The sequence below is a fragment of the Choloepus didactylus genome, chromosome 16 (genome assembly GCF_015220235.1).
Source record: "Choloepus didactylus isolate mChoDid1 chromosome 16, mChoDid1.pri, whole genome shotgun sequence".
NCBI lineage: Eukaryota > Metazoa > Chordata > Mammalia > Pilosa > Megalonychidae > Choloepus > Choloepus didactylus.
In genome coordinates, this window is record NC_051322.1 from 17,156,482 (window position 1) to 17,400,274 (window position 243,793).

General features: G+C 43.9%; 2 protein-coding genes and 1 long non-coding RNA gene across 4 annotated transcripts; 2 read left to right on the forward strand and 1 right to left on the reverse strand.

Annotated features, from left to right (window-relative positions):
• Window positions 1-5,249: 5,249 nt before the first annotated feature.
• On the forward strand, window positions 5,250-64,906 carry KDSR (3-ketodihydrosphingosine reductase). The gene is made up of 10 exons (XM_037805933.1): window positions 5,250-5,478; window positions 17,443-17,532; window positions 23,861-23,917; window positions 28,072-28,137; window positions 28,329-28,424; window positions 35,272-35,463; window positions 43,949-44,032; window positions 53,491-53,574; window positions 55,234-55,335; window positions 61,040-64,906. Exons 1-10 carry the CDS (start codon window positions 5,371-5,373, stop codon window positions 61,157-61,159), a joined length of 999 nt encoding a protein of 332 aa, XP_037661861.1. The 5' UTR covers window positions 5,250-5,370; the 3' UTR covers window positions 61,160-64,906.
• Window positions 64,907-69,770: 4,864 nt separating this feature from the next.
• Window positions 69,771-242,103, forward strand: BCL2 (BCL2 apoptosis regulator). 2 transcript variants are annotated; one of them, XM_037806267.1, is made up of 3 exons: window positions 69,784-70,961; window positions 71,180-72,055; window positions 240,335-242,103. In XM_037806267.1, the coding sequence occupies exons 2-3, from the start codon at window positions 71,471-71,473 to the stop codon at window positions 240,467-240,469; spliced, it is 720 nt and encodes a 239-aa protein (XP_037662195.1). In that variant the 5' UTR covers window positions 69,784-70,961; window positions 71,180-71,470; the 3' UTR covers window positions 240,470-242,103. The 2 variants fall into 2 exon arrangements, with proteins under 2 accessions (XP_037662194.1, XP_037662195.1); XM_037806266.1 differs by lacking the exon at window positions 240,335-242,103 and having other exon boundaries at window positions 69,771-70,961; window positions 71,180-76,765.
• On the reverse strand, window positions 176,708-179,556 carry LOC119511744. Its single transcript, XR_005212241.1, has 3 exons — window positions 179,479-179,556; window positions 177,620-177,683; window positions 176,708-176,769 (listed from the first exon to the last, which is right to left on the reverse strand). It is a non-coding gene; the product is annotated as an uncharacterized LOC119511744 (long non-coding RNA).
• Window positions 242,104-243,793: the final 1,690 nt, after the last annotated feature.

Genomic DNA, 243,793 nt, shown 5'->3' on the forward strand with positions numbered 1-243,793 from the left:
TTTTTACTGGTCTTACTAAAACTGGAGTTTGCAGAAGCTTTTGCAAACATTGCCTTTTTATTTGAGTTCCAAGAGAAGTAGAAAAATGCTGACTTAGGTAGCTATGTTCATACTAGAGGAATAAGAAAGCTTTAAGGTTTGATATTGTAAGTTTTTCATTTCACCTTGCTATAATTCATTCTCTTTGAATGATATAACTATAAGGGTGAGATGCCAATATCTCTATTTGAAAGCAATCCAAATGATCTTTTTTATTGGACTTAGCAAATACAAAAGTATTTTATTTAAAAAATATTATCAGGTTCTCCCTACATATTTCCTGCTGTCACTTTTTGCTGTTTCACCTGAGCAGAAAGAAGGATGGAATGATTTTGATTGCTGCTTTGTTGTAACCTGCATTCATTTAAAACACCAACTTCCTTGAGGGCTAAATGACTAGTTAATGTAACAATAAATTTATTGGACTCCTGTTTCAGTTTTCTAAAGCTACTGAAAGGCAATATGACAGAAATGGACTGGCTTTTAACAATGGGGATTTATTAGCTTACAAGTTACAGTTCTTAGGCCAGGAAATGTCCAACTTAAGGCATCCACAGGATGACACCTGGATTCTGAAGACAGGCTGCTGGCATCTGGGATACCTCTGTCACATGGGGAGGCACATGGCCAGTGTCTGCTGGTCCTTCTCTCCCGGGTTTTGTTGCTTTCAGCTTCTGATACCAGCTGCCTCCTCTCTGAGCCTCTGTGTATCCTCTCTTGGCTTTTCTGGGGCTTTTCTCTATGAGTTTCTCTTAATTTCATCTCTCTGCTTCTGTATCCGTTTTATCCTCTCATAAAGGACTCCAGTAAAAGGATTAAGACCCACCTTGAATGGGCTGGGTCACATCTCAATTGAAATAACCTAACAAAAAGGTCCCATCTACAATAGGTCTTCACCCACAGGGATGAATTAAAAGAACATGACCTTTTTTGGGGTACATAATAGTTCCAAAGCATCACAACACCTAAGTGCAGGGCACTATGGAAAAATCTCTTGATTTGAAGAAGTGGAAGTCATGGTGCCTATTTTAATAATACAACATGACAAATATCATAATTAAAATGTGAATAATGTAAGTTGGAGAAAAAATTTCTCCTTGGTCTGTTGAGGAAGTCTCATTTTGCTGCTGACACATTTGAATTGGATCCCGATAAATTAATTGGCCAACAAGACAGCAGGTGGAAGAGGAACTTTTTGGAAGAGGATGTTTCTGAAGAACTGTATCAGGTTGACAAATACAGGAAAACTTGGATATAGTACCATATCTGTGGACTAAAAAATTCCATTCCATAAAACACGTTATTGCTAGGATAATAATAAGATCAGGAGTTGCCTGCACTGTCGGTTGGGTTCTGAGTTCCTAGGAGCCAGTTGCCAATCATGCTGTTTCTGAATTTGTATTTTGCAGGGCTTTAATGTATAGGGAATGGTGAGTGGTATGTTGTGGATTGAGTTTAGGTTATATGAGTCCTGCATTTTGGTATGTGAGCCTGAGTGGGCAAGGGAACAAAACTTGTATTAGCTGTGTACTGTGTCATAACAAATTACCATAAAGTTAGTGGCATGAACCAGCACATATTTATCATCTTACGGTTCTGTAGGCTAGGCCAGCATGGATCAATCTGGCTAAAATTAAGATGTCAGCAGGGTTGCCTTCCTCTCTGGAGGCCCTAGGAGAGAATCCATTTCTTTGTTCATTTGAGTTATTGGCAGAATTCAGTTCCTTATGATTGTAGGACTGAGGTCCCATGTGCTTGTTGGCTGTCAGCTGAGGGTTTTACCCATTTCTAGGGGCTACCTATATAACTCCATTTCCACAGCCAGCAATGGCAGTCGAGTCCCTCTCATGCTTGAAATCTTTCCTGCCCCTTCTTGCATTGTCACATCTCTCCGACCCTCTCTTCTGCCTTCTTTTCCACTTTTATAAATTCTGTTTCTTTTTTCTAATTAAACTTTTATTTTGAGATAACTGTAGATTGACAAGCAGTTGTAAGAAATAGTTCAGAGAGATCTCTGTGCTCAGTTTCCCCAATGATAATATCTTGCAAAACTGCAGTACTATGTCACAACCAGGATACTGGCATTGAAGAAGTCAAAATACACAATACTTCCATTGCCTTATGGGTCCCTCATGCTGCCATTTTATATCTGTACCCACCTCTCTCCTGCCCTACCCCCTCTTTAGTCCATGGAAACCATTAATCTGTCCTCTATTTCTATAATATTCTCATTCCAAGAATGTTATATAAATGGAATTTAACAGTATGTAAGCTTTTGGGATTGACTTTTTTTACTCAGCTTAATTTTCTGGAGATCCATCTAGGTTCTTGCACGTATCAGTAGGTCCTGCCTTGTTAGTGTTGAGCAGTATTTAATGGTGTGGTTGTTTTTGGCTATTATGAATAAACCGCTATAAGCAGTGTATTTCCCTAATGGCTAATGATGTTGAGTATCTTTTCATGTGCTTATTCCACATATATATAGCTTCTTCCATGAAATGTCTCTTTATGCCAATTGTCCATGTTCTAATTGGTTTGTTTGCTTTTTGACTATTGTTTGGAGAGTTTCTTTTTGCATATTCTAGATACTAGTCCTTTGCAGATATGTGTTTTGCAAATATTTCCTTCCAGTCCATAGCTTGTTCTTTCATCCTCACAGGGCCTTTTGCAAAGCAAAAGTTTTGAATTTTGGTGAGGTCCAGTTTATCAATTTTTCCCTTTATGGACTATGCTTTTGTTGTCAAGGCTAAGAGCTCTTTGCTGAATCCTGGTTCCCAAAGATTTTTCTCCTATCTTACAGTCGGATAATTAGTATTCTTCATGGCATGTAATAGATGCACTGAACATGTTTGCGAATGAATGATTTCTTCTTGTAAGACTTGTGGAACTATTACATATTAAAAGCTTAGAAACCAAGGACTGACTTTAGAAGACACTTATTTTCAGAATTTGAAATTTTCTAAAATGCTGGGGGATTGGGTGGACAATAGTAACTAATCCAGAGCTGGAATAGATGAGTTTGTCTGGACAAATAGTAGTTTGGTGTTATGAACAAGCTGTGACCCTATACTCTTGCCATGAAAGATCTGGAGTGGGACCTGGCGTTCTTCTGTATTTACAACCAGCCCCAGGTGATCCCCTTCCTGCTCTGTGTACACCCCACTTTGAGTAATAAACTCCACATCCTACCCCTCTTTGGATTCTTGGGCCCTGTGCATGAATGGTATCTAAAAATGTTTAATTTTGGTAGAAGGATCTGCTAGATAGTTGGAAAGAGAAGTTTGGAGCTAAGGAGAAAGGCTGGAGTTGGAGGTTGCATTAATTGACTGTTGGCCTGCTCTGTTCCAGAACCCCCTGACACAGAATGAGGAAAACAGCCTCTTCTCAAGAAATTTTGAGTTTAGGCAGGCAAAGACTATAGGCATCCTTACAAATAAGAAGTGGTTAAAGTTATTTGCCTTTGTGGGATAAAAGGAGGGAAGAGGGAATTGGAGGGAAGAGGGCAGTGTGGGTGGCAACTGTTGTAGCCGACAGCACACTCTGAACCATGGACATACCCTGGCTGGTGGATGGCAAATGACATGGCCTGAGATATTTGCATAAATGGCCTTTTCCAGGAGCATAAGAGAAAGGAAGGAAGGAAGGAAGGAGAAAAAAAGAAAGAAAGAAAGAAAGAAAGAAAGAAAGAAAGAAAGAAAGAAAGAAAGAAAAGAAAGGACTAAATCGGTTCCTTGTGCTCCTTAGTGTTGCTAACAACAAAAACAAAAACCAAGCAAACCAACAAAAATTTGTCTCATATGCAAAACAAAACCATGATGAAACGCCATTTCACACCCACTAGGATGACTGTAATAATAATAATAATGGAAAATAACAAATGTTGATGATGACGTGGAAAAATTGGAACTCTTTTACTTTGCTGGTGGGAATGTGAAATGGTTCAGCTGCTGTGGAAAACAGGGGATCCCTCAAGCAGTTAAACAGAATTATCATACACTCAGTGATTCCACTCCTAGGAGTATATTCAAGAGAAACGAAAACATAGGTACATGCAAAAACGGGTACATGAATGTCCATTACAGCAGTGTTTGTTAATAGTTAAAAAGCGGAAACGACCTAAGTGCCCATGAACGGATGAATGGAATAAAAAATATTGTATATCCATACAATGGACTATTTATTCTGCAATAAAAAGGAATGAAATACTGATACATGCTACAACATGAACCTTGAAAACATTAAGCTAAGTGAAAGATGTCAGACACAAAAGACCACATATTGTTTGGTTCCATTTACATATCCGAAACAAGCAAATCCAAAGACACAGAAAGAGTAGTAGTTGCCTAGGGCTTGGGGGTGGAGTGGCCCTTAGGAGGAAATGGGTGTGACTGCCCATTCCGTAGAGGATTTCTTTGGGGGTGGGGGTGGGGGTGATGAAAATGTTCAAAATTGATTGTGATGGTTGCACAACTCTGTGACTATATTAAAAACCACTGAATTCTACACTTTAAATGGGTTAATTGTATAGTATTTGAATTCTATCTTAGTAAATCTGTTCAGAAACAAAAACTGCCTTGGAAAAGATGAACTCGGAGCTCAGCGAAATGGTTGAGTTTTAAAATGGTTAAATTAATGTTGATTTTTAAGAGTTCCATGCTATGTCTTTTCCAAGTCCTCTGAAAAGTGAAAGTGGGCAGTGACCATTTGCAAGCACGCCAAGAAAATATGACATGAAATTTGGGATGTCAGCGCTTAACCTCAGTACTTCCGCGTCGCCACAAGGCTAAGAGGGTCTAGAGCCACGGTTTATAAAGCCCCCCACCCTCCCTACAGATCTCGGGCGGCAGCACACGGCGAAGGGGCCTAACTCGCCCGCCGAGTGGTTACCACCCTCGGACCTGCAGTTTGGGAAGCTCTGGCCACCTGCTCTCCGGGGTCCTAACAAGCACCCGCACACCAAACAAACAGCAAGTCACTGCACCCCTTCCCAGAAGCGCCCCAGGCCGCGCTGCCCCGAGCTCGCTAGCTGCGCTTGGCCGGAGGTCGCGGCGCTCAGGGCAGCGCACCGGGAACGCACCACCTCCAGACGCTGGGGGGATCCGGGAGCGAGCCGACACCCGGAAAAGAGGGTGGGACCGCGGCCGCGGCTGCCCCCGCCTCCCTGGAAGCGCCGCCCGCCCCGGTCGCGCCCCTCTCCCGGCTCCGCCTCTTCCCCTCCGGCCGCCGTCCCGCCTCCGCGCCGGGACCCCAAACACGCCCGGTTCCTGCAGGCTCCCGCGGCGCGTGACTGTTCCCGGAGCCCCAGCCCCGCGCGCGGCCCCCGGCGGAGCGATGCTGCTGCTGGCGGCCGCCTTCCTCGTGGCGTTCGTGCTGCTCCTGTACATGGTGTCGCCGCTCATCAGCCCCAAGCCCCTCGCCCTGCCCGGGGCGCATGTGGTGGTGAGTGGCCTCCTGTTGCTGCCCCCGACCTCCCGGCCCGCTCGGCTGCCCCCCTCCTGGCGCGCCGCCTGCGAGGGAGGCCCGGGCCCCTTGGGCCGCCCCCCACTGCAGGCCGTGGTCCCCCGGCCACATAGAGGGTCACCTGCCGCGGTTCGCCCCGCCCTCCGCGGCATCTGGCTCCTCCGGGACCCGGCGCCCTCGAAACCCGCTTCCCGGGGCTCCAGGGGTTCGGTAGCTGCTCGTTAATCCCTGGGGCCCGCGCGGGCTGTGGGTATCTTTGTCCTCAGCATTCCCGATGAGCCAGCCGAGGAACAGAGAGGCTGAGAAACTTTGCCAAGGACACAGCGGGCGGCGGCCGCGCGGGGTGCGGCGCGCGGTCTCGGGCGGGGGCAGATGCTTCCCACCCCGGCGCGGGCGCGCGGGGAGCGGGGAAGGGAGGGTGGTTCCCGGCGCCGGAGACAGCTCGAACTGCAAGATGGCGTCTTCGAGTGACAGAAGGAGCAGTTGCCACAGGAGTCCGGGAGGTGACTCACCTGGGGAAAAATGGCTCCGAGCTCGGTGGGCTGCTTAGGCTGAGCGGTGTTGGGACGCTTCTGTCCCTTCTACACTGTTGTTTCTCTGAATCTCTGTCCTCCCCTGGATTCAGCTCTGGGTCTGCTGATTTCTGTTTAATGCAGTCCTTTGCCATTATTTCTGAGTCAGAGGGATGAGCTAATTTCCTAGTGCTTTAAAAATGAAGGGGATGGGCGGGATGGGCATGGGGGTGGTGGGGGGAGGTTGGTTTGTTTCTTTCCGGAAGCTCATGCATTCAAAGGTCCCTATTCTACTTGTTTGACACTTTTCATAAACAGTGTGGATGCCTCCTTCTGTGCCCAGCGCTTTATGTTTGCAGTGGCTTTCTCATCAGTTTTCTTCAGTGGCTCCCACAAACCTGAGACACCCACCCCCAGGCAGAGTAAGGAGGGTTAGCAGCTAAGCTGGAGGCACAAATCTGGGAGATAGATGGAGACAGATGTGCGGTGGCTCTGCGGAGATCCCAGTTTCCCCATTGAGCTCTTAGAGAATAAGATGGTCGTTCCTTTCAGTGTGTTTGAAATCTGGAGGAGAGTTTGTGAATGACAAAGTTTGTTTTCTTTCATTTTTTCTTTGCGAAAACTATTAATATATTTCCAACTCCTATTCCTGATGTGAAAGGCGACGGTAGATTCATTTTAAAACTTTACAATATTGCTAAATTCTGAAAAATTACATATCCACAAGAGAATTTCTGCCTCAAAAGCATGGTTTTGAAGGTTGTGTTCTTTGGGTACTTAGGTTTGCAGGGGTTATCATGATGGAGAGAAAGGTCAAGTCCAAAGCTGTAATGAAAATCTTGGTTTCAATATTTATAGGACAGTTTTACTGAGCCTTGACCACTGTCCTTCCAGCACTGTCACGCTGTCCATCATAGCTGAGATCATAAACTGCAGATCTGTTGGCATATATAAGGAAGAGTTCCTTACTTTCACCATCCCACTTTCATCTGCCACCATAAATAATATGAGGATGACATGAATAATTCACATGATGTCACCATCTGTTTTCTAGTGTCACAAGAAGAATGAAAGTGTAATTATTCTTCTTGAGATTTGTTAGGTTTAGATGAGGCGGTTGGAGAGGTTGTAACTCTCCACTGTATTGTCACTGAACAGTTTTTATAGATGAGTATTACCTTCCTAATTCCAGTAATAAAACTGTGTGGCAAGCTGGTTTTTAAAAAACTGGTAAGCATTGGAAAATCAATACCCTCCTTGTTTTTGGAGGTGGCTGGGAGCAAAGCGTTCCTTTGTTGCCCCCATAAGAGGTATATGGTGTGTGTGGTGCAGGTTTCTCCACGGTCCTCCTGGGAACTCAGGCCTGGCATAACAGAAACTTTCAGCAAATGACGCGGCACAAAGGGTCCAAAAGAGCAGGGGAAGAGACCCCATTGAGGCCTCCCCGGGAGGCCAACTGCTCGGGTCAGAGTGGGTGGGTGGTGGCTCTGCACGCCCCGTGATCACTAGTTGTTCTGTTTCTGGGTTTCTGGGCTGTGGGGCCTTTGCATTAGACCTGACTTCTCTCCCCTGGCCGGGGCAGTGGAATGGAAATGGACTGAAATATCTGCACATAATAGAAAAGGGGATGGGGTAAGGCGCTCCACCGGGCCTGGCCTGCCCCTTCACGTCAGCTTCCATAACATAACCTAAGCCCACCTCACCCTGGACATGGAGGCGGAGGTGGGTTGCTGGCCTGACCCGTGGCTCTCAAACAGTAAATGTCTGGGAACACCAATGGCTACAGCACATTCAAAGGGCTTCACCTGTGCATGCCATGATTCCAAGCAGGTGACCAGGGCTGTCCAAGCAGTGGTTGCCTCTGTGCTCCCCTATGCCCCCAGGTCCTATGCAGAATCTGTTTTTATACTTTGCAGCCAGTGGGCTTGCCATTGGATTTTGGTGATCTCATGTTCCACTTCCCCTGAGATATTAACCCATGTGCAGCAGGAGATGTCAGAAATAACATATAGGCCTCCTTGTTGGGCTAGGAGGAAGTCTAAGGCAGTGGGATTATCAAACACTACTTTTGCTGCAGAGTCTAGTGATTTTTGCCGAGCTGTGCAGGGTTTGTGCTGTGAACTCAGCGATGCCAGCCAAGGTGACTGACAGATTGCATACCACGTATTCAGTGGTGCTCACTCCCAGTGTGATGGTTAAGTTGATGTGTCAACTTGGCCAGTTGTTTGGTCAAGCAAGCACTGGCCTGATTGTTATCATGGATTTAAGTTATCAGTATGTTGATTGCATCTATGGCTGATTACATCTACAATCAACTAAATGGATTCCCTGCAACAATAAGAGAGGTCTCATTCAATCGGTTTTTCAACTTAAAAGGAGAAGTGATGATTTCAGCAGTCAGAAGGGACTGTACTTCAGCTAGCCAGCTTCTCCTGGGGAATTCATGGAACACCTTCATTGGAGTCCCCAGTTTGCAGCCTGCCCTATGGAATTAGAACTTGCCCATACCCATAGTTGCATGAGCTAACTCCTATTAAAAAAAAAAAAGGAACTCCTAATATTTATGTAATATGTCTATGTCTCTGTCTCTATCTCTATTTATATATGTTAGTTCTGTTTCCCAAGAGAACCCTCACTAATGCACCCAGCCAGGGCAATAAAAATCTGCCAAAAGAGGCGAATCTAGAATCATGGACTACCCAGACAAATCCTGCGTTGTCGAGATAATAAATTGGAAAGATGACTGAGCCACTTGACAGTTTAATTGTATTGGGAGTTGTTGCATCCCGACAGGTTGTTCAGGGGTGTTCTAGTTTTCTAATGCTGCCAGAATGCAAAACACCAGAGACGGATTGGCTTTTATAAAAGGGGGTTTATTTGGTTACACAGTTACAGTCTTTAGGCCACAAAGTGTCCAAGGGAATACATCAGCAATTGGGTACCTTCACTGGAGGATGGCCAATGGTGTCCGGAAAACCTCTGTTAGCTGGGAAGGCACGTGGCTGGCGTCTGCTCCACAGTTCTGGTTTCAAAATGGCTTTCTCCCAGGACGTTCCTCTCTAGGCTGCAGTTCGTCAAAAATGTCACTCTTAGTTGCACTTGGGATATTTGTCCTCTCTCAGCTTCTCTGGAGCAAGAGTCTGCTTTCAGTGGCCATCTTCAAACTGACTCTCATCTGCAGCTCCTGTGCTTTCTTCAAAGTGTCCCTCTTGGCTGTAGCTCCTCTACAAAATGTCACTTACAGCTGCACTGAGTTCCCTCTGCCGGTCAGCTCATTTATGTGGCTCCACTGATCAAGGCCCACCCTGAATGGGTGGGGCCATGCCTCCATAGAGATATCTCAGAGTTATCACCTACGGTTGGGTGGGGCGCATTTCCACGCAAACAACCTAACCCAAATGTTCCAACTTAATCCCCACTAATATGTCTGCCCCTCAAGATTGCATCAAAGAATATGGCTTTTTCTGGGGGACATAATATATTCAAACCAGCACAAGGGTTGTAGGAAGAAGAGAGCACAGCCATCAGCCATGGCGATTTCTTTGTCACAGGGCATAAATGAAGGGCTTCCTGTTGTTAGTTCAACCATGAGGGAGGGAAAATCAGCTCTTTGAGTGTCAGTCTGGCAAGGCATCAGATGGTAGATCCAGCAGTTTTCAAGTTCCCTGCTGCCTTATGGCCTGGAATAGCTGGATGAAGGTGTTTTCTTCCAGGTTGCCGCTCGGGGTCAAATCTGTAGAAAAAAGAACGGAGTGGAAACTAGTCCTGACAGGGTGGTCATGCCGCCACTTCCCACGGGAGACACTTTTCCTTGGCCTATTTGCAATAACTTATTTTTTCCCTCTAATGCCACCCAGTCTGCCCCTTGCCCCGAGCCATTACTTCACCCCGTTCCATATCTTCTGCCCACTTGTACCCCTTCCTGATAGATGGCAATTGTCAGGACTCCTTGAAGGTGCCCCATGACTGTTCCCAAGGGGACTGGTGGCCTAACCGGGGGTAGGTGTTGCCCACTGACATCCAATATGTTTGCGTCAGGCTCCTAGGGTCCCACCCGCTGGATTGTCACCCCATGTATGTTAAGCACTTCTAAGCCTGCTGCTGTTGTCCCACCGCTTTGTCTGGTGATCCTAACCTCCCCCCATCCTGGGAATCATGTAGAGTGTATAATGGGATAAAAAGTGGGATGGTCCTGACAGTAGCTGAAAAGGAGAGTCCTGAGTGATGGTCCCCATCCTTGGTCCCCTTTTGGGGCCATTCCTCTTCTTGATGGGTGTGAGGGCAGATGCACAGGTTCCTTCCCACATCTCATCCCCTCCCCATGCTAGGAGGTGGGATAAGGCTGTGTTTCCCTTATGGGGCACTGCTGAATTCTGCTCCCAGAGGGCTTGAGTAAGGCAGGCAGTCCATCCAGCAGGAGACTTGCCAGGGTGTAGATGCCGAAGCTCCTTTTTCATGCGGCCCTTAACGTTCTCCATGGTGCCGGCTGCCTGTGGGTGGTGGAGACGTGAAGGGTCCATCTAATTCTGGGAGTCTGTCCCGTGGTTGAGTGGATTGGGTAGTAGGGTGGGGTCCTTGGTCAGAGGAGATGTCATCTGGATACCTGAAGGGGTGGCAAAGCTGCTTTTCCAAGGGGTGCCATGTGTGTTCTGTGTCTGCATGACGAACTGAAAAGGCCAGGTCATAGCCTGAATAGGTATCCACTGGGACCAAGGAATGAGACTTACCTTGGGACGGTGGGAGAGGGCTGAGGTCGTCCACTGGCCATGAGTGGCTTAGAGAGGCCTCTCTGGGAATAGCCCCTAAATGCCGTTTTCAGGCTGCGGCTTGTAGCTGACCCCTCTCACATCGGTAAGTGGTGAATCGGGCCTCTTTTTTTTTTTTTAAACTTTGACTTTTGGAAAATTAAAACAAACAAACAACAAAAAAAACACAACATTTCAAACAAAACAAACAACAAAAAAACACAACATTTCAAACAAAACAAATAAGAAAAACAAATAACCTAAAATAACTGCTTTGCTTCTAACATGTTTCTACCTTACCAAATTGGGCCTTTTTTAATGAAAGAGGTCCTCCATGTTCCTCCACCCATAATAGCATGGTGTTGGAATTTCTGTGTCCATTCGGTGGTGAATCCACCCAGCAGTGGAAGCATCCTTGGGAAATTCACATGATGCCAATTGTTTCACAGATGTTACTGAGAGTAAGTTCAGTGTCCTCATCCTCCGTGCAGGGCACATCCCCTGCCTCTCCCCCAGGAGGATCTCCACCTCATCTGGTGTGAAAAGCGGCTCAGTGCATCCTTTGTTGGCGAGGTCATTCCAGAGATACATTCATCGTCATACAGGTTCTTGCCATGTGTGTTGACATGGGGAACATAGCTGGTGCCTTTCCATGCCACCAGTGGTTTTCAAAGATGCCCTCCGCACATTGGGGAATCCGTGATTCCCAGTTGGCGTTCCTTCCGTAAGCCTGACCAGACTGCTGAGCTATTGGTGACAGCCCATGAGTCCGAAACAGGTACTCAGGGATGCTTGGGTCTGAATGCTCCAGGGCCAAGCAGGCTCCTGCAGTTCAGCCCATTGGGCACCCTTCCCAGGGCCGGAGGTGGTAGATAGTCTGCGCAAGGCAAGGGTAACAGCAGCTGCTGCCCAGTGCCCATGCCGAGCATCTGGTGGGTCATCCTTGTGTCGGGGATGGAAGGGCCCTCATCTGGCGTTGCAATAGGATCGTTGTTGAGGGGAGCCTCTGCCACCCGCTCATACAGGTGTGTCATTCCCTGGGACCCTGGGTGGGCCTGATCCTGAATATACCACTTCCATTTGATGGAGCTCTGTTGCTGGTCACTGCCTGATTACCCAAGCCCCAGGATACGATAGGATTTCTAGCCTCAGGAGGCCCTGATTGCTCTTGGTGATCCTTTCCATTTCCATGAAGGCCCTGTGGCCCCACAGAAACTGCCTCTTGAAGGGGAAGTAGCCTTGGATTGTGTCTGGGAACTTCTTGGTCCATAAACCCAGGGGTCGGCGAATTCCTGTTGCTCTCTTCTTCTGCCAGAGGGACTAGTTGTTGTGGGTCCAGGTAGCAGAAACCTGGAGCTCAAACAGAGATCCAGGTTCTAATGGTCCCGGAGGTCACTGTTACCTCCTGCAGGGCCTGCTCCTTTTATGTTCCCCAGTGGAAACTACCTGCTTTCTGCGTCACCTGATATAGGGATGCCAGGAGGATGCTGAGAAATATGTGGGTGCCAACTTGCAAGTAGCCTGATTAATCGCTGTGCCTCCTTTTTGGAGGTGGGTGACTTTAGGGACAGCCATTTATCCCATACTGCTTCAGGGATCTGGCCCTGGGCTGGGCCTTGTATGTTGTCTTAATTAATGACCCAGCTGGATTGCCGAAGCCTGTTTAGCAATGTGTGCAACCCCTGAGCAGTTTGTTCCTTGCTTTGGCTCACCATCAAGTTGTCATCAGTATAATGCACAATGTGGAGTCCTTTGGGCTGGGGTAGCTTACTCAAATCCTGTCCCACCCACTGGTGGCAGATAGTGGGGGCATTCAGATACCCTGTGGCAGTCCAGTGAAGGTGAACCGTAGGCTTTGCCACTGGAAAGCGAATTGATCCTGGTCCTCTTCCCGGAGTGGGATGGAGAAAAAAGCATTTGCCAGGTCAACGACCGCATACCAAATCCCAGTGGAGGCCATAATGGCTTCAGGGAGAGTCACAGTGTCTGGGATGGTGGGTGCCAAAGGGGACACTTATGCATTCAGATGGCACTAATCTATAGTCAACCACAAGCTCCACTCACCTTTTTCATTGGCCACACCGGGCTGTTGCAGGGAGAGATGGTGGAGTGGAGGACACCTGCAGGTAGACAGTCCTTTATTAGTTTAGTAATGTCCCTTTCCCCACCAGGGAGGTGATATTACCGTTGCTGGCTGAGGTGGCGAGGAGATGGGAGCCTGGGGCTTGTCCATCTGTCACTTGCCCAACTGCGCTGACTAGAATTTGTTGGGGGGGGGGAGCGTCTCCTCGCAGTTCCCTCTGGGAGGGGCAGCAGTGCGGACTATCAGTTCCTGTAGTGCATTCCCTGGAGAGAAACGCGACCACAGGGGTGGCCCGAGGACCATAGGGGCCAACCCACAGGGTGGCAGTAACCTCCTGTCCCCAACCCAGTGTGGAATACCCAGCACCTCCCAGTGCTGTTTGCCGCCCCCTCCCCTCTACCTCTTCTGGAATAATAGTGACCTGGGAGCCTGTATCCAAAAGCACCATAAAGATTTGTCCACTGCCCCCAAATTGTACATGCATTGGGGCATGTGGCCTGTAGTCGCAGGGGTAGCCAGGGACGTTGGCCCCTCCCCCCGACCATTTTTAATTTGCTCAAGTCTAGCTAGAGAGGCTCCAGAGACCCACCCCCCAGGCAGGCTAAGGGAGGAAGCGGGAGAGTGTAGACTCCTCCTCTACTGCCCGAATCTGGGGATTGTGGGGAGGGGGTTTGGCAGGGGCACAATGTCCCTGTGGAGCCCACAGCCCTCTTTCTAGTTATATTTTTCCCAAAGTTCTGGCATTGGAGATCCCGTCTGTGGTGTCCTTTGGGACCTCTTGCTCCAGGAGCCACAAGAACACAGCTCAGTGAGTGGGGGCCCCGAGAGGAAGGGGTGGCCACTCCCCCAAGCTGCCAGATTAAGAACCCACTGGATTAAGAGGCATGTACCCACTGCCCAGGGTCCCGCTCCCCTGCCAGCCTCCTCCCCTAGCACCGGAGACCCCGCCTTAAGCAGGGAGGGTACGATAAATTCACCCAGTTGTGTCTCCCAGGGGAGACCTGGGGTGAAAAGCAGAACCAGCTTGTCTCCTCACTCATGGGGGCCCTTTCTAATAAGATCATCAATCCAGATCACTGTGAAATGGGGATCTGGCAAGGGGCGCAGCCCCTGGTGGGGGTTGGGGGAGGGGCAGACTGTCCGTGCGCCAGTGTCCAGTTGTCGCCGAGTGACATGGCTTCCTCCTTGCTCCTCCAGGGCTTAGCTGGAATCTGGGGGAGGCCACCAAGTGAGGGATATGCCTGTCTAACCCCCTGAGGGACCCGATGAAACAGTTTGCAGCTCTCCCATGTCTGGCTGCGCTGCCCACGGAGGCTGCATGGCCAGCCGCCCCCTCCCCACCTCCCGCTTCCTCCTCTCTGCTCCCAGTGACTAAGGGGCTGTTGGGGACCGGGGTTGGGGCCGAGACTCTTCCCCGCAGCCTGGTTGATCAGGGTGGTTGCTGCGCTGTCATGGTAAAGTCAGGACTGCCACGAGACGAGGTCCTCTCTGGCTTCTGCCCCTATCTGTCTTTCATATCCTGTATCTCCTTCTCTGTAAAAGCTTGCACTTTCATTTTCCCCTCCAGTTCCCCACCTTCAGTTCCCACAGTCTTCTGCATAATGATCGGCCCCAAGCTAAACACAGGATCAGCCTGGGTGGCCTGAATGTGGGTGTGTCTGGTTCCAGAATGAGCAGATAAAAGAAGCAGTGAGCCGGGGGAATGCACACTGGGCACTGAACTCAGCATGGAGCCAGCCTTCCAACTCCTGGCATACACGGGGGCATTCTCGCAGTCCCATTTTCTGCCACCTTACCCCCAGAGGACAGGGACAGCACACCTAGGTCCCCAGCCGTGGATCGGCACCTCTACCCAGGCTGGGGTGGGGCGACCCCTCGGTTTAGCCCACAGAGCCCTGAGTCCTGTGTTGGCCAAGTCACTCCTGTATAAAAGGAATGCAAGAACGCTAAGATGAGAAGAACGGCCCGAAACCCAACCCACTCCACACTTCCCCGTGCACCCTGCTCTTGGTGCCAAAATTCGTGGAGCGAGTTGCTACATGTTGCAGCCTCCTGGGAACGTGGTCTCAAGTGCAGGAGAAATGTTGAGCAAATGACTGGTTGAATAGTCACACAGCACGCAGGGTCTAAGGAAGCAGAGGAAGTGACCCCATGGTGGCAGGTCTCCCTGGGAGGCCAAACTGCTGGGGTCAGGGTGGGTGGTCGGCAGCTGCTCACGCCCCACTTCGTGTGGGGGAGAGCGACAGGGCACTGTCCGAGGGGGTGGTTTACACACCCCAGGGGTGGGGCTAGCCACTGAGAGTTCCTGCCGGATGAGCACCTGGGGCTGCTTGTTGCCACTTTCTGGATTTGTGGTCTGGCAGGGCCTCTTCATTAGACCTAACATCTCCCTGGGCTGCAAGATGGAACCAGACGGAATCATCTGCACACAGTAGAAAAGGGGGGTGCTAGGGGAGGGCTGGGGTGGCTGCTGGTTTTGGTTAGAGAGATTATAACTCGTAAACAATATTTGCAGTGAATTACTAGAGGGAGTGATAACGAAAGGAAATTAAACTGTCCTCTTTAGTGTACCCCACCTGCACTCAGCTTAGCAATTTCCAGCCTACTCAATAGACATTTACCATTTTTCTCAACCATTATGAATATCCCCTATATTGTAATATGAGGAACAATATAGCCCGGAATTAAGCGTACTCTTAGATACTTCCTAAGGCTTAGCTGGCTCAACTAGAACACTAGTTTCCCTTGAATCATGACATGAAAAGCTTTCCTTGTTCTTGTTAAGGTGAGACCTTGTAAGTGAGCACACTTGAACCCTGTTCCTTGCTGTGCGGGAACTCGACACGGCGGCCTTGTCTAAGGACAGTCTCAGCAGATGACAGCAGTAGTAATAATAGCTAATTCCTACCTAGCACTCTGGAGCACATGCATTTTCTCACATAACCTCATAGCTTCAATGTCCATTAATTCATTGACAAATAAGTAGTGAAATATTATTTGCAATTTTTTTTGACATTTTTCAGGGCAGTGGCCTTGAACATTTTGTGAATTAATATAGATGGGTAATGGGCAGCTGACTACGCTGGGCTCTGTGTTGGGCAGGGGTGCCGTGAGTGGGACCCGTCCTTGTCCTCAAGGGCCTTGGAGCCTGTCGGGGAGCTGAGGTGTGCGTGGAGTTTACTGTGCACAGGTAAAAGGTGAAGGTAAAGGACAGGGCCGGTAACGACATCTGGTGGAGGGGACATGGAACTGGGCTCTGAGGGATGGGAAGGATGTGGAAACACGGCTGGGGGAGGGACAGGGAGGCTGCAGGACCCACACCATCAAACAGTCAGGGACATTTGGGGTTCCTGGGGAAAATTAATAAACCAAAACCACCCGTGAAGTAGCCCAATAGCAAAGACCTCCTCAAGGAGGCAACAGGTATATTTTCACAGTAACCTTCTACAGATAATTGGTTAATTATCTGCCAATGGCATGGCTTCCATGGTGGGAAGTTGAGGTCAGAGAGAAGTGGGATTGCCCGAGTCGCAAGGGACATTTGTGTAGGCAGGGCTTTGCAATAACTGTAAAATCACGGGATGGGGCCAAAGACAGTCATTGCAGCATTTTCATTACATAACAGTAAATATTACATTGCTTAAGTAAGTTTAGATTCAGCAATTTCAGGCCATAGTACAAAGCCTTTTAGTTTTTCAATATTATGATGTAATTTTTTTAAAAAACAGGATACAATACCATGCAATATTGTATAATTTGCATAGGGAAACCAACCGGAAAGGTAATGCTCCATTTGTATTATTAAGGTAAATATTTATTTGGTCCTTCTTTAGCCAGGCACTTTGCTAAGTGTTAGGAATATAGTGATGAGCAAAAAGAGAGTTTATGGGGTGGTGGTAGGAGAGATGGTTGCAAATCAGATAATCCCCAAAATAAATGCACGACTATTTGATTGTATGTAAAGTAAAAAAAAGGATGCAGTGAGAAGTGATGTTTGAGCTGAGATTTGACGGGTGAATAGGTACCAGGTAGATAAAAAGAGGGGGAAATAGAATGTGCAGAGGTCTTGTGGTTGGAGAGAGCATGGCTGAGGTACATACAGGTGGTGAGGGTAGAATAGTGCAAGATCAAAAGCTTTGCTTTTCAGCCTATTCTGATGATCATATTACTGTTATAATAAGCAGTCATTTAAAATATGTGCAGGTGGCCATTCTTTAATCTCTTGTAGAACTAAGACGCCCAGTAAGGAAATAAAGATTCATTTGGATTTGGAATCAGAAGCAGGCTAATGTATTATTTACTAGCTAGATTTGCAGTGCAATCTAGTTTCCCTCCAAAGATCTCAGAAACAATGCTATTGGTGTGCAATTTGTAGTTCAGTTCTGAAAACAATAAAAGCAGCAGGCCCTGACGCCAGTATAATCTTCATATTTGCACTTAGTCCAATCATTAAATTTGGTATTGAGAAGCTACAATAGCCGAAACCTGAGCTCTTCTCTATCGCTTTCTAGCGCTCATAATAGTTACTTTAAATAAACTCCCCACATAAGGGAAATTTCAAGGGCTGAGAAGATTTTATAGTGTTTTTCCTTTTTGTTTTTAGGTTACGGGAGGCTCCAGTGGCATTGGAAAGTGTGTTGCTATTGAGTGTTATAAACAAGGGGCATTTATAACTCTGGTTGCACGAAATGAGGTAAGTCTTCCAAGTACGTTACTACTAACTTACTTGGTCAACTTTAAATTAGTGATGGAGGCTGTACTCAGAGACCCAGTATTCACACCTGTCCTGAAAATTGCTTGTGTCCCTCATTTGAAGTGTGGTTCCTGAACGGTGGTTCTTTCTTGTATTTAGGTCAAATATTTCTCAGTTGGAGTCAGATCAGCTCAACAAATATTTATTTAGTGCCAACAGTATGTTAGGCAACATCATAGACCTAGAAGATCCTGAAATGGGTGAGGCCAAGACACAGTTATGTATTTATTTGTTTCTTTTATTTTGAAACACTTAAACTGCAAGGATGGTTTCAGAAATGATAGAAATCGCATGCAGAGAACTCCAATAAACCCCTAATCCAGATCCACCAATTTGAACCTTTTACTACATTTGCCATATCATTTTAGTTATCTACTCATCATTCTATCAGTCCATCTATCTGTGTATCTGTCTGTCTGTCCATTTATTAATCCATTTTCTGAAGACTTGAGTGTAGGTTGTATATACTATGCACCTTGAACATTTAATACTTCCATGTACATTTCCTAAAAACAAGGATATTTACTTACGTAGCCAGTGTAAGTGGAGTTATCAAGTTCATGAAATTTAACATTGATATAAAGCTTAAAGTATATTCCATGTTTTTCCTGTGTCCCAATAATGACCTTTTGAGCCTTCTCTCTTCCCGTGTTAAATCCCGTCCGGGATCTGCCTTTAGTTGTGACTGTCTCTTTATTTGCCCTTTCTTTCTTCTGTTTTTTTTTTTTTTTTTTTTTTTTGTTATTGTGGGAATATCTATACAACATAAACTTTCCCAACTCAACACCTTGTAAGCATTCCATTCAGTGGGATAAATCACATTCACCCTATCATGGTGTCTTCACCACCTTCCATCTCGCTAAACTTTCCCATCTCCCTAAACAAGCCCTGCAGCCATTTTGCACTAACTCCCCATGCTCCTTGCACCCTGCCCCTGGCAACCTGTACTCTAATTTCTGTCTCTGTGAGCTTGCATACTCTACGGTATTTTCTTTATAGTTACCATGGGGCTTAAATTTAACATCCTAAATCTGTAAAAATTTTGTTTACTTTGATACCAACTTAATTTCAATAGTAGACATAAACTATGTTCCTAGACCCCTCCTTCCCCCCCACCTTTCTTGTCACAAATTATATGTTTATACATTGTGAGTCCAAAACCACTGACTTCTCATTATATTTTATGCATTTGCCTTTTAGATCCTGTTGGAAGTAGAAAGTAGAGTTACAAACCAAAAGTACAATATGACTGGCATTTATTTTTACCCATGTCATTACCCTTACTGGAGATCTTTATTTCTTCATGCGGCCTCGCTCTATTGTCTATTGTCTTTTCCTTTCAACTTGCAGAACATTCTTTAGCATCTCTGGTGTGATTGATCTAATGATGATGAACTCGCTCAGCTTTTGTTTATCTGAGATGACTTAATCTCTCCCTGCTCTTTGGAAGACAGTTTTGCCAGTGTTTTTTTGTTTCCTTTGGCTGCTCAAGCAAATACCATGCAATCAGTTGGCGTAAACAATGGGAATTTATTTGTTCACAGTTTTGAGGCCGGGAAAATGTCCAATCAAGGTGATGGTTTCTCCCTGAAGACTGTGGCATTCTTGGGCTTGCTCCTGGTGAACATTGGTTCTCCTGTCACATGGCAGTGCACATGGAGGCATCTCCTGGTCTTTTTCTTCTCCTCCAGGTTCCATTTCAACTTCTTGCTTCCTGAGGCTTTTTCTTCACTCTGTCCAAATTTTATCCCCTTATAAAGGACTCCGATAATAGGATTAAGACCCATCCTGATTGAGCTGGGCCACACCTTAACTGAAGTAGCCTCATCAAAAGGTCCTATTTACAGTGGGTTCACAGGAATGGATTAGATTTAAGAACATGTTTTTCTGGGGTACATATTTCCAAGCCACCATGGCTGGATATAGAATTCTTGGTTGGCAGTTTTTTTGCTTTGAGCACTTTAAATAAGCCCACTGCCTTCCTGCCTCTGAGGTTTCTGATGAGAAACATGCATTTAATCATATTGAAGCTCCCTTGTATGTGACATGTTGCTTCTCTCTTGGGCTTTCAGAATTCTTTCTTCATCTCTGACATTGAACCATTTGATTACAATATGCTGTGGTGTAGATCTATTTGGGTTTATCCTGTTGGAAGATTGTTGAGCATCCTGAGTATATATATTCATGTCTTTTGTTAAATTTCAGAAGTTGGTAGCCATTATTTCTTTGACTATTCTCTCTTCCCCTTTCTCTCTTTCTTCCTGCTGCTATGACTGAATGATTTCAGTTGGCTTATCTTCAAGTTCACTGATTCTTTCTTTGGCCTGGTCCAATCTGTTGTTGAATCCCTCTAGGAAATTTTAAATTTCTGTTCCTGTGGTCTTCAGCAATGTTTGATTCCTTGTCATCATCTCCATCTCTATATTGATATTTTCTTTGTGTTTATCTGTCATTTTCCTGATTTCCTTTAGTTCTTTGTCCATGTTTTCCTTTAGCTCTTTGAGCATATTTGGTACCTTTTAAAAAAAGTTTTTGTCTGCTCTTTCTCAGGTCTTTTGCTCCTCAATGATGGTTCCCAATGCTTAGATTTCTTCTTTGCCTGGGATATTGCTTCCTGTTTCTATGTATGTTTTGTAATCTTTTGTTGAAACCTGGACATTTTGATATTTTAATGTGTTATCTTTGGAATTTGGACTTTGAGATTTCTTCCTTCAGCTTGTATCCAGCTAGTTTTAAGACAGAACTTTCTTAAATAGCAGGAGCTAATGAAAAAGAAGAAAAAAAAAGAAGGAAAAAAGAAAACACCTTTCTCAGTCTTTGCAGATAAGCCCTGGGGCTTATTTATACAAAGAGTTTAGAGATTAGCTCCAGGCCAAAGCATAGGGGCCACCCTGTTCCTTTCCCCACACACACCTGATCTTGGGCATGTGTGCACGGCTCTAGGAATTCTTCATTTAGGTGGATACAAATGTCCCCTCTTCCCTAAGAAATTGTTTTCTCCTGGTCCTGGGCACTGCCCTGTATGTCCTACAGCCAGCAATCCCTTGCTCCGGGAGGCTTTGGCTGCTCCCCCAGGCTTCTGTAGGAGAGCCCTGTGAGCTGCCTTCTACGCTCCAGGCAAGTTCTGGGACCATGAGTCCTTCAGGCTGCCAGGCAGATGGGCCAGACATCGATGTTCCCAGTACGTGCCCGAGGGTTCCTCTATCCCTCCAGAACTTGGGTCAGGGGTTGCCCTGCTGGCAAGTGGTGAGGGGTGGCAGAGGGGCCAGCAAGGAACCCCTCTTTTTTTTTTTTTCCCTTCAAGGAATTCAATTTTATTGAGATATATTCACAAACCATGCATTCATCCACAGTGTACAATCAGTTGTTCACAGTACCGTTATATGGTTGTGCATTCATCACCACAGTCAGTTTTTGAACATTTTCATTATCACATACAGAAAAGAATAAGAATGAAAGTTAAAGTAAAAAAGAACACCCAAAACATCCCATTCCCCATCACTCCCTATTATTCATTTACCTTTTGTTTGTTTGTTTGTTTTTGTTGTTTTTTATCATATAGCTGTGCATTCATCACCCCAATCAATTTTTGAACATTTTCCTTACACCAAAAAGAATAAAAATAAAAGATAAAAGTAAAAAAGAACTCCCAAATCATTCCATCCTCCCCATCCCACCCTATTTTTCATTTAGTTTTTGTTCCCATGTTTCTACCCATCCATCCATACACTGGGTAAAGGGAGTGTGAGCCACAAGGTTTTCATAATCACACAGTCACACCATGTAAGCTACATAGTTATACAATCGTCTTCAGGGATTAAGGCTACTGGGTTGCAGTTTGATAGTTTTAGGTCTTTCCTTCTAGCTATTCTAATACACTAAAACCTAAAAAGGGATATCTATATAGTGCGTAAGAATGCCTTGCAGAGTGACCTCTCAACTCCATTTGAGATCTTCCAGCCACTGAAACTTTATATTGTTTCATTTTGTTTCCCCCTTTTGGTCAAGAAGATTTTCTCAATCCCACAATGCTGGGTTCAGGCTCATCCCCAGGAGTCTTATCCTGCACTGAAGGGAGATTTACACCCCTGGGAGTGTGGTCCCATGTAGGGGGGAGGGCAGTGTATTAACCTGCTGAGTTGGCTTAGCTAGAGAGAGAGACGGCCACATCTGAGCAACAAAAGAAGTTCTCTGGGGGAGACTCTTAGGCACAATTATAAGTAGGCTTTGCCTCTCCTTTGCAGTAACAAGCTTGATAAGGGCAAGCTCCAAGATTGAGGGCTCGGCCTACCAAATTGTCAGTCCTCAGTGTTTGGCACCCATCTTTTAAGTGGCCTTTTTCTTGATTTGGCGCTGGCCCTGTTACTGCAGTCTTTTAGCTGTTTTCTGGAACTTTGAGAAAGATGTCTCTGCTAGTTGTTGCTGGTTGTTCAAAGCCTCTGTGGGGGTGGGAGCACTGAAGTGTCTCCCTCCACCATTTTGTTTGGGGTGGGGCCCCACTTACATAGTTAAATTATGAGATTTGGTCAGAACAGTGATGGAGGCCGCCAGCAAACTTGCCACAGGAACCAGGGTGCGTCCTCCCCAGCCTGCAGGTGTTGACAGGCATCCAGGAGCTCATACCTGAGCTCTGGAGGGTGTGCAGGTGTGTTTATCTGTCAGTTTCTTAGAACATGATATCTACCTCTAATGAAACTCAGATAACACAGGGGAATCCCATTCCTTCACAGCAGTTTTAGCAAAGCCTGAGTGTTTTTATGTATCAAGTCAGTGTGGGTTTTTAGCATCTGTTATTCTTGCCAAAGTTGTTTCCAGAGCCAAAACCAGTGACACTGTTTTCACTCGAACAGCCATGAGGTCGCCAGTCTCCATGCGGGGGCCGGGGGGGACAGCCATGACTGTGCTTCCACTGTTTGCACCCAGTGTACTGGCACGTAGCAGGTGCTCAAGTAATATTTGATGAATGAATGAACGAAGGGAGGTTCACTGGGAAGAACGGCCACGCTGGCTGCTGGGTGTAGTTGCTTGGGGATTTGGAATCGCCTACTCCAAAAGAGGCAGCAGTAGAGTAGCTGCTTAGACAGGGGCTGGTGGGAACGCAGGCTGTAGAGGACCCCTGGGGGAGAATGCTGAAATAATGGCACAGAATGTGGCTTGGACGTTCATAATTTCTTTTAAAAATCAAGAAAGGCAGAATTAGCCACCCAATACTTTAACTCCTCTCACAGTGATTTGCTTTAGCACTGAAGCCATCTTAATGTGAGTGAAAACACAAATTTAATAAAGTGACGTTTTGTGAGATTGAAGCAATAATTGACACAAGACAGGTGAAAATGGAGGCAGGGAAGGAGGCCCCGAGTTTTCTGCTCTTGGAAGCTCTTACTGTGGTTCTCGCGTCACGAGAGGTGACTTGAGCAGAAGAACCTGCTGGCATCGAGGAATTCTTTATTTTCTAATGTAATCTTTCATCCCCATCTTGGCAACGTTAAATTGTGTGTATCTTTATTAATAGAAAAGTATTGTTTTATTATAGGGACATTCATGATTAGATGCCTGTATGTCTTTCAGAAGGCCTGTCCTCCACTTCTGTTCTTTTCCGGCTCTCCTAACATATTTAATTTGCATTAGGATACTGTGGACTGATACCTTTGTTCTTGAAATGAGTAAAAAACAAAATTGAAGCTTTGAAGAATTACTTAATTACATGGGTACTTCGCTTGTCTTAAGAGTATTTTTGAAAGTAGCCAGTCCATCTAAAAAGTGATTTTTCCTATGTTTACTTTTACAATAGAGGAGAAGATTGACAGTTTCTTACAGTTTACCTAACCTTGTTGCATAAGCCTGAGGGTAGTTTATATGAAAGTACTATTGACATGGGATCACACATGTCCATAACTTTGGGAAGACTTACATTTCAATATGCTGGTTCTTGTTTTAGATCAAAGCTAAATAATGTGAGAGCAAAGCATTTATCCAAATTGATAAGGTGATCGTCAGCAATTAATACTATTTATTGGGATTTTAAAGGTTTGTTTTTTTTTTCTATTCTGTTTTACTACATTAATTTAAAATTTGCTATTACTTATCTGTAGCTTACCATACTTTATAGCTTCTTTTTTTTCATAGACTGTGGCTCATAACTATGCAATATAGATGCTGTTTTGTGTGTTTTACAGAATTTAGTAAATATTTACACAAATAATTGCTGTTTCTTTCCTTTTAAACAAATAGATAGTCACCAGAACTAATTGTTGTCTGTTACTTTCAGGATAAGCTGCTACAGGCAAAGAAAGAAATTGAAAAGCACTCTATTAATGATAAACAGGTAAATCATCCTCTTCAGGAAGCATTTTCTGTGTTATAATCAACCCTTGGTTGAATAAAGGAAAAAAAGTTTACTTAACTGTGTTCAACTGTGAATAGTTAACTTAAAGCATATAGGGTTTTCCGAACTGAGAAGCATGTTAGATGTTTTTAAAAGGCAAAATTGTTTGAATTGTCTTGGAACTTGGATTACTATAAAAAATATATAAGACTCTCACATACATAAACACACAAATGTTCAAATAGCAGAATGTTTTACTAGAAAATTATTTCATGCCAATGTTCTTTTTAAATGGACTATATAAAAACATTTAAGGAAAAGGGGTAGTATTTGCCTTAGGTTTTAAAAAAATTTTGGTTATGGGATTTTTTTAAATGAATAAAATAGTATATGTATGTGTGTGTGTATATATATGTATATTATGTCTATAGAAAGCATAATAAAAATTAATGACCACAAGCTGTCTCCCAGGTTAAGAAATAGAATTTACTAGAACCCCTGAAGCCCCCTGTGTGCCTGCAGAGTGCATGTAGAACTTCAGCCTTAGCAAAGTGGCTGCACTCCCACCAAGCAGCGGGTGCTGGTTCTGTCCTTGCCAACACCTGGTATTGGTAGACTTTAAAATTTTTTTCTATCGATAGGTTTAAAATGGCATTTCATTATAGTTTTAAGTGCCTTTTTTTTTTTGTCCTCCAGAATATGTGCTTGAGATCTTTCTATGTCCATAAAAATGTCTGCCTCATTCTTTTCCACTGCTGCAGCGTTGTATTGGTTTGTTTAATCAGTTCCCTGTTGTTGGGTTGTTTCCATTTTTTTGTTAATGGCAGTCTGTGCTGCAGGTAAAATCCTTGTGTGTATCTCCTTGAGCATGTAGGTGGGTTTTTCTCTAGGACTGTGGTCTCTGCCTGTGCCCCCTTCTCGGAAGCCCACAAACTCGCTGGCTCTGCGAGTCCCCCACCCTTTTTCTCCCCGTTGTCCGTGGGGACTTCTGATAGGGAAAGGAGTGTTATCTCAGGCCGTGCTGCTGAGTGGCGGCCCAGACAAGCCTTGCTTGCTGCCAGTCCACCTCTGCTCGGGGCTTCTCCATCGTTACTCCCGCCCTGGGCTTCAGGACACGGGCAGAAGTCTGGACTTCCACGTCAAGGGGGTCGAAGAGCCAGGCTGGGTGGGCAAGAGTGAGCCTGAGCCTTGTGCTGGGCACAGAAGAGGCTTGTTGCCTTCCACTTGGAGAAAACAGGGCCCTGGGAGCATTTATTTTCCCGGGAATTTAATTCTTTTTTCTTAAAATTTCACTTCTCTGTGGTATAGGTTTTATTTACAGTAAGTGATCTGATACTGTATTAAAAAAGACATGTTTAAAAATTAAGCATATGATTCCTACCCCCTTCGTTTTTAAGAAATCTTTTCTGCGTGATAATATGGGGATAAAATCTAAGTCTGGTATATTCGAGCCCTCTAGTGTGGAGTACTCCAGCTTCTGTTTGTGAAGGAGGTTGTGTCCTTTTTTTAGGAATTTAGGTCATTTTGATGGAGTTTTTTCTTGAATTAAATAAACCTTCTTTCTAACATACCGAGGCAATGTAACTTTTTGTTCAGTCATTTTTACCTCCCACCTCGAGGTTTCATTTCTGCCATCTTGGCTTATTGGAGCTAGAAGGACCTAAGTTTTCAGTCACCTCTGGTACCTTCTTTTACTGGTGGGGCCACTGCAGTCTCCTCAGTTCCTCTCCCCTAGTTAGTGAAGAGCCAGCGTTAGGACCAAGTTGCCCGAGTATCATCTTGTTTCTGTCCCCAAACCACACTGCCCTTGGGGCACATAGCTGTGGAGGGGCATGCATGTGTTTATGTGTGTGTCCTCATGTACACCTGCACCAGCCTCCCCACCAGCTTGGTAGCCAGTCTCAAAAGGGAAGAATTCATGGAAAGATGGAGAAATTGAGAACACCTTTCCGCTCCGGGGAACATAGAATATTCCTATGTTAGAGGTCTAAGCTCTGGATTTGAAAAACACTACCAAAAAAGGAAAATTAAAATAGTAGATCATTGGACGTCCCTATCAGTGCTCTTAAATTCTGTTTTCCAAGTTTCCATCAAATAAGCCCCAAAGTATAGTTGGTCCTCATTATTCACAGATTCCATATTTATAAATTCACCAACTTGCTAAAATGTATTTTAAACTCAAAATCAGCACTCATGATGCTTTCACGGTCATTTGCAGACATGGCAACAAATTTGAGGGGCCCGACATGCATGTTTGCAGCTGGGGTCACAAAAGGTGCTGCTCTGCCTTCTAGTTTCAGCTCTTCTTCTGTCAACGCATGTGCTTTTTGCACATGTTTTTCATGTTTTGGTGCTTTTACTTGGTGATTTTGCTGTTTAAAATGGCCTCCACATATAGTGCTGAAGTTGTGTCTTGTGTTTCTAAGTACAAGAAGGCTGTGATGTGCTTTACAGGAAAATGCATGTGTTAGATAAACTTTGTTCAGGCATGAGTTATAATGCTGTTAGCCGGGAGTTCAATGTTTGTAAGTCAATAATATATGTATTAAAGTGTCTTTAAAGAGAAACACACAGAGAACAAGGTTACGCATTGATTTGTTGATGAAAATGTGACCACAGCCTTGTACTTCTCCCGGGGCAGTGGTTCTGTATGCATTAATTCAGTGTTTGCAGCAACTTTTTAGAGAACATCATTACTGTGAAAAACAAGAATGGACTACGTGTGCTTTTAAGATGTTTCCCTTTTTTCTTTTGAAAGACTAAATGGAATTGTTCTCGGTGGTAAGCCCCGGCTGAGCCACTCCCTGCATCACTCTGTGCTGTGAACCCCGGCGCTACCTGGGTTTGTATTGGGTGGGCTCGGACCACTTGTTCAGAGAATCTGCAGGTGGCCCCAGTCAGTCCCAGAGACAGGGACTTTAAAACCACCTCAGAGTGACCCAGGTCAGCTTCTCCAAGCCAAGGTCAACCCTTGGTCAGGTGTGACAGTGCCCTGTGACCCACTTGGGCTGTCACTGGGCTTACCTGTGAGCCTCAACCTGAACTCAGGTGACTTCTAGGAGTAGGTATTGTTTGTTACTGATTTGTTCCACCTGCTGTTATTGGTATCCCAATAAGGCAGGTGAAGCTTCCCATGTGCCCTCCCCCTGCTTTTAAACTCCTTTTAAATTGTGGTAAAATATATTTAACATAAAATTTGCCATTTTAACCATTTTAAGTATACAATTCAGTGACATTAACTACATTTACAGTGTTATGTTGCCATCACCACGATCCATTCCCAAAACTTTTTCATCGCCCCAAACAGAAACTCTACCCATTGAGCAATCAGTCCCTACTTCCTCTTTCCCCGCTAATCTAATTTGCCTATTCTAGATATTTCATATATATATGTGGAATCATGCAATATTTGTTCTTTTGTGTCTGGCTTATTTCATTAGCACAAGGTTTTCAGGATCCATCCATGTATGAATGGGTGGCAGGTATGAGAACTTCGCTTCTATATATGGTGGCGTAACATTCCATTGTGTGTATGTTCCACACTTCATTCATCCATTCATCTGTGCATGGGTCCTTGGGTTCTTTCTATCTTTTGGCTCCTGTGTATAGTGCTGCTCTGAACATTGGTGTACAAATATCCATTTGATTCCGTGTTTTCATTTCTTTGGGGTATATACTAGGAGTTGAATTTCTGGGTTATGTAGTAATTTTATGTTTGCTTTTTTGAATAACTGCCAAACTGTTTTCCACAGCGGCTGTACCATTTTACATGCCCATTTTATATGTTCATGAACCTCTCCAACACTTGTAATTTTCCCTTTTTTTTTTCTTCTGTCCTATGCCCCTTTGCAGTCCACCCCTCCTGGCTAGAGTCAGCCTTTGATATGCTTCCTGTCATTATAGATTAGTGGCATTTCAAGAGGAATGGTTTTACATTTCTTAAAATGCTCTGCTGAGTTTGCTTAACTGCAGACACTGCCAAGATAGTTCGACTATACCAATTGCATTGTCAACAGATTTCAGATGCTGCAATCTCTGTGTTCAAAATTGGAATTCTTATCTGTTAGAAGAGAATTGTCTTTAATTAAAAAAAAATCTTTAAAAATAATTTGAGATACCTGCATACCTTTGATCATTTTTTTTCTTGTTCACAGGTGGTGCTTTGTATATCAGTTGATGTATCACAGGATTATAACCATGTAGAGAATGTCATAAAACAAGTAAGAGGGTGGGATAATTGCAATTAATTCACTTGTATTTTGATTAGTTCTTAATGTTTTGCTGAATGGCTTGGAATTGGTAAATGTTCCATATTGATTTAATAGCTTCATAGATTTTATTTATTAGCATTGATTTTCCATTGTAATTTTTCTTTTCTCTTTCTTAATCCCTACTCTGATAAATTTTCTAGGCACAGGAGAAACTGGGTCCAGTGGATATGCTTGTAAACTGTGCAGGAACGTCACTTTTAGGAAAATTTGAAGATCTTGAAGTTAGCAGTTTTGAAGTAAGTAAAAATGTGTGCTCAGCTGGGTGGCCCATATACTAAAAATAGAATGATGCCCTGAATAGATGTTTTGGAACGGAGTAGATGAAATGCAGTCAGATATTACTAGGAGCTTTAGAAGACTAGACAAAGGCTGCAGGAGGTTTTGGTTCCAGGGCCATGACCATCTAACTTTGAGTTTAGACAAATCTCTGAGCCCCAGTTTTATCACCTGTAAAATGGGGAAGAAACCTCCACTCTCACCCAAATTGCTGTGGCAATTCACCACGCTAATATCTACAGGCAGGCATTTTGCAAACCAAGAGATGTTGGATTCTCATGTTAAGTATCAGTATTGTTATCAGTGAAAGACCGAAAAAAGTTGACAAGCAGATTCTAGGATTCTCAAATTGAGAAAAAAGATAATGCATTGTATTTATGTTTATATATTTAAACAGATTTTCCATGGAACCTATCTTAGTAATTCATTTCAGCCCAAAATCCATAGACGTTAGACTTGAAATCTCTACATGCAAAACATTTTTGAGTTGATTGTGCACCAACAATCTGTTTCTTAATGTTCTACTGAGCCTTCATCATAGTAATGGGTTTTGAATGCTTTACTCTATGAAGTTAAATTGCATTCCCTCTGGATAGAAAAGGAGATGGCCGGACCCACACTTTAGATGTTTTGTTTCTGGTCAACAGTGGGTAGACAGAGTGAAGTAAACTCCATGATTTATTTAGTCAAGCCAGGAGCATCCAGATAAACAGGGCAGTGACTTACCTAGAATTTGAGTATTTTAAGTCTCCTTTATCAACTAGGTATAGGGAGAGAATTATAGGAGAGTATACCTTTATCTGTAAGTCATGAAAGGGAGATTTTGATATTTATTTCAATAACCATTGAAAGAATCGATTGACAAAAGTAGTTACTATGGTTGTGTAAGTGTCTGATGATGAAGTCCAGGACGTGGGAAGTGGACAGGAAAGAGGAGTAAGGGGTGTGGGTGTGTATATGGTGTGTCTGTGTGTGGGCAAGTGCGTATGGGTGTGTATGGATGTGTGTCTTTGCGTGTGATATGTGTGTGTGTGTGTGTCTGTGTGTGTGTGAAGGTGTGGGCGGGTGTGTCAGGAGGACAAGAAGTGGGGAGAACCAGCCCACCCGGCCTCTCCGAATGAGCTCGGCAGCGGGGACTGAGGACGGGGTGCCTGGCTGGGGTGAAGGAGCGGTTGCAGAGCTGGGACTTGGAAATACAGGAGTGTCCGTCAGGGCATGGTGGGAGGAGTGGGTTGTTTATCTTTGCGTGTCTGATGAAGCACTGAGATAACTGAGTGGGTGTTTTGTGTAGGTGTGTGACTGTGAGCAAGAATAGAAGAAACAAAGTGTGTAACACCCGGTGAACGAGTGTGTGGGTCTGGGGCAGGTGAGGTGAGGGAAGATGTAACCTAAATGCAGCATGTTGAAATACTAAAAATACACAATTCCAATTTAAAAAAAAAACTCACTTTCCTTAAATTTCTAGTCTCCATTCATGCTGCCGTTTCCTTCTCTCTTTCTCTTTCAATAATCAAGTGTCTTTTTCATTGCCAACTGTCTCTTTCCCCACCCCGAACCTGCCGTCATCGACTGCTCATTGCTCTGTACCCCAGCAGCCAGGTACGGTAGGAAAAGGTGGGTTTTGGCATCAGGCTAAATAAGTTTCAAACCTTAGCTCTAATGGTTTCAAATCTAGCTACTCACTAGCTCTGTGAGCTCAGGCAAATCATTCTTTTCTATCTGGCCTCAGCTTCCATCTCTGTAAAATGGATCTATAACTCACAGAACTGCCAGGATCAAGTCACATATGCTTGCATACTGCTTAGCTCGTGGTAGCTATTTGTTAAATATTCATTTCCTCCACCTTTTATTTATTTAACCCACAAATAATTGAGAGAGCCTCTAGCATGTCAGCATTTTCAGGCCTAGGGATGCAGCGTTGATCAAGAAAATAAGGTCTTGGCCCCAGTGAGCTGGGAGGGACCATGCCTGAGTGAGCAAATAGAGTCTGATTTCAGGTTGTATTAAGATCTATGGAGGATAAGAGCAGGATGAAACAGGAAAGGAGGCTCTGTTTGATGCGTGGAAGGGGACCCAGCGTGTTAGGAGGTGAGACCTGAAGGAGTGAAAAGAGACCAGGGAAAACCATCCTTGGTGGAAGCCACAGTCACTGGCAAAGCCCCAAGGCGGATGAGAGCTTGGTGAGTGTCCTAGTTTGCTATTGCTGCAGAATGCAAAACACCAGAGATGGATAGGCTTTTATAAAACGGGGGTTTATTTCGCTACACAGTTACAGCCTTAAGGCCACAAAGCGTCCAAGGTAACACCTCAGCAATCGGTTACCTTCACCGGAGGATGGCCAATGGCGTCCAGAAAACCTCTGTTAGCTGGGAAGGCAGCCGGCGTCTGCTCCAAAGCTCCGGCCTCAAAATGGCTTTCTCCCAGGACGCTCCTCTCTAGCAAGCTTGCTCCTCTTCAAAACATCACTCCCAGCTGCACTCCTTTTCCTCCCCCCGAGTCAGCTCATTTATATAGCTCCACCGATCAAGGCCCTCCCTGAATGGGTGGGGCCACGCCTCCATGGGAACATCTCATCAGAATCATTACCCACAGCTGGGTGGGGCACATTCCAAGCAAATCTCTGCCCCACAAGACCACAAAGATAATGGCATCTGGGGGACACAATGCATTCAAACCGGCACAGTGAGTTCAAGGGGTGGATGGAGGAGGCCGGAGTGACTGGACCTCCGGGAGTCAAGGTGTGCGAGGGCAGGGGCCAGATCTGCTGGGACCTTGAAGGCCTTGGTGAGGAGCGTGGATTTTAGCCCCAAACCTGTGAAGTGTTTTAAGGTAGGCTAGGGAGTGATGCAGTCTCGTTTAGGTTTTTAAAAACGCTTTCTGTCTGCCATGTCAGGGAGACTTTTAGGAAGCTGCATGGTAGTCAAGGCAAGTGATGGTGATGGCGAAAGTGGATGGGGTGCAGTTGTGTGAAGCCCTAGGAGTAGGGGGTGGGGGTGATGGATCAGCAGAGGGGTGAGGCTTAGCAGCGTGAGGCCAGGGTGCTGGCTGGGGGCTAGGAAGGACCTCACCCCATGTAAGAAAGCGTCTTCTAAAAAGGAGAACTGCCAACCCAAAACTTGTTGCCACTTAGTTCAGTGACAAGGCCTCGTTCCAGCAGTCATTAGTAGTGGACCTCACAGCCTCTGCTTCTGGAGCTCCTCTGGAGGGGCCCTCGTCCCCTGGCCACCCTAAATGGAGGCATGAGACCACCCCATGCTGGGCAGCGGCACGTTCTCAGGCCATCGTGTGCCTCTCTGCAACCCCCGGCCCCAGCCCTTGCACTCACAGCCCTTTGCCTCATTCTGATCAAGTCCAGGCCTCTTAGACCATGTAGTACCCCACTTGATGCATTTTCTGAATCCAAGAGTTTGTTTGTATTTAAAACCAATTCTGTGTCAACTGCTTTTTTGTTTTAATTTTATTGAAGTTCATGTACTCATAAAATGCCTTGGTCATTACTTCGCCTGTGTTGTCATAACCCATGGCTTGGGGAATTAAGCACGTCCTGTTTGACTCCCCTGGGAGAGGGCCCTTGGGAACTTGCACCTGGTAGCCTCTGGACTTTGCCATGTGCTGTTTCTCTTGGCTGGTTTTATTTTTTGTTGGATCCTGTAATAAACCTTTGTCACAGATATGACTCTCTACTGTGTACTCTGAGTCCTAGTGCATCACTGAACTTGGGGCTGGTCTATGGAACCCTGAAATGGTTCTCTTAATTTTCCTTTTTAGTGACTTCCTTTCTGGTTTCTCAGTGCTGTCTCTTCTCTTACCTGTCTGTGGAGATTAATGAGGACCCTTTTTTGGTTTCTTTTGTCCTTTCATTACCTCTGCTTTATGTGTGTTTCTTCCAAGAGGCTCACGTAGAGGCTTTCTTCAGAGGTCTGGCGATCCTCAGCCAGATTTTCACACTGAAGAACGGGGCACTAAAGAGCTGGTGGAGCGTGCTGTGCCCACAGGGAAAGCTGTTGAAATACGGGCCCCATGTGGGGCGGTTGCTGTAGCTGTATCTTTGGGGGAGCGTTCATTGTCAGCATCTGCAGGCTATTCTTGTGGGCTGGTCCGAGGCCCTGGAGAAGAGTCTTCCAGCTTCCTGCCTGGGAAACACCTGCCTGTCCGCAGGGTGGAGAGAGTAAGGCCAGGGAGGAGAGTCGGTGCCTGCATGTTCAGTGTCCAGACAGACTTACACCTTCATCTCGCACTGTATCTGGGCTTACCTCACTGGAAATTAAGCTCCAGTCTTCTGCAAGGCTGGGAGAGGGGCACAGCTCTCTGTGGGGCGGGCAAAGGCATCGGGACCTAATGGCTTTTTTTGTTTCTGTCACTTTTTAAAACAGAGGTGAAATTCACATAACATAAAATGAACCCTTTTAAAGTAAATGGTTCAGAGGCATTTAGTGCATTCACAGTGATGTGCAAACACCAGCTCTCATTCCAAAACATTTTCACCATCCCAAAGGAAACCCTATTCCTGTTAAGCAAGTACTCACTATTTCCCCTCCTCCCAGCCCCTGGCAGCCACCAGTCTGCATCTGCCTATGGATTTATCTATTTTGGACGTTTCACACAAATGGATCATACACTATGTGGCCTTTAGTGTTTGGATTCTCTCATGCTACGTGTTGCCGTCAGGGTTCGTCTGTGTTGTAGAAGGCACCAGAACATCCTTCCTTTTTTATGCATTCATCTTGTTTATCCATTCATCCGTTGATGGGCATCAGAGCTATTTCCACGTTTTTGTTGTTGGGAACAGTGCAGCTGTGAACGAGTGTGTACCTGTATCCGTGTGAGCCCTTCGTTCCAGTTCTTATGGGTGTCTACCTAGGAGTGGGATTGCGGATCACAGGGTGATTCTACGTTTGGCTTTTTGACTCTGGCCGCTTTTAGAACAGACTTTAGTCAGTGCGCCCGTCTTTTGGCCCCTAGAGGTACCTGGTGCTGCCTGAGCCTTTGGGGCTTCGGGGGACCTCCTGCTTCTTAGGGTCTTCACTCCCAGTTAGCGCTCAGCCTTCTGTGGTCTGCTAAGTTACTGACCGTGCCTCTTTCTGTTCTTCAACTTCCAAATGTTATTTCTGTCATTCTCTTTCTTATTTTCTTTGTTCTTATGGGTTCTTGCCTTTAAAAAAATCTCTCCTGAGATTTCTAAAGGCAGTGGGGTTTCTAAGGGGAGCTGAGGCAAACACATGGAGTGTGCCACTTTTTTCCAAATGCTTTTTTTTGGATCCCTTTTATTATCAAAACAATTTAATGATATTAAAGAATATTTTGAGGAACAGTCCAGAACCCCACCATCCAAACATAATCGTGCACAATTTTCTGTGTTTCCTTGGTTTTGCATCTGTGCACATGCAGTTTTATTTAATATTCAAAGTAGTTACAGTCACACTGTGAATAGTGCCTGCCTTCTGCTTTCTCTTTTTTTTTTAGACTTACAATATAAATATTTCCTCCTGTCACTCCAGTTTTTCTGGTTATCATTTTTAATGTTGCATGAATATTCTATTGTGTTAACATAATCATGATTGACTTCAAGTTCCCTGATTGAACTGTTTGTATTACATTGTTATAGATCTGATCATTTTAAAAGACTTTTAATACAGGTACATTTTAGCACAAGTCTTCTTAGGTTTTGTGGTTAAAATGTGAGGTTGTGAAGAGTCCCCAGGAAGATGCACAAGTAAACAGTTAGAACTATATAAACGCTTTCCCATCAGCATGTAGGGGCTAGCACTTACTGAGTGCCTGCCGTGGTTAGGGGCTGTGCTCACATGTGACGTGGATTTTTTTCTTTTATTCCTCGCAGCAGCCCTCTGAGGTGTTGCTGTTAACCTCATTTTCAGCTGAGGAAATGCGTGTCTGCCTTTGCCACCTTATGCTCAGATCCGTGGTAAATGGTGGAGACAGGGCTTGAAACCAGAATCCCTGCTGCTCACCCCTGCCCTGCCTCGGCTCCTCGTGGTCCTCCTTCAGCTCAGAACCTACGGGGCTGGAAATATTAGTAAACTCTTTCCAGAAACAGCCTTTCAAAAAGCATCGCCTACGATTGGCGGTCCATGTGTTGAAAGGGTGTCCTCATTTCCCACACATTGCCACAAACTGGGTGGCTTCGAACAACAGAGATGTGTTCTCTCGTGGCTCTGGAAACTGGAAACCCTACATCACAGTGTGGGAAGGGGCTGTGCTCCCCCCGAAGGCTCTGAGAAGGCTCTCTCGTGGCCTCTTCCTGCGTCTGGTTCCCCGGGCGCCTTGGCTGGCAGCAGCTTCACGCCAGTCCCTGCCTCTGTTCTCGCAGGGCCGGCTTCCCTGTGTGTCTATGTGTCTCTCCATGTCCTCTCCTCCTCCTAAGAAGGCTGGTCATTGCCTCGAGGGCCACCCTGATGCAGGATGACTTCGTCCCAGTCCTTGACTAATTGCGACCGTAGAGCCCCGTTTACAAATACATCGCGTTTGAGGTTCCAGGTGGATGTTATTCAACTCCCCACATAAGGACAAAGCTGATTTTGACCAGTTTTTGGCAAACTTGTAACCACTGTCATTGTGACAGTCAGGTCAGTGCAGGACTAGATTGAAATAGGCCTCAGATGACAGGTCCTGAGCACCACGTCTCGTTTACAGGATCATTCAGTCACTTGTGCAGCAGATCCATGGGGCTCCCAGATGGGTTGGGTTCCCGCTGAAGAGCTCACATCTGGAGGACAGACAAAATTCTCTCCAAGTGCCGGGAAGCTTTAGCTCTGTTGACCCCTTCTGTGGCCTCTTTGCTCCCTGCAGCGGTTGATGAGCGTCAACTACCTGGGCAGCGTGTACCCAAGCCGCGCGGTGGTCACCACCATGAAGGAGCGCAGGGTCGGCAGGATCGTCTTTGTGTCCTCCCAGGCTGGACAGGTGGGACTGTTCGGTTTAACGGCCTACTGTTCGTCCAAGTTTGCCTTGCGGGGATTGGCCGAAGCTCTGCAGATGGAGGTAACCCTTGTATTCGCTTAGGTATTTCTTCCTCTCAGCTCAACAGATGTTCCCCTTTAACTTGCAGCTTCTGTACCCATACTGTTGTATTAAGCTAGACATTTGTAGATTTGATGTAATTGAAAGAGAATTGGCTCAATCCCTGAGACTGGTGGCTGTTCTAGTTTGCTAATGCTGCCAGAATGCAGAACACCAGAGGTGGATCGGCTTTTATAAAGGGGGTTTATTTGGTTACACAGTTACAGTCTTCAGGCCATAAGTGTCCAATGTAACACATCAGCAATCAGGTACCTTCACTGGAGGATGGCCAATGGTGTCTGGAAAACCTCTGTTAGCTGGGAAGGCACGTGGCTGGCGTCTGCTCCAAAGTTCTGGTTTCAAAATGGCTTTCTCCCAGGACGTTCCTCTCTAGGCTGCAGTTCCTCAAAAATGTCACTCTTAGTTGCTCTTGGGGTGTTTTTCCTCTCTTGGCTTCTCCGGAACAAAAGTCTGCTTTCAACGGCCATCTTCAAACTGTCTCTCAGCTGCAGCTACTCTCAGCTCCTGTGCATTCTTCAAAGTGTCCCTCTTGGCTGTAGCAAGCTCACTCCTTCTGTCTGAGCTTATATAGTGCTCTAGTAATTTAATTCAGACCCACCCTGAAATGGGAGGGGGGCAACACCTCCATGGAAATTATCCAGTCAGTTATCACCCACAGTTGGGTGGGGTGCATTTCCGTGGAAACAACCTAATCCAAACATTCCAACTTAATCCCCACTAATGTCTGCCTCCACAAGATTGCAGCAAAGAACATGGCTTTTTCTGGGAGACATAATATATACAAACCGGTACATTCCACCCCCAGACCCCAGAAAAAGATGATCTTTCCATATACAAAATACATTCATCCCATCACAATATCACAAAAACTTAAATCATTTCAGTAACAATAGTTAAGTACAAGATCCCATTAAATCAGTTATGGGTGTGTTCTGTCCAAAAGCAAAATTCCCCTCTGACTGTGGACCTGTAAACTTAGAACAAGTTGTGTGCTTCCAATATACAAAGGAGGGACATTCATAGGATAAACATTCCCATTGCCATAAGGAGAAACAGTAAGGAAAACAGGGTTAACAGAACCAAAACAGTTCCTAAAACCTGCAGGACAAACTCCATTAGATTTCAAAGTCTGAGAGTCATTTAGAGAATGATGTTTTATCCTTCCGGCTTGAGAGAGCGGGAGTCTAACCCTTCCTAAGGGCCTTTGAGGCAGCCCTTTCCCCTCCAAATGCTTGGGTGAGTTCTCCAACATATCCACACATTGGGAAGACCACCTTCTCGGCCCCACCCTCCTCAAATATTGGGGCAGCACCCAGATTCCCTTCCATCTCCGAGGCATACACTCAACCCCTTCAGAACAGTGGGGTGGCAGCCAGGCTCTCCCCAATTCCCTGGGAATGTGCTCCACCCTCTTTGGGGCTTAGGGTGGCAGAACATTTCCTGAGCATCGAGGCGGAAGGCCCACCCTCGACTTCTGGGGCAAACTCACCCTTTCCATGCGTGTGGGCTGCTCCGCTTTCCCAGCTTGAGACCTCTTGACTCCACACCTCAACCTCCATGGCTCTGTCTTTGAAGAAATTTTTCTTTCAATTTGTTCCTTGTCTGTCTCCTCCAGTCCTGACTGGCAGCGACTCTGTAAAGAGCTCACAAAAATTCTGTTGGCTTTGCATGAAGCACACAGGGGTCAAAGCCGTCAGACAATAGGACTTTCCACAAATCCTTTCTGCTTAACTCCTTCTCTAATCTTGGCTTGTACTGAAATGGCGGCTGGGTTCCATATTTGGTTACATCCCCACGTTGGGCTGTAGCTTCTGGGGTTTCACCCCCTGGAAGCCCAGAGATTTTCAGGCCATCAGTTTCTGTTTTCTTTGAAACCAAGACTTCATTTCTCAGCTTATCTCTGTCCTCTCGCATTTTACCATACGCTGCAAGTAAAAGCCAGGCTACTACTTCTATATTTTGCTTGGAGATCTCATCAGCTAAATATTCCAGGTTTTTGCTTTCAAATTCTGCCTTCCATCCAACGCCAGGACTCAATTTTGCCAAATTTTCTGCCACTTTAAAACAAGGATCACCTTTCTTCCAGTTTGCAACATCACATTCATCATTTCTGCTCAAGGCCTCATCAGAAGTATCTTTAGAGTCCATATTTCCACAGTCTCTTCAAAGTAGTTTAGGCCTCTTCTGTCAAGCTCCTCACAATTCTTCCAGAATCTTCCCCTTATCCATTTAAAAAGCCATTCCAACATGTTTGGTATTTGCAAATGCAGCAGCACCAGCACCCCACTTCTGGTACCAAAATCTGTTCCTTCAGACTAACTGTGTAACCAAATAAACCTCCTTTTATAAAAGCCGATCCATCTTTGGTGTTTTGCATTCCAGCAGCATTAGGAAACTACAACAGTGGCTAACATTTTTTATTGCGTAAAGATTATAGTTAGGGGGGGGGAGCAAAATTGTTAGGGGTTTTGGCTTGCTTAATTTAATACACAAAGCACTACTGAAACCTTCACAGCATTATTGATCTAATGCTGTGTGAAGATGCATAAGGGGGGTGTTCTAGTTTGCTAATGCTGCCTTTTTGCAAAACACCGGAAATGGATTGGCTTTCACAAAGGGGGTTTATTTGGCTACACAGTTACAGTCTTAAGGCCATAAAGTGTCCAAGGTAAGGCATCAACAATCAGGTACCTTCGCTGGAGGATGGCCAATGGTGTCCGGAAAACCTCTCTTAGCTGGGAAGGCACGTGGCTGGCGACTGCTCCAGAGTTCTGGTTTCAAGATGGCTTTCTCCCAGGACATTCCTCTCTAGGCTGCAGTTCCTCAAAAATGTCACTCTTAGTTGCTCTTGGGTGTTTTTCCTCTCTTGGCTTCTCCGGAGCAAAAGTCTGCTTTCAATGGCCATCTCCAAACTGTCTCTCAGCTGCAGCTACTCTCAGCTCCTGTGCATTCCTCAAAGTGTCCCTCTTGGCGGTAGCAAGCTCACTCCTTCTGTTTGAGCTTTTATACGGCTCTAGTGAACCAATCAAGGCCCATGCTGAATGGGCGGGGCCACACCTCCATGGAAATTATCCTGTCAGAGTCATCGCCCACAGTTGGGTGGGTCGCATCTCCATGGTAACACTCAAAGAATTACAATCTAATCAACACTAATACGTCTGTCCACACAAGATTGCATCAAAGATAATGGGGTTTTGGGGGACATAACATATTCAAACTGGCACAGGTGGCCAGATATTTTATTCCTTAGAGGTTTTTCTTCAACAAAAAAAGATCCATCCTTAATGACTGACTGATAAAACTAGCATGTGTCAGAGGGAAGAGCTTAAATCAGCATCTGCCTTGCTGTTGTTTTTTGGACAAGTCATTTAACTTGGCCTCAGTTTTCTCATCTGTAAAATGAGGGCATTGGACTAAAAAGGAAAAGCCTGTTCATTTTTCTAATCCATATATTTTAATATTTTAAAGAAATACTGATGAAAGTGCATGCTTTTTATTTGCACAGTTCATAGTACATTTTGAGGGAGAGGGGGGATGTTAGGATTGGCATCAAAAGGTACTATGAACTGTCATGATGTGTAAAACCTTATGCCTCAGCTATGAGAAGTAGACTCCTGCACTGTTGTCACGTGGGGATGCGTAGATGACATTATATGTATCTATCCAAAATCACATATGAAAAAGGCAAGGTAAAATTTTTTCTACATGCACTTCATTATGATGTTAAAAGCCCTGAAAAAAATTTGTTGTGGCCAACCCTCCGTTGCTTTAGGGAATCCCATTTAATGATTTAGATCAGGGGTTGGCAATTTTTTTCTGTAAAGGGGAAGATAGTAAGCATTTTAGACTTTCAGGGGTAGCTGGTATCTGTTGCAACTGCTCAACTCTGCTGTGATGACAGGAAGTCAGCCATAGACAGTACGTTAAATGAGCAGGTGTGGCTGTATGCCAATAAAACTTTATTTATAAAAACAGGAGGAGGGCCAGATTTGGTGCAGAGGCCATAGTTTGCTGATCCCTGATTTAGCAGAGCCCCACCTTGCTGGGGTGTGACAGAGCACTGTAGAGCAAATGATTGTTGGTCAGTGACAGTCCTGATGTAGCATTACAGCCACTTAGACTGTGCTATGCTCAGACCACAGGATGCATCTACAAATTTTGTTTTCATCCACTTGCTTAGTACCCTCCCTTAATCAGTGATAGGTGTTTACAGATGATATGGTTAGCTGTGAAATTTCAAACAAGAATACCAGTATTTCCATTGCAATTTTTACTTTGAAAAGTCCCTTTGTGAAAAACCATTTATTTTAATAATAATTTTAATAATAATTTTGTGAAATGTGGGAGGCAGATGTTGTTATGCTATGTTACAGATAAGAAAACTGAGCTTTCAATAAATTAATTGCTTGGCTCAAAGTCACCTCATTACTTTGTGACAGAAAGAATAACAAAGCTCCCATGTCTTCTGGCTCCACACCTGCTGCTGTTTTCCAACTGGTGAGGTCTCTGTAATTCACGTCTGGAAATTGCCAGAATCATCTGGTTAGTAGCTCCAGCCCTTTACTCTGGTCTTAAGAGACCATGTAGGTGAAGGAGTATTTTTGGAAATGAATAGTCTACCCATAGACTTTTGTCCCTAAGTCTTGTCTTGCAGAGTTACGTCAGGATTCTCCTAATTTAAGGCAAAGTGTATGATCTGGGTGGCCTGGTTTCACTTCAGGTAGGACAGAGATGTTAATAAAGAGGAGGGAAAAAGAAAGTGAGTTTGCTAATCTGGACAGAGTTCCCTGCAGCCATTCCGTGCAAGTGCTGGGCTCAGCAGTGCAAGTAGCTGGCCTGGACTTGTAAGTCTTCTCCAATTCTGTCATATTTAGACTCTATTAAAAATGTCCGTGCTTGAAAAACTAAGCTAAACTAAACTTAGAAAAAATCCTGTCAAAAATAGGTTTTAGGGGAAGTAAATCAGTACTTTCAGCAATCACAGTCTTCTTAGGACAATAGTTTGTTCATATTAAAGCTTGCATCAAAACAATTTTTTTTTTTTTTTTTAATGAACTTGTAGTATTATGTTTTTGAAACCCAGATAATTCAGTCTGTTTTGTCAAGGTGCTTATGTTTCTGTGAATGAAACCTTACAGAGCTGCTCAAACCCTGAAGTACTTTTGATAATCCTCTCTGGTGTGATTAAGTTTTAAGTCTTCCTGTCACTTCTCCCCTCACATGGAGTTAGGCCCCTAGAGACTTTTTGATGATCGATGAGTATTTCAAAAGAATGCTTTGCTGGATGGTTTCTTTTTTTTTTTTCCTAACTCAGTCTTGAAGGTACAAATGTATCTTTTAAAGATTTTCGTAGTAGTTAATCTCTGTGGAAAGCATACACCTGAGATGAGTTATAGCCATGAAGGTGGTTGCAGAAACCAAACAAAAGAAAACAAGGTGTGATCCCTCTCTGCTCCACCTCTGCCCCTCTGCCCCTCCTCCCTCTAAGTCCCTTTGCTCCCACCTGGGCCTAAAGGTGAGTTTAAAGCTTAATCTCTCCAGCCTCTGTGGAATGAGGAATAACATGTCCTAGGTAGGATTATTTTGATAAGAGATCAGATCTTGACCAAGTAGTCGTTTGACTGTTTAAGGATGAGGCCAGGCAGAAGGAAGAACATTATAATGGGATGGCAGGGGGTCAGAGAGGGAGGACAGAGGGTGGTTGGTCAAGGACAAGGAGAAGCAGACAGTGGCCAGGAAAAGTGAGGGAATCAGTTGGCGGAGACCTGGCTTTTGAATTCTTAGAAAAAGTGCTGAGTCAGCATTGTCTTCCTAAGAACAAGTGAGACCAAACTAACCTCACTTCCTTTTTTGATAGGGTCATGAGATTAATAGGTTAAAGAAAACTTTCCTTAGAGTTTCGTGCATTTAGATTTCAGCAAATTATTTGATCAAGGGCTTGAGGGCAGGGATTATGTCTGATTTATTCATACCCATATCCTTCATTCTTTGCACTGCACCAGCACATAGTAGTAATTGAACAAGACTGAATCAGTGGTGAGGTTCCTGGTCATCGGAGGTTCCCAGCCATAGGGTGGGAGAGTCACGTGGATAGACAATGGCGGAGGAGGCAGTACCTGGGAAGGATTGGATGGGCTGCCTCTGTGGTTTCTTCCAACACTGACAATGTGTAGCTCTTCCCCGTGAGAAAGCTGTTCCAAAAAGCTCTGTTTTGACCATTTGGAAAGTGCACCGTAACCTTAAGTTTGAGAAACACCACTTTGAACTACTGCCTTCCAGTAACTCATGCACCTCAGTCCTTCCTTACTGTGGGGAAGGGGGCTGGTAAGCAACGAGGGACGCCTGTGTCTGAGCCATCAGCTTCAGTCTTCATCTGGGCTGTCTGATGACCACTTAGTGGCTATTTCGTGGTGGTTTTCTCTGGTCTGTGCACTGCAGAGGAGAAAGGCTGTCTAAATCCCTGTCTCAAAAACGAGTGGGAGAGAAATTGCTTGTTCATAAATGTCACTGCCTGGACCAGATCCAGTGCTTGTTAGGAGCAGAGCTGGGCCTTGAAGCCACATGCCCTCAACATGATGATGTTGAGAGAGCCTCACCCGCGTTGCCCTGGAATGGAACGAACACACACGTCTCCCTCTTGCTCTGGCACTTTCCAGGGTGGCTGGACAGGATCTTCTGCTTACATGCTTCCTGGGCTTTTGCAACTCCTCCTACAGGCTTCTGACCTGTGCTTTACAGAGAGAACTAGGGAGGGAAAGGACTCCATGCTAGGCAGGACCCTGGGCTACTCTCCAAGGCTGTTGCCTTTAGGAAGGGGTATTTTTGTATTTCAGGCTGGGGCACTCTCCTGAAGATAAGCGGGGCTGACCTGTCAGCTGCCTCTCCACTTCCAACTCTCCCAGGCGTTTTCATGGGGACTAAAAATGTCAACAGCAACTAGAAATCATAGCAGGAGGTTTTGATGGTATGAGCTATCACCCTCGGAGTCGCGCAGAAGCAGGGTGAGGGAAGGGTGTGCGGGAGGCTGCTGCCGAGCGGTTCTCTGCGGGTGTGTCCTGGCAGAGCCACCGAGGATGCTGCTGGGATCGGTGGGTGCGTTTGTGGGTGGGTGAGGTAAGTGTGGAGGGTGGTGGTGAGGCAGATGAGCCGGAGAACCTGTTCCCAGCATCGGAGGAGTGAGATGGGTTTCCAGGTAGGGTGAGGGCACTGTGAGGGAAAGCTGGGGAAGGAGTTGTCCATGGGGAGGGGCTCGGCAGTTCTGACATGGGGGTTCCAGCCAGTGGACAGGGGGTGCTTGTTGGTTCTGTGGAGGAGAAACAGTCTCCTGACTTCCAGTGGTCAGCAGCTAGGCAGATGTGGGGTTCTTGAATAAGCAAACTCCTCAGGGGATAGATGTAAGTCTAGGCCTGGTCTGGGTGGCACAAAAAGGGCATAGGAGAAGGGATTTTCATGATCCCAACATATTTTGTAGATGAAATCAACATAACAAGAGTGTCAGAAGTAGCCTTGAAAGAAAAACGAACTTGCAGTGTGATGGACGAGGAGCAGGCCCAGCCACTGCCTTGAATGCTCGAGTGGTGTGTGGTGGATGGGGAGGAGGAGGAGACTTTTGGTTTGTTTGTTTTTAAGCACTGTCTGCTCTCCACATTGGGCGGTGTATTAGTTAGGATTCTCTAGTGAAACAGAACCAACAGGAGATATCAGTAAATATGAGATTTTATACAAGTGTCTCACACAATTGTGGGGATGCATGAGTCCAAATTCTGTAGGGCAGGCAGCGAACTGGCAACTCTGATGAAGGTGTTTGATGAACTCCTCAGGAAATGCTTCGCTGGCTAGCCGAAGAAGAAGCAAAGGTCCTCTCCCTTCCTTAAAAGTCTTCAACTAATTGGACTAAATCCAGCTGATTGAATTCTCTCATTGCAGAAGACATGCCCTTAGTTGGTTGTAGATGTAATCAGTCACAGATGCAATCAGTTGACTGATGATTTAATAAACCAGCCTTCTGGTTTATTAACCAGCCACAAATGTCCTTGCAGTAATGGTTAGGCCAGTGCTTGCTTGACCAGACACCTGGACACCATCACCTGGCCAAGTTGACACATGAAGCTAACCGTCACAGACAGCTTCAGGGTGGGTCTCTGCCTGGTCAGCAGGAGAGGGAGTGGAAGAACCTTGTGGGGAGGTGACTCGTCACACCTGCATCACCTGTTTTCTGAGTAGGGGTTAGGGTGAGCTTCTGGCCTGTTTCTAAATGACCTTCACGGAGACGGGTTTCCTGATTCCGTTGGTGGAAGTTCTCCACGGAGACTCTCCCTGTTGCTCTGGTCCCCTGTTGAGGATCGGAACGGTATTTATAAAGTGTGCCGGTGGCCTGCATTGGCCACGTAGCATGTCAAGTGGTGTCTTGTTTACTGCAGGTGCAACTATTGTGTCTAAAATGCAGGTGAAGCCGTACAATGTCTACGTGACGGTCGCCTACCCACCAGACACAGACACACCTGGGTTTGTAGAGGAGAACAAAACAAAGGTAAGCATTCCTGCCTGCCTCAGTTTGAGTCTTTAATGCTGTTAACCTCTTTTCCTATTTTCTCTCTCTCCCCCTTCTGCCCCACGATTTTCTTCGTCAGCAGAGTTGATAGAGTATCCATTGGGTACGGAGTGTTGAGCCGTTATTTGACCGCTCTCCTGAGGTTCTCCAAGCAGGGCTGCCTTCCTTACTCACTTCCTCTCCCCGCCAGCCCCTTTTCTTAAAATTTAACTTACATTCTTATCAAAGTAACACATCACACAATTGTAGAAGTCGGACACCAAGCCTTTGCATCACATCTCCCACTCCTGATTTGTACTCCCCAGAGGCAGCCATTTCTTTCCTTAGCTGCTGCTTCTGGTATTGACGCCTCATTTCAAACTAACATGCTTATACCGCTATTACTTTATTATTTTTTTTAAGATTCAGAAATTGTTTATTGACTTCCTACTATGGAAGGTACAGTTTAAGACTCATATCTACTCCTTACTCCCTATGTACTCCCCCCAGCTTTATGGTTAAACCATGTTAGTATTGATATTATAAATATTCATATATATGATCCATTTATTAAACATTTAATTTAATAAGTTAAAATTTTATTTCTAATTCATATTATAAACAGATACTATTAAGCCATGTAGTATTCTATAATGATATTTCCTTTTGTGCCTTTTCATTTGCTTAGTTCTGTATAGCATCTATAACTAATTCATTCCCACATTCAGACAACTGAAAATCTCCTTTTGATCTGTTTAAACCCATTAGATATTCTGCAAGTTTCACCCTCTTTCTCCTGCAGACCCATCTTCCTGCCCCAGTCTGGAGCTCTGCTGCTTTGCAGTGGTCTCGAGACTCCAATTGAAAGCACTTCCCCTTTCCGCCTTTCCTTTGTTGGATCCTCTTCCTCTTTGTTTGGTGGAGTTATTCTGCACTAACTTAGTAAGGAAAAGGGCACATCAGAGGTAGAATTTTTTTTTAGCACTTGGACTTCTGAAAATGCCCTTATTTTCCCTTTATTCTTAATGGATTATTTTGTTGGTTACAGAAGTCTGGGTTGGAAATAATGTTCCTCTAATTTTTGTGGGCATTTCTCCATTGAATTCCAACTTCCAGAGTTTCTTTTGGCAATCTAATGCCATTTTGATTCCCAATCCAATAAGATCTATTTTTTAGTTGTGTGTGAAAGTTTTTTATCCTGTTTTATCTTTTTCTGATGTATTTTGGTGTGAGTCTTTACATTTACCATGTTAGGAACTAAATTAGCCCTTTCATTCAGTCAACTCAAGAACTTTGGTTCTGGAAAATTTTATAGTATTATTTCTTTGGTAATTTCTTTCCTTCCAAAGTATTTCAACTGTTTATTCTTTCTGGAGCTTCTGTTCAGATGTTAGACTCTGGGATGAAGCCTCTAATTTCCTTTTCTTTTCTCTCGTTTTCTATCTCTGTGTTTTTTGTTTTTTTTTTTTTTAATATTCATTTTATTGAGATATATTCACATACCACGCAGTCATACAAAACAAATCGTACATTTGATTGTTCACAGTACCATTACATAGTTGTACATTCATCACCTAAATCAGTCCCTGACACCTTCATTACCACACACACAAAAATAACAAGAATAATAATTAAAGTGAAAAAGAGCAATTAAAGTAAAAAAGAACACTGGGTGACTTTGTTTGTTTGTTTCCTTCCCCTATTTTTCTCCTCATCCATCCATAAACTAGACAAAGGGGAGTGTGGTCCTATGGCTTTCCCAATCCCATTGTCACCCCTCATAAGCTACATTTTTATACAATTGTCTTAGAGATTCATGGGTTCTGGGTTGTAATTTGATAGTTTCAGGTATCTACCGCCAGCTACCCCAATTCATTAGAACCTAAAAAGGGTTGTCTAAAGTGTGCATAAGAGTGCCCACCAGAGTGACCTCTCGGCTCCTTTTGGAATCTCTGCCACTGAAGCTTATTTCATTTCCTTTCACATCCCCCTTTTGGTCAAGAAGATGTTCTCCGTCCCACAATGCCGGGTCTACATTCCTCCCCGGGAGTCATATTCCACGTTGCCAGGGAGATTCACTCCCCTGGGTGTCTGATCCCACGTAGCGGGGGAGTCTATCTCTGTGTTTTTTTGTTCCACTTTCTAGTTTTAACTTTATCCTTCAACTTCTTTGTTGAAATTTTTATTTCTTCTGATTGGTTAAAAATATTAGGTCTCTTTTCTCTGAATTTTTAAAAATATATTTCTTATATTTCTTGCTTTGTTTCATGGATTTCATATCTTCTTTTATTTTTAAGGATATTGATTCAGGGCTTTTGGTTTTGGATTTGTTGTTTGTTTGCGTGCTTGAAATTTTCTTCCTTTCCCTGCATTGTTTGTATCTTCTGAGGTCTTTTCTCTGTTGTTGTTTGAGGATTTCCTCAGATGTCTGGCGCTCCCTGATTGTCCATATTTAAGAATGAGGCACTAAAATGCCAACTGCAAAGTTCTGGCTTCTCAAACAGGAGGAAAAGTGGTTATTTCATGACAAGACTCTCAACTCTCAGCATCTGCTCACCTTTCCTCAGGTTCGGTCAGTCTTCCCAGCGAGGAGTCACACATTCTGCCTGCTGTCTGCATTGTGGGAGCCAGGCAGGGCAAGAGGGCTGGGGAGCTCACCGTTCAGTGCACCAACTTTTGATTCATTTCCCTGTTTTCAGCGAGGTGCCTCATAAATGCTCTTAGTAGAAGCTGGTGTCCTGGAATTAAGAGTCTCTGATTTAACTTCCCCAGAGAGTAAACTGTAAATCTTCTGTCATTGTGTGTGTGTGTGTGTGTGTGTGTAGATTTGGGAGTCTGGCTGATGCATTTCAAGGCTGTGCACCAGTCACCCTGGTTTTAGCCCTACCATGTATTCCTGTCACTTCTGAGTCTTGGCTTCTGCAGTACAAGTTGGCTTTTCTTGCTGGCCTTTGCATAGCAGGAAAGCCTCCTCCAGTCTGCTACATTGTTAACATCCATCTGTTCACTTTGGCCTGAAAAATTTTGTTGACCCATCTTGTTCACTGTCATTTCCTCTCATCTTCTCTTTTCCTTTTGGATTTAGCCTTTATTCCTGTACTGTAATTTTAAAAGTGGGGTTCTTGGGGCCGAGATGGTGGGGAAGGCAGAGGTAAATGCAGGTGCTCACTTCGTCATGCTAATCAGAAGTCTGAAATGGATTTTTGATAGCTCCCTCTTTCCTCCCTTCCCCATGTACTGTGCCTCCAGTGTCCTAGGTGCTGTGAAGGAGATGGAAGGACGAGATGAGTAACAAAATGACACTGCTGTTTAGGAGTGGGCATCTGCTGAGGGAGCCAGATGTTTAAATAGATAGGTACAGTGCAGAGTCATAATTGCTCAGATGGAGGAATGTTCAAACTGTGGTAGGAACAACTAGTTGGGATAGAGAATTGGGAAGGTATCACGAGGTGACACTTGAAATGAATATTGACGTTTGAGTAGCAATCTTCTTGGAACCAGGAGGCTCAGAAAGCGGGCACGTTTGGGGAACGAGGGACCTGGAGCTTGAGGACTTTGGGGGTTTGGAGCAAGAGGCTGGAAAGGTGTCTGGGGCTGGACTGTGCAGGGCCTTCTGTGCCAAGTTGGAGGGCTTGAACTTGAACTTTCTGATTGTGGGAAGCATGGAGGGTTGTTTTAAGCAGGAGCATTGTGTACTCAGTTGTGTTTTTTAGCAAGTCCGTGGATTATGAAGAGGGGCTGGAGGTGGAGAAGTTCCTCAATCTCTTTTCTCTTCATGTATTCACCCCGTTCTTCCTAGAAAGGGCATTTTCTCAGAGCATCCCCTTCTAGTTCCGACTGATCACTCCTAGCCCTGGATTGTTTTCTCTTTGTCTCTCCTTGTGTATCCCACCTGGAGAAGTCAGCTGGAACCTACTTAGCTGAAACTAACAGTGAAAAAAGATAAAACCGTGAATAAAGACCTAATGACTTCGATGCTGTCCACAGAATTTCATATTTGTGGTCCAAGCAGTGGGCTTTTCAATAGCGCATTTCAAAGGGATTACTATTCGATCAGAAAATGAGTTCTTTTCAATTTATGGACTAGCTAAAGGCCTCTGAACTTTCTGGAACTTTCATTTTGAATCCTAGAGAATTCAGTCATCATTTTCAAAGACCAGCATTTTTGCTGATCATCTCTGAAGCCTTATTTCATTAACAAAGGTTTTTCTCTGCGATGTATAGACTGTATGTTTAATTAATGAGATGGTGTTCTTTAAAAATAATATTCTTTCCCCTGAATTTAAATATCTGATTGCCTGGTCACTGTCTCCTCTTGGATGTCTAATGGGCACCTCAGACTTAACTGTCAAAAACTGAACCTTTGTTTTAGATAAGGGGGAAGATGGCAGAGCAGAAAGCTCTAGGAATTGGTTCCTCCACCAGAACATCTATTAAACAGGCAGAAACTCCAGCGCCCAGTAGATCACTGGACAGCATCCAGGGGAGAGGGGGAGGAAGAAGTGGTAAGTTACGGTAAATACCAGGAAATTGCTCTCTCTGGGCTGTGATTGCCAGTGCCTTTCCCCCAGGCTTGCATCAGGCTGCAGTGGCGTCTGGCCCCTGGTGTAGCTTCCTGGTGCCAGAGAAAGACATAAAATCCCTATTTCTCTATTTGCAGATGATATGATCCTATATACAGAAAATCCTGAAAAATTCACAACAAAGCTCTTAGAACTAATCAATGAATTTGACAAAGTGGTGGGGTACGCAGGATCAGCACCCAAAAATCAGTAGTGTTTCTATACACAAGTAATGAACAATTGGAAGAAGAAATCAAGAAAAAAAATTCCATTTACAATAGCAACCAAAAGAATCAAATATCTAGAGGTAAATCTAAGTTTAAAGGACCTGTACCCAGAAAAGTACAAGATGTTGCTAAAAGAAATCAAAGAAGACCTAAATAAAGGGAAGGGCATTCGTGTTCATGGTTTGGAAGACAAAATATTGTTAAGATGTCAGTTCTGTCCAAAGTGATTTACAGATTAAATGCAATCTCAATAAAAATTCCAACAGCCTTCTTTGCAGAAATGAAAAAGCCAGTCATCAAATTTATATGGAAGGGTAAGGGACCCTGAATGAATTTGTAGGACTCATACTACCTGATCTTAGAACTCATTACAAAGTCACAGTAATAAAAACAGCATGGTACTGGAAGAAGGACAGAAATATAGACCAATGGAATCGAATTTGGAGTTCAGATATCACCCCTCACATCTATGGCCAGTCAATTTTTGACATGGACAAAAACCACTCAATTGGGAAAGAATAGTCTCTTCAACAAATGGTGCTGGGAAAACTGCATATCCATTTGCAAAAGGAGGAAGGTGGACTTCCACCTCACACCATATACACAAATCAACTCAAAATGGAATAAAGACCTAAATATAACTATATTGTATAGTTTTATATAACTATAAAACTCCTAAAAGAAAACACAGGGAGGCATCTTCAGGAACTTGTATTAGACCATGATTTCTTACATGTTACACTGAAAGGACAAGCAACAAAAGAAAAAATAGATAAATGGGACTTCATGAAAATTAGAAAATTTTGTGCATCAAAGGACTTTATCATGAAAGTAAAAAGATAGCCTACACGCTGGGAGAAAATATTTGGAAACTTCAACTCAACACCAAAAAGACAAACAACCCAATTAAAAAATGAGCAAAAGACTTGAATAGACATTTCTCCAAAAAAGATATGCACGTGAAAAGATAGTCAACATCTTTAGTCATCAGGGAAATACAAGTCAAAATACAATGAAATACCGTTTCACACCTTCTAGCATGGCTACTACTGAAAAAACAAAATAACAAGTGTTAGAGAGGCTGTGGCAAAATAGGAACACGCATTCATTGTTGGTGGGAATGTAGAATGGTGCAGCTGCTGTGGAAGGCAGTTTGGCGGTTCCTCAGAAACTTAAGTATAAAATTACCATATGACCCAGCAATCCCGCTTCTAGGTATATACCCAAAAGAACTGAAAGCAGAGACTGCGACAGATATTTGCACACTGATGTTCATAGCAGCATTATTCACAGCTGCCAAAAGATGGAAGCAACCCAAGTGTCCATCACCTGATGAATGGAAAAATAAAATATGGTATAAACATACAATGGAGTATTATAGATGTAAAAAGGACTGAAGTCCTGGTACATGCGACAACATGGATCAACCTCGAAGAGATCATGTTGAGTGAAATAAGCCAGACACAAAAGGACAAGTATTGTGTGATTTCAGTGATATGACATAATTAGAATAAGCAAATTGATGGTGCCAGAATCTAGAATGTAAGTTCCCTTGGTTGGGGTGGGGGTAGGGAGTAGGGAATTAAGGCTTAAAATTCTGTTTGGGATGATAGAAAAGTTTTGGTAATGGATGTTGGTGATTGTAGCACAACATTGTGAATATAATTAGCACCGAATTATATATTTGAATGTCAGTTAAAAGGAGAAATTTTAGGTTGTATATATGTTGCTAGAATAAAGTTTTTTTTAAAAAATTTATGAAACTACAGCACAGTGAATCCTAAGTTAAACCATGAACTAAAGTTAATAATACAATTATTAAAATGAGCTTTCATCAGTTGTAACAAATGTACCACACCAATGCAGGGAGTTAATAATAGGGTGGTATATGGGAATCCTGTACTTTATGCATGATTTTTCTGTAAACCCATAACTTCTCTAACAACAAAACAAAACAAAACTGAACCTTTGGTTTCCTTCTCTCCACTCCAGCTCATTCTCTTCCATCTCGTTACTGCCCCCCACTATTTACCTAGTTGCTTAGGCTGCAGACCTTGAAGCCAGCTTTGATTCTTTCTCTCACATCCCACCTCCACTTGACCTGAAAATCCTCTTGGCTCTATTATCAGGACAGATTCCTAATTTGACTTTTTTTAGACCACATCTTTGCTACCATCCTAGTAGCAATAGCCACAATTATTTCTCCTGAGCTATTTTAATAGCCTTTTGCCTAATCTGCCTGTTTCTATTCTTACCCCCTACCCTATGGTGTGTTCTTCATATAGCACCCAGTGATCCTTTTAAAGCATAAATCAGGTCTGTCCGTCTCCTGTTCAAAACCCTCTTACGCAGCCTTTGTCCAGTAGAACCTTGGTGACAGAAATGTTCCCTGTCTGCGCTTTCCAATGTGGTTGTCACGCCGTGGCTGGTGGGACTGAGAACCTGATGTTTTACTTCTTTTATCACTCTAACTAATTTAACATTAAAATTAAATAGCACATGTCGGCAGCAGTGTGTGGGGAGAGGGTGGCTCTCGTGGCCCCAGTGTTGCTGGGATGAAATCCGAAGGCCCTAAGGCCCCACGCTGTCTGGCTTCGACCCGCTTGCTGAGCACCTTTCTCACTCTTCGGGAGCTCAGCGACGCTGCATCCCTTTCTCTTCCGTGAGCTCGCCAGGCCTGCCCTCACCTTAGGGCCTTGCTCGTGCCTTTCCCTTGCTTTCGAGGTTTAAATCACTCGCTCCCTTGCTTCATTCAGTCTCTGTTCAGATGTCCCCTTGGAGAGGACTCCCCTGACACTCCATATCTAAAATATCCCCCCTGCCCCGACCCGGTCTTTCACCATCCTCTTACCTTGCTTTATTTTCCTCCATTGTACTTACCATACCATATACACATATACATATACACACATGCACACATATACATATAAGTACACACATGTGTATTCACATACATACCTGTGCATACACTTGCATAAAATAGCTGCCATTCACCCTCAGCAGAATGCGAACTTTGTATGCTATTCAACGGAATTTCCTCTTTGCCTGGAACAATGCCTTGTTCCTGAACAAATGCATAAATAAAGTGGGGAAGAAAGGAATCATTCAGAACTGATCACTTTGAACTTCAGTTGATTTTAGTTTTCTTATCTTTTATAGTAATTCTTAGTAAATGTGAATCTCCTCCATGTAAAAATGGACATGTAGGCGCCATAGACTGTATTTATAAAGATGCTTATGATTTAGGAGCTTTTCCCCCTATTTTTCTCTTAGGCTCTGCCTTTTCTTAAATTACTACTATTTCAGAGAAGCGTAAGCCATATGTTCTGTCTTAGGATAAGCACATCTGCTAAACAAATTTATAACACTGGGAAAGTGTCTTTTAGTGTCTCGCCAGGGTTGGCAAAAGGTGGTGATTTCTTTGTTAAGATTTAGCTTAGGTGTTAAGTTGGGTTTTCTCCCTTCGTAAAATGCTGGAGTGGCTCCTTTGGTTGAGTAAAATTCCACGTTGGCCTGTGGGTCCTTTAGGGAGCGCTATTGTGCTTTTAAATCTCACGTGTATCCAACACTGTTAACCAAACGTCAGCCTAGCGGTCAGAAAAAATGAACACTGGCACCTTCTCAGTTCAGATCCCTGCAGAAATACTTGACTTTTATGAAATGCTTTGCTTTTCTATTTTAAGGAAAAAAAAAGTATATGTGTATATATATATATATATATATATATATATATATGTAATTGTTTTAGGCCTATATATTATATAAAATTTACATTCTCATGTAGTTTAATGCTTTAGTTTTGAAATTTCTAATTCAAACTCCCTCTCCCTTAAACATTTGGAGTACTTGTGTGCAAAGAGCCATAAAGAAGATTCAGAGATAAATGAAAAAAAAGACCCTGCCTATAAGGAACTTAGAAGATAAAATGCAAATACATAAGTAGCTATAATATAAGGCAGATGCATTCAAAGGAGGGAGGGAGAGAAAGAGAAAGCCTACTTCCAGATTCCAGATAAGAATCCAGGAAAGGCTGAGTGAGGTGACAATTGAGATGGACCTTCAACCACCTTTTGAAGAACAAAAGGCCAAAAAAGGCCAAGGTTTGGGGTTCTCAAGCACCAGCCAGGTTACTGGCCTGCAGCCGAGATAGGGACCATTTGATATTTTCTCGGAAGCAGCTCCTTCTCTGTCTCCTCTCTCCTTCTGGGCAGGCTGATCTTCTTGGGCAGGGGTTGGGCTGGGGCCTCCCCTGTCCGGGGCCTCAGCTCTGTGGACTGGCATCTGTCCCCTGCTGGCCTGAAGGGTGGTCACAGGTGATGCTGGTTACAGCCGCCGGCTTCCTCTGCATAAACACCAGCCGTCGGGAGGGCTCAGAGAGGGCAGTTTTCTGAGCTTGCTTTCCACAATGTGTTCTCACTCTGGCCTTGATGGTCCTTATGTCCCACGGGGGTGCGGGGGTCTCCTCATCTTGCTTCTGCTACAGGGCTGAGTTTCATACACAGTAACGGGGCAGATCCTGATTTAGCATCCAGATGACCCTTTGAAAATATGAATCTGCTCAAAGGTAGAAAATTGCAATTGTCGGTAAGTCTGGAGGCTGTAAGAATGAGTTATATTTATTTAATGGACAATGATGGTATTGACATGTACTTTTCTCCCCCACTTTAAGCCTTTGGAGACCCGACTTATTTCAGAGACCACGTCTGTTTGCAAACCAGAACAGGTGGCCAAACAAATTGTTAAAGACGCCATAGTAAGTAAAATCCTTGCTTTGTTTTCTTTATTAATGGGTGTAATGATAGATTTCTGAAAAGGTATTTGTCCAAGGGCTTATCTCAAAACATAAGTTATTCTACTTTTTTGGGCAAATAGGTTTATCATATCTAATATGGACTTTGCTTTTCCTCCCTTAGATACTTTATTGATGAAATATTAATTGATTCCTGAAAACGAATTTGGTATCTTAACTTTAGAAACAGATTTAAGTAAGCTCTGTCCACAATGTGTGAATAACTTGCACTGTAGACAGTGTGTTGCCAGCTTTCTTCTGCTCCATAGTACTTTTGGTTTTACATGATTTTAGTACCTTGTTACTAGGCTCGTTGACTCAGGAGTTTTCTTTCCCCTTCCTACTCCCCCATATCATTTTTGCAAAGGTTAACTAAGAAAATGCAACCCGTCCATCATCATCATGACAACCCAGTTGATAAGCTTTCCAGGCTATTGGGTTTACTTTGAATCAAAACTGGAATCTTTAGAAACCATGTATTACTTTTTAGAAGAATAACCTCTGTATTAATCCAGGGTTCTCCAGGGAAATGGAGCCAACAAACACTGCTGGTAGGCATGTAAAATGGTGCAGCCACTGTGGAAAACAGTTGGCGGTTCCTCAAAAAGCTAAACAGAGAATTACCATATGACTCCCCAATTCCACTCCTAGGGATATGCCCCAAAGGACTGAAAACAGGGACTCAGGCAAGTACAGACATACACGTCTATAGCAGCATCATTCACAAAAGCAGAAGGGTGGAAATAGCCCAGTGTCTGTGGATGGATGGAAGGCTAAATTGTGATACAGCCATATAGTGGGATCTTACTCAGCTCTAAAAAGGAATGAGGTACTGATACATGCTACAACTAGATGAACCTTGAAAACATTAGGCTAAGTGAATGAAGCCAGGCACAAAAGGCCCCATATTGTATGACTCCATTCACATGAAATATCCAGAACAGGACATCCACAGGGAAAGAAAATAGATGGTGGTTTCCAGGCCTCGGGGGAAGTGGGCAATAGGGACTGACGGCTTGATGGGTATGGAGTTTCCTTTTTGGGGTAATGAAAATGTTTTGGAACTATTTGTGATGTACTGAACACCACTGATGTGTTCACTTTAAAATGATTAATTTTCTGTGAATTCACCTCAATTAAAAAATAAATAAATAAAGGCATAGGAAGTCGGTGCAAGTACATGGGTGGTACTTTGTTTTCCTGCTTCTCAAGTCCAAGCAAACACGCATTGCTTTTAATGATCCTAAATAGCCCTCTGTATTTTGGCAGGATTCCTTTAGTCAGGCAGTCTTCAAACTTTTTCATCTCAGGACTACTTTATACTTTTAACAAGTTATTGACAACCCTAAAGAGCTTTTGTTGATATGGGTTACATTTGCTGATATGTGTCTCATTAGAAATTGAATTGTGTAATTTAAAAAATATTTATAAATTCATTAAAAATAACAGCAATAAGCCCATGACATTGCCAAGGTCCCGGCTTTACCTGTGAGCTTGGTATGTGTGTTACCCACTTATTCTGCCGAGAGTCAACTAACCCACTGCCACGTTGCCGATATGGTGAACTGATTCCTTTCCATGTTACCACTAGTCCCTCTTTCTTTTCTCTTCTTTCTGTTTTAGCAAGGAAATTTCAACAGTTCCATTGGCTCAGATGGGTACATGCTCTCGTCTGTGACCTGTGGGATGGCTCCAGTGACTTCTATTACAGAAGGGCTCCAGCAGGTAAGCACTGCCCAGGTCTTTAAACAGACAGACAGACAGACAGACAAAAACTGCCTCTCATTAAGCTTTGATGAGAAAAGGTTGAGGGAAGACTTAGTAACTTTATGCTAGGGTGTGAAGAATTTTTATTGGAAGTTTCTAATTTCTCTCTTCTCTACCAGGGATAAATAGGAAATAGGTTAAAGGTATAGCTTTAAGGAATTTAGACTGGGAAGAGAAGTCTCCTGTGCCGGGCATTGCCAAAATAGACAGAAAACACTGCCCTGCTGTTGAGTTGTTGATCCAGATTTTCACCTGAGAATCACTGCTGTGCAGTGTTTTGAAAAATGGAATTCTCTTCTGCCTGGAGTGGCTTAGGGGTGACCCTGCATAAAAGAATTGATAAATTAGACTAGAAACCCATTTCCAGGTGAGGCAGGTCACAGGTGGCTTAGGGAGATACAAGTTGAGGCTTGGACACAATCCCTGCCCCTATGGGACGTCTCATTTTGTCCAGGACACACAGAACATACCAAGCAGCTGCTCTGTGCAGTGCAGGTGCCCCACGGGCTGGTGGAGAACCAGATGCGAGGCAGACAGGAGGCACGCTCTCCAATCTTGGGGCACGGACAGTCTAGTGGGAGGGACAGACAAGAGGGGGATTCTAATATAATGTAATGTGGTGAGAATTACGTATTAGTCATGAGAGTAATGTATAGTTAGCCACAAACTGGGTGACTTAAAGCAACAGAAATCTGTTCTCTCACCCTTCTGGAGGCATGGAGTCTGACGTCGAGGTGATGGCAGGCCGGGCCCTGCTGCAGGCTCTAGGGGACACTCCTGCCTCGCTCCATTCAGCTGCGGCTGGCCCAGGCATCCCTTGGCTTGTGGCAGCTCCAGTCCCTGCCTCTCCTTCCCTCCTTGGGTCTGCTTTTCGCTCCTCTTACAGGGACACAATCATTTGGACTGGGAGCCCGCCCTAACCTAGTATCCCCTCACCTTAACCAATTACATGTGCAAAGATCCCATTTTAGGTTAAGGCCAGGTTCACAGACACCAGGGGTTGGGACTTGAACATTTCCTTTTTGGGGGACACAATTCAAGGTAAATACTGATGGCTGTGAAAGGACAGGTCCTGGGATGCTGGGGGGTGGAGGGCAAGGCAAGGGTGGCAAGTCTGCCTGAAAAAGGGCTGCCTAAGCTGATGGATGGTTCCTAAAATACTACATTTTGTGCTGTAGCCCCTGTTCGGACTAGAAATTCAAATAACTCAGGAGATTTCCCTGAGAACTTTCCTGGGCCTAAGAGATCTTAAGATCCCTTTCACTCCGTAATGTATCCACTATTCTGTAATTACCTCTTGGAGGTAGACACTCTAACAGATGGAAACTCTTTGATGACCAGGGTCCACGTCCCGTTCACCAGTAAACCTCTTGCAGCCAGTGCCTGGCACCGGTAGGAACTTAGACACCCTCGAGCTGAGTGAATGAGTGAATTCTGCCCGTTCCCTAGGAGGCCCTGGCCCCTCTGTGGCTCCCAGATGCGCATTATCGATGCCCAAATCTACAACTCAACGCCGTCGGTATTTACCGAACCCCAGCTCTGCATGAATGCCTTTTTTTTTTTTTTTTAAATTCAGTTTTATTGAGATATATTCACATACCATACAATCATCCATGGTATACAGTCAGATTTTCATAGTACCATCTTACAGTTGTGCATTCATCACCCCAATCTATTTTTGAACATTTCATGAATGCCTTTTACACATTTGCACTGGGCTGTGATTAGGCATCTCCGCATCAACACGTCCAAAATGAAACTTCTAATTTCCTCAGCATCCTGTCCCCCACCCCCCCCCACCTCCCACCGCCAAACCTGCCCTCCTGCAGTGGTCTCCGGCTCCCTATTGGTGTTCACTCCAGTGCCCCCCCCCAGAACTGGGTGTCCTCCTTGACTCCCCTACTTCTGCCCTCATGTCTGGGATCTGATCCTGCCTGTCTCCTGATTCGGACCCTCGCGCCCCTTCACTGCCCCCAGCCCCTCTGCCACCACATGGCTCGGGCTTGGGACTGCAGTGATACCTCCACTGAGTCACACACTGTGCCGTGTGCCTGTAAAGCGTTTTGCTTGCTCCATCTGGTAGGAGCGAATGTATGTGTTTAAATAAAATTGTTTTAAAATTCGAGTTCACATAAAAAAATCCAAATTGCTGGCTTTTGTTACAAAATCAGGTCCATTGGCACAGGGTCCATGTTGTCACCAGGCAGGAATCAGCAGGGCTGGTTGACAGCTGCTCCCTTGAGCCAGGCCACGGTGTCCCCAGGCCCCCAGGTGCATCTGCGTGCGCCGGCACATTGTCCACACTGGGTTTTCTAAATTGCTAAATCTACCGGGTTTAAAAACCTTCAGCAGCTCCCCCTGTTTCATAGGGATAAAGCTTAAATTCCACCACAGGGCACAAGCCCGCTGAACTCCGACCCCACTTACCTTGCTAGCCTGTCTTCTTTCTTTCTCTGCCCCTTTGCTTTTTTCTGTAAGTTTATTTATGTTCCTCTGTCTTCAGCTTTCCTTTGTCTGACTAACCTCTATCCTTCCTTTGGTTTTCAGCTTAAATGTTACTTTGCCTAGAAAATTTTCTGACTCCAAGTCTGGGTTAAGTGTCTTGGACTTGCCCCTGTTTGTAGCAATTTATTATGCTGTATCAGAACTGTTTTTTTTTTTTTAATTAAATTCAGTGTTATTGAAATATATTCACATACCATGTAGTCATCCATGGTGTACAGTCAGCTGTTCATAGTACGATCATATAGTTATGCATTCATCACCACAATCTATTTCTGAACATTTTCCTTGCATCAGAAACAATCAGAATCAGAATAAAAAATAAAAGTAAAAAAGAACACCCAAATCATCCCCTCCATCCCACCCTATTTTTCATTTAGTTTTTGTCCCCATTTTTCTACTCATCCATCCATACACTAGATAAAGGGAGTGTGATCCACAAGGTTTTCACAATCACACTGTCACCCCTTGTAATCTACATTGTTATACAGTCATTTACAGGAGTCCAGACTACTGGGTTGGAGTTTGATAGTTTCAGGTATTTGCTTCTAGCTATTCCAGTACATTAAAACCTAAGAGATGTTATTTATATAGTGCGTAAGAATGTCCACCAGACTCCATTTGAAATCTCTCAGCCACTGAAACTTTATTTTGTTTCATTTTGCATCCCCTTTTTGGTCAAGAAGATATTCTCAATCCCATGATGCTGGGTCCAGATTCATCCCCGGGAGTCATATCCTGCGCCCCCGGAGTCATATCCTGCATTGCCAGGGAGATTTAAACCCCTGGGAGTTAGGTCCCGTGTAGGGGGAGGGCAGTGAGTTCGCCTGCCAAGGTGGCTCAGTTAGAGAGAGAGAGGGCCACATCTGAGCAACAAAGAGGCACTCGGGGAGACTCTTAGGCACAATTATATTCAAGTTTAGCCCCTCCTTTGCAGTAAGGAACTTCATAAGGGCAAGTCCCATTATCAAGGGCTCAGCACACCAAACCACCAGTCCTAATATTTGTGACAACATCAGCATCAGTCCAGGTGAGGAAGTCCAACACTTCTGCACTTTCCCTCAGCTCCTCAGGGGGGCCCTGTAAATATATTCTTATTCTCTGCCCAGATTACTTTGGGATGTGTCACTATTTCACTCTAACCTATACTAACCTACCAAATCTCACTTCCTATTCGAAGTTCCATGTAATTGTGGTGTTTGAACAAACCGACTATAGAGTTACACTGTTTAGAAAATATAGATCCTGCACCACATAGACATCTCTTCCCTTGTTCTCACATGGAAGTTGAAGTTTTAAAACATAGTTCGAACTTTACCCTTTGGCCTGGTTTGCTCTAGACTTAACCAGATCTGCTTCATTCATATCACTAATTGAAGTCTGGGCTCTTTTTCAGCCTTTTTTTTTAACAGTTGCTGTATGCGCTAATACTGACATTCATATCTGCCGAGCTCTAGCTCTGAGTTTCAGGTGTCTCAGAGATACCCATTATTCCAGAGACCAATCAGGTTGTACACTAAGGGATTGGCATCTCAAAGTTTGGAGATAGCCATTACAATTCAGGAATAGATTTGACTTCTGTAAGAGCTTACAATCTAGGGACCATTAAAATAATCACTTCCCTCTTCAGACTGCAGAACTGTTTTTTCATAGGTTTTTTTCCTTCTCTTTGAAAACTTTTACATTTTTCAGTTATCCTTGCCCATAGTTCAGAGAATCAGTTTACAAGTTTTGTTATGAAACCTTGTTCCTGTCCCTCACTCCCTGTCCCCCATTTTCTCTTCTCAGAGGCAACCACCTAGAGTTCTTTTAGCTGAAACTGGGGTGTTTGCCTGTAGATATCTCTAGGTAAACTCATTAGATGGCTACTTCCACTATATTTTTCAGTTTTCATATATTGACTTCTGTGAAAGATGAGGATTTAGCTCTCTTTCATACCCTCCACTCTTCAGCTTGTATCCAACTTTCCCAGGTTCCCTCCCTCCCCTTCTAGTTACATTACAGTTTTGGTTTTATCGGTATTCGAGATAATCCTTTTGATGACCATGCAAAGGCTATTCACACCTGAGCTAAGTTATACACCATGATCCCTTTTCCTTTCTTGAACAGCTTTTTTGTTTTCCCTGAAATTATTATCGGCCTTTTTCTGTATTATTAATTCTATCTCAAGTTCTCTACTGACTGTATGTCCTTTGGAGATGTCCAGAAACATAAGTTTTATTTTAGGTTCATCTTCTGGAAGGAATTTCTCCTAGAGCCTTCAGACCTGCTCGTCAGGGTGGTTTTTCCATGCCTGGGCCCTGTCACTGTCATCCTGCAGAACTTCTCTGTCTCTTTGATTGGGTCCCTGCTTCCCGTGTCACATGATATTGGCTTTCTGTCTTGACCCCTCATTTTGATTGATCACCTCTTCTCCTAGCTTTCTGAACAAAGAGTACAAGGGAGGCAAATTTTTGAAGATTGTACACATTTGAAAAATATTTCTCTTTGTAGCTTTATGCCTTTTCAAAATTCCATTTAGATGTGTTTTAATGTGAGTCTTTTACTGGAAGGAGTAAAGGCGAAGAGGCATGGTTAATGGCTTTCTTTACTCCGAAGCTCCAGTTGCCTTTTTTTGTTTTTGTTTTTGTTTGTTGTTTTTTAAACATCTTATTTTGAAATACAGGACAGTTACAAAAACACAAACCCCATGGAGAGTCCACTTGCCTTTTTACTTGATTGTCTTTCCAATTAGTGAACAAGCTCCTTGAGGGTAGGGATTGCATTTTTCTCACCACAATATTCTCAACACTTCCCAGAGAGTCTGACTTTTATGCTCAGAACCTAAAAAGCCTTGATTGTAGCTTGGTGATTTGGGATGCTGGAGTGGGTCTTTCCTAGCTATTTTAATCCTAAAACTACTGAGAATATCTATTCTGTTCTCTTTATAATTTCAATTTATTCACTGAACAAATCTTTTGTTGTTAGCTGTGTGTCAGGCATAGAGGAGAACAGAGGAGCCGAATTCCGTTCTCAGTGTTTAACTGACATTCACCAAGTTTTCTTTATACTTACCCTTGGAGCAGATTAGAAGACGTGTCTTGGCAACTGTTTATTAAACACCTTGAAATGAATTTCGTGTGCTGCTGGATGGACTAAAAGGTCTCTCTTTATCTTGCAGGTGGTCACCATGGGCCTTTTCCGCATCATTGCTTTGTTTTATCTTGGAAGTTTTGATAGCGTAGTTCGTCGCTGCATGATGCAAAGAGCAAAATCTGAAGGTGCCGACAAAACTGCCTAATTCTTACCCCTGAGGAAAGGACTGTTTCTAAGTAATTTGGGCAGCTTGCTGCTAAATGGGATTCAATTTTTGGCCTGCAGACACTAATGTCTTGTTTTCAAATATGAGAGATTAGACCAATGCCCTTTAGAAGCCTGGCTGCAAGGGAGGGGGGAGGCACCCAATCCCAAAAATATTAGTAACACTATGCAAATACGGAAGAGGAGATGGTTGATTTTCTGGGCTCTGAGATGGAGAGGGCCTGGGATGGGTACTAATGGCAGGTGAGGAGGGTGAGGAACAGAACAGTGAGATCATTTAAAATTTTTTGTATTTATTTCCCACCCCCCCCTCCCATAGAGATTAGGTCTAGAAATGTACTGTATGGCATATAAAAAGTCTTGAGGACTTTTCAGTCTCCAAGAAAGAAGTTTATGGGTTTCTGGGGCCTGTATTTTTCTTTTTAACTTGGCATTTTTTTATTCAAGATGAGCTTTACTCATTACTGCGAGTCTGAATGTATAAAAGTGTGGATGATGCTTCCGTGCGGTTCACATGCCTCACTCCCCAGTGGGGGAAACGTGGTTTCTCTCTCTCTTTGATCCCATAAAGCTGCAAGGGGGATGGGAGAGGGTGGTACAGTGACAGTAAGGAGATTGGGTTTAATAGATAAATATTTTCCTGTAGGAAAAATAATGCTTTCTTGTCTTCTTTAGACTCAGATGCTTAGAGGAAGTTTTTATTTTTCATTTATGAGAAAAGGCAGCCTCCTAAAATGCTTTCTGAAGAGAAATAAAATCTTAGAAGCTTAAAGTTTACATCTCTTCCTTTTCAATTTTCCTTATATTGCTGTAATATTTTTGTAAAAAAAAGAAAAAAAGACCAGCTAAAATTTTTCACTTGACATTTTACATTAATTCATGAATTAATTGAAATAAACAGAAAAAAATCTAAAGGTGTGAAATTCTCCTCGTAGCCTATATGTAGCGTTTAGGACAAGCCGAAGATAGTATATTTAAATTTTACTCATTAAAAAAAAATAGGATGACAGGGCCAATTTGGAAGATACCTGTTTTGAGATAAAACGATCACCCCGCACTTTCTATGCAGCCCCCAGCAACCCTGAGGACACGTTCTTTTGTACCACGTGGTAAGGAAGCCACTTATCCCTCTAGCTCTCCAGCCCCGGAAGTCTTCTGGGCTCCCCCTTTGTTTCCACGTTATAGGATCTGCCATTTCTTTAGTGGATTTCCACAGTAAGTGCCTCCGATGCGTTGAGCCAGTGCTACCTGCTTTGCCCTGTTCATTGCATGCTCCCCTCTGACTTGAACCCAGTCTTCCTGGGCATCGTGCACCTCTCCTTCTGGCATTACACAAAATATGCTCAGGCAGTGGGACATTCCAGTCCACCCCCGTGAGAATAAATAAATCAAGTTCTACAAAAGATTGAAGACCTACAAATCCATGGCAAACCCTTTTTTTTTTTTTACCTTTTGCCCTTGACTTTTTGAACACGACTTTATTTTTAAATACTATGTTCAGTGACTTTAATCCATGATGCCTTTTTATCAAGATCGGCGTATTTTAAACACCGATAAATACAGAAGAGATTAAGATGTAATGGATATGTTGCTTGAAATGACTTCATTATAGTTTCTGGGGGTGGGCTGATACCAAAATGCTTTCCTGAGTCCTTCAGTCTTGGAGAGTGGTAGTTCCCAAAAGCTGTGTTGAATCACACTGCGCGGCTGCTAAAATGGAATAATGGATGTATTTTCCTAATTTGAAGAAAACAGCTACATTAATACATGGGATTTTTTCAATTTTATGCTTTTCTCATAAATGTTCCTTGAAATTTGGCCTCTTCCACCTGCCGGTCTGTATTAAAATCTAGTCCAAGATGGTGTCTGACAATAAAGTTAACTCTTTAACAATAGTTGCTTTAATTCACACTTTTCAAGGTGTCCCACACAGAGTACTGTTGGCTCCAGATAATCTGCCACCTGAACCAGTGTGACCGCCCCTGTTCTGTAGTGGCAGAAATGATCCCAATTTAAGCCTAGGCATAGGAGCAGGTTGGTATATGAACTGTCAGGAAATGAGCATCCTTATCAGGGATGTTTTTCAGGTCCACAGTCCCTCATCCAAAAGCTTTGAAAACCAAGTTTGTTTGTTTTTTTCTCTTTGGTGCCATAATCCAGTTGGTGACAAAACCTGACTTGAACTGAGGCGAGATTACTGTATTTTCATTTATCCCTCCTCACCTGACCATTCCTTGATTTTCCCTGAAGACGCATCTGTGGGTTTGATTATAGAGTACTACCATGGACTCTGGGCTGGTGTTTTGTAAAATCTTGTTGATGTCCCACATTACCTTTTTAGAATCAAAAAAATTATGAGTTCTGAAAAACATCTGGCCCAAAAGGATTTTGGTTAAGGAATTGTGGACATTTAAACAGCATTGCTTAATGGTTCAGCTTCATCCAAAACATGAAAATATCACCAGGAAAATGGTTCAGCTTCATCCAAAACATGAAAATATTACCAGGAAAATTCTGTATTTTATCTCATTGGCCTCAATTCTTGTACACTTTTTTACATAGGGGCTTTCATTTTTTTTGTGCAGGGGAAAAAAAATAGCCCTCAGTCAGACTGTTGGGAAAACTATTGACTTTTTTTTTAAGGCTCACATTAATTTAATACCTTCTATTGTACCGAGAAGTGGGTAAGTGTTACCTGAAGCAGAAGAGGTTTAGTTATAATTCTGTTGAAATGGTGGATCTCTGTATGTGACTAATGGCGGCTTGGTATGTGAACTTCAGTTCTGAAATGCCAGCCTCTGCTGGATTTGGTTGTATACTTTTATTGTAATGTATTTGTGTTGTAATGTATTTGTGAATATATTTATTTTAAAATGTTCAATGTCATTCAACCATAGAAGTTTCACAATACATTTAGGGACACTTCATAACTGAAAAGTATATGGAACAATCTTCATTTCTTTTTATGAGAACAAAATCATGAGACTTGTTCTTTTCTATTTTATTTTCAATTTAATAATTTACACAGTTGAAAAGAGGAAATTAGTAATGGCTTCTTTACATTACACTTATACGTATTTAGTTATAAATCTTTACCTAGATCTGTTAAACCATATATTATTGATTATTGCAAGTGAAATATTGACTATTTTCAATATTTAGATGACAAAAGCATTTTGGTCACAGATGATTCAATTCAAAGAATTGTGTGGCTTTGTCTTTCTTGAACAAGGCAGTGCCATAATTTTTTTTGCTGAGTTACGTCATCAACAGATTTAATTTTATTACACCATGCTCTAATTTAAACATGTATTACTCACTTGTGGCTGGTTTTAAATATTCATACTTTTTGGTGTAAGATGCTTTGTATCTTTCTCCTTTCCTTTAGTTCTAGTAACCCAGCTTTTAAAAGTACCCTCTAATCATAACTTTACAAATTCCAGGCTAAATCTTGCTGTTTAGATTATGGTTCAATGCTGTGGTGGCAGGTTTGATATTTTAAAGAGGAGATAATAGCTATTATATTTTACACTTGCTTGATGTGACACCTCTAAAGACACTTTTAAATTGATAAAAATGCACATGGCTATTTTGATACGTATTAGAACTTGTGTGTGCTGCTTTAGAGGCTTTTGTGGCAGAACTGTTAACTGTTTTTCATATCTTGTAATTCTGAATCACAACAAAAAATAAATGGGGAACAAGCTTTACAGATTTGAAAACTTAATTTTCTGAAAAATTGCTTTTTTTGTAATGACACTGAAGCCAAACATGGACATCTTCCATAATGGTATCCTACCTCTGGTTTTTAAATAATTTTTGTAGGAAGTAATTTCAGAGTTAATATTGACATTCTGAGCTTTTATTTCAAATATATTCTGTGTTTGTGTGACTCTGACATGGGTTATGTGAGTAAAGGGGTAAGAAATGTGGAATTTAGTAAAACTTCTTAAGTAATTATGTTTTATACACAAATAAATGGATTCCCCATACTTTAAACTTAACAATGGGCTATCTCTATCAGTATGAAAGACAGAAAATTAGAGATGAGTGATATAAAAGAATATGCCTTAATATTTCTCACCCTGAAACAGAAAATTTTTTGATCACATTAAGTGACTTGTTGGACCTCTTTGGTGTACAAGTGTAACCATTCTTTAAATTTGAGTCATTTATATAACTACATAGCATATGTATCACTTCCATAATTTTCATATTTGGATGGTAAAGAAGAAAAAAAGATTATTTCTTGATTTCTGTTCTCTTGATAAAGTTTTTTTTAACTTATATATTTTACTCATTTACTCCATCTTTCCTCATTCACCATATATATTTGGAACACCTGTGAGCTCTGTAGTGATTCAGGCGCTGGGAATACAACTCTGCACAAAACGACCAGACCCTCCGACACGGAGACTACATTTTTCATTTCTTTCCACCCTCTGATGGGTCTCTGTGTCCTGTGGATCTCCAGGAGAAAAAGGAAACACCCCCCATTCCTTTCAGAGACTTGGGGCCTCTGAAATTGATGCCACGCATATTTGAATGCCATGCACTGTTCGGGGCTGGGAATGTACAGATAGTTTTGAATCTAGTGAGAAAAACATAGGCCAGAAATTGCCTTGTGTGTGACCCAACAATAGCTACAATTGAGGTGTCCTAACCAACACAGAAAACTTAATACATGCCAGTCACTGTTCTGAATGCTTTACGTGTTTGAACTCGTTTAAGTCACAACACATAAATAAATCCTAAGAGTAGACACTATTTATATCCCTGTGCTAACAATGATGAAATGGGTGCAGAGAGGTTAACAACCAGCCCAAGGTCACAGCCATTAGTGATGGAGCCTGGATTAAAACCCGTTTTCTCATTTCTGAGCTCCAAACCTCTGTATTAAACCCTTACTAGCAGCACAGGTGGAACCCAAAGGCTGCTGGCAAGGTTAGGGATGGTTTTGCAGAGCAGGGAGTTCTTGAGCTGAAACTTGAGCAATGAGTATGAATTTGCCAGGTGTAAAGGCTGGGTGCATATGAGAGGGATTGGCATATTTCAGGAACCACAAAAAATGAACACAGTTCCAAGAAGGGGATGTAGAAGGAAAGGGTGGGTGCTGAGGTGGTAGGGTTGGGCTGGATCATGTCATGAAAAGGAGATGGATTTGAGCAGAACTTTGAGCAGAAAATGAAAGGACCAGATTTTAGCTTTAGAAAGATGATATCCATTGAAGTTTAGTTCTAATGTTGCTGATCCCTTGGGCCTTGGAGTAAACACTCAATCCTCATTAGTTTGAAAGATACCATATTAATCTTGATTTTTCTGATTGCTTTCATCAGCAGTTAATATCTGGGAGATACTGTGCTTTATGCTAAATAGCTTAAAAGGATAAAAGTTAATTATTGCCAATAAGAATGTAAATTCTTTGCCTATTCCACCAATAGATGTATCTCATGTTGCTTGGTTCTGTTGCTGTAGCTTCAATGCAATGAGAACACTAGGCCTTTGGAAAATAAGAAACATAGGACAAGTTCCAATCCTTAGTTTATTTCACTTCAAATGCAAAATCTTTAATTTGCTAGGAAAAAATGTGCCACATGTGAATTTCCTATACTTTCTTTTGTAAAGCAAAAGCAAACATTATTTGCCTGCTCTTAAGCTTCCACAACAGAAGGATTCATATGTTGCATGCTGCTTAGTTTGATTGTTTACTGTTTAATTATACTAAACATATTTTGAGGGTTAGGACCCATGGTAAATTAGGTGGGTTTCTAAGTTAAACCAAAGTTCGTTGGTATAGATTTGGCAAGTGGCTTCAGGGCACACAGTGGGCTACTTGGACACCATCACTCCTACTGACCCCTACAGCAGAAGGTAGCTCTGGGGCACACATGAATCGAAAGCAGTATTTATCAATGGGGCTTTATGACGTTTGCTTACAAACTATTCAAACACTTTGGTCAAGAAGGTAGAGTGTGGCACTGCTCAGGGTAAGTTTATAATGTACTTGAAATTTGAAACTAGTATTTTGGATTGCTTATAGAGGTCTATGGGATCTCATTTTTTAAGCAGTTCATTTTTCTTTTATATGAATTGTATGGACTACTTGTTTTTACTCTCTCTGTTCCCTTTTGTTAATGGATTTATTTCCGCTTCAGTTTGCCTAAATGGTTTGGGGGTCATGTTTTATATTTTTAGCTTATTTTCCTATTAGCTATTCTCAGTTCCCTCTCAGTTGATGGTCTCTTTCTATCCTGATTTTAAATAAAAAGGTAAATGGTTGGGAAGATTCAATATATACCCATGTTGAACATTAGTATGTCCAGATTAGAATAATGGGAACATTCACATTGGTGATGGGTGAAAAGAACTTTCTAATTATACTGCTAAACATCAACCAGTAGGTGGCGAAAACTGGCAATAAAAAGCTTTTTGTTTGGCAGACTGGAGAATAAAAAAGAAAACAGGCCTTTCAGACTCTTAATACAACCTCCATTTCCTGCATCTTGTTCTTTTCTCCTCCTGGTGCCTCCCTAGTCTGAGAATCCAACCAGGCAAAGCTGGTCAAAGGGGTAGTCCCCTGGATCTAAAGGTGGAAGCACCTTGGAAAGAGAGAAGTCCACCGCTCGTACCTTTGGAAGGCTCTCGGTCACAGATCTAGCACCGGAACCCAGGACTGCCTGTGCTCCTTCTCCTGCTTCACCATGACCCAAAGACCAAGGAGTTAATGTTACGGACTTCTTAGAATACTTGCCCTTATGCTTTTAAGTGGATTCCAATAAGCATGGGATCTGAACAGAATGGGTTCACTCTTTGGATTGAAAGAGTATCCAGAACATCTGCAGGGAATATATAACCCTCAAAAGGACCGTGATGCAGACCTGTCCGGAGAGAGGTGTTTGGTTAGAGCCAAGATGCCACATAAGGAATTATTCTGGGAGGCTATACGGGAGCAAAAGAAGGGAAAAGAAAGAAGGGAGCTTTTCCTTTTCTGGGAATAAGAGGTGCGTTCCTTCTTGTCCCCTTTGCAGAAGTACAGTCTCTTTTTCCAGCTCTAGAGCCTCTCATTTTCTCACAAACATTAAGGCTTTTAACTCCTCAAGTAATTTTTGGGGTTTAAGACAAAGTTCTGAGAAGATCCAAATGAGTGTGTTTAAACTATAACGTAGAATTAGGACAGCATCCTACTATTTCTTTGAGAACAGATTCCAAGGTCATTGCCAGAACCCCTCTGGCCACTGCCAAGGGAGCAGAGTGGGCTTGGGCACAGCCCTAGGAGCAGGAAAGAGGTTCTTGCTTCATTCCTTCTCGCCTGGCTAAGAAGTTTGTACCAAGGCACCCGTTCCTATGTGCAAGCTGTGTGCACGCCGGCAGATTGGGGTGGTAAATGAAATGAAAATAATTTGGTGTGCTCATTTTGCTTAAGAATAAATATTTTTTTTTTAGACTAGGAATGAGACAAAATATCAGAGATGGTGCCAGAAGATATTTGCACACATTGTAATACTTATTTGTCATGTTTCTATGACACAATAACCAAGTGTCCCTATATATTTGTACTTGGGCCCTATTAAGCTGCTGTGCTTTTAGTAAACATGTATTTCTCAGTGCCTTATTTAATAATGAAACGTACTTGTTTGTCCTCTTGTCCTTTTCTCCTACGGGCCTTTCATACTGATTTATTTTAAAATGTGTGTATGTACGCATTTACATGTATGTATGTATGTGTACATACACATATATATAATTTGAGAAGCTGCAGCCCCCCAGGGTTAGCTGCTAGGCAAACGTGGAGGACTTTCGCAACCCACCGACTCCGGTGCTACGATTGCGGGCCTGGAAGCTGCCATGTCGCCCTTCACAGCGTCCAGCCCTCACCCAGTGCCCAAATCCTTAGGAACAGAGGGTGAACGTTGACCCAACTCTTTCAAAGCCCTTGCTATCCACTACTTGCCCCTTCACTGGCCCGCCGCGGTTGGGTCTGGCCTTTGTCACAGATGGTGTCTTCAGGTTGAAGACGCGCTGGAGGTGGGTGGGTGGGTGTGGGTCTGGGTGTGTGTCCGCGCGCACGCGCGCGCGGGTATATGTGCTGCGTGGGCAGCTAGGCAGCGACTTGAATGTAAACACGCTTCGGGGCTTCCCTCGCTAATGAACGTGCAGAGTCGCCTCTTCGCGGGAGGGTAGCGCTGGGGTCCCGCTGTTCCGGGGCAGCATCGGCCTCGGTGCTTCCCGGCGGCCGAGTGCTGGACACACGCACACACATATGCACACACACATGCACGCACGCACACGTTTGGAAAGGCTCAACGCGATTCCCCGGAGCCTCTCCCGGCTGGTTTCCATGGCGCGCCGCCCGGCCGCCCCCTCTGCGCTCTGCCGCGGCCCGGCCCGGCCTCGTGCTGTTTCCCGGGCGCCCCGGGCCCCGGCGTCCGCCCGGCCTGCGCTGCCCCGCCCGGAGGCCCCAGAGCGCGCGCCCGGCCGCCGCGGGCCCGAGGAGGCCCTACGCACACCCACTGCGCCGCGGCCGCCCGGGAGGCCTGTGCCGCCCGCGCCACCCACCGGCCGACCCCGCGGGCGGGCGGGCGGCGGCCCCGGGGGACGGCCGCGCGCGCCATGTGTCCGCGCCGCTCGGGGCCCGGGCGCGGGGCCTTGAACCCGGGCCCGGGCGTGGGGCGGCGGGGGCGGCCGGGCGGCTCCGCGGAGGGCTCTTTTCTTTCTTCTTTTTTTTGAATGAACCGTGTGACGTACGCACAGGAAACCAGGCGGTTTGAGAGGAGAATGAAGTAAGAGGCCAGACCCCCCGCCCGCGCCCGCCCCCTTCCTCCCCGCCCCCTCCCCCGCCCGCGCGCCCGCCCGCCCTCGGCGCTCCCGCCCCGCGCTCTCGGTTTCCCCGCCGAGCCGCCGCCGCCGCTGCCGCCGCTGCAAGTGAATGTGCCCGGGCTCCCGGAGCTTCCTGCCGGCGCGGCCGTCCCCGCTCGGAGCGGGCTGCGCGGCCGAACAGCGGGGGAGGCGGACGCCGCCGCCGCCGCGCGGGAGGAGGAGCAGGAGGAGAAAGGGTGCGCAGCCCGGAGGCGGGGTGCGCCGGTGGGGTGCAGCGGAAGAGGGGGTCCAGGGGGGAGAACTTCGTAGCAGTCATCCTTTTTAGGAAAAGAGGGAAAAAATAAAACCCTCCCCCGCCACCTCCTTCTCCCCACCCCTCGCGGCACCACACACAGCGCGGGCTTCTAGCGCTCGGCACCGGCGGGCCGGGCGCGTCCTGCCGTCATTTATCCAGCAGCTTTTTCGGAAAATGCATTTGCTGGTCGGACTTTAATCAGAAGAGGATTCCTGCTCCCCCACCGGCCCCGGCTCGTCCATCGTGCCCCCTCCCCCTGTCTCTCTCCCCTGGATGCGTGAGGCAGTCCCGTGGATGGGGAGCCGTGTCTGTGCCCGCGCGTGTATGTGCGTGTGTAAATTGCCGAGAGGGGGAAATCACAGGACTTCTGCAAATTCTGGACTGAAAATTGTAATTCAGCTGCCACCGCCGCCGCCTTTTCCTCTCGTGCTCTTGAGAGCTCCGATTGGGATTCCTACGGATTGACATTTCTGTGAAGCAGAAGTCTGCGATTCAATCTGGAAATTCTCCTCGTTTTTAGCCGCCTCCGACTCCGGGTTCATTTGCAAGTTTCCAAGCAGCTCTAACCAGAGAGTTCTGAAGATTGATGGGATGTTTGCCTTATGCATTTGTTTTGTCTTTGCAAAAAAGGAAACTTGACAGAGGATCATACTGTCCTTAAAAAATACAAGTAAGTTCTCTGCACAGGAAATCGGTTTAATGTAACTTTTAGAGGAAACATTTGCGATTTTAACTTTAAGTGCGGTAGTGTACGTTGAATTTCCAGGCAGTTTAATACAGTCTAGCCATGTAACTTGTAGTGTGTGTGCTCTGCTCGCACCCCGTGCATAAAGGAAAATGCACCTGATTTTGACTTATTAGTTTTCTTTTTTTTTTTTAATCTTTCAGCATCACGGAGGAAGTAGAGCGATATTAAACAATAATTAATGCTAATAACGTGCCTCAAGAAATAAAGACCCGAAAGGAATTTAAATCTAAAAATTTCCTGCATCTCATGCCAAGGGGGAAACACCAGAGTCAAGTGTTCCGCGTGGCTGAAGACACCCCCTCATCCAAGAATGCAAAGCACATCCAATAAAATAGCCGGATTATAACTATTCTTTTTTCCTTCGGGGTTGTGGGGTGGGAGCGGGGGCGAGAGGTGCCGTTGGTACCCGGCTGCTTGTCCTCGGGGGAAGGATGGCGCACGCTGGGAGAACAGGGTATGATAATCGGGAGATCGTGATGAAGTACATCCATTATAAGCTGTCGCAGAGGGGCTACGAGTGGGATGCCGGAGACGCGGGCGCCCTGTCCCCGGGGGCCGCCCCCGCGCCGGGCATCTTCTCCTCGCAGCCGGGGCGCGGCCCCCTGCGCGCTGCGCCCCGGGACCAGCCGGCCAGGACCTCGCCGCCGCCCCCGGCCGCCCCCGCCGCCGCCGCCGCGGGGCCTGCGCTCAGCCCGGTGCCACCTGTGGTCCACCTGACCCTGCGCCAGGCCGGCGATGACTTCTCTCGTCGCTACCGCCGCGACTTCGCCGAGATGTCGAGCCAGTTGCACCTGACCCCCTTCACCGCGAGGGGACGCTTCGCCACGGTGGTGGAGGAGCTCTTCAGGGACGGGGTGAACTGGGGGAGGATTGTGGCCTTCTTTGAGTTCGGTGGGGTCATGTGTGTGGAGAGCGTCAACCGGGAGATGTCGCCCCTGGTGGACAGCATCGCCCTGTGGATGACCGAGTACCTGAACCGGCACCTGCACACCTGGATCCAGGATAACGGAGGCTGGGTAGGTGCCTGTCTGCTTGAATGTGAGTCTGTGCTTGAGGGCCGAGGTCGGAGAGGCCGCGGTCGGTCGCAGTGTGGGTGGACTCCGGGGTCCAGCGGAGGCTGCCGAGCCGGTGAAGTGACATCGGGGTGGCTGCCTCCCTGCTGCCCTCCCTCCCTCTTCTCCTCTACCAGGCTTTCCCTTCTGTGACAAGCCCTTCCCGCCAAAAGTGTTTTCAAAGAGCCAGCATTTGCCGGCCGGTAGGATTTGGGGACAAACGGTATCCCGTCAGCGGTTCTCAAACTGTGGTCCAGGGATCCCCTTCATCACAGTTACCTGGCCTGGGTGGCTCATTGACTTTGGGGATTCCAGGGGCTGTGTCTGCCTGCTGAACCGGACCCCAGGACTGGGTCCCGGGATTTTGCATTTTAGACACACTCCCCTGGGGGACCCTTCTGTGTACTAGAAATTGAGAACCACCCAACTAGAAGATAATACTCCACCAGATCAAGGGGATACCTTTCTGACTCTCTTGATAAATTTACCTGGAAATGTTAGGTGTGTCTGTAAAGAGGTAAGTGGACATTCCAAATGCCGACGGTCGCTAGTGTAGAATGGGTGCTGCTTTCCCAGTGGTCGTTTTAGTGTGTCTTGAAGAACATTGGAATACAGATGCTCTACTTGATCTCATCGGCTGCATACTTGACATTCTATTTCTATAACTGGTGTATGATTTAAAAGTTTACTGGAGTTTTATATCTTTTACTTTTCACCACCTAGAATCCACGCCGTTTTGTGGTCTCTCTGCTAAAAGAAGCTTGCATCTCAGGTAGCTTATGAAAAGCATAGAACATTTTATTCTTACCTGTGTATTCTCCCTTGCCCTGCCTTTCGTTGACGTGATCGATGCCTGTAGTTTTGAAGAACACCTGTGAGATGAGCTTCCTATCATACCATTGTTTTCTCTGTTGTCTTTGGGGGAGGGATGCAGAGCTTGCAAGTCAAGGATTATAATTAAGAGCTGCATCTTTTATCCGCAGTTATTAATGTGTGAAAAGGTAATAGAAGAATAATTCTTGTCTGAAGTTATTTTAGGCCTTTTGTTTTAACTCCAGGAGTTATTGTTGAAAAAGGATGCAATTCAGTGCTTCCTTGTATAGTCTCTTGGGAGAATTACTAATGTTATTATTTTATCAGACCTCCTAGGAGCAAAAAGCCTAGAAATGAGCACACGTGGGTTGGATTTCAAAAAGTACATTACATGTTTTACTACGTTTTACAAAACGTGCTAATAACTAAGAGGCCAAAAAGAGAAAAGGTTAAAACAAGGAGATGACTGACATGAGAGTATCTGCAGCTATTTGATCAAAGCTGATGAAATATTGATGCCACTGTTGAATGTGTAAACGGTAAGATTAACTGAAATATCCCAGTTTAAGTCTCTAGCATTTAAATGCCCTTTGTGATTTGTTTGTTTGTTGAGACCCACATTATCAGATCTTTAGTAATTCTAGAAGCATTCACCAAAAGGTTTTTGAAAAGAGTATATTTGTTAAATATTTGGTCAGGTAGGCAGTTTTATTTTTAACCATTGTAACCAAAGAGGTAGGGACTTCCAGATTCCAAAAGGGTCATTTTAAAAACTAAATTAAAACTTATTTAATAGTTAAAGTCACAATTTTAAACTTTCTTTGCAGTTGAAAGAAATACAAGGTGGTAACTTGTCCTCTGTTAAGTAATTTGATAAAGGGGTGGGAAACCGAAACATATGTTTACTATGGAAACTGAGATACAATCTTGATCTTGTCATTCATTTGCAGTATATCAACATCTCATACAATTGAGGTTTCTTTTTAAGTGAAGGCTTACTTTTTCTCCTTTCAAAACAGAGTTTTTGTAGGAGAGCATATCTTTGTGGTCCACAGGTATCTGAGGTTGATAGATGTAGAGGCTAAGTTTTATGATGCCAAACCACAATGACATACTGTAGAACGTGATAAAAAAATTTCTGACAGAACCTCTTAAAGTAAAAGTAAATCACATAGGAGCACAAATGTATTAGTTTTCACAACAACACAGATCGATGACTATCTAGGAAACACTAAGGAATTAGGCAGGGAAAAAACTATGTAAGAGGAAATGCAATCATTTGTGGACACTTTGGAATAAAAGTGGTAGTATTTGAGTTTTAAATGTTTTGTCTATTATTTCCAGTATGCATTATTAGTCTAAATTTGTATTGTGGGGTTTGGCATATAGACAGCTTTTCCCCCAAATTTGGACCAGCCAGGGTTTCATCTCTAATGATATGGTGCATCTTACACTTTAAAGTGGTCTTGTGAACAATCGTTAAGTTTCAGAAGAGAGCTAGCAATTTTTTTCAGCATGTGGCAATGATCTGCATTCTCCCCAGACCTGATGGATCAGCTCCTGTACTGAACAGTATACTAATAATATACTAATGGGGGCTTTAGACCCAGAGTCACTTTTTTCTTTGCTGCTGCTGCAAAATCAGAACCTTCCTGAAGCTGAGGAAAACTGTTTGCATTTCATGTCCCATAACTTGGAGAAAGCTTGGAATGATGCCTCTGATAGACGGTCCTTGAAGCCTACAAATTAAATAAAGACTAAAGAGATTGAGTGTAGAGTGAAGTGTGGCTTTATTCCTGTCAGAATAAGGTATTGTTGTATCCAGAAAAAGGCTGAGGGAAGAGCAAGAGAGCAGCTGTTCTAGAAACTAAGACCTTATTGCTGCTCAAAGTGTGGTTCTTGGGCGTCACCTGGGAGCTTCCTAAAAATGTAGAATCTCAGACCCCACCTCATACCCACCACATTAGAATCTGTGGTTAACAGGATCCCCAGGTGATTTGTGTGCACATTCAGGTTAGAGAAGTGCTGGCTAAGATACTCGATTCGTGGTCTACTTGATTTTTTAGGAAGAATGATAACCTGGGATGGAAGCCTGCATTGTCCCTTTCTAGCAGCCCCCCGAGTATTTCCCAGATGTTCACTAGGGTGGTCTGATAGATTGGAATGAAGGAGAGATGAGGTAAATTCAGATAAACCTGTCTTCTCAGGGATGTTTTTCATAGTATCTCTATAGTTTGTTTTGGCATCACTGGCTTCATTAAAGTAAGACAGCTTTTCTACTCCAATTAAAGGCAGAAGGTTTAGCTGTTTTAATTGCTCTATTATTATTTTACCCCCTCCTAACATGGTTTAATTCTGTAAATGAGTTTAGTGGCCTTGAGACTACTTTGGGACAAAGGGTCTCTTGCAAGCAAAGGGTTGAAATATGGGCAAGTTTGGTGAGTGAAAATTGTTAGCACCCTCCGCACTGAGAAATGTGGTAACATTCAGCCTCACGTCTTAAAAGAGTGAGATGTGGACTACTTAAAAAATGAGATGGTTCAAACAGGAGATTGTTTGGCTTCATTCTGTTGACCAGATGGTGGTGCGACTTGTTTTGTTTTGTTTTGGTCTTTTAGACTTGGTTGTTTAGGAAGATAGGAACTTCTCTGTAGATGTTAGCTTCCTTTTTATTAGTCAACAAGCAGTTCTACCACTGCTCTTTCCTGAGTGCAGTCCACGGCCAGCAAAACATTTGATAAACTGGAAAGCAATACCATTCTCATGCCAGTGTAAAAATTGTGTGAAAGAGCATCATTTTTACAGTGGCTGAGTATTAGCTGCTTGTGGCCACTTTTGGCAGCAAAATGATAGGGTTAAAAATAGCTTGACGATGATCCAATCTTAAATAATATCTTGAATGATGAACTTTCCTTGGGAAAGTGCATCTTTCTGCCTGTTAAGAATCACATGACCCCTTTCAATAATTTATTTTGTAGAAAAAAATACATGATTGCATCTAGCGTTTTTGGTCATGCGCTGTTGACTGACTGTATTTCTGGACCTTCACAAAGTTTTATAGTTTACCCAATCCTCTTTTCAGGCCCTTTGTTGTAATTTAATGGTGGTTGAAAACATAACTGCCTTTTGCGCATCCTGTTACTTTTGGTTGTGCTCTCCAGTGAGAACTAGTGGCTCTTTTTTAGCAATCCATGTTTGGGCTGGTCCATTTTAGATTGCTTAAATGTCATTAGGCTACACACACCAGCAGGTAACAGAAGGCCACAGATTGGGGGAAAAAAAAATAAAAGCCAAACTCTTGCACCTTTTCATTATCTCTGCTCGCAGTCCTGATCAGCTTTTTGAGGGGCTGATAAACGTGCTTGTAAAGCAGGTGTGTGGGTGCTGCAAGCGTTGTTGGTCTGCTCCCCACTTGGCACACAACCCACCATTGCCAGGGACACTCATGGTGTCTCAGCAATAGTTTCGCCATGCAGTATTTCAGCAGAAGCACATTTGTACCTGAAAGCAGCACTGTCTTTGTAGTGCACAGGTAGAAAATCTCCACCCCCATCCACTCCCCACCCTGGGATGTATTGTGTCTGAGGTTCAAAGGTTCTGCTAAACCTTTCTAAGGTAATCTAATATCACCTTATTCAGGTATAGCAGTAACCTCTTAGTCTGTTTGCCCTTTCTCCCCAATCATATATATATATAGGAGACCACTCACTGAGTTTACTTCACTAGGAAGTTTTCCTTTCATTCCTCTTGGTTTGGTTCCAACAGAATTAGAGTTTGTTCTCTAAAGGAGATTAATGATGAAAATCATTCAAGGACTGGGTCAGTTATTCAGCAGACCTGAATGTGCGGCTCATGTGCGTCAGGCCCTGGGTTGGGTTGGGGACACGGTTGGGGGTGGGTGGGTAAGGGGAGCTTTGCCCCTGACCTGGATGATCTCACAGGCCGGTACCGTGCATGACGGGTAAACTGATAGTTACCACGCAGATCCAAAAGTGTGGTCCTAGATCCTCAGAGGATACAGAAAAGAAAAGAATTAAACTAAGTATATATTATTTTGCATACACTTCAATCTTTGTTTAAAGAAGTTATTTCTAACCATCTGGCTATTCCTATATACATTAGGCCTGATTTAAATGGGGAGGAGGGGATGTAGGTAACTTTAAAAATACTGTATAATCTAGACTTGTGCTTAAGAGAACTGAAAAGCAGGGGGAGTTCCCTGTGTTGAATATTTACCCACCAAGCACTCCTTAGGCACGTTGAAAAGACTTAATAAACACTAGTCCACAGTTTTAAAAGTTTCATTAACTCTTTTTTAAGTAAAAGAGAATTGAAGCTATGATTAGAATGATTAGAACATCTTATTTTTTGAAGAACTGTCTTTCTTAAATAAATTCTTGTATACGGAAAAATACTAAGTGGGTTTTGAACCAGAACAAGAACTTTTCTTTTGGGGGGGAAAAAAAAAAACCCTTCGTTTTGTTTTGTTTTTCGGTTGTAGTACTGTTCTGCTTATCAAGAGGCTTCTCTTCTGAAATGTTATTCACTGAAATTCATAGACCAGGTAACATTTATGTTCCTAAAGAGCAGGCAGTTTATCTTCTAACTTCTTGCACTTGTGGTCTTCTTCCTTTAAATGGAGACTATAAAACTTTTAAAATTTCAATGAAGCCATTTGCATTTTTAGAAGTATTTGTGCAGGTGGCTGCTGGCTGTTCTGATATATGCCGATTTCTATAGTGCCAACACTATTTGACTGCTTTTTATTTGCTAAATGAAAGATAAATCCACCTGTCCTCCAGTGAGAACGATTACTGAGTGATCGCTCCCAACTCTCCAGAGCCACTTGGGCTTTCTCAAAGGTGCCTCCCACCTCCACATCTTCGCCCACCTGCATCGTCATCCTGCCCACTCCTGGTTAACTTCCAACAGGTGAAGGGGAGGATTCACCTGAAAGAAATGGCAGAGGATATAAGGGAACAGAAGAGGGGTTTAACTAAAACTAGAATATAACTCCCACTCTAATCTGGCTCCAGGCAGCAGGACAAGCAGAAATTCTGCCAACACATACTAGCCTTTCCCTGCAGAGATCATTAAATCCAACCCTGTGCAGGAAAAGGATCATATCTGCAGGCAGAATTTTCACCTGCTCTGATCCCTGTAGTGCAAGATCTTAGTGGTGGTTATACTCGAGCCTTAGATAAATTTTGACTAAAGTAAAAGAGCTGAGAGTCAAGACTACTTCCCCAAATGCCATCTTAAACATGGTAGCAGGGAATCTCCCCAACATGCTGGTATGACCAATTATAGCCATATACTGAGAGTTACTTGGGTGATATTCTTGAGTGAATAACCAAATTCCACAGGAGGTTAACTACAGAAGGTGCCTTCTCGTCACACTGCACATGGCATGTGACTCAGTGGGAAACTACAGTATTTGGAAAATTTGTCTTTCTATTCTTCTTGTTTTGCCTTCAGAATTTCAGGGATAGAACCATATTCCATTTTTAGTTAATAATCAGCTCATCAGCTCTCTGGGGCTTCAATGTCATGAGTCAGAAGCTTATGACCGACTCCACTCTGTTCTTTATTATGTCTCCTGAAAACAACACAAGGACCCACAGTGTCAAGTGAGCTTTAATTTTTCGAGGGAGATTTTTCCATTGAGGCCAATATATCTTTTCTCGTGACAGTTCCAATTGCTATATTTCTGTTTCTAACTGTCTTGTCTTAAGCTGCCCAGGAGTATGGAGAGTTGATGGATTTTAAGGCTTGGAGCACAAAACATGGGATAAGTGTTCCATGTTGTCTTTACTTGACTTCTTCCAGCTCTTCTTAGTAGATGGCTGGCATTTCTTCTGCCTTACAACACAATGAATCTTATGTATGGGTATCAACTCTGAAATTGGAACACAGCTGCCTTAAAATTAAAAAATATGTATGTGGGACAGATACTTAGGCCTCTTAATTCAATGTCTGTTTGATATATGTAGCCTTCTTACAATTATTGTAGGAACAAAATAAATTACAAATCGTATCATCAGCCTTAGGTATTGATTTTTGGGATAAACAAACAAACAAACAAACAAACCAAGCCATAGAGGATATTGGCACTTATAGGTCTAAAATTTCAGGATTATCTCCTAGCCATTTCCTTTATGGATTCTGGCCAGTATCTGTGTGTGTGTGTGTGTGTGTGTGATACACTGAAAACTCTGAAAGAGGTGTTTTGAGGTATTTTATAACAAAATTACTAAGTACAGTGAGACAAAGCCACTTACTAAATAGTAAAGTGGCAGTAAAAGAAGAACACTATTTGAAGATGTCTTAATTAAGGAACATGAGCAATTATTTACAAAACTTAACCTGGGTTCCTAGAAAGCAGGACAGTGATGGAAACATGAAGGGTTATAAGGATCTTGTTAGTTAATACAGCATGCACACTGAATTTTTTCATTGAAAAATCATGTTGAGTATCTATTATGTGCAAAGCTCTATGGTAGGTGTTAAGTAAAAGGTGTGTAAGATCACTTTGCTGTCAAGGAATTTATCAACCGGTGGTGGTACTAAGACATGTATGAAAATTAACATAATCTGTGACAATTTTCGGTGGACAGAGAGATCTGATCCAGCTAGAAAGGGATTCATAAAAGTTTCACACGGGATAATTTTTGAGACAAGATAGGGAGCACAGATAGATGTGGGGAGAGGGCATGTCAGGTGACGGGACTGGAGGAGTCAGAGCAGGCAGGATGAATGGGGCACGTTTGAGGAACCTTGAGTCTGACTTGCCAGGAGCATAGAGATTTTGCATGAGATAAGACTGTAGTTGGAGATCGTCTCACTCGGGTGGTAAGGTGAGTGTTTGTATTTGACTTGGTCAATGGTAAAAGGCTGTCGAAAGGGTTCAGTTACTAGGTGGAATGTGTGAGTTTATGGAGGAGATGATGATTGTGGCTGGACAGTGGGAGACCGGGAAGACATTTGAACCATAGTTGTAGAGCCATGCACAGAAATCATGGGACAGGTGTGGGAGATGTGCACAAGTAGAACTAAAGGTCCAGCGACAGGTTGAAATTGAGGAATGTTGGGAGGGAAAGAATCTGGAGGACTCCTGTCATGCCAGTCGGCTTAAAACAATGATGTCATCTTTGAGAGAGCAAGGGTAGATAAGAACAGGTGCTGTTTTGTGGGGTAGATATGATGACCTTAATTTTGGACATTGTCAACTTGAGCTGCCAATGGGATATCCAAGAAGAAATGCCCAGTGAGCTGCTGGATAGAAGGATCTGGAGCTCAAGAGAAAGGTTGAGGCTGGAACACACAATATGCCTTTTTCCTCAAAACCCTGTGGATTTTCCCCCTTTCTTCTTTCATTTCCAAGAGTGGTCCTACATGCCACTCCTGTTTCTACTTTCTTTTATTCCTGCTGTCTGCTTATCACCTTTCCCCAAAAGTTCTCTGTAAATTTCTGGGGATTAGGTTAAGGTGATTGACTGGAACTTTAGTGTTCAAGGCTTCACTCCCAAATACCAGTTTTCCTACTTAAAAAAGAATTTAATTTGAGTCAAATTAGATTTGATTCAGTATCCTTTTAGTGCCCTCCATTTGTGGCTCTACATCTTTCAAATCAAGGAGTTATTCTTCCCGGGGAGTTTCTTATTTAGTAAATTATTTTTCCTATTCAATTCAACCCCAGCACCCAGCACAGTAGAGAGGAGGTACACACAGTGATCATTTACTGAATTAATAGAGTAATAAATCCATTTGTGTTGGAGACACTTTGTGCATCTAACTCATCCTAACCAGCTAATGTTCTCCCACTCCCCTTATTATATAGTACATGGGGGATGGGAGGGGGGTGTCCCAAGTGTCCCATAGGTTCACTAGCATTTACTAGAAATGAAGAAAGAAAATACCTGTTAGGTATTTTGATTTCAACCTTCATCATGGAATTTAAATTAAAGTCTGTTACATGGACCTGAAAGGAAATCTAGATTTTGCTCTATATTAAATATTCAACATTTATTAATCCTTAATGGTAATATTAGACCCTTTACTGTTGATGGTCACCTTATATCTGTTTACACGAAGAATGTAGACATCTACATCTGTGTGCATAGTTCTCATTCCTTATGTGTCATATCTTCAACCTAATCCAGTCTGTGAAAGTCTTGAAGTCTGAGATTCTTCATCACCTTATCATTAAAGAAAGCAGGGCCTGTCCAATGTTCTCACCGTGGGAAAAGGTGGTTTTTCCTGTGATCACTGTTGTAGCTTAAATATAAAAGGACTGCTGCATGAAAGTCACAAGGATAAATGATCCCCATTGTCCTTCTCCTCCAAAATCAAGCAGCTAATTGAAGGTGGAAGTCAGTATAGTTCAGGGCTCCCAGAGGTGAGAGAACCTGAGATTTCATTTCTTGGGGACACTGATCAACAAGGATGACCTCCGGGGGGACATGGTTAAAGCCTGGTTTTAAAGTCCAGGCTCAGTTCTCAGTTCCTGCCCAAGCAAGCATCACAGCCTTCTGTAGTTTTGAGAACTGGTGTTTTACAGAGAACCCTCATCCCTCCGGTATGCAGCAACCCCAAATTATTGTTTGCTCATTATTTGTCATCTCTTTGAGAACGATTGTATGATTTGTTTACTTGTAATGAAGCTTGACCGTACTTCTCCAGGGGCCTTTTAAAGAGAGGGATGTGTCAGCTTACAGATCTGTCCCCTTGAATGAAACCACAAGCAAATTCTCTTCTCTCTCCCCTCCTTCCTTTCCTCCCTCTCGTCTCTTCAGCTGCCATCTGTGCATTTTGTTCACATTGCCAGCCCCTCTTCAAGTGGCTTATCTGTGAGTGAATTCAGAAACTTCAAATTATAAAGGACACCCAGATAATTGGCCTGTTCTCCAAAGTATCTGTCCCCTGTGTGGCTGCCAGATTCATTCTTAATGAATACATCCAGTGACAGTGGGATTCTTGAGCTTGCCTGTATCCGTGAGAAAATGAGCTTCCCTGCTTTGTAACAGCTTGCGGCTCAGGAAAAAAAAAATGACAGCCATTGCACAAGATTTCTTTGAATGTAGTTTTCTTTCCCATAAATGATACTTTGAGAATACAGTTAAGGGGTTATTAGTTTTCTATTTCATGCTTGGCCTGTGTGTGAGAATAACACAAGCTGTCACTGCAAATCAATAGCTAAGCACAAGCTTTGTCTGGTTAATGTGAGCATTTAATATTTGGCTCAATTAAAAATTACCTGATGAAAGTACATGTCGAAAGGAATTTGAAAATACTTTTTGTAAGGTGTTTTTAAAGGGCGTGACCGATGAGTAAATTAATGGTTTGAAGATAGGGAGAATTTGAGGAAATTTAGTATGAGTTGAGACACTTGACTTCCTTCAAACCTTTCTATCTGTTTGGCTTGACAGGATATTGAAAAGAAGCATCCTTATTCTTATTAGTAAGGACCTGCGGCATCTCTGCCTATGTTAGTGAGTGATTTTTTTCTTTTTTTTGCACTTGATCACGTAGTTACAGCTTATAGATAAGCATATAGGTATTTAAAGCATATAGCAGGAGAACAATTATCGTGGATGGCAAGCACACAGATTTCACTGGGCACAGGCCCGATGGCACTGGGGAAGAGAGCCACGGTCTTCAGTTAAGGGTGTGGAGCAACTGCGGTGGAGCGTGGCTAGAGCCTGGGAGGAGAAGGGTGCCAAAAGTAGGGCACAGATTAGAGAGTCAAGGCCGACTCTCCTGGAGAGGGGCCAGGTCCGTGAGAGCCTGCAGGCTGAGCAGGAGTTTACCTAGAGAAGGGGGCGGGAGGAGCCAGGTGTGCTCAGCAGCCAGCTCAGCAGGATCAAAGGGGCAGGAAAGGACAGGGCGTCTTCCCTGAAGACTTTGTGGGGAGTGCAGGTGGGTGGGTCAGGAAGATGATGCTGGGGATGGACCACCGTGGAAGGGTAACTTGTAGGAAGGTCACCCTGGCTACCCTTCTGACTGTCGACGAGACCACGGAGACCTTGGAGACCAGATGGGAGCTATTTCAGCAAACGAGCAATAGATGACGAGCCTGGCCTAGAGAAATGAAGTGGGAAAGGCAAGAAATTGAGAGCTTGGGGCAGGGATTGGGACAGAGTGGACTTGTAGGAAGGTGGAGTGATCAACTGAGTGCGTCAAAACAGTGCTCATTTCATCTTCCTCTACGCTGGTTTTATTCTATAAGGGTTTTGAAAAGAATATGGTCATTGTTCTGGTTATGTGCAAGTTTATTTATTCCACATTTTCTTATGTTAGCATTGCCCAACTGAGAATCTTATTTTGTCAGTGTTCACATTGTAATCAACCTTCACTAACAGTCAGTTAATGAAATTGTACCTGAAGAAAGAGTTCAGTGATGAAAGGCAGTTTTCATAGAATTTTCCTCCAGGTGAAAAGATTACAACCACCTTTATGTAGGTTTTTAGAGTTTCCAAAGGAATTCTCTTGGCCCATTTGAGCCTCACAACCAGCCTGGGCAAGGCAGATGTGTTATATTCCCGTTTCTTTCTGCCTTCCCCTCCCCCACACCCTTTCTGTTGTTTGCTGTTCCCATGTGAAGGATTGAGAAGACTTTGGCTTTGAGAAGCTACTTGAGAGCCGGTCAGTAAAGGAGGAGTTGGAATCCATTCCCACGCTCAGAGTCCAGTATACATTTCTTTATGCTGTGCTGCTTCTTTTGTTACGTTTTCATGAGGATGCTAGATTCCGTGACAGAAACTTACATATATTTAATTTTGAAAAATACCTCCTCTACTGCTAATAGGAAAATGTCCAGGAAAATTAAAGTGTCCTTTGTGTCAGATTGTTTTCCCTCCTTTCCTTCAACTTGGGAAGTATTTTTCATGGTTACAACAGGGGGATCTCTGCTTGCCATTTGATGCCACATGTTTGCTGGAGACCCTGTGAGGATGTGCGTGTGAGATGGAGGGCCTTGACCGCCTCACTCCCACTGAGGCCAGTAGCAGGGCAGATGTGAAAGTTCTCTAACTGGGGCTCCAGACAACAGCCCCTTTCAGTGGGGGGGGAGGGCAACAGAATTCCATAAACACTGGTGATTCTTTTGACTGTTGCTATCTAAATAACAGTTCACGTTATTTACTTACTTTTAAAATTGAAATCCCCTCTTTAGGTGCCCGATAAAAATTTGATGAGTGAAGTGTTTATTGAATTAAAAAATGGTGGTGCCTTAGCCAGTAAGTTTTCCCCAGTGTTTAAAGGGTGTGCAGCTATGTTAGTTTAATTTCATTCATTCAAAAAATGTTTATAAAGTGCCTACTTTGTGCTGGGTGCTCTTCTAGGCACTGGAGGTGTAACGGAAATTTTGACAGTCAAGGACTTGGCTTTCATGAAGCTAAAGCTGTGGGGAAATCAGAACAGTAAACAGATGAACAATTGGTAATATAAGGATAACAAAGAAAATAGAACAGTCCAATGCAATGGAGGAGTGATGACGTGGCAATAATAACTTCTTAAAGTTAGTTTTAGAGGGTCTTTTAGTAGTGTTGCAATTTACACAAAGGAGGTTTAGTGAATTTCTTTATTAACAGTTGAAAACATAGGGTTCTACCTTAAAATTATATATATATATTAGTATAATATAACCCTTATATTAGCTTACAGTGGGTTACTGTGCACAAAATATACTATAGATTTTGGTTAATATATTTGCAGCACCTTTTCCTTACCCCTATTATCCTTACCATTTTTTCCAGTTTTTTGCAGCTTTGGTCATTGACCTTGGACACTGAAAGTCAGGAGGAAGGAAGGAAATGAATATTAATTGAACACCAATATGTACCAGACCTTGGGTGTAACGCTTTAATGAATGGGAGATTATGTAGCCCCAATAGCTTCCCCATGAAGATAGGAAATGGAATTGTAGATGAGGAAACAGTGGTTCAGCGAGGTCAGGTAACTTCATCAGTTAAGAGGCAAAGCCAAGACCCTTTATTTAGAAAATCTGAGTGGCACTTGATGTCCTGTGGAGCTTAAAATTAAAAAAAAAATTTAAAACAGAAACCTATGAAAAGAAATAACTTGGTACCTGAAACTTTGGGGTTTCTTTGTATTTCTCTAGGAAGCCAATTTGTTGTCCTTACTTTATAACTAGTAGGTGAAATCCTTCTCATGATATGGATTGTTTAAAAAGTTCTTCTGTAGTTAAAAAATGAAATGAAACATTTTTTTCCCTGTCTCTCTACTCTTTGGTTCCTTTGAAAAATAAGTAGTAATCACTGCTTCATTCCAAGAGCAGACACCTGATTCAGAACCTCGCACCCAGGGGTCAGAGGGTGCTGCTGGGATAACAGATGCACAGTGCTCGCCTGGTTCAGGAGAAATGAGCTCACTGTCAAACTGTAACCTGCCTAATGCCTTAATAAAAAGGTGGGGAGTCTGTGGTTTTACTTCTAGTGTGATCCTCCGCCTTTCACGGTTCTTATTTTAGGCATGCCCTTACTGTTTTTTTCCCAGAGTCTAGAGGTGGAATGACATGTAACTCAAGTTTACAGGATGATGTTTTTATATTTAGCTGTCAATTTTATTCTACTCATAAACAAACCCACCTTCAGCAACCATGGTGTATGGAGGGAGAGCTATTTCCACCCCTTTGGTTTAATTTGGATACGTTTGGCGTGGAACAGCACAGTGTTTCCATAATAACATTTGAACAGGATGCTGGGTGTTGATACGCAGGTCTAAGGCAGTTTCAGCCTGAGCCAGGAAACTGGTTTCTTAAAAGAAACTTCAATGCTAAATTCTGACAAGATAGGAAACTCTTACTAGCCTCCTTATTAACCTTTCATTCCTGTTTTCTGATTAATTTAAGTGTCTCTTTGTGTTATTAACCACATGCAGATTGAATATTTAACTAATTTTAAGCTCATGTGCAGAATAAGTAACTCAAATTCAGAAGAAAATAATGTTTTGAAGAGCTTGTTTAATAAAGCCATGTACAAATTTAAATTAAAAATAAAATTAAACATTTCTCTCAGGCACAGCATGTTATATAGCTTTGTAGAGTAGAACTTCGTGGTATTTAATAAGGAAGCAAAAAAGGAAGGGAAATTATTATTCGGGCAGAGGGACAATAGTGACCTTTCATTCAGCGAGACAGAGTTCAGAGCCAGCTCCTCAAACCCTGGGCTCCGTATTAGCTGAGCTCAACGTGCCACCAGCTATTTCCTCTCTCTTTTATGGACCAAACTGCTTTAAAAATGTTGGTCCAAGAACTTAATCTAAAATATTTAATTTGTAAGCGAGAACCCAACAGTATATTTAAAAGGCTGCTTGATGTATTTTTAACAATTTTTAAAATCCTAATGAATTCAGATCATTAGCATTTTTTGTGCTTTTGCCAGCTTTATGTGTGCCTTCTTAGTTTAGGGCTACATCTCCAGGCACAAAAAGAAGTTTCCAGTGTGAAGAGGAGGAAGCCCTGCCTTTTCTGTGCCTCAGTTTCTCCTGAGGTCACTCATGATGTCCAAATGCAAATGGTGAGCTCCGGTTGCCACCAGTACACTAATCTGTATAAAAAACCTTTATGACTGCAAGGTACATGAGCCCCTTTAGAGATCTCATTCAGCAATGAGGATGATCCTGAACACAACTGGGAGCTAGAAGGAACCTATTCCCCTTCTCTGCTGAAGGGGGTCACCACGTTCACCTGCTAAAGCGCATGACTTTTACTCAGAGGTTCTAAACCATCGTTCTTAACTGCTCTGCTTTTTTGAAAATTCGCTTTCTCGCAAGGTGGGTTATCTGTTATTTCCAACCCACAGAAACAGCAAATGCATTAAATTAGGACTGATTCGGCAGCAGGTAACGGAGGCCCACAGATTATTAGGAAAATTATCTTAAGAGTCTGACTTCAAGTAAGAAGACAGAAGGGTCGGCGCAGGGACAGCCCTCGGAGGTAGAAAAGGTGAGCAGCCCCCGAGGGGGCCTCTGGGTGGCCTCTGGATGCTAGCACTAGGTGTGCAGCTGTTCTCCTGCTGCTGCTGAGTCATGGAGAAAGGGGTGTTTTCCATACCAACAGATGAAGTATTCAGGGAAAGTGGATAATAAGTTGCAGAACTATCTCCATTCCAATAGTTAAAATGTTGAAAGTTTAGGCTTTGGTCGCCTGAAAAACTCCCTTATGTGAAATGGTTAATTCCAGGATGTAGTCAAAGAGGGGAAGCAAAGCAGTTACAATATAAAACATTACCTGTTGCATTCCTTTTCTTTTCCTGCCTCGGTTTTTAGAGTAGAGAATTAGCAGAAACTCAAACCCAAGGATGTGGAAACTGTTATTTCTAAGGGAGTTTTTGCTGCATTGCTGTATCTGATTTATTCTGCCTGTGCATAAGTTAAATTTTGCACGTATTAAGAATAGTGGGCCTACCCTGCTGCATGAGCCAGAGTTGCTTGTGTGAGGCCTGAATGCAGGGTATCTGCCCTCACGACTTCACTTGAAAACCCCGGGCAATAAATGTGCTCATTTGTTTGGTCAACATTTCCTGTCCCCTCGAAATTGCTGGTGGAGGGTGGTTCTCTGGGGAAGCAGGCATGCACACAGCTATTTTGCAGTGCAGTGGATTTTCCCTGGGGAAATTGAGGGTGGCTTCCCAGAGGAGGTGCCTTCTGGCCTGAGTCGTGAAGGGTAAGTAAGAGCTTGCTCTGAGGAGAGTGAGAAAGGGTGCTACGTGCAAAGAAGTAGAGTAATTTAAGGGCCAGACAGGCTTGGGGAATGGTTAAAAGGTTAGAGGGCCAGGATGCAGGGATCATGAGTTGGAATGAAGGAGCTGTGGCGGGAGGGATAGGCGAGGCTAAATCACTCAGGGCCCTGGCTGCGGCATGATCAGATTTTTGTTGAGGAAAATAATGCAGCCAGCGGTGTGCTGGTGGGGTGGAGGGGCAGCAGGCAGAGCAGCTGGGAAGGGGTCACAGGTTTCCAGGTAAATGTGCTGAGCACCTGCTCCGAGGCAGTGGGAACAGCCAGGATGTGGCAAACTTGAAAGGCATTTCTAAGGCAGAGTCCACTAAGGTTTCACAGGATGTTAAGGAGTGTGGAGGTGAGTTGATCACCTCTGAATCCTCAGGGCAAGCACGTAGTAGGTGCATCAGGAATACTGGCTGAGTGAATGGACGGCTGGCTGCACCGTGCAAGGCACACCCCAGCTTTACTCAGGATGAGCAAATGCTCGTATGCTGTGTGCTCCATGCCAGATGTTTTCTAAATGTTTAACCTAGATTAACACATTTATTTCTCACTCTAGTCCATGAAGTTGGTCTGGTTTTTATCCTTGAGGATGCTGAGGCTTGGGGACTAATTATAGCTGCTCAGTAGTTGAGCTGGGATGGGATTTGAACCCAGGCATCACAGAATAGTTTGTGCTCCTAATTATGATATTCTACTGCATCTCTGCTTCTGGAGTTTCCCAAAAGCTGCTTATATCAAGGCCCCAGAAATGACTACTCAGGGCACACGTAACCAGGATGCAGAGAAGCCTGTTTAGGAAACCATTTATCTCACGTAGACGCACCATCGGCGATGACCTCTGTAAAAATAACAGTGATAATAATAACACCACCACAGCCTCTGCCCTGGCACCAGAGGCCAGTTTTATAATGAAAATAGAATTTCTCTAGGGCATAGGCTCAGAAAGAGATAGGTAGCTGAGATAAGATAATAAAACAGAAAGTAATATAAAATAGTTTCCTCCGTGTTTTCCCTGCCGCAGTTGGCTTTCGCTGCTGTATAACCTTCACCGCTGGCTCGCTGTGTGCAGATTAGGCCCCACCGGGACTTGGTCCCAGGAGGAGAGGAGGGTGTGCACCTAGCAGCAGTCGCAGCTTTTCTTGAGTTTGCCCTCAGCGTAACCTGGTAGAAGGAGAAGGAGTCCTTTAGGTTACACGCTGCTTTCAGGGGGAAGCCCAGGGCTCCCACGGGCCGGAATCCAAGCTGCGAGGCGTTCGGTTGCGTGGGCCATTGTGGCTCATTATGGCCTTGACTGAGCTGTGTTTTCATGTCATGGGTCAGAGTCACATAAAATAAACTCTTGTCACAACAAATGATGCAGCAGCCAGATTGCATCTCAGCGTCCCTCCGCTGATCTGCTCCAGAGGGTGCGGATTTCCGTCTCGGGGAAAAGATGCCATTTTTATGCTGATTCTAATCGGAGGTCTGTCTTGCTCTTCCTCCCTGGTAAGTGGTGGCCGTGGCACGGAGGAAGAGTGGGAGGAAGAGCGAGGAACCAGCCCAGCTCGCTGGGCTCCAATATTATGCAGATTGCTTAGCCAAATGCAAGTGATTCCACAGTTCTATGGGGCCCTGGGACCAGCGCCCTTCTGTTTTCAGCAGTTGCCTGGGCTTGGAGAAGGGGAGGCAGGGACCGCCTGGCGTGAGGCGCTTCAGGGTTTGGAAGGAGTGGCTTAACTCCAGCAATGTCAACGTCAATGTCAGTGTCGTCGTGAGCGGCTTTACTTTAGGCAGCCTGCAAACCAGCACTTTTTGGGGAGCAGGGAGGTCAGCTCAGCACAGACTAATGCTTTTTCAGTTCTTTATTCCTCCTGTTACCCCAAAGGTTTCCCGTGATATAGCCAATCATTTATTCATCCCACAACTATCTGTTGAGCATTTATTCCATACAAGGCGCCATGTGAAGCACTGAGAGAAGGTTCCACGTGCCATGCCAGCAGCAGGGAGGCCACAAGGCTGGGTCTAAAATCTAGCCCTGGGCTCTCCGGAATGGGAGCCTCCAGCTACAGGTGGCCGATGAGCACGCAAAATGTGGCTAGTCCAAATTGAGATGGGATTTGAGTGTAAGCCATACACTTGATCTCAAAGACTTAGGTAGTGTCAACAGAAGAATGTCAAGGATTTCATTAATAATTTTATATTAATTATCGGTCGAAATGATACTTTTGGATCTATTAGTTTAAATAAAATATGTTAAATGTGGCTACTCGAAAATTTAAAATTATATTTGTGGCCCATGTATTTCTCTTGGACAGCACTGGTCCAGGCTGTTCACCCTGTTTCACAGTGTGGCTGCCTTTTTATTTCCATATTTGGACGCTATTGTATATCAGATAAGAAAGACCTTTTCCGATGTGGAGGGCAGTTTAGAGTATTTTGCATTTTGTTACCCTTTACGAAGTGCTTTCATATCCAGGTTCTTGTTTGGTCCTGTCCTCAGCCTGCTAAGGTGGGGGTGGCCCTGCCACACCCCGCAGGTGAGTGTGTTGAAGCTTATGGGGAGGTGTGGCCCAGCTGCTCTAAGAGTTGGAGCTGCGAGGAGGACTGCAGGCTCCAAGTGTCTAGTCCAATGCCTGTTAGAAATATACTGAAATTCTCCCATGGAAATATTTATTTTTATTTCTATACCAAGGAACACAGCCCATTGAGAACCAAATATTTACATATGTGTAAATGCACACAAACATCTTCTGCAGTTGGCTAATGTAATGCATTGAGCAAAGGTTTTAGCTGCCGCTCAGTGTGAAGGTATGAGTAATGTTTACCATTTTGCGCCCATCGGGTGAAGTGCAGGGCCAGGAGGGCAGGCTCGTCGCCACAAGTGGGGTGTCAGCTGTTGCCATGTGCACTTCCTGGCAGCGTGAAGTGAGGTTGCTGGATGTCACCTATCAGGAAGGCCTGAGCTTGGGTTTCAGTCACTGGAATCTTGGACCAAAGAGGCAAAAGATCAGATTCAGGAAGTCACCCAAACCGTGACAGCATGGGGAGGTGTGGTTCTAGAGAAGCAGAGAAGCCATCAGGCCAAGAATAGGAGGCCGGGGGTGCTGGGTGGTATCAGGGCCAGTGGCCTTGGGCTGGATTCCTCCCGGCCCTGCCCGTAACGGCCTGTGTGGACCCGCCACATACTGCCCTGAGCTTCAGTGTCTTCCTCTACAAACAAGGGTGTTGGATTAGAGGGTCTTTCCCGAACATTTTATGATTCTCTGAGTTTTGAAGGGTGGAGAATCAGCAAGAATAGTATTAACAAGCTATCAGTTAGGACCCAGAGGTTTTGGTTCCTACTGTTTTTTTTTCTACTACCTAATAGACTGGGGGGCTTTAGATCCACAGGAAATGAGATCAGTGGCCTGGACAGTTCACTTGCCCCTGGGGAGGGGTCTGAGATTAGCTTACAGCAGTAGCCGACACACACATATTGAGGTATAATATTTAAAAGCATTTTTACTCAATTGTCTTTCTTGGCTCTCTCTGTTCTTATCCCTAAACTTTCTGTGCGTTACAATCTTGAGAAGACAGGTAGTGATCCCTGCACATCAACCATACGCTTTTGTAAGATAACTGTTCTCTGTTTATAATTTTCTCTGCCTTCTACTTGCAATGAATTAAAAAGCTTCTGGGCCATCAGTGAATGCTGTAAGAGTTTAAACAGTTTTTCTTTTTAAAGACTAGATTTTAGTTGCTTTTAGTAGATGCAAGGAGGCAAAGGTGTTGGATCTCAGGCTAGCTTTGTACTTTGTGGAAAAATCATCCCCAGAGCACACATCCCCTGCTGAGGGTCCCAGGCACCTCTTCTGCCTCATTATACTCCGCTGAGCACCAAGGAGCCTGGCACGGCTTCTGTTGGAATGAAAAGATTGGCAGAACAGCCCTAGACAACAGCGTCGCAGAACGCTGTGGCAGAAGGTTTGGTCTACATACCAAGGTAGCCAGAGTTTTAATTGCATTCTCTGTGATCACAGAAAAAGGCGCTGAATTATTCTCTAAATGTTTTAAGAATGACAGGCTTTTGCTCTGCCAGATATAAGTGTGATGTACCACATGGAGGGATATGCTGTATCTGAAAAAAAAAAAAAAAAAGCATAAAAGTGAAGATCTCTGGTAGCTAACTAGTTCTTTGAAAAGATATGAGGATTTACTATGTCATAATTGGTACCTGTAAAAGATCAGGAGCAGGGTGAGGAAGTGTTTCCATAAATTTACATTATCTATGAAAGCATTTTCCATTTTGAAATCTTCAAATTTTTTAATGGGAACTTTCAAGTTGTCTGCTACAGTTTGATTCCATTTCCCTTTGTGTTTGTCTGTGTAAAGGAGAATAACTGGTGACAGTGATTTCTCTGTTTACTTATCTTCTGCCCCTTGCACAAATGCACATGCCTGACCATTTCAGCCGGGGGTTCTCCCAACACGCCGTGCTCCTTCAAGCTGCCCTGCTTTTGAATGTGCTGTTCCCTCTGTCTCATCTGCACCCCTTCATAACCCACACTTGCACATGCACCCCCTCAACACAGACACAACATCTTTCTGGTCATTCTTTCAGGCTAATTCCAAACCTCACTTCTGAGAACCTGAAGAGACAATTTCGTAAAGAACTGCCCATGATGATCTAATTTGGCTAGGAGGAGAATAGATAAAGCAGGTGTCCATCTGTGTATGGGGGATTTTCCTATGCTGATAATTGTTATTCTGTGCAGCACCCCACCCTGCCTTCACAACCCCAAAAAAGAGAAGTACAAGCACTACTGATGTTCAGGGTTTGAGTATGTTTTGGTTTAAAATGCTCAGTGGATTAGAGAGCATTTCACTCTGGGCAGGGCAGGTGGGCCAGAGGACTCTGTTGGTTTCGTATGGTAGAATCTCACCTCCCTAGCCTTGCAGTTTGGGCACCGCCTGGAGAAGCCAGCCTTCCCTGATGGGCAGGAGCTGAAAGAGGCAGGGTCCAGCAGGTGTGAGGTAGGCCCGGCACATCTGGGTCACGTGATGCTTTGAAGCCCAGCTTGACTCTTTCAGCTTCCCGTCAGAGCACACCCCACAACCCAAGGGAGGGCCCAGCGGCTGCCAGGTCGGGTACCAGACCTGGGCACAGGACTGATTGCCTGGAGTAGGGGAGAATGCCCAGTCCATGAAAACCCTCGGTCTTAGCTGCCTCTTGTCTCCTGCATCCAGTGAAGAGCTCGCTGTCCCTTCCTAGTGCTTTGGTGGGGGACCGTGCTCCATTCAGTGGACTCCTTCTACAGCAGAAACCTTTTCTGAACCATTGTGCCTACCCCCACCCCCCACTTTACCACAGTATTGTATCTCACGGCCAAAGAACCAATCATTGGAGACATCGGTGAACACTGGCTCTTTCATTGCCTCCCTTCAAATCCCCCTTGGGTTGCTGTCCCCGTCCCTGCTGGGTGCCTTGTGCTAACCTTCTCCTTCTGCGCATTAACCATGCTCTTTATTACCAGAGTGCAACTCCCAACCCAGACTTGTATGTGTGACTGCAATATAGAAAGTCTGAATTACATATATTAAATATATTGCCCCATTCAGAAGGAAAGTCTTTCTAAAAGTATTTTGTTTAGATGTTCATCCTCATCTATTGGCATCCTTTCATTTCTGGGATGGCCATACAACTTTTCATCCAAGCTCAGGTGCTTGTGAGAGTGCAAAAAGGCCATTACACATCATCATTGTGGGATATCAGGGTAAACTGGGACGTTCTCTGGCAAACTGGCACATCAAGTTCTGGCCCCAGACATATCTATCTTTTTAAGGATCGGGCAGTCGGTTTGCTGATGAGTCCTTCCAGTGTTTCTCTGCAGACCAAGTGTCATTGTAAACCACTGTCCAAGCACAGCAGCTAGAACCATCCTAGGTGATCTCTAACGTCTTCCACTAGGTCTTATCTTTGCTCTCTTCCCTTCCCGCCACCATGATCCACATTTTTGTCCCTTTTCTTATACCCTATGTTACAGCTCTCCTATGGATTCAGCACTGCTTGAAAGTGGTTTCTAGCCTTCCTGGGCTCTAATTGAACTTCCTTCCCATGGGATTCTTCTAACTATTTCCCTAAATCACCCTCTTGAAATTAATTTCTTTGTTTAGGATTCCAAGAATAGGAAGAAGGTGTCTAAGCTACTTTCTGTTTCTAACAGGTTGTCTTGCACCTTTTTGAGAGGAACACATCTAAAAAATTTCCTTCAGCCTTTTTTTTTTCCATTTTATTGAGGGGAAATAAAGAAAATTAAGGCAAATACTCCAGGTCCTTGTTTGGTAGTGGGACAAAAATGGTTCCAACTCTTGGAAGTTATTCAAGTCCATTTGCTTAACGCTGCTACTGTTTAATGTGCTCTCTGGGTAGGGATTGGGATAGTGCTCCTTGGTTTAAATTGCAGACCCCAAGACGGGGGGAGCTGTGTTTATTTAGCTTTCTCTGAATGGTCCCCAGTGCAGGGCTGTGGACCAGTTGACACTTGAGTGGTTTCCAGTGCTAGTGATGACCTGTTGAAGTGCAGAAGGCAGCATGAGATGGTAGGTATCCAACTAGCTAAAATTCCCATCAACGCTATATTTTATCTTTGTTAAGAAGAGTAATGGCCTTTTTGAAAAATGTAGAATATTTTTTATAACCGTCAACCTCCATCTCCCCAGTCGAAATATTAGTACATTTTGGGAACAATGCAGAGATTCTTGTAACAAATTAAGAAGAACAAAAACCAAGCATACACGGCCCAAGAATTTGATATGGAACCAAGTAACTCTTATGAAAACCTCATCCATTTTTTGCTTTTGTTCATTTTCAATCTGCAGCTAAATTAGGCCACAGGAAAAGGATGATGTACCTTCAGAGAGGCAGTTGAGTTGGCTGTGTTCTTTCTATTCGTGGAAAACAGCTGTGGGTTAGAGGGTAGAAGTCAGGCTTTGTTCCATGCAAAGGTGGGGAGGCAGTGTCTTCAGACGGCTCTCTGTGCTGTGGAGGAGGAGTTCGCAGATGTCGAACTGCGTTATCAACATCTCAGAGTTTTTGAAATGTGTTGATAATGACCTGGGAAAGAGAGCCCGTGGGATGAGGGTGGGAGTAGGAAAGAAACATTCATCCTACACAGTGCTTGTCTCTTCTCTTGTTTTTCTATCTGTGGTAACTGCAGATTAAATGAACTAGGTTATTCTTTTCCATTGCCTTCTACCAAATAGAAGTTCTTATTTAAACCCTTTGTTTTTTTTCCCCCTGCTGAGTAAAGCATTAACTCAATCTGTGAAAGGAAATCTGTACAAAACCAGGGGTTCTGTTTCCCTCCTTCCATCATGCTCTCCCTCGCACGTGAAATTTCAGCCCTGGCGTTTCGTGTACCCTTAGCTTTGTCATAAAGGTTACTGCCAGTGTCCTTCTTAGGAAGTAGGGGTTTCTGTCTCTCCAGTTAAAACCTAGTTTTAGGAATTACCTTTTGCTTTCAAGATTGTGTTTGGAGGGAATGGAACTAGTTCTTGTTTCCATTTGTCTGTTTATTAAATGGTTTGGAGGATCCTTTAAAATCGTTCATCTTGACTTATTCTTGTTTTTTTTTTTTTTGCCCCTGAGTCCCTTGCTGGTAATCTTACCCAGGCCCACAGCTTCAGGTGTCACTTATATGTCCTTTATTCGCAAATGGATATTTCTGCGTATACCTTTCCACTTGAATTTCCTGTTGGCAGGCTCAAAGTAAACATAGAGTCCAAATATTTATTTCAGGATAAGATTCATCATTATCCTTCCAAAACTGTTCTTGGGCTCAACAGTTTGTTTTCACATCACCTGCGTTATGCGGATCACTCAGGCTCAAAACTTAGGATGTCGTTTTACTCCTCTGCTCAGAAACGTGTGTCAGAAGATGTCAGGCTCTAGGAGGTATTCCTTGAAACTTCTCTGCCCTCCATTCCTTCTTCAGTAGTTCTATCCCCTGTTGCCCCTCAACCGAGGCAATTTCGTTAACCTGCTCCAGTTTCTTCTCTCACCAGTTTATCTTAGGCTTTGTAAGAGATTTGATAAAATTCTCTTCCGATTAAAAAAAAAAAAGGCTCGTCCTATCCAACACGGTAAAATCTTCATTCCCTTTTAGCCTGCTGTTCAAGCTCCTCTGTGGTCTTTAATTTCAACCCATGTGAACTTTCCAGCATCATTCCCTGCTACTCCTTCCAGGATATGTTACCCCCTAAATCCATCCTGTCTTCTCTTCTTCTAAGTTGTTTTCTTCTTCTTTTTTTTTTTTTCCTGTTATTTTTATAGCCCAGAGTGCTCTGCTTCCCATCCAGGTTTTCCAGAATTCCCTATCCTAATTTAAGCAAGCTTGGAGGTGCTGTCATGTCTTAGATGAAGATATCCCTGCTGGAAGTGATCTGCTGACCTCGAGTCTCTAGCAACTTTTTCTGTGCTGTGCTTCCACGCTCTGCCACTTGCTCCCTAACATTGCTTTGATTATGCACATGATCGCTAGACTTTTCTTTCTACCTTTCTTAGGCTATCCACTTGTTGAGGTCCCAGGGGCCATGTCTTCTGCTTTTGTATATCCGCTACCATGCCTAAAACAAGGTCTCACACTTGTAAGCACTCAATGCTATTTGCTGAATAAACGAGAGAAAGAAGGAATGGAGTACAGTGGTTTGCCTTCTCTCACTTCAGGTTCACTTGCTCACTTCTCTGACTTCATTCATTCACCCAACAATTGCATATCGAGAGCCTGCTCCGTGCCAGGCACTGGCTCAGCATGTGGGTTACATCAGGGACCACAACGAAGAGTCTGGCTTCTCCATCAGACCTACCATCTTTGCATTCGTTCACCCAACTCGGCTCTTGAGAAAACAGTAAGCAGTTACTGTAGATGTTACTAGAATTTGAATCTAGCTTTATATATTTGTTATGCTGTGACTAAACTTTGCTGCCAAGAACATTGTGCCTTCTTGGTAGTCTGCGACTTAAGAGGTTCCGGTTCTTAAAATTGGTCACATATTCCAGTGGCTGCGAGGGTGTGGAAAGCCCTACTCCCTTTCCTCCCCCAACTATCAATTCGAGTCATTTTGCAAATGGTTCTGAAAATTGGCAAAAGTCTCCTTGATTTCAGCCTGATCTGCTGCACTGAAACCTTCTATAGGCTGGTGCCATTCTGCCTCATAGCAGGTCAGAGCTCACTTCCCTTGGTTTTTGATACATGTTATTTAAAAAAAAAAAAAAAAAAAAAAAAAAAAAAAAAAAAAAGGCAGCAGTGAATTACATCCTGGCAGCAATAAGAATGGAAAACAACTGTTTTTCAAACTTTGGTCTCTGTGTCAGGAATAAGCAAGAAAAAGCCTTGTTATATAGATACATGAAAATATGGCAGTGCCAATGAACATATGCATTAATAAGGATTAATGGGGAATGTGTCTAAAATCTTTAATGGGTCAGTATCACTCCCTTTGTGTTTCTGAATGACTGTCGGCCACAAAAAATTAAATACTAGTCAGCTGTGCCATCTTCACATATGAGGTTATAGCCACGAAAGCTTTTGTGTTGTAGCTGCAGTGAAACAGTATTTGTGGAAAGATGTGGTTTTCAATGCCAAAACCCAACAATTTTATTTCCAAATTCATGAAAACTAAAAAAAAAAGAAATCTTGGTGACATAAATGTTCCAAACTCAAAATATCCAAAAGTGAACTCATCAACTTCCTCCTTGAGCCTGCTCTATCTTCCGCATCTGTTCTCTTTGGCTAATGATATCACCATCTACCCAAAGCCCCAAACCCTTCAGTCCTTTTCAGCTCAGTGTTCTCATCTGTGAGATAGAGTTTTCCTGCGTGACCTCCTAAGGGCCTTTCTAACTCTAAAAACCTGCGACTCTGTAGTTCTGTGATTCCTTCTTCACCCTTATTCCCCCCATATCCGAATCCTGCTTCTGAACTCTCACCCACATAGATCCCTTCTTTATTGTATTTTTCCATGCTTCTGTCCAAACTCAACCCCTCATTACTTCTGGACCGTTCAGCAACCTCCCAGCTAGCCAGTTTGACATTTTAAAAATTGCATATAGTAAAATTCACTGTTTTTGGTGTTCTGAGTTTTGACAGAGGCATAGAGATGTAACCATCATCACCCTATCAGGCTACTGAACTGTACCCTAACCCAGCCCCCCACCCCCCAAAAAAATTCCCTCATGCTGCCTCTTTGTAGTCAACTTGCCCCTCCCCTCACCTCCTGGGAGCTGCTGATTGCTTCTCCATCCCTGGAGCATTGCCTTTTCCAAAATATCATATAAATTGTCACTCTCCTATGAGAACCCATTTGCAATCTGTCAATCCTCTTCATCAAGGCCAAAATATCTTCCTAAAATGCGTCTCTGTTCCGGATGCCTTTCTAGGTGTGGATGGTAGACACAATGTGCACTTACTAGCTGTGTGGTCTTGGGTCAGTCATGCAATCTCAATCTCTCCAGCTCCCCCTATGTCAACCGTGGAAAATGCCAACCTCCAAAGGCCGAGTATGGGGTGCAGCCCAGTTCCTGGTGGAAAGATGGTGCTAAGTCTGTTCAGTGCTCTCCCCCCTCTCTGACCCTTCTGCCTTGGTCACTGTGAAGCTTGGACCCTGACAGAACCTCTTGTACTGGAGGAGGGATGATGCAGAGGAAGGAATAGTCTTTGGGGTCAGACATGGGTTCAAAGGCTAGTTCCACTAAGTGACTTGAGAAATATTAAATACTTGCTGTCTCTGAGTTTGAGTTTCCTTGTTAGTATGTAACTCAGCAAAGTATAAAATGATTAGCATAAGTGATCCTGATACTTTCTAGGGATGTTATTTCGCAAGGAGGACCCCATGTCATGCCGATTGGGATGACTGCTGGAGATACTGGACACAGTAAATCCTCTGAGTAAGGAGCAATTGCCTGGAGCTATTGTGAAGAAAAAGATCCAGGGAGGGAGTAGGAGAGAGAGAAAAAAAGGGGAGAGATTAGAATTACTACTATAAGGAGCAAAAAGTGGCCAAGAGGGAGGATGTTTAGGGGGAGTTAACTACGGCGTGGGCAGCTTATCCACTCTGTACCCTCCAGAAGCCTGTGGAGAACCGCGTGCTCTCAAGCTTTCAGAGCTGTATCAATATCTTTTGAATGGTCTTCACGTTGGGAAGGGAGTAAGGAGATCCAGAGTTGTTTGAATCAGATCTAAAATAGGGACAATGACATCTACTCCATGGATTGTCATGAAGATGTCACGAGGTCACAAGATGACAGAGTTTGGATACTAAGGAATGTTGACTCTCTTAACATCTGTGCCATCTCCAAAATCTCCTTGTATCACCTGCTCTCACCTTAAAACCGTTCCAAATCCTAACTCTTTAGCTTGGAATCCAGGGACCTCCAGTTCTCCTCCTGCTTATCTCTGTCCTTGTCACTTTCTGCCCGCCCCCGTGCTCCAGCTGCAGTCACCCCCTCATTGTTGAACCCCCGTCTCTCTCCCCTTCCATCAGAATTAACCTCTTTTTCATCTGTTCCCTTTGTGCTCATATAGAGCACAATGGCCTTTATATCATAATCACACACATATGTCTCTGTCCCCACCTTGAACTGTGTAAAAGGTTCTTAATTCATCATTGATGAGATGAAATTAGTTCCTCAATAATCACAGCAAGTTTGAGAGTAGTAAAGGGAATGGTAAGGCATTTCTTTTACGTTGTGCGTTTACATTTTACACACAAGTAGCGTGCCTGCTGTGGGGCAGGCCTTACTCTTACAGGTTTCCCACAGTTGTGAAGGCATCAGGCAGCCTATTTCCAAACATCTACTGGGTGGCCAAAGCTCCCAAGGGGACCGTTTTCTGCACATGAAATCAGGACACAGTCCAGACATACCTAGGAGAATAAAGGCATCTCCACGCTGCAAACCCGACAGGCAGCTGTTGCAGAAAGTTGAGCAGAGAATGCCCCATTACAGTGGCAGTGAACTTGACCGCTACGTGCCCTCCCATGTCACCATCAAAAAGTCAAATTCAAGGTACCAACAGAAGGCACAGAACACAAAGACAGGCTTGCTAACAGTGTAGCAAGAAGCAATTCCAGCACCTTCCAAAACCCTGTCAAGATGCAGAGGTGCCCCCGGCCCTCATAAATACTTTTGCCCACCTTGGAAACTTCAGCAACCCTTCAAGTAACCATTTCTGTCTGGATATGCTTTCAGAGATGAGCCTGTTTGCGAAGCCCAAGATCAGGGTTCCGTTCTCTTGTAGCAGCTGTACCATGTGGCTGACAAATGTTCGATTTGTGGCCCACCCAAGCCTCTAGAACATGTCTCCCATCCAGGACTCACCAGCAATTGCCCAGCTTGTATTTGCATATGTTCCCCTTTCACAAGACTGGGGGGAGGATGCATTCCACAGCTGCCTTCTTCCCCAGAGACAGCCCCATGAGTGTTCTTGGGGTGATGTCAGGAGAACTGCAAGGGCCCCTTCCGCCCCTGGAGCTCAGTTCCAGAGGTCAGCCAGAGAGCATGCATGAGGACGTTCCACGGACATCTGCCATCCCATGGACATCTGCCGTCCCACCCGTCCCATCTCCAGGGCAGTGGTCCTCGGCAGACAATAAGAACCCCTCGTTCCTTGCCAGGGAGCTAAGCGTACACGATTGCTGGGGGAGGGAGAATTTCCCCAACATTCTGTTCTTTATTTTTCCATTTTAAAGAGTCCTTGTTTCAGCCTCCTTCCCTGCAGCTGCTGACCTCGGTCCCCTGGGTGCAGCGGCTGCAGGTAAGCAGGCTCAGGCGCCCAAGCCCGGGGGTGAGCTCTCCACTCCTGGGGGATGCTCCGCGGCCCGAGGCCAGCCAGTCAAGCCTTCCACACCCAATTCCCCTCTCCCTTTTTTCCTGGCATCTACACCCGCTGGAGTGGAGCCTGATTGGAGCCAGCCCCTGTGGCCTTCCAGGATTTTCATTCTGGGGCCAGAGCTGTATAAGACTGACCTGGCCTAGGGGGTGTGGTTTTGAGTAAAAAAGCAGCAGTTTCTTTTCCCTCCCTAGCATGTCCTGCAAACAAAAATTTAGCCAAGAGGCCACCATGCCGTTTTAAAATCACCAGATGCTCAAACTCCTTGTACAGCCTTGACTTCTCTGCTCTGAAATTGCGTGCTTTGGGGTCATGGATTGGAAGGTATCTTTTTTTGTAATTTAAAATTTCAAAACAGTGACCTTGTTTGAAGTTCCCTGTGGGACACTGGCTGCCCGGCCACGTACGTATTGCAGCGTCTCTATACAGTGCCAGCAGTCGGGGCACCCATTGGCGCAGAGCCCTGGGCATCCCTGGGGCAGCCTGCCTTGCTGCCGTGACCTCTCCAAGAGTCTGTCCTGGGAGTCTCCACCTCTGGGGTTCCTGGAGAGGGGAGGCTGTGACCAGTGCTGCATGTGGGGCCTTGCAGGAAGCCCTCCAGAATGACCTGCATGGCAACTCTCCTGCCCTCAGTTTTGGGGATTCCTGGGCTTCTCAGAGGGAAGAGAAGTATGGCTGATGATGTGCGCCTTCTCTTTCTCACAGGCTCCTGACCCTTAGTTCAGCCCTGTCTTCTCTTCCAGCTTATAAGGCCGCAGCCAGCTCTGCACCCAGAGGGAACCCCTCACCCCTACCCACTCCTACTGCACCGAAGTGTGGGGTGCAGTGAGCTTTTCAGCGGGCCTTATATCAGGCAGTGATTCTTGGGAGCCCAAGGAACATTTAAAAATCCCGTTGTCCAGGCCACATCTCAGACCAGTTTAATCAGAACATCCAGGGGTGGGGCAGAGGAGTCAGTATTTTTTAAAGCTGCCCAGAGGCTCCCCGACGTCACGCCTGCCACAGCCTGCGTGGCCCATCAGTGCCCCTTTTATTGACCCGCAGCCGTGAGGTGACAGAAGCTGTGTTCTGGCTGCCCAGAAAAGTCAGGCTTCTCTTCTGTCACTGCAGAGTCTGAAGTAAGATTTTCCACTGGACTAGGAAAGCAAATGCCAAGTTTATTTTAAAAGTGCTCTTGATCTACCTAAAACTAGGAAGTAAAATGGATCCTGTGGGAGCAGTTTATTCTCACATTTGAATGCCTCTCGGCTTCCTCTGAACAAAGCTTAGAGTTTCACCCATTGCTGAGGAAGGCCTGTCCCTTCCTAGGGATGTAAGGGAACTGAAAATCCTGGGGTCGTGCATTGGGTGACAGGGAGAGGGATTTAACCAGTTCTTCACTGCATAGCCAAGTTGTGTTGTGTTTCTGGGTTGTGATACCTAATTCAGGTAGAGGATCACTCCTGGCTGATTATGTTCAGCGATTATTTGTTTAAAATTTTGGAAGAAGAAGAGAAGATACAGTACATTTGTACTCAGTTAACCATGCAGCTATTTCTAGGCTGGGAAAACAACCAGCCTAATCGGTAATTTGTTTTATTACCAAACTGTTAAGAGTAGCCCAGGTAGAAAGGAATACAGCTCCTGGACTGGAAAAGGTTAAGTATTTTTGTCAAGGAAGATTAAAAACTGTCAAAGCTTTACTCTTGGTTGAATTTTACTGAAATCAGAAAGTGATCCTCTCAACCAAAGACCCTGAGTGGTGACACAGAATGTTTTAAATTATGAGAGATGGGCTTTTCACAATTCTGCAGATGGCATTTGTTTTGGCATTTGGTGTTTTTGTTGCCATATTTATTGCTTTTAATTCCTAGTGGGAGTAGTTTTCTGCTCCTAATTACTCAAAAGGCAAAGAAAAAAATAACTAGAATAAAAAAAAGGGGGGGGAGATATGCCTTGAAAGTTTCATTAATTGCAAAATGAAGTTAAATGGAGCATTCAATAAAAGTCCTTCTCAGAACTGATGGAGGATTTCTCAGAAAGGAGCCCATTAGAGCTGGATTCTCTAAAGCAGTGGAAATCCCAGGAACAAAAGCCAAATGCCTGGGAATTGAGTTTCAGAAGAATTTTGAATTGGTGAAGCTTGGTAATTTACAAAATGGAATGGAATTACTGAATGTTCTAAAGTCTGTTCAGCTAAAATGGGATAATAAATTTAACTTGCAGGGACCATGCACATTCAATTCTTGGTATTATTTTATTTTTTACTACCATTTATTCAGCCTTTTCTGTGAGCCAGGGCCTGTGTCTGGACATTCAAGATCTCCGTTTAAATAATAACCAAGATTCAGTGCCATTCATAGAAGTCTCTGGTAGATTATGGAAGGTCAGAAAGCTGACTATTTGGTGTTTTGACTAAATAAGATCTGTAATGACGTATGAAATATTATTTAGGTATATGTTGAAGCTAACCTTGAAAATAGCTTTCCATTCCATTGACATGCTTTACAAATCTGACCTCCCTTTAGGAGAAAAAAAAAGAAAAACAAATGAAGTCAACTTTCTTTATTATTTAAACCATAAGCTAAACTTGGCATTTGGGCAGGTCATTTTCCAGGGCATTGTAGGCTGTTGTGTGCAAATCTGAGTTTTTGAAACTTGGAAGCAATTTGGATCATCTTCCAGGGTAAGTTCTGATCCTTTGGTGCATGAGAGAAATAAATACTAATTGTAATTCGTGGCTTGGAATGGCAGTTTAAAAAGATAATCAGAACTGCTGCTTAAATATCATCAAAGGGGTAACCTGTAGCTTCTTTCTTAATTGCACATTGAAGAATATGGGATAACAGCCCTAATTGAAATGAGTTTTGAAGTCAGGTAACATTAATGCCCTTTTAATCAACTATAGTTTTTAATTTACATAATCAACAAGAAGCTCACTTTAGCTAGGAAATGCTATGGGCTAAGTCAAACTAGCAATTTTGATGGTATTAGTTACTGTTTACAGACTAATTCTAGTTTGGTCTTTGCCATACGAAATTCTTTTGGGTATTTTATGTTGAAAGATGAAATAACTTAGGGGAATTGTTAATTGAGTTTTGGATGGGGCAATAAAAAAAAACAACTACCAACAACCAAACAAAGAAACAAACCACGAACCTCTGGTGAATGCATCCTCTTCTTTCTGTTGTGAACATGTGAAAATTAACTTCTCTGGTTTGCAGAGGTAACTTAAAACAATAAGTGCTACCATTTCTTGACTTTATACGATAAGGCTTATATTGTATCATATGCCAGATGTTGTACTAAGCACTTTATACACACTACCTTAATCCATTCTACAATCCAGAGAGGTAGATATTACCACTCGCACTTAATAGCTGTGGAAACCAAGGCTTTTAGAGTTTAAATGATTTAGTCAAGATCATAGTGAAAGGCACATTTCAGGAGTCGAACCAGGTATGTCTTATCCTAAAGCCCATAATCGCAGGCTTTAAAATACATGTACTTTTAAATTTAGAAGTATAACAAACATATACAAAATGTACATAAAATATAAAGGTACAGCTCAGTGGATTCATTTAAAGTAAACAACCCTGTAAGGAAAGGAAAAACCACCATCGAGGGAAAAGAAGTTGAGCACGTCCAGCACCCCAGACGCCTTCCCGGGGTCCACTTGGAGTCACACCATTCCCCTTCCCAAAGTAACCATTATGTTAACTCTACTGGTAGTCACTAACTTGCTTTTCCTTTTCCCATCTAAGAATGTGTCCCTAAACAAATACATTAGTTTTCCATATTTGACTTTAATGGACTAGTCCATTCATCTGACTATAAATGGGATTATAGTATATACCTTTTTGTGTCAGGTTCCTTTAGCTCATAGTTATGAGTGTGAGGTTCAGTGATGCTAAATTTGTTCACTTTCATTGTTGTATTCTAAGAAGTGACCAATGTCTTTATCCATTCTGCTGTTTTAGCTGTCACAGAGTGTGCTGCCCAGAACATTTTGTACCTGTCTCTTGTGCACAGGACACACGTTTCTCTTGGGTACCTAACAACCAGTGGGATTGCTGAGTATGTCATGCCAAATGGCTTTCCAAAATGGTTGTGTTGATTTACACTCCCACCAGCAGCGTGTGAGAGCAGACTCCTCAGACTTGGAACTGTCAGCCTCTTTAATTTGAGCCATTCTCAGGTGTGTTCATAGCGGGATCGCATGGTGGGCCTAATCTGCATTTCCCTGATTACTAATTACCGATTACAGATGGCCTTTCCGTATGTCGATTGTTTGTCCTCTTTTGACATGTGCCTGTTCAAGGCTCTTGTACATTTTCCAGCTGTGTTGTCTTTTTCTTATGGATTTGTAGGAGTTCTTTCTATATTCTAGATATAAACCCTTCATTAGTAATATGTGTGGCAAATATCTTCACCTCTGTGGATCGCCTTTTTAGTCTCCTAACAGAATCTTTTGATCAAAAGAAGTCCTAACTTTTAATGTGGTCTTATTTATCAATCTTTTCCTTTATGGTCAGTGCTTGTGTTTTGTTTAAATTTGTTTCCTTTCCCACAGTCATGAGGAATTTCTCTTATATTAACTTCTAAAAGTTGTATTGTTTGGCCTTTCACGTTTACTTCCATAGAATGCTTGGAATTGAGTGATAGGAATGATTTGGATTAGGGGTCGAGCTTTGTTCCCATGTGTATCATCTCCACCTGACTCAGATCCCTTTACTGGGGAAAAACCATCTTTTTCCCTTAATGACTGTGCGGGTCTGTTTGTGGACTCTTCTCTATTCCATTGGTCTGTTTGCCTCTTCTTGGGACAATACCACACCGTCTTATTTTTTATGGCTTTGTAGTTAAGTCTTGATATGCGGTAGAATAAATCTTGGCTGTGTTTGGCCTTTTGGGCTTCCATTCAAATTTTAGAGCCAGATTATCAAGTTCCACAAAAAATGCCTCTGGGATTTTATTTGAGTAGCATTTCTTCCTGATAATTTCTTAATAAAATTCACTTGAAGGAAGCACTTAGGGTGAGGGACAGGAAGGTGGCAGGCAGGGAGAGGGAGGGAAGGGTCCCTGGCCAGACCCAAACCTCACTTTTTTTCATAGAAATTTAGTGACACTCCTTTTACTCTCCTGCAATGCAATTCATAGAAGATATAACCTACCTACTCACATAATTATAAACAATCAGTATAATGCCATAACTGTAATAGAAAGGATATATAAAAGAGAGTAATTTCAATATGTCAGTGCAGGCATGCCCACATGGACGACACTGCCAATGTCATCAAATGCTTTGCACACACATACAAAATCGCCCTGAACACAGCAGCTTTAAGTACCGACTGCTACAGGTATGTTATATGGGCAACTCAAATGACAGAATCGGTGTTGCCTTTAGTGATGCAATCGCTCTGAAATGGAGAATACTTCTTTGTAAAGTTCTAAGCAAAGCAAAGGACATCATTCCTTGTTGCATTCCTCGAAATTCAGTGTCTTTTAAAATTGTGGAGAAAACACTTTGTGTTTACATGTAAATGGCATTAGGTTTTTCACCTGAAGGCATGTCCAGTGGACCTTGGAAAGTCACAGGGGCCATAGGACATTTCTTGGTTGTGGTGGACCATCCCATGCATTTCAGTTGTCCAGTGGAGACTGAGGCTTCAGTGTCCCTTAGCGAGGACTCATCACCTCGATGGGAGCTGCAAAGAAGCCATCTGAGCTCAGTGTTCTCCACCTGGTCTCAAGCTTAGGCTCCTTCCACATGTCTGTCTATCCAAGAGCTAAGTCACCAGGCAGAGGTCCTCTGCAGGTATCTTGGTGGAACCTTCTCGCCACTGTGGTGCGCCATCTTGGTGGTGCCTTTTGACTTGGTCCCAAGTAGAAGGGTTGGCTGTCACCTCAAGCAGGTTTCAAAAGCGTCACATACCCCCAACCCCTACGATACACAACTCCAGTCAATTTTTCCTTCCCTTCCACCATGCAGAGTGGCTAGAAGTAGTTTTGTAGTCAAACCTTACACTGAGGTTATTTTGTGAGGTGGCCGGTCCCTCCAGCCCCCACCCTCTTGGATCTACTGCCATCTGCTCCAGTGTTTGCTTTGGGCCTGTGGGGCCTGCGATCACAGAAGCATTTCCTGTAACTGGAACTCCCGTGCCAGTCCTGCCAGACAACAGATATATAATTGGATAAATCCTAAACTGGAAACTACAAACAATAAAAAAGAACACTGCAAGTATTACAGTGTGCACACCTCTCTGAATCAGGCTGTTTACATATGAAACTACTTTAGCCAGCCCTTTATTTTTCTGCAGCAGTGAAACTCATTTAGTTAAGAAACTCAGGGGGCACTCTCAAAATTGGTCAAGACTTTGGAGTGTTTGGCACCAGAATGGAAACACAGGTTCCAAGTTCTCTCCCTCCTGGTGGCCACCAGTAGGTTTTAGGGTCATTGATGAGAGTGCTGCTTCTCACTGGCCATGCTTGGGTAAGGCTGTGGCAGGAGTAAAAGGCACTGTTATTGCTGTGTTTTTGAGAAAAGAAAAAACAAACTAAAAACTAAATATAAACTTATTTAACAAGACCTTAGTGGCTCAGTGAATGGTCTTCAGGTTACCAAAAACTTGGCCATCAAAAATTATTTCCAGATTTTTCTGTATAAAACGATATTGGAGCGAAATAGTGAATATGTATACCATAGTGGCCAAATAAGTATTTCCTAAGGGACCACACAGAGGTATGAAGGCAGAATGAATTTCTGTTCTTAGGCGTGTTGGTGAGTGAATGTTTAGGTTCTAGAATGTAGGACTATACATTTCACATATGAGTGTAGCTAGATTTAGAATTTTCTGTTTATAAATTAAGCTTTTATTTATATATGCCAATTAGATTGACAAATACCTGGATTCAACCAAGTGCCTGGAAGTTTCTTCCTTTGGGGGAACGTGGAGATGGGGGCTCCTTACACAGAGCCTTCGCGGGTTGGAGAAAACGTCATGGCTCCGCAGTTACATTTGCTTCAAAAATAAGGGTGGGAGGTGTTCAAGTATTGTCCTTTGTGGACAAGTGGAAAACATCTTATTTCAAATATCTTTTTAAAAGGTCAGCTCCCATGGTAGATGGGCCTAATCAAAGTTTACCAGAAAGTCTCCAAAATCAGCATATGAAATTATAGGCATGTAGTAGTGATCCAAAGTTGGCCAAATTGGAAGAAAGAGAGGAAAAATATTTTTCCCTCCTTTGTGATCACAAGGGAAAAGGGAAATAGGAAGAATCAGAGCCTTGAGAACGGGGACTGAGGAGGCAGAGAATGAAAATGGCTTCTCAGGTCCCTTCCTGAAAGCAAAAAATTGAACACCCAAAGAGTTTCCCAAAGTGGCTCTTTCCTCCCTACAAATGTGTTTTCCTTCCTTTTGAGAAATATTATCTCCCTAATATTAGTTCATACTATTATCCCCCATCACTATTCATTTGATCTGAGATGCTCATTAAAACCGTCTTGATCAGGAAAGGTAAAAAAAAAAAATATCTCTTGTTTATTTGCTGCTGGGTCAAGACAGAACCTTAGACAAAGAGTCAGGCTCGAGGCCTTTGGAGGGTCAGATTTAGGGGGTGTCGCTATAGTCTTTGATCATCAACCATAGAAGGTTAGAGCTGGAAGGAACCTCAGAGTCACCTTGTTTAACTCCCTCATTTTTCCATAGATAAGACAAATAAGGTCTAAAGAATTAGAGAGACAGCTGGAGGTTGTAGAGCTAATTGGTGGCTGACCTAGCAATCTAAGAGTAGATTTTTGATGAGGAACTTTCTGAAGTTCTTCAGATAGACTTACATTACTGTCACTGGGAGAGTAGGAAGGATGTGTAGGATATTTTTAAAACATCATAGGCTCTTTCAATTCTTTGTCATTGTCCGTTTGCTTTGGTTTGCCTTTGACCTTCACCACCCAGCTGGTAAGCGTAAGTTGTAGTTGTTAATTTGCTTTCCTTGACATGCTTGGGAAGGAGACTCCTTTTCAAGGAGTCAGTAGGGCTTTGGCGGGAGGAGGGTTTGTTTCACTACCTCACTCTGTGATTCAATCCACCATGGCCTTGGAAAAAGGCCCACACAGTGCAAAGCTCAGGCTCTGGACTTAAAAATGTTTGCATGATGCAATCTCCATGTGCATTGGTTGATTGGTTTTGCTAGAAAATTTAACCAAGAAGCAGCATTCTGAGTCTGGCATTAGCCTTGCTCTTCATGCAACCACTTTATGCTCTCTACATTTTGCCTATAAAATTTGCCGCTTAGAAAGACCATAGTCTCATAGAAAATGGACTTGATTTTTTTATATGGCATTATGGAAATGTTGCTGCATTACCAAACCTCCTAAAAGGTTCAGAAGCTTATTTTTATTTGATCCCTGTCATTCCTGTGTTTTTGACTAGGTTGTAAACAAGCCAGGATGTTAGGGGACTACCAAGAGATGTATAACAGAAGCAGCATCAGAGATAGAAATTGAATTTAAAGGCAGTGAGATAGGATAATTCATTTTTATATTTAAAAATATCCTCCAACCAGATGAGTCTGCTGCCTCAGACAGAGAATGGAATTGAGTTTTAATCCCAGTGCCTCAAATAATTGTTTCATGGAAACTGTCTGCTGTGTATAAAATCTATCCATAAATCTATGTGGCGTGTGTTTAATACACCCATACACATGTACACGTTCATCTTTAAGCACACTAGTGTCAGTGTAAGTCCCAAAATTTATATTATACAAATAATTTTTTTATTTTAATTCTTATTCATAAATGCTGTTGAGATAGCTAAAGATGATCTGATTGGCCCGCTTAATCTGCCTTTTTTCTTTGAATACTTATTTCAATTTCAAAAATCAGACAAACAAAAAACTTTGCTTCTTGCATGGAGAGCAAGAACTGCACCTGAGGCTTACCCAAAGTTTTATGGTTTTTATTCAACTCTTATTCACTACCAAAATTGCATTTTAAAAACTACATATAGGCAAAACAATAAAAGATCCAAGAATATTAAGTGTCTGCTGATATCAAACGTGTCAATTCAACATCCCTTCTGTAGTGACCAATGTTGGCAGAAACAGATTTTATTTTTCAGGTTGTCTCATGGCTCTTGGGAGGGGGCATCCTGTCATCCTGTCTGCAACGTGCTGTCTGCCCAGCCTGGGTCAGTGGAGACGGAGAGAAGTAGCAGGATCAGCTGAGTTGTCTCAACCTGTGGAACCAGAGCCCCTGGTTCTCTGCTGAGTGGTCCCCTGGTGAAGCTGCCCCTGCTTGTGGCATCATTTCCACAAAGAAAAGCATTAAGAATGGGGTGAACTTGAAAGAAGAGGAAACGTTGCCTTCCTCTTACCTTCATTCTCTCTAGCCTCCCTTTGAGCAAGGGCGAGTGGGAAGCGTGAACTTGTGCTGTGAATCACACGAGGGTTTCCACCAGCCCTGGGATCCTCATCCCTGTCCCTTGTCTTAATCTGTTTCAAAGGGAATAAAAGGGACGGCTGTTGACACCGAAACCTCCAGGTCAGGTCTTGTTACATCAAACTCCAAGATGATGCTTGACACCTCTTGTTGAAGTGAAATGCTAGATGGGCTTGAAATAACTGAGCCTGTTCATTGCCTGGGGCCAGGAAATTCTGTTGCTAAAAGGTGGCTGGTCGGTGTGTGGGTGTGCTCGCTATTGTCAAAAGCGGGTGGGATTTGGCACAGCGTTTGCCTTGTGGAGGCTGATCACACCAAGCAGCGGAAGTTAAAGAAAGTTGGATGGGCGAGCTCGTCCAGACTTTTAGAGTGGTTTGCATTCAGGTACCATTTCTTTCAGTTGTTTGATAGTTTCGGTGTCGGATCAAGTTTTCTTTCTTGCTCCCCAGTACCACTTACTGTTTGCTCACCATCTGTCCCCTTCCATTGCAAACTGCCCTTTACACAACGGTACTGTGTTAATTAGCACATGTGTCTCTTTGCCATTCATCTGGGGAAGGGGTTAATGGTAATTTATGTCCCTTTAATTGGTTTTCCTTCTAACTGTTATATTTAATTTGTTATTTTATACAAATTCCATGAGAATGGGAAAGAGGAAGACCACCTCGTTTTTATTCTCCATTGCTTTAATCATATGGCTTTTTTGTTTTTTTAACCTTGCTTGGCCTAAATGTTTTGGAGTTTAAAAAAATGAGGTCCTTAAGTAGTAATGCATGTGACTATCTAGTTACTGTTCTCCCGTATCCAATTTAATTTTATTTACATTTGTTAATTTATGTTAATTTATTTCCTATTTTTAACATGTTCACACGGTTCAAAATTCAAAAGGTCCCAAAGATACAGGAAATGGTCTTCCCCTTCTGTGTCCCCAGACACACCCGGCTTCCTTTCCTAGAATCTGAGGTATCAGCTCTTGTGTGTGCGTGTGTGTGTATGTGTAGTTACACTTCTGTAATACATATGTATATGCATGTGCACACATACTATGTATACGTTAAATGTGTGCATACACTCATTTTCCTCCTTCTTACACAAATAGTCACAAACCACACACACTGGTCTGTACATGCTCTTTTCACTTAAATACATTTTGGAATTCAGTCCTTATCCGAAAGTACAGGGCTTCCTCTTTTTTGTCATGGCTACATTGTATTAATGTGCTGTGATTTGTTTAACGAGTCCCTTACTGATAGACATTGAGGCAGTTTTCAATCCGGAATGGGACAAACAAGAGTACAGTGAATAGCTTTGAATAAATACATTATCTTATATATGTATATCCATAGGAAAACATGCTAGAAATGGAATTTCTGCAATCAAAAGTGAGAGTATGTTTGTAATTTTGATGGATTCTGTCAAATTACCTGTTCATAGAAATTAACAGTGTTCGTTTCCGCCAGCAGCATGACTAGTTGTCAGATATTTTTATATTTGCGAAAATCATAGGTGAAATAGCTATCTCAGTTTATTGTTTAATTTCTTCTCTTATTTTGGGTGATGTTGAGTATAATGAAAAGTTTAAAGTAAAAGATAAATTCTTGTAGTTAGTAATATTTAAATTTCAAATGGAAATCTATTTTTGCACCCCCCAACCCCCTCAACATAAAACCAATAATAAATTATTTTTGGTTTCTGGTAAATTGCACAGCTAATTTCTATATTGCTGTGATATTAATGGTAAATATGCCATAAGTGTTGGAAAGTACCTAATATTATTACTCATATGATTACCAAAAATATATTGCTGAAATGAGCTTCCAACTAAAATTATTTTTCAAAATAACTATTCAAACTAATCTAATCGGGATTTGATATGTAAGGGTACATTGTATGGTCTCTCTTTTTTTTTCGCTTTTTAATTTGAAATACTTTCAAACATAAAATTACAGGACAGTTTCAAAAATAATACAAACCTCATACAGAGAACTCCAACATATACCTATCATCTCAGATGCCCAGATCTATCAATTTTAACATTTTGCCACATTTGCCGTATCATTCTATCTATCCATCAGTCTACCAATCCATCTATCTAGCTGTCCATCTGTCTATCTATTTATCAATCCATTGTCTGACACTGGAGTATAGGTTGTATACATCATGCTCCTTGAAGATAATACTGACATGTACATTTCCTAACAATAAGGATATTTACTTATGTAACCACCTTAAGTACAGTTATCAAGTTCAAGAAATATAACATTGGTATAAAGCTTACAGTCTGTATTCCAATTTTTTTTTATATGACCTAGTGTTGTCCCTTTGAGCCTTTTCTCCTCACTTGATAGGTCCCATCCAGGATCACATATTGCATTTAATTGTCATTGTCCCTTTGTTGCCCATTCTTCTCTTTAAATTTTGGGCACATATGTACAACATAAACTTTCCCATCTCAACCACTCCCAAGCGTACCATTTAGTGAGATTAATCACATTCATAATGTTGTGCTATCCTCACCATCATCCATTATTAAAACTTTCCTGTCTCCCCAAACTGAAACCCTTCACCCATTATGCATTAACTCTCCATTCTCCCTGCCTGCCTCCCCTGGCAACCTGTACTCTAATTTTGGTCTCTGTGAGCTTGCACATTCTCTGATAATTCCTTTGTAGTCACCATCCTTAATGTATAACACTCTCATTTGCTTAGATACCAATTTAGCTTCAATGGTTCACAAACTATGTTCCTATACCCCTCTATCCCCCCAACTTCCTGTCACAAAATACATGTTTATATACTATAAGCCCAAAATCAATGATTTATCATTACATTTTATGCATTTGCCTTTTAGATCCAGTAGAAAGCAAAAGGTGGAGTTACAAACCAAAAATAGAATGATACTGGCATTTATATTTTCCCCTCCATTACCTTTACCAGAGATCCTTATTCTTATGTGGCTTCCATGTGTTGTCTGTTGTCATTTCCTTTCAACCTGCAGAACTCTCTTTAGCATCTCTTGTAGGGCTGATCCAGTGGTGATGAACTTCCTCAGCTTTTGTTTATCTAGGAATGTCTTAATATCATCCTCATTTTTAATGCATTTTTTTATTGTGAACTTTAACATATATACATAACAGTGATACCTTTCAAAGTATGATTTAACAAGTAGTTAGAAGATTTCAAAGATTGTTATGGGTTACAGTTCTACAATTTTAGTTATCTCCATTATTGTAAAATATATATACAGAAAAGTGTTGACTTTCAAAATACAGCTCAACAAGCAGTTATATAGGTAAGTTCAAAAAATTTTATGGGTTATAGTTCCACAGTTTCAGTTCTTTCCTTATTGTGAAATATAGGATATATACAGAAAGGTGCTAACTTTCAAAGCACAAGTCAATGAATAGCTATAAACAAATTTCAAAGAATGTTATAGGTTACTGTTCTACCATTTCAGTTATTTCCTTCTATCTATTCTAATATCCTAGTGTCTAAAATCTTTATATATATGTGTAAAATATATAAAGTTTCTGTATTCATAATCCTTTATTAAATCCTGTCTTGTCTGTTGCTACCCCTTCCTCTTGTTTAATCACTTTCTCGATATTTAGGAGTGTCTAGACAGGGAGCACCCTAACTTGTTCATAATGAAAAGGGGGTGTCAACATTATGGGGAGGGGGGCTGCATCTGATTTTTGTTCTTAAAGAGGCTTTTGCCTCTGGGTTTAGGACCTGTCTGGCATAGGAATGCTCTGGTGGATATAAGTTTCTGAGAGAGAAAATTTAGTGAGAGAATCTTTTATAGAATCTCAGATAGGGACCAAGGTATTTGGGGATATGGCATACTGTGGTCATTTGGGATATCTAGCTGAAGCTTGCATAAGGGAAACCTCTAGGGTAGCCTCTTGATTATATTTGGGAACCTTAGCTGCTGAAACCTTATTTTGTTACCTTTCTTTTCCCCCTTTTAGTCAAGTAGGCATTTTCAATCCCTTGATGCCAAGGCCAAGCTCATTCCTAACTCCTTCACTTTTGAAAGACAGTTTTGCTGGACACAGAATTCTTGGTTGGCATTTTTTGCTTTCAGCATTTTAAATATGTCATCCCTTTGCCTTCCTGCCTGCATGGTTTTTGATGAGAAATCAGCATTTAATCTTAGTGAGGCTGCCTTGTACATGACCTGTTGCTTCTCTCGTGACTTTTAGAATTCTCTCTTCATATTTGGCATTTGACAGTTTGATTATAATACGGCGTGATGTAGGGTCTATTTGGGTTTATCCTGTTCAGCGTTTACAGAGCATCTTGGATGTGTGTGTTCATGTCTTTGTTAGATTTAGGAAGTTTTCAGTGATTATTTCTTTGAATATTCTCTCTGCTCCTTTCTCTGTTTTTTTTTCTTCTGGGAATCTCACAATGCAGATATTGGTATGCTCGATGGTGTCCCGTAGGTTTCTCAGGCTCTGTTCACTTTTCTTCATTCTTCTTTCTGCTTCTCAGACTAAATGATTTCAGTTGTCATATCTTCAGGTTCACTGATTCCTTCTTTTTCCAGCTCCAATCTGCTGTTGAACACCCCTGCCCCCCCCCCCCATAGAATTTTTAGTTTCTGTCACGGTGGTCTTCTGCTCTGTTAGGTTTGTTTTTATAACTCCCATATCTGTATTGACATTCTCTTTGTGTTCATCTGTTGTTTTCCTGGTTTCCTTTAGTTCTTTGTCCATGTTTTCCTTTGGCTCTTTGAGCATAATTAAGACCAGGTCTGGTTCTCCTCATTGATGGTTCCCAATGCTTTAACTTTCTCCTTTGCCTGGGCTATCACTTCCCGTTTCTTTGTATGTTCTGTAATCTTTTGCTATGTTATCATAGGAATTTAGACTCTGAGACATCTGTTCCTTAATCTTATATCCAGCTACTGTCATGACAGCTAGTGTTTCCTTGAATGCCAGGAGATAGCACCATCCTTCCACCTGCCCCCCCCCAAAAAAAAGGAATAAAAAGGAAAAAAGCTTTCCTAGTCTTGGCAGATTGACCTAAGTGCTCTTCTTCAAGGCTTATCTGTACAATGAGTTTAGAGAATTGCTCAAGGCCAAAGTGTAGGAGCTGCCCTGACCCGTTCTACACATGCATCTTGTCTTGGGCATGTGGCCCTAGGAAATCCCTTCTACACAGATACAAATGTCTCCTCTTCCTTAGGAAACACTTTCCTCAGGTTCCCGGGCATGGCACTGTATGTACTACAGCCAAAACCCCCTTGCTCCAGGCAGCCAGATGACTGCTTTCCCACAGCACTCTGTAGGAGAGCTCTGTGAACCGCCTTCTACATGCAGGGCAAGTTCTTGACCAGCAAGTATGTGACCAGTGTCCTGTTTCAGTCCCTCAGGCCACAACTAGACTGATCGGGCCAGACATACATGCTCCAGCAGGAGGGTTACTTTACTCCCACTGGAACTAGGACCCGGGATCCACACTGGGAGCACAGGCCAGCTCTGTGCCAAGCCAGAGAGGGGTTGAGGAAGGTCAAGCAGGGCACCAGGGGGTCCTTCCTCTTTTAAGTAGTCTTTTCTTGATTTTAGGCACTCACCCTGTTATTGCAGTGCTTTAACTGATTTCTGGAGCTATGAGAAAGATGTTTCTGCCAGTTCTTGCTGGTTGTTCAAAGCTTCTGTGGCGGGGATAGAGCCACGAAGCATCTTATTCTGCCGTCTTAATCAGAGTGGAGCCCATAGCTTTTCAGATATAATATTTTCAATCAGTTAAATTCTGACATATGTTGCTTTTTAATAAAAGCACACTGATTCTAGAGAAATCACATTTTGACAGATATTATGAAGAAAATGTTCTTTTAGATAAAAATGGCCACTTTCTCCTTGATATTTTTCTTTGTATTGAGCTTTAGATGAAAACCCCTTGGGCTATTTTTAAAGACTATTGCTTTGCTCTAATAACTGACTTCATCTAGATGGTTCAGGGTCCCTGTCAGAGAGGTCAGCGAGCCTGTTTTTTTGTGGTAGGTCTCTTTATCCATGTTCCTTACTCACAAAAGTCACATGGGTCTCTACAAATGGGAAAATACATTGTCCAGTTCTTGGTAGACTCCAGTTATCTTACATTTAAAAAATGTAAACCTGTAATTTACATAATTAAAGACAAAGTAGTAGTTCCATGGATCGGACACCATTTTCTCTCTCCTGCAAATCCCCACCTGTGGTTTCCTCAGGTCGTGAAGAAACAGTGTTCTTGGCAAGTATGAAATTTGAAGCCTTGAGCACTGCTGTATTACACTAGTAGAGGTTTTCCTTTGAGATCATCTACTTACCAATGTAACAAACTTAGTGAATAATAAAGTGATAATATTTTTATTGACCAGACAGGCAGTCCCCCAGTCTCCAAATGAAGTTGCCTAGACCATTTAATGGTAGGTTGGAATTGTTGAAATATCCCCCACTGTCATGGAACCAATTTAAATCCTCTCTCAAATCTAGACTCACACAATTGTAGAGTTAGAAGAAGGTTTGGCGACGGTTTGGTGATTTAACCCCAGTATTGTGGGTGAGGCTGCTGGAGCTGGGAGAAGCATGGGATCATCTGAGTGTGAGACTGAGTGAATAGCAAAGCTGACCCTTTTCAGTCTTGGCCCCAGATCTCACCCAGCTAAATTGCTCCAGAAATCTTGCTTAAACATGATTTTTCTCTAATAGGAAAGTATATGCTCTTTTAGAAATCATTTCTAAGGTCTCTTTTTAAAGTCCTTGGGTAGCTGATCCTTAAGTGGAGACTGGTTTTGTCGAAGCAGAAGAGAAAACTGCAGCATGCCTGTTAGAAGAAATACCTGGGTGGGTACACTTGGGGAGGCGAGCACATGGGTGCCCTCCCTTTAATTGATAGCTTGTAAACTACTCCTTTATTGGAAAAATAAGATCTTCAGGCTGCTAACTCTAGTGGGCAGGTGTGCCTGCATGCCTGGGACAACTCTCTAGTGGCGTCTGCTGTGTATGAGAGAAGGAAAAGGAGGGCAGGATACTGATAGCTGGGAACAGTCTGAAATGGGTTGCCTCAATGTGAAGCATTTAAGGAAATGTCTCATAAGAAATTTTACATTTTTAGGAAGAAAGGAAGGGGGGAAAGAAAAGGGAGAGAGAGGGGAAGGAAGAAGGGAGAGAGGGAAGGAGGATGGAGCAGAGACCTTACCTGTGCATAAGGTAATGATCTTTCTCCAGAGTCTTCTACTTACATCAAAGGATATGGCCATTTGTGGCAGCCACCTTTATGACAGTCCAGGGCTCTTAAGTATGGCAGATTTGTCTGTATGTCCAGCCCAGGTCTTTCATCAGACACCTAGTGCTAACTTTAGCTTCCCTATGAGACACTTTAACCTCAACAAATCTAAGACTTAACCCATCATCTTGCCTCCTCCCCCACACGATTCTTTTTCTGTACTCCTTATCTCAGTGAGTTGCACCACAGTCATCCAAACGGGCCAAGTCAGAGATCTGGGAATTATCATTGATTCCATCTTCACGCCCACCCCTTCTCCCACACAGGTCAACAAGAAGCCCAGTTGATTCTGCCTTCTTTGTGTCTCCAGAATCCTTCCTCCAGTGCTTCTCCTCTGCCACTGCCTTAGTTCATAACTTACCGTTTCTTCCTTTAGTTGCAACAATCTCCAACTGGCCTCTCTGCCACCCAATTTTGCCTCTCTCCAAGCCGTCCTCCTGACTGTAGCCGGAGAACTCTTCCCAGGAAAGCCTATCCAGTCATGGAATTCCTCTGCCTAACGTTCTTCGTTGGCTCCCCTTTGCCCACAAGAGAAGCTTTGGTGAGGGTCCTTGCTTGCTTGCTTCGTCAGCCACATCTCTTGCTGTTCCCCCACCTTCAGAGGCTACACCCAAGCACACCCACCTTCCCTCCAAGGCACCAGTGCTTTTTTCTGCTTCCTGACCTCTGCACGTGCTATTCCTTCAGAGTAACATGGTCTTCTTTCCCTGCTTCCCTCTTCCTTGTCTAATTCCTGTTTATCACTCTGTTCTCAGCTTGGATGTCACTTTTAAGAGACCTCTTTCTTGACCTGCTGAGAATGCTTATTTAAACAGACACTTGCCATGTTACTGCGCCAGGCTCTGGTCTGAGAGCTTTGCATGTATTCATTCATTTACTCCTCAAAACCTCAGGAGAAAGGAAGGACTCTTATCCCCATTTTATGGAAGAGGAAACAGACCTTATCTGAGTGGTGAAGTAACTTGCTTAAGATGGTGCAGCCAGTGAGAGGGGAGCCCCCCTCCCCCTCCCGAGTCGACTTTCTGAACACTAGGCCCAATGTCTGCAAGGCTGGGCCAGAAGCCAGCATTGCCACTATTTGGCACTTGATTTCAGTTTGAATGTGGTATATGTATAATTTATTTTTTGAATAGGTAATATAAGCATACATTCTAAAATTGAAAAGATACAAAGAATATACAGTGAAAAGTAAATTTCTCTCCTTAAGTATGTATCCCAGCCACCCATTCTCCCCACTGCAACTGCTGTTACCAGTTTCTTGCATAACTTTCCAGGAGATACATACAAATATATATGTATACACTATATAATTTTGTTTTTACATTTGTGATGGCATAGTCTACTTGCCATTCTTAATTTGCTTTTTTTTTTTTGCTTAACAGTGTATCTTGGAGCTTGTTCCATATGAATACATTGAGAGTTTCCTTTTCTCTTTGATGGTGAAATAGTAGGCCATTATAGGAATATACTATAATGTATTTAATCTGTCCCATTTGTTGGGTATTTAGGTTGTTTTCAGATTTCTGCTAGCACAAACAATGCCGCAGATTGGCTTCTTTCATACATTATTTTTACATGTAGAAGTTTATCTGCAGGATAAAATCCTGGAATTGGAATTTGGGGACAAAGGGTAAGTACACTAATAATCTTGATAGATAGTGCTGGATTGTCCTTCATAGAGAATGTGTCCCTTTCTTCTCTCATTAGTAATTTATGATACTTCCTCTTTCCCTGTATCCTCAACCAGTAGAATATACTAAAACGTTTTGATGTTGGCCATCCTAATCATTTAATTTGCATTTCTCTAATTATGAACACAGTTAAATATCTTTCCATGTGTTTATGAACTATTTTGATTTTCTTTCCTATTAGCTGACTGTTCTTCTGGGCTGTTGGAACTTTTCTTATTGATTTATAGGTATTCCTCATGTATCAGGGAAATTAGCCTTCATCTGTAATCTCTATTTCAAATAGTTTCCAGTTTATTTGTCTTATTTGTGATGTTTTTCCCATGCAGAAAATGCTTATTTTCAGAAATCAGATTTATCGTTTTGTTTTTTTCTTTTATAGCCTCCGGGGTTTGAGTCATAGTCGGACTGGCCTCCTCACACCTAGCAGATAAAATTCTCTGCACATGTGTGGGGGTAGCGAGCCGATGTTTCAAATAGAGCATCAGCAGAGTATATTTGCCTAGAAACAGCTTCTGGAGTCAGAATGACCTAACTTTTAGCTCTGGCTTCATCTCTAGTTTTGTAAAATAATTCATAAAATGGATTCTTAGCATCTACCTCCTAGGGTACCATGAAGATCAAATGAGACAACCCAGGAAAGTGCCTGATCCTCAGTTACTAATAGCCAGTTTTGTTGTGTCACTACTTCTCTCCACATTTATGAATCACTCCAAGAAGACCGAAGCCCTTTCTTCTGTTGCCCTCGGGTTTCCCTTGCCATGGTATCCGGTCCCCTCCAGCCTTGCTGCCTGAGCGCACCTTTTGCTTGCGTCACTGTTGACTTTGACTCGAGGGTGAGAGGCCTGGAGTTTGGGCTGGAGCCACCTGGAGAGCCACAGGTGCTTCTCCACACGGGTGCCCTGGCGCCGTGCAGGACTTGATGCTCTGCTGCTTCCCAGGGGTCATCAGTGAGAGCCCATGCACTTGCCTTTGAAGCACCAGTGGCCCCTTGCCCTCCAGGTCCCCTCGTGTCTGTGCGTCTGTACATCCCGCCCAGTGGCTGTTCTTGCTCTCGTGTAAACAGTCATATCACCTCCCACCATGTGTGACTAAGGGCTGGCCCCTCTCCTTGTTCTCTTTCACCTCCCAAGAGCACTTGATACCGTGGCCCTCCATGCAAGAAGTGCCCATAAATATTTTTGAGCAAATGAGTTGGGAGAAGTCCTGACTCTGTCTTTATTCCCATCAACTGAATAAATAGGAAGGAAGATTCCAATGTAGTAAGTTTTTTTAGAGAATAATCACCCTAAGATTGTCTGTGATTTCAGCTTGGATCAATACTTACTGAAATTTTAGTTAGTGTCATAGATATTAATTCCTTAAAAATGTTGAATATTCTGCTAGTTGGCCAAAGACACTAGTAATTAGGAGGCAGAGCTGAGAAATTGGCCTTGGTTTCCTGACTTTTATCTCTGTGGCTCCCTTCTAGTCCCTTTGCCTCCTCAAGTGTTTCCTTTGTATACTTCATTTTAGCAATGGCCCCTTGGAATTCCAGCGCTAGGCCATGCAGTGGAGCAGTAAGTAAGGTCATCTTGTATTTAATTTTGCTGCTACCCTTGCCACTAATTAAATTAATATTTGGGGCACAAAGTGCAAAGTTGAACTGCAGGGTCTATAAAATACGAATCAAGACTAAGCTGAAGCATCTAGTGCTGTGCTGGGAGAGAGTTTAAAGACAAAGACGGAGAGTAAATTGTGAGCAGAAAAAACTCAGAAGAAATAAGACCTTTTACTATTTTGTTAAATTGAACACCAGCCCCTTCAATGGGCAAGTCACCATAGCGGATGCAAAGACGAGTGAGTCCCTGATCTCAAAGGCAGGGCATGCTCCAGGCAGAGCATTTTACTTATATCATTACACTGAGGACAAGCAGGGTCCTCAAAGGTGGGTGTGCCAGTTTGTATATGTTATGTCCCCCAGAAAAAGCCATATTCTTTAATGCAATCTTGTGTGGGCAGAAAACGTATTAGTGTTGATTAGGTTGAAAACTTTTGATTGGATGTTTCCATGGAGATGTGAACTCAATCAACTGTGAGTGGAACGTTTGGATAATTTCCATGGATGCATTACCCCGCCCATTCAGGATGGGTGTTAATAGGATCACTGGAGTTGTATAAAGGAATTCACACACAGAAGAACCTCAGAGCAACTGAGAGTGACATTTTGAAGAGCAGCTGCAGCTAAGAGGACAAAATGCCCTAAGAGCAAAATTTTGGAGGGCGCCATTTTGAAACGCCACCTGGGAGCAAGCAGGTGCCAGCCACGTGCCTTCTGAGCTAACAGAGGTTTTCTAGATGCCTTACCTTGCATACTTTATGGCCTTAAGACTGTAACTGTGTAACCAAATAAACCCCCTTTATAAAAGCCAATCCATTTCTGGTATTTTGCTTAGTGGGCAGCATTAGCAAACCAGAACAGTGGGCATCCTCATTCCAATTTTATAGGTAAGGAAACTGAGTTTAAGAGAAGTTGAGTGGTTTAACAGCGGTCACATAGTGAGTGGTGGAGCCAGTATGAAGATTTGGGCAAAGCAGATCTCACAGCTGTGCTCTTCGGGCATCTGGCATGACCTTCCGGGAATCTACAGTCCAGTAAAAGGCCACAGCAGTGTGACTGTTTCCAGTGCAAAAGTAAAAATTATGAAATACAAAGAGGAGAAAGGTATGGATATCCTCAAGTTTTCTTTCTGGTTGGGGCATTTGGCTCTAAGTCCTCTAATACAGTTCTGTGTGGGAAACATTAAAGAGAGAAAGGTCACTTATCACTCCTCCAACCCCCACCTTGATAAAAGAAATTTCCTTAGGACGTGACTCACCTGCAGCTAACAAAACAGGTTTTAAAAATATGTAGGGAAGGAGCACTGCTTGTTTCTTTCTGGCAACAATCCCGCTGGACGTAAAACTACACTCCCTGCCTGGACCCTGAGCCCAAGGGGTTAATTTAAAAAATGCTTGAGGTTCTTGAGTTCTCACGGCATGTTACTGGACTGTTCTGTAGCTTATAACCCCCCACCCCATATCTGTTCCACATATTTGAAGTCTGAAGTCTCACTGTCCACACTGGCTGCCCCCCACTGCAGACGCTCACTTCTGAGAGCTGAGTTGTCTTGGAAGGACTTCACCCGCTCTGTGAAAGATTTCAGTTATCTCCTCCCTTGTTTTCAGAAGTAGCATCTTTACCAAAACTTGAAATCTTGCTGTATTCCTAAGTGTTTTGGAAACAAAATGTGCGGCGGGAGAATTCCTGCTTTGTGAATATTGGATCACTTTGTTCCCTGGTACAACAATCTCTCCTTTGTATTAAACATCTGAGAACAGAAGTTCTAAATAACATTTTTATATTCCCTGATGATATGAGCTCTTTATTTGGGGACTACAGTTTGGTATTTGTTCCTCTGTCCAATTCTGACGTACTCTCCCCTTCATATGTGTCAGGGGTGCTACTGACCCATCACCTGGAATTGAGCTCGTGGAGTGGTGACCAGGGTTTGTCCGCCCCCTGGAACTTTCTTGCTGAGCCCCTCCTGGCTCTGTGAGTGGCTTGTGTTATAGCTGGAGGCTGACAGGTTGGAGCAAAAGGGCCTGATCTGCCAGCCTGATTGTGAGCACAGTGGCCGAAGTAGCCAGCCACAAAGAGCCCAGAAAAGTAGGCAGACCAGAGCACTTGTCTTCCTCCTTCTGGGAGCTCCAGACAGGCCTGATTTGGTCAGAACACATGCATTTACTCCAAACGAGAGGTTGAGTCAGGAGGTTTGAGTCAGGACTCTGGGAGAAGGCCCTACCTCCTCTGCTTTGCATTTTCAACAACCACATTTGCATATCCCCCGAAGGCTGTCATGGGTCAGACCAGCAACAACAAAATGGTACAAATACCTTAACGTTAAAGCCCATCTGATTTGTTTCCTTTATTTTGCGCTTGCGCAAAGTCCTTGTACTTTTACGCCAAAGAAAATAAGCATATGCGCTATTTTAGACTGATCCGATATTATAAAAACCCAGTCTTGTAAGACTGATATAATAGGACATTTTTATTTTTCAGAAAATCCATCACCACATTCCTTAAACAGCACCGATAGTATATTATAACATATGATTTCTTGCTGACGAATGTTTTTGTTTTTATGCAAGTGTCAAAGCCGTACCTTGTTCTTATTCATTCAGCAAACCCATGTTGAGTTACCCTGTGCAAGGTGAAGCTGCTCTATGTCGCTCTGTGGCTTAAAAAAAAAAAAAAAAAAGCGACACGTTTCCCCTTGGGTTTTACCACTTACTGTCAGAGATACATTTCTTCCTCTGCATTCTATCAGCGAGTCTTTAGGCCTGGCTTCCTATGTGCCCAGCGTTGTGCAGGTGTCCCTGCATCTGCCTTGGCGAGCCTTGTTCCTGGTGGGCCTGGTGGCCATGGAGTGCTGTTCTCTCCCTCGGTGCAGTGAGCCTTGCTCTGGTTTCACCTGCACCAAGCAGCTGGTCTGCACAGCCAGGGTTGCTCTTCCAGGAGCCGAAGCACCCATGAGAGGCCCACGTGCTGCCCGCGAGCCTCAGGCACTGACCAGAATGGATTGGATTATTTTCCAAGTGGAAGGATATTCTTCTTCTATTTAATCTTTCCTTGCAAACTAAATTGGGAAAATCACTCCATGAACAGATGAGCTCAAATGATAATCAAAGATACCCTCTCCTGGCAGCCTGATTGTGTCCGCGTCCATCAGCCAGTGTTTCGATAAGAATAAACCCCTTGAGGGGTTGTGAAGCCCTTCTCTGGACCTTAATTGAATTTTGTGTTCATTTTGCCCCTTTTAATTCTTCATGAGCAAGCGATTTGTAGTGCAAAGTGGCTTTCCGTGTTATATGTGCTGTATTATGTAATCCTGTTCTTATCAAAAGATCAGTTCTGCTTGTTTTGCCTTTCCCCCTGAATCTACCTCATGTTCGTTTTTCTCTTTCATTTTATTTCTTCTTGTCTGTGCAGTTATTGTTCCTGTTATTTTTCCCACTTCATCAACTCCCATCCTCTGCGGGAGGAATGGAAGAATGTATGGGCACTCTGTCCATTCTTTTTTTTTTTTTCTTTTTCACTTTTAAAATCAATTGGATGGAAATCTGTAATAGTCACCTCCTCCCCAGTGCATTTGTTTCATGACATGGAGCTTTATTGGTGTATGGCCTACCCATAAGGTGTTGGGTAATGTCCAATCTTAGGGGCTCAGGAACCCTCTGCTTGCTTGTGGGGGTTCTGCACCGTCTCCCCCCGCTGCCCACCAGGTGAGCCTGGATGGCCACGGAGGTGCCCTGCGGGGGCAGCAGTGTCCACAGAACAGCGGCCACTGCAGCCTTTTTTGGTAAAATGAGATTTTGAAGCTTTCAGTCAAGTGCCTCTAAACAATTTATGTAATACACCCAGAACTTGGAGATCCCAAGAGTGCTGGCATGTTTTCAGTTCTGTTGCTGGGGAACTCTCTGCCTCTCGGTCCTTAAATGATGCACTGTTCTGTGTTTGCGCGCGTGTGTGTGTACACACATGCATGTGTGTGTGTATCAAGAAAAATGAGATATTCCATTTTCATACCACAGTGAAGGACCTGTTAGACTTATTCTATGGATCTTGTAACCGAAAATACAGAATTTAATTAGAGCATAATTAATGCAGCCAAGAAAAAGAGCAGATGAAAAGTAGCCAGGCATATTCAAAGCACAACTAATATATCAGGTTTCTGGAACACCTGAATCCAAGGGCTTGATCTTCATCATGATACATGGAGGGATGATGCTTTAAAAACAAGAAGGGAGAACAGGCCAGCTGTGCAGAACGATAACTGTTACAGAACACAGACGTGTGCAACTGAATGCAGTCAGCTTTAAATGGATCCATACGTTTTCGTGTGTGGGGTGGGAAGGGAGAAGGCACAGTTTTTATGTGAAGGTCACATAACAAAAACTGAGTCATTATAGTCTTTCTGTTCCATATAGAGTTACACCTGCAGTGTTTTTTGGAAATGTGACTTGGTTTCTCAATGGTGCAACTCATGCCTGTCTTTTGAAATCCCTTCTGGTGTGATCTTGCCTCTTGAGTGGAGACTGGGAAGACACTTGCTAAGTCTGGCTGTCTGGTATCCAAGCCTGCAGGTAAGGCCGTCACCTGGAGGCTGTAATATATTACCCAGGGAAACGGAAGTCCATGAGGAAAATAAAAGCAAACTTTCCCCTTGGGCAATAGCTGCACTCACGATTCTCCCGCTGATAAAATGCGGCCACTTTGTTCTGCCTCCTGTGAGTTCCCACGGTTTAGACCATTCCTCTGGTTTCCAGCCACCTGGCACAGGTTTGGCGCCAACGCCCGGCGAGGTGTCCCCAGCTGCCGTGGAGAGCTGGGTACAGAGTCCAGCAGAGGCCTTGGTGCCTTTGCCTCCTGTTTCTCTCCCCGGAGCCGTGAATGCCTGCAAGCTGGCCTGTCACCCTCTGCAGGGGAGGCTGCTGCCCCGTAGCCGTCCACAGGCCTGTCACATGGGAGGTGACAACAGCGTTTTGCCACAACACTGCAGGCTGCCGGGCTCAATGTGGGCATTCGTTCTTCCTAGAGAGAGCAAGGGGCACGGGACTTCTTGAGGCTGGGAAAGCCACAGCTTGTAGCACATATCGAGGAAACTTTATCCAGGCCATGGGGGGTGGGAGGGTGGGGGCATGCTTTGAATTTCTCTTTGTGGGTTAAAGAGAATTTGATGAACAGATTTTCAGAATTAAGTGCGATTGTGAGGTCTTCTGATGACGTGTCACCTAACGGCTTAAATTGTTGGGCATTGTTTTGCTTTATAATCTACAAAGGAAGCTCGGTGATGAGTTCTCTGCTGTTCCTTGTTTTCACGATAGTCAATTCATAATCATCCAAGTCAATAGGGAAAATAACCATCATGGATGAAACAAACCACAAAAAGTCCAGAAATAATTTGGGTCGTGGACAGCGGTCGTGTGAGCACACAATTGCTCAGACTGTTTAGTCCATGGTGGTGCGGGCAGCGGGACTCCCCCAGCTCTGCGGTTGTCTGGAGACTCAGGGGTGGGGTGGGGGCAAGGGCAAGGCCCTCCGGCTGCAGAGCACATGGTCTGCTAGGAGGGTGTGGACCAGGTTTTTCTCTGATAGCATCACAATGCAGATATATATAGATATTTAATCACCTGTATATTTTAGTTATACTTTTTCCCAAAGATCAAAATAATACCTGTGGTTAAGAAAGCCCCTGCCTGGTTTCTCTCCTCCCCTACGCCCACTTCCCAGAGGCAATACTTTTAAAAACACTTTCCATTCTATGTATAAGTTCTTTGGGTGGTTACCTCTGTGTGTTTAAAGATTATTCTATTCATTCCCCAGGGCTGCCATAACAAATTACCACAAACTAGGTGGTTTAAGATAACAGAAGGTTGTTCTCTCACGGTTCTGGAGGTGCACGTCCCGAACTCCAGGGGTGGAGAGCTGCCCCTGAAGACCCTAAAGGAGCCGCCTTCCCTGTCCCCTCCAGCTGCTAGTGACCCCAGCACAAATGCCAGTCTCAGCCTTGTCTTCTCCCCAGGTATTTTTAAATTCCCCTCTTCTTGCAAGGACTCCCTAATTCATTATGCCCTCACCTTACTTTGATGAGATCTGCAAAGACCCTATTTCCAAATAAGGTCACATTCAGTTATTGGGAACTTATCTTTTTTGGGGACACAGTTCACCCCACTGCAATTAAATGTCCACGGCCTTTCCTCGGCTTATGGAGGTTTGACTCTGATGCCGTCTGCTGTGCTCTGTGAGGCTTTCTCTCACTTACTGGGCCCACCTCGAGCCTCCTTCCTCGGTAGTTAGGGCCTTCTTCTCAGTCGCTCCCCTTTAAGGACATTTCTTCACTTTCTAACAAATTTCAGAAACTTCATTTCTTACTCTATCAACCATAGACAGCATCTCCTAATTACTCTTTAAAATATGAGAATGTTAAGTCTTCTAACCTCCATCCCCTCTTCGAAGGCTGATGATGTTTGTATTGTTTTGTTAACTACATGGGTAAATCCTCTGTCATTTATCCTCAGATACAGAATGTATATTTGCCTATAAATTCTAAAGATAGGATCTAAAAGTTGAACCAATAAACAGGGTTTCCATTATTTATTATTATAACTATGTTTCCTGGGTTACATTGCCTTGGCCTGTCCTCTAGGTTTTGTTTAAGATACTTTATACCATTTGAAACATGATAATTTATGTTTGTGTAGTACAGCAGAAGTTACATTTCATTTTATTTCAGATCACAGCATACTTCTTTACATCTGAATTTAAGTATTCTGTTTATTAGTACAGCTTGAAATCCTTTTGTATTACATATTGGAATGGGTCATTATATCTTATTATGAAATGTTTGATCATGTGAAATAATGCCCACATGTGTCTCTGCCCTTTAGCAACAGGAAACTCATTCTAAGGCAGGGCTGGCCAAATTTTTGGATTTCAAGAGTCAGTATTTTCCTTTCCATTTCTTTTAAAATTTAAGGACCCAAATATTTTTATTCTGCCAAAATTGGGATATTAAGAAATCATCTGCTCTTTACTCTCACTGGTAAAATAAACAACATTTTAACATCAAAAAAAGTAGGAGGGACTTGCTCTCAGAATGAAGAACATCATTTTAAGATTGAGTGAATTTAATTTTCAGAATAACTCACTACCAAATTTTTCCCCATTTGTCATGGGTGAAAACTTTGTCCTGGATACACGGGTGAAAACTTTGTCCTGGATCCACTTCGTTTAGTGGGCATGTGTTTGGTTTTAATGGATGTTGAGCATAGCTGTTCATTACTTCACTTACTCTGGCTGGCTAAGGATTTTCATTCAATGGTGGGGAAGACACAGGACAAGAAGGCAGCCTTCGTGTGGTTGACCCTGTTTTGCAACCACAAGCTATAGAGCGCTCCATCCCCCAACTGTGAACCCCTAATCTAGGCCAGCTGACCTGGCTCACAAATGTGTGACATGGGGGTGTGACAGGAAACAGCTGATCGGAATTTAAATATATACACATAAGTCAATCGCTTCGTATATGTAGCCCTTGAGTAAGTCACCCTTTAACTCTTCCTTCATTTCTTTTTCCATAAAGTAGTGACAGGACACTTGAGGTAATACAACGGGCAAAACTTAAGCATTCAACATATGCACAATGACGGCATAGTCTAAAATGAAAGTAAATGTAAAACAGAATTTGCCCCATCAGACACATTTGATTAGTTAACCACCAGCTAAGTTACTTCTCTTCTTGAAGAACTTGTAGATTGGGATTGCCATGTTCAGTGGAATTTAGTTTTCAAAATGTTAATGTTTTAATAAATCCCCCCAAATGAGAACAGAATTAATTCTTTCCTTTTTTTTCTGGTGAGAGAAGTGGACATGGATGCCTGCCGCCAACCGCAAATGATCATATGGTGGCAGCATACAGGACATTGTGCTTTCCCAGGGCCGTGTGGTTTACGAACACTGATTTAGGTAGACCTCACAGCATCCCTGAGAGGCGGCCAGGCCGTGTCTTCCCCCATGTTTTACTCGGGGGGAAATCCAGGACAGCCCAAGGTTCAGAAGTGGGTAGCTCAAGGTTACTGAGCAAGTCAATTGCAAAGTGAGAAAAGGAAGTTCAAGAACTTAATATCCTGTTGCTCTGTGGGCTAGTAGATAGCATTCTCTTTGAATGTATAATCCCCATTTGCAGGATTTCACAGTAAGCCACTTCAGTTTTTGAAGAATGAATCATATGGGCTTTCCGGTTTGGAAGGCAGGCTGTGGGGTCCAGTCGGATGTCCGTGTGCCCAGAAGTGATGGTTGCACTGGCTGTTGCACACCCCCATCCCCCCGGGACACAGCCCAGACCCCACAGAGGAGGCAAAGGGCTCCGAACTCGCCGCAGCACCCAGATTGGTCTGTTCATTTGGAGAAATGGTTTGGCTCGAGCCGCCCACACTGCCATCCCATTTCTTTTGTGACCAGTAGCATGTACTACAGAAAAGGTCAGACCATAACTGACGGAGTGGAAAAGGTGATGAGTACTGGCCTTACAGAGCTCCAGCTATCTGTCTTAGCTCCTCTGGACCTCGGCTGTGTTGTCAGTAGAATGGGATGATAATGTTAACAGCTAGAAGGCATAGAATCAGACCAGACCCCTCCAAAGTAACGTACTCTGAGTTTTCTAAATGCCCTACTAGGGTTCAACTTGCATCCATATTGCAACTCCTTTGGGACCAGGCGCTCGGCAGCCAGGCTCTGCCACCCAGGGACTGAGTCCAGGCCTTCTGTTGCCCGCCTGCAGTCCCGTGACAGCAGGAAGGCCTCACGCTGCGCTGTCTGCACGTTCCCATTGAACGGCCTCCCCGAGATCCAGAGAGCACATGCACCTGTGCCATCTGGACCGTGGCTCGTGGAGATCATCCTTAAGATATGATGTGCATTTTCACTGAAATCTAATATTCAGTGTAAGGCACAAGGCAGGACATCCCAGAGGCCCGAGTCCCTCCATTGTATCTTTCCTGTATACCACATTTTAAATGTATGTATTAATTCATAATACAATCATTCAGCAGTTTCAAATATCTGCTATTAAAACTGTTGTTCGTGAAAACAATCCCAATTGTGAGCACCTGGAAAGGATGATGGAATTCGGTCCGGGTCACATTTTTAGTTTTTGTCCCATCATGTTATCCATGGTCATTTTTATAAAGCAGAAAAGCCATTTAACCAGGCATCCCTTAATCTCCCAAGCAAACATTCTAAACAGTGGAGAGTTCGCTGTACATAGGAGGAAGAAACTTCCCAGCCACACTGTGCTTCCTAAATGTAAAGACCAAAGAAAGAATAATTCAAACAAGTTTCCAGTGGGTGGAAAATAAACACTAAGTTTTTATGTTTTTCAAGAATGTAAAAGACGTAGGTCGGAAATGAATCCTCCTTGATAAGAAAGAAATGCTTAGTAAAGTAAAAAAAAAAGAAGAAAGCATTCAGCAGTTTTTTGGGCCGTGCAAGTCCAAACAGTTTCTTTCTTTCTTTTTTTTTTTTTTTTTGGTTAGCTGTTCATAGCCACAAATATGTATATTATTTCCTTCTTGCCCACAACTACTAAGAAGCATCTCTCTAATATACTGGGGAATCCCACAAAAAAATCTCGTTTTCCTAAGAACAGACAAGTCTTTAACTCTAGCAATTAAAGTATGCAATTATTTGTATCCAGAATTTAAAAGAAATAATCAAATTGTTATAATAGAAGACTCTAAAGTCCACCTCAAGTAGTTTTCTCTCAAAATTTCTACTCTAAGTGGCTTAGGGTTCTTAGGGACAGGGTGTGCCCTGGTCACCGATGCTTGGAAATAGGATTCAGAGACCCGGTTTATGAAGTCTGTCAGGTGTTCAGGCTGCCTGCCCCCAGTTCTGTGATAAGTGGTAGGATAACATAATAGTCGAATCCTTTTTCTGAATATCGTAATATATTCATATGGGGAAACGACAGCCTCCTTTGAATAGGCTTATTATCTAAGCATGTCAGAATAGGATGCCCAACTAACTTAATTATAGTGTCATGTGTTGGCACTGTGGACTCTGGAGCCAGACCTTGGATTTAATCCCAGCTCTCCCTTTACTCTGCCTCCTTTTCTCATCTGGGACAGGCCGGTTACACCTTCTGCGTAGGGTTGTTGTGAGGATTGAACAAGTTTAGAGCACACCTGGCACGGAGTCAGCACTATGCCAGGGACAGCTGTTATTATTTGTCACCATGAAAGAAAGGAGCAGCAGTCCAAACTGCGATCATCCTAGAGTTAATCCTTATTTACCATCAAAATATATTTTTGTTGATATAGTTGGTGCATATTGTTTGTGAACTTACTTCAAAAATCAGATCTGAAATTGCAGGTGCCAGGAAGCTCTTTATTTGGCCTCTCCTGCTTTCTCCTTAATTTCTGTCTGTACCCATTCTATTTCTCTTATTGCAGAACTGACCCTATCAAATTCACTTGGGTATGAGAGAAAGTATAATACTAATTTTTATAAGACTTCTCCCACTGAATCAGAGGATAAAGAGAAGGTGAGTCAATAAAAGGAACCTAGAATGTTAAGAAAGCAAGAGGTTAAGTCAAGTAGGTGCAATTAACTTGAAAGCAAGATTTTCTGTAGATAAGCCCTCATTGAATGACTGAGATTTAACATGTTTTGTTTCCTTGTAAATATTTGCTTCTTCGTTATCTCTAATAATTTTAGTGAATGAAAATCTTGTTGATACCTTTTTTGAGGTGTTAGGGAAATTAGCATTCCTATGTTTGAGGAGTCAAAGGTTGGTAGAGACTGTAAGTTCATCCTTGTGACTTGTTTGTGATTCTGTTTTTATTTTCCAGATGGTAAACCTAAGGTCACTCCCTAAGACTAACTAAAAAATTGCCTTGACATTCAAATACAAAATGCCCTTCTTACTGTCAGTCATTCTTTTTCGTAAGACTTCACAGTCATAGTTGACTTTTAAATACTGAAATTAAAATTTTCGCCATCTACCAGTATCAAAATTCCATGGTATCCATTAGCTGAGTTGCAATGAGCAGTGTAAGTCTGTCCATGCCAGTGTTTTATTTAATTGGCTAGTTCGTGGATTTGTGGCCATCATTATTTGCTATTGGTTTATTGTTGTTGTTTTTCATATTTTACTTGGACTTATGGCCCATATGTACGCTTCAGAAATTCTCTGAAACACATAGCAATTCCACTAGTAAGTGGGAAAATCATTCACTAGTGTTCAAACACCTCAATAAATTGAAATAAAGAAGTTTACCTTTTTCACGTGGATTATGGAAAGAGGAATATGAAAAAGAATCCTCATGGTTTATCAAATGATCATCCCTGGAGAGAATTTCCATTTCCCATTAGGACCACAGCAGTTTTGAATAGTGTGAATTTCTGTATATAAAATGAAACTCTGACATTAAATGGTCATGCAAAACCTGGCAAATACATTATTCATCATATTCAATATTACCATATCGGTTCTCATTACATAAGTTGATTCCTTTTCTATGAAGAGTGAAAACTCATTATCTTCTCACATTCATAAATGATAGAATATTTTCATGGGAAAACTAAAGCTCACTTTGTGTTCTTCCTTGCAGTAAGGCGATGGCTCTGCCACTCATCCCAGATATGCAGATTCCTAGTTTAATATGTGCTCCGACATGCTTTTTTGAGGGCCTATCTGTGGAGAGGGAACATAAGCCACTAGCAGGACTCTACGCTTTGAAGTCACACTGTTGTTGGCCCAAATCCTGGCACAGCTACTTGCTGACTGTGTGGCCTTCTGAGCCTCCCCGTCTTTAAAATACCTGACTCACAGTGTCATTTAGGAATTCGGGGTGTGTTCGGTTGCCTGGCGTTGGGGGTGCTCCACCGGTGTCAGCCTCCCTTCCCCTCCCCACTGGGGGTGCGGTTCTTACCTCTGACCACAGGTTAGACGAGGTGATGGATGAGGGCCAAGCATCCTTGCTTGAAACCGTCCTTGTCTTAGTGAACCAAAAGCATCCTCTTGTGGGATCTTAGTCACTCAGTCCCTTTATCTCTGGAGCCCTGGTTAAGTCCTCTGTTAAATTCAGGTGGCAAAGTTTCTAAAAACACTTGTAGATCTAAGAGGTCATGAAGCCATAAGTTACAGCATAGGAAACACACAGCGGGTGCTAAATGGGCAGTGCAGACCATAGTAATACGTCGTGGAAGAAGAAACAATTGGGCTTAGTGACAGATCAGATATGATTAGGTATGAATCAGGAATCACTCTAAGGGAGCTTCCCCCATGTGCCATCTACAAAACAGCTCCTCAGGAGGGTCATCAGAATTAACTGAAAAAGGTTTCTGAAAATCACTCGGGAAATGCAGACTTAAACAGGTTTCCTTCCCACAGGACTTCTCAGAGCCTTTAATATGTTAATACGCATTATGATTCTGAAGCCCGGGAATGTAGGAAGCGTTTTCGAAACTTACCTCATCATGGATTCAGAATTATTTTGTATCCAAGTAGCATCTTATAGGACTATTATTTCCTGGATGGTACTTTGTGAAACCCTGCTCTATGGTTTTGAAACAAGGATGTGGGAGAAAATGGATGCCTTTGTCTCAATCCACTGAATATGCTGAGCAGCACCATTTGCAAGGCCCCGGGAAGGCCAGGGATGAGTAAGATCCAGTCCCTGCTTGGGCATCCATACTTCAAGTGTGGCGTTGCCTACATGGCCGAGAGCAGTGATGTCTTGGGAAGAGACAATATCCCACCAGTTATGTAGTCAGAAACAGCTGAAGCAGTCTCCCCAGAGCGGAGTCCTGGTTTTGGCCTCGGATGTGTTTATCCTTTGTCTCTCTATAAAACTCCTTTAATGGTGCTTTCTTCCATGTCACCTCAGACAAATTCTGAAGATTAAATCTACATGTGGTTCCCAATCCCAGGAGGTTGGAGTTAAATTAGTTGGAAATTTCCTTCAGGAGGAGATTTTACAAAATTCACTCTTAGGATTTTGCTTTTGAGCACGAGGTCATTTGACCACCACTTTGACACTCAGCTCTAAAGTCAAAGTACACGCAAAGGAGAGGAGCCTGGAGAGAACAAAACAAAACAACTATGTACGTAGGCACTTAACTTCTTTAGGAGGGGTGTGGTATTGAAATGTTGGTTGAACCTGATGGCATAATCTGTATTTTTATGTTTTTATTTCTTGTTGACGAAATAGGAACTAAAGGCCCCTGGCATCTTCTCCCAGGAGGAACCTTTTTTCCTCATCTGTCAGCTCTGTGGACTCTTTCACGACTGGGTTTTTCTGTCTGTTAGGCCTTGGGAAACGTTTTGGCAGGTCGAACAGTTATTTTGCTCATGTTGTGAGTAGCATTTCACTGACCTTTTGTTATTTACCGAAACAGCCCAGCCTGTTTTCTTTTAAGGGGAGCGTGAAATGAAGGGAGAGCACATGCTGACTGGTTCAGAAGACTAACTTCTGGGCTGCTTCTCCTGGTTCACTTTTATAGCTAAGAGGTCACTGGTCTCCTTGTTGCACATTCCCGTGATTTTTCAGGGATCTTTTTGGGGGGAGTTTTGTTTTCTCTAAAGCAGATACATATATGGTTCTTGTCTTGCTTAGATCATTTCACCACATCTGAAAACACGGCCCTCTAAGCGTTTTTGCCGACATCTCGGGCACCGTGGGTTGTCCAGCGCCTCCCCTGCTTTGAGCAGGGGTGTGGCAGGTGCACAGGAGAGCGCCCACCCTTCGGCTCTCGAGACCCTTGTGGGTCTGGACAGTGGAGGCCGATGCAGCTTCTGGACGCTGTCCTTGGGCCACTACCACATCTCCTACTTGCTGCCCACTTGGGCCCAGAAACTCTGTCTTCCTGGTTCTTTTCTACCTCTAGCTCTGAGCACAGCCAGTGAGGATCCCCCTTCCTCTCTCCCCCCATTGCAGCTGACGTACAAGGGGAAAGGGAGTATCAAAATGTGATCACCTCTTGGAAGATGAGAAAATGTGTGTGCATATATATGTTTAGTCATATCTGACCCTCTGTCTATCGATCTGCTGGCCCATTTCTTTCTCAGACAAAAAATTCAATAGGAATCGTGTCTTTTTGTTTGGATCCCTACAGCTCTTGAACTCAGCTTCTGGCGTTCAAGACGCCACTTAAATTTGGCATGTTTATTCCCTTAACCAAACACAGAATTACGTTGACATGCATAAGCCACTCTGAATGATCATCAGGACTCTATGACATTTCATAATGAGCTACATGTTTGAGAATTACCATGGTTTAAATAAATGGGCCATTGCTCTGGAAATGCCTCATTCACTGTTTCCTTCAGTCAGTCGACAGATACTTGCTGCATTGTCTTCACTGCTGGGGATACAATGGAGAATAAAACAGACAGGTTTCTAAGGGCACTCAGCTGTGAGTGTAGAAACACAGGCAATAACCAAGAAACTGAAAAGTAAGGTAATGGTAGGCAGCAAAGAGGATAGTGCAGAGAGTGATGGGGTGGGGTGGAGAGAGATGAGGTTGGGTGGTACAGAAGATGATGCTTTGGACAGAGACCTGTTAGGGAGAAGGAGCCGCCCATGGGAAGTCCTAGGAGAAGACTTTTGGAGACAGAGGAAGAGCAGCGTCTTGGGATGAGTTAGGCACCTAGCTCCTGCCTGGTCCTCATTGAATAAATGCACATACACCTTTGTCACTAGGGGTTACTACCTTGATTGCTCAGTCAACTTCCAGATCATCGTGAACATCCACAAAGCAACAGAAAGGTGCTGCTTGTAAGGCAGGACTCTGGCCAGCCGGTGTGAATTTCTCTGCACCCAGTTTTCCCTCCACAGCCCCTCTGTTCAGCCTCATTTTCAGAGAGGCTGCAGTTTACAGATCAGGAGAGAAGTTGACTTCGCTTCTTAAAGGTAAAGTAGGGGGGTGCTTAAACTACTGGGAGTAGAAGAAAGAAGCAGCACAGAGCTTCAGATAAAATTAAGCTAAGTTGGGCAAGCTCCTGTCAGACAGCCAGGAACTTTTCTCATGGCATATGTTTTTTAAAACCTTTTTTAACTTTTGATTTTGAAATAATTATAGACTCACAGAAAATTGCAAAAATAGTACCGAGATGTGTACCCTTCATCCAGCTTCCCCCATGGTAACATCTTGCATAATTATGGTATTTTATCAACAGCAGGGAATTGACATTTGTATAATCTACAGACTTTACTCAGATTTCATTGGTCTTTACGTGCCCTCATTGTGTGGGTATATGTGTGCATGTGTGTGCTCGTGTGCATCTTTTTTATCACATGTATAGATTCCTGTAACCACCACTTACTGTCAGGATACAGAACTGTTCCATCATCATGAGGAAACTGCCCTTGTCTCCGGGCACATTTGTGTGTGAGAATAGCAGCCACTGCTCTCCTACAGTTGTCTCCCTACTTTCTAGCGACAGCCTCTAGTCTGGATCATCTCTGGATGAGTCTATGGTGAGAGAGGTTGGACCAGCCTGAAATCCATGGCTTGGTTCAGCTGCCACAGAACTTGCTTGATTAACTCACAAGTGGACTGACTTGGTCTTACCTATGTGACAAACCCAGAGCAAAAAAAGTACAGGTTTGAATGAACAGCCCCCACTGCCTCCTGGGAGCTCATCGTGGGTGACTGTGTGATTCAAAGGCTACCACGTGGCCTTGGTAGTTTGCTTTAAGTAGAAGAAAACCTTGTCTGGTGCCACATAACATCAGGGGGACTTAACCTCTTTATATGGAGCTTTTACCACGGCATTTCTCAAGTATGGCAGAGGAAGCAAACACACCAATCATGCGTTAACAGATGACCTGACAAATCGGCACGTTCCTTATAGAAAATGGAACAAATTATAGAAAAACACCCCTTGTGGTGTGGCGGCAAGAAGCCCTGAGGACGTGCAGTCAGCAGTGAGAACTGAAGGTGCAGTCTGGAATGGAAACATGCTATAAACAGATGGAGAGAGAGACAACAGATTTAAGGGAAAACATCTGCTTGCTGGCCCTCACGTCCAAAAACCGCATCTGTGGGCTAGGGTCAATCTTGTAATGCTTAAAAAAGGAATGCAAAGGGGCCCAAAGAGGACTCGGAAAGTTTCTTTTTCCTCGAGATTTTCTTATAGTTCTGCCCCGAATGCTGCTGGGGCTGATGAAGTGAACTCACGTGGGCCTGTGTCTTGATGGTGAAGTTGCATTCCTTAGACGTTAACTTTAGAATTATTGATTTAAAAGACGTTTTACCTGTACCACTCCAGACATGGTAATCGGCAGAACCATCTGCTTTGCAAGATGAAACCCCTGGAAATCCTGAGACAGACCCTTCAAATAATTCATATTTCAAGTAGAAGTTCTCAGTATGAAAGAAGTCGGAAACCGGAAGGAAGGGGTAGATGATGTTCTCATGACACTTTGGATTAGGAGTGTCTACCTCGAAGTTAGGTTGAGTGTAAAATTTGTCAAATTCATTCCTTGACGTCTTCATTATTTTTATTTTTCTCTTGAGCCATTTGTTTGTATCCTGTAAACACAACCGATTAGGTTAATTGAAAAGAACTAGAAATCAAGTGCTCCCCATAGAAATGGAGATTTCTCTGAGTGAAAGTAAGAGGCTTATCAGTAAAGCATTTCCCCTTCACTCTTGGACACCACATTTCTTCCTCACACAGTCCTCACAGTAAGAGGCTGATAAATTTATACTTAATTTTTCAGTGATTTTTTCCTTGAAGAACTCAAACAATCCAATCTGTGTTACCTGAAGGAAGACTCCCATAACTGAGAAGTAGGACGTTGTCCTAAATGGTCATAAACAACACTTTGGGATGGGTCCTGGTACACCCCAGCCTTATGTGTCACTCTCTCTGTCCAGTCCACACGATCCCCATTTTTAACTCTGGTCTTTATTGTTATATACCTTACCCCAAACTAAGATTGCAGTAAGACTCCTGTGTGCCATTGCCACATATGTTTTAAACAATTTGAAGTTTTGTCTAATATGAATTAATCTCTTAGAAATGATATCCATCATGTACATGACATTGTCTGCTGGAGCCAAGTACTTATCACGTGAGAATGGCTACTTTGTTTTGTGTGGGGAGGTGGAGAGTGTGTTTCTATAAGGAATGTCTGGTAATAAGGGATTGTGGCGAGGTTAGAAGGGGAGGAAAGTCAATAAACAGAAGAGAGGAACACAAACCGAGTGTTGGAAAAAAGCAATAAATGATGACCTGTTAACTAAATGCTCACTGGCTCTTTGTGGTTACTTTCCACTCTCCAACACAAGCTTATAATAGGCTCTCGACATTTGTTGAAATAAATTGTGCTATATATAATGTGTCCTCTGTTTTTCAGATTTCTCTTCAATAATGTGTATATCCTACCCTTGTGTCAAAAATTAGGACAGTGAGTCACATTATAGTCAGATAATTTGCCTCGAGTCGTGTGGGTTAAATGTGGTAGATATGGCCTCTTTTGCCCCACTAATCATACCTTTCATATGTAACCCAGTGGGTTTCTCATCTTCTTGAAGTACAGAATCCTTCTGTTTTTTTACCTGGCCTGGTGTTGAGGAGAAGCCTGGCACAATGGAAAGGCTCAAATTTAACTTTTTCTTTCTTACAAGAAATCTCTAGAACTGTTTCCTGACACCCTGGGGTTGACTGATGCCATTCAAAGAGCCCTACCTTAGAGTATCTCATCTCAGAAAGTGTCACCTTGGGCATTCATTTGTACGTCAATCACTACAATTCATCATGCCTCAAAAGGAACGAGTTGAATTTTTCCAAACCAAGCAACTAGCCATAGGACTTTCCATCCTTTTAGTTTCCACCATAATTCAAAGTGAACTCCTTTTTTCGTTATATTTTACACAAAAGGTGGCCTGATAGACAAAGAGCAGTGACGGGCAAGGCAGTCTTGAATTGGGTCAGGGTGACAGGCTGGAGCATCTTTTTTTCATCAAATCCTCATGGTCAGCCTTTACTTCTCTGTGTTTGCTGAACTTCTGAGTTTCTGTTATGCTCTTCGTAGCTGGATGTTTTCCAGAGGGTCATCAAAAAAAAAAGGAGTATCTTCTGCATTTACCCTTTGGAAGGATTTTAGCAGTAAAATCAGAGGCCAGAAGATCTGGCAGAGAGCAGGAATGAGGGGGGAGCATTTATTTCCCTCTCCCAGGAAAGAGTCAGGTGTGCCGTGCCCCAGCACAGGCTCTTCATCCAATAATAACTCCAAGATCTGGTCATGTCAAGTTTACTCAGATGTGATGATGTGAGTGGAAAAGCTACTACCCCTATTACTTGGGATAAGAATTGCTCCTTTTAAAGGCATACAAAATACAAAATAAGTGGTCATGAAATATGCTCAGAGGAACAGCTCATTTCAAGATGTGCTTTCCTGTTTGTTTGTTTTTTAATGAATTTATTATTTTAGTGAATTTATTACTGCACTGATGGAAACTTTATCTAATTATTGAAAACCACAGGTGCCATGTGAAAATTTTAAAAATATAGTGAGGTTTACAGCAAAGATGAACACCATATTGGGGTCAGGATGTAGGGCCCATGGGCCACATCTGGCTTGTAGCTTGTTTTGGTAAATAAAGTAACCATGCCCATTTGTGTACATGTTGTCTGCTTTTGTGCTATGACAGCAGACTTGAGTAGTTGTGACAGAGACCACATGGTCTAAGATATGTGCTATCTGACCCTTTACTGGAAAAGTTTTCCAGCCCCTGCCAGGGACATTTCCACGACATTTATTCACTCACTGTTTCATTTATTCATTCATTTGGTGAACTCCAACTCTGTTGAAGATACTTTGGGAAATATAAAAATGAATAAAGTGGTCCCTACCATCCAAGAACTTAGAATGTGGTTGTGCCAGTTTGGATGTATTATGTCCCCCAAAATACCATGTTCTTTGATGCAGTCTTGTGGGGGCAGACGTATGAGTGTTGATTAGGTTGGAATCCTTTGATTGAGTGTTTTCATGGAGATGTGACTCAGTCAACTGTGGGCGAGACCTTTGATTGAATAATTTTCATGGAGATGTTATCCCACCCATTCAGGGTGGGTCTTAAATGAATCGCTGGAGCCATATAAAAGTGCTCACAGACAGAAGGAGGTGCTGCAGCCAAGAGAGACACTTTGAAGAACGCACAGGAGCTGAGAGAGGAGCTGGAATACAACCTGGGATCAGCAGACGCCAGCCACGTGCTTTTCCCAGCTAGCAGAGGTTTTCCAGATGCCATTGGCCTTCGGTGAAGGTATACTTGTGCAGATGCCTTCATTTGGACATTTTCATTGCCTTCAGACTGTAACTTTGTAACCAAATAAACCCCCTTTGTAAAAGCCAATCCATTTCTGGTATTTTGCATAACAGCAGCATTAGCAAACCAAAACAGTGGTAGAGACAGATTATGTGCTCAGTAGCCTCTGAAGAGGCAGAGGGCCATACATGCTATAGACGAGATTCAGCTAACCTGTGGTGAGTGAGAGGGGTTGAGGGCCCTGAGAAAGGGAAGGAACCGGGGCATGCAAAAGGATATTGCTTTCATAATAATGGCTTGCAGTGATTTCCCAATAGGAACTTCATGACAGATAAGAGTCATTTCCCTTCATGGAATTTTATGAATTGTAGTATCCAAAGGTGGAAATGATTTAGAATGTTACTTAGCATCCAAATTTCTTTATCTGGAAGTGTATTTCCCCTGTAATTATGAGACAATCACATTTCTAGGGAATTTTTAAAGATTTGAAGGGAGACTTTCTTCTTCAGGGTGGGAAGATGGAGGGGATTTCTTCTCTCTTTCACTAATGATTCACCGAACAAAGTAATAGTAAATGATATGGGTCCTAAAGAAAGGATCTTGAAGGGAAACCTCTCAAATGTCTGACGGATTGTAAAGAAGATAAAATTATAGAACCCCAGCCACATATTGGCATGACTTGGTGACAGTTATATCTCTTTCTTCTCTAGAATGCCACAGTGCACAAGTGTGAACTGAGCTTTTGGTAAATTTCTGTTGATCTATTGAAATCTTTTAGGGGTTTGGGTCAAATACCACCTGCCCCCGGGAAGTTTCCATGCATGATCCAGTCCAAATCCTCCTGGTTGGGGTTAATGTCTGCCTTTTGGTTGTGACATCCTTGACGACATGGCTCATGTCTTTCTGATTCGGGTATCACCCATAGTGCTTAGTCCATTATTTTCGATTTCCAAATATCTTTTGAATTAACAGGAATTGAATGCATACAGACACCGTGCACTCCAAATCTAGGCAGCGGACTTGATAAGGGATTCAAGAATTGCAGGTTCGTCCTAGAGTGTGATGGGAGAGTCTCCTTCCGTTCTGCTTCCAGTAGGGTAACAACATTGCTGGCCAAATTCCAGCCACCCGTTCTTTATCTTCATGATAATAAAGATAGCAGAGCTGAAGTAACTCAGGTTTGCTTTAAAATGCAATCCTGTGACGTTTTACCCACTGAAGGCATAATATCCTGACCAATCAGCTGAGGGTGTTCGGCGGGAAAGCTCCTGAAAGAAAATAATATTGGACCCCAGTAGGGTAATTTGAATACCTTAGGGAGCACCAAGCCCAAACACTTCACGTTTCCTCCCTGTGAGTAGGGACGCCCCTGAAGTTAGCATCCTCTGGGGCTCTGGCCTCCCACTGCCAAGAAACATCTACTCTCATGTTCTTGAATGTTCCCTCACTCTCCCACTTCCATGATAGACAGGGGTGCCCCAGATGGAGAGGACGAGAGAGAGATCCACGTCTTCAAGTCCACCTTGCCAGTCCTCTTCCCACCCCTTGACTGTCAGAGGGACACCCAGCCCTTTGTGTGTTATGAACACATTGGAGGACATTTCCTGACAAGTAGGGACTGCATGCACATGCTGGATTATATCAACACTCTCCAAATAAACATCGCCTCCACTGTCACTTTCAAGTCCCACCATGTATTTATGAATGGGATTGCTTCATTTTCTTCTAACGTCATAGCAGGAAGTCAGGAAGCATTACCTCTAAAACGGGGAGAGAATATTGCAGATGCATATGTTTTCAGCCAGCTACAGCAGGAGCCAGCAAACAAAATTACTTCATCCCGTCATGTGCCCCAGCCCGATGGGATTTTCCCTGAGTTTATGATTTATAGCAATCGCTTTTGAAAGACCAGAAATGCTTAGGTGAGATGAAATTCCTGATTTGTCCTCCAGTTCTGTTTTCACTGGAGCCTTTCTGGACGGTTGCTGAGTCGGTCTCATTTAAAGCATTCTGTGGCACGAACTCGCTCGGTTTCTGCCCACATCACTGCATTCCTGGGATGCCTTTCACAGGCCGTAGCAAGATCATCTGACAGCCGCCTGTGAGGTCAATGAACTTTATACATAATTAAACACTCGCGGTTAGGGAAATTTTTTTTTTTCCTCCCTGAGAAGCTGAGAAAGAATACATGCTAAGTTGCCCTCCACTATGGAGTAAAAGTTACGTGGAGTCATCAGGCTAATGTCACATGATTTAATGCTGAACTGAATAAGAAAGTGATTGCATCCTGTACTGAGCCCCACAGACGAGTCACCACCCACACTGTTTATTCAGACTCGGATCTTGGCCATTTGGGGTTTAGGCCAGAAGAAAGAGGGGAGAAATCAAGCCCTGGAATGAACGCTTTTGAAATTCTGTATTCTCGATGAAATGCGGCCAAGGATTCTTTTAAAAAATCTATTTAAAATCAATTACTGGGATCATATTTTCATTTACAACGGATTGCTTGCAACAGTTCATTTTCTCTGTTTCCATCCAGATTTGGAGTTTAGGCTCCGACACGCTGGAATCAGAACCCCAGCTCTGTTTTGCATGAGTATCTGATGCTACCACCAAACTATGTGTGGGGAATTGGGCAACTCTGACCTCTGCCCAGCTTTCCATAAAATAACAAGGAAAGGTGTTAGGAGGCAGGGAATTGAATGAAAACAAGTCTGTGGGGTTGCAGTAAGTTTACTTTGCTGCTGGGGTAAGAAAGTGCGCAGGTACGGATAGAGGCATACGTGAGACTCTGAGGGGTGAGAGGAAGCAAGAGGCAAAGCTGCACGCCAGGAGGGGGTTCAGGGGGGGCCCAGGCTTGCCAACAGTCATCTCAGGCATGTGAGGTTGCATCGTATTTTTAAAGATCTCCAGAGGAGATTCTGGAACCTCCCTTGGTTACCCACCCTAAAGTCCCACAGTCAGGAAATGCTTTCTTATTTCCAGCTTCAACAGTGTGTGTAGTGCTCCCTCAGGGGTAAGTTACTGGTCCAGACACCCCCTTCCCAGTATGTGTAGCTCCTCAGTAGGACAGAGCATTAAGTACTGGCTGCTTAGTACAAGCCACAGTCGTCGTGATCTCCATACCGGTGTCCTCCCCACCCCGAGAGTGGGAAGGTGCAAGGGGTGGAGGGAAGTTGGGGGGCATTTGTTGAGACTACCAGCTACCATTGCTGGACATTTCTGTACGTTACCAGGAGGGACAGAGCATGGCTGTGACAAGTCCAGGGGAGAACATCAAAACCACATGCCCGTCCTAAAAGCAAGCAGCTCCTATTTTGGATTTTAAAAGAAAAGGAAAAGTCCTGAAAAACCAAAAGGAGGAGGAGTCTACAACTGTGCTGGTCTTAGCTCCGGAGTCTGCCTCCTCCGTTCCACATAAGAGGAGCCAAAATCCAGCAGGATTACTGGGGGTCCAATCGGAGCCCAGATCTTGGGTCTGACGTCCCCAAATGCAGGCCGCTGTCCTTAATTTGGACGGCAACTTAACTTGGCTAAGACAAAGGATCCCGGAGCCAAGGGCGCTTTTCCCACTTCCTCTGGCCCCTTCCTCCTCATCACCAGATGGGCGGTGAATGGTCAGCCCCTCCCGGGGCGAGCGACAGATGCATGGAGGAGCTGTCAAATACCCCGGCCAGGCTTCTTCCCTTTTCACCTAGTGATGTCACTGCCCTTCTTCAGGCTGCGGTTTGTTCCAGAAGGGAAGAGGTAGTCTTCTCCACCCGCCAGCCTGACATGGCATCAAGTTCCAGTTCCCTGTGTTATGTGAATTACTGCAGGACTGGTGTGAACCTCACAGCTGGATTCCTGGGGCTGGTCAGCCATGTGCCCCCCTCTCCCTCAGCTCCATCACCTGGCAAATGAGAGTAAGAACACATGTCCTACTCACTTTAGGGGCTCCTGCAACTAAATGGTAAGATGCATTGACATCTTAAGATGGTGCAAAACACTGTGTTTTTATTATAAAATATTTCAATTAAACAGGAATAATAGAGAATAATGAGCAAACCCATGGGTATCCAACATTGTTTTTTCATATCCTTATGCCATACGTGCTTCAGTTCTTCTCACCTACCTTTAAAGAAGAGAGTCAAGTTTTGTCCCAATCCCATTCCCTTTCTATTCTCCCCAAGATTCAGAAGCATCAATTTAAATTTGATGCTTATTATTGCCATGACTGATTTTATTTTTTTACACCCGTGTGTATCTGTAAGCAATGTGTATATTACAAAATTTCTAAAAACTTCATCTAAATGGGGTTTGTGTTCTTCTACATGATATTTATAAGATGTATCCATTATGAAACATGAGTCTCTCAAACGTGTACCTCTATTGCAGCCATTTTCCATGCTATATCCTATTCTGTCGTTATCACGAACATCATAGTTGTTTCTAAATTTTTGGTTTTATAAGCAATGCTACAATGAATATGCACATGTTCTTTGCATTCATGCTTGAGGGTTTTTCTTGGGTATATGCCCAGTAGTAAAATCCATTGAATTATATACTTCAAATGGGTCGATTGTACATTACGTCAATTGTACGGTACGTGAACTGCCTCTCAAAAAGTTGTTAAAATGCGATAGCATCTACGGTAACAATAAAATATCTAGGAACAAACGTAACCAAAGGTGTGCAGAATCTTTGTGGATAAAAGTATTGATTTTACTGTAAAACATGTGAAAAGATCTAAATAAATGGAAAGCCTTATTAAAAAAAAAGTAAAAGTCATAAGGTTAGCCCATCTTCAGTTTTCCTGGATGCTGCCCAATTGCTCTCCAAAGCAACTGAACCAGTTCACCCTCCCACCAGCAGAATTGGAGAACTCCTGTTGCTCCCCATTCTCTCCAATGCTTGCTACAGTCAGATTCTACATTTTTCTCTTGCCAATCTGCTGGTTGTGTAGGGTTTAGATTTCAAGTCCCTGGTTACTGGTGAGATTGAGCCTCTTTTCATTTGCTTCCTCATCAGCCTGGCTTCCTCCTCCATGAGTTCTCTCTTTACACCCTGTGCCCATGTTTCTGTTGGTTTGTTTGCTTGTTACCTTATTGATTTATTGGAGTATGTAACATATTCTGGATACCAATCCTTTGTCTATTATGTTAATGGCAAATGATTGGTCATGTTTTGTAATTTTATTTTGTTGATGGTGTTGTGTTAAGAGTTTTTCCTTTTTTTCATGTGGTTTTATTCTTCTAACTAGCCTATGAGCTAGATGCTGTCTGTATTACCATTCAGTAGGTGATGATAGTGCATCTTTAAGAGTTAAGTAAATTGAATAAGGTCTCAGGGCTGGTAAGTGGTGGAGCTGGGGAACAAGTCCATTCCAGAGCCCGTGCTCTTACCCCCTGCTCCCGAAGACATAATGCTCTTATTTTTCCCATCTTAGAGATGGGCGTGCTTAGGCTCAGAGAGGGTTGGTGATTTGCTCAGGGCCACACAGGGCAGTAGCTAGAATCAGGACTATCTTTCAAGTCTGCAGACTGCTAACACAACCACATCACTTGATGGAAAGATGGGGAAACAGGCAGATAAATCTCTCTCACACATACATATACTTTTAAAATGTAACTTAAAAATGATAAAGTATTTGAAATGCAAAAAAAATTATAGAGAACAATATAGAAAACAGTCAGGCATCCACAATTCAGATAATAAATGTTGACATTTTGCCACATTTTAAAAAGATGTTTTGAACCTGCATAAAATTTACAGTTAAAGTTTCTTTTGTATCTCACCCTGATCCCATTCCTCCACAGCTTTCCCAGAAATGATGACTATCTGGAAGTTCTTGCATTATTACATACATGCTGTTGCATTTTGTTACCTGGTTATGTGTCATAAACAGTAATGAGTATTATTTTGAGTTTTAGGAATTTACAATAATGTTCTCACTCAGTGTGCAATTTGCTTTATGACTCAAAATTAGGTTTTTGAGATTTATCCTAATTAATGTATGTAGAACTAGTTCCTTTAACTGCCATATCAATTTCTTGCTTTGAATATACCATAGCACACCCATTCTCCAGTTGATGGAGGTTTGGATGGTTTGTAGGCTTTCATTTTATAAGCAGTTCTGTTGTGAACTGCTTTGGGCATGTTTCCAGGTAGACATGTTGAGTTTCTCAAGGGTACAGATGCAGAAGTGAAATTTCTGAGTCTTAGGGTACAAATATGATATACTCTGATTAATGTTGCAAATTGCTCTCCAATTTACATACCCAGAAGCAAGGTCTGCAGGCTCTTGTTGCTCTACATTTTCTCCAGCTCCTGGCATTGTCATGCTTTCAAGTTTTGTCCATCTGACGGATTGAAAAGGTATCTCACTGTGCTATTGATCTATATTTCTCTGATTCCTGGTGGGCTTGAGCATGTTTTCATGGTTATTGGTTTTTGTGGGTTTCTTTTTGTATGGATTACATGTTTATAGACAGTGCTTCTTTTTTGTAGTGGGGTTTTTTTTCTTATAGACGACTAAATTTTCACTATATGTTCTGGATATTGATTTTAAAAATATCTCCCTCTCTCAGTCTATTTATTGCCTTTAAATTTTGGGGGGTTCTTTGTCACATAAGAAATTTAAAAATCAAATTTATCATTTTTTTTCTTTTCTTCTCCTCGTCGTCTTCTTCCTTTATGGTTTGTGCTTTTGTGTCTTCCCCTAGCCCCAAATAATAAAAATACTGTCTCTGTTTTTTTCTAAATGTTTTAAAGTTACCTGTAATTCTCTCGAAAGTCATTTTTGGATAGTGTGTTAGATACATACTTTTTCCATATGGATAACCAGTTGTCCTGGAACCATCTGTTCAGAAGTTCAGTCTTTCCCATAGTTCTGCAGTGCTCCCTGGGCCACACTCCAATTTCCCATACCTGCTGGGGGCTCTTGCTATTGCACTGGCCTAGTTGTCTCTGTCTGTACCAATACTAAAGTGTCTTAATTAAATGGCTTTTATAAATAAAAGTCTTGATCGATGATAGGGCACATCCTCATATTATTCTGTCTATTTTTGGACCTTAATTCTTCTAAATGAATTTTTAAATCAGCTAAAAACTTCCATGTAAAACCTTTTTGGCATTTTAATATGAATTGCTTTCAATTCATGTGTTAACTTAGGGGGAATTGATGTTGGTGTTGAATCTTCCCATCCCTGAGCATAATATATGTCTCCGATTATTGAGGTCTGTTTTTAATGATGTCCAGTGAAGTCTTACAATTTTCTTTCATATATGACTGGTACTTCCTTTTTTTTTAGATTCATTCCTGAGTACCTCATAGTTTATTGCTATTGTTAATAGGGTCTTTGATTTATTTTTTAATTTTTTCATTTTTTTAAATGTTTTTAAGTGTTCATTTATTTTTAAAGTTTGCACACATGCCATAACTCCAATATAATATAACAATAATAATAATAATAAAAAGGCCTTAACATTTAGAAACAGCTTTGAGACATGGTCTTCTCATTGGTATCCCAAGCTAGTCCTGAAATGGAGGTAGAGCACATGTTCCTGTTTTACAAAGTTTCCTATAGAAGGTAAATGGTTGAAGAGGACCAAGCACCCAAACAGGCTTGATACCTGCTGGGGGCTCTTGCTGTTGCACTGGCCTAGTTGCCCTATCATCTATCAGGACTTTTATTTATAAAAGACATTGAAAGCCTTCCTGAGGGGATGCTTTTGAAGTAAAAATATAAGTCTATGCAAAAGTCTTTATTTTAGCATTTAAAAAGAGAATCAAGTATTCATTCCAACAACTTTGCCAGGCTTGGCCATCCAATAAGTTAAACACACACTCAGGTACTGGAAAGCTATTGCACAGCTCTTTAATCAAGTCGGGAAGTCACCACTTTTAAAAATTGTATTTTGTAATTAATTGTTGCTGATATCTAGGGATTCCATAGATGTCTGTATATCTATCCAGCATTCTTGCCCAAATCTCTCATTACTTCTAAGTATTTGGAGTTCTCTTGGATTGTCTGTGTAGACAATCTTATGATCTGCAACAGTGCCACTTTTGTTTCGTTTCTTCATTTCCTAATCCTTGTTTCTCTTACTCCTTTTCTGTTTCATTTATTTCATCAGCTAGATAGCTCACACAATATTGAATGGAGTGGTGATAGAGGAGGCATCTTTGTCGTCTTCCTGACTTTAAAGGAATTGTCCCTAAAGTTTATTTTAGGTCCTTAGTACATGCCCTTTTTCAGGTAAGGAAATTTCCTTCTATTCCTGGATGGCTAGACATTTTATTGTATTTTTAAATTATGAATGGGTATTAAACTTTATCAGATGCTCTCTGTATCTATTAAGATGATTATATAGTTTTTCCTCCTTAATCTGTTAAAATGGTGAATTACATTAAGATTTTCTCATGTGACATCTTCCTTAAGCTTCTGGGATAAACTGTACTGGGTCAGCACCCACAGACATATATATTTACCACATGATAAATATGATATATATTATATGTGATATATAGCATATGAATTATATTCTTAAAAGAAATACTATATACTTATGTACATAACAGTGTTTTTGCATTGATGTTTTTAACTGATATTGACCTTTGATACTGCTTTCCTTTTTTGTACAGTCTTAGTCTATTTCTAAAATCTAGATTTAGACTGAACTCATAAAAATACATTGAGGAGTTTTTGTTTTTTTCTATTTTTTGTGAGTCAATCTTGGTAACATTTTTCTAGGGGATTTTTCGTTCCATCTGTTTTCAGATTTATTGCTTTAAAGCAGAGAATAGAATTCTTGTGCTTTAAAAAATCTTTGCTGTATTTATAGTTACAGACCCTTTTTGTGCCTAACATTATGTATTTGTGCCTTCTTTCTTACTTGCTCAATCTTGTCAAATATTTACCTACTTTATTAATCTTTTTAAAGAATTGCCCTTTGTTTTGTTCCTACTCTCCATTGTTCCTTTGTTTCTATTTTATTGATTTGTTGTTATCTTTTTATTGCCTTCCTACTGCTGTATATTTATCCATTTGTGGAAAAAAGGAATTTTCTTCTGTTGCCTTTGTGCTTACTCTACTGCTTTAACTTTTTAATATAATATTTTTGTTGTCTGATATTGCATTTAATTCTACACACTTTTTCCTTCTACTGAAATCAAGGGCTTTCTTTATCATTCACTTCTAAATATTTTTGACTTTTATTATGATTTTATATTAATATTTCATAATAATTATTTTGCAGTGTTTTTTTGATATTTCAAAAAGTACTGGAGTTTGGGGGCAGTGGTTTTATTATTGATTTCAAATTTAATTGCATTTTGGTTGGAAAACATGGTCTGTGTAATGTAATAGCTGTTCTTTTATATTGTTGAAACTTGGTCTGTGGCCTAGTACCTGTTCAATTTTTATAAACATTTCATGTGTGTTCTCTATTTAATGGCAGAAAGTACTCTCTCCACATCCTTTCAGTGAAACTTGTAAACGAATGAAGCTTATTAAATCTTCTATATGTTTTTCTATTTTTTTTTAACTTGGTCTATCGATTTCAGAGAGATGTGTGATACAATCTCCCACTATCATTTTGAATTTTTTGCCTACTTGTAATTAGGTCAATTTTTGTTATATATCTATTTTTGGCACTGTGGTGTTAGGTACCAAAGGACCCCTGGTGAGAATATCTTTTTATCATTTAGCAATGATCGTCTTTATCCCCCAAAATGCTTTTGACTGTAAAGTCTGTTTTATTGGAGTCATTCATTCATTCACTGACTTTCTTAATTAAAAGAATTTATTGAACACCTACTATTTGTAGGGAGTGTTTTAAGCAACAGAGACATAGTCGTGAACAAAATTAAATATTCCCTGCCTTCATGTAATGGATGTTATATTTTGTTTGGGGATCACAGACAATAAACAGATATAACATTTGTCAGGTGGTATAGTGCTGTAGAGAAAAATATGGCAGGGAAAACTGTCTAGAGTATGTTAGGGAGTGCTGCTGTTTTATATAATGTGTCACTGGACTGCTCTTTGATTAGATGACATTTGAGCAGAGGCCTGAAGGAAGTGGGCCTTCTGATTCAATATTTCTATACCATGTTCTCTGAGAATTTCCCCAAAGTATTGCTTTCTCTCCCTTTATTTTTATTTTTGCCATGACATTGTTTAAGGCTTCTCTCTTGTAAGCAGCTAGAGTTGTTTTAAATCAGTCTGAGAAATCTTCTACCAGGTTATTTTAAGCCATTTACATTTATTATGAAAAGTATTGGAGTTTAGGGGCAAGTGTTCTAAATACTATGCTTCTTTACTAATATTTTCTTCCTATTTTGTCATCTGTTGGAGTACTCGAGCTTTCTTAGTACTGTTTTCCTACTCTAATTTGTATGTTTTGTTCTCCTATTTTTTTACTCTTAAATCTTAAAAATTACATTTGCATTAACAAAGTCTGAAATTAAAGTTTATCAGTATCTCTTCCGAACAAGATGATACAGGCTCCTTAGAACACTTAACTCAGATATTCTTTCTCTCATTCTCCATGATGTGAAACGATTGACTATTTTATTATCATCTATCATTTTATTATTATCTACTACTTTATTTCAACCTTCTTTTGCCCCCAGCCAATTTTTTTCCAAACCTATTTTTAAACAATTCATCAAAATAGATACCATTTTATTGACATTGTGGAATCCAGAACCAGACTGCTTTGATTTGAATCCCAGCTCTACCTACTAGCTTGGGTGAGTTTGGGCCACTAGAAAGGTATCTTTGAGCCTTGATTTGTCATATGTAAAATAGGGATGATAATAGTACCTACCACGTAGGGTGGTCGGTAAAGCACAGAGTACACCCTCAATAAATGCCATTGTTGTTGTTCCTTGGACTCTATTCCTCCTTTCTCAGTTCAAATTCTGTCTTACCAGGATTCGAGAGTATTAAACTATCTCAGTCTCTCTCTGAAAATGTCTTTAATTCACCCCCAGTCTTTAGTAATAATAATTCTAGATAGATATTAGATAGATATTATTTCCTCACATTCCAAAGTGTTTCGTTGTCTTCAAATATCTATTATTGACAAGATGTTTCAATCTGCCATTAGTAATTTTTTTTTTCTTTCTTAATGCTTTAAAGATTTTTTTTTTTTTTTTTTTTTTTTTTCCCCCGTTGCTTGCTCTGCAGTTTCACCAGTCCTGCTAGGGACTGTCTCTTGAATCTGAGGCTTCCTGACGTTCACCGATACTAAACAATTCTCATTCACAATCTCTGAATATCGTCTTTCCCCTGTTCTCTTTATCTCTCAGGGCCATCCTTTATGTGTGTATCTGACCTTGTTGTTCTCTTTTTCAGATCTCTTAACCTGTCTTAAAGATTTCCCATATCTTTAAGACAGGTTAATCATATTAATCTCCCCATACCTTTCCACTCTTATCCCTGTAAGGTAACCAAAGTTAACATCTGGTTTGCATCCTTCTGCTTGTTTCTCCAAGGTCATATAAACACATGCACTTACATATTCACATAAATAAAATAAGTGTTTCAATGTTCTTCTTGTTTGCAAAAAAATCAAGTTGTACAGTATGTATTACTTTACAAGTTGATTTTCCTTAATAGTACATTAAGGATATCGTCCCAGACAAATAGATATAAATTTAATTCACTTGAAAAAAATTTCTGGATAAATTCTATATATTACAATTTCGTCAATCATTCCACTATTAATGAGTATTTGGGTTGTTTTCAGAATTGTGCCACCATAAACACTACAGCCAAAAACATCCTTGTACATATTTACTTATGTGCTGTTTCCTTAATTTCTATGGGATTGTATTCTACCCCACCATACTTACCTTAGTCTCCTTTCCCAAAGAAAATAATTTTCTGTATTTTAGCTTTTTCTTCACACATATATACATCTCTATATTTCTAAAAATGTATATACTGTTATCTTTTGTTTTATCAGCTTTATTCATGAACTTCCTATAATAGTAAACAAAGATTTAGCTCCCTTACATGACCATTTCCATTTCTCCCAATATAGTTATATTACACTTTTTGATTAAATCAGTTGTCAGTGCTTTCCCTATTTTGCCTATGTAAATAGCACTAACAACTATAGCCTTTTTAATGTTATCATTTTTTTAACTTTTTGCTTGGAAATAATTTCAAACTTACAGAATAGTTGCAAAAATAATACAAATCCCATACAAAGAACTCCAACATAGCCCCACCTCCCCCAATTTTAAAAGGTCTTTCCCTCCTTTCTTCCTTCCTTCTTTCTTTCCTTCCTTCCCTCCTTCCCCCCCTTCCCTCCATCCCTCCCTCCCATCCTTTCTTTCATATATTTTCTGAACATCTGAGAGCAGGTTGCACACATCATACTCCTTGAATACATAATACTTTCATGTACATTTCCTAACAAACAAAGATACTTACGTAATCACCTTAAGTGCAGTTACTAACTTCAAGAAATTTAACATCAATATAAAGCTTACATTCCTGTTCCAATTTTTTCTTATGTCCCAATAATGTCCCTTTGAGTCCTTTTTCCTCCATTCTTAGATCCCATCCAGTACTATGTATTGAATTTAATTGTCATCATCTCTTTAGTTTCTCCTTCTTTTTTTCAATTGTGGAAGCATATACACCATAAATCTTCCCATCCCAGCCCCTCCCAAGCACACCATTCAGTGGGATTAATCACATTCACAATGTTGTAGTGTCCTCACCACCTTCTAGTACCATAAATCTCCCTTCTCCCCAAACAGAAACCCTATGCTCATTTTGCATTAACTCCCCATCGCCTCTCCCTCAGCCGCCCTTGGGAACCTATACTCTACTTTCTGTCTCTATGAAGTCGCACATTCTCTGGTTACCAAAGGGCTTAAACTTAACATCCTAAAGCCATAACAGTCTCCTTTGCTTTGATACTAACTTAATTTCAACAGCGTCCCTAAACAATGTTCCAACACCCCTCTGCCCCCACCTTTATTAGTTATTGTCACAAATTATATATTTATACATTATGAGTCTAAAACCATTAAGTCATCATTACATTTTATGCATATTCTTTTTAGATCCTGTAGGAAGCAAAAAATGGAGTTACATACCAAAAATGCAATTGTGCTAGTAATTATATTTACCCGTGTCATTATCTTTACCGGAGATCTTTATTTCTTCATGTGGCTTCAGTCAGTTGTGAAGCCTTTCTAAAAATGAAGTTAATATCTGCCTTGTTTTTTTCATTTCCTTAGTCTTCTTTGTTCCTACCGCAGATTTTCTCTGTATCTTCCATAGCCTCGCAGTTTACATTTCCACAAGGCTGATCACATCAGTAATCTGTTAGCTCTACTTCTTTGCTTGGCAACGTCCCTCCTGGAGATTTCCATTTCTCTTTCATCTGGACTTTTTTCTAGACGCAGCTGTCATCCTGTGATTTCTCCTCTCTGTTATTCTAGAAATTTCCTTTGTCTTTCTTCTGAGTTGGCTCCCCTTTCCTGATTTATTCCTTTGTTTGGGGGTGCACACCCTCCAGCAGCCTATCAGATGGAAAACATAGTGCCAGGGCATATGCTCAGCCACAGCCCCCCAAAGGCTTTCCCAGGATCCGCTGGTCGGGGCTGGATGGATTGCTCCATGCTCCTGGTTTTCATCCTGGGATCTCGCTTCTCTGCCATCGTCCCTCTGCTTCTGTCCTACGTTGAATTTCACAAGTTCCTCTGTTTTTACTCACTCATTTTTCTGGCTCACATCCTGCAGCCGATCCCATGGGAAATACATTCACACTTTGAATGTCTGACAGTTCTTTAATCGTCTTCTCACTTGATGGCTAGTTGAAATGGGCAAGGACATTTTCTTCAGATATTTGAAGACCTTGCTCTAGTGTCCCCTGCCTCTCCGTGTTGCTGTGAGAAGGCTCCCACACTGATTCTTGATGCTTTGTACCTTATGTTCTTCTTCTTTCTCCCTAGAACTTGCAGCATCCTTTCTTTCTCCAGTATTCTGAATTTCACAATGATGTTCCAAAGTATGAACCAGTTTTCTTCTGTTCTGCTGAGCAATCAGTGTGTTCTTTCAATGTCGAATATCTGCTTCTCTCTACTGGCTCTTGTCTCTCTTTCTAGAACTCCTGTCATTTGGGTGATGTTGGGCCCCGCACGGACCCTCTAATTTTCTCATCTTTTCTCTCCTGTTTTCTATCTCTATCTTTTTGCACTCTTTTTGGGGAGATTTCCTCAACTTCAACTTCCAACACTTATGTTGAGTTTTTCGTTTCTGTTATTGTTTTAAATTTCCACTTCTCATCCCTAAATAGTTTTTTTTTTTTTTCAAGCATTCTTTTCTGTATGTGATCTTTTCTTAGCTTCCTGCAGTTTTTTTTTTTTGAAATTTTTTCTCCCTTCATGGTCTCCCTTTCCTCCATGTTGCCTTTTTCTGTTTGACTCTTTTGGTCTCTTTCATGTAGAGGCTTGTCTGATAATCCTTGTCTGTCTGTTCATATTTAAGAGAGAAGAATTAATAAGCTTATGGCACACTTTGAGGATGTGTGAGGGTCTTGCCAACTTGGAGCATCACTGTAGAATGCTATGTTGAGGCCGTTTGTTGAGAGAACTCCTAATGTCAGCTCCTCAAGTCTCCTAATGGGCAACCGGTTCTCCGGAGAGCACTCTTCCAGTCTTCCAAATGGAAGGTAAAGGCTTGCCTGTCCCAGGGCTGGGAGCTGCAGCGAGGGGCAAGACCAGGGGTTTCAGCATTCAGTGTGTGTATTTTCTCTTTTACTTAGTTCTTGGCATCTCCCAATCCAGGAACCCTCTGTTCAGACACCAACCCTAAAATATTATCAGTGGGAAAGAGGTTGCTGCTCAGCCGGCAGGGTGTGTTGAGAAAGGTATCTAGGGATCTAGCTGCTTCTTAAACAGCTTTCTCCTTATTCTTCTTATTTTGCAACTCCCTCTGCCTCCTCTCTCCTTCCTCCCCTCCTTCTCCTCTTCCCCTCCTGCTCCAGAGGTGCCTGTGTTATGTGTTCCTGGACTTCCTGAGCCTCTGCTGGGTTGGTTCCTAGCTTTACCCACTGCTAGATTAGGATTCAGTTTTCTCTGGTCTGCAAATTCTGATACTACTTGTGCATCATCATTCCGTCTTTCAAAATCTTGTTTCATTTATCACCTCACCTGTTCTTCTTGTTCTTGTAGGTCTAAACCTTTTAAATATTCACTTTTCCTAGTGTTACTGAGGTTTCAGGTGAGACCAATATTAAATATGGAGTGTTCAATTATGCATTTTTACCTGGAAGTCCCATGTTACACTTTGGTTGATTTCCTCAGATCTATCTTCCAGTTTACTAATTCTATATTTTGTGTTTACTATACTTTCTAACCTTTCCATTGAGTTATTTATAGGAGTTCTATTTAGTTCTTTTTCAAATCTGCTTATTCTCTTTTTCTTTTTAAAAATGTAATCCTATTATTTCATTATGGTTTTTATTCTTTCATTTATCACTTTTATAATTATAAGCAATCGTATTTTGTAGTCCATTTCAGATTGTAGTATTTTTCCAGTTTTTAGGACTTTAATTTTTAATTTTTTCCTTCTATGGCTGTCCCTCATAGATTACTCCCGTGTGTGTGTGTGTGTGTGTGTGTGTGTGTGTGTGTGTGTGTGTTGGCAAATTCATCTCTACAGAGATTTCTTTTCTATGGGAATTTTGTGAGTTCTGAGTTGTGAAATTGTCCCTACATGGTAGCCACATATTTTGTTTTGCTCGAGATCTAAGGCGATTCAATGGCCCTGGAACTGTGTTTATGTTAATTTCTTATCTTGGGATTCCCACACAACACTGATAGTGTAAATTCTGATCCTGCAACTGAGTATGACTCATGCCTAGATTTTTGATTTCTCAAAGGTGCCCTGAGCTCTGGTTATAAGGCAATTTTCTGCCTTCATTTCTGGGCCAGCAGACAATGTTTTTAGTCCTCTTTTCATAAATAGGGCAATTTCTTGAAGCTTCGAGATTTATGAAGCAGGCTCAATTCTGGTCTCTTTACATCATGCAGGAGCAAAGCCATGTCTCTGCATGGAATTCGAATCTAACCACTGTCCCTAGATCCCCAGGCATTTGTGGGCGTCTGAAATTCCCTATGCACCATGAAGCCAACTTTTCGTTAAAGCCTTGGCTTACTTGAAATAGTAAAAGTAGAAAACAAACAGAACTGGTACAGAAATAAACCACTTAAGTGATTGTACAGGCATTACTACTTTATTGCCCAGAAGTGCAAAACAAACAAGACAAAGCAAAATCCAGTCGTCTATGTGTCTCTCCCAAAATCGTGCAGTGATTTAAGTGATTTAATATTTCAAATTTTATCTTCATTTCTGGGCCTATGCTTTTCTCTCTCCTTCCTCCTGGCCCCTTCCCTCTCCTTCCTTTCTTCCTATCTTCCTTCTTCCCTAGCTCAGCTCTGTAATATTTTCATGAGAATTTCACATCTTTGTAGTGGGAAGGAGGTCTATAGTTTACTGTCTTACTGGAAATGAACCAGCACATCCATTTTTGAACTACATAGAATATACTTCACAAAATCTGGAATTGACTATAAAGGGTCATGGGTTGCTAAAGTTTAAAGGTTCTTACAGATCACTTCATCCAACCTTAGCATTTTATTTAAGGAACCTGAGCTTCAAGCCTGTTGAAACCACTTGCCCAGAGACACATGGCTAGTCAGTGAACGAGCTGGGGAGAGAACCCCAAAGATTGGCCACTTTTTCTCACCACCTCCTAAAGAGGAGCACTGCAGCCGAGCACCCAGCACTTTTCTGGTTCAAGATCCTGATGCTTGTTGTGCCTTAAATCACTGCACAATTTTGGGAAAGACACATAGACTATTGGATTTTGCTTTGTCTTATTTGTTTTGCACTTCTGGGCAATAAAGTAGTAATGCCTGTAGAATCACTTAAGTGGTTTATTTCTGTACCAGTTCTGTTTGTTTTCTACTCTTACTATTTCAAAGAAAATACCTGTTCCTCTCTTTTCTTTCTTGTTCTTGCTTTAAGGCCGCGTTTCAGGTTCCATTGCCTCCAGAGATCTTCCCTGAAATCTGAAGGCCAAAGAGGTTTTTTTTTTTCCTTCTCTAACTCCTTTTGAAATTCTTACTTGGATCACATAATTAGCACCACATTATGACTATATCCCATCTTCTTTAATTATTGAGTGTGTATGTGCTTTATCTCCCCAGCTAGATTGTAAGTGCTAGTTTGCAGAAACCATGGCTTAGATATGTTCACCACTTCTCAGAGTAGCTTTTTGTTGATTAATTGATGAGGAAACAACTTAGAGGAAATGTGTTCTTTTAGATAGAGCCTGGGTTTTGTGTCAGGAAGCCTGGATTCTGCCCCTTTCTCTATCAGTTCTTTGCTCTATTTGGGCAAACCATTATGCCTTCTATGGACAGGTCATCGATGGCTGACAATAGCACTCCTAGACAGGGCAGTCAAGTAATTTATCCTTCCAACTGGGGCAGTTTTGAGAATGAAAGGAGGAACTATTTATAATTTTGCAGGAACCACAGTTATAGCCCAGATGTCCCAAGCTGGGACATCTGGTCACCTTATGTCATAGATCACCTTGAGCTCTTCAGACAAATTTGCACAGCTGCTATCAAGACACCAGTCTTTCAAATAAAAAGTTTTCATCCCTTACAAAGCTTTTCATCCATCAGCCCAACTTCATAGACAATGAACTGTTTAGTTTTTCCAGGCATTCATGTTTTCTCAACTACTTTCATGACTTTAAGTGTGCATTATAAGCAAAGCTAAAGTAGGTTATGGATTTGAGGATTATTACTGCTGGGTGGCAGATCCCTCCTTCTCTATATCAACTTACCCTACTGTCCTGGAAGGAAAGAAAAGTCATGATTTCCAGAGTTCTGAGCCTTCTTTCTTTGGATGATCTCTTAAACATAGGGATCTTACCCCCGGGATGTCCAGCGAGGGAGGGAAGGTCTGTGAACGATCCGTTATTATGGATTGTCTTCATCATAATGGTGTGTTTGGGGGCTTATCTTAGTAAGGTGAGGAATATATAATGAATATATTTATTACAAATACCGTCACTCAGGAACTTACTAGCCTCTACAGCTCCTGGCAGAGTGTTTTGTATGTAGTAGGCACTTCATGAATGTTTGCAAACTTTAAATCCAGAGGAACACTTGGAAGACAGTCTTGGCTAGTCAATTCATTTATTAGTGCTGTCAATTAATTTCCACTATGTGTATGGAGCATTATTATGGCTGGGGCATGGCGCTGGAGTGCAAAAGATAGTATCTCTACCCTCTAGGATTTTATGATATTGAAGTGCTTCAGAATAGTAAACAACTAAGTCTAAGAAAGTTCAGAAGAAAGAACAACCAATTTTGACTTGCAGGAGTTGGGTGGCATTTGAGGTAGGTTTGAAATGTTGGATATTTCTCTGTGAAAGAGGTGGGAGAAGGCCATTCCATGTAGTGGGATCAGCAAAAACAAAAACCCATGGCATTTTCAGAGAATCAGAAGTCCTGTATGCCTTGGAAGATAAGATTTGATAGATAAGATTTGATAGAGATGGGAAAGATGCCCTTCAAACGTGAACTAAGGAACTCAGGTTATACTGTGTAGACAGTGGGAATCACATAAGGTTTTAGATGGGTGGCTTTGTATCAGCCACCTCGTTCTTTAAAAGGCTAACTGGTTGCAGGGAGCCAGAAGCAGCGAGGCCAGTTACGAAGAGGCTTTGGTGTTCAGGAGAGATAGAAGGATGGGGGAGCACAAAGAGGGGGTCAGATGTGAGATGCAGAATTGGCAGTTGATTGGACACAGGGCTGAGCAAGAGAAAAGACTCAAACATGATGCAAAGGACTGAACTGAGTGGATGGTGATGAGTAGATGGCAGTGTCATGAGAAATCATCAGGAAAGCTGAAGGGGAGCAGAATTTGGCTGGTAGAGGCCTCTTAATTTCTAGTGAGGTTTACGAGGAGATGAAATGGTCTGTGAAAAAACCTTTAATGGCGCTTTGCATAAAGTAGGTTTCAATAAACAATTAAACTGAAAGAAGAAGAAAAGGAAGAAAGCAAAGAAAAAAGAAAGAGAGGAAGGAGCTTTTCCTCTGTCCCTACAACATTAGGAGATCCAGTGGGAATTGATCACTGGGGCTGCTCCTGTCAATACTTGCTAATTCATTTCATGCGACCTGGGTGTGCCAACCAGGAGAGGACTCAGAAAGAATGAAAGGTCGGAACTTGCTGGTGTCAGACGGAGAAGAGCTGAGCTTTGAGCCAGATTTGAAGGAAAGGAATTGGGATGAGGAGGAGGACATACTGAGCCTGAAGGGTAGCAGCGGTGAAGGCAAGAAAGCAGGAACAACACACCATCCATAAACAGAATGAGGATGCCAGTAGATCTTGAAGGCAGTTTCCACGTGTGGAGAATTGTCCTGGGTGAGCTACGGAAGCCATCTGCTGAAGGACGTTGCTTACTCTCTGACCAGCCTATCCTGAAACTCTGTCAGGAGAACCCTAATTCCCTATGAAAACCAACCCAAGTCTCCCTAAATTTTTTCTCGACCACTTGGAATAATAGCAGGCCAGTCATTTCTGTGATTAGAAACCAAGTCACGTTGAATTTTTTTGATGAGATGTTTCAGGATAACCCACAATAAATCCTTTTATTGGATGTACTTGCCAGCCCTTGTCCTACAAAATGCCTTTTGGTTTCTTGGCCTCAGTCTTTGATTATTTGCTAAACAGTTTACTTTCATGATTACATGGTGTTTAGATGGCAATGCATAAATTGCATTACTAAAATTGTTTGCCTTCATTTGTATGACATCTGCTTCAGGAATGCAAGAAAACATAAACACGGTTTATTTAATAAACTACTTTAATTGGAGCTCCAGACAGAAAGAAGGCGTGAAATCTGGCAGTTGGCCTGGTATGTCATCTTGCATCAGGGACTCCTGAACCTGGAAGTTCTTAGGAAGCCTTCTGCTGCCACCTCTTTCAGCCTTCCCCCTGATTACTTCTAATGAAGGAGAATTCCTGGAGGGTGCAAACTTTTAGAAAAAGGCAAACCACAATTAAATTAAAATTTTAAAATTAATTTCTCCTAACAGTGATCATAAACTTGCTGTGTTGATTACATTATAAAAAGAATGCAAACCCGAAAGTACGTGGAAATATTTTTATTTTATTTTATCTACATTGTTTAAAGCAATGTTTTTCAACGACACATGTCCTTTCTGTGTCGAGGAAAGCTATTTATATCATCTTATATAATTCTTCAGCTTTTATGGTTTCTGCAACTTAATTTTAAGTCTTTTCCCTTGAGTATTTATTGCACCTCTCCTTAAATTAACATGAGTTCCAAGATGTAACTGTATTTATTTAGAGAATGGGCCAGTCTCAAACAATTACAGTTCTCTATAATTTTTGGATCAAATCAACTGCCTGGCTTTAGATGAATGTGCTTTTCCATGTAAACTTGACAAAAGGCCACTGAGCCTTAGCGATTCTTCTTTAGCAATGTTTCGCTCATTCACTCCTTTATTTAGAGAACATTTGAGTGCTTGCAGTGTTCCTTTCCATTCCTAATATCTCCTCTTTTTGGGGGGGCCCTTAATAACTCACACTGACACCACAGCTTCCTGAAGGGGTTTTAATCCCTTTCTTTGGAGGCCACTGTAGGTTAATATCCTAAAACGTTACTTTGACAATTATGCCCTTCCACTTAAAAACCTTTATTGCATTATTTTTAAATAACATTTTTGTTCTCATGACAAAAACAATTTATGCTTATTGGGGATAATTTGGAAAATAGAGAAAAGCAAAAAGAAGAAAAGTTCACTCATCATCCACCACCAAAAAACATTATTGTTAATATGTTGGTATTCGTCCTACAAGCTGTTCTCCCCCCATCTTTTCCTGGTGTTTAGAACCTTTTCCAGCTGGTTCTGGCTGACTTTGCAGCCCTGTCTCCCTGCTGGCTTCTGCTCTTAGAACCCGTATACCTTGCACGGGATTTTCCAAATTTCCCCCTCAATGAATAGTTTGATTATATAAATAATACATGCAATTGTAAATATTTTAAATATATATATAAGGATTAGGAAAAAAGTAAAAATGATCTTTAGAAAGATCTCATCATACTGAAATAAAAACCATTGACATTTTGGAATCCATCTCTTCATGCATCCCTTTATGCAATTTCACCAAATGAGATCACGGCATCCATTTTGTTTTTATGGTCAACACCTTCTTTCATATTTCACTTATTTCTTTCCTCCCAATCCCTTCCCTCCTTTCAGCCTCGTTCTTCGCCCCCAGATTCCCAGTGTCGTCAGTCTTGGGGGCAGCTGTGTGCACCCTTCCACATGTTTCCCCATGCCCATACAATCATTGTGTTTATATTCACACATATATGTCCTTATTTTTGTCATTGGTATCAAAATCATATCATATGTCCTTCTCTGCAACTCACTTTTTTTCTCTTACTTAAGCATTATACATGTTGAAATCCCTCTACTTTCCCTTTTCCTGACTGCATATTCTTGGTGAGAGTGTGTAGCCTGATTGATACAACGATTCTACTCCACACAGTGCTGTAGTGAACATCCCTGTACTCACAGGGGCAGGAGACGGCTGGATCAGAGACAATATGCGTTTTTAAATTTTGATAGGTATTTCTAGATGGCCTTCTAAAAAGTATGGCAGTAGATATTTTCACCAGCAGTGGATGAAAGAACCTCTAACTGCCTGCTCCCAAATTGCGGGGAAACTTCGAAGACCAACATAGGTACATGACAGGACTGTCACAATCATATGTAGATGAGAATTCATTAAAAGGTGATAATGGTTGACTAGAGTTGGGTTCTGGGGAAGTCATATTTATAGAAATGAGTGGTGAGGCTTGAAGTGTTATTTTATTTTTAACTGACATTATTTGGCCACCATGGAAATTTTCCTCTTGGCTGTAATTTGCTGCTTTACCATTATTGTCGAAAACTCAAAGATAAAAACATCACACATGACTTTTGAACATTTGAGTCAAGCTTGGAAACATGCAAATGGATGTATGTCAAGGTGAGTTCTGACTGTGAGTTCCCATGAACAGCGTTTATATTTTAAAACTTTTGGGTTTTAATTTTGTTGCGGTAAAATATATAAAACAAGAAAGTTGTCATTTTAACCATTTTTTCAGTGTGTGATTCACATTGATTACACACTGATTACATTCACAATATTGTGCAGCCATCGCCAGTGTCTATTTCCAAAACGTAAACACCTATAAAATAAACATATATGTGGTGCTAGAAGTGCAGAAGCAGCTGGAAGGGTTGGATCTGACAGGCCATCTCCCGAGCCGTGCAGGCGTGTCTGTCTGTCCCCGAGATGGCAGTGTGGCCGCATTCTCGTCTCCTTCTCCCTGCCTCTCGTCCTCTTTGCTACCAACTGTCTGATGGTCTCTAGCCTCATCCTTGCTGGCGATATCTGCCACTGCTTCTGTTGTCCTTTTTACTCTTCCATTCCTCCCATTTTTATCAGCTTTCCCACAAAGCGGCTTGGCTTTTGCCATGGAGACAGCAGTCTTTGGCCAAGCCAGCCAGTGCTCTTCACTTTGGGTCCAACCTTAAGGCCACTCGAAGGTATTTTCATCCCTAAGTTTTTCCATTCATAGGCTCTCCACCAACAAAAATGACAGAAATGCTTCTTCCTTCCCCCTTTCATTTCTTTACCTGACACCATTTGGGGACTTTGAGATCCCTGAGGGCCTGAGGCGTCCCTGTGTTTCGAGGCAGGCCCGATAGATTCTGGCACTAGGAGAACTTCGACCAGCCTGTCCTGGGAAAGAATGTTGACAGTTGGGGTCCCACCAGTCAAGGGGCTTCTGGGTTATCATTAGAGCTCTATGGAGAACCAGTGGGGTAATCTAGAATGTCATTTCATCATTCTTCAAAATATACTCAGTGTCAGGGAAAGTCTTGCGTAGAATTCTGCTTAACTCCTTAATTCAGAATTGAATTACATTTGTGGGTAGAAACAAGGCCTAGACATTGTTTTGGTATAGTTTGTATGTGTGTGTGTGTGGTTTACTGTGCACACAAGTCTGAATGCAGTAGCTCTGTGGCTTACGTTTTACTGAGAACTGCTTTTTTTTTTCCTCTTTTCTAAGAAAATGCTAGTTTCCTAAACTGAATCTTTCTTGTGAGTTCGTCAGCAGTGAGAAGTGTCGTGTGAGGACCCGTTGGTGGTAATAAGATCAAACAGTCACCCAATTCACGTTGCAGGTGACTTCAACACTAAAATAGTATTAAGCACATGATGCTGGCATGTGACATTTGAATATTTGCCAAGAAAAGCACCCAAGTGGCTAAAACCGGCTGCAAGCGTAAGGGATTTGCCTCCTTTACTCGGTTTTCACAGTTTTTACATACATTTTTATTTGACAATCTGTAGCCAACCTTTATGGTACAGGGAGGAGAAAATAGCTTATACAGTCAGCATAAATCTGTTTACCTGCTTTTCACTTTCATTACTTATAAGAATTCAAGTCACTTCTGTCTTCCCTATTAAGTCATGATCAAGAGAAATATGTGAATTAGGGGACATATATATCAACAAGTTTGAACTTTCTGTATGCTCCCTCGCTCCCACACCTACTTCCTTTTCCTACTTTTGCATCTTTCATGTAGAAGTAGTGATCTGTATTTGATAAAACTTGGAACTTAGACCTAGGACACCTGGGTGCCAGTTGTGCATTGGCCACATATTACCTTGAGGGTCACTCTCTAACCTTGATTTTCTCATCCATAGAGTGCAAGACTCCACTTCATGTGGCTGTTAAAAGCATCATAACTCTTCCTTCCTTTCCTCCTTTCTTTTGGAGAAACTCAGAATTTTCCAAACTGTTAAAGGGAATATTTTTAGGCACACTTTGAAGTTGCCCTTAAAAACAGGGCAACTGGAAATGCCATATTCTGCTATTGCTTTCATTAGAACTACCTGTACCCCCTTATAGAACCAAAAAGGACCACCTGATTACATTTCTGATAAAACCAGATTTTTACTTCCTGATAAAACCTGTGCAAAGACTGGGGAAATCATAGCCAATGTGTTCCCTGATTGCAAGATTTAATAGCTTCACTCTGGTGCCAATGCAGAGGGGCCTTTGCATGGCATGGCCACATGTGTTGGCAAATGTCTCATTCACTGTGGAGACACAAAGATTGCAGCCAAGTTGGGATAGTGCCAGATGCCCTGGTATTTTACTTTCAGGAGAGAAAGAACTGCATATCAGCAACTTATATCACCGTCATGTGCCTGTTTCACTACAGAGGACTGGAGGATCTGAATGAGGCCAGAACCAAAAAAAAAAAAAAGTAGAACTTTACATTTACCCGTGCTTTGCCAAAAGGAATTTTTGCTCTGGCTTAAGGGTGAAGACTTAGAAAATACAGATGGCTTAAAACTGGAAATAAAGGTTGCCACCTACAGACTCCACAGACTTGTGGGTTCGGAAACCCAGTAGAAAATGAAGATTTGAGTGGGGAGTAAAGAAGACCAGCTACTCTCAAGTGGCAGTTTTCTGAAGGCTTTTGAAAGCTGTGAAGAAATACTAGCTACTAAATGATGAATGGACGGGTTGAGCGTGGAGTGCGAAGAACAGAGCAACTTTTGAGTCTAAGACTTGATACTTGGGATGAGGTAAAACAGAGTAAAAGGGAAGAGCTGCAGAAGCCAGAGAACTGGGTCGGGGAACAGTGAGGTCCCCAGTGAGGACGCAAGTGTGGCTTACAGGGAGTGCCCTGGCGGGAGGAGCCGGCTCGTCAAAGTAGGGCTAAGGATGAAGTAACCGGGTTTAGCCGAGTCCTGCAGAAGTGAATGGGAAGGAAATAAGAAAGCCTAGACCACTGTATGAATGGCGAAAGAGAGAACAAGAAAAAAAAAGGAACTGAAAGGAAAGCAGAAGGCTTATGGGAAAGATAAGCTCATTCTTAGACATATGACTGAACTGAAACTCAGATAAAATATTATCTTTTAATCCAGTGTCTTTCATTAGAAGTTCAGTTTCTTTACATTCCATTCATAAAAGGACAGTACGATTTCAATTGATACATTTGCTCTTAGAGGTATGGATAGATACTCATTACTGATTAGAACATTATGAATTAAGGGAATTTTAAACCAAACATGCTTGGGACCTAAAACAGGGAATGAAATTTAAAACCAAAGATAAGGACTCGATTAATGCTGATCTTGTAGTTGCTATGTAAAGAATAAATTTTTCTTCCTCAGGCCTGACGTTGACAAGCCTTCACACTTCTGCCCCAGAATTGTAACCACAGGGGGAGCCCCGAAAGGCCCGGGCCCCCGTAATCACGTCTGTCCGTTCACTTTCCATTGCAAAGAGCCCAGGCCCTTCCGGGGCCCGCGGCCATCCCTGGCCTTCCAGCTCCCCCACCAGCTCCCCCACTGCCCACAAGGGTCCTGAGGGCTCCCACGTCCTGGGGAGAAACAGCCTTTACTTCTGTGACTCCTGTGGGCAGGCGTCGGCTCTCCTCCTCCTAGATTTATGCTTCTTGACACCCGGGTGGCTCCTCTTGGCCGCCGTTGTTCTCCCCTACTCGCCCCTCACCACCACGCCTCTCACCACACCTGCGGCTCTCCTTCTGGCTGTCTTCCAGGCTGATTGTCCACCAATTTCAGAGGACAAGTTCCAGCCATTTTGCTATACTTTTCGTAGCAGTTGGGAAAAGGAGAAATGTCTCTCTTCAGACTCTAGGCTTTCTTGTGTCAATGACACAAACCTCCTGTCTTGCTGACTTGCCCTTCTCTCCCACTGCACCAGCTTTTCTCTCTCCTCCCAGTCGAGTGAGTGAGACATTCGCCAGGCTCAGGCCTTCAGCTCTTCACCCTGGTTTCTCTCTATCGCAGATCTGATCTACTCCCTCAAATCCTTTAACTTTTGTGCAGGTTGCCCACAAATTCTTCTCTCTGGACCTGACTTGTCTCCCGCTTCCATCCTTTATTTCCAGCCCTGTGGTGGTCACATCAACTTGGATAATCTACCACCATTTCAAACCAAGCTCTGCCTCTTCCTGCCCCGAACTAACCCCCTCCCCAACGCCACCAGTCTCTGCTAAGAAGACACCTAGTCCAGGTCCCCTGCACCTTACCTCCCTGGATCCATCTTCCCTCTTTCTTCTATGTCTAAACACTCAGTGAAATGTTATGCCTCCATTTCAGAATTGGTCATGTGTGCCTTCTCTGCTTGCAATCCCACAGTCCCTGGCTCAGGCCAGTATGGCTGCCCCCTGCCCTGCCTCAGGCTTGCTCTCCGCTCCTCGGAGCTGCTCCCAGCCACAGAATTTTTCTGTTGAAAGCACCTCAGTGACCTTCACATTCCCTGGCCCAAAATGTCCACTGGTGCCCATTACCAGGAAAAATATCTTCCTTCCTTAGCCTCCTGGTTAACCAGCCATACAATGTCGATGGAGTCTGGGCATACTTATGTATTCCAGACTTCCTTTCACAGCCAAAATGAAAGTATCTTTCACCTCTCTTTCCAGCCTTCTTGGTTCCAACTCCCCAACGCGGTACCCTGCCCAACCCCTGCCCCCATGCATGGCCCCCCAAACATGTACTCATGCTGTTCTCTTTGCCTGCTATTGCTTTTGGCTCCCTGCTCTGGGTTTGTGTGGTGACCCTTTAGCACAAATACACCACGTGCCCTTGTAAAACCTTTTTTCTTCTCTTCAGCGTGTAACAGCCAGGGAAATGAGCAAAAAACAGTGTGAATGGATGCACTCACCATGTTGGGGTGTTGGGGGGAGGGGATTCCTTCTATTGGTGGGTCATTCGCAATCTTCCCAAGCAAAAGGTGGCCTTGTTTACACCTGTTCCTCAGAGTCGGCATTCCTTAAATCTGCTTGAGGTGCAAGGGAGTGCTTTGTTTTTGGAAAAATCATATGGGAAGCACAGAAATAAGAAATGTTCACTTTGTTTAATGTGTGAGTGTATTCCATGACAGGTGGCTTCTCAACTTGCAAAAATAAAGCAGAATTGGTTGGCTAAAACCTATCAGAGAAGCAGAAGGAATGATGGCCAGGGGGCAAACCAGGAGCTGATGGGTAATATTTACTTAGATCTTTAGTCTTCGTGTTGAGTGTCTCTCTATCAAGTACCTCCCTCAGATGTTAAATAAACTTCCAGTGTCGTTGAATTGCCTTTTTTTAAAAGGTAAATTCACTTGCCAGTTTCTCCTTTTTCCAAAGTCAAGGGTAGAATAACCAGACAGTCTGTGAATACTTAAATATTCCAAAATTCCTTTCAGACTTACATTTGAAGTTTCCAGATTTCACCACCGAAGCAAAAACAGCACAGAAATTAAATTAAAAATGCTATAAGCCTCCAAAACGTGATGCTACGTGAAAGAAGCTAGAACGAAAGGTCACACACTATATATATGACTCCATTTGGATGAAATATCCTGTATAGGTGAATCCACAGACAGAAGAGAAACTGGTGATTAGCAGGGGTTAATGGGGATGACTACTTCATATGTACGAGGTTTCATTTTGGGGTGCTGAAAATGTTTTAGGACTTGACAGAGGCGGTGCTTGCACAGTACTGTGGATGTACTAAATGCCACTGAATTGGTCACTTTAAAATAGTTAATTTTATGTGATGTGGATTTCATCTCACTTTAAAAAATACCCAGCCCAGAATTTTTTTTTTTTAATACCAATGAAGATGGCCTCTGCCATGGTGCTCTTTGGTGGGCTTTCAGTATTGTCGAGGCCGAACTTCCAGAACGTCTGTCTAACTGACTTCGCCCTCTCCCAGCACTCAGGGGCCCCCAGGCTGCCCGGAAGGCTCAGTGTCACCTTTGGTCTTCAGGTGATTCTGTAATTCCTATGCAGCATGGCCCACGGCTGTCTTGGAACTACTCGTCTCCTGTGACTTATGCAACATGGTCCTGGTGTTGGTTTTCTTTCCACTTCTTTGACTATTGCATTTTCATTGCCTTCAACAAACATTTATGAGACATCTACAAAGCACCTCCTGGGGACCAGGGCCTATGCTCAGTTCTGTGGATTTATCCAAAGAGGAACAAGGCGTGAGTGTGTCCATTAGGGCTCCTGGTTTAACCTCACTCCCCTGCCCTTCCCTAGTACCTCTCCCTTCTCCTCTTCCCAAAACTCTTAGGGGCCCTGAGGCTCTTTCCTTCATGGTCCCCTCTTCCTGTTCACTTGCTCCCTCAGAAAGCTTTTTCTCATGGCTTCAACCATAAAACTGCATTCTCGGTCCTAGTTCTCATTTGAGGTCTAGTATTCAATCTCCTCTTAATGTCCCTGAAATTTGGTGCGTCCCAGGCCAACGTGCTCACCATAAGCGCTCTCCCTCTGTTTCCTTTCTTCTCCAGACTCCCAAATCTGGAAACCATCACTGAGCCATCCTCCCCTTTTGTTTTCTGTATCCAGAGATCAACTTCCAGGCTTCCTTTGACCTGCCCTTGCATTCTTTCCTTCTCTGCTGCTACCACTGCCGCCATGCCACATTGGCCTTGAGGGCCACACACCTGTCTTTTGTCTTCTGGTTTCTTACCTTTCCAACATATTATGCTTGTCTAAGCCCGGATTCTCTCCTTTAAATCCCCCTTATCAATGTCACTCTCCTCAAGTGGTAGAACTGATGTCCTAATTTTTTGTTGTCTCCAACAGCATCTGACCTAGCACCTTGCACACGCAGGCCTATAACCAACCCTTGTTGATCGGCTCAGCTTTCCTAAGACCTTTACCGTGCAGAACTGCCAAGTGGTGATCTCTACAATTAAAGAGCCTCCAATGTCATAGTTACAGAGCAAGTGCAGCATTGCTGAGAACAGCGAAACTGATCAAAGAATCAGGAAACAAAATCTAGGGGGAAAATTAGGAAACCAGAATTATTTGATATGGGAAAGAGAGATAAAGATGGTGAGAGTGAATACTGGAAAGACCATTTGGGTGCCCTGTCTCTGTTGAGACAACTGTATGCCTATCCTTACTTTCCACTTAATTATACGTATCCTTGATGGGTCTTTGAATACTTAATGCTTTGCTGTTTATCCAGTTATTGGCTTACGGCTTTCTCTTACATTGTGTTAATTCAGAGACACATAGTACCATGGGAGGGAGCCATGTGGACACCACCATGTAGGGGACCCAAACTTCCTCCTCAAGAGGTTTAAACTTTAATAGGAAGTCAGACCTGGAGACAGTAACTACCACATAAGCAGAGGAGACCTGAAGGGCATGGAAGGAAAGGTGCAGGTTCAAAATAAGTGAAGATTTCCAGTGAGAGCTGCCAAACTTGTGAAACAGGTTACTGAGAAAGCTGTGGCCTCCTCTTTCCTAGAAATGCTTAAAGTCATAACCGACAAACTCTCCCTGCGGCTTGAGTGTAGACTTCTCTTAAGGCCTGAGGAGGGGTCTGGGGAGCCTTCCGGCTCTGCGTTCCTACAATCCACTTACCTAGATTGCTTAGTTTGCTTTGCAGAGGGCTGCTTGCTCCAACCACAGCAGAAGTGAAATTTGTTTCTTATGGGAAATAACAAAAGACCTTTCTTCCTTTCTTTTTCTAGACTCCCATTAGACAAGAGGGTGTGGGTTTTTGTTGTTTTTTTAAATGGGGGGGTGTGTTTGTGGGTATTTTCTGTTTTTTTTTTTCTTTTGTAGCATTCAAATTTAGCTGTTTTATATACTCTTCCCAGTAATTCAGAGGACATTTATGAGAGAAGCAAGCTCCAAATCATACTAAATAAATAGTAACCCTTTCCTAAAGATGGCCTGTAGAGTATGTATGCAGATAAAATAGGTTAGGCTATTGAAGACGGTGAGTTATGGACCCTTTCAGTGATGTCAGAATGTTTTTATTTACATCTTTGACTCGGTAAACATTTATTGAGCACTTATACTTTGCCATGCTCTATGCTTGCCAGTTACAGAAGAAACAAAGATGCATGAGACACAGTCCCTGTTTTTAAGATAATTACTATCCATTAGGGAAGATAAAATATGCGTGCAAACAACAAAGAAAGGATTATTCTGCTTCAAAGGCAGGCATTTATGAAGGATGACTTTATAGTCAAGTTAAGAGAATCAGTTTGAAATTCATCCTTTCCAAGCTTCGTCATTTTTATCTTGTATTTAACTAGTTTTTCACTTTTTAAGAACTATATTCTTTTACCAAAATAATTTAGAAGGACATTTACTGATAAGTCTCACTCCCACACCTGCCCCAGTCTACACCATTCATTGCCCCCTTCCTCTGTTGAAACAGGTAACTATGTCTATTCATTTCTTGAGTACATGTCCAGAGTCTCTGTCAAAATAAACTTTTAAAAAATGTTCTCCCTTTTTTACACAAAAGGCAGCATGCTATTTGCCCTGTTCTGTGCTTTGCCTTTTTAATTTACCAGTGCCTCCTGGAGATCTTACCATGTCAGTACCTAGGTACGTCCGTATTCTTCCCTTAGAGAGAGTGTACTAACTTCCCAGCATTCCTTTGGGCTAGATCGTGGTGTATCAGTTATCCATTGCTGCATAACAAACTGCTCCAGAGCTCAGTGGCTTAAAATAACACCAAGCTATTTGGGTTGGGGTCAGACAGGTAGTTTCTCTGCTGATTTTGCCTAGATTTACTCCTGTGGATGCAGTCATCGGCAGCTTGACTGGACCCAGATGGTCTGAGAGGGCTTTACTCACACATCTGCTGGGAGGTTTTGGTTCAGCTAGAATACATGTCTCCAGCAGACCAGCCAGGCTTTTTGCTGTGGTGGCTGGGTTACAGAAGCAGAGAGGAGTTATGCCTCAAGGCGAAAGTGCTTATTAAGCCTCTGCTTGCATCACATTTGCTAATGTTCCATAGGCCAAGGCAGGTCACATGGCCAAGCCCAGACTCACCGTGGGAAAGAACTACACAGGGAGTGAATTCCAGAAGAAGTGATTCATCAGGGGTCAATACTGTCGCGGTCTACCACGCTTGGTTTAAGTAACCAGCCCCTGTTTAATAGACACCTGGCTATTACCAGACTTTTGATAATACCAAAAAATGCTTGAATACATAACCTTGTCTGTAAGTCCATTCATATGTGAGCAGGATAAATGACCAGAAGTGGGGTAGCTGGGTCAAAAATATGAATCCTTTAAAAATTATCATCCTATTTCTGGGGTGCTATTTCTCTGGTTATTTTGAGCTTGTGTTCTGTCACCTGTGTGGGAGTTTTGAAAATGTGAAAGGAGTTTAAATAGGAAATGCATATACACTGAAATAACTGGAAACTCATTCCTCAAATAATGAAAAGATGAACACTAGACTAGAAATAAAATAGTGATTTATATATATTATTTGAATAAATATAAATATGTCTATTATAATAACACCTTACATCTCTGTTGTGCTTATAGTATTTGCTTATAGTATCTCAATTCTCACAAGTACCCTGTGAGCTGAGGACATAATTGGCCCCACTTTATTTGTATTGTTAAAAAGGCTTAGGAAGTTACATGTCTTGTCCTAACCAGTGAATTGTGGCCAGGATATAAACCCAACTTTGGGACAACAAACTTGACCTCTTTCCATGAACTGTCTCTCAATAGACACATGTTTTGTATCTGACTTAACTGTGAGTGACATTTATTTGTTCTACCTGTTAATGATGATACTGACACATCACAGGTGAAATCTTCCCGGGAGGCTCCTTTTTAAACTTAAGCTTACTTCTAATTGCCAAATACTTGAGGGAACCTCCCTAAGCTCTCCTTGTTTGGCAAGTGACATTGTCATCCAAGTTGAGAGCTCCGTTTCCCAACCGAGACCTTGATCTTGTCACTAGTAAATCTTGAGGGAGGAATTTCCTTTAAGGCCACAGGCTTGCTTTCAACCTTGAGGAAAAAAGAGTTGTTTTTAAATAAAACCTTGTCTTGACCTTCCTGCAGTGGACATGGACAGTCGATTGTTTTCTTTTCTCTTCGTATCTTTTTTCATTCGCTTCCAGGCATTTTCATAGGGGCTTGGTCACGGCAAAGTGAGCCCCGTGTGCAAACCACCCACTTCCCTGAAGCATGACTGGTTCTGTCCAGGGGCAGACTGTTTTCCTGAGCCTGGATGCTGACAGGTCCGTCACGCAGAGATTTTAAAACAGGTTGCTGGTCCCAGGGCTGCGGGCTGCGGTCCAGGATGTTTGTTGCTGAGGGAGGAGGAAAGGAGAAAGGATTTGCTTCGGGGAGTGGAGGAGGCTGCAGGGATCAGGAGTCACCCACATTCTAGAATTCCCCAAACATGGCAACCCAGGGCAGGGCGGCTCCTGATGGCCGTGGGGGGCCAAGCAAACTATGGCCCCTGAAGAAATGTCACACGAAGGTGACTGGTAGATTGAGCACAGCCTGTACAAGTACAAGCGGGTCCCATTTGGTTAAGGATCTCTAAGCATCAAATAGCAATATGCATTTAAAGGAAGGTAGAAATTTGATGCCTAATCAAAGTTAGGGTGAACGTTTGGAAATACAGCTACCTAATGACTCTGTAAACTGGATAAGGTAGGAAGCGTGTCTTTGCACGTCTGTCTCCTTCGTAGCATCTATCAGGATGTCTTTTATGGAGTAGAATCTACATAAATACATAGTCACAAAATGTTGGGCTACAAGTAGCCTTAGAAATCACCTTGTCCAGACACCACCATTGTAGAGGTGCAGCAAGGTTACATAAATGTACTAAGGTAGTTTTCCTAGTTAGTGGCAGAGACAGGTTTTCCAAATCTTCTTAAAGTGTGTGGTCATAAAATTGTGCTGCCAATACTCTATCGAATATTCTAGTGACTGTTTAATTTCCATTTTAAAGAAACTTTTTTAAGAACTGCTCATGCAGTAAAACCACGTGTAGTCATCTACTTAATTGATTTATATAGCAACCATTGGAGATCCCCCTAGGTGCATTCTGTTGAGCGGTGGGTGGAAAAAGAGGGATTTATAAGGATGCTTCCATTAGTGCCTTTTGAAAGACTTTCAGGGATCTGGGCTTCAAGACGTTATGGCCATCTTAAACTCTCAAATGTCAGAGTTGGATGAAAAAACTAGATTTTTCTTAAAATGACTTGTTATATGCTCAAAGTACTGATAACCTGCTAGGGAAAATTCAGCCTGACTCTAAGACTGGTCTTTATGTATATATGTATCGCCACCTGCTCATTTTCTGTTTAATACAGAAGGTGCCTGACTTTTTCAAACATCCCCTTCTTGGCAGAATTCAGGGTTCAGCAGATTCAGTGACTTCGTGTTACAGGCTTCATTCAAGGCCTTTTTTTCTTTTACATCCCATGGGTGTTAGTTCTCTTGTCAGTTATCTGTCAGCTTTGGCTGCTGCCTTTTTGCTGCTTGTGAAAGTAGGAAGGAATTTTTGCCAGTCCCTTTAAGGGTGCATTTGACAGAATTTATTGTCATGAGTACATGTTGGCACCTGACAAAAGAGTGTCCGGAATCTTACTTTCCTCTACAAGGTGTAAGGGGTAAGATATTAACTGCTATTAACCCATTTCTGAGTTTCAGATATCAGCTATCTCCCCATTGGGGATATAAACCAGTAATTGTTCTGCCAGCCATTAAGAACATTCTAGAAGCCCATTTATCAGTATCTTCAGCAGTGTCTCATATTTGGTTTCCTGTGTCATAAGAAAAACCTGCAAATAAGTAAAAGCAGGAATTCCAATGAAATGTGTTCCACTTGGCTATATGTGGTGTAGGTAGCTGTGTAACTCTAAGAATACCGGTAGTGGTATTCTGGCTACATTCTAAGAATTTAGGGGGTGAGGTTATAGAGAATTAAATCACCCTGCCATATCTGTGAGGCTTCCTGCAGAACGAGTGCAAAAACAAACCCAAACAAACAAAAAAGGAACATGGCTGAAACAGTAAGATGCGTGCTTCTGCAACAGCAAAGATTTTGAACTGATCCTTGAAAATTTCATGGGAGTCATACTTGAAAAGATACTCTTTTTTTTCGTGTTTTTGTTTTGTTTTGTTCTTGTTATTGTTTTGGTTTGGGTCCTTGCTACCATGTTTACCCTCTGTGGATTTGGACGTGGCAGGGTTTTCTTGAGAAAAAGGAAGGGCAGATGAGCGTTTCTGACACCCACACCCTAGAAGAGCTGGGCATGTATGCACATGTGTGCAGGAAAATAACCTAGTCCTGCTAAACTTTCTTCCTTCTGCATCACACTTCTCTCCTTTCCTCAGTCTGAAGCTACTTTGCTGGGCTGTTAAAGCAAACAACTACTTTCTTATGCAATAAAGAACAAATCAACTCAAAAGCTCACATAAAGCCTACTTCATGACATACTATTTGAAAGGATAGACATTTTCCATGGGGAAAATCCCACACCAGGTGGTGGAAGACAGACCAATTTAACTTGAATCCCTTGCTTGTTTGTACTTCTTTTCTATTACCCCTTCCCCAGACTCTCCCTGTCCCCCGTTCCCACCAGTTTGCCAACAAGAGAACGCTACTCAGGGACTACAAATTTCACCTTGAGATCTCTGACTGATAGTGGTTTTCATTTGAATTTAAAATAGTTGGTGATGATGGGTGATTAAATATTATATTATGAAATTTGCATTATGAAAGTTTTTTTTTCCTTTCTTCCATCATTCCTGCCTTCCTGCCTCCTTTGGTCCCTTCTTTCCTTCTTCCTGCTTTCCTCCCATTTTATCTTCTCTCCCTCCCTCCCTGTCTGCATCTTCCTGGCTCCCTTCCTCCCCATCCATGTTTGTGATGTTTGGGGCGGGGGGGAGGGGCTTCACTGAAAATACAGGAATAGTTGATGCTCAGTTGCATCCTGCACATTTTGAGCAGGATGATTGCAGCAGAAAATCAGAAGTAGCCATGGACAGTGCGTTCTCACCTCATGATACCCACGGTGCTTAGCACTTCAACCCGCTCTGAGTCCTGAAAACCACGAGCAGGTGGGAGGATTTCCCTTGTCTTCAGATGAGGAAACAAGCTCAGAGAAAGGGGATGCTGTGCTGACCGTCACACAGCTAGGAAGTGGCAGGCTGGGGTTTGAACCCAGATGACACTAAAGACCGCACATGCGTGTCACCGTTTCAACATCGTGAAGAGAACACAGGCCCTCAGGTACAAATTATTATCTATTTTAACCCATAAATATGTATCAGGCCCGTGCCATCAAGCCATACCTTTCCTTTCCATTTCAGGAAAACTTTACTTTTTCTCATCTGTATTTATAATCATCCTCTTTTCTGTTCCAAGAAAGCAAAACATTTGAAGAAGGTAGATTTGAAGAAATTTTTTTTTTTTTTTTTTTTTTTTTTGGCCACTTCTGGACGTGAGATACCATCTGGGAGATGGAGTTTAGAAACTGAAACATTGGAATTTCTGATGTTTCTGACACACATTAATGATTAAAGGGAAAGTGAGTTGCATATGTGGAATTAAGAAATCCAAGAAGTTCAGGAAATCCAGTCGGAGAGAAGCCCATAGCTCTAATGCTCCCAGGTGCCGGGGGCCTTCCCGAGGCTCTGGGAAGGATGTGTCTTGTCCAGTGGGAGGAAGGGCCTCCGAGTACTTTCTGCTCCCTGAGTTAATGGAGCATAGTAACTGACTGCGAGCTCAGCTCTCGTTAATTTTCCATAGACCCATTTGGCTTTGATCTTTTCATTTCAAGGCCCCCCCAAAAGACCATATAGAGGGAGAACAATAACCTTATATCTCCCCCTCCAATATGGGTAGTTTGACCCCTAATGATGCCTTTCAATCAGGAAAAATAGGTTTCAGTAACCAAGTTACTAAATTACACAACTAAACTTTCCCCTCCTTTTTCAATACTTAAGTAGTATCGACTCTTGTCTTGGCTAAATCCCCTTTTAAAACCTACGCAAATGAACTTTTCCCACACATGGACCTTTTAAAGTATGTATCTTAAAAGCCTTTAAGTCTAAGAGAATAGTTTTTACTCAAGTTATAGACTGATTTTCTCTTACCCTGAGATATTTCTCACCTGATTTTCCTGCAGTTGTTCCTAAAAGATTCTTTGTGGTTCGTTGAACACAGAAAACAAACTTTATACCAAGTGAGGCAGGAGTCGCGGGGATTTAGGAAACACAGCATTTGTTCTCAAGGAGCTTAAGTCTAGTAGAGGAAATAAGGCACTTTAATGAATCACCATAAGTGAAAAAAGAAAGTTGTCAAGTGCTGCCATTTTATTGCTGATTGCTACATACCTAAGAGTTGGTTAAATTACAGTTTTATTGAATGCTAATAAACTATTCCTCCTCTCCTGCAAAGAATTTTTAAAAACCTGTACTTTCTCTCCCTAATAATTATGGCAACCACATTTCTCATACCAAAAATTAAGACACATGGTCTGACAAAGGATTCTTATGCCACTTCTAAGTGTGAGACCACCCAGAGTTAGGTTTTTTTAAAGCAGTCTTTTTTTAGGCAGGCTCTATGAAAATAGAAGTTAGTTAAAAAGGTGTGTTTTTAGACTTTTCATTAAAAGCCCACAATCCAAACAGTATTTTATTTTGTATCTGAATCAACATGCTATATCCCAAAGCACTCTTTTACAGCCTAAGGGCATGTGTTAGCCTATTCATAAAAACATGCTGCTGAATAGAGTAATAATACCTACCATTATCCAGGTATAATAAAAAGGTCCCAAGTGGTCTGCTCCAGGTCTTTAATTTTCTTTTTGAAGATTACGCTCCTTATTTCACTTTCAAGGTTCAAGGTGTTTTAAACTTTGCAAATGATTACCATTGAGACGTGCCAGATGTGAGCAATTGTGAGCAGTAGTTCTTGAAAAGAGGGTGAAGGAGTGACTTTTTCTTCCTTATTTTCTCTCCCTACTATCATCTGTGGTTTCCACACATGTAATTTTTCAGAACAGCAGGACTTTGAGGATGGATACTGGCCGGGGCTGCCATAGTACAGGCATGGAACTTTTGAACCTTTGAGATAAAGTAGACTGGTGATGAGCATTTACAAATGAAGTAGCCAAGGCCTGCTTCACCAGAGATTAAATGACTTTCCCAAAGCCATGCATCACGTCAGCTGCAGAGCCAGCTCGTGAACCCCAGCTCTCTGCCCGAGTTGTTCCCGTTCCCCAGCCATGCTGTTTACTTCTGTTTTGAAGTCACTCTGATCAAGTCCCCATCACTGTGATGTTGGGGGCAGCACAAGCACTGGGCAGTTGATGACTGCCACTGATCATTCCTTGTCCGCGGTGGCCTCAGAGCACCCGGACTTCCTCAGGCTGCCCCCAGCTAGCCTGAAGGCAAGTTCAAGGGAAGTGTTATATAGACTGTGGTTCCCTCTTTCCGGAGGATCACTGACCACCTGCTATTCCGGGAGTCCTTGGGACCTGACTTTTCCCACTAATTCAGGTTGAAGTATCCCAATATATAGTTGAACCGGTATGCCCTTTAATAGATGATTTTATACCTAATTTATTTTGTAATATGCCTGCATTTATAATGTGCTTTGGAGTGAATATGTTCCATTAAAAAATCGGACAATTCCACTATTAAGATAACTGACCTTCAAATTCAACTTCATTTTACCGTAACTTCCCATTCATTCATTCATTCATTCAATGATTATTTATTGAGCATCTACTATGTGGCAGGCACTTTTGCGAGTTCTGTAGATACAGCAGTGAACAGACAAAAATCCCTGCCCATTGGGAACTTATATGCCAGAGGGTGGTGTTAATAAACGTACCCCTAAATTTAAAACTCTGAACTTGCTAAAAATTTGGATTACCAGGAGAGCAAACAGTTAAAGGAAAAGGGAACTCACTTTTATTGACCATCTCTAACTCTGTCACATGCTGTGTTGGGTGATCTCATTCATCACAACCACCCTGTGAAAGATGAGTAAGATTATTTTTTACAGATGAGGAACCAAGGCTTAGGAATGTAACGTATCTAGTGAGGAATAAATCTACACACAACATGTGATTAGATCACTGTAGAACTGTGCATTTGATGAATGGGCTACCATATTATCATGGAAAAGCAAGTCAAAAAAACCTTAAGGCACATTTGACCAATGTTACTTAGAAATTTCAAGAAATGTCATTTCATTGGACCCACTGAAGAGGTCATTTGAAGTTTGGTGATTAAGTTCCACATTCCCTTTACCCTTTATGTAGATGTATCTACATTTTTGAAGAGCCTCAATCACTGCAGTAACTCTAGTTTCGTAACAAGCATCTTCCATAGAGACCTCACCCCGGATCAGCTGTCCGATGCCCACAGTACCATGTGCTTCTCAGATAACACCCGACCTTACAATTGGCTCAGGACTTAATGGTTGACTATGCTAAAAATAAGTCTTTAATGACTGAATGTGACATTCATCATAGGACAGTGATATTCGGGAGTTTTTCTCTTCATATCATGAAACAGGTAAGGCCACAAAATGGATTCTCCTCGCTTCCTTGATGAAATGCCCTAAGAATTTCAGATCTAGTTCTCTCTAATTCTTTCCCAATATTAGTTACACAGGGCAAGTATGGAATCCAATGGTGCTCGGGTCTCAAATCCTCAGCACATGTAAAACACAGAGTAACTACTGGGGCCCTGTTGCAGGGAGGAGAGAGAAGCTGGATGAAGCAGGGGTGTTGGAGCAGGCTCTGGGGACCTCAGGTCGTGACTGATTTAGTGCTGATGTCATCGCATGAGCTGCAGCAGTGGTGCACCTAAGGATGCCACTACAAGAACCCAGCTGCCACCTGTGCTTCCCAGCACCTGGCTCACTGGGGGAGATGTGCCCGGAGATGTGTGCACTTGAGCTACACCCTCTACCCACTCTCTTTGGGTTCCTCTCTAGTTCTTGGTCTTTGCAGGACAATTTTGTGAATCATACCTTTCAGTTTGTCTTTTCACCCCTAGTACTTCCATCACCCTTAGAATAATGTCCAACCCCTTTGCGCTGACTTAGAAAAGTCTGACATGGTCTGACCCCTGCACACTTCTCCAACCTCAGCTCTTACTACTCGCCCACTCGCCCATTACTCACTGGCCACAGCGGCCGAGTTTCTGTTCTTCTAGCACATCAGGCTCACTTCCTCCTGGGAGCCTTTCACTAGCTGTGACCCCTGCCTGGACTGCATGACCCTTAATTTTCCCAGGGAGGGCTCCTTCTGGCCTTTCAAATCCCGACTGACATGTCACTTCCTCCTGGAGGGCCTCCCTGACCACCCAGCCATTCCCTCTTACATTCCCCCGCTTTAATTCCCTGGATATTTTCCGTTCTGAACAGTCAGTGGTTTGCTTGTTTGCTGTCTGAGCTCTGTACAATCGGGGCTGTGCCTGTCGTCTTCTCATGACATCCCAGCCTTTAGATGGGCACCAAGCCCATGACAGATGAGTGAATGGTTGTCACGTAAAGTACGGAGGCACTCAAATGGTAGTTGGTCCAAGTGAAACATATTATATTTTTAGGTTGTTTTTGAATACTGTAAAAGAAATGAAAGCCACCCCTCCCTTTTTTTTAAATTTCTCATTTCCCCTCAACATTTATGATTGGTCAGATTTAATTACATACAATAGTCTGTCCTAAGAGGATTTGAATGCATTGCCTCTTTTGAGCTCTGCAAATGCACTGGCCTAAGACCTTACTCTCCAGCACCAGATTTCAGAGTCCCCACTTACCACATCAGAAACCTTTAGGGCTTATCCTGAACTTCAGGGCCGGCCTCACCTCTTCAATAAGCAGCTGCTCACGCAAGGATACCCAGAGTGAGTGATTTCACCAGCAACAGCCTCTGATACTTGAACAGAGTCTGATGTAATTTACACACACAAAAGGCTCTTTCATCTGAGTAGGTTGGTGACACCATTGAATATAGAAGATCTATCTGTTCCTGAGTATCCCGGAAACTCACTACAGGTTTTCCGGCTAGAAAGTGGAGTTCATTAAAACATAGAGCAGTCATAGAGAGACCAGAGCATTTATTGTCGCTAAAAGATAGATTCTCAAAAGTGGTTTCACTTATGCAGACAACTCCATGGTTTCTAGGGACTGGGAACCAGCTCCGAGCGGGGCCTTCAGGAAGGGAGGTGGGGGAATCCTTTTTCCCTTTTCGGGTGGCTGTGGAGCCATGGTGTCCCTGCTCTCTGGAAGCGAGGCACCAACACTTAAATTCCATATGCTCCAGTGTGTTAACATGACTTGGTACGTGGGGATCTAACCTTATTGGTTTGGGGGGAAGATGTAGTCTGAGTTTCAAAGACCTGGCTTTTGAAAAACTTCTGCAAAAAAAAATTTTTTTGACTAATTAGGGGATACCTTTAAATCAGCAAATCACAGCATTCCAAACCAATTACTTATTCATTCTAATTTCCATGACATAACTCTTAGTTTGGAGAGTGTTAGGGTACATTTAACAGCCTGACAGTGGATTCTTACTAGAAGGAATGATGGCAAATAGAGTTTTTCAAATTTTTTTTCCCCTGGGAGAGAGACATCTTATTCGTTTGCTGAGTTTGACATTAGGAGTGAAGTAAAAAATAAGAACTATTGAATGTGAAATCAGGGGTGAGTAATATGGTAAATCCCAGTTTATCTTAAGTATAGTAACTTTTCCAGTTAGCTAGAAAAACGGTGTTGTGTTCTAGTTAATTTAACATCTGTTTAACACAGAGGGACCAGATAGACCACTTTCTGTAAGCATTTTTGTAGGATTCAAATACAATAAAATAGGCTTAACGCTAAAACTATACCGAACACATGTTTATGTCTTTCAGTGATTCAGAAGATGTGGCCAAGCCTCAGGGTCGTCTCAGAGAACACTGGTTATCTCGGAAATGGCAGTTACTAGGGAATCGGGCTCACAGAAGGCTCGTGAGCGCGGTTACTGCTGACTGAAAGCAGTACTTGTGTTTCCCTCGCGGGAGGCTCTGAGATCACCCTGGCTGCTCAGCGGGGTTTGCTCACCAGGGTTGAAGGAGAGTTCTTATTTTCCCATGTCTCATCCAGCAATCAGTGAGGCTTTTATTGGGCTTATAAATACTCAAAACTACACAGACCCTAAAATGAGATAATGCATGTCAAGCTCCTAGCACTGAACCTGACACATCGAGAAGCGTTTAGTAAGTGCAGGGTAATTGCCATCCATTTATCTGTATTGGTTTGGTTTATTTTGTTTTTTTCTTGTTGGGGTGAGGGAGATCTTCATATGCTGTCATGGGGTTCTCAGCTGGAGGAACATGATATCCTAACTCTGGACAAGCAGAAACTTTTTTTATTCCCACGGCGGTTTTCCTTTTTACAACTGTCTACTGATAAGAACTGCAATGAACTATCGTTAATTAAGGGTAGATATTGAAGGGTAAATATCTAAGTCAGTTATTATTAGTGCTTCAAATTGTGCCTTCTTCTCTGGGACAAGTCCAGAAAGAGTTAGGGGGAGCAAGGGTAAAAAATCTGGGTTGTTTTTCTTTTAATACACCATTAATGGGGGGGGTAAATTCCTGTAAATTTTTGTGAGGGCAAGTTGACTTTAACCTTAAAAATATTAAGTTCACATACCTTTGATTCAGTAGTCTCACTTCTGGGAGTTTTTCCTACATGTGTGTAAGGATGTCCATTGCAGCATTATTTATAATAGGAAAAACAAAATGAAACAAACTGGAAAAAACACATGTCCATGTAGGGGACTGGATAAATGATAGTAAATGGATATTATGAAATAAAATACAGGTGTTAAAAGTGTGCTAGATATATATGAGCTCACATAAAAAGATGCCCAAGGTCTATTGTAGAGTGCAAAGGTTGAAATCTTTATGATATTATCTCATTGATAGAAAAAAATTAAATGCAAATATATGTACATGTATATGCATAGTGTTTTATGGAAGGGTAGACAATAAACTATTCATTTAATATAATATTTAATAATTATGAGTATTATAAATTTAAAATACCTATAAATTAATAAGAATAAGATTAGTTGATATAAACCTGTTGTTTATGATAAAATGAGTATTGTTAAATTACTTTCAAGTTTTCTGTCTGATGTATGTTAAATATTTTCCAGTTTATGTTCTAATTTGCTTATTTAAACCTCTTTTCACATCTCCTGCACAATTAATTTCAGTCTAGCTCAAGGCCTGTCTTGGTTTCCTAAAGCTACCATAACAAAGTACCACAAACTGTGTGGTTTAAAACAACAAAAATTTATTGTCTCAGTTGGGAAGGCTGGAAGTCCAAAATCTTGGTGTTGGCAGGGCCAGCCTCCTTCCGGAACCTGCAGGGAAGAGTCTTTCCTTGGCTCTTCTAGTTTGTCTGCCAGCGATCCTCGGCCTTCCTTGGCGTGTAGATGCGCCTGCCTCCGTCTTCATGTGGCCTTCTCCTCTGGGTCTTTCTGTGTCTGGGTCCCAAATAACTATTTTAAGGACACCAGTCTATTGCATTTGGGCCCACCTCCTCCAGTATGACCTCCTTTTAACTAATCACATCTTCAAAGACCCTCTTTCCAAATAAAGTCACATTCCCTGGACCTGGGGTTTGGACTTGAACATATGTTTTTGGGGGGCCACAGTTCAAACCATAACAGGCTGCTCATCGTTTCCAAATCGATGCTTTTGCTGCTTCCTCAACAGTGTTGACGATGGCAGTGACCACAGTAGTTACTGCTTATTGAATCCCTACTTTGTGCTGAACAACTTTTTCTTAGATTTTCTTTTGACCTCACAATATCCTGAAAGATGGGCCTTATTATTATTACCAATTTACTGATGAAATGGAGGCTCAACCTAAGTAACTTCCCAAAGTCATAGAACCAGGAAGTTTTGGAGCTACCACTCAAACTTGGGTCAAACTCCTAAGACCATGCTATTTCTATATATGATTTGGCCTGAGATATGGCACTGATGACTTAACTTCTCCTGAGAGCCTGTTTTGCTGTTGAAACAGGTAACTTCAAAAAATAGATATAACAGAAAACATGCTTTGATTGCTTACTAATGTTATTGCTTTTTAACATTTTCCACTCAACATTGTTATTAATTGTTTATTCCGAGTTTCACATTGGCCTGAACTTTGATCATAGACTTTAAAAAGTTTTTGGAACCTTCCCAAGTCCAGTTGATTCTGCTGATATTTCCATACTGAGCACACCAACCCTACGCTAGCTGGTACCCATTGGAACAGGCCATCTGAAAGCTGCTCCAACCATCAGTGTTGGACTTGACCCAAAAGAGAGCTCCCTAGCATTGTTCATTTTCATGAGATAAAGAACAAAGAAAAATAAAAGCACAAAATCTGCTTTTGAAAACATTCAAGTAATGTAATTTTTATTAGTTTAACTAATTTCAAGCTTGCCCTGGTTTTGATTTAAGAGATTTCCCCAGTTGCACAGTGTAGACCATGGAAAATAACAATAACAGTGATAGCAAGGCCCTTCTGAGCCCTGTCTCCCTCCTCGCTTTTCTGACACCCATCCATTCCATCATTCGGCTGTTTGCTGAGACCTGGTCACTGTCTGAGGTTGTTCCTGGCATTGTCAACCCAGTAGGATAGGCAGAGTGGGTATAGGGGGCTATGCCCATGAGATAGGCATCCAACCCAGTTTTAGGAAAGACTTTCTAGAGGAAATGAGGACCAAGCTGAGTCCTGAAAGAGATGTAGGAGAGGCACCCCGTTATCTAAGAGAGAAGAGCAGCTGCTGAAACCCAGATGCCAAGGAGAACATGGTATGTCTTTGCAGAAGCAGGATCCAAGTGTCCAGCCATGTCCTTTGAGTGAGGATCTTGACCACAGACTACACACCTTGCCAGAGGCTCGCCGTATCAGTACTACTAGGTGTAGAAAGATGGTGAGGACAAAAAGCTCTGTTTCTAAGCACCCCCAACCCCATGATTGACACTGCGAGTGTTTACGGCAGCCTTTATCTCCTGCATCTGGTCATACCTGGCCTGTCTGCCCGAATTCATGTGGGCAAATGACACGCTTGGGCAAGATGCAAACTTCAGCAACTAATGTAGGATGAGATGACAATGGCCTTTTCTTGAAAAGGGGCCCTTGGTATCATCTCCTTTTTGCAAAAACAGGGAAATGCTTAAGGCTAGAGTTTCTGTTTTCAATAAGGAACATGGACATTCACACAAGGGAGGACAAAAGAAAACAGAATGCCCGGCCTTAGGGTAAGGAGTCGGGCTATTTTTATTTGTCACTGACAGAAACATCAAATGCCAACTCTTCATACTTCCAGTACTCAGGCATGTTACTAATTACTGGTTTTCCAGCTTATCCATGCTGTAGTTTGTCCTCCAGCTAGCCAAGTAAAGCTGTCTTTGGAGTTCTTTTCCTTGCTTTGACTATTTCATTGTCTAACTTTATTTTTTGCACAAGAAAACTGAAACCGTGAAGACTAAATTTGGAAATTAAGAATATATATATTGGACTTCGAAAAGTCAACTGAGTAAAAAGGCAATTGTACTAATAGTTTTGAAATAGCAGATCTGTTCTCGTTCAAAGACAGCCACAAAAGAGAATTACAAGGGAAAGGACAAAAAAAGAATAATATGGTTAATATTCAGGGACAAGAAGGGTCATATCATATACAAAATGAATTTAGCTAAAAGATAGTTAAGCAGTAAAATTCTCCTCTTTTAATTGTCAGCAGACTTCCACTAATTGTAAAATTAAAGGCAGTCGGCAAACCCCGTAGATATAAAAGCTAGTCAAAAACTTAGACTGCTGTAGTAAATATCAAACGTTGCAGGGTACATTAGTCACATGTGTATAATAAAGACAATAAATCTACATAAGTACAGCTGTGATGAAATGTGTATAAAGCACTTTGAACTCCACAGAAGTAAGCAAAGTATAAATAGATAGCAAGCTCAGGCACAGAGAAATCAAGTGCTATTTTAGCACTTGAGCAAGTGATAATTTATCGTTCAGGCTCTCCAGTGGAGTCGATGTTTATACGGTGCTGTATATTAACTGAGACAAAAATAGTCCCTACACATCACTGTCTTGGATAGATTACTCAGTGATCAGCAGAAACCGGGGCAAACAACCACTCCCGTACCAGTGAGGGATTTATAATATTTTCACTATTCATCCTAAAAATCCAACAGTTTGACAATTTTGTGTGTTGGTAAATGTGACTCTCAGAGAGGTGGTGTGACATATGTAATGGAAAAGGACAGTGAGGCAAAGTAGTTAAGATTCCAAACCTGGGACCCAGATTGCCTGGGTTCAAATCCTGGCTCTGTCACTTATCAGCTGTATTGACCATGACGAGTTACTTAACCTCTCTGTGACTTGGTTTTCCTCTTCAGTAAATGGGGTTAAGAGAATAGTATATACCCTGTAGGGTTGTCATGAAGATGAAATGATTTAATACAGTAAAGCATGTGGAATAGCTCCTGGCACCTAGTAATGTTAACCATCTAGACACTGCCACTTACCAGCCAAGTGGCCTTCAACTAATTACTGAACCTTCTTTGTCTTTGGTTTCTTCTTTGCAAAATGGGCAGAAGAAAAAATAGCTCACAGTGTACCTGTGAGACTCAAATGGGAACCATCTGGAAAGCAGCTGGCCCTGAAGTAGGCATTGAAGAAGGCTTTTGTCTTGGGCCTCTCCTCACCCTTTCCTGTCTGCATAGATATTTTAACAACTGTTTCTTGAGCACTTTCCATAAGTCAGCCACTTTCCTCACACCTCACTTAGACGTGATAAATTCCAAAGAGTCACGCATTTGAACCCAACTCTACTGGACTTCAAGTCCTGTCTTTTTTTTCCTGATGCTATGCTGCTTTTCCCTTAGAAATAGTTTTTTCAAAAACCCTTTTGAATTTGGGCCCACTCTTTTATCAGTTTGAGCTAATTTTTATTTGTGGCATTGAGTATGTTTGATCACTTCTTATAGATATTATGTCTCCCCAACCAAATTCTATGTTCTTTGAGCGCAAGCGTCTCCTAGCTCCTCCTGGTCAAGCACTTTGACTGGCTTTCAGTCTGGTTGTGGCAGTATCAGGCATGGCTGAAGGGTTCAACTAATCAGAATTGCGATGGGCAGTGCTGTTGGCCATGCAGCTAAGGAGTGGACACCATGCTGCTCCCGGCACTGAATGCAGGCAAAATTCTCTGCAAAATTCAGGTCATTTCTGGGTCTGCAGCCTTCCTGAGAGGCCAGTTTGGAATCACAGTTCTTACTGTATAGAAATTCATGAAGAAGTAGCCATGGAAGTCTTTCAACAATTCATTGGGTTTTCTCCAGGGGAAGACCAAGAGTGTGACTTCCAAGAGGACTCTGAGAGTGGTATTAAGCGCTGAATTCCCCACAGTAAGGGGTCTGGACCTTCTTGTGGACTCAAGAGATCTGATTTGTCCACACCCCAAGGACGGATCCATCTCTCAGGAGCTGACTCCCATTAACAGTTCCTAGACAGGTGTTCAAACCAGAATGCCAGCACAGCCATCCGTAATGAGGAGATTTCACACCGGACTGTGCATGCTTCCCGACCCAGCCATGCTCTCTCTGGGGGCAGATTTTCCTGGGAAGCCAGGCAGGCTTCAGACATTGCTTGGTGAGCACAGAGTCTGAGCAAAGGGAGTTTGGAGCTTGGGTCAGCATCAGGATGATGGCACCAAGAGGATGCCATAAGATCGCCTGGGTTAGTTGGCCACGGCTCCCTCTCCATGGCCAGGGCTGGCGTGGGCATTGCCAACATCAGCCTGGCTGGCTCACTGACTGACTGACAAATCCCTGGTCTCACCGGCATAGTCATCCCCTAAATGCATTCAGTCACGGTATTATCACACGTTTCAAGAGTGGGATCCAGTCTGTTCCTTTAAGGTGCCTTTGGATTTTCTGTGCCTGTGTGGTCCTGGAGCCATGTGTTTGAGGCAGCAGAGCCAGAGCCCAGGCCTTTACCCTGCAGAGGTGAGTGTTGGTGCTGCACAGCAAGCTGCCTTCGAAAGAAGCTCAAAGTAGGGCAATAGGAGAGGAGTACAGTTATTCTTGCTAAAATAAATTACACAGCTTAATGTACACAAGAGATATGAAAACGAAGAGAGCAAAGGAATTCTCTATGGCAGATGTTTACTCTTCAAACTGTGTGATTACAAATGTCCATGCACAGGTCTTCAAACACAGTTTTCGAAGCCCCCCACACCCACGCAGAAGGCGGTGTCAGGATTTCCCTTTCCTCCGAGCTCGGGCAGGGCCTGTGATGATACAAATGCCGTCTCTCATCTGCAGTGCCCCTTTCCAGAACGGGCTTCATTCTTGATTTCTTTCAGACATCTCACGTTTAGAAGCTGCCTCAGCTCTCTGAGGTACCCACAGGCACAGCTGAGCTGTGGGCCCCCCTTCTGCAGCTGTCGCTCATGAAGAACAGCTGTCCAGCACCAGGGGGGCCTCGGCCTCTCCCGGGCCCTGTGCTCTACCGCACCCCCCTCGCGGTCATGGCTCTGCCAAGAGAAGCCGTGTGTGGTCTGGGGACTTTCCCACAGCCCCGGCTCCTCCAGGAGGGCCATGCCGCTCACCTGGAGAGATGGAGGGGCTGGCACACGCCCTCTGCCCCTCCCTTCCCTTCTCCCCTTGGTTCCTGGCCCACAGCCTAGGGAGGGGGCTACTGAGAAGGGTCTTTTTTCTGCCCTCACTGGAGGTTTGCCCTCAGGGGGTGCTCTTGCCCCTTCTGCGTTCTGATTCTGCTTTGTGGAAGTGTGCCATTTGTTAGCCTTCCCCCAGTGTCTCCTGGTCCGTGGCAGGTAGCAGGTTTACACCACCACCCCCCGCAGTATGCCGTGTATTTGCTCATGCATTTGTGAACAGAGATTTCTCAGTGACCCGCGGCTGCCAGGCTCCGTGCCAGGCGCTGAGGATCCGAGGCCTGCTTTCCACCTGCGGAACCACGACTGCAGACTCTCCCAGGGCCTCTCTGTGTTTCCAACCTACTCTTCCCTGAAGGGCGACAGCCCGTATTCTGCAGGAAGTCCCTTCACAACAAGGCTTTCTTGTCCTTGTTGCAGATGTCTGAGGTTGGAACATGGAGTTTTATTATGGTCTGAGGTACTGGTTGAAATTTCTTAAAGAGATGGGTGCGAAGCAGAGCTCGATGCAAGATTTTCTGTCCTCTACGGGGCATGAGTCTGTGTGTGTAATAAAACGGGGAGCTGGTTTGCAGAACTGACCAAGGAAGCCAATTTTATGGTCTCGTTTATGGCCTGGATCTCACAAGGAGAGCTGAGTGTGCACAGTCGTTCCTTGTTTCATGCTGTTCAACACTCAGGGTGTTTGCAGTGCCGTCTCACCCGCCCCTTGGACATCCCTGGGTCCCAGGAGAGCAGCTTATGTCTTCCCAGAGTCACTCTGCAGAGGTCAGCCAAGGACACACGGCCCAGACGGGTTCTTCACGCCATGTGGTCGGCTGGTGGTGGCCGGGGGTTTCCTTAGCACGTGGCTGGTGTGGCTGGCCTGTCCGGGAGCCTGCCTCGTGCTCCTCCCTGGTGCTCTGTTTAAAACCTACTCCTGTGGGCTGGCTCAGACAGGTCTGAGGAGGGCCAGGATTTGTAACCTTGGTGGCACCTTAGAATCACCTGGAAGGATTTAAAAATCCTGATGCCCAGGTTGCACCTCGGACCAATTCCCTCGGACTCTCTGGGGGTGGGGGCCAGGTATCAGGCTTTTCCAAGCTCCTTGAGTGATTTCAGTGTGTTGGCAAGATTGAAAAGAACCACTCAAAGGGGAGCAAGGGTGAAAGAAGGCGAGAGAAGAGGAAAAGAACCAAGAAGAAGTGAAGAAATGAAGGGCTGCCCAGGTATGGGGGAGTGAGTGAGTGCCTGGTGCTCCCCGTCAAAGGGCCCACGTGCTAGCCCATTCCCTGGAGGGAGGGCAGGATTCCTAGTGTGGTGGAACACAGCAGCCTGCCCATCGGATGCACACTTAGCAGCTATGGCTCCCTGGACACAGAGTGAACTCAGGCCTCTCTGAGCTTCTGATTCCTCATGAACTAAAAGCGGATATTAAATCCTATTTGCAAGATTATTGTGTGGTTTTAGTAGAATGACAGTAAGTCGGCACCTACTAGATGTGCAGCAAAAGTTGCTTTAATAATAAGCATTTGAAGAAATTTATATTTATATTTCCATAAAATTTTGCCAACTCTTTTCATCAGTTATTCCTCTCTGCTATCCTGAAAGGCAATGGTTCTGAAATTTTCTCCAGGCTCCTGGGCAGAGCCAGGCATCTGTATTTTTGCCACATTCCAGGTGATTCTGACACAGCCGGTTTGAGAGCGTCTGCCGTAAAGTAGGAGCCTTGCCCTTCTGTGGGTGAGGATGGGAAGTGTCCAGTGGAGGTCACAGGGTCGAACTGGGGGTGCTGCGTGACGTACAGAACATCCCCACCTTCCACTGCTTACTTTTCAGCTCCATGTTTCTGGAACTTTCTAAGGATTTTAGTCAACTTTTATCCCATCTAACACAGAAAAGAGGTGTCTGTGAGATGCATTTGTGCCCACCAAGACATGGTAGGGTAATTTTGGCCAGGCTCCGTCTTTCATTCCCAAGTCAAACTGAGCAGAACGCCACAGCTGGCATGCTCTGCATCAGTAATGCCGGCCAAACGCAAGGCAAAAGCCTTCTGACTGGAGGGGAAGAGTTGTGTCTCCACCTTTTTGTTCTTGATTGCCCTGAAAGGTTTTCGTTGAGAGACTTCGGTCATCAGCCGGGGGAGTGCAGGGTGAAACAAAGATGTTGTCTCCTTGCTAATATTTGTTTTGAAAGGCATAAAAAGCCCGTTGGATCACAGTGAATCGAAGGGTGTGCACGTTGACAAGTTTCCACTGGGTGCTGGGAGAATGCTGCCCCATGGCAGTCCTTAAGGCCCCTTTTTGGATTTACTGCTTAGTGTTTTTGTTGTAACTATCACAAGAAAAAGATGTCAACCCATGGGACTAGCCACTGCAGAAGAGACGAAGCCTCCATGCTGGGGTTTGAGGGTTCCGTCCCTAGAAGGGGCCCCACAGGATGTTGAGGGGAGGCCAACCATTCCTATGATGTAGCTCCCACGGCCTCCCCTGCAGACTCCAAGGCCGAGTTCTCTCCAAGAGCAGTAATTCAGCTGACTTCCAGCAAGTCATTCACGTTGCTGTGGTCGGCCTGGGAAAGTGGAAAACACCATGGAGACGAAGCCCAGGACAACCCATCTCCTCCTTCCCTCTCCAGGGGAGTCGGTGCTGCCAGAGAAGCCCCTTTAGAGCCAGGGAGTCGGCAGGCCGGTGATTTTCCACTTACAGAGGGGGACAGGGCATTCTTGCTGCAAGATTTGCTTAAGGACAAAAGTTCCTAGCAACACCAAGGGCTTCTGCTTTATGGGAGGTTTTAATCTCTCCCCTGATCGTCATGATCTGGCTGGGGTGCTAGCATTTGACACAGACAGACAGCTTTACTAAATGACATTTATCTTCATACTGTTAGAACTCCTGTTTCATAATCTGTCAGGGGTTAAAATATCTGCCAGAAATCTTTAACATATTTGGCAAGGGAAAGAAGGGAGAAGAGGGAAAAGAAGGAAGGAATGTTGCAGATATGCAGGTTGGTTGTTTTTTTTGTTGTTTTTTTTTTTTTAATATTAATCATGTCAAGCATTGTGCTTAACTGATCATTAACTAGCATGGACTGCCATGCCCTTATTTAACCGGAGACCCTGGAGTTCTTTCATGAATGAAGGGGTATATATTAAATGTGTCAAAAATCTCATTGAGTGAGAAAGCAGAAAGCTAAAGGAGTAATCAGTCAGAGACTGCTGACACCCACGACAACAAAGGAATCTAAAATCTGTTGAGCACCTACCAAGTGTCAGCTCTGTGCTAAGCACTTCATATGTCAACTCATGTAACCTGCAGAAGAACCCCAATCTACGAGTCCTATTATTATCCCCATTTGGGAAATGAGGATGAACTGACTTGATCGATCAAGAAATATTTCTTCAATGTCAGTGTCTATCCAAAGACCAAGGTAATTTCCAGACCAGGTGAAGATTGGGCTCCTTACTGGGATATGCGCCATCCCTAAGGCAGAGTTGGGGGCCTTCACCTCCTTCTGTCTCCCCCACACCCCAACACATAGCTTCCTGGGAACCCAACCCATGGGACTGGCACTCCATTGGTATCACAGTCTTTCCCGATCTTTACAAATGGCACAAGGGAGAACATGCAGAGGGATTTCCATAATGGTAGGTTGGGGGCTCCCAAAGGCTTGGAAGGGAACCAGGCGAGGACCCAGGAGCTCCGGAAGGATCCTGAGCTGCCTTTTTAAAGGCTGGGGTGTCCTCTGTGTCTTTGAGAACCTGTTTATAGCCCGTGTCAAACTCCCTAGTCTTTTCTGCCCCAACTCCAACAACTTTGCTGAGCTCCTCTGGCTCTCAGGAAATGTCCAGGGGTGTGTGGGCATTCATTTGCTGCTCTTGCAGGATCTTTGGGTGTTAGGGCAGGAAAGCGGGTAAAAACAGCCACTCTGTGCTCACGTTGGGCTCCAGGAAATCTGCCCCAGATCCCCAAGCCAGCTAAAGAATGGAAGCAGAGAACAAACCAGAATATCCCTGCAGCTTTATTTATTATTATTTTTAAAGTGTGGGTTTGCGCTTTTCCATTAATTTTAATTGAGTCAAGTCCCATGACTTTTGTGATCCCCAAATCCTCCATAAATTCCCAGCAACTGACTTTTTTCCCCCTTGAACCCCTTTCCCTTCCTTGCCTGGGAATCTGCCCTTTAAATTTGACATGGCTGGGATTTTAATCGCTCCTCAAAGGCACAGTGGCAATTTCACAACAAAGCAGGGAGGTTGGGTGGGAGCAGGGAGGGAGTTTTGTTTTCTGCTCCGATTAAGAGAGCAACTGTTCTCTCTTTGTCCCGTGGGGCTGACTCTTGGCACCAGCCTGGGGAGCCCTCAAACTTGGTGTTGCAATATCCATCAGGCACTGGTGAGTCTGGGGCTCCTCAAAGGTGAACTGCAGCTGTTTGGATAAAATTCTAAAATCTTGTTTGTGAGATTCGCAGCCCTTGTTTTACAATTGATCTTCCTGGCAGAGAAACTGGGAAGTTTTACTTTCCCAGGACTCTAGGCAGGTAATTGTTTTCTCAAACCATATTTTAATCCGTGATGGAAATGGACATTCTCTGCTCTGAGAACCTTCACCCCACATCTATAAACCATTTGTCTTCCATTACAGTGGAGAAGCAGAACACCCTGGAACTGTATTACAGAATGTCCCACCCTCCCAGACGCATTCCCATCTCTGGTTATAATTTAGGGCCATTTCCATTTCTAAACAACAGTTATGAGCCTTTTAGTCTCTTGGAATCTTGGAGCGCTTTCCTGTTAAGTGGCTGCCACGTGCAGGTGATGTGAGATGGGAATTGGCAAAATCCCTTGGTTGGTGCCATTTGAAGCAAAGTTGCATAAACTGCAACTGGCTGGCAGTTTGTGCCACAACCAGAACGCTCTGGTGGCCTCCAGTCTCCTCTGGGTTGATACTGAGGCCTCATACTCGGGGCCCAGGGCTCGGTTCGTGGGCACCAGAGGTGCAGTGTCCTCCCGTCCCTACTGCACCCTGAGACTGTGAGTGGAACCAAACACTGTGTAGACTCGGGCCCATCCTGCTGTGTTTTGGAGAAAGAGGCTGAGTGAATTCTCCCCCATTGTCTTCCTGGAGACAGGGCTGTGTACTTGGGGGTATTTGGGGGGTGGGTGTCCAGCCATTCCCCGGCGGATTAAGTGAACCTGTAAGTGGGGTCAGCGTAGCCCCCATCTGATCCCTTTCACTGTAGTCTGGAGCTCCCTTTCCTGAAGGTCACAACAAATGTAAAAGCCAAAGCATTTGAAGGGGAAGGTTGAACTTCCCATAATGTCTTTGTTATTCATCAACAAATATTGCTCAGTCAAGCCTTGTGCTAGGTTCCCTGACACTGGAGAGCCAGCGATCTGCTTTAAAACACAAAGATTCTGGTCTCCAGTCTCCGACAGCACCAGGGTACCCGAGCAGGTGCCAGCATGGGGTGGAGGGGGCTGCTGAGGAGCAGGCCTTCTGTGGAGCGTGCCTGGGGTCTCCATAGAGGGCTCTTCCTATAAGCAGGGAAGGCGAGGAGAGGGCTTTCCAGGCGGAGTGAAGCGCAGGAGCCAGAGCTGGACGTCAGGAAGCACAGTTGGAATATTCAGAGAACTGCAGCGAGACCCTGTGGCTGGAGGGGGGCTCATGCTATCGCATGGAGAACGTTTACCTGGAGCCAGAGGCACTTGGTTGGTTGTTTTTTCTGTGTTCTTTGTGATACTCTTCATTTTGTGGAGAGGCGTTGTTGGTAGAGGTGAACTAGAATAAATGTGCAAGGCATGGCTGAATGTCAAGCCCTTCTCTTGCCCTTAAGACTGGCACATTTGGTCCATTCTGCCAGAAGGTTCCCAGGAACCAACTAAAGACTGAGCCTCCCTGCCCTTGACTGCTCACCTACATACTCACCACTCACTTCTGTGTTCGCTGACTCATTCACTCATTTATTCATTCATTATTTCATTCACTCTCTCAGACACTCACTCACTTACTCAATCAACAAACGTTTCCTGACCAAGCACTTGCTATGCCCTGGACACTGCTATCCGGAGCCAACTGCAGGAAGGTTCTAGAAGCTCTGGTCCCCAGGTGCCTGACAACCTGCATCAGCCCCCTCAGCTCCCCTCCGCATGCCCAGTGGATCTCTACTGTCAGAAAGTCTTGGGGAGAGGATGGAGACAGACCAGCTTCTCAGGCCTGGTCTCGTTGTTACAGAAAATACCGAATAGTCTGCAAGTATTTGTATCACAAGTATCCTTGAAACTTCTCTCCATCCCTGCCACTGCCCGTCTTCCCAATAAAGGGATATCCCATCAGTGGGCCACACAGAGTTGTGACCAGAGCAAACAGAGTGGCTCCTCTCGGAAAGTGCGCAGCCACATACAAATGGCCATCATTCAAGCTGTGATGACCTGTTAGATTTGCCTTTGTCTGAAAATGTCACCTACAGTTTTCACCTACCTTCCTGCTTCCCCAAGTCAAATTTCAAGTATGAGCGCCTCCTGGTTGCAGGCTGCCGCCTTGGAAATGCTCACCCAACTGGCCTAGCCCGGTCCCTCTCTTCTGAGGGGTGCAGTCCCCGTGGGGAGCTGGAATCAGAGTTCACTCCTCCCTCAGCTCCTGGGGCTTTTACAAAGGGGTCTTAGTGGGATATCTGAGTGTTCCCTGTCGCTTTGCTGTGTGATGTGCCCGGAGAGTCTGGGCAGCCTCACTTCCCTGAGAACATTTTCAGCCAGAGTGGGAATAGGATGGATCGGGGGTCAGAAAATCTGGATTTGAATCTCACCTCTACTGTTTGCTCAGTGATTGCCCCAGCCATCTCTTAACTTCCCTAAGCCCTGGTTCCTTCACCTTTGGGTTCCTTCTTAAGCTCATTGGTAAACCAGGTTTAGCACCCATAAGGACCTCAAATGACCCATCAGGGCTGGGATTTTCCTGGAATGCGACAGACCAGCACTGCTAGTTGGGTGCAGCCAGCAGAAGTCTACTCTCATTGCCCCGTGTGTGTGCCATGCTGGCTGCTAACTATTTTGACTATGAATCCTGGAAAGAATATATGTGAAGCGGTTGCAGGCAGAATGGCACCTCGTTAGCTAGGATGACTGTGGCATTTGGGGAGCCTGCCACTTCCAAGTCTAACTTAAAATACATTTCTTATATACATTTGTTCACCGACAAATTAATAATCTTCAAATTTGCTTGTGTCCTGAGGCTCAACAGAGAAGTACTGCCAAGTTTAGGTTCAGACATTCCTATCCAGTATTTTTTCATGAGTGCTGATGATTTGGCTCCCTGGGGTTTTAGGGAATGAACCGGGTCTGAGTCTTGGAAAGACTGAAAGCCCATTCCAGTCAGCCTTTTGAATAAACATCACCTTTAAAGAAGGTGACGTTTGACAAAATCTGGTAGACTCGTCTATAGGTCAAAGTAGGTTCCCAGCCCTCAGTGTTCAGGATCCATTGTAGAAGGAAACTTTTTTTATTAAAAAAAGAAAGTGAGGTACCCTTGACTTTGATTTGTGGTTCAGTGTAGCATCTTAGGTGAAAATGACAGACAATACATGCTTCTAAAAGGCGGTGTGCTCTGTGGTTCTTGGTGGAATTCCATGGAATTCTGTATTTTGGTGGAGACAGCAGAGATAATGCGATTACATTGAGGGAGGGAGGGCTACAGGCTTTAAGCTGCCTAAAATGGAAAAGGCATGTTCCATTCTTTAGTTGGGTCTAGAAAAGAAAATAATGACATAGTGTTCACTTTAGGCTAGGATATGAAACCACAGAAGACCCGTCCACTTCCATCAGGCAAAGAAGAGTTAGGGGGTCCAAAGCCTGGCTTATTAAACCAGAGTAGGGGCTGCCCTAAAATCTGCAGGAGCATTTGCAGATGCATCTGGCCACTTTGTATCTTTTCTGGAGTAAGGCAGTTTATGAATGGATGGACACATAAATCAATATATATAAACAAATCCAAACATCCACTCAGCCACCCACCCATGCATACTAATGAACCTACTAGAGATTCCTTTGGAATCTTCTTCCAAAAGATTTTCCAGCTTTTCCCAGTTGGCATTGTATGGCTCTTTTGTGAGTTTGCTTAGCTGGACTCATACAAGAATAAATTTTTGTTTCTCAGTGAGTAGTGTTTTGGGTTCAGAGTCTTAACTGGGTCCCTTGGCCTTTAGTGAAGTAACTGCTAACCTAGAAAACAGGTATCTGGGTTCTAGAATGGACTATGCTACAAATTGGCATATGACTCTGGGCAGTTTTACCTTTTCTAGGCCTCAAGTTATCTTCTGTAAAATGAGGATCAAAATAATAGTTATTTCTGAGGGTTTTTTTTTTTTTTGTGAGAATTAAATGGAGAGATACACACACATATATACAGTGCTTATATGTGTGTGTGTGTTGATAATTAAATTAAATCTTTGAATTTTCTCCCCAGAAAAATTCTCAAGCACCAGAAACTTAGTCTAATATTGTCAGGGAGTTTATAGATTCCCCAAAGCTCTAGGCCTTCTAAAGGGTTCTGCTATCCCAGGGGCAAAACCTGGGCCTAATGTCCCTTTCTGTGCTAAAAGTCTTAATATGTTTTCCTCACTTAAAAGGAAACTGCAAGTCAAATTTGATTATAGTCAATGTTCTACAGTGAATATCTCTTTATGATCACCACCCCCTAGGATTTCTAAGCTCAATTATGTCAAAAATAGACCAAATGGTAAAAAGTCTGGTACAAACATGAGGTTTGATGCAATTATAATAGCTTCCAGTAACAGTGTTTGATCTATAATAACAAGAAAAATTATTATATGGACACACATTAATTTAGTTTTATGCTTAACTCAGTATGAGGAGTAATTTTTCATAGATCCTTCCTCACTTGTACTGAGTAGAGGTGTACTTTTTTCTTTCTATTTGTTTTTCCACATCTATTTAGAGCAACCAAAATAGGAAAACTACTACACAGGTCCTAAAATTCATTTCCTCCATCCGTTTTCTGTACTCTGCTCTAGGTCTGATGACTATAACTTTTTAAACATGTCATTTATTTTTATTTTTATTTTAGTCTAAATGTACCTTCACAAAGACCAGGGGAAAACATTTTTAGCTTAACTAAGAAAACAAACACGTTTAAACAAATAACACCCAAAATGTTCTGGTAGAGTTGTTGTTTTTGGTGTTTATGTATTTTAACAGTGAGCCCAGTAATATATATGTGGAAAACAGAATTTTCTTTCATCTTTGACATGCCAGTTTCTTTCTGGAATAAAACAGAGAGGATGATTGACAGCTTTTACATTAGAACTAAACTTTTTGTGGTTTTGAAAGGTTATTTCAAACTGGACAATATGCTGCTTTTTCTTTTCCTTCAGTTTTTAATCTCTATTTATAGACGTCCTGCACCGTGTCGGTGGAAATCCAGATAATGTGCAAGTGAAGAAAAAGATGACCTAGAGGAAGAAGAAGTGCTACCATTTAGACCCATTAATGCATCAGAAACACAGACTTTTATGCCTTTGTGACCTCATAAGAGGCTTTTTAAATTTTCAAGTAGGAGAGAATAAAATGCACTGCTTCTCGGGGCATGATCCTGGATGCCCCAAAGATCTGAGGTGGGAAAACAATTATATTTTGATTAAAAAGCAAGATCCATCTCGCCAGTTCTTCAGTGCCAAGCAGTCCCAGGATCTTTCATTTCTGCGTTGCTCTTGCTCTTTAAATAGAAGAGTGAAATAATCCTCCACTGAATGAGTGACCAAATAAAAGGATGAATGCAGGGATTATCTGGTGAATGCTCTGTAGAAATTGCTCGTTGGGATTCCACTCATTCGCTGGGTTTTGACGAGACCTTGAGTGCACATGGCCTGTGGTTCATTATGGGACTCAGTTGGAAGAACCTGTGCCTTGTCTGTGTTACCCCAACTATAGGTTTATTATTTTATGTCCTGTAACTCGAAGCTTGTTTTCCATGCATATTTGACTAATTCTCTTCCAAAAGATTTTCCAATTGTTCCCACTTTGCATTGATCCTTTTTCAGTCTTCTCAAAATCAAAACAGTCCATTGACTAAGACTACCTAATACAGGGGGGGTGTCTTCTGTCAGATTCTAGTCTTTGGAATAAGCCACTGGATGGGCACGGCTCTCTTGGGATCGATGCCCAGCCCACCGCCAACAGCTGCACTTGTGCAGTGGGGCATCTTCATGAGCACTATCAGTGTCCAGGACAGCCTGGTTGATTTCATGAGTTAACATTTGCACCTGTCTTTCCTGATGCACCAGATTGGGGTATTAGCCAGTGAAAGTTTTAAAGGGTGCAGGTGGCCTCAAGAAGACGGAAAGACCCAAGTATAAAGAGAGGATGTGAGGAAAAAATGGGAGACGGGCACAAAGCAGGAGAAAAGAACTCCAAAATGGGGCCATTTACCAGTCATGTATCAGAATATGATTCTGCATCTCACAGCGTTTGCAGAGGATTCCCTCTGACCCAGGACTGGGAGCTGGGCCTTTTCCCCTGAACACCAAAGAGGGGGAAGAGGAAGAAAATGTAGTGTGATACCATAGAGCCTCTGGGGGGAAAGTCAAGGGTCACGAGAATAGATAAAAGTAAAAGTGGGGCCCAAGAGCTCAAGTTATTAATTGCTGACATTGAGTACTTTCCATGTTTGCCAGGCACCATTCCAACCTCTCTGCTGTATTATGGCATCCCATTTAAAACCCAAGTTCCTAGATGCTGTCTCATCTGCTTAGTATTGATTAGTTTGGTGATTTATTCATTCATAATCATCTTAGACTGCTCACCATGTGCCAGTGACTGTTTTAAGCCTGGTACATTTAATAAAAACTCACCTAATCCTCCCAAGAACCTAATGAGATAGCTACGATCATTATCCGCATTCTACAGATGAGTAAACTGAGGCACAGAGCCATTTGGTACCTTGCCCAAGATCACACAGTTAGTAAGTGGCTCAGCCAGGATTAAACCCACGTCTGTGCTCTTAACCACCATGTCAGGTTTCCTCTTCTTACAGCCACATTATAGTTATTTATTATATTAGTTTGGTTTATAATTATGAAGAAAACATTTTTAAAATGTAAAAGAAAAAAAAACAACACACAAAAACAGATCATCTCTGTTCTCCCTCAAAGATAAAGACTTTAATACCATTACAGTTACCTTGATGATGGTGGGATTACATGGCCACTGATATTTGCCCTTAAAAGAAATGCAAGGGGGGAAGAAACCCCAATTTTGTCTGCATTTAACTCAGAGAACAAAGCCTGGCTGCTTCTGAGAGCCCCACGGACGCCCTCTTTGGGCTCAATTAGGGGCATGAATGTCGCAGACATTATTGGGTGTCTGCTCAGTGCCTACAGGCCTCTGAAGACCTTGTCAGATGTTAAGAATGAGGGGCTGGAGACCCCCCAAGAGAGCAATCCAGGAGCCTCAGCAAAGGACTGTTTATTCAGTGCTGTTAGGCCAATAAGCAGCTCTTATCAAAGACATTAGGACCTCAAGATAAAGACTCAGTGACCACTGAGCCTGCTAACTGTAGAAAAGGTGGTGTGTGACGTTTGGCTGCCAAGGGTGGATGTCCCCTTGGGTTGGTCTCCAAGAGGAAAAGTGCAGCCACCGTTGGTCAGCAGTGTTTCCAGACACCACCGTCAGGCTGCCGACCACCTGGAAAACCCTGACATTCCAGGAGGACTTTAAACTTAGTAAAAGATAGAGAACCTTTGGAATTTTATGCTATGGAGGCCAAATTTACCAATGAGTGGAACAGCCTCCGTTTCCCTCCATTTGGAAACAGATCAGAAGCTTTAGGGCAATAGAAAATGCAAGCCCTATAACAACATTCTGAGCACAGGCATCTCATGGAGAGTTGGCTTTTGATGCCAGTTATGGATGATTATAGCCCTGGTGTGACTCTCTGCACAGAGCTGGTGGTGTCGGCGAGAACACAGCCAGATGTGGCCGTGACCTCTGGCCTGTGGAAACGTGCCCTCCGTGGCCGTCACTCTGCACCTCAGCATTTGGCCTGGGCACTTAGTCCAGTACTGAATGGGTGGCAGCTGCTCGCTGGGCCAAGGGGACTTACGGGCTGTTGGCAAAGGAGGAAACGAGGATGTACCGGAGTTCTTGAAGTTCCTCTAGCGGCCCCCTGCTTTAGGCAGGACCACCGCCATCCACCGCAGCCGGGTTAGAACCAATCCAGTTTTTTAAAGACCTCCAAAGGAGGGACTCCTAACCCACCTTTTCAATTTTCACTTTGGCAAAATGATCTTTGGTAGCTGGGTTTTCCCTTTAGCAAGAAGAGAAACCTGCTTGAGAAAGGAAAGCTATGTGATTTAAATGTTTAAATCAACCAATGGATAGATAGATAGATTGACTGTGAGAAGCAGCCAAACCCCTAGCAGTGAGACATGTTCATTATAGAATGATCTGCCATAGGAGGTCTCGAAAAGCCATTCAAAACAGATCCGCCTTCCAGCTCGCTGGCGCGGCATTTTCTGCATACCTCTACTATAGCACCTTATCGTGTTGCAACAGTAGAATTTGTTAGCTGTTGCTCTCCCCGGCTGGAGCATGAGCTCCATGAGGCAGGGATTATATCTTATTCTTCTGTGACATCTCAGCACCGATCCCAGTGCCCAGAACTGGTGAGGGCTCAGTGGAAAGGAGGAAAGAAGGTGGGAGGAGGGCGGGAGTCAACCCATTTGAGAAAAAAACTCATATAAGAGAACAGCGTCCCCTCACAGGTACACCTCATTCCTAATGCTGGTTCTTTATGTTTTCCTGCTCAGACTTAACCTATTTGAGGTCCCGTTTCCCCCTGATTAGTTTTCAGAGTCAATGTGATGGTGTGGTCTTCCCAGCGTCGGAGGGATTTGTTAATAACCCCATTTAACCCAAGTCTGAGAAACACCAATTTATTATAATACTATTTGTCTCTGAAATAATTTCAAAACAATATATTTCATTCGAGTGCAGGGTGTGTGTGTGTGTGTGTGTGTGTGTGTGTGTGTGTGTGTGTGTATGTATGTATTCCCTCCCGTGATCTGAGTACTGGCGTGTGGACCTGGCCAAAGAGAGCTGCAGAGCATGTCCCAGCTAATGGCAACTAGTGGACCTTCTGCGAGCGTCCCCAGCCCATGAGCGCTCTCGGGCTTTTCCACGTCGATCTGTTCTGTTTTCTCTGGCTCCGTTTCTGCCACTGACACATGGCTAACAAAAGATGCGGGAGTGAAAAGACTTACTCCAAATGCCATCGGGGAAAGAAGGAAAACGGGGCAAAGATGAGCAGGCTCTGAAGGTTTTCTGGAAAGTCCTGTGGCCTGATGAAACTCATCAGCAAAGAGCCCCCTTAGGGTCCTGGAAGAAATTGTGGCTGGGGGCATGGCTTGCCGTTGGGGACTCTTTGGAGAATGGAAGGGTGAAAACATGTGGTCCTGGGGATATTGCTCTACAGTGACCCTATTTGACCAAGATTGTGGCCCTGAGCCAGGCAGGACGTGCCTGTGGCATCCCTGCCCCTTACAGGCCTCCCTGCAGCGTCCACTGCCTGGAATGGCCCCATTCCCTCTCCTCAAAACCAAGTCCTCTCATCTTTCAAGGCTCGGTTCATGTTTCTCCTTCTCCATGGAATCTTTCTCCCCAGTGCCATCTCCCTCCTCCTTGGCACCTGCTGGTGCCCTCCCTTCCCAGTTTACCATCTCTCTGTGGCACTGTTTTGAGCAGCCTCTGGAGCCCTGTACCCTAGTTCCCTTCCGAGGAGGATGGCCTCTTACTGAGGCCCCAGGCTTTGTGGCTCGTGGGCCTGTAACTCCGGCCATTACCGACATTGGATTAAGGATTGTGATTCAACAAAAAGGCCACGGACTTGCTCTAAGGTAGACAGCACGGCTGCCCAGGCCATCTGGTATAAAACCCAAATGCCCAATGGGCGCATTGCATTTTTTATAGTAACTGTCTGGCTCAATTAGACCTCCCTGGGAGTTGTCTCCTTAGCATTTTATGTAGCGTTTTGTTACTTTGATTTTCCCTTGGGCTTAGGGTCTTTTTTTTTCCCCCATCTCTGGATCTAAAGTCCTCGAGGACAGTCTTGCGTAATCCTTCTTTGTCTTCTCCTCTGCATCGGGGCTGTAGCAGTCAATAAATTTTTGCTCAACAGGTGAATGTAACACTCCAGGCCTGATGCTTTAACCCAAAGCAGTAAACTCCTCCCGTGACTTAATTTCAGGTTGTGCCGCCAAGTAGTAAGGGCGAGATTCGGGATCAGAGAGGTCTCTGGGTCTGTCCAGCATTACTGGCCAGCATGGGTTATGCCGCCGCACAGGGTATCGAGTCAGGAGCAGCAGCTGGCTGAGGATGCGGTTGGAGAGATAAATAAAAAGATGCCTGCGGCCTAACCGGGCCGGGGAGACAGGAACAAAACAGTCAGAGAACAAAGAGGACAGAGCCAGAGACATGAAAAGTGCAGCAGCAAGTCCAGGGAGAGAGACAGACAGACAGAGACAGACAGAGTTAGACCAAAAGATGTTCATCCCAACACTTCTCCCAGTGCCACCCAGCCCCGAATCCTGTCTTCTCCCCCGGGATTGTAAATTCCTCCTGAGCAGGGGCTGTGCTGCTTGTCTTGGTGTCCTCAGGCCCTCACAGTGGGAAGTGGCAGACGGGGAAGCACCAAATAGTGGTTTTTAACCTGAACTGAATTAATAGAGGAGGATTTCACAGCCTTCCCGGTCAGTATACCCGAGATTCCAATCCACCTTTCATGTGATGAAGTTCTTTCCTTTAAATCTAACTGTGCTCTCTTGATGCAACAACTTACTCCCGTTTCTTCTCGAATGGTTTAAAATGCATGGGATGATTTTCAGCCATTCAGGAAGAAGGAATGCTGTGTACAAAGTCTGGATTAAATAAAACCAGATTTTTTTAAAAATGGCCTTTAGCATCTTCTACTACAGACACTTGTCTGGGTGGGGCTTTTTATTTTATTGAATCCAGCTGAATTGCTTGACTGCATTAATAATGGGCTTTATTTCCAACCGCTGGCTCCCGATCTTTTCCCCTAAAAGCCTTATTGTACTTAAGCAGCTGCTAATACATGAATAATCGTTGGTGGCAGCATTCCCTGCCAGGATCTGACCACTAGGATGAGCTTTTTCTTCTTGTACATAATCTGGAGTTCACAAGCATGCCTTGCGTGGGGCTACGAGGTCATATTTAAAATAGGGTGAGCAAATCTAACTACAGCTATGATTTGGGATGAATTGTGTTTCTCTATGTTGAGAAATTAAGGATTTGGGACTATTCTGTTGGGTGTATAGCATTGTGGGTCTGGAGGGGACCCTACCTCAAGATCAGCCAGAGGTCCGAGTCTGGTGTTTCTTCAAAGCATGGGGATGCCATTCCATTTTGCAGCCGCCACCAGCACCACCCCACCCCACCCCGCTCCCACACAGAGAGTACGTGAGCAGATTTTACCCCCAACATTTCAGAGAAAACTTTATTTAGCTGCCATATTGCCAGACTCCTTTTTGAAGCTTCCTGGGAGGATGTCATCTAACCGTCCATGTTCTTTACCTTGGACCTGAGTGATAATGACTTTTGGTATCCATAACTGTGACCTGTGTAGAAGACAGTTCCCCTTTACTGCAATGAAAGCAGGGTATGAAGTCATCCACCTGTTAGCAAGAATGTAGCCTGGCGGTAAGAGCACGGACCCAGAGCTGAGGGCCTGGGGTTTTAAATCCAGTTTGGCCACTTTCTAGCTTGGTGACTTTGGGCAAGTTACTTACGGTCCCTCAGTCTCTCTCTCTGTAAAGTGGGTTAGTAGTAGTAGCACTTATTTCTCCGTTGAGTTAGTCTGATGTTAAGCACTTAGGTCAACGTTGTACACACTGCAACATAAATGCTTATCATCACCTGTTTTTGTCATTTTGTTGAATACTCAAAGCATTTGCTACTCTCCACTTAGCCTACGAGGTTGAATAGTGAAGTTTCTCTTTCAGGTGACATGTCGTCAAATTTAACAGAAGGAGGCCTTGCAAATGACACCTTTTTGACAAAAATGATCTCTTACTTCTTTTAATGTGGAGGCTTGATTCACCCATTGCTGTAGGACTAGGCAATGTCAGAGGTATGGGAGTAAATTCCCCTCCTCAGAGAACTTGCACTCAAACCGAAGAGACATGACTGTCATCTGTCAAGTAGCAAAATAAAACTGAAGAGCAGACACAACTAAGTATTGGAGAACATTTAGGAGACACAGATGTCAAAGACAGCTTGCGTGGTCAGGCAAGGCTTCATGGGAGGTTTTTGGGTAGGATGGACTGAGTTTGAGGGATGGGTTAAGATTTGCATAACTGAAGGTAAGAGGTCGGCGTTGTGAGGTTGCAGGTTGGAGGAGAGCAGGGCGGTGAGGTGAGAAAGGGTGTGTGGAGGCTTGGGAGAGAGAGAGCGAAGACTGCCTTGGGGTGATGCAGCTCATTGCCAGGGTGGTGCAGACACTGCCCTGACCATAGCCCAGGATAAATTGTGCAATTATCATAGCCAGTGCTAGGAAATGAGCTCAGAGACGCCTGATCAGGAGGTCTTCTCAAAGCAGGCAAATGAGTTTAGATTTGGTTTAATAGAAAATAGGAAGTGAGAAATGTGGTAGGAAACCTTATCTAGAGTGCTTGGCAGCTCTGTCACCCGACGTCCTTCCTGTAAGAGCAGGGTCCAGGAGCTGGCCTTGTGCCCTTTCTCTAGGGATGGAAGGATAAAGGCAATTGGGAGAAACCAAAAACATTTTAATTTACGTGCATTACCGAGTCGAACCACAACAGATCCCAGGAATGCTTTCCTGGTTTGGAAATGAGAACAATGTCGGTGGGTGGTTGGGGTGGTGTGGATGGGCATCCTCAGTCCTGGGGTCCATGTCTACACCTTTAGTCTAAATTTATGCTGCGGCGGAAAGAGACAGAACTTAGGGTGGTTTCTGTTTATATGGCTCCTTGTCATAGTAGATTTTTGTGGGGTTTTTTTTCAGAGCTTCCTGCTGGGCTCCTGATACAAAGTAAGGTCCTGGGGACTTTCTGCTGCCTGTCTCCTCCCCGTCTGTCGGGTGGTGTCCTGTGTCTCCTCCAGCGTGCACACTCCCGAGTTGGCTGTCTGCACAGCCCCTCAGTGTCCTGGCTCCCGCGCTGAGAAGGGAAGGGAACTCAGCACCCTCTGGGAGAGGGCAAATCTGGGTTCTAAGAACTGTTTTGGCTTCCATGTCTCTAGATCCCCTCCAAACCACTGCAGGGCACATGTGCCGGCTGGTGAAGCTGAGGATGAGTCACTGTTAAATTACTCATAGAAGAAGAAACAGGTTTCTAAGAGCCAGCAGTGTGTGCTCATCCCCGGAGCTGGCGGAGCCGGTAGGTGGCTTCCCCCAGCCCTCAGGTCTCCCCTGACAGCTGGTGGGCACAGAGAACCAGGTGAGAAGGGGTCCCACGACCCACGAGTCCTTTGCCAGGCACTATATTAGGAGGAGAAGATCTCGGTCAGTGGACTCCAGGATTGGGGCAGTGGGGGCTTAGAATGACGTGTCAGTCTGGCCTGTCGTTCTCTTACAGTCTCTGTCTGTAGTTGGCTCTAGAACTCATCATCGAGTCCTCCGATAAGACAGGCTCGTGGTGTCCCGGGGCTGAAATGCGGTGTCTAGGAACCACAGGAGGTCAGGTGAGAGGGGCAGAGGGCTCTGGAGACTTCTAGAGCCTCTAAGAGTACATATTCTTCAGCAGAGCCTCGAAGGACTTAGAGTGCTGAGGAGACAGAATTCCTTTTCCAGAGACACAGGAAGACAGTGTGAGCAAAAAGAAAGCACAGATGACAAAGGCTGCAACTTCTTTCATCCGTTGGGAGTCTAAAGGTTTTTGACAGAAAAAATATATATATAAATATATAAATATATATATCAAGAGAACAATCACCAAGGAAACCCAAGGCACCACTTACTAAATTGGTCCAAAGGAGGGATTTCACCAAATGCAAATGAACAAAGAACAATACATGTGACTCAAAATATCCGTTATGTTTGTAATGTGAGAGAGGGTGTGAGGCAGGGAGGTGACCTTTTAAAGAGTTTAAAGCTGTAAACTTTTTCAACCACATTGTTTTGATTGCTAGAAGATTTAAGAAAGGATCACCTCAGGGTACCATTTTGGAAAGGTGATTTTTTACAAAACTACTTCCTGCAGTGTATTTTGGGACAGTTTTCATTTTGTTTTTGCTTCAAAGACCTACAGTTCAAATGTTTGGGAAGAGGTTCAACCTTTTTATGAGAAACGAGTACCCAGAAATCTAGGGCTGCCTGTCCCCTGCCCCAGGAGGGCTTCCACTCCCAGTCCCTCTGCCAGAATTTTCGTTGTGGCAGGAGGGCTGGCGAGGAGTTGGGACCTGCTGGAGCAGGGACTCCCCCTCCCCACCCCAGAGGAAGTGGTATGGCCAAGGTTTCCCTCCCAGCCCCGCCCCTCGCCCTTTAAACTACGACTAGGTAACGTCATGCCAAGGTTGGGGTGTGGGGCAATGGAGACGGTGGTGGTGGTTGGGGGAACCCAAAGGGAGCCGTTTTCTCTCACCCTGATTACGCTACCCTGGGCCGGATATTCTCTGAGCACATCCTCTGAAATTTGGGAAATAGGAAATAACAAGAAAATGTCTGTTTGCCTGCTCATGTGATCTCATTGGGTGTTGCGACAGAATTTTGGAAGCGAGTCCTCTGAGCTGTGGTTGAGCCCTCCTAATCGGAGACTAATTTGCTCCTGTGAAACTATGACGATTCAAGAGCATTTGACTATTCAGCCTCAACTTCCCTCTTTCTAAACATGGAAACCCCGATGCCTAAAGAACACAACTCATTAGATGGCCAGGGCCAGCAGAGCTGCCAAGAAGGGCCCCCATGCCTGTCCCCTAAAGGCCCTCTTTGGCGTTTAATAAAAGGCCCCATTCACTCAGGCGTGCCTGTGCCCCCCAAACCTTCGCTCCCTCTTATTAGCAGATGATTGATGATAAGGCTTTCTTCCCGCACATTTAGCTTTGATAATCCGCACACAAAAAACATTCAGATACAAATAATTTAAAATCGAAGAGGTTTCGAGGGATCCTTTCTGGGGTTATGGAAATGCCCCCAGTATCCTGATAGGGGAATGGTTTCCAAGGGTGTGTGCATTTGTCGATTCGTTCATTTTAATTCCATGTAAATTATACCTCCATTTAGGTTTTTCAAACTTAAAAAGTGGGTTGGGTTTGATGTAAATGACTCCTTTTAAAGGGGTTTCCAAAGAGAAGAGTCAGCCAGCAGAAACTAGGAAGGGTACATGGGGGGAGAGTCCCACCGCTGGGGGAAATCTTTGCAAGGTGAGCAGATTCAGCCCGCTCGTAGAAACCACAGCTGCTTAGGTGCATGCATCTGTGTTTTTGAATATGCTTTTGTGTGTATCTCTATGTCCATTTTTGTTCGGCTCATTTCCCCATTCAGCTGGATTTTGTCTTCTATTTCCTCGATATGACTCCCCCACAGCACCTGACATCTCCTTGTCTGTAAAAAGCGAATGCCCAATAGATGTCCAGTCACCCGCTGAGCTGGAGTGTGCTTCCTCTCTCTCTGGAGTTCTATCGAAATTAGCCAGTGCGTATTGGCCTTAAATGCAGATGTAAAACCTGGAAAGTGAAAGGAGAAGCATCCCGCTTTGCCCTAGTTTTGAAAAAAAATTCCCAGGTATCTCTGCTTCTAAAATATCCATTTCAGAAAAATATGTTTGCCCAACAGGAAAAATAAAGCATGTTCTCAGAAGCAGTGATTTTATTTTAAAGTAAGAAAACAGAGTTGATGATTATGTCTTTATGTGGGTGAGTGGGGGCAAAGTAGCCTTGCTTTCCTTCTCTTTCTTTCCTCCCCTTAGCAGATCAGAAGAGCAGATGTGGAAATTCCCGCATGTTGCACTGTGTCAGTTACAAGTTTGTATCGGGAGTTTCATGTTTTTTTCTGACAAGTCGGTCTTTTCGTCATCATCTCATCTTGAAACTAGAGAGGAAGGGAATAGCAGGGTGAATTGCTAATAGCAGAGGCTTCTGGAAATTCCCCTTTTATGGTACATGAGTCTTTCTTAATAATAGTTCTCTTTCAGTTGTGTTTTTGTGATTTGGGTGAAAATCTCTTTGACCAGGTCCACCTCTGGTTGGACCCATTTAAACATGATGTCAGCTCTCTTTAGGGCATGGGGCTGGGGACGGCAAGGGGAAAACTTGATTTGTGATGCTTGGGAGAAAAGGACCCAGTATAGATACATCTTTTTAAAGTAGATAGCCTGAGCATGAATCTAGACTCGCATGATTTTAAATAACTAATTTATCCGTTATCTTTTAAAAGTTGATAAAGCTCACGTGAATTAATGAGTCACCACTGCTTGAATGGTGGGTAGGCAGGCAGAGGTATAAATTTCTATTGGCATTTTGTATATTCATGTATATGATCATACATATGTGCAGCCTGGCTTGATTGAAGCCGAATGATCTGTTTTCAAGTCAGTACAATGCCTGGTTATTTTTAAAGGAAAAGCCTTTTTTCCCCATTCGGTTTTATGGGATGACGTATTTGAAGATGGACCTCGGCCCTGGAGTCTTGTGCAGGGGCAAGCTTCTGTCCGATGTGCTCACAGGTAGGCAGAGCAGCTGGAGGAAGGCAAGATTCCCTGCCCAGAGGCTGGAAGGCTGCCTGGAATCTCCAGGTCCCTGCTCGGGCTGACGGCTAGAATGTAGGGGAGCGAGTGACAGCCAGTCCCGAAGCTGGGGCGAGGGACTCTGCCAATTAGTTAAATCTCTGCGGGGGTCAGGTCACTCACAGGCCAGGTAAACAGTATCGGGTTATTCCTGTGTTGGCAGAGGGAGGTGGTGGGTTCAGTGTCTTAACTGGGGAGTTACTCTTGGCAGTTACTAATTAACTGAACCTCAAGGCACCAAACACTTGATTAGACAAGAAAAGCACCTTCCTCGGGGACTCTCCCTGTTACTTCTTCACTCTCCCAACCACACCACCATCCACTCCTCCAGTCTGGAAAACTGGGACGTCCCCTTGGGGGAGGCCACCCCCCAGCTCTGAGATGGAAACTGTTCTGCATCCCCCGTCAAAGGAATCGCAAGGCCCTGGACCAGGTGAGGAAGGACCAGTCGGGGCTTTTCTTATGAAATTGCTTGACTTCTGAGTTTCTTTTTCCTGCTATGTTGAGCCCTCTATGTGTTTGTTTTGGTTCTAATTTTGGCTTGAAAAAAAAAAAAAAGAATGTTTGGGTACAGTGTAAAAGTTTTCTCATATCCAGATTGGAAACTCCCTAGTCAGCCTGAAACCGGACAGGTGCTGAGATGTATTTGTTTCTCTGTCAATACATAGTGCGTACTTGGCCTAGAAGTCAACTCCTGCCCAGGGCGACAGGGTGCAAGGGCCTCTTCAGTCACTGGAAAGGCCTGGAAGGACCCTGTGAGTTAGGAGCCAGCCCTGCCTCTCACCGCTGCTCTTTTGATCTTCCGATAGAGACCACATAGTGTTCTCTTGGTGGTATTTTGATGGCATATAGTATATAAACACAGGTGTGACCTTTACACAGTGTACCGCGTTACAATTATTATAAGTGAGAGAGATAAAACCAGCTGGAGTTTAAGGTTAAAACCGAAAACAGCTAATACTAATTTTCACTGAAAACAATGTCACAGAGCAAGGCTGACATTGGAGGCTGTTTTCAGTCCCCTCGTGCATGGTTTAATGAACCAGGCCAGGTGAAGGATTTCTATGAAATAAACCATATCTTGGGGTACATGTTCTGGACCCCCATCTGGATGGGAGAGGAGCATCAGGGAACTTCGTTTAGAATCACCTAGACATCACGAAGTGTCTGATGGTGGTGTCAGTTCTGGGTGGCATTTCCCTACTCTGGGACTCAGTCTATTCACTTAAAAAATAATTCTGCATCTGATATTCTGATTTTTCTGACTTAGGCACAGCCTCAAAGTCTAACCCCAAATGTCCTTAAATCCTCAGGAAAAAATATTTGTCAGAGCCACAGTTAACTTACTTGTTTATTTGTGCAAAGGCTCTCTTATTTAGATTTTGCTATCCAGATTTGAAGGAGGATGACCCAGATTTGTGTTCGGGTGAGTAGTTGCTCTGGATTTTTCTTACTGAGCACCAGCTCTTTAGGGAGCCATGCTCCATGACATTCTGGAGAAGGGAAGGGAGAAAATGGAGAGAAAAGCTTTCCAGGGTTTACCCCTCCACTCCTGAGCCACCTTCTGGACAAAAGCACTTGTTCCTGAATTTTGGGCTGCTCAGGAAATTGGGAACTCGGACTTTGGGTGTAGAGGCCCCAGGGCGGCCCTGAAGTCCACTGGTTTGCAGTTACCTGAGCAGAGTGATGGAGGGGCCTCCCAAAGCTGGACTCGGAGTGATACTCCTGGGCCTCTGAAAGAAGCCACTATCCCATAGATGAGTAGGTGGACACCAGTTGTGTGTCATTCTGGTAGTGCTCAGGTGAGAGCTGAGAGAGGAGTGGGGAAGTACAGCTTTGGGTATTTGGGTAGGACCTGACAATAATCTAAGGCAGTTGTTCTCAGCCGGGTGATGTTGCCTGCCAGGGGACATTTGGCAATGTCTGGAGACAGACTTTGGTTGTCATAACCAGGCAGGGGCTGCTGCTGGGGTGTTGTGGGGAGAGGCCAGGGATGCTGCTAAACACCCTACACTTTCCCAGGACAGTCCTCTTCCCACCCTCCAACAAAGAATAATCTGGCCGAAAATGACAATTTTAGATCAGAAGTGGAGAAACTCTGATCTAAGTCCTAACGCTTAGTGATATGTTGTGAGTTGAAAGCACTTGAGCTGACATGAGTGGGAATTATTTGCAATGTTTTTTTCCCCCCCAAGGGACAATGCAGTGTAGCTGTGTTGTCGGATAAGAGGCCACTAACCATTGAAGGCTTGATGTTGACCCTTGCTTCCTCTACCTGTTTGCCTCTGTCTGTCTTCTGCCTTCTCCTTCGGCCTCTGTTCTGTGGCTTCTCAACAGACTTCATGAAAATTATTGGGTGCACAGGGCTCACATGGTTTCCCCCCTACTTGAGAAATTCCCCCAGGCAAGAAAAAGGGGGAACAAGGCTCCCAAGAATGCTACGTGCACCTGACCTGGGTCACACCAGGGCTGGGTGGGGGTCCTGGGAGACCGGATGAGCCCCTGCAAAGGGGAAATGGGGTGGGGGTGGGGACAGGGAGGGGATTTGGAGAGGGTGTGACAAGCATTCCAGGAAAAGAAAGGAGGACAGAACTTAAGGCAATACTGAGAGGCAGAGCCTTGGCACTGGCGAAGCGTCCTTCCTTCTCTCTTCCCCGCCTCCACTCCCCGCTCCTGGTTGCTGCCCTGGTCTCCCTCCTTCAGCATCCTCCTCACCTGTGTGCCTTACCTGTTCCCCTCTTCCCGCTTCACATCAACAGGGGGCAGCAGAGAGCAGCAGACAGAGCCTAAGGCAACACACCCAATCTTAGCCATCCCACCTCTCCTCCAGGGTCCCCCATGTCATTTATCTAAGCAGGTCTGCCCTTTAGGACCTTCTCCTCTTCCGTGGAGCTCATGACAGCGCTTCCTATGCGAGGGGGCTGGCAATTGTCCTGCCCCATGCACATCTGATGGTCCTAGCTTTCCACGTGGTTTCTCAGCTTCTCAAAGAGGATATTTTGCCTCTACAAGTTGACTGTCCATCCCTCAGGGCAGAAGCCATGCTGTGTGCCTGTCGTTTCCCCCTCAGTCCCTGGCCCAGGGCCTTTCACGGAGCCCAGGCCTAGTTCCGTCCCATTGATCTGATGGAGGCCCCACAGACACTCCGTATTCATGATCACATGTAATTCTCACACCAGCCTTTGCAATCGATGCTCTATCACTGCTTCTTCAGGTGGATGAATAAACGGAGGCTCGGAGGACTGAGATACTTTATCCAGGGTCTCAAAGCTAGTGAGGAATAGACTTGAAATTCAAAACCAGTCTAACTCAAAATTCTGTACTCTTTAGCCCACACTGTGTTGCCATCCCTCAGATCCAGTTGCCATCTGAAGTCCTTCAAAAATGTCCATCTCCCTTGAGCATATGCATGGTCTTTAAGGAGTTGTAATTTCCGTTCACATATCATTCATTCAGCAAACACTTATACAGCCTTTACTAGGTGCCAGACACTGTTAGCCCATGAGAACTCAGAAAGAAATAAAATGCAGGCCCTGGCCTCAAGCAGGGGGGCAGCTGTGTGGCAGCAAGTGCAGGGGCACAGAGCTGGAGGGGCAGAGTGAGCGAAGGGCTTGGTGGGGAGGTGACAGGACGTGGCCAGGCTTCACGGAGGGGGTGGCCTTTGAGCCGAGTCTCAGAATGCAGACAATGGGCAGAATCGCATCTCAGGATGCTGTGGTATGAGCCAGGACCCTGCAGGAGGCAGGAGGTTTCAGGCTGACATTGCCAGGAACAGTGGTGGGGTGTGGGCAGAGGGGAGGCTGGAGGAGTGGGCACGGGCAGGTTCACCTGTGGATAACGGGAGCCATCGGGGCTTGTGAAGACGAGAGAGAGATACATTGGGCTTTGTTGTTTAAAAGCGCTGCTGGCAGCAGTGCGGAGGACAGACTGGAAGGGACAAGGGGAAGTGGGAGATGAGCTGGGAGTTTCTTGCATCTGTCTGGGCGAGAGATGCGGTGGGGCCAACGGAGGTGGTCTCTGGGGCTGGGAGAGGAGACACACCCCAGAGCTACTCAGGAAGTGGGGTTGGCAGCAATGGCCTGTCAGTGGGGAGGGTGGAGGAAGGAGTTTAGGATCCTCCTCGGGTTTCTGATTGGGAGGAAGGCTGGCTTGGGGGCTGATGGGGCAGATTTGGGGAGGGTTAATGAGTTCCATGTGGGGGTGTTGGGTTGGAGGCACCTGCTGGATGTGAGGATTGAAAACTAGAGATGAGGCTCATAAGAGATTTCAGAGCCACCAGCCTAAAGGCCCCATAATAAGGTTGTAGCTGAAGCCAAGAGAGGGCCCGAGGTCTCTAATTCTTGGGGTGGGGAGAGGGGCAGTAGCAGTTTCCATAAAGCTGTCCCCCCTCTGTGTGGAAGAGCATTGCCACTTTTTTTTATTTTTATCATTCCTGAAGTACCCACTTCAGGTTGTCAAGAATGATCCAGAATGGGAAGGTTCAGGTATGTGATGAATAAAATGATTGTAATCCTTTCTATTCCATTAAGAATTCCTAAATAGCCCCAGCATCTGCACTCAGCCTTTCCCTCTCCAGGATCACACCTGATTTTTCATTTTCTTGTCTTATGGGAGACTTCTTTCCCCGTGACAGTTTCAGCCATCTTTCCTCCCTGGGACCCTCCACTGGCTTTGGGAAGCAGCCACCTGTGCCTGAAGCCCTCCAGGTGGGGGCCCGGGGCATGTGTGAGGGCAGATGTTCTGGCCATGGGTTGGAAAGCCCTTCCTCATGAGGACCTGCCCTTGGCCAGACTTTCTGCATTGGGGTCTTTGGAAAATAGCTCAAATCCCCTCCACAGCTCTTCTCGCAGGCTCCTTCCTAACTGGGAGCTCCGAAGTGTCTAGTCTAGTTTGAATTGTTTCCTTTAAGAACTTCACTTGACCCGTGATGTTAGGAAATAAGGTCCTAAAATTAAAATCTATAATAACCCTGCAAAAAGAGCCTCACCCGGTTTGATGTGCTGAGCCCTCGAGCATGGGACTTGCCCTTATGAAGCTCATTACCACAAAGGAGAGTCTAAACGTGTATGTAATGGTGCCTAAGAGTCTCCCCCTGAGTACCTCTTTGTTGCTCAGATGTGGCCCTCTCTCTCTCTAACTGAGCCATCTCGACAGGTGAACTCACTGCCCTCCCCACTAAGTGGGACCCGACTCCCAGGAGTGTAAATCTCCCTGGCAACGCAGAGTATGACTCCCGGGGATGAATGTGGACCCGGCATCGTGGGACTGAGAGTATCTTCTTGACCAAAAGGGGGATGCAAAATGAGACGAAATAGTTTCAGTGGCTGAGAGATTCCAAATGGAGTCGAGAGGTCACTCTGGTGGACATTCTTACGCACTATATAGATAACACCTCTTAGGCTTTAATGTATTGGAATAGCTAGAAGTAAATACCTGAAACTACCAAACTCCAACCGAGCAGTCTGGACTCCTGAAGACAATTATATAATAATGTGGATTACAAGTGGTGACAGTGTGATTGTGAAGACCGTGTGGATCACACCCCCTTTATCTAGTGTATGGATGAGTGGAGGAATGGGGATAAAAACTAAAGGACAAATGGGGTGGGATGGGGGATGATCTGGGTGTTCTTTTTTCACTTTTATTTTTTATTCTTGTTCTGGTTCTTTCTGATGTAAGGAAAATGTTCAGAGATAGATTGTGGTGATGAACGCATAACTATGTTATCATACTGTGGACAGTGGATTGTATATCATGGATGATTGTATGGTGTGTGAACGTATTTCAATAAAACTGAATTAAAAAAAAAAAAAAAAAAAAAAAGAGCCTCACCAGCTTCCAACAGTTCACACTGCTCTTTTTATATATGCATTGCCTCTACGCTCCTTATAAATAAAGAAGTTCCTAGGAAAGGGAAATTGAGGTCGCTGACAGTTAAATGGAAAAATAAGAGAGGACTGGAAGGGAGTCACAGTTCCTGAAAACCAGTCCCTGTGTGAGGCACACCACAGAAGTTATCTCATAAGCCTCATGAGAACTCTAGAATCAGCATCTTTGGTTTTCCCCATTTTATGACTTAAGAAATTGAGGCCCAGAGAGGTTAAATAATGCATCTAACATGATTTAGATATAAGCATTGCAGGGAAAGAAAGGAGGACAGGGAACTCGTCTGACCCATCGACACAGCTGGTAGTTGGCAGGGTTGTGGTTCAAGCCCAGATCTGTCTGACTCAAACTTCCAGCTCTTTTCTCTCCTTTGTGCTCCCTCTAGGCCGTGAGCTCAGTGCACCTGAGCGGTGGAAGGTGGCGCTGCAGAGTCAAAGGCTGGATGGGGTAGTTTCTCAGAGGAGAGAGAGCGGGCTGCAGTTAATTGGGTATTCTAGCATTATGCATTCTCTCCCAAAGGAGCCATTATCAAATCAGTAGAAAACACCAGAATTGAAGAAATGGTCAAGTGTCATCATCTGACCAATCCTCCATCCTATTATAAAGGGTATATCGTACAATTTCACCAAACCCAAGTAATTACATCCTCCAGTAAGAAAGGAATCCTGGTAGGTGCTGAGGACAGGCCCATGGTTTATTTATTTATTTATTTATTTATTTATTTATTTATTTATTTGCCTCCTGGGAATACTTTGCATTCCATCATTTTAGTAGTAAGAACATTTAGGCGTAATGCTCTGAAGATCGGTCAGTTGGTTAATTTGACCAAAGTGCTGTGCCCAGATGTTAGAAAGTGAAAGAATAGATTTGGCCATTGCAATCCTTTTGCCTGCACTTGACTTGACTTAATAATGGTTCAATAAAAAAATCTCAGGCATTTGGGCTAATGGTGTGGGAGGTTTATATTAATAATTTTTTAAAAAATGTTTAAATTTAGAATTTTGTTAAAAGAGTTTTGTTTTTTTTTTTTAATACCAAGGACCTAGAATTGGGCAAACAAGGTGTTGCCAAGTGGAGGCTTTGCTTGGTGGCTAATGACCACATCAAACGCCATGCTCGGCAGGGGGTGCTCCGCTTCTGCTCCTTCCGTCACCACATTGGTTGGGGTCAAATGCCTGTTTCCAGAGAACTTGAACCTGGTTTTCTCTTAGCTAGATAAACAAACTCCTTGATGTCTATTTATAACTATTTGTTAGTTTGTGAGTTTTGGGGAAGCAATACAAAACAAGGGGAGCATGAAGGAGCTGTTGTGCAGGTTGACTGAGTAAACACCATCTGTCTTGATCCGCGTCTCAGCGTCTCCCATCCAAGCCCCTACCTGATGTTCTGAATCAACATTTCTCTGATTGTCACTAAAACCATCCTGCCACTGAAGATTATATACCTGGAGAGCATCTACTAAATCTGGTCCTTTCTTCAGTGCTCCAGGGATCGAGAATTAGCCAGTACGACCATTTCACTCTCTGTTTTCTAGCTCGTTCATTCAAAGACTCCATGCACCACTGAAAGCCTTCAGAAGACAGAAAGTCAGTGTTTGGTTGGGGAGGGGGGGTGCATTTGGTTTCAGCTCAATCGTGTTTGAACATTTAGATTTATAATAACGCTAGTCTCTAAGGGACTCAAATCACATTAAGAGCTTTATCTAAGGCTGCCAAGGAACGTTAGCATGTATCTACATGACCGGGAGCTATGAGAAATCTGCTTGGGCCAACAGAGAGGTAATAAGCTCTGGTTTTCGTGTCAGTGATCTTTTTCATGAGATTTTGTTTTGAAACCCACGGCCATCAGGCCAGGCTTCTCACATTTCCCCAGCACCCCTTCCATCTCCAGCCGATGCTGGTGCTGTCACCGCTGCTGCGACGCTCGCCCCCACCCACCCACCCACTAGCGACCTGGCCCGCCATGGCCTCGCCCTTCTCTGGGTCCTCAGGGTACGTGTGTCTGCATGAGCAACGCCTTCTGTCACTTTCCATCTCGTCTTGCTTCCTGCTGGCTTCACACGTATTTGTCTCCAACTCCAGGGAGAGCAGCGGTTGTATCTTTCTCTCGAGTCCACCCCAGAGTTTCAGCCACGCGCCTCAGTCCTGCTGGGATGGATGGCTCATGGGGGGTGGTGAGATGTGGTGGGAGGTAGCTGGGCCTTCCGTGCAAGTAGCTTAGAGTCACACAGGCACCGTCCGTGTGGGGAAGGGAATTTAGGGGGAAATCTTAACAGATCAATTTGAGCAAGCTATGAGGCTAATTTATAGAAAAAAGTACAAGAGGGGGAAAACTGCCTTTTAGTGACTGGGAAGATGAAAGAGAAGAGGAAATGCCCCTGAGTGCAGTACAGAAACTAAGAAACTGAGAATGCGTAACCAGTAATTCACAGACCCGCAATGAGTGTTCAGGGCAGTCGGGGGGAAAAGCCTTCTACGTGGAGACACAGTGATCTTGGAGGAGTGTGGCCTCCCAAACTAGAAGAATATGTCAGGCATCACCCAGTGGAACTTCTAACCCAGATAACTCTTTCTTAAACAACAATTTTTTTTTTTTTTTTTGCTTTTAAAAAATTTTTTAATTAAATTCAGTTTTATTGAGATACAGTCACATACCATACAGTCATCCATGGTGTATAATCAACTGTTCACAGTACCATCTTATAGTTGGGCATTCATCAGCCCAATCTATTTTTGAAAGTTTTCCTTACACCAGAAAGAAAAAGCATAAGAATAAAAAATAAAAGAAAAAAGAACACCCAAATCATCCCCCCATCCCACCCTATTTTTCGTTTAATTTTTGTCCCCCTTTTTCTACTCATCCATCCATACACTAGATAAAGGGAATGCAATCCACAAGGTTTTCACAATCACACTGTCACCCTTGCAAGCTACATTGTTATTCAAGAGTCAAGGCTACTGGGTTGGAGTTTGATAGTTTCAGGTATTTACTTGTAGCTATTCCAGTACATTAAAACCTAAAAAGTGTTGTCTATATAGTGCATAAGAACATCCACCAGAGTGACCTCTCGACTCCGTTTGAAATCTCTCAGCTACTGAGGCCTTATTTAGTTTCATTTCGCATCCCCCTTTTGGTCAAGAAGCTATTCTCAATCCCACAATGCCGGGTCCAGATTCATCCCTGGGAGTCATATCCTGCGTTGCCCCCCACCCCACCCCGGGGGGAAGGCAGTGAGTTCACCTGCCAAGGTGGCTAAGCTAGAGAGAGAGAGAGGGCCACATCTGAGCAACAAAGAGGCACTCAGGGGGAGACTCTTAGGCACAATTATAAGCAGGTTTAGCCTCTCCTTTGCAGTAACAAGCTTCATAAGAGCAAGCACCAAGATAGAGGGCTCAGCATACCAAGCTGTCAGTCCTCAATGTTGTGAGAACATCAGCAACAATCCAGGTGAGAAAGTCCAACACCTCCTCATTTTCACCCTAGCTCCTCAGGAGGGCCCTGCGTATATATTTTTATTCACCATTCAAATTACTTTGGGATGTATCACTATTTCACTCTAACCCACACAAACCTAAACCTACCCTATCTCCCTTCCTATTCAAAGTTCCATGTTAATTGTGGTGTTTGAACAAACTGACTGTAGAAGTTATATTGTTTAGAAAATATAGATCCTGCACCAAATAAACATCTCTTCCCTTGGTCTCACATGAACATCAAATTTTATGCTGCAGCCCAACATTCCTAGAAATTTTATTGCCAACAGATTTCCAAGTTTTGGCATATTTAGGAATTCAGAACTAAATGTACTTCTTTATCTCTCTGGAGATTGGTGCATCAGACAAACAGCCCACCAGGACACTGAACACAGAGTCTAGTTCTAGAATTTGGGCCGGGTGTGTGGGGTCCGGAGTAGTGGTGGTTCCTCAGGACAGGGAGCATGTCACTGAGAAGACAATGGTACCACAGAAAAATGCTAAGAGAAAGTGGAGGATGGCAAATTAAGAAGGGTAAGGGAGGAAACAAGGGTAGATATCCATAGCAATAAAAGATGAAAAAAAAATCATGCCAATGTCTGATGGAAAGAAAAGGGATTGTTCTGTCTTCCTCGGGCCCTGTTGGCCACAGTGATTGCTAGAAGGTGGGAGCATACTAAGCGGAGTGTAATCTTGAAGTCGGTGTTGCTGAAGGGAGTGGGGTGGGGGGCGGAGAGTCAACGTAGTGATCTTTCCGCCAGATCTCCATTTCTTTCATTTTCAGGCTCATCCAAGCAAAGGTGGGGGAAAATCACATCTGGACGAAGGAAACTGCTCTCCAAATCTAAAATCTGTATATCAAGAGAGCCTTTTCTGGAGACAGTCATATGGTAGTTAAGCAGCATGCGTGATTGCAAACAAAAGCAAGAGACAGGGTTAGAAATCAAAATTATTAGTGACATCTCCTCCCTTTTAAAGGCTTTTTTGAAGGCTGTTGCATCATATCTTAGGCTCCCACTCTAAACATATGACTGTTTCTCATTTCATTTAAGGTAGTGAGGGTGGCCAAATTAAATCTTGCTGTTTGTCTGATGTCAGCCAGCATATATAATATCAACAAGCTTGATTTTTCTCGGAGACAAAGATGTTAGAAGTAAGCAAGTCGCCATCGTCTTTAAGCTTACAATATCTGGGCCCTAACAAGCCTGTTCACCTGGGACTCACAGCTTCATTTAGGGAGGCCATGAGATCAAGTGGAAAGGTAAGATAGTTTATGTCAGAATTCAGCATTTGAGTCCTGGTTCCACTATTGATTGACTGTGTGTCCATGGAAAAGTAACATATATTCTCTTGTCGTCCGTAAAATAGGGGTGTGCGGGTTTGAATGTATTATGTCCCCCCAAATGCCATTATCTTTGACATAATCTTGTGTGGGCAGAAGTTTCAGTGTGGATTAGTCTGTAATTCTTTGAGTGTTTCTGCGGAGTTGTGCCCCACCCAACTGTGGTGATGTGGTGATGACTCTGACTGGATAATTTCCATGAAGGCGTTACCTCACCCATTTATGGTGGGTCTAAATTAAATCACTGGAGCCATGTAAATGAGCTGACAAACAGAAGGAACTCAGTGCAGCTGAGAGTGACATTTTGAAGAGGAGCTACAGTCAAGAGGGACACTTTGAAGAATGCACAGGAGCTGAGAGAGGAGCTGTAGATGAGACAGTTTGAAGACGGCCGTTGAAAGCAGACTCTTGCTCCAGAGAAGCTAAGAGAGGACAAACATCGTAAGAGCAACTTAGAGTGACATTTTTGAGGAGCCTGAAGCCTAGAGAGGAACATCCTGGGAGAAAGCTATTTTGAAACCAGAACTTTGGAGCAGACGCCAGCCACGTGCCTTCCCAGCTAACAGAGGTTTTCCAGACGCCATTGGCCATCCTCCAGTGAAGGTACCTGATTGTTGATGCATTACCTTGGACACTTTATGGCCTTAAGACTGTAACTGTGTAACCAAATAAACCCCCATTATAAAAGCCAATAGCAAACTAGAACAAGGTTTGAGAACAGAAATTGCTTAACTTATGGATTGTTGTGAAGGTCAAATTAGATGATAGATATGGAAGTGCTGGATAAACTACAGCATGCTATATGAATATTTGTTTCCAGTTATAATAGACACCTTTACAATAATGGGGGAAAAAAGGTAATTGTATGTATTACGTGCAGCCTCAATGTGTGTTCACTCTTTTTACTCAGCGACCATGTTTTTGCATCCTGCTATATGCCAGGCAGCGGCCCAGGCCAGAAAGATCCCTTGCCCTCCACAATACTTCATTACTGTGAGGTTCCCAAATTGTAAACCATCACCAAATTGTAATTTTTGGTCTGTAAACAATAAGGATAAAGTCTATGAGCCAGAAAGATGACGTTTTAAAATAACAATTTTTTTCTTATATTTGTTTCTCATTTATATGGTGCTGGTAATTTCTAAATTTAGATTTTCCTCTGGGCATTTGATACTAAAAATGATAAAGCCCCCCTGTCCTTGTCATTGCATTTCTTTTGATTTTCTTTTATTATGACTCGCACATCACTGACACTTTTTTCCTGGACTGTTAAAAGTATACATCATCCAGCTAAAAGGAAAAAATACTGTCTCCATAAAAATGGGAAAGAGAGAGAAAAAGAAAGTGGCTATTCCTCTCTTTGGGTTCCAAACAAGACAAAGTAGTCATTCCTCATGCTTCACACATGCCAAGGTTGATGTAATGGAGCCAGACCAGTTTTGAGTTATCTGAACTGAAAAAAAATAGTTCAACAATCTTCTAAAACTTGAAAAACAAAAATTCCAGTCTGATAACCCAAAAATTTCCAAAGGGGAGAGGGACACTCTGGGAAAAGACTTAAGGCTGGAAAATTTCAAATTGAGGCAAATGCTCTGGAAGATACAAGGCATGATGGAGGGGCAGAAAAAGGGTAACATGGGACTCATGAATAACATCTGGTTCTGTTACCTTAGGAACACGGATGAAAACCATAAAACTCCTTTGGCAGATGTTTCAACTTATCATCTAAAGTTATCTCTAGTGAATATTATTTATGACTGATAAGCAGTGTACACCCAGGGAAGGCCTCCCATAATTTTTCATAAAATAGTCTCAGTATCGCTGAAATAGGTATTTCATTCTATTTGAACTGGGGTCCTACACAGCTCTTGCCTGGCTTCTTAAGCAGCAATAGATGGTTGAGGCTTTAGAAACCCTGCCTGGGATTCTAACTTCTGGTCCCTTGAAGGTTTGGGCAGGGTCTCTTCTGATGGCCACGTGCCAGACACACACAGTCCCAGCTCCTATATGAGTGCACGCTGTATCTGGGTTTCCTTGAATAAAACCACCCTAGTATTCAGCCCTCTCGTTTCCCAGGAGGAGATGTGATCTCAACTCTATGACCATAAACGCACTTTCTGTGAGCACCAAAAGGCCAGAGTTGCCTGTTTCTCCCAGTCTCCCAGGTGCTTAACCCTTGTCATCCTCCCTGCACAAACGCAAAGCAGAATCCCAGAGTCTGAAACTTCTGTAGCATTGGAACCAGAAGGGACCTTGAGAGGATTCTTGGGGCCATCTCTTCATGTTACAAATGAGGCCTCGAAACCTGGAGAAGTGATTCACCTAATGGGAAGTGGAAAGCGAGGTGGTTGGTGTCACATCCCACAGCCTGCGTGGCCTGGATTTCAAAACAGTAGAAGCTGTCAGAAGAGAATAACCTACAGAATTCTACATCCAGGATAACCTGGGAGCCTGTAGGCCAGGGGTACAGCTCTAGATTGGGCCCTTGCCTTTGAAAGGATGTGTTCCACCATCAAACATTAACAAGAAAAACAATTGCCCACATGGTGGTAGTGAAATTATAATTTGTTAACATTTAAAATTACCCTTAATAAAGTTATCTTTTCCAAGTGATGTACCAAGTTAGTAAAACATACCTGTTTGAGTCTGTAATCCATCAGCCATGAACTTATGCTCTGGGTCGGATATCTCTCAAAGACCCTCCAGATGTTATGTGGGATAACTCTAATTAATTTTTTTTTTTTTTGCAGCTTTTCAGATCGTTGCCGTAGGTTAAGATGACCTCAAAAGATGTTTAAATGATGTTTCTGATTAAAAGGAAATGAATAGCACGATAAAGTTGTTAGACTTAAAAATTTCAAGAATTTGGCAGAGGTGAGAACACACAAAGAAAACATGAGATTTAACTTTTCCTTCTGCTCGTTTATCAGACACAAATCTCTCTCCAGTTTTCCCACAGCTAAAAAGCCAGAATTTTTGCAGAATTTACTGCAAGAGTTAAAGGAGTCTTGTGGGACGCTTCTGGCTCAGGCGTCAGCCTGGAGTGCGGGCCTGGGTGCTGTCACACGGCCACGCCGACCCCCTCCGTTCCACGGCACCATTTTCCGGGAGGTCCTGGCACACCCCAGAGAGTCTTTTCCCTTGGAGGCCGGGAGCTCCAAATGCAGCGGTGACCATCCCTTTCTGTGGTCTGCAGAGGCCTCACTTTTTCCTTTCCGTATCTGAGAAGACAGAGACTTAGAATCTTCCAGAAAATTCCTAGGAAAGGGCAGACGGACGGGAAACAGGAAGAAAACCATCAGAACCAAGGAGCGAACTTCTGCTGATGAAATGCGAGGCACGGAGGAAACAGGAAAGCCAAGTAATAGAAAAAGGCAGAAGAGAGGAGAAGAAAGGGGATTCCCCCGGATTTCCCAGGGTGCAGGGAGTGGCATGGAAGAGACACGTCGTGTCTAAGTTGCAGTCTAGGAGGAGCTGGCTCCGCTCCAGCCTGTTTTGTGTCCCACCAGCACCTTGTTCAGTAAATCAAGAAGGCCGGGTTTGAGGCCTCCCATACGCAAAGGACGGAGCTGAGCCGATAGCCGTCGTGTATATGACTGTGTTCAACTCTGTAGTGCAGCTTTCATTTGTTCATCTTTATTTTGAGGTATTAGCAATATTACCCTGAACACACTCTCAATATGCGACTCCTTAAATGTTTAAAGAGAGTGTTTCTAGCTTGTTTGGTCTGACAACAACCATCATATATTTGCCCCACAAACTTGCAGCCTTCCGGAAACACACCTAACACGAAAGGATCAAATGGTCAGTGAGCAGAGATGTATGTGTTCTTGTAAAATGTGCCAGGGGTACGTTCCTAGAAATTTAAAGGTCTCTGCCGTTGCTCAATTATGAATATTTTTTTGAAATGGAAGTCGGCAGAGAAAACCGTTAATGAGTAAGGGAAAGGAAGGGATGATGCCTGGAGGAGGAAGGCTGCCCCGCTGCTGGCTGGGAGCCCGTGCGCCGAGCAGGGGATGGACAGTACGGCTGGGTGAGCCGGTGATGTCCCCTCACCCCATCCTCCTCTTCGCTGAGCCCACCACGTCCTTGGTGTGGGAGCTGCCCCTGTTTATGCCCATTTGGGACACAGTTGCTTTTGATTCGCAGGAAGAGGTGAGAGGATCCCTTATAGGGATTGAAATCCAAGTCCCACTGTGGAGGCGCTGGGGCCACATATTTTAATATTTTAGAAAGGCTTGGGGTTGGATTTAATTTTTGTTACTCAAGGAAATGTGGCTCTCCATCACCTCCCCTGTAAAGCAGCCCAGTAAGATAGGAGGGCTTTTTTCTGAAGAACATGGAAGAATTTTCTCCTTTGGGATTCATGTCTGTATCTACCCAGAGTTTTTAAATACTCCCGAGGTGAGACCTTCAGTGTCAGCCAGCGGGGCCAAACCACAGACCCAGGGGATTCCGGAGTGTGCTGCACACAGCCCAATGGGGTCGGGTTCTGCAGAGGGCCCGGGGCCGGTGGGGGCATCCTTGTGACTTGTGGTTTCTTGTGGTTACAGGGTTTTCTTTCTGTCGATCCAGGCTTGTGGACTCTGACTCCCCCTGCCTGCAGGGGACCAGCCGCCCGACGGCCCCAAACCCCCACCTTGACTCTGTGTCCTGAATTGCCATCTCAGTGTTCTTCCCTTATTCAGACCCTTTAGGGCTCAGCTCGTGTCTTCTCTTCTGTCCCCTCCAGCCCTGTCGAGGCTTCCACTTGTCACTCATCGGGGCTGCCTGTTCAGCTGCTCCTGCGTATTGTCCGCCACCCTCACCCCATTAGTTTTCCACTGCTGAAATGTGCACCATGCAGTGGGTTGGCTTAAGCAGTAAGGTGTTTATTGGTTCATGGTTTTAAGACTAGGGGAAGTCCAAAATCAAGGCATCAGCCAGACATTTTCTCCCGTAAGACTGTGGTGTTCTGGAGCTGGCTGCCTGCGATCCTTGGTCCTTGGATTACCATCACATGGCAATGCACTTGGTGGCATCTTCTCCTTTCTTTTCTGGGTTCTGTTGACTTCCAGCTTCTGGCTGCTCCCTGTGGCTTCTCTTTCTGTGTCCAATTCCCTTTGCGTATAAGGACCTTAGCCACATGGGACGTAGGCCCACCCTCATTCAGTCTGGGCACACCTTAAATAATAATATTTTCAAAGGTCCTGTTCACAAATGGGTTCACACCAATAGGATCAGGGATTGGACCCTGAGCTTGCCTTTTGTGGGGGGCATGATTCAGTCCCCAGCACACACACACACACACACACACACACACACTCAAGGGCTGGATCTTTTACTTTTCTATTTTCAACGGGGGAAGCAAAGTGTACTTGAAAAAGCCTGTGCCATGGAGTTGCACAGTCCTGGATTCAAATCCCCATTTTGCCACTACAAGCAGCATGACCACGGGCTAGTCGTGTAATCTCTCTGACTGCACAGTCTCGTCTGTAAAATGTCATTCATGGAACCCATGTCATAGGGTCTGAGGAGCACAAAATGTGACAGGGCAGGTGTCTGGCACTCAGACAGTGATAAACAATAGTCAGTTCTCTCCTCTCATCCCAGATTTAGTGCCTGGCCAGAAATAGACACTAAGGAAAGACTGATGAGTGGATTGCTTGGTGTAGCTGTGTCCAAAGAAGAGATCAAAGCAACAGGAACCACTCATGGGAGAAGGGCTGTGCAGTGCCGGGGTTTGCACCAGTCCTGTTATGAAAAGCAGGTTGCACATGGATCCAGGAATGGCTTAGGGGTTCCCTTGGTGGACATAATGTCCTGGAGTCCCTCCTGAAGTCTTCACCACCCCAAACTTGAGCTTCTCCTTTGGACCTTAGGGGTGAGTTATCGTACAACAATATTCCCAGGAAAACACTGCAATCTCTGAGGTTTTCCATTGGAACAGGATCTACTGAGTACTTGGTAGGATAAAGCACTGCTCTGGGTTCAAGGGTGAGTATGACCTTATCTCTGCCCTTTGAGGAGCTCACTGTCATAAGTGACCTGAGTTTCCCCTGCAGAATGGAGCAGGCGCTCGGTACATGTTTGCATCCTTGGAGTGACCTTGAGCTGACCAAGGTTTCAGCAATAGCAGGTGCTGCAAGATCCCACTATAGACAAAGTCATTGACCACCGAGGTGCCTGTCCCACCTGGGAAGTTTGGGCCCTGCCCTTGGCTGAGGATAGTCTGTGCATTAAGGCCCGGAGATGTGAGTGCAGCCTCACTTTGGATCCCACCAGGAGGCCTTGTTGAAGGCCCTCTGCACGCAGGGGACGGCATGCCACCCAGGCTCAGCCACCACAAGCTGTGAAGGTATCTGAGCTGAGTGTATGACTGGGAAACAGCAATTACCTTGGAAGGTGAGCTCCCAGGGGCCCAGCCTTGCTCAGTTTAAAGTGCCCACCGCCAGCAACACCAGCGGGCCTTGTACGGTGTGCAGCGTGGTTTTCTGCCCTTGCCCAGGTCCCCAGCAAGCTGGCTTCACTGCGAGAGGGTATCCTGTCGTCAGGTCAGCCAGCTGTCAACCAGCCCCCCTGGAGGGTTTGCTGATGGAGGATTTTTCAGCCCTTCCGCTCATTTGAAGCTCATCCAGGATTTCCTTCAGGACCTCGTTCCTTCTCACTGTGTGTGTGTATGTGTGTGTGTGTGTTTGTGTGTCCGTCTTGTTTTGGCAACAGAAGACACAGGGTCAGAGGTCCCTCACAGCAGACATCTGCTCCAGCACAGGGCCGTGTCTGCGGCATATCTGCATCCGCAGATTAATGAGTCTGAATCCAGGACCCCAGCACTGCCCTTGCCCAGCGTTTGTGCATCCTGGTGCTAACAGCTGTTGCCACTGACAGAGCCTTTGCGTTCTCCCCGCGATGGAGCCGTCTGCTGCCCTTCCTAGTCGCAGGAAGACTGTCTGATGAGGAAGGAAGAGGATTGTCCAAGAACCTGGCCGTAAGGCCTGAAATTGCATCTGGTTTTATTCATGTTGAGTCTTTCCAGGTGAACTGAACTCAATCATAAACTACAAAATGCAAGCAGATTTTTCTTAGCCTCCCCATCTGGAGCCCACTGGGAGAGTGCGTCACCTCACCGTGCCTCTGCCCACCCCACCCCCCCAGACCCCAGAGGATTGGGTGTTCCCCTCTAAGTGATGGGGAACTGATGGTGGGGCTGAGAAGCTTCTCCAGTGGGCTGCTCGGAGGCTCTCCCCAGTCATTTTGCTGCCACAGAGGGAATCACTGGGCTACAGAGTCGGGAGCTGGGTATGGGTCAGGCTTGTAGCTTGGGGAGCTTTTGGGTGGGATGTCAGTGGGCTGTGAGGTTTGAGCCGAGTTTTGTGATGCATCTGCTCCAGGTGGAGAATTACAGGATCAGCACCCCTGGGGGACAAACCTGGTCCTAGATGCTCTCGTTTGAGCCTGCGGGTGGGTCACAAGGTGAAGGCCCCGGGGGCCGGTGCCGTGCAGAGCCTCCAGCAGATGTGCCCAGGTTGATTTTTTAACCAGTCCTTGAAAGCACCTGTCAGGAAGGCATGCCTTGAAGCTGGCAGTGCCCGGCTGAGGGTGCCACCGGCTCAGACTGGTTCTACTTTGCTCTTTTCACGCTGACATTTCCCTGCTCTAAGCCTGAAGCCACTTTCAGCAAGTTTCCATTAAGAAATTCTGGTCCTTTGTACTCCCCACCACCACCAACCTCAGTCAACACTTGCTGATTTACACAAGTGAGAATCAGACTTTCGGCCCCCAATTCCGGCCCTCTACGTTTAATAAATGAGGGGCCTCCCCACCCAGCAGTGGTGTCCCGATGACAGAGATTAGGCCAAGCTGCAGAACTTAGTGAGCATCTGCTTTCAGTTCCCATTTTTGGCATATTTTCATGAATTAACTCTTGCAGCAGTCCGGAGAAGAGTAGGTGGCCGTGGCTCAACAGGGCACCACATCAAAGGCTGGACAGTGACCTTTGGGTACCACACATCCGCCAGCCCCCACACCCCACGGAGCGCACAGTGATCGTGTTTGCGCTCACGTCCAACGAGGCAGGTGCCAGGGAAGCGGCAGGGGGGGCTGCATCTGTGGCTCCAGATCCGAAGAAGGCACACTCAGTGGGTATACAGTTGATCCTCATTGTTGGTGGATTCTGCATTGCACATTTGACTACTCTCTAAAATGTTGTGACCCTGAAATCCATATTTACAGCACTTTTGTGGTCGTTCACGGACACATGCCGAGCAGTAAAAAATTGTGCCATCTGACACACATATTCCCAGCTGGGGGTAAGCAAGGCATTGCTCGGCTTTCTTATTTCAGCTCATACTGTAAACACGTGTCCTTTTCACTGTATAGTTAGTGTCATGCTTTTTGCATTTTTGTGCTTTTTGTCAGTGATTTTGCTGTTTAAAGTGGCCCCTGAGTGCAGGGCTGAAGGGCTGTCTAATGTTCTTATGCTCAAGAAGGCTAGGAAGTGCCTTACAGGAAAAATGTAAATGTTAGATGAGTTTTGATCAGGCCTGAGTTAGAGGTCAGTGTTAAATCAGCAATACATATTAAATAAGGAGTCTTTAAACAGAAACACATAAAACAAGGTTATGTATTGATTGCATTGTGAGCAGAGAAACCGATCCCTGGGTTTCCCCTAGGAGCAACAGTTCAGTATTCGCTAACTCAAGGTTTCCTGCAACTTTCTAGAACATCCTCATTGTGAATACCGAGAACCGAAGGTATGCCAAATGGACCTCCCAGCTCACACAGGCAACAGGGTCCTAACCGACGCTAAGGTTAAACAAAGCTTCCCAGCTGCTCCCCATGCTGAGCACACTGGGGTCTCCACACGAGGTTCTAATTAAAATTGGAGAGGACTTGGGGGAAACAATGAGGGAAGAGAAAAGGGACTGCAGAAGAAGAACCTGGCTGATGGTCATCAAAGGAAAGAGATGAAAAGCACACGGGCTCAGCAGAGGCCGCAGCAGTTTGGCTACCATAATGGGGAGAGGAGGGACTCGGGTTAGAAGAGAATAAGTGTCGCGTCCGGAGGTTCTGGGGACGGGTGTGGATCTGGGGGGATGCAGGAGCATGGTTGAGAAGGGCCATGGTGAGGAGAAACGGGGACCCGTAGTTCACAGTAGTTTCAGTCCCATTGTTTCTGTCTCACATCATCATATGGCAAATCACAGCTTAGAATGCACGAAGAATATCATTGACCATGTGAGCCCAGGATGGTGGAGCTGAGAGAGATCAGCTACGGAGAAACTTTTCTGATAAGGAGAACCTGAGGCGCAGACAGATAAGGGGAGCTTCTCGCTTCACCAGCACAAGTCCCCAGATTGGCATTCAGTCTCCTGACTTTGAACCCAGAATTGTTTTCACCAAACCACTCTGCCTCCTGAAGTTTTTCATCATTAGGAGGGGGTGACAGCAATGCAAAGTGTCTAACCGAAGGAGTCCCATCGCCCCCAGGCTGGTGAGCAAGCAGACAGAACAAGCAGTACTTCCGCAGAGTGCTATACATTATAAGAAGAGTTTAGTTCTCTTAACATAGTGTAAGAAATACAGTTATTTTTGGTATTGAGATATAATTTACATACCATAAAATTCATCATTTTAAAGGGAGCAATTCGCTGGCTTTTAGTACATTCACGAGGTTGTACAACCATCACCAATAGCTAATTCCAGAACTTTTTCCTCCCCCCCCCAGAAACCCTATACCCATTAGCAGTCACTCCCCTTCCCCTCCTCCCTAGTCCCTGTCAATGACTAATGTACTTTCCGCCTCCATGGATTTGCCTATTTTGGACATTGCATACGGATGGAACCAGGCACAAGGTGGCCTTTTGTGTCTGGATTCTTTCACTTAGAATAAGGTTTTCAAGATTCATCCGTGTTGTAGTGTGTATCAGGATCTCATTCCTTTTTGTAGCTAAGTAATATTCTGATTTATGGATGTACTACATTTTGTTTTTCCTTCATCAGTCGATGGGCATTTGGGTTGTTTCCACCTTTTGGCTATTAGGAATGATGAGTCCCTGTTTACTTGGGGATATAAACCTAGTATTGGAATTGCTGGGTCATGTGGTAATTCTTTGTGTAACTTTTTGAGGAACTGCCAAACAGGTTTCCAAACAGGCTACACCATTTTATATGTCTACCCACAATTTCTCCCCATCCTTACCAACACTTGTTATTTTCTGTTTTCTTTTGGTTTGATTGTTTGATTGATTGATTGATTGATTTTACCATCCTAGTAGGTGTGAAGTGGTATCTCGTGGTTTTGATTTGCATTTCCCTAATCACGATTGATGTTGGGCGTCTTTTCATGTGTGTTTTGGCCATTGGTCTATCTTCTTTAGTGAAATATCTATTCAAATCATTCACCCATTTTTAAAGTGGATTGTCTTTTATTGTTGAGTTGTAATAATTATGTTTTTTAGCTCAATGTAAATAATTACTTTCTTGTCCAGCACAATGTCATAAATAAAGCGATATTTCCCACTCAAGCAGTGAAAATAGCATAAGCCCAAAGCAAGAAAGGGCCGAGCTCCAAAAAATGCAGGCTACAAAAGGGTTTCTGGCAAAAGTAAGGTAGTGGAATGAGGAAGGTAAGGAAGAAAAATGAAGAAACTTTGTTTTGAAGCCAACACCCTGGAAGGCACGTTCCCAGGGCCTCCGTGCCCGTGAAATCCTAGGGCAGGCACCTCCTTGAAGTCCTCATGGGCCTGCCTGTGCCTCAGTTGTGCTTCTCCTCCCCAGCGTGCAGCAGGACAGTTGCTCTGACCTGATTGAGAAAACTCCCACCCAATGAAAGCAGCTGTGACCATAGCAGAATATCATCGAGCAACCATTATAGGGCAGGGCCTGGGTCTTATTTAGCCTTAAAGACTCCTCAGCATCTTGCAAAAATGTCTTTGGTTTCTGAATGAACAGCTGAGCTGAAGGTGCGATTTCAGGGTCTAGTATGGATATGGCCTTTGGTCTCTCTCACTTGGGTTTGTTATAAGAACATGACATATCAAATAGCATAAGTATTAACACATTATTTAGCACACATTGCCATAAACGTATTTCTTTGTCCCACATGCATCTTTTGAAGCCCTGAGTGGGTAACAGCTCCATGCTGGAGGGAGCCGAGCTGCAGGTGCTGGGTGAGCCTCTCCCAGAGGTATTTGCATGCCCGGTGCAGGGGGAATTTGTCTCTGTGGTCCCCTTCTACCCCACCCCAGATGGTAATTAGATAACAGAATCCTCTGCGGTCTGGGCTCTGGGGAATGGCCAGCTCACTGGCTCAAATCTCGGCTTACAGGTGGACACTGCAGAGCATCTTTTGACCTGACTCAGTGTCTGTCTTCAGTGTCACCGGAGTATCAGATCCCTTTGCAAATTATTTTCAAACCATGCTCTGCTCAAGAAAAGAAGGACACTTCCGGGCTTATTTCTCGGTCTCCCTGGCTCCATAGGGTCCCTGGCCTTATTTGCATTCTTAGCTAATATTTGCATAACAAAATACACCCAAACTTTCCAGGACCAACTGCGGAAGGCGGGCAAGTTTAGTTTTTGTTTTGTTTGGGTTTTTCATCTCCTGCCATTTTTCGAAGCAGGTCTCTCATTACAGCCAAATGACACTTAGATTGGGTTTCATTTTGTGTTGCTGGCCTGAGATTCAACTAGCCTATCCCCCTCCGGCCCCAAATGCCTCTAGGATCCACTGTTCGCTGGAGGGGGCTTTGGGGAACATCCTCTGCAAGCCAGGTAGAAAGGGCGGGCGTCCAGCTTCCCACGCTTGGTGTGTCTGCACCATCTGCAGGCCGGGCAGCTGGGTGTCCTTCGGTTATATGCACAAAGCTGGTTATTTTTTCCCTTTCCTTTTCCCCCAAACCCGGAATCAATTAATCTGGGAATCAAAGGAGGTGGAGAGAGGAAGAATCAGAGGGGCAGAATCACGCCAGGGCCGCGGCCGCTCTGCTCTGCAAATGGGACCCTCCAGACTCATTCAGCTCCGTGTGGCTGCAGAGGAAATCCTGCCGAGCCAATGATAAGGGGGGAAATGGAGTCACTTCCTCACCAGCTGCCTTATTCAGGTATAAAAAAGTCCTCACTTCCGCGCATTTGCTCCACCAGGCCTGGAGGCCACTGACTGCACCCCAGGCTCGCTTCCCCTTTTAATCTGATGTCAGGAGACTCGCTGCATCCTTGGGCTTCTTGGGGAGCTCTCGTGTCTGCTGTACCTGCCCCTGTCTCCCTTCCTTCCTCCCCTCGCCAGCTTCTTTCTCTTTCCCCCTTTCCCCTGGCAGTTGCATGGCAGGAGGCTGTGTTGGATCGTCGCGGTCGTAGATAGTACTGGCAAGAAGTGCCACCTCCCCTCCCCTCCCCTCAGCCCTTGGTGGAATCGTGGCCGGCACGGGGAGCCATCTGCAGGCTTTGTGTTCGCAAGGATGTCCAGAAACGGCTCCTGACCCTTGGTCATCTCTCCGGTCCTGGTCAACTGGCACCCACGCTGCCTCTCGTGCCAGTGCCCAGGGTGACGGCTCTTTTACCTCCAGGCGGCATTTTTCAAAGCGCATCCTTACACCGCTCGGAACCCAGCAGGAATCTCCTTTTCAGCAGGGTCAGTGGTCCGCATGCGTTTGGAAAATGCGGCAGAGTCTGGGCCTCTCTGGAGAGTCGCTGTGTGCGTGGGTGGATGACGTTCAAAATATTTAGTGGTGGGTGGCACGGACCCCAACCAGGCCGTCGGGCGTGGGCGAGCACACTGCACTGTTGGGAACTGGCCGAATGGCAGCCCCTCCGAGGAGGACACTAGAGACTGCTGCAAAATGAAACAAAACAAAACAAAAACGCACTGCGTTTTGTTTAATCCAGTCATTTGTTTAGCTTTTGAACACCTGCTTTTAAAAAAAAATCAACTTTTAAGATTTATTTGGAAACTCTGCTCTACAGAAAAGGAAATCAGTTGATTCCAATGCCACAAGTATTTGCCGAGAGCCTAATATGTGACAGACACATGTTCCGGGAATCCAAAGATAAATAAAACCTGGTGCTTGCACTTCCAGGTGCTGATGGCTTAATGAGGAAGGCAGACATGTAAACAGATGATCTTCATGTAATACAGTCAGCAGGGCACAGCAGAGAATTATTTAGCTCAGCCAACGGGCTTGAAGAACGTTCCCTGGAGAAAATGAGTGCACTGAATCTCCAAGTGAACAAAAGTTGACTTAAAGGTGACAGAAGCTGGGCGGGATCGCCAGGTTGGGGCCAGAGCCTCAGGAGCCATGGAAGGCATGTTAAGGAATTCAGACTTGAGCATGGAAGTGACCGGTTTGGTTCTGAGTAGATCATACTGGCTGCAACACGGAGGCAGGATTTAAGGGCAGGGCACAAGGTGGGAGGCAAGGAGATGAGACTGGAAGTCATAGGAGCATTCCTGGGGAGCGATGGAACAGGGATAGAAAAATAATCAGTGGTGCAGAGGCCATTGCTGCCCTGTCTGTGTCCTCTTGCCGTTCCCGTTTTAGGGCTCACAGCTTCTCCTCCAGCTGCCAGCAGCTGCTCTCCTCCACTGAGGGCTTTCTGTGGCCTCTGGAACCCACTCTGCCTGTGTGCACGACAGGCCAGCAGTGCTGGGGTTTTGACACACCCACAGAAGCAACCCTTAGCCAATGAGGAATGGTGGGAGTTGGTGAGTCAGTACCCCAGCTCCCCAGCCTCTCAGTGGGAAAACAGGAGGCACAGGTCCTGCACTGGCTCCCAGGTTTCCCCGGCAGGATCGAGCCCCAGCTGGCAGCAGCACTAACTTGGTTGGTAAGGTAATTCATGAGTGCATTCCCCCTTTTCTGTCCCATGGCCCCCACTCCCCTGCTAGTGTTTCCTGGGATCATCTCCCAAATAAACTACTTGCACTCAAACCTTTATCTTAGGGTCTGCTTCTGGGGCAACCCCCCTGAGGACAGTGACTGAATGTAGAGAGGAAGAGGAGGAGGAAAACGCCTGGGAGACTCAGGTTTTCGTTCACTTGCCTATGAGGATGCAACGAATGCAGGAAAAGAGGCAGGTCTGGTAGAGGCGGTGATGATAACTTGAGTTTTGGGACAGGCTGCATTGTAACTTCCTGTGGGCCATCTTAAAAAGCAATTGGATGTAGAGTCTGGCAGTTAGAGAAGAAGGTGGGGCTGGATGTAAGGATTTCAGAGACCTCATCACAGGGATTGCATTTAAGAACATAAGAGGGAAGGAGATTGGCCAAAGAATGAGAAAACGATCGAAGCAGAGGTCTGGGAGCATCGAGTCCTTACCTGGACCGCCAGAGGAGAAGGTGCCCCTGGAGAACACAGAGAAGAGATTCCCCAGAGGCAGGAGGGAAACCCCAGAGCAGCGTCACAGAACACTCTGTCCAGGGCCTGAGCCTCTGGTAAGATATGACCGTAAAAGCATCCGGTGAATTTGGCAACATGGAGGGTGTTGGGTGTCTCCGTGGAGTGGTCACAGAGGCCTGATGGAGAAAGAAGCCCGGCGAGTGGGTTAAACTGTGGGTGAGAAATGAGCGTGAGTGCAGGTTAGCAGCTTATCCGGGATGGGGAGGAGAGAGAGCACAAGGATTAGGATGCACCGCAGCATCAGAGCGGACATTTTGAGGGAATCTGAATGTTTATGTGCCAAGGAAACAGAGCCAGAAGGGAAGGATGAGGTGCAGTTGTCACTGAGAATGGGGGACAGGTGATGGAAGAAGGCACCAGAATCAATGGGAGTCGGTAGAGTAAGGTGCAGGGTGGAGAGGCACAGGGAAGGATGGGTAGAGGGTTCATTTAAAGGCCAGCAAGGATAGGAAACTGATAATTCTTGCCTAGTGGCTCCAGTTTTCTTAGAGAAGGAAGAGCTGACATCATCTGCTAACAGGTGAGGAGGACACTTGAGAAAAGTGCCATTTGTCTGGAATAGGCATTAAAAGGGACAGAGAAAAGATCTGTCCAAGGATAAAGGATCACTAAGTGGTTTCAAGAACTCACTGGGTTTGGAGACCGTGAACTTAGAGCAGCTCCTATCTGCTTGGTGGGCGACTCTCTTCAGTAGCATCTGGAAGCCCAGATGAGGCCCGTTGTGGGATGGGGTCAGGATTGGGGCAAAGGGGAAGGTCAAGGAGGGGAGGAAGCACACTGGTGGGGGGCATTCAGGGAGGAGGGGCACAGGCAGTCAGATGGACACACAACTGCTTGCCCATTTTCTGAGCTGTGGAGAGCACGGGGCAGGGATCTAAAACCTGGACCCTATCCCCTTCTCCTCCACCGTGCGTTTGCTTGTTAGTACAGACTCAGACCACACTGACTTAACCTGTCTAGATTTTATTTACCTTCCTTGTCAAAGGGAAAATATCTTTATTAGGCATTTTTACACCAGTGCAGGAAATCTGGACTGACGTTGAGGTTCCTTCCAGGTCAAAGTGTGGTATGACTGTGGTTTTGTCCTTTCCATTTTCTTTCCCTTCCTTAACCCTCTGGTTGTCATGGGGTGAGCAGGGGTAGTGGGGAAGGCACGTGGAGATCCCCATGAAGAGGACATTTTAAAGCCATGAAAAATAGAAAATATCAAAGGTGTTTGATAGCAGCTTTTGATTTCTTGTTGGCCCCGTCTGATTGTTTTACTGCTGCTGGGATCTTCCGCTTTGTGCAGGTTACAAAATGGCAGCGCTCATTGAGTTTAATTCAGATGTGCTGATGGAGGCACATTCTCTCTCTCTAGATTATGAGCTCCTGGAGGGCAGAAAGGCTTTCCCCCTACTATCCCCCACTGATCGTAAGATGCCTGCATACAGGCAGCCCAAAGACGGTGGCACATAACTGAATCTCTCACTTGCTTACAGCCAACAAGGCCATAGTGAATCTCCCCCATGTGTAAAGATGGCGGAGAACCAACACCGAGCCCGGGGTCCGAACCTCCTATTGCAGGTGTTGGTTGAGCTGAGCAGGGCTCCTGACAGCTCTTCCGGAACTCACCCTAAAGAGGATTCCACTTCCCGGAGATTGTTCAGACAAGCGGGTCACAGCTGCCACCTGGAAGCCCACCCACCCTCCATCCTGGCCAGCTCCCAGGACCTCTGCCTGGAAAATTATGGAGCCTGATATTTTTTCAAATATTTTTTCAAGTTCAATGACACAGTGAGCATGTGTCATTATTATATATAATATCTTTTAAAATACATTTAATAAATATTAATACATGCTTATTGTCTAAGAATTAGAAAAGACAGCTAAGCAAGAGAATTTAGTAACCCATAAATGCCATCTCCCATACCTCTCCTGCCCAGAGGGATCATCACTGTTAACCTCTGAGTGTATTTCCTTACATTCTTTTTCCTATGTGTACACGCACACACACACACACACACACACACACACACACACACACATCTATGTTAGGTTTTTACAAAAATGGAACCATGTTTTCCTTGCTGTTTTGTTAGCTGCTTTGTGCAACAATATGTTGAGAACATAATTCCTTGCCAATAAACATAGGCTACAAATTTTAATGGCTCAATAGTATTCCATTGTATGGATGTACCACAAGGTATTTAACCAGTCCCATATTTTCAGACATTTGTTTTCAGGTTTTTGCTATTATAAACCATACATGCAGTTTATTAGTTAATTTTTAAGGTAAATAGACCAGAAGTGGAATTACCAATAGGATAATGTTTTTATGGCTTTTGATACTCACTGCAAACAGGAAAGGTCTCCACGTTTACTTGCACCCCAGAGCCCATCCAATGGGCAAGAGTGTCCTGGCACCCCACACCCACCCCATGCCCACCCCACCCTTTCCAGCACTCAGCGTTAATTAACATTCTTGTCGTTTTCTGCCAATCTGACCGGTTTGTTTTTCAATATCATTTTATTTGGAATCAGGTTTAAGTGAAACTCCTTGAATTCTTCTGAAGGGAAAAAGAAAAATTTTGGAGGGCCGGCCATCTGAAGGGGGGTGTGTGTGTGAGAGAGAGAGAGACAGACAGAGAGAAGGGGTGAGTGTGTCCCACCACTGACCATACCACGTGAGGGACGAGAAGCCTTTGGATGACACGCGGCTGTGGCGTCTGGCCTTGTCTCTTTCCTTCTGGCCCTGCCGCGGGTGTGGTGGAGGATGGCCGTGCTGCCTGCCTGGCGGGCCCTGGGTGGACCTCGGATGCAGTCCCACCTGTGGCCTCTGCCTCTGACGGTTTGTGGGGAAGCTGCCTCCTCACCCACAGGGGGCCAGGAAGGGGGAGAGGGTGGCAGGGGGAGGGAACCTCCTTTCCCGCACGTGCACTTAAGGGGAACAGCTTCAGCCTCTGCTGGTCCTGACATGCGCCAGGGGCGCGGTGCCTCCCAAGTATATAGATGGGATTTTTTCTGGATCACATGATGATGTCCCAGGTTTGCTTTTTCCCTCTTTGTTGCTTTTAATACATACAATGAGCCTGTGTTTATTTAAAACAGCTTTCAAACTTAAACAAATAATGACAGACTGTTCAAACAGACTTCGGAAATCTCTCTAATCAGGATGTTTGAAAAAGCAAGAAGAATCCCTATGGAGGTAGCTCTCTAGGACAGCCAGTCCCAAAATACAGGATCGACTTTGCACTTTGGAATCATAGATGGGCAAAGCTTAGGGACCAGATTCAACCTCCCTCTTATAACCAAGAGGGAAACTGAGGCTCACGGGGGTTACATGACTCACCCAGAGCCCCACAGCCTGGCTCATAACTTAAGCACAGCATTTCATGATGGGCTTTGTACTGTCACTTCTCGTCTTCACCAGAACATGGAACATGCACGTTTTAAATCACAGTTTCTATAGAAGTCCCTGACCATCTTCAGAACCAAGAGCCCATACCTTAGAGAGCGCGAGCAAATTGCCTTTGTCAAATATTGGGCTCGATAGAACATCTGGAAGTGGGGAGGGCAGGTTGGGTGGGGATAGAGCAGACCTGCAAGAGGCCAAATCTACAGACCTGCCAGAGGCCAAACCTAGGGGATGAGTTCCTAATACGGCCACTGTTTCACATTCTCAGCTACACTGACAAAAGTTTTTGAATCACCTACTTTAACCTTCATGACAACCAGTTTTATGGATGAAGTAAATGAGGTTGGGGTTGGGTAATTTGCCTCAAGGTCATAAGCTAATAAAATGTCAGGGCCGGAACTGCACGACCTTCTCCCGCAAGTCCAGTGCCCTTTGCAGACTCATTCACCGGGTCAGTAGATGCTACTTCACCTCATCCTGCTCTTTAGAATGCACATCAGAAACTGGGTCCATTAGAAGCAGTTATTTACATGAGGAGGTGGGGCCGTGAGAGGGAATATACCAGCCCCAGAGAGGGTATTTGGGGAGGCATTTCTTCTGTGCACCAAGCAAACTGGGAGATGGTGTCAGCTGAGCACGTCCCTTTGTGCTTCCACCTTCCCAGGATGGCTCCATGTCTAGAAGGGGTTTAGTTTGGGTGACGAGGGGCTTGATTCAATGCAGAAACTCCCTGTGAACTAAAGGCATTCCGGGCCCAACCGCTGCCCCTCTGAATGTCAGGCTGGCTTGCAGACAGGCCTTGGATGGGGCTGCTGGGGGTGGGGGTCAGCCCGCCCATCCTTGGATGGAAATGCAGGGTGGAGAGGAGGCTCTTAGGCTGCATCCAGGGACCCTGGGATGCCCTTGGCAAGGGGCAGCATTCCCCCCCCGCTCGTGAGTGTGCTGGCTCTTTCCCACCCCCATATCCCTGATTATACAGAGATGGCATGTTTCTCAAAAAACAACCACAGCAGTTACTGCAGCCTTGTGCGGAAAGCGCTAGACACCTCTTTCATTTATGTCTGTTGCTTTGCTTCTGTAAGACTCAAATTCAGAAAATTTAACAATAGGTTTTTTTAGAAGAAGAAGAAAGCCCTTGCGCCCTCTCCTGGTACGCGCTGATCTAGTGCATCTGAAGGACCAGTGCATCCACTGGGTGGTGACCGGTCACTCAGTCGGGCTAACTGTTGACACACGCGATGGACCATTGGTCTCCTGCAGCCCCCCATCCCAGAGTTGCCTCTCACCTAGGTTTCCCCAGCCCCAGCACCGCTGGTGCTGCAGGCTGGATGACTCCTGACTGCGGGGGCTGCCCTGGCCATCGTGGGAGGTCCAACAGTGTCACTGGCCTCTACCCACCAAACACCAGCAGCACCTCCTCTAATCGTGACTACCAAAAATGCTTCCAGGCATTCTGAAATATCTGCTTGGGGACAAAATCATCCCAGATGAGAACCACTGTCTGCCTTTTTTTTAAAAGGCAGTGAGAGAGTAAGGGGGTGGGGGGTCACTACACCCCTCACGAAGCGCAGGAAGCAATTTTGATCAGAGGTCAGCTGCGTTGACTTCTAGGAATTTACCTTAAAAAAAAAAAAACAATAAAACTAGGCAAGTAGACAAGAATTTATGTACAAAGATGTACCATAAAGTTACTTATAATAGCAATTTTTTTCATTTTTCAAATCATTTATTAATTTTCTATTATGTATAATTATTCCTTTTTGCTGCACATTCTGCTGCTTTCCCAATCTAGTTTTGATTTTTTGCTTTGTATGGCAGATTGGCTTGTGTGATGATAACTCTTCATTATTTTAGAGATGGGGTGTCAAGTTTAGTTGCATGTAGCCCGTCAGCTCTGTTGGAGAAGCGAGAATGCTCCGATGAGCTTTGCTTGAGTTTCTCTCCTCCACTTTCACCAGGCTTGGTTATCCTTTGCCAGCTGAAGTCATTCTGTGGATGGGTAGTTTGTTGTTTGGGTAATGTTAGAAAAGCAGAACAGCAAAATTTTAAAACAATCTAAATTAGGAATTAGGCAAATCAATTATGGTATTATATGTAAATATATGGAGTGTGTGTGTGTGTGTGTGTGTGTGTGTGTGTGTGTGTGTGTGTGTTTTATGGAATACTATGCAGTTATGAAAAGTAATTGGGGTAAATCTATATTTTTTGATGTGGGCAGTTCCTCTAATAATGCCCTAGACCCTCATCTTCAAGACACCGTCAGGATTCCTAGAGGTTGTTAAATATAGAAGGAATCATTGCAAACAGGGAGATCAAGCATCTGGGTAAAGCCTTAGGCCAGAGACAAAATTCAAACCCATGGTTAAATTAAAACACCTTAGTCATTAAAGTCAACAGACATTATCAAGCACCTACAGCACTGAGGAGACAAAGATGATACCTGTCCCCTCTGCTACAAACGCTTGCCCCAAATAGACAAAAACACCATGGCGGTTGTTAGAACTTTTCCCTCAGGGCCGGGCGGGAGATCCAGCATCTTACTGCCTCCTGTAATCAAGTCTCCTGCTTTGATTCAAGGCAGCTGGGAGCCATGTGGAGCTGTGTCTCATTTTCCTCTTCATACCTGAATAAATCACACCAAGTGAAAAGAATTTCACTTATTGATTTATACATTAGCTCTTCATTCAGGGAGTTGTCCAAATACTCACTGGGTCCAAACGTGAAACCTAACCATCACCACCACCCTCCAAAACCTAGGAAATGAGCAAGCAGTGATTCCTTGAGTCCGGGGCGCTGGAGTGGGGTGGGGGGCAGTTTGCTACAACACGCTGCAGAGCCGCCTTTCCCACGCAGCCGCAGGAACGCGCCGTAAGCCCTCTTCTTCCCTCGGGGTCCGCGCCGCCGGTGACCCCGACTGCTGTGCTTTGTGAATTTCACTACCGGAGTTACTCTCCACCCCCAGGACAAACGCAGAGCGCTCTGGCGGCATCTCCCGGAGAGAACCCTGGCCGAGACCTGAAGGCAGCACTGCTCGTGCGCCCCGTTCCAGCCCCGAATTGTGGCAAAGAGAGAGCGCTCCGCCAAGCTGCTGGTGTTCGGCTGGCGTGGACCTGGGTTCGAGTCCACACGCTGCCACCGCTCCCTTCCCCTCTCTCAGCCTCAGCTTTTTTCATCCACAGAATAGGAACAGATGAAACCACATATGAGATTGGTATAAAGAATAATATAATAATGCATGTAAGGCATTCAGTGAAGTGCCTGGCAGACAGCGAGCGCTCCCTGGAGGAGCGTCCCGGTAGCTGTTGATTTGTCTTATTTCTTTAATGGCCATGCTAGCCCAAGTCACAAAGCCTGCAGCCTCCCCTAACTCCCTCTGGTGTTTTATTTGCCTCCTTAGCTCTTAACACCCTCGAATGTACACTGTGATGTGTTTGTTTTGATTATTGTCTATCCGGCTCCACTAGAAAGCTCCATGAGGAGGGAACTTGCAGTCTTTTTTATTCACTGATGCACCCATCATGCAAACAGGTTCTCAGTAAATAGTGCTTGGATGAATGTAAAAAGGAGGTCCCGACTCCCTGCCCCAGAGAGTGTTTTACCTTTCTTCTCGCCCTTCTGAAGCTGCCCAGGCTGCTCCGGCTGATGCGCCTGTCTCTGGAGGTCGGCATTTTGTGCTCTCTCTCTGACATCCTTTTTTCCTTCCTCCTCTGCCCCTGCAGGACGCCTTTGTGGAGCTGTACGGCCCCAGCGTGCGGCCCCTGTTTGATTTCTCCTGGCTGTCTCTGAAGACGCTGCTCAGCCTGGCCCTGGTGGGAGCGTGCATCACCCTGGGTGCCTATCTGGGGCACAAGTGAAGTCTGCAGTCCTGCCGCAAACACATATGCAAAAAAGGTTGACAGAGTGGTAGAGATGACATGCAGTGTCTGGATGTACAATGAAATGAAGTTATGGGCTCTTAAAACAAAGCTAAACAAAACAAAAACAACTTTCAGGCTAAACGTCGAATCAGCTACTTACTGCCAAAGGGAGATGTCATTTATTTTTTACATTACTAAGAAAAAGATTTATTTATTTAAGACGGTCCCATTGAACTCCTGTCTTTGGAAACCCCGCCACTAGTTGCCAAGCACCACTCCATGCGACTCCACCTGGAGTCTCCCGAGCCTAGCAACACGGGCTGTTTTCCATGCCCTTGGCTGGACCAACTCATCATCTAAAGAGCAAACAGACCGACAAAGGACGTGACTGTTAGAGAAGCCCGTTTTCTGGCTGCTGGGGGCTGGGAAGAAGGTGTTCATTTCACTAACGTTGATTTGCCCTAGGGACTGCAATATTTACAGAAGGAGGGTGCTTGGAAGGAGGTGGCTTTTTCCCTGCCGTGAAGAACAGACACTTTGCATTTGATTCACACGATTCACACATGGTACACATACCTGGTTGGAAGAAAAAAAAAAATCCTGGGAATTTTGGATGGACGTAGTATCTATCCACTGAGATTTCCACGCCGAAGGACATCGGTGGGAAAAATGCCCTTAACCATAGGAAAGTATTTTTTTAAGCTACCAATTGTGCCGAGAAGCATTTTTAGCAATTTATACAATATCATCCAGTACCTTAAGCCCTGATGAGTATGTTCATATATTTTGGATATGCCCCTCCAAATACTGGCTCTGTCTGAGAAGAAAACGAATCCTCTAGAACGCTAGGAAGTGGACGTTTTTGGTGGCGTCTTCAGCATCGGGAAGGCTAGAGTTACCCAGCATCAGGCTGCCGCAAGTGCCTGCTTTTCTGTCGGGGACCCCAGTCTGCGGTCCTGCCATTTGCCCCAGCTGGGAGGGCCGCATCCTGGGACTGAGCCTGGGCACCCGCTGGCCTCCTTGAGGGTTTCTAAGCAGAGCAGTGTGGTCCCCAGATGTCTGGAAGTTGACAGAGATCAGATTTGATTGTCAAGTAAGAGCAATACAGTGACCCTGCCAGGGCTGTCACCCTCCTGGCTCGCACGCGAGGACCTGGGAGCCCCGGGCTCTTGGTTTCAGCCACTTCTTAAGACTGCTCCTGAAGAGGCACCCTGGGGAGTCGCCTCAGAGAACTGATCAGTGTGGAGGGCCGCTGCAGTCACAGAGGAGAAGGACCCAGAGCCTGGCGGAGGGACATGGCGAAGGCTGGAGAGTCGCCGCCGAGATGGAGGGAAGGCCGCCTGTGTGGGACCAGGGCACGGCCTGTGGGCCTGTCTGTGCAGCTTAATGACCACGGGAAGAGTCATAAATCCTACAGGAAGCGTCGAAATGCAGTGTCATCGATTAATTGACTGTTGTCTGTGGAATTACAGTGTAAAACATTATCTTGTCATTGTAGTTTGGTTTTATTTGAAAACCTGACAGGAAAAAAAAATGTTCCAGGTGTGGAATTTGGGGATTATCTGTACAACCTGGGGCATTTTAAAAAAAAAAAAAAAAAAAAAAAATCAGTGGCAGAAATAGAGAAGTAGCAAAAGAAGTCAAGTCTAGAGCTAATAACGTAGAGAATATTTTTTTTTAAGTTTAGCATCTTTGAGACATGGGGAATAACTTCGTGGCATTATTGCATTATATACCATTTATTTGTATTAACTTTGGAATGTACTATGTTTGATGTTTAATGCTGTGGTTGATATTTTGAAAGCTGCTTTTAAAAAAAAATACGTGCATCTCAGCATTTTTTTCAAATTGTATTTAGTTATGGCCTCTACACTATTTGTTAGCACAAACAATCATTTTCCATTTGAGATTTTTGTCTCAATTCCTCCAGAGCATTTCTGAGAAGGTGAGAGAAGCCGGGGGTCTCAGCTAACTGAGGACCCCTGGGTCACACGGGCCACCAAGGAGCTTTGCTTCACGAGTTGGGTGCATTGCTGTTTAGGTGGAATGGGCTATGGCGAGGGATATAGCTGTTGTCCCTTTGACCTTGTTCCTTGAAAATTTACTTGTCCCTGGGCGATTTGGAATTTAGCTCGAGTTAAAGGATTGCATGCATGTTTGGTTCAGCTCATGGGGTTCATTCAGTTGAAAATCCAGGTGACAAATGACCAGAGGGTTAAAATCTGGCTGAGGATGGTTTGGCCTTTAGAGAGTTGCTCTACCTGGACTCTTTAAATGTAGACCATCTAGAGCACTGCTGCCCTCCTCCCAGGCAGGCCGTCTTCCGGAACCATCTTTCAGGTTCCTCCTGAAATACAGCGCACATAAGGCTCCACACCAAGAGACAGCAGAAAACCCGGGGTACAAAACCAGACCTCCCTGGCAGGCCTCAGGGAACAGGACGATCAGACCTTTGAATGATTCTATTCTAACTTTTCAGCAAAATATTATTTTATGAAAGGTTTACATTGTCAAAAGTGATGAACATGGAATATCAAATCCTGTGCTGCTATTCTGCCAAGATAATTTTAATGGAGTCAGTTTGCAGTACACTCCAAGGGGCGAGATTCTCCAAGCTGCTTTAGAAGTAACAATGAAGAGCACGGACATTTTTTAATATAAAGCCTGTTTGTCTTTTGTTATTGTCATCGTTGTTGTTGTTTAAACTGGGATTTACAGAGTATTCGAAAAATGTATATATCAAAAAAAAGGTCATGGTGGCTAACTTCCGGCTTGTTTCCTTTTGCTGTGGGGTTTTGTTGTCTGGTTTTAACAGTAAAAGTGCCCAATCGCCTGACCCCACAACTGTACAGTATTCTGGCTGCACTCACTCTAAGAGTAGTTGATGTTGCATTTTCCTTGTTGTTAAAAACATGTTAGAAGCAATGAATGTATATAAAAGCCTCAACTAGTCATTTTCTTTCTCCTTCTCCTTTTCATTGTCTCAGTTATTTTGCGATCAGATGACAGAGAATCGCTTCTACCTATTTCACATTGGAAAGGGATTCATACCCAGATATCAACTAACTCCCTTAGCCATAAACATGGTGATATGTTGGCCAATGTCAGGATTAAATAGAACACATGCACTTTGCAAACTGGGGCCAGGGGCTCTCCAAAGAGCCCAGAAGGATAAAACAACTCAATTATCTCCTCTGTCCTCCCAAGCCCTCACCACCTTAGCACCCTGAAAGGGAGACAAAAAAGACAACTAGCATGTTCTACAGCAAACAGAACTGGTCCCAGAAGATTTTACAGGATGAAAAGTTCTTGTAGGCTTAA

Bases quoted from the DNA above. Each gene is read 5' to 3' on its own strand.
- BCL2 (XM_037806266.1), top strand. From the start codon at position 71,471: ATGGCGCACGCTGGGAGAACAGGGTATGATAATCGGGAGATCGTGATG.
- KDSR (XM_037805933.1), top strand. From the start codon at position 5,371: ATGCTGCTGCTGGCGGCCGCCTTCCTCGTGGCGTTCGTGCTGCTCCTG. The intron at 53,575-55,233 runs GTAAGTAAAATC...TTTCTGTTTTAG, and splicing joins AAATTGTTAAAGACGCCATA to CAAGGAAATTTCAACAGTTC. The intron at 55,336-61,039 runs GTAAGCACTGCC...TTTATCTTGCAG, and splicing joins TTACAGAAGGGCTCCAGCAG to GTGGTCACCATGGGCCTTTT.